Source organism: Salminus brasiliensis, chromosome 1 (genome assembly GCF_030463535.1).
Source record: "Salminus brasiliensis chromosome 1, fSalBra1.hap2, whole genome shotgun sequence".
Taxonomy (NCBI): domain Eukaryota; kingdom Metazoa; phylum Chordata; class Actinopteri; order Characiformes; family Bryconidae; genus Salminus; species Salminus brasiliensis.
Window position 1 is genome coordinate 64893432 of NC_132878.1, and position 288358 is coordinate 65181789.

At 39.9% G+C, this 288358-nt stretch overlaps 4 protein-coding genes across 11 annotated transcripts; 3 read left to right on the forward strand and 1 right to left on the reverse strand.

Moving 5' to 3' along the window:
• Positions 1-19329: 19329 nt before the first annotated feature.
• Positions 19330-207634, forward strand: nkain2 (sodium/potassium transporting ATPase interacting 2). The gene is made up of 7 exons (XM_072686478.1): positions 19330-20388; positions 86424-86561; positions 91359-91439; positions 150480-150680; positions 189345-189405; positions 200238-200319; positions 204825-207634. The coding sequence occupies exons 1-7, from the start codon at positions 20335-20337 to the stop codon at positions 204832-204834; spliced, it is 627 nt and encodes a 208-aa protein (XP_072542579.1). The 5' UTR covers positions 19330-20334; the 3' UTR covers positions 204835-207634.
• Positions 207635-219525: 11891 nt separating this feature from the next.
• On the forward strand, positions 219526-240253 carry rnf217 (ring finger protein 217). 5 transcript variants are annotated; one of them, XM_072686500.1, is made up of 7 exons: positions 219543-220373; positions 220503-220708; positions 231701-231931; positions 233279-233443; positions 236387-236588; positions 239060-239131; positions 239605-240253. In XM_072686500.1, the coding sequence occupies exons 1-7, from the start codon at positions 219917-219919 to the stop codon at positions 239682-239684; spliced, it is 1413 nt and encodes a 470-aa protein (XP_072542601.1). In that variant the 5' UTR covers positions 219543-219916; the 3' UTR covers positions 239685-240253. The 5 variants fall into 5 exon arrangements, 2 of the variants coding, with proteins under 2 accessions (XP_072542592.1, XP_072542601.1); XM_072686491.1 differs by having other exon boundaries at positions 219542-220708; XR_011980058.1 differs by lacking the exons at positions 239060-239131; positions 239605-240253 and adding an exon at positions 234013-235066 and having other exon boundaries at positions 219526-220708; positions 236387-236475.
• A 7453-nt stretch (positions 240254-247706) lies between these two features.
• tpd52l1 (tpd52 like 1) lies at positions 247707-273629 on the forward strand. Of its 4 annotated transcripts, XM_072686523.1 has the most exons (8): positions 247707-247799; positions 259791-259906; positions 261390-261538; positions 264780-264881; positions 268160-268174; positions 270051-270089; positions 270478-270538; positions 272190-273629. In XM_072686523.1, the coding sequence occupies exons 1-8, from the start codon at positions 247781-247783 to the stop codon at positions 272310-272312; spliced, it is 624 nt and encodes a 207-aa protein (XP_072542624.1). In that variant the 5' UTR covers positions 247707-247780; the 3' UTR covers positions 272313-273629. The 4 variants fall into 4 exon arrangements, with proteins under 4 accessions (XP_072542624.1, XP_072542632.1, XP_072542641.1 ...); XM_072686531.1 differs by lacking the exon at positions 268160-268174; XM_072686540.1 differs by lacking the exons at positions 268160-268174; positions 270051-270089.
• Positions 273630-273742: 113 nt separating this feature from the next.
• On the reverse strand, positions 273743-278042 carry hddc2 (HD domain containing 2). Its single transcript, XM_072656587.1, has 6 exons — positions 277992-278042; positions 277190-277311; positions 275505-275607; positions 275325-275393; positions 275101-275239; positions 273743-275005 (listed from the first exon to the last, which is right to left on the reverse strand). Exons 1-6 carry the CDS (start codon positions 278034-278036, stop codon positions 274866-274868), a joined length of 618 nt encoding a protein of 205 aa, XP_072512688.1. The 5' UTR covers positions 278037-278042; the 3' UTR covers positions 273743-274865.
• Positions 278043-288358: the final 10316 nt, after the last annotated feature.

A 288358-nucleotide genomic window follows, 5' to 3' on the forward strand; every position in this document is an offset into this window, starting at 1 on the left:
CCTTTAAGCATATTAAATTTTCTTTCATAGCAGGCTTTTTAATGATATCACCTATCCAGAAAAACATAAAGCAGAGATACAATACAGATGTCCAAAGTGGATTAAGCAGCTATATTTCCTCTCAGGCAGATTGAGCCATAATTCAATTGATAGCCCTATCTGAAGATCCTTTAAAAGCAGCTCTAGCATCACATGCATGTTTCACAGGAGCACAACAGATAGCGTGCTATATGATATAGCCTATTTTTAGCAGCCTTCGATCATGAAATTCCTCTACAAAGCAGCTGCCGAAGAGGCTGTGAGCTTTATGGTGAATGTATGGTTCCATTTATCTAAAATCTTTGTGGTACCCTACGAACACAATAGAAAGCAGTTAAGATAAAGAGGACTGTACCTTCCATCTCTGTCACCCAACGTTGAAAACCACAGTCCTGAAGAGTTGAGTAGATTTCCAATGGGAGAAGTCAGTCACGTTGATAGCAGGGCCTGTACCCCCACAAGGAGGCACAAAAATAACACCTGTTGCTCAATTAAATATAGCTCAATTAAAAAAAACAGTACGGTCTCCTCACCCCTTACACTTCAGAGAGGGATCTGTGCAGGCTGTGGCTTTTCAAAATCTAATGCTAGCTTTAAAAAAATCAGTGAGGCTAAGTGCTAGCAGCTAATTCTAACCCCCTCTGAATTTCCCCGGCACAGGTCAGGAAGCACAGGGGCACATGGGGAGGGCTTGGTGGTAATCTTATCCCTGAGTGGACCGGGCAGTTTATTCTTAGAGCCCCCAGCAACACCAGCATTCTGCTTTACCTTTTTAGGCCTGGGGTGTGACCCCAGAGCCATGTTTATCAGCGGCCAGTCTGACAGAGGATCCAACAACACACATGCAGGCCTCACAAAGTTAACAATATTATAGCCATCGTTTCCATTAGAAGCAGTTTGTAATCTTGCCATGAGCTGAATCAGGCTGTTTTCATAGGCAGTGAATTTCATATTCAGTTTACTGTTACAGTAGCTGATAGCTAGTGCCAATAACAACCAATAACTTCACCCCTTTAGGCACTATACATTTTTTGTTTGTTGATATATTACATCATTTAACATTTTTTATGTCTACTGCGAAAGCTAAGAAGAGCCTTTTTACATACAATGAAGTTTTGTTCATTTTTGTGGTTTAAGTTCATAATATATTTTAAAAGTCTGTGGCACCTTAAAGCAACAATACGTTGCTTTGAAATCATTTTAATTCTTCACTGATGTTAAATAAGGAGAATGGCGTCTCTATCATTGCTACTCTGGGGCTCAGCATGCTGCTAACTCCTCTATGTAACTTTGGTGAAGCGGGCAGGAGAGCACTTCCATTGATTTTGAAATATCACTTATTAATTACATGTATAAGGTGTAAACAATGTCATTCACAGTGGTTAAAAAAAAAGCTCTAAAGATCTAAAGATTACATAGTAAAATGTTTTTACAGTGGTAGTGAATGTAACCAGACACCTAGAGAGTTAAATGCCTCCTAAAGATCACTAACAGAAAGTTATTATACCAGCTAGCTATAAATACCTATGGATACAATGAAGCCTGAAGCCTCATTCAAGATCAATTTGAGTCTTTGGCCTAAATGTATGTTCAAAATACATACACTGTATTGTAAGTAAAAATTGTCCACTTACAAAACATATTTTGTCAGATTTCCCAATATTTCGTCAACATCAACATTACATCTAACACTTGTATAGCATCAATAAGATTTTTTTGGGGAAAGAAATGGCTGAGGATGTGTTGTAGTCATTACAACCGGTGGAATCTATCACTAATACCCTATATAGGGTTGGTATGTTTCTCTATAATTAACTATTTTATACCACTCAGAATGATTCAAGCACTGATGAATACATTTATACTGATTTATAATAATATATTTATAATAATATAATTGATTTTATTTAAAACATATAATCACTGAAATACTTTTCATGTGTGACAATACTTAACATTTCAGACTTAGCATTCTTTTTCTGTTTTTCCTTTTTTTCCCCAAATGTATATCTTAGTTCATTCTCTCAACATTAGCTCAACCCCTGTAACAAATTAAATGTTTGTCCACAAGTCAACATTTTCTGAATTCCCTGATAATTTCTTTTATTTGAAGTGGTATTGTGATACTGACTAGCAAGGTACCTTTGTAGATTTGGAAGTAATTTGTAGATTGGAAGTAAATTATTTAATTATAAATATATTTTGGATGTAATAAGAATGTTCTTAATGTTCGGTGCTAAAAGACAGTCAAATCCGTTACTTTTTGTTTTGTTTTATATATGTATATACAGTACAGGCCAAAAGTTTGGACACACCTTCTCATTCAATGCGTTTTTTGTATTTTCATGACTATTTACATTGTAGATTCTCACTGAAGGCATCAAAACTATGAATGAACACATGTGGAGTTATGTACCTAACAAAAAAGGTGAAATAACTGAGAAACATGTTTTATATTCTAGTTTCTTCAAAATAGCCACCCTTTGCTCTGATTACTGCTTTGCACACTCTTGGCATTCTCTCAATAAGCTTCAAGAGGTAGTCACCTGAAATGGTTTTCAGGTGTGCCTTATCAGGGTTAATTAGTGGAATTTCTTGCTTTATCAATGGGGTTGGGACCATTAGTTGTGTTGTGCAGAAGTCAGGTTACTACACAGCCAACAGCCCTATTGGACAACTGTTAAAATTCATATTATGGCAGGAACCAATCAGCTAACTAAAGAAAAACGAGTGGCCATCATTACTTTAAGTCAGTCCGGAAAATTGCAAAAACTTTAAATGTGTCCCCAAGTGGAGTCACAAAAACCATCAAGTGCTACAGCGAAACTGGCACACACGAGGACCGACCCAGGAAAGGAAGACCAAGAGTCACCTCTGCTTCTCAGGACAAGTTCATCTGAGTCACCAGCCTCAGAAATCGCAAGTTCACAGCAGCTCAGATCACAGACCAGTTGAATGCCACACAGAGTTCTAGCAGCAGACCCATCTCTAGAACAACTGTTAAGAGGAGACTGCACAAATCAGGCCTTCATGGTCAAATAGCTGCTAGGAAACCACTGCTAAGGAGAGGCAACAAGCAGAAGAGATTTGTTTGGGCCAAAAAACACAAGGAATGGACATTAGACCAGTGGAAATCTTGGTCTGATGAGTCCAAATTTGAGATCTTTGGTTCTAACCGCTGTGTCTTTGTGAGACACAGAAAAGGTGAACGGATGGTTTTCACATGCCTAGTTCCAACTGTGAAGCATGGAGGAGTAGCTGTGATGGTGTGGGGGTGTTTTGCTGGTGACACTGTTGGGGATTTATTCAAAATTGAAGGCACACTGAACCAGCATGGCTACCACAGCATCCTGCAGCGACATGCCTCCCCATCTGGTTTGCGTTTAGTTGGACCATCATTTATTTTTCAACAGGACAATGACCCCAAACACACCTCCAGGCTGTGTAAGGGCTATTTGACCAAGAAGGAGAGTGATGGAGTGCTGCGGCAGATGACTTGGCCTCCACAGTCACCGGACCTGAACCCAATCGAGATGGTTTGGGTTAGCTTGACCGCAGAGTGAAGGCAAAGGGGCCAACAAGTGCTAAACACCTCTGGGAACTCCTTCAAGACTGTTGGAAAACCATTTCAGATGACTACCTCTTGAAGCTCATTGAGAGAATGCCAAGAGTGTGCAAAGCAGTAATCAGAGCAAAGAAAACATGTATTTAAACATGTATATAAAACATGTATTTAAACATGTATATGTTTTCAGTTTTTTCACCTTTTTATTTAAGGTACATAACTCCACATGTGTTCATACATAGTTTTGATGCCTACAGCGAGAATTTACAATGTAAATAGTCATGAAAATACAGAAAACGCATTGAATGAGAAGGTGTGTCCAAACTTTTGGCCTGTACTGTATATATATATATATATATATATATATATATATATATATATATATATGCCATTGTACATTGTACATTGTAGAAACTTACAGCTGATATTCATTTGCTATGCTCTCTGCCTGCCCTGCACCCTAATAGGAATGTGCTGGGCACGCTTTATGAGGTGACGTCTGTTATGTAGTCATAACCCTATGAAACAAATTTCTTGTACTGCAAACATCCCCTTTCTGTCTAAAGATGTCCTATAACATGTTACAATTTTTAAACGCCACTCTCTTGATACAGAAAAGCACAAAAAAAGGCACAGATCCCGTGATCTGCCCGGCTGAGTTGTTTACCGAGGCTTATTAGATATTCAGTCAAAGCAAGCGAAACCTTTCTCATAAAACGTTTAATGCACTTGACCTTTAAAGAGCAAATTGCATTTATCCCCCTCAACTCTGCTTCCTCAGTAGGAGAGAAGAATGTGTCTCATCTGGAGGGTAAGGAGAGCAACCTCAGACAGAGGTGTGTGAATCAGGAATTTTAACTTGTGCTTTGTGCCGTGAGAAGAACAAATGAAACGGGCTGAAATATTTTCCCTCTCTGTACGGCATGTGCCGAAGACTCAAGAACATCCCCCACATCTTATTAAAGCACTGTGCGTCAGGAAAGCATGCAGACGTTCTCACATTTTTTTATGTTGGGGCTTTCAGAAGTGTGTGTGTGTGTTTCTGCTTGTGCATGTGTGAGAGAGAAATCAAGTGTCTCTGTCACCCACATGCACATCTGCATTGCCATGGCAGCTGCGACCCTTCCACAGGTCAAGATGAAACATGCAGGTCTGATGAAATCGAGTGCAACGAAGGGGAAAATGACTGACATTCTGTGTACGTGTGTGTGTGTGTGTGTGTGTATGTGTGTGTGTGCGTTTATACGGGGTCTATGTAGAAGCAGAATGTCCTGGTTAATGTTCTGCTGTGGCACCTCAGGGCTCAATTCTACATCATCACGGCATAACCATCCTATAATAGAGCCTGAGATGGCATTTCTGACCTCTTTATCTGCCTACAGAGAAGTACATTTTAACTAGATTTACATCTAAATGCTGCCTCTACAAATTGCTCCTGAAATAGTGCTTCATAAGGGGTCTGGACTTCATCAAAGTTCAGAAGCAAAAATGTCCAGACCAGAAGTAATTGGTTGCTTTAGGTCATCTTAACCTCTTGATGCTTGACTGATGTTGCTCCGTTTAATGGTAATGAACAGAATTTAATAAAATGAATAGATATCTATTCTATTAAATTCAGAATTTCTCATTTTAAACCAGATACATTCATCTGGACATATGTCAGAAAAAAATCACTCGCTTATATTATTAAAACAATAATAAGCGATCCAAACAGTTACAGTTACAGAGGAATAGCACAGCAGACCCAATAACAACAAATGCCTTGTAGATCTTTTGTACAGCAGTACGAACATGGTAGCACGGAGACAGCTCTGTTCTATGTACTGATCTATTTTGCTGTTTGCTCAGTTTGCACACTGAACAGAATAGCCACTAGGGGGCCTATTGAGGAGGCTACAGTGATACACAGCATAGCGTACAGCAACATTGCCCTCCACATTGCCCATGTTCTCTAAGAGCTTTTGGGCCAGATTAACAAGATTCAAATGGAAGTCGCTCTATAAATGTAATAGCTTTCATTTGCCTCTGTTGTATTAAATTGGAGTTAAAAGCTAATGTAGCTAACAGGTAGGAAATTATTGCCAACTTGGTTCATCTAGTGCATGCCTAAATCTTCACACACTTGCCTAAAACCATGCTGACTTGTTAAGGAGAGTCAAATGTACTTTCTGGCTTCCTGGCACATACGTACCATCATAAAGCCTGCATTTTACTGTATTTCTGTCAGTGTTGGCAGAAAGTACATCAGTAAGTATATTTGTTATTGCTTCACACAATCTGACAGTTTTGCAGTGACGTAAATTCATATAGTGCCATGCGCTTTTCCTGTTACAGATCAATACCAGAACACTAGCTCACAAAATATACTAGAAAAAAATAGCAGTTTTCAGCAGTTTCAAACATTTTTGGTCACACAGGCAAGTTATGCACATGCACACTAAGCTGATCAACAGTACATTAAAAAGGACTGAACATCAAATGCAAACTTTGCAGTGTTGTGTAATGTCTGTGTGGTCTGGGATTAACAGCACCGAGGCATTATAAGAGAATGAGACTTTTTTGGATTCTTTTTCTCTCACTTTTTATCTTGCAGACAGTTTTTCTGACAGTGAACAGGACATTTAATTGTGTGTTGATATTGTTTTTTTTTTGTTGTTGTTGCTTTGTTTTTAGATTTATTAAAATTAATTTTCATTGTTTATCACCATATTTAGCACTGCTTTATTCATGAGCTATCTATAGCGCTAATTTTATTTAATGTAGCATGTCTATTTTGGCACCCAAACAGGCAGTGAACATTGGTCATTAATCAGCATTAGTTAATTAACATACAGATTGTGGTAGGCTTTTACTGAAGAATCTTATTCAGTATGTTTTAAGGCATGTATGATGGATGATTAAGCATGTAGTTGGTATGGTGCTAATTGGTGGGGTTATAGGCTTCCATTACTTTTTAGCTTCTTTACTTTTTAGTGCTAAATTAACAAAAGAGGTACCAGACACAGGGCATGCCTCTGCTTTTTGATTCTATTTTGTGTACAGGGGACAACAGTACGCATTTGATGGTAGGTGGAACATTTTAAATGAGTGCCAGGGGTCAGAACAGAACATTTAATAATAGAGTCAATAGAGTCATCTTCACCTTCATAATGTGAGTTCAACATGTATTAATGACTGGTGTACATTTTGTGATCAGCTTGTAATTGTAAATCTCTCTGTTTTGCTTCCAGACGACACTTTGCCGATTCATTCAGCTAACAAAGCGTATATTAATGGAATGCAAAATTAAAGCACAACATGTATTTATGCTTGGTGGTTGCTTTGTCAGTAAGCAGTCTTGGGAATAACAAGCAATTTGCATCATCATTTATCAACAAGAACATCATGAATCATCTTTTATTATCAAGAATGGCAGCAAATAAGTGACAACATTGATCATCAGCGTCCTCTGGGCGGTCCTACAGTGAGTGAGTACAGCAGTGTGCTACCACAAGCTGTGCCATGAAGGAATACAATGAATAAGATACAGAAACATGTCTGTATAAACAAAACACTTCATTATACTAACAGCGTAACTCAAACGACAAACAAGAGTTTTACAGTGAGCTATCAGCTAAAAGACAACACACCACATCAGCACAACCTCCATTTCCACACTCCCGAAGAGCACACTGCAGCGTAGCAATCAGAAAAAAACTTAGCGGCACTAACCTGACATGGCACAGGGCAGAGAGTCTTCATCAGGAACTAATCCTTCAGTAGTGAAACATAATCTGATGATTTAAACCAGCTCCCAGTGCTGTAGTAGACATGTAGGTCCACTTAGAGAGTCTCACATATGCATGCAGTCAAGGAATGCACTGGAGAAGTGGACGCCGTACCAGACTGGTGCAAAATTGCGGCCTACACAGCTAATTTACAAGAACTGCTGATGTCTTCATTAATACTTAAAGACAGACTGTCTGCAGTGCAATAACTACTGGCAGAAAAGCACTATAATGGGCAGAAGAGTCAAGACCTAATACTAGAGGCTTTTAGAGTGCAAAATACCAGGAAAAAAACCTTATATACTAATGGTGCTGTCATACAGAAGTCCATTTCAAACTGAGATATTAGATTTTACCCCAAATGTACTAGACCCCAACTACACTGTGTCAGACTCCATCATAATTTATTCCAACAGCCTCAGAGCTTCAAAAACTGAGGCGAATAAGTGTTACAGTCTAAAGGGAAAATTGAGGACAAAGACCTCTGATATCATAGCCATAGGAGTTTGATGAGGCCATTTGAGAGCGGACAGTTCCTCAACAAGTTTACACTACTAGTGATTTGATATTTTAATATGCAAACTGAACACCAAAAGTTTTGGGACGCAGATTTTCTGAGTGTGTTGAACAAATGAGTTTTCTCTAAGCTAAGCTGGAACAACTGATAAAAGCCCTAGCCTGGGAAGGAAGCTAAAGCGCACATATTTTATCTCCTTGTTCTTTGCAGTCAAAAGAGTTTCAGTAAGGGCTTTTAACAGTGGTGAACTGCGGCTATACATCTAGGCCTTTTGAATTCAGGCCATAAATATCAATGTTCATTTCCTGCATTTGGCTGAACTATTACATCTTGTATTCACAGTCAGGACAACTAGCCTAGAGTGATAAAACTGTTCTCATCTGTTGTAATTAGGTTGGAAGTTAATGCTGCTTTCAAATGTGAACTCGGATGGTAGTCTTCCCTAAAGAAGACATCATGCGATGTATGTGGCAGGCAAACTTAACATGGAATATCCCAAATGGCTGTTGTTTATTGGCTAGTTGACATCTAAATGCATGGCCTTTTTTACATGTATTTTGATCATAACTGAAACTGAAGTCCAATGTGGACTAATTGTATATGTGTACAATTCACTTTGTGTTATATTTGTACAGTGTTATTTGGTTGTTTGCCTCTTACCTCATTATTACAGCAATAACACAACTCGATAAATGCATGCTGCATTACAAATTGTTGACTTCATCATGCCAACAGAAAGCACCACATAAACACCCTTCAAACTTGGTCTGGTCTGGGTCTGGTAGATTAACAGTTTTAGTGTTCTTCCTGGTGGAAAACCCACCTTTATGATTAATTTGAAAAAAGGGTAACTGCTCCTCCTGAAGGCCTACCCAGATCTATCTACCCAAATACCACAGAGGTAAAACAGTTTGGATTGGACATTTTTAATTTTTTCATTTTGTGAATGATGTTTTCAGCCAGAATGTAACAATAAAATAAGAGTCAGAAGATGGTTGAAACAAAATATTACAAATTAGCAAATAGCTGTTTTATGCTAACAAGATTTTTTTCTTATCTGAGGCATAACATTGAAATCTTTTTGAAAGCAGGCAGACTGTCCAGACTTTTGATATGCAGTGTAATCTTCTTCTATTTTCAGGTACATTTTTAGCATGCAGTTCCAGCCAGGCTCAGCTGTCTTAGCTTGGAACCGATAGCTTTCCAGATGCTAACTTCATGTGTGACTACACAAGCAGGCCAAAGCTCCTGTCCTGTCAATATGTCATAACATTTATATTCAAGTCATTTAAGACAGGGCTTGTGTTACACTAAAGAAAACTGCATGTCCATGTTTTAATTTGTAACATTCATTAATATGGGTTAACACTCGGTCACAGCTGTAACCCGTTATGTAGAAGCCATGCGCATAAAAGGCCGTCCTCAAAACCAGTGGGACATCAATAGAGAATCAACTGGGAACTCAACCAAAATGCCCTGGGGCCCTGCTGGCTGAATCACAAGCACTCCATCACAGTGAAGTCCCCGGCGTAATTCAGTGAGATCTCACATTCTGGCAATATATCTCGGGTTGATTGTGGCCCAAACCTCATGCAGCCAGCCTGCCTTGTGAAGGCTCTTTGTGGAGATGCTATACCATCAATTAACAGCCTCACTCTGCAGGCGTGGGTGCACCTGAAGTCGTCTGGCCTTGGTTCATTACCAGAGTGCATGGTTCAAAGGCACCATAAAGAGGGCCACAGTGTCACAATGCACACATTGCTGATTTCCCTCAAGCTGACTGCCAGCTTTCTGTACACAGCAGAGGTCTAGCTCTGGAAAAGGAGCTGCTGCATAACATTTAGAACCAGAAAACTGAAATATTTGCTAAACCAGGTCATACATTTCTATATAAACAACAAAAAAGACTTCATTTTAAATGCAGACAATCAAGTAAGACATGTCTGAACTAGCCTACTTAAACTCCATGACTTTCATTAGATCCTAATGTTTCTTACATTCAGAAATTCCATGGAAAACAATGTCCATCATGAATGTAGACCCTCATTTGAAATCTTGATTGTCATTTTGCTGTGTCAAGCCCATATTAGGAAATCAGGGTCCATGCTGGATTTGTCCAAACTACATGAATACGCATCTACACTACACTACACACTCCCGGACTCCCTACCCAAACCCTTACCCATCTTTTATTATGTAGATGCTAGCTAGATATGGAGTTTATCAGTTGAGAAGAACACAGGTAAATATATTGCAAATGCCCTTTGAGCAAGACGTTTAGCCCCAGCATGTTATCTTGCTAAGACTATCCTAATAGGTTAACACAAGTCAACAGTGTTAACATGATGATGCCACCAGCTAATGCTGCCCAACCTAACAAAGGCTGTAGCTAATTCCTTCAGCCCAGCACAGGCAGGTTAACCTTGGCTTGCAGGTTAAATCAGTCCTTGGGGAGGGAAATCAAGAAGAAGCTGTGAGATTAGGCTTCACACTGGCACACAGAGATCCCACTACAGTTTCATTTCGGCCATGTACGACCACTATGGTTACCTTATCGACCCACGTTGAAGAGCTGATTGACAGGTGATCATGGTGATAATGCAATTTCAAAAGCATTGTTTCTTGATGCAAATGCACATTATGTAAATTACATTTAAATGACCATGTTGACATCATTTTATCTATGGCAGTGTTTGGGTGGGTATAGGGTTTATCAGTCTCCTTAGACATGGGTATACACCATATAAATGCGTATGTGCCATTGCAGTACTGATACGAAGCAAACCTGTGATCATTTAGGCAAGTTAAGCTTCGATTGCTAGCTAGCTAGATTCATATTTCAGGGCAAAACAAAAGCAAAATTGAAAAAAACACACTTCTTGGCTGATGGGCTACATTTTGGATTTGGGGGGCATTGTGTACACTTAATGTTTGGCCAGCGACTAAGTAGGATTTAAGAGTAGATCTGCTCAGTCCCAGAGCAATGTTTGATGGCTGAATTTGCTGTGTTTGAGGAGTATAAGCGAACTGGGGAAAGGGATAGTGTGGGAGGGATAGTGGGGATGTAACAGCAGGTATCAGCTCAGCCTGGGCCTGCAGCTGGGTTTCCAGCAATGAGCAGAGAGACCACAATTGGCTCCCTGGATTGTCTCTACTTGCAGGCATGCTGATCTGATGGCAGTAAGAATTGGAGGGTATTTCCAGCTGGTGACTAGTGTGTATATTCCACAAGACTGTATGGTGGCTTTGGGGTCCTGGAAAAATTGCTTTAAACTACAATTTTTTTGTTTTACAATAAATGGCAGTCAAAACCTGGACCCCTAATTAAACAGATGTGCTGAATGTATGTTGCTGTATTTGTTCCTTTTAATGCTAAATATAATGGGTTTATGTCATTTAAATTGTGTATATATTGGGTAACAATGCGGGTTTTATTTATTTTATTTTATGTATGTTCCGCACCAGTGATTTTAATTCTCAAATGAATAGAAAGTGCAGAAAATGCATAAAAACTGAATTACAAATTGACATACTTTCAATTGAAACTGTAGCAGTGAGGAATGCAAGTCTATAACCATAAAGCAAAAGAAATTAAATAAATATTGTTGTTAATCTGTTGTTTATGTAATTTTATTCTATTCCTCTCTCACATTTGTATACCCACTAACTAAATTCCTTTAAAATGTTTTTTTCAAATCTGCTTCAGTGGAAACGTAATTTGTCCAAAAAAGCACATAGACAAAATAGTTTGTGTCTCATATTTTCAGGCAAATGTTTTCTGCATGTTTTTTCCACATGGCTAATAATTTAAGGTATTTGAAATTAGACTCTTAAACCATTCCATATTCATTTAAAATGCAAATATTGTATATTGTCCTACTTAACACTCTGTTGCAGTTAGGCCTACTTCCTACCACGACGTGCTGCTGTATGTGCCTGATGTACATTTCAGATACACCACCATTATGAATAAAGCAAATAGCATGTACAACAGACACAGTCCTAGCTACCAGACCTGGCTACACTGAACCCAATGCAGCAAGAGTTAACTGTTAAGGAACACTGAATTTAAATACCAGACCACAAGAGGGCACTGAGCCTCCCAACTGAGGCTGCATGTCCCCTAATAAAAAATCAATTATTAAACAGCTAGAGAGGCTTTGTTATTGAATGTAATTGCCTAATTATATAAGCTTCTGTATCTAGCCCACACCTTGGCAGTAGTTACTCTTCGAAAGGTAGAATCTAATGTACAGACTATGGGTGAGCACAACCTTCAGACACTAAACTGTTGTTATAGTACATGATACTGCATTACACACCAGCATTAAAAAGAGCCAATACAATGAAAAGTGTTTCATATACAGTAATAGTGCATGTCCACTAAATTACACACTGTAAGTGCCTCTGAAAAAATGCACACCTTTCTTCATAAAACCCTGACAACTCAAAGAATCATTTGAATGCTTAACCTCTTGAAGAGCCTGTGGCCCACCGGTGGGTTGAAAGTGTTATTACTTCTATTACCAAGGAATAGCCCCACCAGTTTGTATTGAAGTCCCTGTAGTTACTGAATAACACACCTTAGTGTGTAATAAGCCTTGGAGTGTTATGGATAAATGTGGAGTATGTCCATGATCATGTTTCACATTTTCACATTGTTTGAAATTGAATGCAAGTGGCTATTACCTGCACTCTAAACACAAAGGCTCCCACTACTGTTATGATCAAATAACTCATTCTTAGTTAATCCTACAGTGAGCCTTTTTTGTGTTTAAAGTGCCATTTGTGTTCAACCTCATACAATGTGAAAATGTACACATGGACATCCTCCACATTTCATTTAATGATTGAATTGCTACTATTTTTCTGCTCCCTCGCTACATAAATATGTATCCAAAGAAAAACATACCTTCTGGAGAAACTGGAACCATCTGGAATCAACTGCAACTATATGAGTCAACATTAAATCAGCACTGAACCTGGTGGTACAGGGTACAGAAATGTAATATTTTTAAAAATAGCATATCTCTGCTTTGCATTAAAATGCTTTGTATCTTTTGAACAGCCTAATAGCCTAATTTTAACAGACTGAGGAGCTACAATCTGTCCCATCGTGTGGAGGCTGTACTCTGTAGCCTGGCTAGCTCTCACTGCAAGTCATTGCATGTTTCAAAGTAGTGATTACAAAAGGGAAATTTAGTGTAAATAAGTATGAATCCTCCACAGAGAATACACCTACACTCCACAATTACTTAATTTAATTGATTGCATTTCTAAAATAATATATACAAACGATATGTACAAATCTTACATTACATTATGTTATGCCTTCCAGTAACACAAAAACCGCCATTTTTAAGTTGTACATGTTGTTCCCTTCTTTCTACTAAATAAAAAACATGTCATTTTAGCAATGTTTTCCAAACTTTTGACCAGTCTGGGGGTGAATCTTGAGAAATATCGAAATGTGCAGATTCTCATGTTCTACTGAAACGCTTTGCCTCTGGGTTTGGTCTGCTCTCCCCTACTCTAGATTAAATCCCTGTGTGAAGCAGTGGTGTCAGAATCTGTGATTTTTACATCTCTTCGCACACATTAGCATCTCCTGCTGATGCTAATGTGCTTACGTAGCGCTTCCTCCAGCAGACTGTAGAGTTATATGTCAAGTGTGTCTTGCAGCCAGGACTTTTATGGGCTGCTAAAGGTTTTTGTCCGATTTAGTGGCTTTTGGCAGCGCTGACTTCTGTAGCATCCAGCCCTAACCGAGTCATGTGACGGCTTATTCAGCATGAGCATATTTTCCACTAGGCTGATTCTTTATGACCTGTGAGAAAATAACTAGAAAAGGAGAAAATAAACTATGCTAATGATAATCAGAGTGGTGAGGTTGCTGTTCTAGTATCTGCATCTGAGCAGCAAATGCATTAACAACCATAAATAACTCCCAGCCGTGCACCCGTTTCTATCTGAAAGTAAATCGGCATCACAATTTCGTAAAGTCTCGGCAGGCTAAGTGGCCACATTTAGGAAGTCATATTTCCCATTACACTTAGAAGGCCTGAGCTCTTTTATGATTACCTATTAGAGCTTCCTTGTTTAAGGTCTTTAAACATTGTTCATTACTGTTTATTTTCCAGGGTGGCTCATTCATTTCTTATTATAGACAAAGCAGTCCTGTTGAATAGAATTACACAGGATTAGAAAGTAAGACCACATGCCAGCCTAATTCATCTCCGTTATTAGAGCTGTGGCTCGAATGCAGCATTTTAAGACATCAAAAGTGGCCTTTAGATCATTCTTCACCATCTCCTTTACCAGCTTTTTGATGAAGCTCTTGCTTTCTCAGAGCTTTCACTGATGGAGGACAAGAGGAAAAAAGGACAGATCAAATGAAACATTCAGGAGAGCGCAAAGTTCAACCTCACTAAAGCATTAAAAAGGGAAGTGCATTTGTCTAGTGTCCAATTTGAAGTGATAGAAGTCAAGAGCTTTGCAGCAGCTCATGAATTTTTAACAGATCAATATCTCTCTGTACTGCTGCTACAGATTCCTGGCCCTTGTTAATTTCTTATGCTTAAATGGTTTGCCCCGGTTTACTGAAGCTAAACAAAATTTATATATACAATACCAGGTATCATTAACATCAAGTCCTGAACTGTACCCTCTAAGCTTTTGGCCCTTAGAATTAATGGAATTTTAAGTCAGTGGAAACCCCTAATGGCGTATTGCATAATTCCTAATGCTTTAATCTGAATAGTTGGAACTGAACAATCCAGCTGGAAAGCACTGTAAGCTAATATTATCTGGAACCAACATGTTATGGAAGTGATCAGGAGGGACTTACTTCAGCATTGCTCAAGCCAAGCTCAAGCGCCCCTTGTGTAATGAAATATAATGTTGAGGAACAGCGTCTGTAAGTGTTATTTGCACCAGATTAAACCATTTGTCTTTACAATGAGAGCATTGCAGTGTCAAAAAGAGGCACTAAGACAACCGTTAAGGCCTATTGCCTGTGAAAACTTTCACTTTTTTAATTCATAACAGGACTGTAACTATTATATATATTCATTTCATTATTTGTAAATTAATTGTATATATTAGTAACACTGTCATCTACTGACTTTATTCCAAAATGCATGTAAATATAAGTGTCTGTGCGGCTGTATTGTGTTGTTGTTTCCTTTTAACTGCATTATTATAATGCAAATCACCAACTTTTATAAACTGCAAGTTTATAAATAAGGGACACTATATGTACAAAACTCTTGGGACACCGGATCACTCATTGTTTCTTCCATAATCAAGGGCATTAAAAAAAAGTTTATCCTGCTTTTGTTGTGGTAACTGTCAACTGGCATTGGTGTGAGGATTTGATTGCTTTCAGCAATAATAAGTGCATTAGTGAGGTCAGAACGTTGCATGATCACCACCCCACCTCATCTCCAACTCCTCAGCTCATCCCAAAAGTATTGGATGGAGCACCATCATTCTAGATAACACAGTTCCACTGCTCTAGTTTAATACTGGCACGAGTGTAAAGCCTTACACCCCTCTAGCCCGTGCCTGGCACTCCAGAGAGTCCTATTCTATAGGCAGTACTTCTCCATGGGGACTAGACAAGCTGTGTGTGTGCATTTGCACATATGTGTCAGCAATTTCCTTCATTAGAAGGGGTGTCCATAAACATTTGGACACATAGTGTGCCTTTTAATTGGTTTTGTTTTTTAATCTTGTTTAATTTAAGCATGCCTGTATTAAAACACTAAAGGAATCACTTGAGGCCAATTTGGTGTAAACTCTCACGCCACTTTCGCTCTATCTGTACTGTAGACATTCACGCAGGGAGCAGTTCATCACATCTGAGTGCTCGCTAAGCCATTAACTTTTTGAGTGACAGTCAGAGGCGCTTGTCTCATGCTACGAACCAAGTTATCTCTGAGAGTGAAAATCAGACACTAAAGGGCAGATAGCTTTATCTCACCCTCCAACGCAAGACAAAGTCAAAAAGTTTGATCGATACTGTCAAAGCTTTGAGAGGCACGTCTCAGCGCGGCCACTTAAGCCACTATACACTCCTGTCAGCACACAAACAAGTTTCAGTGCGTCTCTTGCTGATAGATCGAGGAACGCTGCTAAGCTAAAATGCTGTGTTCTGAATGCAAACTAAACGGCAAGGTTAGGCACAGTGGCAGTGTTAGACAGAAACCCAGCACATAGCTGACAACTGCTTCGAATAAACTAGTGTGCTGTGGCTGTGTTCGTATTTAGCTTGGGGTGGAACAATATAAAAACAGGATGGTACGATACGTGCTGAGGTTTTTGTGCTGCAATTAGCTTTGCCAGGTGTCTGATTTTGGACCAGACAGTTCAATTTTGAACTCTGTGTGTGAAGTAGTCAGTTCTCTGGTGTCTGGTTGGTAGCTGTGTCTCCAGCATATACTGTACTAAACAGCACATCAAATTAGTACACGTACAGCTTACGCTCTTATCCAGAGCAGCTCACATGAGGGAAGTAACACAAGAAGACGAATGTAGCATTAGGAGTCTAACCCAAGGTGTCTTATTACCCTAGTCCTAGATTGCCACAGGGAAGGTAGTGTTGTTATCCACTATCTACACCAACCATCTGTACAGCACTGCCAACTGTGCCATTACTGTTTTATACATACTGTTTAATACACATATGCCAATTAGCCACAACATTAGCCCATCTGTCTAATACTGAGTAGACCCCCTTGTGCCACCACAACAGGCCTGACCATTCGAGGCATGGACTACACAAGACCTCTAAAGGGGTCCTGTGGAATCTTGCACCAACATATTAGCAGCAGGTCCTTTAAGTCATGTAAGTAGTGAGGTGGGGCCTCCACGGATCATATAAATGAGCCTTAGGTACTTCAGGGACAATTTTGGACAGGTACTATCCACTGCATACGGGGAACACTCCACAAGACCTGCCTGCTGTTTTGGAGATGTTCTGATTCTTCTCAAAGCTAATCTGATTCTGATGCTTGCCCATTTTTCCTGCTTTTAATCAAGATAATCAATGTTTTTCACGTCACCTGTCAGTAGTACATGATTTTTAGGCTTCTCAGTGTATTTGCTGACTGAGACATGGCCTGTGTGTATGCATTGTAATGTATTTTTTTATTATTCTATATTATGCGTTATTTTTCAATCACAGCTACAATTAAAAAGCAACACCTCCTCTAATGAATATACCGAAATTTAGACTTTCATTCAATAGACAAAAGTGTGTCAAGTGCAGCACAGGGGAGCTTTTTCTTTTTCTGTCTCATTTATTAACAAACTGAAGTGCTTCTAAACAGAACAGTAGAAATCATTTCAATTTATGGAAGAACTTCTGATATCATGCATTTTTTATATCATGCATTTTTTATAGCAGAAAATCTGACTGTATTCCGTTCACAGCATGTATTGTCTCACAGCCCTATATAGGAGAAAAAGATTAATATCTGTGTGGTAACTCCCCCACTGGTTAGCATTAATAATATACACTGACTGTCAAGTACAGCAAGTGTAGTAGACGGCTCAGCGGTGTTTGACTGCATTTCACAGCCTTCCTTATCCTTCCCAGGCATTATCTGTCTCTTGCTGTTGATCAGTATTTGCATTGTTTTGTTAGATTGTCAAAAGGCAGCTTTTTTCCTCTTCATTTTTAAAAGACTTATCCGGCATCACTTCGGTTTCATGGCACTTGCAGTGCATGCTTGTACCATGGAATTACAGCCTAATTGCTCGAGCATAGAAAATGTGATCCTAGATCAGAATACTAGGGTGCATTTGCCACAGCCAAACGTCATCCTTGTTTGACACGAGAGATCGGAGTGAAGAAAGGCCTGTAATGCTGTTTTAGCTGATGGGTTTTTAGAGTGGTGATGGTTTGGCAGAAACTCATCATTTCTCTTGATATCAGTATCTGCATTTTCCACTTTTCTTTGTGGATTTGTTTGTTTGTTTACTTGAAACTGTGAAGCAACACTGTGGCAGTTGAGGTCAGGCTTCCACTAATGACATCTGCAAATGTAAGATAATTCAGCAGTAAAAGGCAGCACTTTGTGTTTTGCCAGGTGCCACAGGGAGAAGTGAAATGGTGCTAGACGGGAGGGAATTAAACACATAACTGGCAGAAACCATTACCTTAGAACAGTGAAAATGAAATTTGTGCAGCCACTCAAGATCACTGAGATAATTCATAATAATTTTGGTTCGTGGAGCACAGCAGCTTTAAGCTGAACTGGTACAGAAGGCGTTGGAAATACCCTACAAAGATAGAAATACAAAGCAGGCTGTGTGTGCCAGTCTGTGTTTACAGGACAAACAACCTTCTGCCTTAAAGTTCAAATCGCTTAGCAATTATGCTACTAATTGCGAACGTAACAGCAGACATAATTAGCTACTTCTGCCTTTTCTCATACTGTATATTTTGAACAGTATCCCATTAACAGCGAGACTAATGTGAAGTTTGTTTGGTCCTCTTCTGCCATCCAGTGCAGTAGCAGCGACGCTAGGATGGACCATCTGTACATTCCTGTTTAATTGCTAGTTATTTGGGGACAGACGAATAAAAGCAGTTTACTGAATGAATCCATACTTTTTCGAGTGAGTCAACAACACAATTATCATCTATTTTATATCTCGTTTAGCCTCCGTTTCTATAAAAATGCTTAAACAAAACGCTAATCTAACCCCGCACTCCGGGAGACCGGTGTTGTGCCGAACAACAGGAGCAGCAGCAGCTAGTGATGGGAGTTCGATTCACTTTATGGAACTAACCGATTCTTTAGAATACTCCGTTTCAACGAATCAAGCGTTCGGTTCACTGATTCATTCCTTCACAAGTCAAGTGAACTGTATTCCCTTTTCCTCCACATTAAATGTCATTCTTTCTGACTCCTTCTAAAAAACTGAGAAAGGCGAGCGACGGGTTTTAAGCTAGCTACAGTTTACAGAAAGAAAAATATGGTGAAATCTAGACTATTTTTAGTACGTTACAAAGTGAGGTTTACCAGTGAAAGATTGCAATGTGGATATTATGACAGGTCTTCAGCCTATAATTCATGAGTGCCATGGACCCCAAACTTTAGACTGCATTAAATAAAATAAAACTTTCTTTTCAGTGTGCCGCATTTTTATTACAACACTCTTACATCACACTTCAATTTTTATATATTTAGAATTATTCATTTTCTTGTATATTTGATTTTTTAAATGATTGTTTTATTATTTATTAATTATTATTTATTTTTTATTATTATTATTATTATCATCATTGAGCCTATTTTGTTTATACTCGTGACTATAGAGGTCCAATTCATGTGATTCAATTTAATCGATTCATACGAAAAGAACCGGTTCAAAAGGGATTCCGTGCACCAGTCGCTAAACTGCCACTTTCCTGCCGCGTGCGCTGCTTCACTCAGTCTGGAACGTCAGATGGTCGCGTTGGCAACGGCGTAACGGCGTTCCGTCCCGTCCATTGTCAGTGTTGGTGCTGTCGCGGCGGTTTACTGGACTGTTTACCGGGGCAAGTTCAGTGGTTTCTTGCTGAAGAAGCTGTTAGAAAGGACACCGGGTTCCTACTGAGGATGTAAGACGTCTTTAGACACCCTGTTCCAGCTTGGTCGATAGCGCTCGGGCGGTTGGGATTCACCTCCAGTCACCATTCCGCGGCGCGCTGCTGCTCTTTCTGTTGGGCTGGATGAGAGGAGGACCAGGCGGGGAAGTTGGAGGACTCGCTTCCGCGGTTGTTTTATTTGTGGGGAAAGAGAAGATGCATGAAATTCGCTGAGAGACCGAGAGCTTGTCGTCTTCTGAGGGAGGAGCAGTGAGCAGCTCGGTCGCCGTAAACAACACTAGCTCGCTTTGTCTCTCTCTCTCTCTCTCTCTCTCTCTCCCTCTCAAACGCACACGCACGGGGACGGCGGAGGACACGGATGCCGAAGTGCGGTGCTTTGTGGTCCTGTCGTGTGATTTGTCGTGTCTTTGTGTCAGGACAGTAACTTGTCAAGTGTTCCCTTCTTTTAGCCCGCATTTCTCTTCACTGTCAGTCGCGCGCTGGACCTCAAAACGTAACATTTTGCAGCCCAACTTCGCTGCCTCTAAAGGGACCGGATAGTGGACTCTCTCTGAGCTGCACATCCCGCTGGACAAGACCAGACGTTTCCCACCCTGCTCGGATGTCGTTTCCCGCACCATTAAAAGGAGGGACGTTTTAAGGCATGCTTGCAGGAGGAGGGCAAATGCGATCCGTTTGAGTCGAGCTGATTTTTTTATTTTTTATTTTTATTTTTTTACCTCGGTGGTCTCTACAGCCACCTGCCCGGAGATTGGGGGCTTTTGTTGTGTGTGTGTGTGTGTGTGTTTTTTTGGAGTAACAGCGACCCACGTGGATCCAGAACCCCGGGAGTGGCCGGATCATCATGGGCTGTTGCAGCGGCCGATGCACTCTGGCCTTCATCTGCGGCATGCAGTTGGTAAGTTTAAGGGTTTTACCGCTCTCTGGACAGGAGCTCCGGTCAGTGACTCGGGTTAAAAGCACATTAGGGGGGCAGCTCCGTTTGGTTTGGTTGAGAGAGGGTCACTGCGATGCACGCGAGCCTTAAGTTGCAAGAGAGTTTGCTTGATTACAACTGTGGTCTTAAAACCTTGGATACTCTAGCAGCCATGGGTGCAAAGCCATGCCTCTTATTAGCCACTGGTCTAGTACTGTAATGCATTCTCTCTACATGCTTAAAACACCACCTACTATATGCATAAAGCCCCTTGTACTATATACATGAAGTGCCACCTGCTGCCCACTGCATACTGAAAGTCATGCCTGGAACCCTCTATATGCTTAAAACCTTGATGAGAAAGTGCATAGGTAAAGCCATGCTACCTGCTACTCACTGCACGCGTGCAGTCATGCATTCCCTCTAACAGTGCTTAATGGTACCTACTACATGCTTAAAACCATATCACCTGCTATCCACTATATGCCTACCACTTAATGCATGCCGAAACACATATGCATACCCACTGTGTACTTAAAACCTAAAATTCACTGACAACTACATGTGTAAAGCCATGCAACCTGCTACTCACTGCTTGCTTACTGCCAGGCATTCCATTATTAGTTATAATTTAATATGCAGGCTTTTAAGTCAGGCACTGCTTGCCCTACAGTCATGCATAAACCATGCAACCTGCTACCCACTCCGTTCTAAAAGCAGCGTTTAACACTACCTACCACATGCCTGCTTAAAACAGTGCTTAATGCTACCAACTACATGTGTAAGGTCATGCCTGGTGTTCACTCCATGCTTAAAGCCATGCATCCCATTGACTGTTGCATGCTTAAAGTCCAACTACATGCAGAGGGCTGGGCACCTGCTTCCCATTCCCGAAGCATCCCATACTACTACCTGCTTAAGGCTATGCAACCTGCTACCCATTACATGCTAAAATGCATTACATGCACCTTCTTTCCAGTAGATGCTTAAAGTCTTGCAACCTGCTACCCCACTCTGTGCTTAAAGCCACACAACCTGCTACCCATTACATGCTTAAAGCCATGCAACCTGCTACCCATTACATGCTAAAAGCCATGCAACCTGCTTTCCAGTAGATGGTTAACGTCTTGCAACCTGCTACCCCACTCTGTGCTTAAAGCCACACAACCTGCTACCCATTACATGCTAAAAGTCTTGCAACCTGCTCCCTGCCACACGCTAAAGGTCTTGCTACCTGCTACCCCACTGTGTGCTTAAATCAGTGCAACCTGTTATCCACTACTTGCTTTAAGCCATGCAACCTGCTACCCCATTACATGCTTAAAGGCATGCAACCTGCTACCCACTAGATGCAAACAGTCTTGCTACCCGCTAAATGTCTTGCGACCTGCTACTCAATGGATGTTTCAAACCATACCCTATTATCTGTTAAACTACAACAGCTTTCACTGCACACCCATTTCATGTATAACGCTATGCGTCCCATTATCCACTACATGCTTAGAGCCGAGCATCCTGCCCCCAGTTTCTCACTAGTGTCTTCAGTGACCCAGCTGAGTGTGGTGAGGAGGCACTAAGATTTAGGTCACGAGAGGGCAAAGAGAGACATAAACTGGCAGTGAGTAATCTATGCGGAAACTAATGTAACAGCAGGGGAAATGATGCCTTGTTATATCTCATTGGAAGGAGGGTGGCGCTAATGATGTGCAGGCTGGTTTGTGCCGTTACCCTGAGGCAAGTATCATTTATGCTTATCTTAATCTTTCTGTGGTGGTATGCACTTAAAGGAGACTGAGCAAAGTCTCATTGACCTCTGAGGGAGATGGCACAACTTACTGCCAATTGTGCTGACAAGGGATGTTAGGCCATCTGCACCGTAAGTAATAATGTAGTGTGTGTGCTTTGTATTGCTCTCATTTTGAGTCTGCATCCACCCTTTCATAGTAAATGCAATATTCACATTTAAAGCAACATTAGCCTATCACCCTAATCATTGCCCTAATAGAAAACAATGTTTCCCTAGATGTGCTAGTTACTCAGTTACTCATAGGAACCTATTGGAAGATCTTTTATGAGCAGCAGTAGTGAGTAGATTAAGCCATAATTGATCACTTAACAGACTCGCTTGATTTCTTTTATTTAAAAAGAAAAGACGAGGGGGCAGGCCTTTGGTCTCGTTTGTGAAAGACTGAGTTTTAAACTGATGCTTATTCATTATGTCTCTGATATCAGTGGATGAAAAACCTCTGAACTCTGCTTAAAAAACATTTCCACAGCAGTGTGTTAGAAGTCCTCAGTGCAAACCGATTGGGTGTTCTTTGCTTCATGTTTTTTAACCATCCATGTCCACTCAAATAGCATTCAAATAGAAAGGGCAAATGTGCATCATAGCGTTTGAAGTGAAAAACTGTGAGCAAACCCCCTCCCCATCCTCGCTGACTTTCTCCACAGCCAAACTGTTGGAAAAGTCAGGACACGTTACTCACTCTGTAACTTTAGAGCAAGCTGTGGCTGAATCACTTTGTTACTTAATGGATAGCGGGCACTGATAGCCTCGCCATGCCGACCAACTGGCTTGGTGAATCAGGCCTGCGTAATAGGTCACTTGACAGTTGGCAAGCCCGGTCAGCCCTTAAGCAAAAGCAGTTGGCCATTTTGCATGTCAACGTATTACATTGGCCAGTGGGCGATGTCAACCCTCCGGACTGTGTTAATTAGAGTGTTTGTGGTTGGAACCTCTGATATTTGGCAGTGGGCTACAGGATTTCAGAGTTAGCAGCGAACGCAATAGTCATGTTGCAGGACACAGTGACAGTCAAAAGTGAGTCATATACTGTAGTTTGCCTTTACTTGAATTCTGCTGTGAGTGTTTGGAACAGACCGTGATTTAACACGGCTAAAGTTTAGTTTAGAAGAAAAGAAGCACAACTGTCTGTGTGAAAAGTCTGATGGCGCTGTGTGGTCTGTGTGCTACTGTGGCCCTGTTTACACCTGGTCACGTCATGTGTTTTGAGTATCAGGATCATATCTGGATATGATTAAGTTACATTAAATCAGATGGCAGGTGGTCTGAGATGCATTTGAGCCACGTTATAAAAGTGTAAACACATCCATCTCTCCAAGACACACTTGATCACCAGAAAAAAACTCAGTACAACACCAGTAATAATTGCAGTGCCAATTTGTATAATCACACACAGCATACACAGCCATTAGATTTCAGTCTGACTATGTTTGACTACAGAGTGTAAATGCATTCACCAGCAACAACCAGGCATAAACAGAGTCTATGCGTTTCATCGCTGTATAAAAGAAGCTCTATACTGTCTTTATTGTTGGTTGCACTGTGATCATTTTAGAGCAAGTGTTTATACATATTTAAAACACAAATGACAGAGAGTTGCAGTGTTGCTATTCATGTTTTCCTAAACATGGTAGCTTGTTACACGGAATGAAGATCTACACATCTTTATTGTTGTGAGATTGTTGTTGTTGTTGTATTTATATCTAAACAAATACAAGAACAGCTTTGAGAAATCATTTCATCAACACTTCCTCTGAAATCAAGGGTATTAGGGTATTAATAGGGAGCCCCCCCCCCAGCTGTAGTAAGAAGCTCTACTCTCCTAAGAAGGCTATATACTAGATATCGTAACATCGCTGTGAGGATTTGATTGATTTCCACAAAGCATTGGTTGATTTCAGTCCTCTTTGTTTTTTGTTGAAATGAAGTTTAAGGTGGATTGCAGGTGTTTGATATGGAGAGGGTTAAGGGGAGATCACACTGCTGCTCTGCTAGTGGTGCTGGAACACACACACCCACACCCACACAGTGCTTTACCTCTGCTCTGTGGTCAATGAGTTCTTCACATTTACACACACACACACACACACACACACACACACACACACACACACACACACACACTTACACACACTCACACGCTCCCACCTTTTTCCCTTTTCCGTCCCCGCTCTCTCTGATTCTCTCTCTCTCTCTTTCTCTCTCTCTCTCTCTCTCTCTCTCACACACACTCACTCACATACACATACTCACACACACATACAAACACAAACACACACACACACTCTGACCTTTTCCATCCCCTCCAACGTCCGCATTCAACCGCTCTTGGCTTCTGTGGGATTGTTCATTCCGAGCGTAGGCCTGTCCCTAAATGAAGGCTTGCAGAGGTGCAAACGTCAGGGGCCGTGTAGATTTTTTTCGGGTGATAAAAATGCTTCCCAACACCTTCCTGTCATGGTTTGCAGTATCTCACCTAGTGAGTTCTCTACGCAGTTGTATTTTAGAAAGCGTTTAATTATTTATTTATTTTACTTTTGTTAATATGGTTATATAGATTTTTTGTGTGTAATTAACATTCTCTGCATATGAGTAGTGTAGAAGGAAAGGACTGGATGTTTAATAAACAACTAAATTAATTTAAAAAGATTTTTATTTAAGAAAATATTTATAAATGCAGCAAAGAAGCCAAAAGAGTTAAAAAATATATCCACACCATGACTGTGATAAAGAACAATTAGGTTCAAACCAGCCTTTCACAATACGTTTTAGGCCAAAACCCTTGCTTGTAGTTACATGTTTCTGCAATGTAGCTTTTAAATGTATTACGCTCTGAATACCCTTTGTTGACCCTGGATTTGTGTAGCATTTAGTAATATTCTGGAAAAACCTTATTAAACCTTATTATAACATTATTAGAGGGGATTTGGGAGGAGCTGGTTTTATTTAAACCTCAGACATTTAGTTTAGTTTGGTAAAGTGAGTATTATTACAATAGTGAGATCCCAAGAGCTTTCTGTGTAGATGCAGATAAGTATGGTAAGGGATTTAGATCTCAGAACACTTAGAAATCATCCGTTCCACTAATCACAAAATAATTTACATGTGCAACAACTTCCAACATAGCAGTCCTAGCAAGTTCAGTCCAACTGCAAACCCAAAAAAAAATCATGGGAGGTGTGCAAAGACCAGGACATCTGGAACTATGAACTTTGGACAAGAGAATACAAAGTGGAATTATTTGGACACAGTAACAGAGGACATGTTTGGCACAAACCAGACACAGAATTTGAGCACAAGATCCCATATCAACAATAAAGGTGTAGGTGGACAGTAGGGGTGGAAATGCCATGGTTTGGGGCTGATTTTCTGTGGTAGGGCTGGAGAGCGCTCCATAATAGAATCCACTAGAGATTCCTTATTGAATCATGAAAATGTTGAAAAAAAATTGAAAATGTGAGACCATCTGTCTAAAACCTAAAGCTGAAACATAACACAGCTGAACATCACACACACAGATGTATTTTTTTACTGAGGAATACATATATATATATATATATATATATATATATATATATATATATATACATATATTTTTTTTACTTACATGTACATATATTACATATATATACATATTTTACTTTACTTACAACTTACATATATAAGTTTTTCATGGGTTGTCCTAACTTTTTCACATGACTGTACATAATGCAACACACGCCGACACAAACTTTTATGAAATGTGGAAATTACAGCATTACAGAAAATCAGAGAGACAAATAACAAATACAGAGAAATGTAACATTTATTGCTGCAGGTTCTAAATGACTAAATGAATAAAACACAGATATTTTAGAGGAGTAGTACAGTGTCACCTAAATATTCAGCTCTTCCACAACATGGATGCATTGTTCATCCATAAAAACATAGGCCTGGTCACCTGACTGAATATGATCATATGGTTTTATAAACATACACAGTTTAGGGTTACTCTGGTTATTATGTTGTGCTTTCACACATTACTCAAATGAGCTGAACCTCTTCACAGATAAATCCAGCTGAAAGTGAAAAAAGACAAAGATATTGGCTGCAGTGCTTTGGCAGCCCATCTGGGTCAGTGAAGTGAAAAATGAAAGGAGTGAGAACTTTCCACCTTATTGGGTGAGCTTAATGAAACGTTAGCTACCTTTACTTCAGTTAGAATGACCCAAGGAAACAGAATCGCTGAGATAATGTATAATGTACAGCTGCTGATGCTGTAAGTAGGTTATGATACTGATGAAGCTGTCAAAAATGAGAGCTTTACAAGCATAATGTCTCTGGTGGATTTTGCTGTTTCGCTATTAAAACATCAGGTCAGGTGCTCTGACCTTGAAGCACCTGTAAGTGAAGCTAATAGAGGAAAATGCATTAGTAACGTACACAGGTGGATGGAGGACGTGTGTGAAAAACACATTCTGCAGCAGTTAGGCCTGTTGAGCTGCGTTAAGCTTGTTGATACCTATTTCAAACTGAACCATTCCAGTTCGGTTATTGGCCTCGCGTGTTGTGCTGCTCATGACCTCCTCGAATCTGTAGCACTTTTGATAATTATGCTTCACAGAGCTAAAATGGTTTTAGAATTGAATGCTGCTTAACCTTTAATGCACTGTACACAGCCATTGCTTCTTTGAATTGCCTTCCATGCCGCGTGGCATTTAGTGAAGTTTACAGTGCGGTGGATCGTCTAAAACCAGCTGTGTGAGTACTCCTCAGCATTTTGCAAGCTTAGTGAGCGTTTTTTGTGTGGAGGATTTAAACAAGTATAGCTTATTAGCAGAGCAAGTGTGTTTGCTAAACCTTTCTGATTGTTTTTGGATAGGAAAGTCAGACCAAGCAACTTTATGAAAAGCATGAGGGCTTACATTTACATTTACATTTTCATATACATTTACATTTACGGCATTTAGCAGACGCTCTTATCCAGAGCGACTTGCTAATTACCCAAGAAAGAAACCTCAGCTAATTTAAATAGACCAATAGTTCAAAGGATACCTCTAAGCTTTAGACATTACTAAACACAATACAATAAGGCGACCATAGTACTCTATTCGCCCAAGTACTCTCTGAAGAGGTGGGTCTTCAGTTTGCGTTTGAAGACAGCGAGTGACTCGGCCGTTCGGACACCCAGGGGAAGCTCGTTCCACCACTTTGGTGCCAGGACAAAAAAAAGACTGAACGCTTGTCTTCCATGGATTTTGAGGGATGGCGGGTCGAGCTGAGCCGTACTTGAAGCTTGAAGGGCTCTTGGTGCAGACCGGCTTTTGACCATTGCATTGACCTTGCAAGTACGGAGGGGCTGGTCCAGTCTTGGCTTTGTAGGCCAGCGTCAGGGTTTTGAATCTGATGTGGGAAGCAGCTACAGGAAGCCAGTGGATAGAACGCAGCACTTACACTTATTTAGAGGTTCCCAAGGGCACAGTGTCATTGAGGCAAAGCATCAAAGGCTATTTAAGTACTAATAGTGCCCTCTTGTGGAGAATCTTCAGCCTGCACAATGTGAATAAGTGAGTGAGTGAATTACAAGCCAGGTCCAGGAGGTGCTTCACATCTAAAAACAACATTGGTGCTTCCAAATTGTGGATTACTAGCAAGATGTCTACAGTATTTAGAGCTGGACTAGCTTTATAGTTTTATTACCTCGTAATTAGTGTTCATGACATTAATGTAATTAGTGATTAAAAGCCATGTTGAGGAAAGGTTTTCAAATGACAAGACAGAGATAATGACAAGACAAACAAATTAGACCCTTAAGATTTTTGTGATTTTAGTAACATATTCCTTACCATGAAAATGTGAGGAAACAAAAATGCCATACTGTAATAAAAAATACTTTTCTTTTTGTTATTTTGAAACACTACAATGATAAGGCAAGCTATTGATGAATGATCACTTTCCCACACTGGGTTTAAAGCTAACTTAGTTGCGACAAGTCCAGCGTATACCCAAGCATCTGAAGCTCATAAAGGCCATTTAGATAACTTTCATATTTATATTATTTTCATATGTTACATTAAACACATTCTCGTCTCTGAATATTATTTAGGAGACAAGGCTGTTAACTTTAAGTTATATAAGGTGTTAGCAGTTAAACACACTATGTTCTTTGGAAGTCTGTGGACCAGCGTCCAGTCGTACATGCTCTCTGTCTAACTGGATCAGACTGTATCTTATTACCGTCTTTACTCTTACTTCTACTGCTTGAACAAAGCGCCATGCTTAGTCATAGATTTACCCTAAAGCTTTCCGAACTGCATCTCAATCTATTGATTTAAATGGCATGATTTTATAATAACTGCCATGCTGTTATTCCACTGCAATAGTTGACTTTGCCTGGGGTCTGACGCTGAGTGGTTTTTGTCAAGGTCACACGCTCCTCTATTCTGTCTCTACAGAGAGCTGTACCTGGCACCCTTGACACAAAGCAACTGTCAATTAGTTGTGAAACTCTGCTTTGTCATTTGCCTTGTGGAATACTGTAAAGAAAATGCTGTCAAACTGTTGCTCTGTCCAAAGGCTTTTCCCATTCTGTCAGCGTGCAGGGGAAAGGTTATTGTTCAGTGCACTTCATTAATTCCTTCCCAAACTGCTGAGCTTTTGTGTTCAGTTTTCTGTTGAAGTAGCAAGAGGTCACTTAAAGAATCAGCTGTGGATTCAGCCGGGACCGATGGAGAAACCGATACAGAAACACAGTTTGTGACTAACAGATGTACTCAAGTACTTATGGAATATTTGATACTTTTTATTACTGAATATTTCAGACGATGACATGTGAACCAAGTCATTCGTGGAGTTTGATGGTAGGAAGCGGAGGTCAGGATGTCCACAACCCAATTATAGCCATTTTATCTACTATCTTTATGAACTACAAACCACTAGTAAACCTACTCTGAAAAATTAAATAACATTTGTGGCAACAAGCAACCTTACTATGGTTTATTTAACTTCTCTCATAACCGTAGTAAAGCCAAGTGTCACAAATTTGTAAATTCGGTATATGTACATTTCTGTGGTGTAGCTTTTAGAGGCATTAAACTTTTCATGGGTCTGTGAGTTTCACCAAACCCACTTTGTATGTCTCTGTTTACGTCTTAACTGTTTAATTATGCAGAAAATTTGGGAAACAAATCATGTGAGGACTGTACTTACCCAAGAAAAGAGTAAATGATCTGTGATTAATGTTGGTATGGGGCTCAACACAGTGTTGATCTACATGTAGTATTAAATGTAGTATTAGTGTATCTGATCAAAAAGGGCCTGGGGGCAGCCAGGATTGCACAGGCAGAGCAGTACAATCAGCTCTTGGAATGTGACCCAAGGTTTGTGGAGCTTACAGATGGTGTGAAGGGGGAGGGGTTGCCAAGGGCTTGATCAAAATATTTATGCTTGGTTTGCTCAGGAGCTCAACGCTTATGCAAATGTTTAAGGAACCTGCTCATTTTCTGTTTAGAAATGATTGAATTATCCCAATTATTTTATTGTTTTAATTTCAAGAGTGTTACATGCATAGCTGTAATGACTCATTAGTTATTACATTAAAATGAATGAGTCTTCATGCATTGTTTTTTGTCAAGGGATTAGAAGTTTTCAGTACAAATAAAAAACAAACGGATAGAAAAAACTCACCATGCATATAGTGCAACTTTGTGGTGGTGCTTGAGTTGGAGGGATGAGCTTGTGGAGGAATGGGTAAGCCTTCCTGCTGCATTCTGGGAGATGAAGGTAAATAGCAGCATGCTGCAGGGAGGATGACGGAGAGCTGCCAGGCCATGCTGCCTGACAGCCAACAAAAGTCCTTGATATTTGGCAAGCCAAACAAATCACCTTCTCTGCACCATCACCCCGAGCTGAAAAGGCAGGATGATTTAATGACTCTTTAAATATTATAAATCACTCTCAGCTTAACAAGACACATAAATACTAGAGCAGCACAGGGTTTTTGGGGGGTGACTTTGCATTGGTTGCTTTGTATGCTCTGCTTTCTTGTCGGTGACATCACATTAACCTTTCCTCTCAGCTCTTGCAGTCGGCATAATGACCCAAAGATTTTGTGAGCCTAGAAAGTGCGATGGCGGCGCTCCTGTTTCAGGCTATGCTGTTTGATAGATTCACTTTTGATAGAGGTGAAGGGTAAATGCTAACATGCCAGCAATGTCTCCTAGAAGCTGAAGGTAAAGTGCTTTGAAATGGCTCCTCCAGCTTAACCCTGATTTCCAACTTTTTTATTCGTTGACCTGTAACTTGGCAAAGACCATGGCCCCATTTCCTATAATTGCTTAATCTCAACCTTTTCTAACATAAGTGCAGTCCCAAAGGTGGTCACACAATCTGACATTTCTCTACCGCTAGCCTTGATTCTCACAAGAAATGCCTGAGCTGTTAAGACTTAATGGTTCTTAAAATGTAACCGTTGTCAAATGTGTTCAGAACCAAATATTCAGTTTTCTTGAACATTTTCTAAAGCAGTGTATGGGAGGAAGTCTGAGACAATACTAGAAGTTGTATTGCAGCCCAGGTAAGGCATTTACAACAGCTTGGCTTTGAAAATCTGTACGGGGAGTAAAAACATGAGGCAGTGCTATAAAAAAAACCCAGACCTGATTATACATCAAAGGTGAAATAGGCTCTGGCTCTTTGAAAGCAATTGCAGAAAATAAAGGCTTCCGAAGTACACAATATCACATAGAGAACAGGTCGAAGTATGTAAACACAGCTCTCCTCCTGTTATGATCAGTTTACGTTCACCCTTCTTTGAGCCCACAGTTCAAACGACCCTTCACTAAACCTCTTCCTTATGCATTGATTGGCTGATCACACTTTAGCAACTGTAACCTCTGACCACAAGTTAGGTTCCCTCCACAGTGCTGTTGTCTAGCTTTACATCAGCTAACAGACGCCTGCATTGGCTAGCCACAAATGGCTATGCCATCACCAGGGATCGAACTTGTGATCTCCTAATGATAAGAGCTACGCTTATGCCGCTCTCGCATTTTTTTGCAGCTACCATTTCATGATCATGACAAGCATAGTTTTACAGTAGTCATTGAATAATTTATGGTATTTACTGAATATTAATTCTCAAGATTAATAACTGGATGGTATAAGTACATTGAAAAAAGTGAATAGCACTGTGTTGCAGTGTGGTCATTTGGTCTTTGTTGGTAGATCTAGGTTGATGCTGATTTTATTGTGTTATTTAATAAAACCCCTTAGATCATGTAGTTTATTCAGTGTTCACAAATGTATTGATGGGCTCCACTGTAAAACGTGTTACTGTATTTGTACCCAGACAAGATTCGTAAAGTAGTTCAGTGCTGAAGAAGAGTAACCTAACAGTGCATCTGGGAATGAAGCCATCTATTTTCTTCTTTGGCTGTATTTCAGCAGACGTTGTAAGAGCATCTCTTTCCGAATGCCTTTGCCCATTGTTTATGATCTAATAATAAACACTTCCCAATGCAGTTGTCAAGAAATATGAATACCCATAATGCCTCAGCGTTACCTGTCTCTGATAAATCCCCGGTGTTATTTAGCAGCGGCAGGAGCTTCTTTGGCTCTGCCTGCTGTGGTAAAGCCGTGAGGATGCAGTCCCACAGGGACTGAGACAAAGGCGCTTATGTGCTTTGGCTGAATGAAATGAAGCAAGGTAGCAGAAATGACTGAGAATAAAACCAGATACTCAGCTTTTTTATTTTACCCTGGCTTTGTGTATGTTTGTGTGTGTGAGTGTGCATGCTGAATTCTTTGAGTACATCTTGCCACAAAATAGCAAGTGAACTGAAAGGCCCTGGCTGGTTTGTGTGCTGTCACTGTAGCTGCAGCTGTCTCTGAGCTGTAGCCATGGGAATTTTCACCTCATATCAAGATATTATAATGACACAGCGGGTGACGACCTTTGAAAGCCATGCTCTCCGGCAGTCAGAGAACAATGCAGACTGCAGAGTGTTTCCTTACAAAGGAGAGACGTTGAAAGCCAGTCTCTCAGTTTAATGTGCACTAGACTATGCTTTTGCTCCCCAGTTGTTTACAGTTGTTTATGTATGAGATTTCATCATCGCATTCAGTAGCAGAAAAAAATTGAATCCGTCTCCAGTGCGATTCCTCCTTTAAAGTGCTTTCCCTGAAACTGGACATCTCCTGCACCTAATTGGGCTCTTCAAATGTAAACTGCTTCAAATTCGGAGAGTAGCTACTAGCACTCACCAAGTTCCCTGACTCTGACTCTTTGAATGTTTTGACAGTATTCCGTCAAGAAAGGCTTTATTCAGACTCCTCCCAGCTCCTTGCTAATGCAGTGTTAATGGTCGTTTGGTACATTAGTGACACTTTAGAGTATTGCCTGCTTAGCCGGCTAGCTAGAGTTATCAGTGGCATAATGTCAAGTGTTTAGAGTGATTTTGTATTATTTTGAAATGTATAGTTCTGGTGCTTGAATGGTTCATTGTAGATGCCTCGTAGATGCTCAGCTAACATTCAACCAAATGCCTCTAAAAGGAAACTGAACTCTCAGTTAAATGTTAATAATTGTCCTTTCAATGTAATCCTACACCTAACCCAAACCATACCCTAGGGGGGTACAATATTGATAAACTATGATATCAACATTTTCTGGGATTCTGCCGATAACGATAATTAGACGATACTTTTCATTCTTCAGAATGTGTTTGGAAAAGTCTTGCATTGTGCTACTTATTTATTTACTTAAAACTGAAGCATTCAAGTAAAAATAATACAAAAACAACAGTGCAAGTGTTACATTAAATTGCCATTTAATATGAATGTACTATATTTACAGTACATTATATTTATATATAATATAATATAATATATAACATATTCATGTTATTTATTGTCATTTTTAGGTTTTAAGTTTTATCATTTTACTTTATGTATGTTTAAACCATTTTAGCAAATACAAGATCTGTTTTACTTAAACTGTAAATGACATGACTGCCCTGTTTCTTATAGAAGTACACAGGGGTCACACTTTCTGGCTGCGTCACATTTTGTCACCCCTCTACACTTCTAGTAGAAACAGTGCAGTCACATAATCTGATAATGTCTGTGTCTCTGTCAGAATATGTGACAAGTAGAAATCTCAGAAACCACCCTCTGAGCTCATAGAATTCAGCAGTCACGGATTCAATCCAAGCAGTCCTTGGCTGGTTTTGGCTTGTAGTGAGCAGCGGACTCCTGAAGTTTGCGGAAGTCCCGAAGCATGTGGGTTAGCTGTCTTCAATTGCAACCGAATTTTCGACATGGTTTGCAGAAGGCAGTCTTTTCAGAAACCTGCCAGGGTGTTGCTGCCTGTGTTTTGACTCCTAGTGCAGTTTGTTCTCTCATTTTTATCTCTAGTCATTCCTGGACAGAACACTAGCTTGTGTTGCTGTGAGCTTGTAGGCCATGTTAACGCGCTGCATGCACTCTGTGCACATGCCCAGTACTCTGTCCAGTCAGGCAAACGGGCGAAGTGAATATGTGAACTTTTGAGTGGTTTCCGCAAAGTGAGTGACATACTCAATAATGTCTGCTCGCACATCATTAAAACAAAAATTAAGATATACATAGACAATACATATCACACTCTACCATAACCCTTAACCTTACCATTTTAGGCTTAGGTTTAGATTTAAGGTTTAGGCTAAGGTTAGTGTTAGGATTTAAGGTTGATTCAAGGGTAAGGGTAACGTTAGGGTTAGGATTACTATAGTTATCTAAGTGTTACCAAAATTCTAATAAGAAGCTGGTGAATAAAACGACAAATTCAGCTTAGTCTGAAACAGCACTTTTATTTAATTAGAGTAAGCTAGCTTTTCATAGGAGAGGTGGCATTCTTGGTTGGTTGCATTTCTCTCTGCGAAGAAGTTTGCTCGGACCATGCCATCAGCAGATGATAATGTGGGAGGAGACTGTAAGTAGGATGGAACTGTTGAATAGTCGGGCTAAGTCCAGGCAGCTTTTGCTTTCAGCTAGAAGACTAGACTCCTCTCTGTTAAGTGGAGCTAAGAGCTAGGAGTTAAAAGGAGGAGATGGGTAGTGATGGGATGCAGAAGTTTCGTCATGGGACACAAAAGGCAAAGATGGGTATTTATAAGATGTTTGATTTAGGCATGTTCCTCCTCCCAAAATTCAGCAATTTCAAAACTCCACTTGATGAAAATTAAAGTTAAATACAGGTTCTTATCATGTTTCATATCATGCCATCCTACATTTCTTTTTATATCTTATATTGCATATTGTACATTTGTATTATTTTAGCACTTTTGCTTTAATGTGCTATTATTTTTTTCTAGTATAGTTACATTTACTTATCATATCCAAATGTATTCTCTTTAAAAGCTATACGGTTTTGTTTTATAAATGTTAGAAATGAGAGCGCCCGACCCCTGCTGTGTATTCTCAAGCAGATTTAGGACTGAACAAATAATATCATATACATAGGTTTAGTGTGTGTTAATGTTGTTTTAATGTTTACATTGCATTTTAAATGTTGGTATTATTTGCTTCCTCACAGTCCAAAATGCACATGCTATACTGGATTTCAGAAAGCAACTGACAACCTTTGCACTGTAATTTTATCTGTAATCTCAAGCTCACATGGAACCCAATCAGTGGACAAGCACAATGACTGCATCAGAGAGGATACATCAATGTCTCATAACAAGGCAGCTTTACACAAGCCATCAGTATTCTGCAGTTAGTAAAGTGTCTGCTGACTGTTGGAAAATATTACTGTAATTTACAATCTACACTTAAGCGTGAGATAGGTCTTTATTTTTCATAAAATGGTTTATGGGAGCCTGGAATGGCATTAAGCAGGGACTCATGCCTCTGCATGGCACTTACCGTAATTACAGCAGTGGCTCTGCATATGCTAACGTTCAATGCTCTGAGGTAACGGCGTAGCTGCATGGCCAGTGAAGAAGACGGAGTGTGTGAACATGGTTCTAACCTGCAGGGTCTGCAAGAGCGCTCAGTGATGTGTGATCCATCACTGCAGTGGGGCTCAGATGCAGGTCCAGCTTTCTTGATGAGCCAAGTGGGCCAGCACACATGCATCAGCTGAGCATCTGCAGGTGGGCTGGGTCAAAGCTCCTGCTACTTGACCCTCTCCTCACTGTCCCTAGAGAATATAACCAGGCTTTTTGTTAAGGTGCGAGGTGCGCAGATGCATGAACCCACTTTCATTTATTTCTAAGATTTGGTGGAATGGATGGAACTTTAAATTTGACCGATATTTTTTTCAGACTTCAATTTGAGAACATGTTTATTGAGCTTCAGAACTAAATTTTACTGCACTTGTAATATAAATATAATATATTTACTTAAATGGGTATGAGAAAGACCCTATTTATATTGAATATTATTATTATCATTATGTCATTCCTCCTTTATGACATTTCTGAACTTTAAGCCTTTCTCTGTTAATCTCAGACTTTATCTCAAAATAGCGAACACATTTCTGTCTCTCGTTGGTGTAACGTACTGGTATGATGAAATGGTTGGAGAGCAGAGGTGATGTGATTAGCTGTGGGCCCTGCAACCTCAAGTAATTCCTTCTGATTCAGGGAATTCAAAGGAATCTAGCAGGTTTCATCACAGCAATTTTCAGCGGCAGGGTTTTGGCTCAGTCGTTTGCTCAAATCCTACTGTATATGAGAGTGGGTACGTGTCATCTTTGGGAGGTGCTTTTTTTATTGAGGGCTTTTGGAGATTGAAGGATTTGTTAGTTCAGCTGAATTGATCATTTGCTAAATGTGCTTCAGGCCACTGCCAGGAGGGCTCCTCTGCACACGGGGAAAAATATGATTATGTTTTCAGAGCACAGGGAAGGGAAGCCTCAGCTGAATATATTAACAACGTTAGATACGCATTTTATCAAGCAAATTAAAATGGGTTTTCTCTGAGCATCTTGTTTGGGATTGGACGGTGAGTTAGGTATAACAAATTGATTGTCATTATGTTCAGTCTGAAGATTTTGAGCCTCGGCCCGCCACCAGAGAGCTGGGGTGCTCTAAGAGGAAATGCTGTGAAGCTTGGCCAGTCATGGTGTACCTAACATCTGATTCACTACTTCTCTGTTTTTTTAATTATTGTTTTCAGTTCTGTTGCCTGCCTCTGAGCCAGGTAGGAGGAGTGCTTGCACGCACAAATGCACGGACAAACCCCCAGGGTGCTGCGCTGCATTTTCAAAGCTCAGTATCCTACAGCCTCTGATACTAGATTGCTTGTGCATTTACAAAAGCTTAACCACAGTTGTACTAATGGCCATGAACACTTTAAATAAATCGAACATATAGATGTAGCGATAGTAGTTTTGAGTCGATGCCAGTATCTGATATTGGTCAAGTACATTTTTAGTTATACTGATACATAAACATTAATTAAATGTACAAATTACCATTACATAGAAGTGTAACATTTATTTATTTAGGGTTTCAAACATTTAGTATTTAAATAGTCACTGTCGAAATTTAATTACAGAATACAGAGAAAATATACAGTCCAAATAGCACTTTTTGTTTTAACAAAGCTGTAAAAAAAAAGGATGTGAATTATTTTCTACTTCGCTACTCTGAAGTATCTTAATGCGAGCACATTGCCAAGGACTGAGAATGCAGAGATGGCCCAGCGCTAACACCTCTAACTAGATTCAGAAACAATTAAAATATTTTTCTCTGAAAGCTATTTTGGCACATCGTCCACTGAGGAGAAAAGACTTTGCATGAAAAGTCTTCATCGGAGCCCAACACTGTACAGCTTGCAGTGCTCATCTGATGATGAAGCCTCTGTTAATTGGACATTTCAGAATAATAAAACATGTTTTTAGATGTATCAATCTGCATACAGGTAACTCGTTGTGCTACAGAATAAATTTAACACTGACCACCAGCCCTGTCCCTTAAAAAATAAGCTTACAACTCCACATTAACACATGAACACATGAACATTTCACTGTTGTTTCTCTTTCCCCATAGTTTAGTGATTACCTGTAAATGAACTCTCCGAGATTTCTTGAATATCACATATTTTACCAATATCTTGAATATCTTTAAAAAAGTGCATCACAGTGGGCCTTATATTATAAACGTATTCTATTTCTAACGGCAACTAGGACTTGGGAATAGATTATGAGAATGGTTTAAATGCTGGTTATGTATCAATACAACTTGAAAAATCTGTATAGTTGTGTATGCCAGTGTAGATGATATATTGCCCAGCACAAAGCCCTAGTGTCTCATTCCCTGAAACAGAATTCTTAAAGCAACTTCAGTGCAGATTGCAGGCCACTGACTCATGTTGTGGCTGACAGGACTTTCTGTTTTTTTTTTGTCTGTTGGTCATCTAGGGGCTTTTTTACACACAAACCCCTGAACGCTGTCATGACTCAAATAACTCAAACGAACGCTGATCAGGCCCCGTGAGTCAGCTTGCCTCCCCTTCTCTGGTCATTTTAGGGCAGTGTTTTGGGTGTCTAGTCAATAGCGGTAAGGTGCTTTTTGTCTGTGACTCATAAATATAATTTCCTTGAAGCCCCTGAGCTATGGCCAGCGGTGCAGGGGCTGTGATTGCGCAGTGGGGTTTATGATGTGTTTGCTAAGAAAGTCTGCTATAACAATATCAATTTACATCCATCTAATTTGAGCTTCATGAATGACCTGGTCAGTGTGTATGGTGTACTTCACATATTGCACTACTTATGCTTTACAGGTAGCAGAATTTTAATGCAAAATCAAAATTACCAGCATTACCAGCAACATTTACTATGAAAAGTCTGTTCAGTTAGTGCTGTCATTTGGCTTTTCTAAACACTGTTATACCATTCAAAGAAACCTGTGTGACCCTATTCACAGCATCTTTCATTTACCTGCTTTCATGGAAACCAAAAAAAAAACAAAACAAAACTGGGTGCAGCCTGTCAGGGAAATGGAAGGAAGAGGCTTATGCTCTAAACACAGCCCTGCTGAAATGACTGAACGTATAATTTAGGGACACACTGATCCATCTTTTTCATTTCCGATACAGATACCGATACATGAACTTTGCGTATCGCCCGATACCCGATACGATACCATTGTTGATTTAATAAACCATATACCTCACCATCTGGGAGAGACTTCATCAGGAATGACAGAATCGTTACTTAAAACACACGATAACAAAAACACATATAAATAAACCCAATTTATATTTATTTGTCACTAAAATATAAACACAATAACTGTGCTGGACCTCAGCACAGTGTTGTCTGGGCTCAGGACTATTATTCTGAAATTCGAAGTCTGGGAGAGCTGCTATCTCCTCCTTTCTCGTTTCTTATATGAAAAGCTTGATTACTCGCTGATAATTGATGACAGGTCGAGGGCAGGTTCTAGTTAGATAGAGTTTGCTATGATATGTGTATGATGTCTGTAGATTACTCTGAAGCCTAGAATAACATCAGGTTCTGTGAATGGATCGGCCCCTATCAGACTAATTATCCAATACCCAATACACCTAATTTTGTTAGTATTGGGACCAATATCCGATCCTAGTATCGGACCGTTGCATCCCTAACAAAAATCTATTATCAATTCTAGAGGGCATGATTTAGGGCGTTAGAGAGTGGAGCAGCAAAAAAGTGCAGTGAAAAAAGTGCTACTGTATAGAATTTGTGCTTTGATTTGATTCATTTTTAATGTACAAATATTATTATCCCGAAGTCCCTATTTTTGATGTCGAACAGATATTTAACCCCCCCAAAAATACACTATAATCAACAAATATAGCCAGATGCCCCATCTAATTAGTGACTTCAACTACTCTAAGATGCACCCATTGTCGATAAAAAATTGAGTGCTGCACAGACAAGCTTGAGTAATCCTTATAGAACAGTGTCTCCAGTAGAATTGGACACTCTGAATGAACTGCACATGAGCCTAAGATTTTCATGCCCAATGCCAGGTGTCAGCTAGTGGGATATAAAGCCCCCAACATTGCCTCACAGCAGTGTTCTGTTGTGTCCAAAGGTTGATGACTGGGATGCATAATGATGCAAGGGCATCCATGAAACCAGTCCAGTGCAGTTCTTTGGTCTGGTCTCTTCCAGTCTGTCTCAAAACTCATACCACACCCAGCATGTAAGCAGATCTTAACTGCATCTGGTGACCCTCAAGTGACATGCATTATGCTATATTTCATGTGAACTGAGATTTGTGAAGTAAGAGACAGTTAAAAAATAAAAGAACAAAAAAAAAAAAAAAAGAAAAAAAGTTAAAGAATAAAAGAACCCACAATGAAATGATGACACAAACTGTCACCAAAATCCATAACCTCAGTGGGAATATGGCCACTCTAATCCATATGTTAGTTCAGTAATTGTATTATAACTATAGAGCACTATTCAGGGCCTGTCTCCACATATTCACCAAGCTGCAGCAACACCTCTCTTTCTTGTCTGAGGAAATCATGAAGAGATCTCAGCTAATGAGAGATTTCACATTTTCAATTCCTTCTCCTAAATAGTCCCCTCAGGTGAACCCAGTAGATCAACCATGCCTTAGCAGAAGTGAACCATAAAAGTAATGATGAGATCTTACAATTGAGTTAAGCTTCCTATGAGACCTTTTTTTTTAACCCAAGTGAGGGAATCCAAACATGGGAAAATCAGTTGTGTTTTTAATAAGCCTGGACCACTGCTAGTACAAGTTAATCAAATTAGTCATCTTATTCAGAACATTTCTTTTTCTAGGCATCTTTATGCCATCCTGCAGTTTGTTACCATAGTGTTTTGAAACAAGATCAGTATGGGTAGCTTTTTGTTTTTACTCAATGGTCCTGATTTGGAAGAATAAGACATAAAACTGAACATTGCCCATTTTGCACTATAAATCCACATGCAATACTGTTTCCGTCATGTGTGGACACATGTGGAACAGAGCACAAATGTCATAATGCACTAATGTCTAAGCTTGGAGGTATCTTTTGTATTAGTCTATTCTAACTAGCTGAGGTTTTCTTGGGTAAATAGCAAAGCACTTTGTAAGTCGCTCTGGATAAGAGCGTCTGCTAAATGCCGTAAATGTAAATGTAAATGTAAATGTCATAATAAGAAATATCCTGTCATCATCAAATACTTTTAACCTGGAGTGTAAACACCACCTTCTCATCTCAGACCTTTGTCAGCCCATCAACGTTTTATTAGATCAGGTCAGGTTGAATGTATCTTTGTTGATCTTCATTGTTTCATTCACCACAGCATCACAGTTGTATCATCCATTGGCCCTCATGCTTCCTGAAAAAAAGCATACAGAAGCAACACAGCAGCAGAATTTTATATTTGTCGTAATGATGGTTTAAATACTCATTTAAATACACTGTTTGGTAATACTGTCCCTGTCCCTACCTAACTAAAGGGTTCTGACCTCTAAAAGGAGTCTGGAGCGCTTATGGCTTTAACCGCAAGATCTAACCTAACTGAAGAATGTAAAGAATAATAATAGTGGACTGCAGAACACCATGGCCCTACAAGATTTGCAGTCATAAGTTACACAGACCCCAGTGCTAAACCTCAGAGCAGACCAACCAAGTACTACTTAGTCTTTGCCATAAATCGCGAACCATGGGTGAAGGTATTAGAGAAGCACATTTATGACCATTCACAGTAGATTTCACACTCATTATGTTGTCTTGCTTTTAACTGCGTGTAAATGGATTCTCACAGAAACAGTTTATGACGAGTTCAACCATCTCACCCTTTCCCATTCCCAATTCACTATTTTACTAGTATTAGTTTTTTTTTTTTTTTTGTAGACTCATCGCTTCATGGGAAACTCTGGAACACAGTTGGTTTGTGAAAAACGCACACTGGTGTTTGTTCCATATGCTGCCTGAGCTTAAGACAGCTCATCTGGTGTGTTATTGTGCCAGTTAGACTCACTACCTTGTGCACATCAGGAACCAAACTATTAGCCAAACTACCAATTTAGCAACAGACACCTTGCTGTTTGTTACATCCTCAGCAGAAGTGCAATCAGGATGTTTTGCCATGCAGTCAATCTGCTCTGGATAAAGAGAGCTTCTTTGTCTGTCTGCATCTCTTTGCATGCCAATCTAATGACCATATGCTCCAAACCAGCAGAACCAGAACTGTGATCACTGTCACTACAAGACAACAGCTCTGAAGACGGCTGTCCCTTCTCTTCCTGCCTTTCACTAATGCATTCAATTTATTTTGTGTCCTCAACAGGCTTACGGCTTAAAAACCCGTTGAACTTCCATCCAAGAGCAAAACTACTAGGGATAACCACAAATAAAGACATAGACCAGCTTTCTTTTGGCAGGTTTGTCTGAGATCTTTTTCTGGAAGACTCTCACTAATGATGCACAATCCTGCCAGCTATGCCAAAGTATTGTAAATGTATTTATTAGTAAGTCTGGAGTGGGATGCAGAAGGATTTCTTTATTGTGCACACAAAATGAGCATTCATGAAACCAGTCCAGCTCAGTTCTCTGGTTGGGTCTCTTCCAATCTGTCTTTTCTTTTTACAGTTCGGTTTCTACCCCCAGACATAGACAATAAACACATATTCATTAATGGTTATTGAGGCCAATGGTTAATTGAGTATGTGTGGCTTGGATTTTATAATTGATATTACATTTAAATTACATTACATTACATCACAAATTACATTACATTCATTTGCTATATCTAAAAAAACTGTTGACTTGTAAGGGTTAAGTACTTGAGAACCTGTAATTGGATGCAGTGTGCCTCGCAGGCTGGTGTGACACTATAGGGGTTAATTTAACCTCAGCGATAGCTCTTTTGCTGTGTTTTGTGTAAGCTGTGTTTTATGTGTTATGCAGTGTGCAGCATATTTACATATTTTTGTCTGGAACCCTTCCCACTTCCTTTCCTTAGAGTCACAGCAGCAGCCTGAGCTTCTCTAATCAGTAGTAAACCACAAAACCACTGTCTTGTTGTGGTGTGTGAGACACATGCAGACACACACACACACACACACACACACACACACACACACACACACACCACAAACGAAATAATGGGCAGAAATTAATTACGGAGTGGTGGTTGTAGTTGGAAGTTCAGGCACTGAGCACAGTGGCACACAAGGTGCTGAGCTGGCTAATGAGATGTGGAGGCAGCCGGTATTAACCAGCCCAGCTCATTTAATGGGAAAGGTCAGCCATGTCAGCTGCCATTATTGTTCTCAGTGTCCAGCTGACGTGCTGCCAGTCCAGGCAAATAGAGATTTCAAAATGCTAATAGCCAGCACTTCAGCAGGGCTGTATTAAAACTGTCCAAAAGTTCCCCACCACTCTATACGCCAAATGAAGAGTGCAGGAGCTGACAAGTCACGTGTGGGCTGACTGACCGAACCGGGCAGAAAAACAGAATTGAACAGCACAAGCACTTTCTACTTTAGATTGGATGAAAGTGCTTGTTGACTAAACCTAGCACACCCAACAGTTTGGCTTCAGCCTTTTTAATTAGTATATTTAGCTACTTTAAGAAGTACCAATTGCTGACAGGGCATACTGCAAAAGAAACGTAATAGATTGGACGGTCTGGAGTAACCGCATATGAGAGTAAGGTCACCATGGCTAATGCCAGTTCTGGTTGGAGGAGTCTAACGCCTATATGCCTTTATGCAATGCCTTTGGGATTAGTTGCAGTGGTGTTCGTAGTACCGAGCTAATCTTCCAACATCACCTGACCTCACTTTTGTAGCTGATTGCGATCAAATACCCACAACAATGTTCCAACACTCTACAAACGTGTAGACAGTAGTGTAGCTGTGGGAATCATTTCAATGTATGCCAGTCTTTTTATAAAATGGTGCTGTGTTTTCACAATTCATGTCAGTATTGAATTTGGAATCTGAAACCATGATTGGAAAATGATTAAAATACTGTCCCTTCCCTACACCATACTAATAATAAGTAAGTAAAGTAAGGTTATTGAATTTTTCATGAGATCAGTTCACAGCTGGTGGTGAAGCTGGCCTGCCACCATGTCAGATCATGGCTTGTTAGAGCCATCCGCATGTCACTTTATTCCCCTGAATTCCACAGAGTTTATTAAAGTCTTGTGATTGCCTGTTTCTCACTGCTGCTCCATAAACCAGCACTACCTATCCAACCCACCCCCAGTCACAGCACCTCCATGACATACACACACTTTCTGCACTTGCTCTTAAGCCATGTTATGGAAATAAATAAATTGCTCAGGCATTATGAAGAAAAAGAAACTTCCTGCAAATTAATTGCTTGTCCAATGACTTTCAATTAGTTTGGAGGCCATTGCTGCTAGCCATTTAACTGAGTTGCCACACAAATATACAACATTTATGAAGTCTTTATTCAGGACATAATATTACACACATTTGCTAAATTGCCTTCGGTATCAATAAAGTATCCATCCATCTATCCATCCATTTATCCGTCTATCTAACTAATGAAATGTACCCTAATATTACGAAGAAAAAAACTTTTAGTTGTTAGTATAGATAATAACCTTTATCTGGATGTTTAATGACAGGTAATTATAGTCATTTAAGAAAGCAGAAAAGTACTGTGTAAATGATATTGCATTAGGAGGCTAGAAGCAGTGGTCACAATATTTTTTTCAATTGTAAAGACATCCCTGGAGATGTGTGTCCAGATGGGAAATATTAGAGCATTGTTAAGTTTAGCAGTTTGCAATTTACAAAGTAGCACCGGTAAGAGAAGAAATGAACCCAGGACACCATGTACTTTTAATCCTGTCTGAATCAGACTTGAAAAATGTAAACTGAACATAAGTCATTGCAAAAATGTACATGCTTATTTAAGCTATACATTGTAATCTTATGTCTTATCCAGATGTATGCAAAATATTGGTAGTTATTTAGGGTAGGTTTTTATGCTATATTTTGTTGCTTCTGTTTACATAAATGTTTTGTATGAGTGTCTGCTGAACTAAAATTTTGTTTTTGTTGTGGCATTGAATAAATTATGAAAAATTGTATATTAATACTAGCATTAACTAGCAGAATCTGGTACTGTGGCATCTCTAACATATGCATCATTAAAATGTATGAATTTATATTTCTTTATTTAAGAAATATTATTACACACATTTGTAATAGGCATTTGTGTATGCTTATTGATTATTGTATACTTACTGGCAATACTGTCACATCGATACATCTCTTGGAATCTTTACTCAAGGGAACAGTACAATTTACAAGACCAATATTCTATGGATACCAAAAGACCAGATGACCAATAAGTAGAAAAGGAAATGAGACTGACACCCTAACAGCCCTGGTTGGTAGGCAGAGGAAGAATTTGTCAATATGTCTCTCCCTCTTCCCCCCATTTAATTCACTCTTATTACTTGACCTATGAAATGAATGGTCACAGTCGCTGCATTTGGTTCTATCAGTGTTCGGATGTTTGCAGAACTGTGCGTTGACCCATATTCAATGTGTTCTCTCAGGTTATGATCTGTATCTGGAGCAATGGACCTTATTTTTGGACGACTATAACGAATGGTTGGTTCTTACCTTGATTACTCATGACAACTATTCAGTGTTGAAACCTTCACTACAAGGGCAACCCAAAGTCTTCCCTGAAACGTCACCCACAACTACACCCATTTCTACACCTGGTAATGCCCGTAGCCATAACTAGAGAAAATAATAATAATGTGGCGCCTCATTGATGTTTATGTAAGCATAATTTAACAAAACCAGAAACCTTTAGATTTCTGTTTCATTGTAAACACATATAACACGTGTGTATCTAATCAATCTGCTGTGTAAATTAGCTCATGGCCTGCACATTTCTTTATAGCAGTACAAATATGGTAGCACGCACAAATTATCTGATTCTACATGCGGATTGTACATACTCCAACTCCTCTGGCAGCAGAAGTTAAACCAATAGATTCTGCTGGTAAAATGGCGCCATATGTATACACACACACATACACGCTCCTGTGCTTTACATACTGGATGAAATCACATTCACCTTGTGAATTGTTAGAAGCGCACTTAATAACTCTCACACGTCTGTGTTAACCAACCCAAAACGCAGGTTCACAGGCAATAGCTGACTCCCCAGTCTTCCGTGACTGGTAATTAAGTGGCAAAATTTTGATATATTCATTACAACGAAACTCACCAACAGCAGCGGTTTGCAGCATTTTATAGGTCGTGACTGGTATCAGGCTGTCAGGAAAACGCTGATAGAGAGAAATTATCATGCATTTAGAGAGCTTGAATGATCACAGACACTCAACGGCAAATGAATGTGGGTTGCATGTTGAATAGTGTCCTACTGGGGCCTTGTCTGAGCCTTTTTACAATTCGGAAGTGCAACCAGACGTTTATGCAGGACATGATTGATCACAGTTTTGTAAGGGGGGAAAGAAAATGTGTTTCTCATTAAAATGCTTATCTAAAGGCCATTATAGGGTTCTCTGCTATACTGAAATATATGGAACAGTATAACAATGTAGACTTCTTGTCATTGTATCAGCTATTGCACTGTTCAGCACTTTAAGCAATAAAAGAATGGTGGTACTGTGCAGAGTTTAGTGTTCACCTATACAGACTCACTGAAGCTACATGTCTGCCAAGGAGCAACACTGCTGTTAGTCTGTGACATGTATTGATACCAAGTAAACATGCTGAACACGGGAACCCTCTGAACTGACATGGGCTGAGCATTACCCCTGGCCCATCCTGATACTGCCCAGATAGCTCACTCAGAGCCTGGCCTGTAAACAAGATGCACCACCGGCCTGGAAATGAAAGTCTGAGGGGTGATGGGCTGCAGGAAATATTGGCTGACACAACAAGACGGGGGAGGGAGGGAAAGTGCGTGGAGAAGAAAGAGGGGAAAAAAAGAGGAATGATGAGGGGAAAAGGGAGAGATTGAGGAGAAGCAGGACAAATTGGAGGGCGAGCAAGATGGCAGGAGAAAAAAAGAGAGTGCAAGGGAGGGCAAACATTAAAGAATGTTTGGGGAGGGAATGGGTGAACACAACATTTTAGAATGTCAAGGCTGACTGCAAGCATTAGAGATCGGCAGAAGAGCTATGCTGAGTGACTCAACATTGGAGAACACTAGAAATTACTTGTTTAAGTAAACCAGACATTTTTTCAATAATCAGCATCATCAATCACCCTTCTGAGTAAGTGTTAGAGATGTCTGAACAAGGCTTTCTGTGGATCTCTGTGGACTACATTAAGCCTGATCACATTCTGATCCCTTCTGATCCAGAAAAGGCTGTGTGGACTGAGGAAAGGCTGAGGATTGTGTAGTAGAGTGAGGACTGGGGACTGCAGTATAGGAAGATGAAGGGGAACAGGACTAGTAGAGTGTTGACGGAAAAGTCTGAGGACTGTAGTGGAGTGTAGAAGGGAAAGACTGTGTACTGTAGTGGAGTGTTGAGGGGAAAGACTGTGTACTGTATTGGAGTGTTGAGTGGAAAGACTGTGTACTGTAGTGGAGTGTGGAGGGGAAAGACTGTGTACTGTATTGGAGTGTGGAAGGGAAAGACTGTGTACTGTAGTGGAGTGTTGAGGGGAAAGACTGTGTACTGTAGTGGAGTGTAGAAGGGAAAGACTGTGTACTGTAGTGGAGTGTAGAAGGGAAAGACTGTACTGTAGTGGAGTGTAGAAGGGAAAGACTGTGTACTGTAGTGGAGTGTGAAGGGGAAAGACTGTGTACTGTAGTGGAGTGTAGAAGGGAAAGACTGTGTACTGTAGTGGAGTGTAGAAGGGAAAGACTGTGTACTGTAGTGGAGTGTTGAAGGGAAAGACTGTGTACTGTAGTGGAGTGTGAAGGGGAAAGACTGTGTACTGTAGTGGAGTGTAGAAGGTAAAGACGGTGTACTGTAGTGGAGTGTAGAAGGGAAAGACTGTGTACTGTAGTGGAGTGTAGAATGGAAAGACTGTGTACTGTAGTGGAGTGTAGAAGGGAATGTCTGTGTACTGTAGTGGAGTGTAGAAGGGAAAGACTGTGTACTGTAGTGGAGTGTTGAAGGGAAAGACTGTGTACTGTAGTGGAGTGTTGAGGGGAAAGACTGTGTACTGTAGTGGAGTGTAGAAGGGAAAGACTGTACTGTAGTGGAGTGTAGAAGGGAAAGACTGTACTGTAGTGGAGTGTAGAAGGGAAAGACTGTGTACTGTAGTGGAGTGTTGAGGGGAAAGACTGTGTACTGTAGTGGAGTGTAGAAGGGAAAGACTGTGTACTGTAGTGGAGTGTTGAGGGGAAAGACTGTGTACTGTAGTGGAGTGTAGAAGGGAAAGACTGTGTACTGTAGTGGAGTGTAGAAGGGAAAGACTGTGTACTGTAGTGGAGTGTAGAAGGGAAAGACTGTGTACTGTAGTGGAGTGTAGAAGGGAAAGACTGTGTACTGTAGTGGAGTGTGGAAGGGAAAGACTGTGTACTGTAGTGGAGTGTTGAAGGGAAAGACGGTGTACTGTAGTGGAGTGTAGAAGGGAAAGACTGTGTACTGTAGTGGAGTGTGGAAGGGAAAGACTGTGTACTGTAGTGGAGTGTTGAAGGGAAAGACGGTGTACTGTAGTGGAGTGTTGAAGGGAAAGACGGTGTACTGTAGTGGAGTGTTGAAGGGAAAGACGGTGTACTGTAGTGGAGTGTAGAAGGGAAAGACTGTGTACTGTAGTGGAGTGTAGAAGGGAAAGACTGTGTACTGTAGTGGAGTGTTGAGTGGAAAGACTGTGTACTGTAGTGGAGTGTAGAAGGGAAAGACTGTGTACTGTAGTGGAGTGTTGAAGGGAAAGACTGTGTACTGTAGTGGAGTGTTGAAGGGAAAGACTGTACTGTAGTGGAGTGTAGAAGGGAAAGACGGTGTACTGTAGTGGAGTGTAGAAGGGAAAGACTGTACTGTAGTGGAGTGTAGAAGGGAAAGACGGTGTACTGTGGTGGAGTGTAGAAGGGAAAGACTGTACTGTAGTGGAGTGTAGAAGGGAAAGACTGTGTACTGTAGTGGAGTGTAGAAGGGAAAGACTGTGTACTGTAGTGGAGTGTAGAAGGGAAAGACTGTGTACTGTAGTGGAGTGTAGAAGGGAAAGACTGTGTACTGTAGTGGAGTGTTGAAGGGAAAGACTGTGTACTGTAGTGGAGTGTTGAAGGGAAAGACTGTGTACTGTAGTGGAGTGTAGAAGGGAAAGACTGTGTACTGTAGTGGAGTGTAGAAGGGAAAGACGGTGTACTGTAGTGGAGTGTAGAAGGGAAAGACTGTGTACTGTAGTGGAGTGTAGAAGGGAAAGACTGTGTACTGTAGTGGAGTGTAGAAGGGAAAGACTGTGTACTGTAGTGGAGTGTAGAAGGGAAAGACTGTGTACTGTAGTGGAGTGTAGAAGGGAAAGACTGTACTGTAGTGGAGTGTAGAAGGGAAAGACTGTACTGTAGTGGAGTGTTGAAGGGAAAGACTGTGTACTGTAGTGGAGTGTAGAAGGGAAAGACTGTGTACTGTAGTGAAGTGTAGAAGGGAAAGACTGTGTACTGTAGTGGAGTGTAGAAGGGAAAGACTGTACTGTAGTGGAGTGTAGAAGGGAAAGACTGTGTACTGTAGTGGAGTGTAGAAGGGAAAGACTGTACTGTAGTGGAGTGTAGAAGGGAAAGACGGTGTACTGTAGTGGAGTGTAGAAGGGAAAGACGGTGTACTGTAGTGGAGTGTAGAAGGGAAAGACTGTACTGTAGTGGAGTGTAGAAGGGAAAGACGGTGTACTGTACTGGAGTGTAGAAGGTAAAGACTGTGTACTGTAGTGGAGTGTTGAAGGGAAAGACTGTGTACTGTAGTGGAGTGTAGAAGGGAAAGACTGTGTACTGTAGTGGAGTGTAGAAGGGAAAGACTGTGTACTGTAGTGGAGTGTTGAGGAGAGAAACTGAGTACTGTAGTGTTGGGGGAAGGTTGAGGACTGTAGCAAGTCTCTTTTACACATTGAATTTTACCTGTGGGGTTAGGTATAAACACAAGCCAGAGTGGGTGGGCAATATGATTACATTTTATTGAATTGTTATGAAGTTTGTTATTGTAATACACACTATGCTTTTTGAGAGTAATAAAAATGAATAATGATTTGTATACTTAGTATGGAAGAGTATTTGGAGAGCATTTTTTAAAATCTCCAACAACTGGTAAATAGTGTATGTATGACAAAATATGATAAATATTCTGTAATGTGGTGCTCACATACAGCCGCGTTTGAACCCAGGATACTGTGTTCTGTATTGTGAAAACATCTTATTGTGATATAAAATTTTAACTATATTGCCTAGCCCTATGTATTAACCTAATCTAACCGTAAAAGAGAAACTTAAAAAGTAAAAAAAAAGACTTTTGGGGGGAAAGACTTAGTAGCTGTGGTAGCAGAGGGCGATGGTAGTGCTGATGGTACTTCATGACTGGAGGGGTGGCTGGAAGACATACTGTCCTGCACTGTCAGCCCCGCAGTCCTGATTGATCTGTTATCTCTGCTTACAATTTATCACTTACCTGCTGTATCACCCTCACTGTGTGTGCACGTTGGAGTATTGGGGTCTTCTCCCTTCAATGCTGCATTAGAGAGATAGACTGCTACCACTGTGCTACACTCTGCGTGTGCGCATGTGATTGTGGTTGGGGTCTTCTCTGTTCAAGGATGTGCTGTAGAGATAGACAACTACCACTGAGCTGCGTGGCAGAAGCAGGATGCTGAAATGTCCTATACTATTTGTTTCACATTTAATGTGTGCTTGGACAAGCCCCTGTGTACTTCAATTATGTCAATGATTCAATACTCAGCTTCGGTATTCTATAAAGAAAAAAAAGGTTCGGTTGTGTTTCGATCAGATTTGTTCAAGAGAGTAAAAGTCTCTGTATTACATTTGTTAAGTAATTTGAAGTGTGTTTATAGAGAAATCTTTATAGTTGAGCACCTTCTCTCTATTCACTTTCTAATACCATTGTTATATTTTGTTTAATGAAAATAAAGTTGAAGTCTGATAACTTTTAAAATTAATATTTACAATTATTATTTAGCTTATTTATTTATTTATCTATTTATTTATGTATGTGCTTCCATCACATGATTTATGGTGTTTCCTTTCTACCTTCCATTAAACATTTTATGGAAAGTTTGTTGATGTATATTGTATATATTCTATAATTACCATATCAGTTTTGTGCCTAGTCTTTTTTGTCATTACCAATTCTCACACACTCGCTCGGGACCCTCCGTCACACAGCTTACTGGAAGAAGGGTAGCGCATGCTTCCTCTGTGATACACCACTGCATCTTTGCAAACTGCTATTAATGTAATGTTACGTCTTTGGACAGCTGATTGTGCTTGTAGTTAACACTAACCGACAATTTTGTTACATCAGACTAACATCACACTCTGTACGAGATTAATTATGCTCTTTGTTTCCCAGCCACGGATGACTTCATCATCAACGCAGACTAAACTTGGAATCTCTTGATAGGGAAGCCCTTAGGCAGTTGATCCAGTCAGGAGCCCATATATACATAAAAAAAAACATGATGGATACCCAGCTTATAATCACTATAATGATAAAATGCTACTTATGTCTATCATTATTAATACATTAGCTGTTTCCAAAATAAAAATCAGTTTCATTAAGTTTCAGCTTAAATACTTTTTACATGATTAAATAATTTAATAACATTGAGAAACATTATTAATTGAGAATATCAATTAATCTAATTAATTAAACAAATTAAAACAATTTGCGTCAGTCCCAAAAAACTCTAGTTCAGTGTTGGAAAGCCCTTGAAATGGACTGTTTGGCAGAGATGTGCGCTATGAAGTGGGCTTAATGGCTCAAAAAAGAGAAAGTTCTTTGTCTGCTCAGTCATCACTGTGATGAAATGCACGCATGCTTCTTGTAGTTCCAGGAAATACCCAGTGTGCTGAAGCTCATAGATATCCAAAATCACATTGTGTCTATTATTATTAAACCGAATGTGAGAAAGTGGTTAATCATCAGGGTTAACAAATAAAACCCCATGATCTGGCTAGCAAAAGTTAGCATGACTGTGGCATTTGTAATTTCTGCTATTAACAGGCAAGAAAAAGGTGTCACATTGCCTTGTATCTCTGCTCAGGCAGTTTCTCACACAGTGAACTTTCACAAACAATACGTAGGAGAGTGACAACAGCTTGTATTCGTATTCTCACAGTCTGCTGCTCACATTTCACACTCATATTAATTCAGTTCTGCACGAGGCGGGTGATGTCATCAGGGGGCCACAATACTGATGATATTTTGAGGGGTCAGTAAGAAGTGCTAACATTTCAACAAGACGGATTATTAATAATGAAAAAAATGCATTGATTGTTTTTAAAGCTATTGTCAGATTGATGTACTGTTCACACTCCCAGACTTGGCTTGTAATTGGGAATCATTGCAGTTTGCAAACTACATGACTGATCAGTGCCAGAGGGTCACAGATTACAACATATTTCACCAGGAGGAATGCCTAATAAGTATGTCTGGTCTCTGAACACACTTTGCCACAAAAACAATGTCTGTATGTCTGTAAGGAGTTGTTGGTGCACTGATTAGAAGTGAAAAGCAAGGTCCAGGCAGGCCGCAGGACTTTTCCTTGTAGGCATGCTTGTTGATGTTGGTGAACTCCTACCCTGGGTTTACCCTTACCTCATGTATTGGGCTGTCATTGGCTGTAGCTTGTCGCTTCACTGTCTGTCACAACCAGGTCCAACCACAACACTTTTCACACCACTGGATTTGGACTTACTGACAAGTTCAGATATTTAGCCTGCTCTAGTATTCTTTGTCCATAATAGCACATGAAATGCTTGACATCTGTGGTCAGCCTTTGTATTAATCACGCTGTTTTATGGACTACATCAACGTTGATTGCCACATGTTGACAGACATGTTGAGAAAACCAACAGCATTGGAGAGTCTGATCTCTGGTTTGTATTCAAAATCCATTTTTAAAAATCCGCAATGTTGACTCAGCTCGGCCGGCCATTAAGGTAATGAATTGCGCTAATAGAAGCCCAGTTTCCTTCTGCTCTGGACCCCTATAGTTGTTTTCCTGGCACTGGGGATGAATAAAATGCTATGAGGTAGAGTCTTTTATTCTCACATCAGAAAACTGTAAGATGTATATGTGTGTGTGTGTATGTGTGGTTATGTGCATCTCTGCGAGACCAATATCTTAAGTAGTATGAGCATTAAAGTGCTGGCGTTGTATGAGATGGATGGAAGAGGCTGATAAATTGCATTAGTTAGAAAGCTTTGAGGGGACGCTGCCAGATGCAATCGGAGCTGAGAGGTTCATGGAGCAGCAGGATGGTATGATATCATACACTCACACTGGCCGTAGTGTCATCAGTCTACTTCTCCAAGGCATCGTTTTCATTTCTCACTGTTCAAAATGCTGTAACCACCCTGCAGTGCTTTACTTACAGATGAACAACTTAGATAAAACTAGCAGATATGATCTCTGCATAATATGCACTTGTTTGCTGATGTAAAAATGCTTCAGTGCACTGATCTGAAGGTGGAGATTCAACATCATGGAATATTCAAGCCAATTATTACTCAAATATTCAACAAAATGTGGTTATGAGCTGATCCTCAAGACCTCAATATCAGTATTATAGCAAAAATGGTCTCTTGCCATCTCTAGTTATGAGGTCAGAGATTTACACCCCTGGTGCTGTAAGAACTGTGACTAATAAGACTGCCATCTGCAGTTATTCATATTTAATTCCTCAATTGGACTGTTCAAATCATCACCAGAGTAATCACTGTCATTGACGTTCATCATGATTCCACCTGTTTTAATCAAATGGACATCACGTGCATAGGGTCACTGCAACAGACAGGCAATCAGTACTCTTATGCCTTGCTTGACAAGAGTGAGACAGCTCGATTTTTATTAGCCATCCTTATTTTCCTCATGCCTTTGTGGCTGCGCCAATCAGGGGAAAATTACTCTGATTATTTTCAGCATATGGAGAAATGAGACCCTATTTCCCACCTCAATCTCTGTGATGATTTAAACTGGCCCATTGCTCTGGACAGGGAGAAGAGGCTTGCTAAGGACTGATTGAGGTGCTCCATTAGAGCAAGATCATTTTTAGCAGTCTCGAATTATTTGTGCTGCTATTTTTAGAATTAGGAAAAGGAATGCAAATTTGATATGTGGACTACATTGGGAGTGATTCTATTTTAAAGGGATAAATAATCCAGCTAAGAACCTTTCCCTAATTGAAATAAAGTCATCAAGCCCCATCTTTTAGATGTCAGCCACAGCCCCCCAAATCTCATAAGAGTGTGTGTGCCAGGTATTGATGTTAATGTTAGATTTGCGTTCTCCGTTAATGAAAAGCGAAGCTCTTGATTATGATAATTGCTTTTGTTTCGAAAGGAAGTCCAGTCAGACCTCAGTGGTCCCTTATGACATGATGGGGATTTTGCCAAGACAAGTATACAATTACATTAACACCTCCAAGGATCTAACACCATTGATGTGTTTTTACATTGCCAAATAGCCTATTACAAGTTGTGAGGCCACCTAATTGGACCAAGTTTAATTTCTTTACTAAATTTATTGCTCCACTTATTAGTTTTGTGCAGACCACTACATGGAAAGAGTGGTCCACATTTATATTTTGACTCATTTTCTAGTGAGTCAACATCTAATAAATGACTAGCAAAATGGGTAGTAATACTGTGATGCTTCATTAGCTGTTAGCCTTCCCAGGCAGTTAGACTGACTTTGGTTTGAATGTGAAGTCTCAAGTCTTTCAGACATAGTTCTGTGTTCATTTGTGAATACACCTACAACTGACTGTGTTGATCTGTGTCATCATTGTCTCTGAATGCGTACATGATTTCTGTGTGCATTTTTGTGTGTCAGTGGTGCCAAGACTGATATTCTTCTATAGGTAAGACAGGTTTGTCATAAAGGTTTTCAACAAAAGGCCATTAGGACATACTACATATAGATGTAATGTTGGAATCCTCATACAGTGGCATACAGTTAGCACTATGCTGATGGACAGATATAGCCGTAGCTTCTGCTAAGTGAGCTGGGTTGTGCTAACATCCCGGTGTTGGACTAGGCTTGAAGAGTCCTAAAAGGAAACAACTGTTCTTGAGTTAATAAATGCAGTCGCTGCCATTTTCTGTACAGGAAACAGAAAGATCTAGGATCTTGCGGATCCCCATGCCAATAAGCCCTCCCACTTGACAGTTCTGAGGCTCCAAGTAAGGTTAGCTAACCATGCTGAGAAATAAGGCCCAGCCCGGTTTGTAAGCATTCTGTGCCAAACCGTATCCATGTGGAAAAGCCACACCCTCCGTGCTCAGGACCATTCGGCCCTGCAGTGGAAAAATGTGCCAAACAGTGCAAAACTTGCTAATGTTAGCCTGTTTAGCTGAATGAATCAGAAATGTTGTCTTTTGAGTCAAGAGAAAATAAAAGCACAGCAGTCTCTCGATTACCTCCCACTGGGTAGTCAGTTGGACTACACAGTAAGTTTATTGACATGGAAGTGGAAGGAATGCCTTCTATTTTGCAGATATACTTAAGTCTAAACTCTTAACAAAATGGGTTTCATATATAACTGAAACTGAGTCTTTGAATCGTAACGATGTGGAAAATAAAAGCACAGCAGTCTCTCGATTACCTCCCACTGGGTAGTCAGTTGGACTACACAGTAAGTTTATTGACATGGAAGTGGAAGGAATGCCTTCTATTTTGCAGATATACTTAAGTCTAAACTCTTAACAAAATGGGTTTCATATATAACTGAAACTGAGTCTTTGAATTGTAACGATGTGGAAACATGTTTATTGCTGTTTAGAATCATTTTAGAGGAGAACCATTTTAGGATTTAGAAGAGTTGGCATGTTCTATGCAGAATAGAGATGGACCGATTAGTTACTCCAAAAGGGTCATTGATATGGAATGCACTTAACAATGCTCAAAATCCAATCATTTATTTATATACTTGTGTTTGACCTCAGATTGAAGTCTAAATGAGCTGTCAGGGTTGGGCTCATGTGGTCATAAATACAGTGTATCCAGCAAGAACAAAAGCCTTGTATTAAAAACATGGTAGTATCTTCTGAGTGTCACAACCTTAGTCTGTTGGCTCTATCAACAGTTCCATCCCCATTCATGCCACAGCCATCCATGGGATGGCCCTCCCTGCTGCCCATTCCTGAGCATGGGCATTTGTTAACTGATGTATACACAATTGGCATTTAGCATTCTCCTCCAAATGTGTTCATCTCATCAAAAACAAGGCAGTTCAACCCTTCCATCACTGGTAGCATCATTTGAATGGGTAAATCTTGTTCTAGTTGGCATGAGCAAATTCATTTGAAGTTATCAAAGAGTCATTTTTGGGGGACAAAGACCATGGTAGCGCACAGAAAGCGCCCATTGTATACACTGATCTATTTGTTGATCTACTCTGTCAAGCACAGACATGTATATATCATTAGTCGACTTTCATTCTGCTGGCAAAATGGTCACAATGTTCTTCTGTTTGTTGCTTTTGTCCCTGTTGTTGTAGAGATTCAAACTTAATCAAAGTTCTGGCCATTAAACTTTCATTAAGTGCACCGTTTACTGTAAATTAATTCAAGGAACTGGACCTCATATGTAGTGCATTTTCTCTACAAGCTGCTCTTTCCTTCATTCTGTCTGTGTGAAGACCCAGAGGCCTCTTCACTCACCACGGACAGACCTCAAAAATGCAGAGTCAGAAAGTTCAAACCGTTCCCAGTGATTACCCCCTTCTCCCTGACCGTGCTTTTTTATTAATGACCCCCTGATGTAACTGACTGATAGTTTCCAGCTGCACTGCCCCTGAAATACGCAGCAGTGGGGTAGCTGCCATTTAATTCCACCGTTATGCCACGCTTTTAAGAGAGGACATAAGCCAAGAGTGGCCAATATCCTTCCCCAGGATGGGTACTGTATTGATGGAGTGGACCCGGCTAATGTTTTTAGCCTTCTGGGTGTCCATCTGTGAGCATTTTTCCAGTGTCATCACCACTCTGTTTAAGTAGCTGCAATGGCTTCTTCGGGCAGAGGGGAGATAATGCTGGCTATTTATCATGGAGGAATTCAATTTCAGGCCCACGATTCTCCTCATAAAAGAGTTACCACCCATATATCAACCATTTAGTTGTCTGTTTTCATGAGCAGGAAATCATTTGTATGCATTTTATTTATTTATTGCACTGGATGAGGGGAGAGGGAAGGGGGTGTTACATGTGCCTGCAGGGTGGGGGGAGAAAAATAGCACTGCAGACGATTAGCTGGGGAGGCAGGAGAAAGTGGAGCGAGAGTGGAGAGTCTACTTTCTGCTCAGGCCAAGCTGTCTTCTTCCCTCTCTCCCTCTCCAACGCTCGCTCTTTCTCGCTCTCTCTCTGCTGCAGTCCCGCTAGTGGCCGTTGCCTATTAGTATTCTTTTTGTTGCTGGTGGGAATGTCAAGGGCATCCAGATCACTGTTAAAATGTGCTTTAATAACAACCTGTTTGGATTGTCATTTTAGCCCAAATCGAGCCACTGTGATTTAAAAAAGAAACCAGCAATCACAGCAAATGATTTATTTGCTCTGTATCTCTGCAGCTCTCAGCAGATGTGCAGCTTCTCACAGTCCCCCAGCCATAGTCTGTTTTAATAAGTCTGTTTTATCCCTTGGAAGTTGCAGTTATTGCTAGTAGTAACAAAAACCTGCTGTAATGAAGTTTTATAAAAATTAACATTACAAACCCTGCCATCACCCAAAAAAAGTCTTGGTATCTTTTTCTGTTTAGTGTCAGAGGCAAGTCTTAATGTGTGTACACACACTTTACATATTAACCCATATATCTGGTCTTAGTACAGCAGGTATTGAGGTAATATTGTTTATTATATTATTGTTTACTCTGAATTATTATTAATTTTATTTATTTGTTTCTGTTTATTTGTCGTTGTATTTTACTAGATAGTACATCTGCCTTGTTTATTAGAATCCGTGGTTCTGATTCGAAGATTTTTGCTCCATTTTAGTACCTAAACAGGTGGAAAATAAGTGTTGGTCAAAAATACAAATGAACTCATTAACCTGTTGATTTTGTAGGGCTGTTACTAAGGCAAAAAAGGGCTTTAAAATAGGATCATACTATATATTTTGCGCAGCATAATCACTACGCCTAGAGAGAGCAACTTCCGATAAAAAAGTCCAATTGTTTGAGTGAGTGTGTGCATAGCATAGGCTCAGCTCCCTCCTCAATCCACTTCAGTCTGATGGAACTGAGGGCTTTATCAGCAATAGCTTTCTAAATTTCCTACAGCTCTTTTTAAACTGTAAGGAAATTGTTGCCTCTTTAATACATGAATTCTTAATACATAAATGGTCATTATGAGGTGGATATGTGTATTTGTCACTGCCCGTGTGTTCCTGGCTCTAGCATGTGCTCCTGTTCCTAATGAGCCATAGACCAGTTGTGCTGATGAGCCCGACCTCCAGGATTGCACACTTACTGTTGCATGATTAACGAGAGCGCAACTCCAGAAGATCAAATGCGGGTCCAGACACCGCTCCCCAGGCCGCTTTGATGAAGATCTGCTGTTATTAATAGCATCCAGCAATTCCTATGCACTCTCATGGGTGCGTCTGACTTTTGTGTGCGTTTCTGTTACAGTACACACCCATGTGTGTTTGAGAGACTCCAGCTGTCTGAGATCAGCATGTGGTCTGGTCAAGGTCGTCCGTTTGGAATGTGTTTCATGCGTGTTTGACAGTAATTAATTGTGCCGAACTCTGCGCTAGTCCTCCAATCGACTCCTCTTCACCCCCTCCCCCCTTCGCCGCTTCATATAGATCTCCTCTGAGCCGGCTGACTTTGACAAAGCCACAGATTGACAAAAGCCACAGATACCAACCCAGTTAATAGAACTTGATAGAAAACCATGCCAGGGTACATTGATGCCTCTCTTCGTCTTGCTTTTTCGCTGCTCTCGTGACGGAATGACAGCCCAGATATTTCTTGATGAATTTTAATGGCACATTTATCGTAAAGGTAATTTCCCCTGTCAGCTTCATCTAGTAGACAATGAAAATGATACGAAGGAAGCACTTCTTCTTACCTGCTAATCTTCATTTCTCTTGTGAGTGACATGCATCATGCAGCTAGGGTCTACCATTCAATGTTTTGTGTTTGTGCGTTTTTCTGCGCTGCAGTCAGTTAACAGAAGGTGTGTCCTCCAGTACACTGTCACTCTTAGTTCGGTTGATGTATGCCTCATCACCTACAGTATCGCTAAACAAATAATAGCCCATCAGCAACAGCAGCAGTACACAAATAGCAGATGCACATTGTCAGGTAAAGTGTGGAGGTTAGCACAGCCATCTCTGTTCATTGACTTTGTCCTCCCTCATTTAAAACAGATCAAATTGTGTAGAATAGAGGTCACACCGCGGCCACACAGAATGGAAATAAGTTCCATCTGGTCTGTGTATATATATTTATACATATAGAGCTATGGCAAGCAGCTTTTTCTGCTCTGTGGTCAACATAATGAGGCAACAACTGACATAGCTAGTCATGAGCTTTTCTATGGGAGCAGAATGTAAATGAAAATCCTCATGTCACTAACTATACAACCAGTGTAATTGTGTAGTTACATTGATGTAGCTGATCAAGCCAGTGAAAATAGCTCTAGACTTCTAAGATTTAATGTTGTTCAAGGCAGACAGACTTCCTGTGAACCGCACTGCATTTATGTGACAGGATTCAGCTTTAGCAGTAAAGCTTATCTCCTACAGGCTTTTCCTTTGCTGGTTCCTCTGACACCCCAGTCCTAATGCAACAAAAAAGGAGAATGGTTTTTATCCAATATTCCACACAGCAGCATTTTTCTTGCCTGCGCTCTGTCCATGATCTGTAGCCATCTAATACGATAGGCTTTTAGGCCCTTTGTGTACCTCATAAAGGCTAATTCATGGATGTGGAGATTTCTGCTAATGGCCATTTCATGTTCAGACACCAACCCCTTCATAATGGAGTGGAATTTATAAATATGTGGATGCATAACACAAATATGAGCTAATCTGGTGAAGGGGAAGCAATGTGGAGATCCATTTCTTTATTATATGACTGATAACATTTTTGTATTCTATTCAGTTTTTATATGATGGTTGCTTTTTGCATCCCTGTGCATGAAATAAGCAAAAAGAGCAAAAAAGCAAAAGCCTACCAAGAGCTTTAATCGCCTACTAAACTGGATTGTTCCCATAAATCACAGCCTCAATTATTTCATGTTTTTCTACGATTAGCAGACTGCTGTGTTGTTCTCAAACTTAGGTTGGGAGGGGTGCTTGAGAATGACTCATCTCCTATTGTCATTACAGACTGAACTAGAGTGTGGCAGCATGATGAAAAGATACACCAAGCAAAAACAAAAGTCTGTAACTGCAAAGCAGAAACTTCTTGTTTCAGCATTACAAAATTATTACCTAACTACACTACAAAGAGAATACTAAATGTAGGCATAGCGCTTCATTACAAAGATGAAGGCTGTTAGTTTACAAAGTTGTTTGGTTTATTAATGTTCGCCAGTACTGTGTTCCACCATTTGTTTGAAAGCAGCTCTGCGTGTTGTCCCCTTAAAATCATAGCACATTTTTATACAGCATAATCACAACGCCTAGAGAGAGCGTCTGAGTGTGAGTGTGTGCATAGCATAAGCTCCACTCCCTCCCCAGTCCACTTCAGTCTGATGGAACTGAGGGCTTTATCAGCAATAGCTTTCTAAATTTCCTACACTGTTCTTTTTAAACTGTAAGAAAATTGTTGCCTCCTTAATAATTTTAATACATGGATGGTTATAATGAGGTGGATAGAGGTGTATATGTCATTGCTTGTGTGTGCTGATGAGCCCAACCTCCAGGATTGCATATTACTCATGCATAGTAACTACTAATAGTAATAAAACTTTCAGCCCACCGACTGGCCACTGACCATTAACAAGTGGATAATGTAGACCACACAGAGAAATATCAGGAAGACTCCTCTGATGTGAATCTCTTGTCTGAGGTGTGTAGATATAAACTAAATAGTTGCACTTTTGTTATTTTGCTGTACATTAGAATTGCTATATTTCTTACAGTGTATTAAAAACACACTGATGAATCAGGATTGCTCTGACTGGTCTGACTCGTAAAACACTGACTGATTAGGAATGTGGTTGGTGTGGCACAACAGATAACACCACTACCTGCCACTGAGCTACCACACCATGTGGGAGACTGGGGTTTGATTCCCAGGCTGGGTGACTATGCTGAGCTACACCAATAAGAGTCCTTGGGCAAGACTCCTAAGGCCCACCTCTGTAATACAAGTAACCTTGTAAGTCGCTGTGGATAAGAGCATCAGCTAAATGATGTAAATGTAGGAAACGCTTTACGTATTTTACAGTGTAGGATTGATGTTTACCTTAATATTTTATTTGATTTAAATATTAACTTCAAATATGAAGTTACACATTTATTATTCAGTGAACTTTCTACTTGATGTTTGAAGACCCTGACATTTTTTTTTTATCTCTTTGTTTCCTTTAAGGTTCAATTATACATGCTTTTTACCTCAGCAGTATCAGTATTTGCAAAGGCAGGAGCAGTAGCACTTCCTCTCCAAAGTGTCATTGTTTCCACAACCTGTTCTGAAATTCCAGCTGTGTGTGTGTACTGTGAATTTGAATCTTATGTGCAGTCATTGTGTAAGCATTGTCTCATAGATAGCCTCAAATATTTATGCTACAGCGAGCATACTGTTGGCAATCTGCCTTTCGGATCCATTTTAGGTTAGAGATCTTTGTAGCATTGCTCCTGGGACGTGGGTGATCCATCGGACAGAAAAAATAGTGCTATTACAGTCCCATTTTTTTTGGAATTTGTATCCCTCCGTTTCAAATCTCATTTGGTGTTTCATTTTTCCTCATCTTCTGGTTCAGTGCTCGGGCTCTGCTAAAGTCTCTGATGAGGGGATAACAGAGCGACAGAGAGACAAAAAGAGTTTTTACATTTATATTTTACAAGTCCTACATTTTTACTGTTGGTCAGTCATAGCTTAATTCAGTCAGCATTATGCAGCTGCAGGATCTTGGGTGGAAGCCAGAGTAGGGCTGCGTGTGTGTGTGTCTGTGGTGGGTATGTGTGTGATGTGGGTCCTCCTAACACTACCAGCCTCTTCATCACGCTGCACTGATCAGCCTCTGCATTCATGAAAAGCCTGTTCTGAAGCACATGACTCCTTTCTGTCAGTCCCTGATTTTCTACCTGCTTTAAAAACATACCAAAATTAGTGACATCCATTAATTTTGAGAACCGGTGTTTGCTTACCTAGAACATTACGCCTCTGAGGTTTCTGATGTTTGTAAAACTGCTGAGCAGCTGGCATGTTTAAGATTTGAACATAAAAACTTGCATTGTGTGCAATATTATATGATAGTGGCATAATTAATCACATGTAATTGAATACAGTACAGACGTTAGCAGTGCCATTTAGTAAGCAGGTAGAATGAAAGTATAATATTTTCAAAAGCTAAGCTTTAAAATGTTCTGATATTAGCCTCAAGCTAGCACACTAAACAAAAGCCAATATGCTAGTTATAATACGATGATGCAGCACAATATGATACAGTTCATTATAATATGTTGGTTTGTTACTTCGTCAGGAGTACCTGGCTTTATGAAAGCTTAAGACAACCAAAGAATTCTGGTGTGCAATGTAGGACCTGGCTGGCTCTCTGTCAGAGGTCGTGGGTCTTCCAGCAGGACAATGACCTAAAGCGTACTTTAGAAGACACCCAGAAATGGTTCAAGACAAAACACTGGAGAGTTCTGAAGTGGCCAGTAATGAGTCTAGATCTTACAACTGGGGAAAAGTAGTAAGTGTCATGACAGAACCGCAAGAATGCCAATATTTCTGGCCATGACTGTTAATATGTATATGAAGATATGGAGAGAATAAAGATGGGTATTAGGCAAATGAGCACATTATTCAAAACCCTTCAAGTCTGCAATAAGAGGTTTTGCCTATAAAAATGTCATATCACATAAAAACAGATGGAAGTAAACATAAATACTAATAAAATAAAACAATAAAAACATAAATACTATAAAACATAACACACATTTCTTATTTTGATGAAAGTAGCCCAGTTGATATCTGGTGAGCTAGTTTTAAGAACAAAGCTCGGTTCTGGATTTCTCCTGGACTGTTGGACTATAAACTGACTAGGAAAGTCTCCTTGAGAGGAACCAAGACTCAAAAGATTAAGGTCTACAATGGAAAGAATAGCAGATAACAAAAAAGCAGTGGAATAACTGGTCAGTTAGAGTGAAGTAATAGTGAGGAACTATGGCTAATATGAAAGCAAGCTATGAGTTATGAAGATGTGAGTAAGAGCAAGACACATGCTCAGTAATATTACTTTTAATCTTTTTGAATGACTCAACTATGACTCAGCTCCAGCTTATGAACATATAACCTCACATTCTTTTGAAGAAAGGAACAATGGACTGTACATTTACCCTCACTGACAGGAAGTGTGTAATAAACTAATGAAAAAGCAAAAATAAAGTGACTTCTGAATGATGCATTAAGGTGAGGAGACATTTTTAGAGCAAAATATATGAGATGTCAAACAAAAGTCTTTCAGTTGATTAGTGGTGTAATTTAATGAGAATCCAGTTAGTTCTTTACTTAATGCACTGTAGTCATTTAGTAATCAGTCTGCCATTAGGGTTGAAATGGCTGACATTGTGACACAGTGGATGAAATCAAAGCTCCAGTGACTGGTCCAGCCTTTGTGCTGGCACAAAGGAACAATTATAGCTATATATCCTTATTTCCATGGCAGGCATAAAGCCACCATTATATCTGGATGCATAATAAGGTAGAGGTGGGCTTTTCTTTGCCGTGTTGTATGCCTTTCCACACTATCTTTGTACCTCCTTCAAATTTGAAAAGGAAATTAAAAATGCACATGCCCTCATCTCCAAAGCACTGAGTTCTGCTTTATGACTCCAGAGAAATGCAAAGCAGCTTTTTGACTTGTTCATGTCATTATTATCATATTGATAATGGAAGTCATGAAGTGTAAATGCCCTCCACAGTATAGCTTCAGTTTTATTCCCCAAATGCTAAAATCAGCATTAGCATTGTGAAGGTCAAGGACTCCAAATAACAGAACGTCTATGTTGGGTATTCAGCTCCCAAACAATGCCTGGTGGAGCAGAAATGAAAAGGAATGTGTTTGCATGCACAATGACGGGGTTGAATTACACAATAATTAGCATTAGAACAGTGAAAGGGATGTTAAGAATACCGCTCAGCCATAATTAAAGTGGGTAGAGCTGTTAGTTTGGATTCCTACTTTTACCCAGCGTCATTTTACCCTCAGAAAGGGGGCTTTTCACCGCGCACTTTCCCCGATGTTGACTTGCTTCTCTTCATGCTAATGGGACGAGGACGACTGATTAGACTGATTGACCTCATATCCGTTAAGGAAAATTACTCTGGGTATAAGAATGAACAATATGGAGCTTGAAAATATGTATGTATTTCAATATTTTATTTTTTATGAAATTTTTAATCAAATTGGCAGCATGCACAGGTGAAACAGTGCTAGGGCTGCACAATACAGACATAAAAACCAATGTTATCATACTAGATGTTAACTAGTAGACTAGTAGAGTCGTTGGAATATGATACTCAAGTCAAGTCAAGTCAAGTCAAGTGGGTTTATTGTCATTTCAACTACATACAGAGTACACAGTGAAACGAAACAACGTTCCTCCAGGACCATGGTGCAACATAGACAGTGCATACAAGACACAAGTGCAACACAAACAAACAAGTGCGGACAGACAACACAGTACAGACAGAGGATAATAAATATGACTGTGGTGTGCAAGTTGTGCAATGTGCGATAGAGTCCAGTGAGGTAGTAAAGTTATTAGTGCAAATGCTTGTGCAAAAAATGCTTCCCATGTTATCTGGGATAAATGGTTGGAAAGAGAGAGAGAGGGAGAGTGTACATGTACCAGAAAGATATCAGTTCAGAAGTTGAGTTGTGTTGAGGAGTCTGATGACTTGGGGGAAGAAGCTATTGCAGAGTCTGGTCTGGTACCTTCTTCCTGATGGCAGGAGGGAGAACAGTCTGTGTGAAGGGTGGGTGGAGTCATCCACAATGCTATTTGCTTTGCGGATGCAGCGGGTGGTGTAAATGTCCATGACGGAGGGGAGAGAGACTCCGATGATCTTCTCAGCTGTCCTCACAATGCGTTGGAGGGACTTGCGGTCAGAGGCTGTGCAGGTCCCAAACCAGGCAGTGATGCAGCTGCTTAGGATGCTCTCTATGGTTCCCCTATAGAAGAGGGTGAGGATGGGTGGAGGGAGACGGGCCTTTCTCAGCTTCCGGAGGAAGTAGAGACGCTGTTGGGCTTTCTTGGCTGTAGAGCTGGTGTTCAGGGACCAGGTGAGGTTCTCCGCTAGGTGGACACCAAGGAACTTGGTGCTCTTAACGATCTCCACAGAGGAGCCGTTGATGTTAAGCGGAGAGTGGTCCGGTCTTGATTTCCTGTCTTGATTTCCGGTCTTGATTTCCTGAAGTCAACAACCATTTCCTCATCATCCTAAGTAAAGAATTTCTATTAAAAACGTCATTATCAATGATGATGTTGGTAAATGTATTTGTCAGAGTTTAAAAAAAGGTTTTGATATGTGCAAAATCAAACTAGTAATATAACTAGATATATTAAATGAGATAAGAGTTGCCATGTAGTAAGAGGCTAAGAGTTGCCATGTAGTTTATGCAGTTGTTGTAAACTGGTTGTTCTTTTTCACAAGCAGTTCTTCAGGTTTTAGTAATACTAATACCTATTATATCCCTAAACCATCTTGTTCTGTAATTTATTCTAAAAGGTTAACATATCGCCTTGCCCACCTGTACTTGCCTTGTACCTCTAACACCTGTGATTTTTAATGCAATTAGTTGCTAATCTGTGCTAGCAAAAAGGGTTCTATATACTACTAATGATAGGAGTGAACGTGGAACCTGTTTTGAAAAATAGGCTCTGTACAGTATATATAGCATCTACACTAAACAATTGCCTTTACTAAAGAACCCTTGAAAACCCTTTTTAAAGAGTGTAGACATTGCTCTGCTTGCATTATCTTGTCTTCTGTCTTGCATGGGATGGGGTCACAGTTGCTGATCACAGTGCTGGCTTAATGCCTCATGTAATCGATGACATGGGCAGGTAATTGATTGATGGGTCGAGCAATGAGCGTCTCTCTCCTCCGGCCTGCAGGACAAACACTGTCGATCAATTCCCCTCCCACCGGAGCCATACCATTATGGCTCAGGAAGTTTCAGTAACAGCCTCTGCTGGATCCTGCTGCCCGTCCAGGGACCTGCTATGTATTTGACCTAAGAATTGGGTTGTTGACTTTGCTAAAGTCAAAACACAGAGACTTTTATCAGCGCCCCAGGGTGGAGGATTACATTCTACAGGCTAAGCTTTTACACACTTGGAGCACTTTTTTCTGGAAAGTGGTCGCAATTCCAGGGACTTTTTGAGTAATTAAAAATGAATGCTGGCCCTTTCCGTGCACTTCATAAAATTTGCTCACTGGCTTTTTGGAAAAGGTCACAGTCATCAGGAGAATGGTGAAATTCAGAACTAATTCAGCCTCTTCTGAACAAAGGGCTTGGACAAAGGGTTGGGTTTTGTGTTCTTGGATCTTCACTTGTGTGTTACATTTAGTGATTTAGCTAATCTGTAAAGCTATTTATTCAGTCTTTTATTTAGTTTCTTTTGGAATTCTAGTGGGACACTGAAGGGTTTCTATGCTTAAATTACCTGTTATTTTAATATATATCCACAGTTGGCATATGGAATATGGAATTGTGGCTTGTGGCTTGGAATATGATTTGTCAGTTGTTTCAAAATAGAAACGTGTCTTTGATTGATGTTCAGTCATGAATAGACCCCATGTTTTTCTCTTCATTGTCCATGGTGTCTCGTTTCAAACTTGGAGATCTGTGGAGGACAGTGCTGGTAAATTACCCATCTGTAACTCCTCTGTAATAGGGAGGCGTGCTGCATGTGTTTGACTTCCTAGTGCTGAATTGATCACTTAAAAATGAACTCCTCTTCACATGTCAGTCATCCATTTCCTTTGTATCCAGAGATGGAATGACTCAGCTCTCTACATCCCCCCCCCTTAGGTTTAATCAGAAACAGCTGTAGAAGATGATACGAATGAAATATTCAAAGATATTTAGATTTAGGTAAAGGTGAGTTTCTTCATCTGTTTAGGGATCATCTTCATCAATATAGGCTGAAGCTGTTGTTAAGGAAAGCCCTATATACATGTTTCTTAGACCTTCTGGCACATGTTAGATCAGCTGAAAGCTGCCTCCAGATGTCTTCTGGATATGTTTGATTATACCCCAAGTAATTTTTGTAATATCAGTGCCCCCTTTTAACCCAGTAGGTTACTGTGTGATCTTTAGCCCACTTTTAGCTGTGTTTTGGCTCTAGTCATCAAATTGTAAAGCATTAAAACAAAATTGGTCAGTTTCAGGTCAGAGTCTAACAATCATGTTTAGGGCCAGAGTGGGTATTCAGCTCCCAAACAATGCCTGTTGGAGCAGAAATGAAAAGGAATGTGTTTGCATGCACAATGACGGGGTTGAATTACACAATAATTAGCATTAGAACAGTGAAAGGGATGTTAAGAATACCGCTCAGCCATAATTAAAGTGGGTAGAGCTGTTAGTTTGGATTCCCACTTTCCCCAGTGTTCACTTGCTTCTCTTTATGCTAATGGGACAAGGACGACTGATTAGACTGATTGACCTGGTATCCGTTATCTTCTAAAGTTACTCTAAAGGAAAGTTACTCTGGGTATAAGAATGAACAATATAGAACTTTTGAGGATGGTTTAAGACCAGAGTGTATCAAATGTTAGCTTTTTTTCTGCCCGACTCTGCTCTGCTGTAATCTAGTAATGTATATTTTGCTCGGTATGTGTCCAAGTAACAGGTGAGCATGTATGAGTTTAAAGTTCTGTTTAAAGGGATATAAACCTTAATTGTGTCGTGTATATTTCTAAACCACTACAGTTCCCACAGTGCTATGAAATTACTATATTTACCCTAATAGGGTGTACTGTGTATTCTCTGTGCAATTGCGTGCACTGAACCGTGCCCCCATCACCGCAATGGTGCAGTACGACTACATTTACAGTTACACCCCTAGTATCTATGAGATCTTAATGTCAGCTGAAGCTCATTATTGTTGTGTTTGTGTATTGTGTTTATATTTATTTATTTATTTGAAGTGGACAATGCAGATACGTATTATTACATAGAATTCAGCACATGTAATTTGTGTAGCTAATTTGTAGCCTCTGCCCCTGGTTAGGCTTTTAGAAGTTAATAAACCAGTTCTGTGCTGTTAAAAGAATATACATTTATTCTTATCGATACTTGAATAACAAAATTGTCAGAAAGAAAAATGTGATTTTTCAATGTATTTAATGGGAGTTTCAGCTGTAAGTTGTTTAGCATACAACAGTTTATGTACCAAATGACGTAGGTCACCCAAATTACACTGTATATATTTAGCTAACATATATATAGCTATAACACACACACACACATCCCAGCCACCCTTCTCGATCAACATATGTTCTTCCCCAAAGGGGGTCTGTCACTGGGGAGCTTGTGTGCTTGTGGCAGCTTGACCTCAGTAATACTCTGTCTGTTGAACATGCCTGAGTTCTGCAGGGAGATTTACATAAGAAGTATGGAACCACCTCATGAATATTCATGCCGTTTGCCCCACCGCGCACATCTCCTTGACCCAAAAGATAATCAGCGTCAAAGTTACACTCAGTGGAATAACACATCATTATTTAAGCAAAGGTTGATGTCACATTTATGCATTATTATGTTCTGTCCTGGAATGGGTTGACAGATAGACATTTGAACATGAGTGTGGAAATGCATTTGGCCTACCTTTGCTGAGGTTAGGACAGAAATTTGGTGTGGGCATATATATATATATATATATGTGTGTGTACCATCACGGTCAGCCGAAATCACTAAAATGCCAACTTTACATAAGAAAGCAAAAACCTTTAATGCAATTCAATTGATTTCAAGTCATTTTGGGCCATTTCTGCCTGTCCATTTACCATGACATTTAACACAATGTGAAGGACAACTGCAAAGCAACTCAAAAATGAGAAACATAACAAATTATTTAGTATTACAGTCCTTTGTCTAAACATGTCCAAATGGTGATGAGATTGGATGCACCTTAGATTGTTCCGACTTCATTTGTACATTTGTATGTTATTTCCACAACATATGTAGCATTCATTTAATTGAGTTTGTGCCTCATGAATGCAACTCATTTTGCATCGCCATATGTTCAGTTTGAAAGAACACTTCATGAGAAATTGGTCTTGCCACAAGCCTTAAATTCCATGAAGCAAATCTAGATCAAACAAGTAAATCATATTGAACAGCAGATGCATGCAGGATTCAGAGTACACACTGGAACTGGTGGGAATAAAACTAATTATAGGATATTTGTGTGAAAACCATGAAGCAGAATCACCTGGTACGTCTCTCATATGCCATCGGCCTGTATGCATTTCATGAAAATCATAGCACATAAAGATATGTGATAGAGGTAAAAAAGGAGCTGATTACAACCTGTCTCGGTTACAGTGCTTCATTTCCAGTTACATTCTGTAGCATGTTTTGCGTCTGTATCATGACTAGCATGAATGTTAACTTTGATTTAACATGTTATCTTTTGGCTAGACCACTGATTTGGATCTACCATTGTTTCAGTCGTGTTTCTGCATTCTGGGATTTAATGCCTGAGATAAGTGGTGAGCATGAGGCTTTCTGCTATGTGAGTTCACCTGTGTATTACTTGTTTCTGTTTTGTTTTTGTTTTTTACATTGGCTTTCCTGCTTGGCCTCTTTTATTTATAATCAATAGTTTATTTTCAGATATTTCTAGACGTCTCCCTGGGCTCTGAAGAGGGCGAAGCCACAAATATTGCATGTGTTTGGGTGATATAAGAGACATAGAGAAAAGCTGTGTGAGAGAGAAATAAATAAAATTCAATCCAGCCACAGAGTCTAAACTGTGAAAGAGCAGATTTTGGGTGAACATTTTTGGCTGCATTTATGGATCATACTGGCTAGGGATCCACCATGATAAGGGAGTCATATTAGTATCATCAGATAAGTGCTTTAATAAATGTCTTTTGGCAGATGTTTTTTAACTCAAAGAATTTTTAACTCAATAATGCTAAACTATTTCTAACTACAATACTGACTTTCATGTTTTGTTTCTTTGTGATGCTCATCAAGGTGAATTTACTTCCAATTTCTACATTTTTACATGTAATGCCATCAACAGACTTACAGTCTTATCCAAACATTTGGGCACCCTGGTGAAATTACTTAAAAAAGTAGTAAACAGTAATATCCTCTACAACCAACACACTTCATCACATTCTAAGGCATAATGTTTAGAAGCTTAATTTAACATTCAGTCTCAAATATAAAGGTGCTTCAGGTGGTTCTTTGAGGGATGCCTTAGAAGAACCGCATTTGATTCCATAAAGAACAATGGGCCTTAGTCTTTAAACCCACTTATGCGGTTTTCACAACGATTCTGACTTTCACAAATGTTTTCTTATGTGGGATTTAAAAGAACATATTTGCTAAGAATTCTGTTGTTTAAAAACACATCATGGTTTTGACATAGACTTTTTGTTCAGGCTTTTCACAAGAACACATTTTAGAAAATTCCCAATGGGTGAATAAGGGCCAATGTGTGTATCAGAGATGTGTGAGTATGAATCTTTTAAAGGTCTAAAGAACCTTCACTTGATGTTAAGGGTATCTTACCAGTTTAAAGGTTCTTCACACTCAAACGTTGACTCATTTTGTTTCTCATTATGTTGCCTGAATTAATCAGAGCTCTTTCAGTTATCTGGGCTTTCTCTAGAAAGCTAATGCCTTAAAGAATATTTAAAATGTGTCAAAAATCAAAACCACCTCAATGGCATTATCTATATTATGCAATGCATGTCTAACAAAGGTAATTGCAGTGTGCTTTAGATGATCAAACTCCTCATGTGGAATGAAATAAATAAATGCATTGGGCAGTCATTGGTATCTGAAAATAAAGATGAAAGTTTAAGGTTAGCCAATTAGAGGCTACTCGATTGATATCCAGCGCTGAAGGACTCTCTGACTTGCGCGTGATTATGGTGATAAGGGCAGCTCATTTCACCTCAGGGCTCTGCCAAGCTCTTTACACTTCCACCTTGCTGAGAAGCCATCAAAAGCTATTCCACCATCTGCTATAAGATATTTCTCACACTGTATTGCACCATGGAGTCTGCATCAGGAAGCACTGTAGAGCTTCCCCACGACTGCTGAGTGTACTGACAACAAGTTAAGTTCTTTGTGTTGAATTAGTGAGTTCGAATTAGCAGGATGATTACTTACCTGCTACTGAAAATACACAGATAGTTTACTACATGCATTTAAACATAGCTACGTAAATAAGACTATAAACAAGGCACCACATTAAGCCATAAGATTCAGCTCTTGTGTTCCTTAGCCCGGAGAATGTTCCCTGGTGCTGCTCCTGCAGGTGTCTCATGGCTTGAGGCAATAACGTAAATGCCCACGCAATGCATTGCTCATTCCCCCAGTCAGAAGCTGAAGTGCTTGTCTTAAAGAAGCCCAGACCACGATCAGATAAAAGGAAAAGAAATTCTTATGCTGGGAGATATAGTGTCGATATGTGTGCCAGGGAGGGAAGTGAGGAAGCGGAGAGGTTACTGAGCACAGAACGGCAGCTAAGCTAATGATCATCTACGAGTTACAGCATCAACTTTTCTAGTCCCCGGCAGCATCGTTCTTTTTCTTCCTTCAAAGCTTTGGTTTTTCAGTAGCAATATAAGATCGCTGGTGCCAACACCTACATGGTACAAATTAGGGTTGTGCGTTTGGCCAATTGGACAGCTCAAGTTCTCCAGAAAAAAGAAACGAGCAAGTACTCATGCTCTCGAATGCTCGTGGGCTGGGGTCACTCACAGTGCACTTATTATACACTGTTCATTTTGCTGAACCTTACCCCTTGACTAAACGTATCAGCAGCAAGTTGTATTCTAACATATCAGCTATTGCTGGCGTTATTCACGCAACCCTGCCTGCACTACACCACTGAACAGTTCATTAGCTACATTTCTGTATTTGCAACAACCTGTCACTGCTGTATTTTGTCTGTATTGGAGACCAGTCAATGTGAGTGAAATTTTACCAGGGAAATTCCTCCCAAGAAACATGTTTTTTCATCCCCTAAAGCATTCTTCAACCATCTGACTTGCGTACTGATACAAGTAATGCTTTGTTGAACCATAACCCTACTCCACCATGCAAACTAATTGCTTGATTATTGTTTTGTAGGTTTCCCGAAGTTGTTTGACTTTATCAGCTGCTCTTATTTTTCAAATATGCAGGTAGAGGTGGGCGTCCCTGGTCAATTAAGCCTTGTGTGTGCTCTTTATGAAGTTTTTTTTTTTTATGAAGGGCTGTAATAGCATTGTAAATACAACACATCCATGCTTTCATAATCCCAGCTATGCAATGGGGAATGGCTAGAACTCTGGCTTTTGAAATTATGCACCATATATCCTTAAGAGGTATCATGTATCATGCTCTATCTTTCTTATCTTTCACATAATCCTCAAACACCAGTGCATCCGGTTAATTTGGAATCCCCTTTAACATCTCCTGTAAACATTTAGGCATGTATTTGATTGATGAAATGGTCATCACAATAATCAGTGCTCCTTCTTATGAGCAATCAGTGATGATTTTGTAATGGATTCAGCCTCAAACAGCAAAATAAATGGTTAATACACAAGTCAGGTGAAATATGGCACAAATACAGAAGCAACATGTTGCCTAGAGCCTGCAATATTCTGTTGTGTAGTGTGTTCCGGCCGCTAAACAGAACTCCTAATCACTACGTCATAAAACCAGCATAATGTTAAAATGAGCTGGCTTTTTTTAAACAATCAAATTGTTCATACATTTTTCTGTAGGTTAATAATGTTTGTTTGAGCTGGGTATCACTGTGGTGTAAATGTCCAATAGCATTAACACACGTTGTATAAACCAAGCAACATTTCTGCATTAGTAGATTTTAAATGGTGCCCTCTGTTTTGCACACTGAGCGAGAGACATATCTGAATTCATAGCTAATCTTACTCAAATGTATCATTCATCCACCTTTAGCTAGACCATGACATCACAAGTCCATTTCATATAATGCCATCAGATAAACAAAACATTTCCATTTGATTTGTAGTATTTGATTTATTGTTTAATGATATGGGTTTATTGGAGTAGTGTACTGTACACTGTTTTAAGGCATGTTTAGGTCCTAACAACCGTGGGTTTCCTCTTAGAAAACTGAGTATCATCTTTACATATCATTTCACTGAACACAGTTACTTTTAAGGATACATTTCTGCCCAAGCGCTTTGAAAGCTCTGTATATGTATAGCTCATTTACAGTAGCGCGGATACCGTACAGTCTGAAGTCTTGTTAACCTCCCCAAGCACTGTCTTATACAGATTTATTAGCAAAATGATTGTGGCACTTCTCACAGTGGGCACTTTCCACATATTGGCAGCTTCCATCCCTCTCAGTCAAGTGACATTTGAGTTTAGCACTGGTTCTATTCCCAGATTGGGCCGGATCATCATTTAGGCCCCCAGGCAGCTATTTTTTTTGTCTCATTGAAATGCAAACGAATAGTGAAATGAATTATCTTCATTAACGCTTAGGCATATCTTGATGAATTTTATTCAGTTGGTGCCCTCCCTCTCCAGGAGCATAAGACAATATCGACATTTGGGTCTATCAGAACCTCCATGTGGCAAACAAGCATTCTTGGCCTAAGGGGCTCATTGAGTTATATAATTAATGAGGTTCCAATTTGGGTTCAGAGCAAAATCTTTTCTTCTCATTTCTGCCCAAAGCTGTATATCTAATCTGCATACCTAAATGATCACACTTTTCTTTTGCTGTGGGACATATCTTAGACCATGTATATTGAAAACAATGAGTCTTACAGGCTCAGAAACCACATAAGCAGGTGTGTTACAGATTACTTTGCAACTTAACTAATGTTAAGACAAATATGTGGTGATTTTAGCCTCATAGCTCCAGTGTATTGCTAAAGAAATTGACTTCAGATGTCAAACATGTCTTTGGTGATCCACTACATTGCAACTAAATATGCATACATTTAATTATTTTCCAAAATATTCTTTTAAATGTTTTCTGTCAGAAGTCTAGAAATTTTAGATGTTTAAATGCATGCATTCAGTGGAATGTATAATTTAGGCTACCATTATTTTCACTTATGGAAGCTCCTAGGAGATAACATTAGGTTAATACCAATATATTTGATGTCTGCACATGTTTTACTTCAACTGTATGACTAGCATTTGTGCTGTATGGTGCATGTTAACATAGACAAAGGCGTTTTCCAGTGGTCTCGCCGAAGCCTTGCTCTGGAAACAGGTCAAAGAGCAGACGGGCAGAGGAACAAAAAGGCCCACTGTGCCTAGTAGATAATGAACAGCATTTTTCATGCTTAGCTGTATGTTCTGACAGCAGCTGCAGAATCTCTCTGCGGAATAAAAACCTTGTGCTTAAGCACATCATTGTCTCCATCACATCACTTTGGGCGACACTGAAAATCATCAGCGCGGCGCGTGACAAATAGCGCATTCAGCGCCGAATGTCCGACATGTGTCATCCGCCGCAGAGAGCGGAGGCCTGTCCGCTGTTTGCGTCGTAGCGTGAGCTGCCATGAAATCGCTGCGACATCGCTGGAGATGTAAATGACCTCATGCATTTTAAAGAGGCCCTCATTGGCCACATATAAATGCCAGTATTTCCTTTCCCTACTTTACCGGCCTATTGTGCACGGTGCGGAGTTGTCTGTTTTTCTTAAGCCGTTTCCTTGAGGCTTAGCCTTCAAACGAGTGCATGGAATTTGTCACTTTCGCTTACAAGGTGTCCTTAGCGGAACATGGGAACGATGTCGACACCAAAAGAGCGCATAATATTTGCTCAGCATGTTTAAAGAGTTCTGAATGATTTCGTTCTCTCTGGTTAAACACCAAAGATTACTGTCGAAACGTGTTCAGGATTTTCAGCATGAAGTGCTTCTTGCTCCTCAGCGTGAAGAGGACCCACAAAGGAGAGCATAAAGATGCCTTTGTGTTTTGAACCATCAGTGGTGGACAGAAGAAAATGGAAATTTTTATATTCTGCTAAAATGACTTGATACAATGTGTGACTATTCACATCTGATATGATCTCAATGGGTGCAGGGATACAATAGTGACACAGAGGGAATAAGAGAAAGTACTGAGACTGATCTTTCTTGTGATTCATTTTGTGCTGTAAGCATCCTGACCAGGTGTATGTGATATGAGATTTGCGTTTGGATTAATTAATGCATTGATATTATTCAACAAAAGTCCTTTAAAATCAAGCTTAATTGATTTTATATTCCAGTCACACCTTAGCTTATCACACAAATCAGCTGACAATAGAATAAAATCATTTTGGTAAAAAACAAACATGCACATTAGGCTTGAGTGGTGTAATGTTAACTGTTACTTAAAGTGAAGACGGTATCTCTAAGTTATGACCTCAGAAAGTCAGATTTCTGTTCTGTGTCTGTCTAGTTCACAGCCAAATGTGATCATTCCTCCATTGGGCATTTAAAGGAAGCACAGGCACTGTGGGCGCTTACTGATTAGTAATGTCATGCTCTGAAAACAGGTGTTGAACAGAGAACACCACCACCGTAGTCTTGAGTTAATGAGACATTCAGAAGTTTGTTCGAAAGGGTGAATCAAGCAAACCTGGATATCAGATGTGCCTGATCATTTCCGAGACTCTCTGCTCTTTGGTATGCTGCTTTATCCTCTGCACGGATGTGATTTGAGCCTCAGTTAGCTGGAGCACAGACTGTGCTGTGGCGTTTAGTGTGCTGGCTAACATATCTAAGTATAGCTAACATGGCAGAACCTGTCTCAATCTACCTTTCTGTTACTCCTAATAGCAGTCATTCGACTTCGCTCTCCCAGACACAAGTTTCTGTTCTCAATACTTGTTTCTGTAGATCAGCAATTAGCCAGCAGAAGCTGCACTGGGCTGTCTGATACTCAGTGGAGCTGTAGCTGAGCTAGCTAAGCAAAGACTAACTGGCTTTGGATCATGGGCTACAAAATGGTAAACTTGCACATGTTCACCTATTTTGTCATCCCGTGATTTGATCATTTTTCAGTTTTAAAATAAGGCAGCTTAAGGTGATACAGAAGCCACGCTACTTGCATAACTTATAGTCCCCGTCCATAGTAATATGCCCCAGTAATGAAAAAAGTGGGTACCGCCCAATCCCAGGTGACCTTAAGAATCCTCCTTTTTGTTTATGTGGATGTACAATAATTTCATAATCATATCAGTGTAGGCAGATGTTTATATTGGACTTAAATGTTTGACATCAGCTTTAACATTACCACCACCTACACAATATAAGTCTCCCTCGTGCCTCCACAACAGCTCTGGCCCATCAAGACATGAACTCCACAAAAGGTGGCGGTGAAGGTAAAGGTGTCTAGATTGCACCAAGACATTAGCAGCTGGTCCTTTAAGTTCTGTACATTTTTAGGTGGAGCCTCCATGTGCATCAGTGAGCCATGGCGTTGCTGCTGGTTTATCGCTTTTCATAGGCACTGACCACCACATAACCTGGGAACACCTCACAAGACCTTCCTGAGGTTTTGACTCAGATTCTTACACTTGCCTCTTTACCACTTACGAGTTCCATGGGAATAAGAGCATCAGTGTTATTCACTTCACCTGTCAGTGGTGTTAATGTTATGGCTGATCAGCGTATATTTGTGAGAGGATGCACAAAAGATGTTTTGCTTGTGGTTGAGAAATTGTAGTTTAGCAGTTGAGGTCAAAATGATAAATAAGACCAAGAAACCTCACAAAGAGACCTGCTTGTGTGCTGGTAAAAAAGACCTGCAGGAAAGTTTGGTCAAAAGGTCAGTGCACTGTTCCACTGTGCAGGGTTGCTTTCACAAAGATAATCTAATAGTATGTGCCTAAGAAGGGGATATTATATGCAGCTTCATCACCCAACCGTATGATTGTACGTATGCCTTATTATATATACAACGGATAGCCCACGATTTCTACGCCAGGGCAATCCTAAAATACAGTATACAAATATGTGTTCCTGTTGTGCAGCCCTACTAGTGATTTTGTTGAGTTAAGCAGTTATAACTTTTCAGAAATCGCTGTATTTATTTCAGGCTAATGTTTTCTTACGCTTCTTTTCTCACACCTTGAAATGGTCCTACAATTTGAGTCTAAAGCATGCTTATTGAGTCAAGCTGAATCCTGGAGTGACAAATACGACTTGTTATGTGGGCTTGAGGCGCCAAAAAAAAAGAGATGAAGGTGTGAAAACCTCTCCATCGAGTGTGACACTTGTATTTCTCATGTACACCGGTGCTTTAATGGCTCCAGCAAGGTGTGTAAAACGCCTCAGAAAAGACCCTGAAAAATCATCAGAGGAAGAATGATCGATGCACAAATGCGTTCCTCCCGAATTGGGTCTTTTTGGGCTGCTAGTGGAACCGTGTTAGCTTTCGATCTCCTTGTGTTCCACTGGAAAGGGAACGCTGCGTCTTCAGCTAGCGAGGAACAAAGGAGCTGTATTATTATGTGCATATCTCAAAGCCCTGGATGCCTGTCATGGCAGTCAGCAGTGAAGGATCCCAGCGGATCTAAACTGCCTACACCTTTCTAGTCTTTCATCGTCCTGGCTAGATTTCTTCTCTTTCATCCTCCTAGCAAGATTCTTCCACGGCTTTTGTACAGAATCGCTCCCTGTGATTTTCCTGCTGTGTTCAACTGTTTTTGCTCCTGGATTCCTCTCTTTTCATCATATTGTTTCTTTTCAGATCTGATGAGCTTTTTTTACAGAGTTTTCTGTGTGTTTTATTGTGCAGGTCCTGTAAATAACACATGGCATCCATGCTAAAGAACATTATAGACTGGATACCAGACCAATGCTCAGTTTAGCTCATCATAAAGCTGTGCATGGTCGACGAGCTAAAGATAGCTATGCCTTTGAGTGTTTGAATGTGTTTCATTATTTACTAGTGCCGTTGTAGCAGAGAATTGGCTCGTGAGCAGCCCTCAGATTGTTTATTCTCAAAGTAGAGTGTCTCCGAGAAATCTACATATTCATATTGACGCATTAATCTTGCATGAATGTTGCTTTGCCTTTTAGTGTTGTGGTGGTGGGAAAGAGCATTCGCGGAAGCACCACTGTGTTCGGTGCTCCACCTCATTCTTACTTAATCTAAATTAACTAGCTCACACTACTGTATTTTGTTCAGCTTTAATGGTACAGCAGGCTGGCAGTCTTGGACGGAGGAATGTCAATCAAGAACGCTCAGTATATTATCAGAACCACACCCACACAGTTGTTGGACAGGCTTGTTTAGTCATATTTTTCCAGGAGGAAAAAAAAATGGCTAGACTTTTAATACTCAGTTTAGTATCATGCAGTGTTCCACATGATTTAAGATGCCCATCTAGAAGATCCCCATCTGTGAGATACTTCCACACAGTAAACATAATGGCAACTCCCACACGCGCACTTTGCTGAATAGCCAGTCTACTCAGCATTCTTATGTTAATGTTAGGGTACATGTTGCCTCAATTGTTATCCCTCAGTCTAGTTCACTTAGCTTTAGAATGTGATGTTACAACATATCGCTCACGTTTCAGGCCAGACTTAGAACAGAATTTCAGCTGATACCCTTTTACCCTTTCTCTGAGTAAAAAGGATTGGTGCCATCTACTTTCTGGCGCAGCAGTGCGCACTTACTTTTGTAAATGACCCCATGACAAAGATCTCTGTGCTCTGTATTATTACTCAGGATGAAACGGGATGATGCATTTTAATTGCACTGACCATTTAGTGCCTTTTGGGGTTTGTTTGCTGTTGCTCTCTCGTCTTTGTGGAGCACCATTTAGATGGTTGGCAGGAGCAGCATGGAGTTGGATTACTGATGGACAGTGGAAGCAGGCCAAGATGCAGCCCTCTCCCTCTCCCTCTCTCTCTCTCACTCTCTCTCTCTCTCTCTCTCCCTCGCTCTCTTTTTCTCTACCCCATTCTCCTCTCCCTCATTAGGCTGTGTTCATTGTGTTCATCTAATGCTGTGTTGCTGTGCAGTGGCAGAGCGGGGTACGCTACTGCTAGCTCTGGCTCGTTTAAATGCAGCATGGAGCATGCTCTCTATTCAGCCTGCCACAGCTGATTGATTGGCTTTTGTCTCACTGATTAGAGGCAGCTCGTGTCTCCACACACCAAAATAAATATACGAATGGGGAGCATGAGAGACAGACAAAGAGAGAGAGAGAGGAAGAGAGAGAGAGAAAAGGGACCCTTAGCTTTATCACAGAGAGAATAAACTTTCATCTCAATCAGGGACTGAAAACTGGAGTGTGCACTTCACCGAAATCAACTCTGATACCACGCGCGGGATCTCCAGTAATGAGATGCTGAGTTCCCTCAGCTAAGCAATAATCAGAAAAGCATAGGAGAATGGAAAAAGTAATGACTAAACTGCTTTGTTTACACAGGCCCCTGAATGTAATTGTATTAGAAAGTTTAATCATTTCTGCTGTGGTCTTCAAGATGTTATACTTTACAGCTGTGCTTCTCTTGGCCATCCTCTTAACTTTAGCCTGTTTGTTGTTTATTATTTTGTGGCGCTTTGTGCGGAGGATATGCACACAGCACAGTTCAATAATTCTGACCTAAATACTGTGTAATTATTGTAGAGGAATGAAACACACTTCGACCTCTTTGAAATTGCTGTTATCACACACGCTAATAAAGCAAGCTGTAATTCTGTATTAATTATTTCTCACTTGTAGCTCATTGAAACAGTTGTGTTGAAAGTGCAGGTTCTGAACTTTTAGTCAACATCACATCTGAGGTGCAAGTATGAGTCTTGAGTCTCTGGGGTGTGAGTCCATGTCGAGTCTTGAGTCTCTAGAGCGTAAGTAACCTATGGGTACAAGTTAAAATTAGTCAAATCTCAAGTCCCTGGGGTGTGAGTCTCAGACTATGAAGTTTTCTGGGGTGTGATTGGATTCTTAAGCCTCTGCATGCAAGTCTGAGTTGTGTCGAGTGCATAAGGCACAAGTCGGAGTCTATTGCCAAGTCTATAAGGTGCAAATTCCAGTAGAGTCTCTGGGGTGCAAGTCAAATCTAATGTGTCTAGACTGAGTCCAGATTGAGCCTTGAGTCTTTGGGTGCGAGTCTGAGTCGAGTTTTGAGTTTCTGGTTATGAGTCGGAGTCGAGTTTTGAGTCTCTGGGTGTAAATCTAAGTTGAGTCGTCTTTGTGTGAATCCAATGTCAAGTCCCTGGTCTGTGAGTCCTATGCTTACCATACAGTAGAAGACTAGAACATCCTTTTAAAAGCCTAAAGTCTGACTCTCTCTCACATCTTAGATCTCTCACAGACAATTTGTCATTACTCATTTCTGATTCATTTGTAGATTAATTTACTATTTGCAAGACTGCAACTAGATTCTTTTGTGATTATTTCCCATTATGCTCCTGGTGGAAACTGTTGAGCAATGGAGCAGAAACAGAAGCAGTGTTTGGCCACAGCTGCCCTTGTGTGTGCAGTAGTCTGTCTAAAAAAAACAGCGGTTTGGTGCTTGAAAGAGCTCACCTATTGGTTATTCACACCAAACGATCGAGCGCACTGCAACTCTTGCAACACTATTTCATTCCAACATTGAAAATTGGTCTGCGACTGTGAAATCGCTTAAAAGGTCATTTGGTGTAAGGCCACCATAAGACAAGTCTCAGATCTCTGGGATGTGAGCCAGGTCTTGAGTCTCTGGGTGCAAGTCTGAGTTGAGTGTTTTGGTGTAAGTCCAAGTCAACTCTTAAGTTTTTGGGCTGCAGTTTGATTCTCATGTCCCTGGAGTGTGAGTCTAAGACCCTGTAGAATCTGGATTGTCTCCTGAGAAGATTTTAGCCACATGCATTTACACTCTGTAGTCAAATAAGTCTAGTTAGGTCAGTCTAAGATTTAATTCTCATGTTGTGCAGCAGCTATTACCGGTGTTTTGGTTGTACTGGAAGTACTGGAAGGCTTAATTCATCTCAGACCATGCCCTGAAGTGGACTGAGTGATTTGTATGGTTTAAATGTGTCTTGGGTGTGTTTACACTAGCATTTTTATGTGGCTTTGCTTTATCTAGATATAATACTCAAGATGATGATACTCTGGAAGTATGAAAGTGACCAGGTGTAAACTGGGTCAAGCTCGATTGTGTCGAGTCTCAAGTCTCTGGATGCAAGTCTGAGCCAAGTGAGTTGGAGTAATCGAGTGATTCAGTGTCATCCATGCTGACAGAAAAGGGGCAAAAGAGCAGACTTGAAGCGATCAGTACAAACATGTAAATGTGAATAAAAGTCATTTTGTAAACCTATTATTTGAACCTTGTATTTAAGGCATACATAAATGTGGTTGGTCAAAGATATGTATGCATATTTTTGATAGTTTTTCTTTTTATTTCAGTTAAATCTGTCTCCTCTGTTCTGCCCAGTAGCAAATTTGGCTCTTATTTGGCTCATATTTATTCATCTAATTAGTCATGTATACATAATTACCTGATAAATCTGTCACTTTCTGTGCAGCTGCACCACAAAGCTGTTACATCAGTGTAGATAAATGGGGCCTCAGGGGCCACATTAGTGATGAGGGGGTACGTCTCGCCTCAAACTAAAACTCACAGAGAAAATCCTCAGTGCTGTTTCTCATTTTCCTTGTATGTATTGCAGTGTTACATTGCTTCACATTTTTTTAACACTTTGGAAAGTGGAGTTTTGCTTAAAAGCTGTCTCTATTTGAACAGCTTTCAGTAACATCAAGTCATTGTTTGACGTAATGGATTATAACACGCAGAGGTTAATGGGTGTGGCTGTCTAGACAGTAGGATATATTTGATAGAATGTTTTTTAAAGCATGGTTTGTTTAATCCGTTTCCTTACGGGAACACAGTTCAGATAGCCTTGTATGTATTTGACACCAAACTTACATGGGTGTTTGAGTTTAAATCAAGAGGCATGGCTTGCAATGCTATTACAGATCTGTGCCATAATATATATATGCATACACTTTATTTACAGACACCACAATAATTAGTGAATTTATGTACTTCACAGGGCCCATATCTGCAAAAAGAACCACATAAAACGCATTAATTTTTACATGATCTTTTCCAACTTCTTTTCATTGCGTACTGTTAAACAGGCTGTTTTGGTACTAAAAATGAGTTACACGGCTGTAAATGAGCTCTGTTTTGACTGGCTGCCCTGTTTTGTGCCTCATTCATAAAGCAGCCAAAGTTGAAACCTCTTTTTTTTACTCACTTTTCTGGTGACATGGCCATTTTAAGGTGCAACTATTGCTAACACAGATGTTTGTTTGCCTACACACAGCTGGAATAATCTCCACATCTTTATGATCTGCACATCTACCCAGTGTCAGGTATTGGCTAGAGGGATATAAAGCCCCCCAGCACTGGGCTGTGGAACAGTGGAACTGAGGTTCTTGGAAGTGATGGAGCTTCGTCCATTACCTTTGAGTGACATGAATCGGAGTGGTGTTTTTTCTAGAACTGATCATCATTACTGCATTACTACCTGATCTCACTTATGCTCTTGTGGCTGAATGCAATCAAATCATAGATGTTAGACCAGTAGTGGCTTTACCAGGAGAGTAGAGGCTATTATTGCGGCAAAATGACTCAAACTTCCAATGTATACCCTATAATTAATTGTATAAGAATGTGTACAAATCTTCAGACATAAAGTGTGTGTGGGCAGAATTCCAATTTATTTATTTATTTATTTATTTGTTGTGCATATTAGGTCCAACAAATGCAGAATGTAATCATACAAGGCCCTTCTAATGAAGAGAAAATATTTTTATTCCTTTAATTGGTACTTTCTCAGTCCTTCTGCACTTGCAGCTCTGGTGTTATGTAGCCTTTTTTCATCAAGCATCTCTAAAACGCTGAACTGAACTAATTAACATGTTTTGATTTTTTCTTTTGTGCTGCTCTTAAAAACACACCTAACAATACCTCTGAGAGTGTGGTCTAATGCATGTGTCACGCTAAGCAGGAAAGTCTTTCGCTAATAAAGGTTTCTCAGCACTGTGAAGTATCTGGCTCTGTCAGTACTCATGGGCTTGTGCTTCTCGGGCCGGCCTGTTTTCTTGTTGAGAACGGGAAGAATCTGTTAAGGAAACAGATGGTAAAACATCAGTCATCTTTTAAGCCTTCTGCGATACGAAATGATTAGTGAGGGAACGTGGAAAGGAGCCAAGACTAGCAGAGAGAAAGAGCAGGATTCAGGTGAGCAGAGAGAAAGAAAAAATGCTCTGCAAACACAATGAAGAACCAAGCCAGCAGCAGAGGCTTTTTTCTGCGTCACGCCATGCTGCAAGGTTAGGCAAAACATTACACCATTACAGCGGACAAGGAGGAAAGCACCGCAAAGTGACGAGAACGGGCGGCGAAGTGCGAAATACCGCGGCCTTCTTCTAGGCTGCGCTGCGAGAGTGAGAAAATGTCTTAATTAGCAGCATTCTTCTTAATCACTTTGCCTGTGTGAGGCATGCCGGTGGTACACTGTGTCAGCAGAGCAGTGTTTATTATGATGGAGGACGAAGAGTATGTGTGTGTGCCGGGACGCAAACGCCTGCCAGATGTACGCTAGCAGTGGCACAAAGGAGACGTCCAGACAACAGAAGACATGTCCCACCGGGGAGGTCAGCAGCTGGTCAGCACAGGACCCCAGACAGGACCCACTGATTAATAGAACCTACAGCACAGGCTGATGATGACAAATTTCTGGCGTGAAGTGTTGTTGGCTAACCTAGAGGTTATCTGTAGACTTGTTTTCCTCGCTGTGTGAGTGTAGATGTGTTAACGTCTCAATGTGACTCACCGTGTTTGACATTGAAGCCACTGTGCAGCTATTCCAAGCACATATTCAGGTAAACAGGAGTCAGTGTTATGACAGGAGCTTACTAGGGCTTTAATGTTTCACAAATATCATCATGCAGTTTGATACAACTATCCTGCCCCTGTTTTCAGTTTATTGGAGAATTTATATATATATGTATGTATATATATATAATATATAATAGCTTGTTTAACTGTATTATATATATATATATATATATATATATATATATATATATATATATATATATATATAATACAGTTAAACAAGCTATTATAGTACTTGGAGGTGTTACACTCAAGGTTATTAAGAAAGAGTATATCCTGTGTTAGTTGGAGTTACCTCACCTCATCCCCACCTGCCCAACTCAGTGCTGGTAGACTTTATACCCCTGTAGCCCACATTGGCATTAACAGATTTCAGATCACTTGTCTAATATGCATATGTCTGCACTTACACTATATGTCCAAATGTTTGTGGACACCCCTTCTAATGAATGCATTCAGCTACTTCATGTTGCACCCATTGCCGACACAAATTACCCACACAGTCTATTCCCCGTAGAGAAGTACTGCCTATAGAACAGGACTCTCTGAAGCAGATAAACATGACTCTATTGGCACCATGCCTAATGCCAGGCAGGAGCTAGAGGGATATAAAGCCCCCCAGCAGTGAGCTGTGGAGCAGTGGAACTGTGTTCTCTGGAATGATGGTGCTCCATCCAATATTTTTGGGAGGAGTTGAGGAGTTGGGGATGAGGTGGGTGGTGATCATGCAACATCCTGACCTCAACAAAGCTGTTGTGGCTGAATGCAATCAAACCCTCACAGAAGCAGTGCTTCAAAATCTAGTGGAAAGTTTAACCTGGACAGTAGAGACAGTTACTCCAACAAAACAGGAGAGACTACTTTTTAATACCCTTGATTTCAGAAGAAACAATGAATGAGCAGGCGTCCCAATACCTTTGTCTATATAGTGTACCAGCGCTGGAGAGTGAAGGAAAAAAGCTGTGTGTATAATTCCTGTTTCTTTTTATCAGTTCAGTGATTTATTACGAGTTAGATTTTGACATTTTGTTAAAGTCCCATTTAATCTTTGAGCCAAAAACACAAAAGTGCCATTATTGACCATCTTTAGCTGAAATGTTTCAGTGGCTGAAATTTCGATGTACCCTGAATAAGGCGATTGCATTTCCTTCCTGTAATTATTAAAAAAGGGAAAGCGACATTTTTCAGAGAAGAGATGGTCTACCCTCAGCAACATGCGGCTCTTCCTCTTCTCCCTTGCAGCTCCACAGCATAATTAGCAAATAAAAATAAAGTAATAGCAAACAAAGTTTATTAAAATAATCCTTTGCCAAACATTCCAACAGTGATTACGAGCATTATTCAAAAAGTAATGCATGTAACCAGTGAGATTACTCCAATGTAGCCTATAACTGCAAATTCATCTCCCTTTAAGCTTGATGTTTCGCCTCCACCGCTTGCCTGGTCTCATAGCAACATAGACCGGAGAATCTCATGCCATTCCACTGTCAAAGAACCTAAAGGCCACTGCACACTGGACACACCACACCATGCAGCGTATGAAAAGTCAAATTCATTGTTTTAAGGAAGTGGAAGCATTCGGCATTGGCCTCCAGCAGTGTTCAGCGCATTTCAGCACTCTCTTTAAATTATCCCAGAGGCACTTAGAGGGTTACGTTTGCTGCACTAAATTAAACCCAGAATAACCACCGTAGACAACAAGTGACTGGAAGGTTTCTATGAGAATGGCAGTCAATCAAAAGTATTTGAAATAGACAAATGGTAATGATTAATGGCTACCTAAGATAACGTTACCAGGTCTTTTATTATCTTGTTTCTTTTCTTTGTGGGTAACAGTGAGTGTATATTGACACTGTGTGTCCCTGTTTTTAGCCAATCCTAGTTCCAGAGATGTGTTCTTATAGGTGTTTTGCGTCTTTTTATTTAGGTGAAAACAAGGCAAACCAGTCTTTAATGATGCTTCTTTACTGATTCATCAAAAACATATATTTCAAGGCATGGTTCTCTGAGTAATATATAGCAATTTAATAGCACTAATGCTTAACATGAATCCAGTGTTGGTGGATAACACTCACTAGCTCTACCCTTTTTCTACATTCTCATATCAAAGAGAAAACATGATTAAATCTCCCAGCTTGGTCAACAGTCCAGCTCCTCTGAATTTGCTGTTTCATTTTCACAAAGGGCTTTGAGATCCAAGATCAATTCAAGTGCTAGCAGGCCGGGGAACGCAGGTGGGGCCTCGGGAGCCATTAGCATTAGCTGTATGAGACTGGGTTGGTACAGCTCCATTGGGAATTAAGCCTTCCTCTTCCCCTTGCCTTTGAAGTGCCATTGCCTGTTGTATCGGTGCTGGCGTCATACCCAATCAGCCGGCACTGCGATTGCGGCATGCAGCGCAGGGAAACTGGCCTTGCCAGCTTTAATTTCCCGACTGTCTGTGCTCTTGTGGGAGGGCGGCGGGACTGACTCCAGAGATCCCGGCCCAATTAAGCAGGTGTGTGATGGGGTTAGACTGCAGAGCGCAGAGCAAAAGCAATGCGTGTGGCCTGCAGACAAGGCGTCTCGCCCTGCCTTCCAGCACACAACGGAAAATTCATCATCTCACACCTCTTCGAGGTCTGCCCCTTAAACCAATCTGAAGGCAAATGCAATGTGACCAAATGTGACTGCAGCTACACATGTGCTTCATTCCAGTTAAAAGCCTGGGGCGATAGTGTTGATTTCTCTCTATAGGTTTTGTATCTATGTTGTCTTCATTCTGCTGGTCGGTTAATTCACGTGTGCTTAATCTCTTCTGTTTCTGTTTTCAGATTAGCATCTTGGAACGGCAAATATTTGATTTCCTTGGTTACCAGTGGGCACCGATTCTCACAAACTTCATCCACATCATCACTGTTATCCTGGGGCTCTTCGGGACGGTGCAGTTCAGGCCGCGATACGTGACCGGGGTGAGTTTGGAGATAAGTCCATGTTCTTACTCCACGCCCACATCACAGACACATTACCCAGCGCAGTTTATTTAGCTCTTTTTGGTCTACAACCTTTCCAAAAAACGTCAGATACCAAAATAAGTTCAGCCTTCATGAAGGCACTGTGTCCTGCATGCGTTTGTGTAGCCCTTTGTCTTCACTGCATCAGAAAAGACAAATAATATTCATCACTGGATATAAGTAAAAGTTCTTGTAATGCGCAAAAGGGGAACATATTATAGCTAGCTATGTCTCAGTACAGCTTTTTGTCCACTGTTCTGATCCTAATACCTTAACCTCCTGAGACCGAACAGAAAGTCCTCATATGAGGCCAAAGGGTCAAAATTCTAAAAACTTAAGTATCATAGTGCAGAGAAGCAGAAATGTAATGACGCCATATGAGGACACAGGGTCTCAAGAGGTTAAAGGGCCCATATAATAGGACTATTTCATAACTTGAAATGAAGGTTTTTAGTGTTGGATGTAAACACTGACACACAATTTTAAGTATAATCAACATGTATTACTTGTCTTTTACTTAATAATAATTAAGTACAATAATTATTATACAGCTTTGTGCTGGTGTCTTATAAGTGCTGGAGTCGTTGCTAGGTATGATGTATATGTGTAAGAGTAATACCTAAAGAGCTTTGGTGGAAGTGCCGTTACTGTGCACTCCTAGACATCACACAGCCAATCACATTGCAAGGTCAAAACTAATTGTGGTATAATCGACAATAATCAACCAACCACTAAGAATTTTGCTTAACAAAACACCCCTTAACTTGTCTACACTACATTTAACTCAGCAGCTTTACAGAAATCTGGGTCTTAGCCTCTTTTGAGCAAAGCAGGGGCGACAGAAAGTATGAGAAGCAAATGTAAAGATATTAAGAAATTAAGTTCCTTGAACGCAATATTATTATGTTTAATTAGGAACTTTAATTTCCATAATTCGTAGGAGAATACAGTACATTATTAAGGAACAATGCTACTTAAATGTACTATGTGACTAATTACAATACTGCATTTATAACTATAGCCTTTTTAAAGTAATGTTTACATTTTAATGGTAGACGAACAATGGCGAATTAGTGGAGCCAGGACAGAATTGTTAGCAACAGATCAGTGGAGCACAGTTCAGTTTGCCACTTTTGCTGTGGAATCAACTGGATATAGATTTTTTTGGCAAACACAGGCACTAAATGCTCATAGTTTAAATTGACATCGAGAAATTGAAGAATTTGTTTCTTAAATGATGTAAAAAGCTGCCTTTGAGTTGGTTTATATGATCATATTTTGTATGTTAGTGGCCACAGTTTTCATGGTAGCTTTTTTTAGCAAATCCGGTTGATTGTTCACAAGAAACTCAGACTCAATTTTAAACTAAACTGCATTGCTGGGTCTACATCTGGACCGTGGTCCTTCAGTTGACAACCCATGATGTATCTTTTCTTATCCTTCTTTTTTGAGGTCTCATCGGGACACATTAATTGTTATTCTAATTCAACATGGAGGGTTCCAGTGGCTGGCAAAGAGCCCAGCGAGGACCGTCCACACACTCACATCTCCTCTGTCTAATGTCGTGACAACTTCTCAAATTTCCTGAGGGAAAAAGCAGCTCTCTGCGCTGCATCAGTCTGAATGGCTTAATGATTTCAGCCGCTGCTAGGGCTGCTAGAGAGGCCAAACCTAAACAGGCTGCCTGAAAAAAAAGCATGCAGAACCTCCTGCCTCTGGTACTCCTCAGCATGACTATGGAAGATATCATGCTGGATTATGGGCCTAATTGAAGTCAGTGCTTTGGCCTAGCTCTCCTCCCACCTGGAAACATGTGGGAGGCTCTTTATTGTACGGCCGTGCGCTGGAAGCCATAGCTACAGTATGTCAACTGCTCTCTAGTTGGGAGAGAACCATAGCGCATTGGCCTATGACCCAGCCACAGGCTCTCAGCAGCCTCCATATATTAGACAGCCAGCGTGATCTGTAAAAGAACAAGTGCTGTCCGGCACCTGAGACTGCTGTTACCTGCCTGAACCCCCTTGTTCAAGGTCATCTTCTATAAACTCCCAGCTTAGTCATACCTATTACAGTGCTATGAAGTCACATAGCATCTATCTTATCCATGCCAGAGCTATTTTGATGGTTTGCTGGAACTGATTTACTGTTATGGTGTTTTCATGGAAAAAAGACCCACAGCACTGTTGTGCATGAGCTTACATTTCTGATGTCTATTACAGTATGAAATTGAGGTACGAGAACACAACACTATAGCTTCAGTCAGCACAGCCTGTTCGTCTGTCCCTGTTTTTCACAAGAACGCACTTACATTAAACCACTGTGAATTGCTTATCAAAAACTGTTCAGTTTGTCTGGGCAGAAGCAATCATTACATTCAGTGTTCCAACCTCAACATAACTTTCCCCATGCCAGCACAAAGTGCTCTCCATTCTGGGTTTTTTAGTCACCAGAAGAGTCAACTCATCCCACAGCATTTAACCCACTGCATTTAACCCAGAATCTGAACTTAACCAACATCCAACAGTAACCACTTGTGTTGGTTATATAGCAGTGGAAACCACAGAACTGCTCAAAATCTGCAGATTCCACACACTGATCCCATGATTTTGCAAATGTGCTTTTGCCATGGCTAATGTGGATGTGCATGCAGCTTCATCTAAGCAAGATTTAGCAGATTTACACAACTGTGTACTGCAGAAACACTACACAAAAAGTGCATATTACTATTTAAAAAGCTATACTAGCTTAAGAACTTAAACAAATTTGCTGCGGCTGTTCAACTGAGGCTGTAGAATAAAAGAAACTATCCACACATATGGCTTACCATTCATTTAAAATATCACTCAATTACAGTTTCTGTGTTTGTATACTTGGATTATTCACAATGGATTATTCAAACCTTCTTTGGTAAAAGCATGGTTCTACATAGAATATCATTCTTGTACTTATATTGTTCATTTTCCGGTTAAATGGTCATATAGAGGAGAAACTCTTGTAGACAGTTCTACTGTAGATAGTTTCATAGTGTTAATAGTTCTACATAGCACCAAAGTGTTCCACAAGTCAAAAACCTCTGTACTACATAGAACCCTTTTCTTCTAAGAGTTTAACAACATATCTATAGTTTATTTCCCAAACTGGTTACTACTATTAGTTCTGTATTGTCCAAACAGGCTGAATGCATGTACATTGACTAATAATGACTGTCAAGTTTCTCATATTGAATCTGAAATGATGTGTATTGATACACCCCTAATAGCTAAGCAGTGCTCGCAAGTTACATAGCGCAGTTAACAGCAACCTGAGCCCGGAGGGGCAGTTATAGAGACAAAATATTCTTCATTTTACAAGTCAGTGTAGAATCAACATGATTTTGAATCTATTATTTTAAGGTGAAAATGCTACCTAATGTTGCTTTAATTAATGTTTTAATTCAGCATGGAATGTTCCACTGGCTGGCAAAGAGCCTTGCGAGATCCATCCACACAGTCACATCTCTTTGTTTTTACTAAAAGCAGTATGCTGTCAGTGAAAAGAATAGCAGGCATTTTAGTGGGTCATGTACATTTAAATTAAGATAAAAAAAAAAAGACCTCAAACTTTTGCTGGTCTGGAGAGCAGCGTCAGTCTATCGCTCTTCTCTGAGCCAGCATTGATAGATTCTTGCTTACCATGTGCTTGCAAATGATTGCAAATTTTAGCTCATGTCCTCCCAGGTAATACAAATTGATTTTTCAAAATTTCTTCTGCTTATTTGACTGCTTCATTTGTCAGATCACTTCCCGCCCAACACATCACATACTTCCCACAGGAAATGACAGTTTACCTTTTAAGCGATAAAAAAACATTCATAATAGTTGAAAATGTGTGGCCATCTAAACTCTATCCGCTAATCGTCTGCACACATTGATGTCAGAACAAAAGAACCTGTCTATGTCTGCCGATTAAGCTACTGTTCTTCTTTAATAACATCATTTCTCACTGCTGCTGTTGCATTTGTTTGATACGTTAAGAACATGATCTAGCAAAGTTGAAAAATATTTTGGAAAAGCAATAAGAACATTTATAGAAATGTAAGCCACACGTCACCACTCACCTATCATTATTACTCTGTCTAAATAAATCAATAATAAGGGTTACCTCTTGAAATCACAGTGCATCCAACAATAAAAGCACAGTAGCACATAGAAAGTTCTACATTCTGATCCATTTAATTAATGCCTGCTTGCTCCTCTGGAGGCAAATTTAAATGAGTTAAAGGGGACATTGCCAAAGTCTCTGAATGCTTCAGTACCGAGACGCTTGGTTTAAAAAGGTTAATGGATTTGTGTAGTGCTTTCATAGTTTGGGTTTGTTCCTCAAGGACAGTAGTAGTAGTTGTGTTTAACACTGTGTTTTTTTGTGCCTCCTTGCAATATCCTTGCTTTGCTGATAATTTCGCATGGATATTTGACTCATTGTTGTTGATTCATATCATGCCGTTTTTTGATGAGCTTTAGTGCATGCGCCAGCGCGAAAGCCGCCCTCACACACTCCTACACAGCCTCTTCAGTGGGGAAACGGCAGCCGTCTCCTGGCACATTGCAGACCTGTGAAGGAGGGTTTAAGGCACACATTATCAAATAATTAATTACAGAGAAAGCATCCCACTTATGCTTTTGCAAACCAATTAATCATGCATATGCACAAGTAGGTTTATTTGGCTCATAATTTCTTGTGCTCGGTTCTAATCAGGGTTATGTTTCTCTTTTCTAGTATGCAGTCTGGCTGGTGCTCTGGGTCACCTGGAACGTCTTTATCATCTGCTTCTACCTGGAAGTGGGTGACCTTTCTAAGGTAATGTATATATATATATATTATTTTGTTTTTGTAAGACCGAGCTGCCGAAGGGAGCTACACCTGTGCAAGGTGTAGATGTGTGTTATCTAGATAGCACAGTGTGATCTTTGCTAACTTGTTTGCAGGAGTCTATCCCTGCACTTGTTTGACCTTTAGTACTATTTTGTGGGTTGTCAACTGGTATTGTAAGCATTTAAAGTAAAGAAGACTTTGAAAAAGATGTCGTTGGTTGTGGTGTCGGCACTCAAGGTCATTGCTGAGAGGGAAATTCTATCTCTTGATGGCAACGGTGCTCAAGCTCTCAGTCCAGGTCTATTGTTAGCTTGCCGTTGCTGGTCTATTGTTAGCTTTCAGTGCTACTTACAACACTTCCATACAGATGCAAATACATAGGGAAAATCACATCTTCTTCCCTCTCACTACTCCTCATCTCCGCTTCTTTCATTTCAAAGGATAAATTATTCCATAACCCCTCATCTGCTCATGTAAGTAGAAAAAATGAGCAAAGATATAATTAAAATGTCAAAATGTCAAATATCGTATCCAATTAAATGGCAAACCAGCCATGTAAGTTGATTATCAGATCCATAGAGCACTGCATATGTATTACATTTTCAGTTTAGAAAAAGTGATGATTCTTTCTGAGCAAATGATATGCCACTGGATCATATTTTGATTTCTGTTTAATCTGTTGTAATTCACACCTTGTGTCATTCAGACTCGTATTTCTCTGAGTGTGTTTCCATCTGTTCATTAATACAAATCAAATATGAATGCTACCATTGTATTTGGTACTAAGGTCATACCTATTAAACACAGCATGTGAAATAGCATAGGGTCCGATGGACATTATACACTAAAAAGGACATGAGGATGCAGAATATATTTGTTCTAAACTTTTCCAAAAGCCCTCTAAGGGTAAAATGACTCAAAGAGAGGTTAGACACCAGCAGAACCAAACTGCTGAAATATTCTGAATGCTTTTGCACACAGCTCGGATCTCCATAAGTTATGTTACTTTTAGCTGTTTTTAGAGATGCATGTAATTAAGCATAGGACAAATTAATCCTTTTGATTTTTGTCAAAACATTCTTGTTGATGGGACACCGCAGATCCATCATGCTGGTTGTCTCCGTTCCAATACCAGAGAAAACTATGGTGGTCAAACAAACTCATGTCACGTGTGAAAGTTCATAAAAGTGAAGCGAATAAAAGGTTTCACGTGCATTTGGTGTGAGATACTATCGGTTATATACAGAAACAAATGAATTCATTCATGACTTCCAAACAAACCACAAATATAAATCACGCTTAATGTGTGAAGCCAGCAGTTTGGTACTGTTGGTGTCTAAAGATGAAAATAGTGATAAAACCAAGATTTTCTCTCAATCTCAGTTTTTTGTTTGCTAAACAGTAAGTGGGGGAAAATCAAGTACAGGAGAGTAATTGTCAGGAGTGAATGATAATGCAGAGCTGGTATTGCTGGGTTATGCATCAGCACTGGCCTGTATTCTTAATGATGAAAAATGGGTCCATGGCAACAGCAAAAGGGGTTGTGTTTTTGCCTTGGCTGCAGATCCGCACTGGAGATTGATTACTTGATCATTAAATCACCCTGTTGTTTGCCTAGTCAATCTGGATCACCTTGCTGCTCTGTCACTACTGTACAATCTTATCAACCATCTCAGACAACAGATGGAACCTTCACTTTATATCAGTCTCTGCTTTCCAGCTCTGCCATGTCAAAATGTCTAACTTACGGATTGCCTTTTCAAGCCCGCCAATCTGTCATGTGAGATTGCCTCAAAAGCCTTCAGGTGTGGGGATCTGTTCTAGTGCTGTAGCTGCGCTTATTAGTAAAGCAAAAGGCAAACTCGGCGCAGGCCAACTAGACAGCCACATAGATGTCAGAAGAATGCCCCACCCTTCTAGAGGTTTCTGAGGTGGTGTCTGCCATATTAAATGTGTTTCTAGCTGTATTAAGAGTACACGATTTTCAAAGTGCTCGATTTTTCCAATCTGTTGGTAGCCCTTCCAGCAAGCATCACTTGGAAACATGATGAGCAGTCTCTTGGCAATAGTGGATGTTCTCAAATTACACATGTAACCACACACTCCTCTAGAGCGAGGCTGAGTGAGTAGATATGGTCCTGTCCCTGAGGCCCACACTGGCCGCTTGCTATAGGCCTGTTGGATCGGCACTGGTGGCGCCCCCTTTGAAGCTTTCTCTCGTGAGAGCCTGGCAGCTTGTCACTGCAGCAGCTCAGAGCAACGATAAAAACAAGAGCTTCTGCCCGCGCTCAAGCTCCTCCACGGGCCTGTATTGCTGCTTTTTGAGAAGCCTCTTTCTCATCCCACAAGTGATCTTGTCAGTCACTCTCCACCGAGGATAGAGAGTCGACCCAGCACCCTCGGTGCTCTGTCGAGCTGGAGAATAGGACATCACTCACAATGATCTTGCCATGCACGTTCCCTGCTCCCACTTTCGATAATACTTCCCTTACTTTAATTAGTCAACGAAGTAATAGCATATTAGTTAGCATGATATATTTCCTCGTGTTGGGTGCAGCTCATAATTTATTAATGTGGGTGTAATGTGTTTAACCAGGAAAGGATCCGTCGAGACTCGCAGAAGCAAATGCAATTAGATTTAGATCGTACACATAAACAAATGAAGATAAATAAATGACAAGCCCCGCTCTCTCGTTCTCATTAGGTGATGCTGGCCCTCTGTGCAAGTCGAGGCACATCCTGTCTCTCTCGTGTCGAAGGCAACATACCACCTTATTGTGCCAAAGGCAGAAGGCCTGAGAGAGTGACGGAATTGATTGACACAAATACAATTTCACTCCTTGGGAAAAATCCAATCCGTGTTGTTTGCTTTCCAAGGTGTTTGCCATTCTAGGTCAATCTAATTTGCACTTGAAGAGGAAGGTACAACGGGCTGTCTCCTTCACAACAGGGACAATGGCCTCCACCCATGGTTTGCTGATGCACCACGTGCAAATATTCTGTGCTGGACCACATCCCCTCATTGTATATATCCTTTGTGTTTGCATACTCCACACTGTCAGTCCCTGGCTATGTGCAGAATCTCCAAACCGAAGCACATTTGGAACAAGATATGAGAACAGTTCCCAAGGCTCAGGGCTGAAGTGACAGGAAAAAAGCAGGGGAGAGTATGTCTGGAGAGGCAGAGTAAATAACACAGCAGCCTCTTCCAAGCAGATACAGCCAGCCTGGCAGGGAGGGGAGCTGCTCACTGCACGTGCCTCACTCTAGAACCACAGTCTATTAACCATCCACTCAGCTGGGTTGAGGAACATCACGATGAGTCTAGCTGCAGCCATGTGATTTTATCTTCAGTACGGTATTACAGAATAGAGTGCTACGTATACAGTGTTGTTTCTGATGACTACAGGAGTTCAGAGATCTTAGCTCCACTAAGCTTATCTTTGTAACTCCAACCTTCCTCCAAAGCTCTTCTTTTCATTAAAATACAATCAATTTCAGTGGAATTTGATATTAACTGTGAAAACCAATGGATTTATTTATATGAGGAAAGACTCTGGAATGCTTTTATACAGTGCTGATTACTCACAGCAATCCTGTTTCTGGCTCGTTTACTGATCAACCTCAGCTCCGTCGGCCTCTGTGGCAAATGAATGGACACTTAATTTGTTCCATTCCTCTCAGCTTTTGTGTTTGAACAATTGCACTAAACCACCTACTTGAGTGTAAATAGTTTGATTGATTAGATTTTGTAGAGTTGATTTTCTCTGCAGGGTTACTGCAATCGGCGCATGTACAAGGTACCACATTATTACTTGTTAGACAGACTTTAGACTAATAGGGCCGACAGACTTTAGACTAATAGGGCCATACTTCCTTATTTACAGAGCTTTTTGACACAGATGCTGAAGAAACAGCAAAAAAAAATCCATACAGCAGCCTGGAACCAAGCACCACAACATAGCAGTAATGATGTTTTTTACTTGTATAAATCCATCTAGAAAGCTTTACAACAGAGATGACACAAAGCCATTTTTACCTGGTTCAAAATTAGTGCTATTAAATAGGGGTGGGTAATGTGCTGATATTTGATCGGAATCATTATAAATTTTGTGTTAATAATAGTGATACATGCAAGCATATTATGGAAATTGTCAGCACGTAAAGAACCGCGGATTTCATTACGGTCCTCTTAAATTAGATTAAATGAAGCAGATTTCGAATAGAAATCACTTTACTCAGTATGGGAGTATTTGGATTATAGGTTTCAAGAATCTGTGACTACTAATGCGTTTTGTCTGCATGACAAAATAATGTGGCCATTATCGTGTATTGTGAAATTGTCTTTAAATATTGTGATATAGTATTTTTACCATGTCCCAATAATGTTTTCTCTAAAAGCTTCATTTATGATGAGCATCTAAAAATAGACTACTATACTCAAACACTATTCAAACACTCCACTACACCACAGAAAGAAACACACAGCTAGAATCATCACATCACACAGTATAATCTTGTGCTGTCTCAGATTAGACTGTAACAGGACTGGTCGTGCCTGGCAAGTTGTTTTATCCTGTATATTACATGTGCTTCAAGAGTGTCGACACTACCGGTTTTAGATAACTACAACCGCAGTTTGACTAGGACCACTGCAATCCTTCATGGCAAGTTCCTTAAGTACTTAGTACTGCTTCCTTTTACTGTTATAACCCACTGCAAATGTGATGCAAAGCCAGACACCAGCTTCTGGCAGCGTTCCTAAGGAATCTTAGGCCATTCCTCATGGGCAGTGACCTCCAGTACAGATCCCACCAAAGGTTTTCAAAACTGACCCAACTGTAACCAGCTGTTTCTGTGAACCAATGAATGCCACCAAATGCTGAGTTTTCTCATCTAAGAGACTTTCAAACTACAGCAAATACCCATATGTGTGTGTAACTGTGATACAGAGACCACAGTGGCCTTTCAGGAGATGAGTTTTATTCAGTACGTGTGTAGTGCATTCATCCTTAAAACTTTTGAACATATTTTGTTTGTTCGTGTGAGTTGCCATTTTTCATATTGATATTGCTCTGTTGCTGCGGAAAGTGATATTACTGAAGCCAGCGACTCAATCTATAAAACTCAGTTGCTCTGGTTTTATCTTTGCCCTTTACTCTGAAGGCAGCTTAAAATGCATCTTGCCCAGGCTCTGTCAGCACACCTTGAGTCTTCATATACAGTAAAATAGAGAAATTCTGATAAACAGTCAAGGCTAAAAGTGATAAAGTGATTTATAGTCAATTTCACTGGGAGGTGGTAGAAAAAAGGCTGAGCCTGTCAGCTCCAGGCCCCTCTGAACAATGAATTACAGTCCATGTGTTGGCTCAATAAGGCCATCATTTCCCATCAGCACCCATCACTGCCATTGGGCCATGGAGAGAGGAGTGAAGCCTGGGGTTTGTAGTTGTTCAGCAGATGAGAGCTGCCCAATCTGTATCTGCCTGTGTGTTCCTTCACAGACTCTTCATCAGACAGAATAATCAGTATTAAAGCATCTTTGCTTAACAATCCAACCTTAAGTCATTTCATGGCTCTTATACACAGTTGACTGAACTTGGTGGGAAACGTTAGGATGCTGAGGTTCTTTATATTCTACAAGGTGTTTTCCTTTCAGTGGACGAAGAGACTGAAAATGATCTTTATAATATTAACACATATTTAAAATGATCACAACATGTAACTTGTAACAATAGTGGAGCCCTTTTAGGTGCTATATATGACTTAGAATCATAGAATTTACAAGAGGTTTGGACGCTATGAAGACAAATGATTATTTAAGCATTAAAAAGGTCTTTGGGTTGTCATGGTTCCATATACTACTGTTGCCTTTATTAAAGCACCTTAAATGAACCCCCCTATATTAAATAGTTTATTGACACATTGTGCTGGTAAAGGGGGTCAGATGTAGTAGGTTATCTATTAAGAGCTTCCATGCTAATAAACAGGGCCCTGTTTTCCAAAAGCATCTTAGTCTTAGTATCATCTTAACTGGTTGAAATACTGTCTAGTGTGATGCTCACTCGACCATTTAAGGGTCATTTTTCAGATGCTTTTGTAAAGCACTGCTCTAAGTAACTAAGATATGACCAGCTTAACATAAAAAACTTTCTGCCAGTTAGGAGAAAAAATTCGTTATTTTTGTTTCCTTCACAGTTTTTGTTTTAAATTGTTTCTCTTTAGGTCAATATAATGGCATGTTGACTGAGTAAGACAAAGGTACTTAATAAGATTTTACTTTTGGAGATGGTATGTGTTCATTTCAACATAATCAGACATTTCTTTGAAAATAAGACTTTCTGGGGGTACGTAGAAACCATAGATGATGGGGACTGGGATATGCTCAATATTTAAACCAGTATTAAATTATTTGAATGATTGTCTTAACAGAGTACAATATATTGTGCATTGTGTTTAATAGGTTACATTCTGCTGTGATTCTGCTCATTCTTGCTTCTGAATGTGCCTCATAGAAGAATTCAAGCATTTTAAAACACTTAAGATTGTGTTAGGGCTGTGAATAACCTTTAGAAAGACCTGTTGGCCTTTAGTCCATTGGATGTTATCTAGAATCCATGCTGTTCCGCTGCCCTTTAGCAGAGAATTTAGCTTCTGCAGCATCAGATAAAATGGTCAGAATCCATACTGCAGCTTGTGAACCTTTTGTGATACTTTTGGAACTATCTGGTTTTCTGTATGAATAGATTCAAAATTATGATGTGGTTTCCATCTGAGGCACAATAAGCAGTAAACAACTTATTTACCAAATTTCTTGCACATTTTTAACATATACCTTATCTTTACTGAACAAATCAAGCACAAACCAGCTTTTTTTTTTCTTTTTATAAATGACAGCGTTACCTAAAATAGAGAAATCACACTAGTGATTCTTGTTACTATGGTGTAATTAGTATCTATTTCAGGCTCACTGCCTTGAGTCTTACAGCCTTTTAGGGGGAAATCTATATATCTGATTTTCTATTATTTAAATTGATCTGACCCTGTGCTGAATAAGTCACTAAAACTACCTGATGCCTGCTTTATTGAGCTATCTCTAGCCTCAGGAGACCTGTTGCAGACAGCGAATGAAAGATCAAACTTAAAGGACTATCAAATCATGTAGTCCAAATATCCAATTCAATCAAATTATAAAATAGTTCCTTCGGTAGTACAAATATAGTCTCCTTCCCTTCATTTATGAGCTTTGAATGTGCGAATGCATAATGCAGTAGCATCATTACATGCACTGCAAGGTTCTTTAGGAACATCAGTGGGTTTTTGTGGGGATAGAAAAGCAGTGATTTAGACATTTTCTGTGCTTTGAATGGTTCCTGAGTGGTTCCTGTGAATGCCATTGTTTGCAAAAAACGTTCTAACTTTGCATTTGAACCTCAGCACCTAAACGCTGAGTTTTGAACTGTCGCAGTGCCAAAAGTGTGGATTTCCTAAGAAACCTTAGATGGTGTAAATGTGCGTGTTTTAAAGGGTATTATTCCAGACTAAAGAAACACAACCTCTAGCAGGTAAGAGGCAGTAAACACAACAACACTGGTACGATGTGTTGGAGCTAGATCTGTCTTTCGCTCTAGTCCACGAAGACAAAGCATGGTTTTAACATTTCTTTTTCCAAGAGACCTAGCATCTAATCAGGCTTCCTTTTCCTGTAAACTACAAACTCATCTCGGTAAAGCATCACCATTTGGTCAGAAAGGGCATCAAACTACTATATACGAGGATGTGACCCTGATATGCTGACCATTACAGCATGCAACATCTTGATAGTGAAATTGTAAACCCATTAACACTTACTTAAATAGTCAAGTGTATTCATTGTCCAATAGTTCTTTGCTATGAGCTCCCATGAGTTTATCAGTCACTACCTGTGTTAGCTTGGCACTTGTATTGCCCACTCATATGTGATGGTAAAATATATTATAGGCAGAAACCCCAAATAGTTTTATTTTCACTTGTTAAGTCATGACTTCTATGGAAGGCCGCGGCAGCATGCATTGCAGTGGATTAAACCGCAGGGTTCAGAGTGCTGTCGGCAGTTCATCTCTTTTAAATATGAGGCTAGGTGGAGGGCTGTCATTAGTGTCATTAGAGATGACAATGAGAGTTCCTGTTCTAGTGCACCATTAAGATTAGAGTGACACTAATGCGCTGCCTAGACACAAAGTGAACTTGTAGGGGTCTTACCTCTGCCTGCGAGGAGAGGCACTCCAGTTCCTACACTGACACTTCGCCTGCTCACTCTGGGTTCCAATAAGGCCGCGCCTCAACCTGCGTGGGAGTGACGTTCGAGTGACATACAGCTGCTCATCCCAATTAACTATATTAATCTTTGTGCGTTTGATGTTTGTTTAGCAAACAATGTGGAGTTTGTCATTTTGTTGACTTGTTGTTTCTTCAGAGATCTTGGGGGAGCGTCTGTTCATTACAGATTCCTTTCAACAGCCTGGAAGCGACTGCTATCAATCATGCCACACCAGGGGGCCTCCATTTTTGGTCCCACTGCCTGCTTTGTGAGGGAACGTGTCATTCTCAATGTCACTCTGTGAAAGAATAAAGCCCAAAACAAACAAGCAAACCTCCAACCAACACAATCGTTCTCCTAAACCCACAGATCGGCAGGCACATTATCTAGAGAATACATTCCCGTTTTTTAATCATTCAAAACCTGGAATCACACATTGGAACAGCTGCCTTTCAATACCTTGACTCACAATGTACCTTCTCAGGGTACCATACTCAGCGGACCAGCTCAGTGCCTTAGGAAATAAGTATGAGATCAGAGCAAAGAGGCCGACTGAAACTGAGGCCAGGTAATGCTAGGTTTGTGTATGCTAAGTAGGAACTGCCCAGCTTGAGTGAAGAGTGTGTGATCCTGCAGGCAGTCTAAAGCGCAATCTGCCAGCGGGGCGATTCATCAGAAACCTAAAGCATGATGATTTGTCCAGGGTCCTGTGATTGGCAGGGCTTGACCAGTCAATCATCTGGAGCAGAACTTGTCATTTTCAGCATGACCTCCACAGCTGAGAGCACTGTGTGTCAACATGTCAACAGAGAAACTAAAACAGACCCAGACTACTGTGCCTATTCTCACAGTGCATAGAGAGCGCTCGGAAGCATAGAGGGAGAAAAAACAAACAAACAAAAAAAACAACTTAGCAAATAATTTATTTGACTAATCAATAGTGTCCATATCATTCAAATCCATAATTATTTATTACTAATTAATTACAATAGTCCACTTAGTTAATATTCCTTCTATCTTGGTTATCCTCAATATATTTTTTTTTTCTTATTATCCATTCAATATATATTTATTTAATTGTTAAGTCAGTTAAAAATATTTCCTCCATTATTTTTTTTTTAGTGGAGTTTAAAAGAAGCTATAAAAATGTATCTGCCTGATAAGGACTGTGTGGCTGTTTTAGAGTATGTGGTAGTTGGCAGTTGTGTAGCCATGGCAATGCAAACAACCCTATAGTAACAGGCTCTAAGCTTTTATTTGCTGACAGAGATTGAACTTTCAATCCAAGATATCACTAAGAAGTCCAAGACTACTGCCAAGAATACTGAAGGTATTAGTAGGAGTGGTTGGATAGCATAGTGGATAACACCTAATACATGGAATGTTAGAGCTTTCTTTGCCTATTAGGGCTGCACCTAACAATTAATTTATTAGTAATTAATCTGACTTTTTATTTTTTTTGATTAGTTGATTAATCTAACAACTCCAAAAAAATCTAAAAAATAAAAACAAATCCTTTAATATTGCAACATTTTCATCGTCTTTTTTTAAAACATATAGTATGCACTTAAGGGCACTATTCTGTTAATACAAAATAAATTAACAATGTAAAATTTAAGTCACTTCCCGGGGGAACACTAGAGGTTCACACAAGTAATGTTTGTGAGTAATGTTTTTTTTTTTTTTAATTCGTGAAGAATATTCTCAAATTAAAAAAGTGCAGTTTTAGTAGAAGTTAACTTTTTCCTAACAAAATGACTCAAATCATTTAGCTCTTTGTGTGTCATATATATATATATATATATATATATATATATATATATATATATATATGTGTGTGTGTGGTAATTTGTTGTCTAAAGAACACAGGGGGCTGTGAAAATGATGACCCTGCGCTGGAGAGGGGGAGGAAGGGGGCGCTCAGAAGCACAAGGAAACGCATAGCTATCCTAGACTTTGTGTATTAAAGGGTACCTTAAACGCTTGTTATCTATGAATGGTTAAAAAGACTCCCCTCTCACTGGACTTTTAGAGAAACAAATGACACATAGCCTACACACCTCACGGACAAGAAATCAGACATTTTGTGGACTATATATGTTGGCAGCCATTTGAGAACCAGCTATGTATGTTTTAAAGCTCCCACGGTATCTACTTTCAAAGCCTTAGGTATCGACACTGGACGATTAAGAACCGTCTGTGTAAAATACTCCCACGCTTTAGATGCACGCACGCAATTTTCGTTGTAGCTGTAGCCTGCATTCTGGATAAATCCATGCTTTCAGTAGGCGTGACCATCTTTGCAATGCATCGAAGCAAGTTATGCAAATGGACGTACTTTTGTAATCGATTACGTCGACGCTTCGCCCCCGCCCTATTCCCCATTCATGACAGCTGGAATGCAACTGATTTACCAAAGAAGTGCCCTTAGGTAGGACTACTCTGAAAAAGTACATCTGCTTATTCTGTAAACATGTGAGAAAATCAGAGTGAATGTTGCTGTGTATGCCTTAGTTTTGTTTTGCTTCATTAGGTTTTCTTTCAGCGGCATAATCTGCACTCAAACTAATCAGTCACAGAATATTGCAATATGTTATCACAGTGCTTAGCATATCACAAATCATGGACGACAAGCCCTCATTAGTATCCAGCATTGTACTGCTTAGATGCCAAGCTGGATGCCAAGTTACCGGAAATGTTTGATTGACATTTCTGCTGCACAAAAGGTGTTCACACTAGTTACTGAATGCAGAGGTTCCTGTACATTTTCACAAAAGTTTTTAATGTTAAAAACATAAAAAAATCTATAAAGGTTTTGCATAATTTGTTTAATTGTTTAATCCATTTTATGTCAGATCAAAAATATGCATTTCATGTCCATATTTTTCCTGCAGAATGATATAAACAGGAGTAAAATATAAATGGGACAAAGCCACACACTCATGGCTATAACAGCAGGTCCATCGGACTACTATGCTTCTTTGTTGGAGAAATGTATATCAAATGCCAAAAGCATCAAATTCAAGACACTATCGGGCTAAGGAGATACTTGATATTAAATGACTCAGATTGGGATTGGGGCCAAAAAAACAACTTGATCTAGACATGCCTTGCTTTTATTCTTCACGCCTCTGTGATAAAATCATGCCTAGTCCTACTGCTGCAAACCTAGCCCACACTTTTGGAGGTCACGTTGATGTGCCTGCAACCTCTGTGCGAACACCGTAATGGGATTTAAAACCAATGTAGTGCTTAAGTGCTGGATATAGCAATGCAAAAAAGTGATTCACCTCAGGATCATTGCAAGCAGGTGTTTAATCTTAGAACAGAGTAGGCACTGTTTAACCCTTTCAATAGTGGCATAAAACACAAAGGACTATTATATTTGGTACTTGAGTGTAGTGCTGTCCATAACTGTTTGTTTTTATGACACTTGAATAATAAATGGAATATTTTTATATTAAATAATAATTACATTAAGCATGTATGTATGTAAAAGCAAACTTCCCACATTTTGCATAGGTCATGGTTTTCAGACCCCACATTACCTAAAAAAAAGTGAGAAATAGTATTTCATTATTGTTTGATTAGTTGAGCAGGGGTTGAAAGTAATGCACTGGCGTAACCTGTGTTAAGCATCTGCAATTCATCCGCACAGCAAAATGTTTAAATTCATATTTAACGCCCCCAACCCTTTGAACTCCTAAAAGGCAATTTTAGCTTGAAGTGCTTGTTGAGTATCACTTTACCATAAGTGTTTAAACTCAGCCTTTGGAATGGTTCTTGACTCCCTTCTTCCTACGGCCCCAGGAATGGGAAAGTTTGGAATTAAAAAAAGATGCACATACAAACATGCCCAATAAAGCTCCAGTCAAACCTGGACCAGAATGAGTTTGCTAAAAGTTTAAAAACAGCATTTGTGAATCATGTCCTCATACTGTCAGCAGAACCTGTGCATTTGCATTTGAATAGTTTGAACTGTCAATGCATAATCTCACCAGGGATGCAGCAAAACAGTGCTCTGGAACATATTGTTTGAGACTCCCATTTCAATCCATGGACATTGAACAATATATTTAAGAGACTGGTGCGAGGTAAGTTAAGGCTAGAGCCTTATTTCACATTTAGGACTTGTTACTTCTTGGTTAACATGTTAGCTTGTGGTTAGCGCACCAGTTTATGCTTACCAGTTAGCTTGCAGTTAGTATGTTAGTTCTCAGTTATCACATTAGCTCACAGTTAGCAAGTGTTGGCATTTAGTTGAAGAATGCAGAAATGACAAAAAAATAAAAACACAGGCAGTAGGACTCTGTATAAATCTGCCCAGCAACCAAAATGCATTTTGATTGGTAATCACAATCGTAAACTGATAATGAAAGTTTTCCCCACTCAATTCACATAGCTATGCTCCATAATTGTAATTGTATGCCCTTTAACCCCTTAAAATGTCTAGGCCCGCCAGTGGGCAGAAAATGTTAGCCCCACCAGTTTGTACAGAAGTCCCTGTAGTTACTGAGTAATATGCCTTAGTGTGCAATAAGCCTTGGAGTGTTAAGGGGTTACTGTTCTTAATAAAATTCTAATGCAATGCAACATCCTTAATAAACAATATCTATAGTAATGCTACAGGAATTTCATCTATTCCAGATGCATTTTTTCTATTTGCCTAATTGCGCCTTTACATCTTAATGTTAAACTGTTAATTGTGATTCCCAAGTCTCTCTCTCTCTCTCTTGCTCTGCCCCTCTAGACTCATAAAGTGCTTAGTTCACTGGCCGTTCTAGCGAAACACCGTGGCTCGCTCTAAAGGTCAAGCTTTATTGCTAATTGCTTGGAGGGAAATGGCTGTTTTTTCAGACACCATCAAATATTAAAATGACCTTAATTAAAGTGAAAATTCTTTTCTCGTCACTTGCATAGTGTTCCCCCAGTACGACCATGCTAAGCGCAGTGCGGTAAACAGAGATAAATCTGGTCATTTGTTTGTAGCAACAAGAATAAAGACAAGCAGACTTATTTGTACATTATCTTGTTAACTGTGTTGATTACATAATATCTGCTGGGAGACATTTACAGTCATGTGAAAAAAAGGTGACAGGCCATGCAAAAATTTATGGAGGTAATGGAACTTGTGCAAGGAGGAAACCCTTGCACAAGAAAAAAAAAACCCAACAAAAAACATCAAACTAAAGTTTGTCAGAAAACAGCTATGTCAGAACAGTGTGTGTTGTGGACAGATGAATCCTGAGTTGAATTATTTAGGCACAGTAACAGAAAACACAAGACTTGCATTACATTCAGTTCATTTTGGATACCTAAAACTGTAATAAATGTAAAATGCAAATCTATTGTTCTATTGCCACACTTTTACAATAATAATAACCCATGATCTTTGAGTTGTTGTTTTTTTTTTGGACAAATAAAAATCCAAACAGCACCCTTCAACACAGTTCAACTCCTCCTGAAAACGACTACTTGGGATTGCACTGTGAAAGGAAACAGGCAGCCAGACGACAGAAAATAAATTAAACCTTCAACAGCTGTTCACGTTTCTGCCATAAATCTGTTGCACAGTCTCGGCCACTCAGTTCCAACTACTGAGTGCAAGAGAGAGTGAGACTGAGAGAATACAGAAGAGGGAAGGGAATAAGTCTATTTTACAGCAATTTTAAATGCACACTCCAGTTAAACTGGGATGTTGGAAACTATGACCAGCCACCAGTACTGACTGGACAGTAGGGCACTATAGAGGGGTAATTGATATATAGGCGCTCTTTGGTTTAGCAAAATGAGGTCCTTCTCCACGTGCATCATACATCTCCTGATCATCTTTTGAATAATTTGCAAACTCCTGTTATGGGCTCTCAGTAATATTTTCTTTTTATAAACATATGTACAATATAACTTCTTCTACATACTAATGCAGTTACAGTCAAAAGTTTTCATTATATTATTCAACCCCCATTGCAAATTTGTTTTCTCAGCAACACTAACAAATGTTCTGCTGTTTGCCATAAACTAATCAAACAAGACTAATTTACATAGCTCAACTCCACTAATAGAACAAGTGTTTCTGCTAATTTAACACACAGTGACACTTTTAATGACGACTGCAGTCTCAGAATTATTCACTCCTCTGAATAGAATCCTTCATAAGAGAACACATCTGCAAATTGGATGTTAATTTAAGGGCTTCATTAGTTGCATCAGGTGAGGTTTCAGTTTGCACATTAAGGTGCACACTAAGCGATGAAGGGACGTGTAGGGGCATGTACACCTCTACTGACCCAAAAACACAAGAACACCCACCTCCAATCTGCTCAAAACAATAGGAATATTAAATTCTGTTCTGTGAAGTGATGAAACTGGAACGCTTCAGGTCTGTGGGTCAGCGATATGTCTGGAGAAGGAAGAGTAAAGCATACAATGAAAAAAGAGCACCCTGCCTACAGTGAAGCATGCCGTTGGCTAGGTGATGCTCTGGGGCTGCTTTGCTTTGCTTCATCTGGCACTGGGATCTGGAGCGTGTGCAGGATAAGATGGATTTAATCAAGTATCAGGAAATCCTTTGAGAAAACATCATGTCTTCTGTGAGGTGCCATTGGAACTTTCAACAGGACAATGATCCCAATTCAAAGGTCAAAGTTGGTGGGGTTTGAAGAAGCTGGTTGCAGCGCCCAAAACTAAGTGTATTTGTCCTCAGGAAGGCTGTCAGAAGCTAGTGTCTGGCTATGCATCACGTTTGCAGCAGGTCGTAACAGTTCTACAAAAAAGACAGCCCAGAAACCATTTGGTCATCAAAACACTGCTGAAATGATGCTCAGTTGTTTGAGTACATTGCTGTTACCTTAGCACTAGCATGCTGCTAGAACCCCATTGGGGGGGCTAGCAGAAATATATATCATATAGTGGGTTAGCTAAATCATTTAGTGGGTTTGTGTTCCTTTTTTTTCTTTGGTTCACACCATAGTCCAAAAATAAAATGCACTGAATATGAAGCCTGATTGAAATAGGATAAAATTTTGCTGGCGTAATTATCTCTATGACAGGTGTAACTCAGTCATTTTATTTTAGAGTTTTTTTCAGAACATACTCTCAGAACATTACTGCCCAAATTACTCTCTTTACTGAATTGCTTTTTACTGAAGTCAACTCTACTCTGACCATTTTAGTCCTGCACAGATACACATCTCTGTGATTTTCTCAAAACACTTTGTGAATCACAAAATAATGGAAATATTAGTTTCTGAAGCATTTACTTGGTCTCATGGTAGAACCTGGTTTTCTATCCTCTACACTAGAAAAGCAACAACAAGAGAGGAAAGAAAGAAAAAGCATTTGGGAAAAATGAGATCCCATAGTCTGATTTAAGTGGTCCTTATACAAAACACATGAGTCAAATAACAAGGAGGACTGGGAGCAGGTAGGGAAACTTATAAAGGGACTGGACCAGGGTGGAGACAGGGGTCAGAACATGACCAAAGACAGAGCTAAGGGGGTATTTCACAAAAGAGCATTTCTTGACTCTTTAACTATTAGGCAGGCTTGACTTTGGTCTAAAGTTACAGTTCGTGGACATATTTGGACACCTGCTTATTTTTTTCTGAATTCAAGGATATATAAAAAAAAGATTTATCCTGCTTTTGTTGGAGTAACTGTCTCTACTGTCCCAACCTCAGCCCAGAAGTATTGGATGGAGAACCATCAATCCAGAGAACATATGTGCATTGCTCCACAGCTCAATGCTGGGGGACTTTTATACCCCTCTAGCCCATACCTGGCATTAGGCATGATGCCAATAGTTTTTCTGCTCCATAGAGTTCTATTCTATGGACAGTACTTCTCTACAGGAACTAGATAAGTAGTGTATGTGTGTGTGCAATGGGTGCAATTTGAAGCAAAATGCGTTCATTAGCGGGAAAGTCCACAAACATGTGGACATTTAGTAGAGCTGGATTAGCTGAGTTCATGTGTTCTATGGCACGTGATTGTAGCATTAGGAGTCTTACTCATCTTATTGGTATTGCAGTGCCTTTCCTCCCTGGACAAGGAGTTGATCCCACAGCACATGCGACTGAGGTGTTATCCATTGTGTTATTAATTTCAGTCAGCACTTTGTTTCTAAACAAATCGTGGAAAAGCTTTCTCAGCATCCTAAATAGGAGATTTCTTAGACTTTCCTATTTGATCAGAAATCTAGGAAGTAGATTTGCCAGCAGAAGACAGTGGCAGACATGTGTCTGTCTTGTGCTGGATCTGACACATATTTTTGGCGTATAATACATTAAACCTGGGCAAAGTGAGAAGTCTGTATTCAGGGATTGGGTGCAACTTGGTCTTTATTCCAGCTGTCATGACTTTTGCAGTGATCCACTAGTTGCTTTTTGGGTCAAATTGTTCTCTGAGCTGAGAGTGCTACCTTGCAAAATATGTTTTTTTAATCATGCTATGTGTTAGATGCCAAATACAGCCTTAACTGAGAGACAGTCTCCTAGAAACTGATTAAAGGATGTTTCAGTGGGTTCCTCAGAAACAGTATAGAAGTTATAGGTGCAGAAAAAAACAGTCCCTTAACTGCTTTTATCTCTCTTTACGATTAGTCTTCATTAACTGTTGGCCTGTTGTGAGTTATTCTTTGCAGCTCTCAGGTTTTCTTCTGAGATACAATCATTACAATCACCAGAGCTGCCATATTCACTTGTAATCTTTCCCACTTTTGAAGACTCCACACAAAAGCTCAATTGTTTCATTTGGGTATTCTGCTTACTCTTCATCTGGCCTGGCTTTTTGTCTCACCAGCTTTAATGAAAGACTAAAGACTTAATGACACTGAGCTATCCCCTGGTGAGGAGAGTGGCTTAAAGCCCCCACCCCCTTCCAGATCCTCTACTCTTGGCATATGTTTATAATTAGGGTATAATGGGGACGTTAAACTGAAAGGGCTCAGCGTTTATTTGCTGCAGCTGTTGCATTGCTAAAGGTCAAGGCTGAGGGTGACAGGTTTCTCCACACCTTCTGGCATGTAAGGCTTCGTCAGAACGCTGTGGCCACTGTGTTTCATGAAATGATGGGGGTCATCCTTCAGAGGCTGCAATCTCATCACATGGGTCCAGAGGGCCTTTGTTTAGGTAATCCATGCGATTCTTACTCAGCTAGGGCTGTCTTTTCTTCTTCTCTCTTCTATCTGTTAGGGATGTTTCAGAGATGTTGATTTAACACACTGCTGGTTCACCTGCAGAATGACAACTTGACTGAACATGCACAGTAAATAAAGGCTTTTGTTTGTTTGAAATACTAAGAGTGGGGAATCTCTGGGCACCTCCCAGTTCCATTAGATTCTGAGCCAGGGTGCACCAATGCAATTATAAAACAATTCTTGATGCATCTCCTTTCTATAGTCTACATTAGGATCTTCGTCTGCATTTATCACTAACAGTTAATGTTAGCTTAATTAAATTTCACCTTAATCTGCATCCTTAAAAAGGACTCTAGGTTCTCTAAGAAGCTAAATGTTTTTTAAACATAATAAAGAACCATGAAGCCTGGTTAAATGGTTTGTCTCTATGGTGGTAATTTGTTCTTTAGGTAACTGTAACTGTAACTGTAAAATAGTTTAAATTAGGGCTGGGCAATATGATAATATTTTATTGTATGGTGACAAAGTTTGTTATCATGATACACAATATGCTTTTCTAAGCATATGGAGGACACGGTTAGGGCTTAATAAACACTGATCAACTGCAGGTTTTATTACCAACAGTGTAATTAGACTGGTTTAATTAGATAAAGAGCAGCAGATGTTGAATAAAAATCACTATATTCAGTACAGGAGAGAAGCTGAATAGTAGTTCTTGATGTATTTAGTCTATGATTACATGTATCGTAAAAATATTGTGTATTGTGAAAATGTCTTTAAATATTGTGATATAGTATTTTTACCATATCGCCCAGAATATAGCAGACCTAGAAGTGTATATTTATAACAGACATATTAAGGTAATTTATTATTGTACTTTATATGCTGTAGCTTTATAGTTCAATAATCAGTAAATATTAAACGTCAGTATCACTGCATTAGTTTATTAGCCAATTAGAATTTAGACCCTCTGGCAGAATATGTGCGCCATTCAGCAGTTTATACACAACAGAATATGAATAACTATAAATATTATTATTAATACTATTAACTATTAATATCATTTGCATGAAATAAAAAAAACATTTATCTGTGTCACATTAAGCCAAAAAATCAGCCTTTACTAAGATCTTTGTGATCAGACTGCAAACATTCTACCTTCCATGCTGTGTAATAAACTAGCTATACTATGTGATTGCTTCATTTTTCATTCTAGTTTACACCTGTATTCAACTACTGAGTTATAATATTTGTTTTTTGCCACACCCACCATCCCATTCTTCTTTCTCTCTGTCTTTCACGCTCTCTCGTTTCCTTTATTTGGTGATACCTCTGCTCAGCACAGCAGTGCTTTGTTCCCATCATTTCTTTGGATGAAGACTTCTTACCCACAACTCAGCACACTTCTCTTGCTCTTTCATTCTTCGGATGATGCAAACGGACCAGAATAGCATAGTCTTTTTTCATGTAACCGTCCTTTCTCTTTCCTTCTCTCCTTCCTCTAATTTTACCGGTTCAAAGGATAGACACCTACAGCTGTCTTATCCTTTCCTCGTTCTCTCTCACTCACTCTTGTGGGTGATGCCTGTGGCCCTGAAGCAGTGGATATTCATCGTGGCTTTGGCTGACCCAGAATAGAAGGTGTATTTCTGGACGCTTTGTCTCCCCGAGGGCACCTGAGCAGGTGAAGTCATGGAGCTGACAGCAGTTAAAGATCAGCCATGTGGGAGCTGCAGCTGAGACTGTGCTTTCTCGTCCTTCTCTGCGGTGAACCCGGCACCTCTGGCTGAGCCTCCACCAGCCCCCTGTGACAGGATCCTCTCTGATGAGCAAACCGAGACAGCTAGTAAGCTGAGACCTGCCACGCTTTCCTGAACCCTCTCACTATATGTAAGTGCCTTCTGCAATGCACGGTCAAGAAGATATTCAAGGTCAGTCTCAGTTATACATGGAATAAGCCTTGGCCCCTGTTCATGCATTAACATGTGTCCTAGGTGGGTCCATCACATGAGAACAGGGTCCAAAACATCTTGGTGCTGCATTGGGATGCGAACACCAATGGATGAATGTTAACACCAGGTATGAACAGGACCCTTGGACTTTACAGAAAAAGACGATGCAGTGCTTTGACTGACATTGGTTCCCATGTCACTTAGCTGACTGCAAGACACAGACACACAGACTCTGTTTATACCTGCTCACCTTATATGACTAGTATCTGGATTGTATTCTGGTAAGATTTTAGCCACATACATTTACACTTGGTAGTCAAATGCGTCTCTGGTTAGTCAGACTAAAATCTGATCACTGTGTGAGACGAAATATGCTAATTCACTCGTGCTGCAGTTATTACTGGTTATCTTGGTTGTACTGGGAGGAGTTTCGGTTGCCGAATGTGTCTTTAAGAGATGGCCAGATGCATCTCAAACCAGGTTTATTATCTGTTTTATGTCTTAGGTGCATTGACACTTTTTTATGTAGTTTGGCCTTATCCAGATATAATCTTAAGACTCAAGATGCATACAGTGACCAGGTGTAAAAGGGTTCCAAGAAGGACATACATCAAGACATTTACCAAGTACTTAGGTATACTGATGGCCATGTTTTTGGTGGTAACCTAATTTTGTTTAATTTTTTCCTTGTTCGAAGTATAGCCAGTTTAAGCTCATACTAATGACAGCTGGATCTGAGATCATAGCCACCATGTATCCAACGTAGATGCTGAAATAAAGCAGAGGAATGTAAGACAAAGCTTGACACCTTGGATAGCTAGCTGCATGCTTAATAACAATAGTTTACATGAAGTTCTTTACATTAACATTTTTTCTCTCCCTAAGTCTAGTCGATGAGCCAAATGTTGTTTTTGTTTATAGCGAGCATATGAGTGGCCAAACTGTTATAAAAATGTAATAGCACTTAGTCTATAAGCTGGATTTTTGCCCATGTTTATAGAAAACAGTGTCAGATGTGATTGTGATACTGTGTCAGAAACCAGATGAGCAAATCTGTTAGAGACACAGCCCTCTCCACCTACTATGAGGCAAGTGTGTGATGCTTTGAGACAAGTGCATGTGTGTGTTAGGTAGGGCGGGTGCATAATGGTAGCTATATTAGCCTTGTAGCTCCAGTGTAAAACTAAATAAGCAAAGCATGTCTTTTCTTCAACATATCCCACATGTCACCTTAACAGCAGTGCCAGTTGTGTCACATCAGGTTTACATCCTTCTGTCCAGTTTAGTCCAGTCTTCCACTAATTTTCAGCTAGAGTTCATGTGCATCTGTTTCAGCACTTAGAACTGGAGGTCTATGGTCTAGACCTCTAGACCCTACAGTCTTTAGACATGATGGACTAAAGTAAAGTGAGAATGGACTCCAGGGGACGGGAACTATCTCAGATTGTTCCTGGTGTACTCCTTAGCTGACAGGACTGGTGTTAGAAAGGCAACAAGTGGACAGAAAAGTAATGATACATGAGAAACCCTTGGTTTAATGGGAAAATTGCGTATATATTTTTGTGTATTTGGTCTGACTTAACAAGGTGATACTTTGAGTCGTGACCTAAGTTAATTTACTGACCCAAAAAATCAGCGTTGTTGTGCACCCACAAAGTCTAGAGAACTGTTGATTTTTCACTGTGGGCTAAGTGTGTTTTACTCAGTCAAGCCGAGACTCTGTCCCAGTTATTTCCCGCTGCTGTGCATTACATTTACGCACAAATGAGAGCAGTGTGGATGGGGGAAAAATGAACGCTGCTGCCATTAGCATAACATCCTCATTGTGTGTGTGTGTGTGTGTATGTGCGTAGCTCAGCTGCCTCGTTTGTGCATCTCGTGTGCTGGTACCAAGGATAGAAAATAATAATAATTCCCAAGGAGTTTAATAATGCAGCTTTGCCAATGAGGCGGCTAATGAAGAGAAAGTGTAATTGTGGAGCAGGCTGTGTATCATGTAGAAATGATAAGAGGCAGTCCAGCTCGCTGCTAGACTTAAAGTACCACATATCCACATGTACATTAGAGCGTTCTGCAGGAAATGGATGTATCCCGCGTAATAAATAACATTCAGTTACCTGTAATGGTTGGTGAAGTAAGTGTTAGAGAAGTCCAGCCTGTGCTGCTCACAATTTAGTGCTAGCTCACGGTGTACCATTGCAGATTTGGTACGTTGGTTGGAGGGGTCTGGGGTTTTGTTGCATAGCAATCATCCATTCTCTGTATTCAGGCAAATTTGAGCTGAGACTCTGACTGAGTCTGGGGCTTGGTGTTTTTCAGTGCAGTGTCGACGGGTATTCCACCGAACACCTAGCCTTCTCCCTAAAGCCTTGCTCATCCGTAGAGGTGTTATTAGAAGCATTTGTGACTGATGATGGTGTTTTAGTAATTACTTACTGCAGGCTTATTAGAGATGGAAATGAGGTTGCCATTTTAGGGGTCAGCCCTTGAATTCCCAGTGCAGGAATAGTGATTAGCTAATACCCGCCAGACACAAACTTTAGAGCCGCAACACTAAAAGTCTGGATTGTTTGCTCTCATTAGTTCAGTGTGTGATAATGCAAACGACAGTCTCAAAGTTACACTGAACTCTCATAAGCTTTTCATATGTAGATTTTTTTTTTAAGTGAATCATTTAACTCTGATCTAGTTAGACAGTAGACAGAAAAGAAGGATATCTCACAAACTAGAGGAATAATTGAAATGAGATGTAATATCCCTTTGTTGGTTTTCGTAAAAATAGACTAGTATCTGTAGTTACGTAGTTAGTTGCTATGTTTATATCAAACCTTATCAGAAAAATCACATTTTATAGAATTTTATTGAAACCATATTTTATTGTATTTTGAAAAATGAGTGTAGAAGTGGACATAATACCTTTATTTTCATGTATGAAGGCAGAGTTCACATTTCCACAAAGTGGTTATAGTTTCCAGTGCCTAGTGAGAGCAACATTGGCTTCCTATTCTACCCACTGACTGTATATGTCTGTGGCTCCTCTGCAATTATAGACTCTCACTCTTGTCATACAGCTTGTGGATTCTTGTTACAGCCGAGGCTCTTAAGGGGAAAGCTAAGCTCCACTTTGCTGTGTCTTTTGTTAGTTTGCTGCTTGTTGATTTATCCATATTTATTGGGAGTGCTGTCCTGTGTAGTCTGCCTAAGGTTGATTATATTAAAGATATTTCCTTCTTTTTTTGTTATTGGTTTTAATTATGAGAACACAGCACATAAGCAGCTGAGGTTCAGCCTTCATTACTGCAACTGGTTAAAGATGTTGTAAGTGAGATACTGTAAGATGCTTTATTTTACTCTTCTAGTTTTATTATTATTTATGCAAAATAACTAAAACCATTACAAACATATATAGCCTTACTGTGTCTATACATTGTTTTTCAATTGCTGTCATCTCAGTGCAGAATGAATGTCACTATGAATGTGCACTAGAAAGTCTGCAAGTCTTCACTTCTTTGTCCTCTTGATTATCTCTATTTTACCCCATTACTTGCCTTCCTTTCCCACCTTTTTTGTCTGCCTCCTGCTGTAGATGGTGGGCGGTCCATTGTTCTCTTCTTTCTGGAGAGCAGTCAGTGAAGTGTGATGATCCAGTATGTTAAAGCCCTCCACTGTACCCTCTCTTTCCTCTTTCCTCTACACCCCCCCCCCCCCCCCCCATTACACACACACACTGGCCTCTTCTGCTACATCCCTGCTCCCCAGGCTGGAGCATGTGTTCGACACCGCTCATTTGTTATCTCTGGACACTTCCCCCAGTCTACAGCAGACTGCCAATAGCACAAAGCAGTGATTGATTACCTTTGTCATAACATTTGTGTGGAGGTGGACGTTCTGCTTGTTCGCTGGGTCTAGATATTTTGCCCTTTGCTCTGAATACACATCATTAGTTTAGTTTATGATGCATAATATGGCATCAAAGTCACTGTACACATGTATGTTGCACATGCAAAGATATAATTAAAAATTTTGAACTGTTCATTCAGAGCAGACACTCAGAAAATTACTCACCAACATTGCAGCGATCGGCCTGGTTCAGCCTGCCGTGTGTACACCAAACAGGAAAGAAAAAACTGAAAATCAATATCACAGTTCATCAGTACAGCAAATCAGGTTGTTTTTAACCCCTTAATAATTCTAATCCCAAAGTTCAAAAGTGTTATTACAAACTTTTACTGTTACCAAGGAACAGACGTCCATGTAGTTTCTAAATAATACACAGTATAAATAATACACACTAATACACAGTGTGTTGTAAGCCTTGCTGCGTAAAGGGGTTAATAAATAAATAAATAAATCTGAATGGACCAAATTAAAATATGGCTATAAGCCAGAACAGTAGTTTTCAAATGCAGTTAGAGCTGCTACAGGTATTATTGCACAACCCTATTTACTTGACACTAACAAAACATGGCGGTCCTCATAGAGGCACTATAGAAATTAGCATTATCATTGCCAAAAGTGAGGAAATCTTGTTTTTGCAGGTCAACATTGTGAAAGCAGTCTGATTTCTTTTCTGACAAAGCCTTTAAAGAAGCCTTAACCATCTTAACCAGTGGTAGACATACAGTTTATCCAGAAACACCAGTGCAATGGTTGAAATCTGCAATACCGTGTGTTCAGTTCCAGCCAGTCAGAGTTGAGAAAACCCCAGCCTTCCTACCGGACTAACCAGTATTAACACTCATGAACTCATGTAGCTGATTAGCAGTAGCCAAACACTGTGTAGATAGAGCAAGTCTATTGTATGAGTTAATGTTTAATTTAGGTTTTATTTCGGGCTACGCAAACTCTGCTAGATACCTCTGCAACAGAAGGCTTTACTGTTACCTTGGATTTGGCAGGATAAAATCAGCACATAATCCAGGCTGCTTAAAGGTTGAGGCATAATGAACACATATAAGTTAAATACATCATGAAAAAGCAGGAGGAATTCAATATGTAATCACATAGAAGAACAAGAAGAGGAGACAGTGTTACTCAAACATGCAGAAGTAAAAACTAGGCGAAGGAGGGCTGGAAAGATGTGCATATTTAGAAGTTATCACCTCTGTCCATCGGATTGTTGTGTGCCGCCTGAAAGCCTTTAGTAGCATAAAGGCTTACTAAACCAACAACATCAACAACGACATTAGCAATATCTAGTTTATCAAACTTCAGAACTTTGGGATTTCATATACATTTAAAAGTAAAGGGGCTTCAAATGGTTCCTAGAGCGATGCAGAACAACTACTTTTGCATACATAACATTTTTGTAATAGAGAGTGTTAAGGACCATTACTTGAGTTGAAGGTTCTTTAGACCTTTAAAATGTTCTTTACATTCACACACATTACACACATGGTTCTTTATGGAACCAAAAGTGTTTCTTCTATGGCATCACTCAAAGAACCATTAAATGGATACACAATATGGGAATTGTGGAACGCTGCTGAAATCTGATATTTGCAAAGTACGTATCTGCTGTTAGAAATGCATAAATATTTAGAACACTGTAGAAGTTGGGTCCAGATCACTTCTATTTCAGTAGTTTAGAAATACAGTCAAATACAGTTAAAGACATTTTTGCCCATGTATCGGTGTAGAGCACAGATCTGTACTGTCAAGGAACTTGAGGACCAGTTTGAGAACCACTGTTCTAAACATTCTCTTCTTCTGGTGTACAAAAAATAAATCACATCAAATATCAACCCATCATTTTTATAAGCCGTAATCTGCCAATACCATATGAGCCTCATATCACTGTTCACCCCTAATTTCACTATACAGAATTAATACAACATCTTGTTGTACCAGTGCTGTGCAGTAATACCTTTCTATAAGCAGACATTTAAAAAAGATCCTGTAAGATAAGATACTTTTATTGTTATTGCACAGTGTATAATGAAATTGAGAAGAAAATCCAACAGTGCTTACAATTACAATAAGTAAAAATATAAATAAATACATTTTTTAAAGAATATGAGGTACATATAAACTAAAACCAAACATTCTATACATATACACACTACACAAACTAAACATCTTATATTGGAGTCCATATTGATAAGGTATAGACATATATTGGTCTATATAGACAATAATTGGCCTGGCACCACAGTGTACAGTGTGAATTTTGCAGCGATCAGCTCTTGGCAGCCAATAAGTGGACATGAGGACATCATTAAAATGAAGTACCATACTCCTAAATTGACCACAACATTAACTGAATTAGCTGTATTGCTTACAGAGAGATATCAGCCCTTACTGCTACACTTGTAATTGACATGCTGTTTTGACTCACTCATAAGAGACTAAATGCAGCGGAGAAGATTTGTGCTTCTGTGGATGATTTTGATGTGTGCGCCACAGGGACCCAAAGACTGTGACCCAAAGTTAAGTATGTGTCTCCCAGGGCTCCCCTTCATAATCTGTGAATTTTAATGCAGCTGTTTCTGCTCTGCAAGTGCTTCTGTCAGACATGAGCATTCACTGAATTTCTCCGGCGCTGCCAAGTTTCTTTTTGGGAGTTACACTTACCCAATGTGAAGACGAGTTCTCATGGGCAGCTTTTGTCCAGACTTTAATCTGCCACTTCCCTTATTCATCCCCATATCAGCTTTGAGGTGGCGGGAGCCAAAACAAACACAGCAGACGGACAGTGACGGCAGAAATTCATATTCTCTTTTCATTCCCGTCCTGATCCTGCTGTAATGACATTTTATAGCAGGTTCCGTTGGCTAAGGCTGAGCAGGAGAGCACCTAGAGAGGCGCTGGAGGATTGACAGGTTGGATTTGGTTTTCCAATTAAATGTAAATGACCTCAGCATCGGGCTGCGGTGAGCCTCCGATCAGCCGGCACGATGAACTTTACGTTCCCCTGGAAAAAGATGGCCTTCTCCCCACGGAGAAGCCGAGCTGCCCGCAGTCCAGCACCGCCTGCCATTATTCCTCTCCCGGTAAGTGGCTTTTGTCACTTTAAAGTGAGGCTCCTCACAGTGCTGCGGAAGCGGGGCTCAGAGGCACTGGGAAAATTAAAAGGAGCTGAGCGAGACGCTCCGAGACTGATGATCCGGGCCGAGGCTCAGCACACCTCCAGCTAAACTCGCAACACACACACACACACACACACACAGTGATTCAGAGTGAGCAGATGTTTATCTTCCTCTAATGTTCACAGAGTCATTCATTAAGCACACACACATTTGCAAATAATTTGCAAATGAATGTTTGGTTTAATTTGAGGGTTAGAATGTAGCGCATGTTGATTCCGAATGGGGAAAACGATTCCAGCGAGTTTGAGAATAGCTTTTAACTGAGTTAAACATATGTGCTCGATATCAGTCAAACTCACAGCAGTTAACAGTGGTGGAAGAGACTGACATTAGAACAGTAAAAGCTCCAGAGTCAGGGTTTAATTATTGTTGTTATCAGAAAACCTACAAATTGTGACTTTTGTGGAAATAGTGCAAGAGCATAAAGAGAGTTGGATATTATCCCAAAAGGAGTTCATAATATAGTGGCTGTAATATGGAAACTCCTCCCTTCCAATGAAATCCAAATAGCTCAGTTGCCTCCAGTTGGAGACTGATGAGAATCAGCATAGAGCTATTGGCTCTATGAGCTAACTACACTCATATTACAACATTATGACCTACCTACCCAATAGTGGGAATAACCACCCTTGGCTTGGATGACAGTAGTGAAGGAATGTGTTCTTTATAGAGGTTAACTTGTCCACAGTGGTACGTTAAGTCCATTCTCAGTGCACTTTCACTACGGCGGCTCTAGAACATCCCACCAAGTTAGCAGTCTTATTTTTGCAGTGACATGTCTGAGAATGCTAAGGGTACCATAGAATGTGATTGTTTAGTTTTTAAGTTGTTTTTAATCTATAAATAGTGTGAATGTGAGTTTAGTTGTGGGTAAAAATGCTCAGATGCTGATTTGACTTCTTTACCACTATGGCTCACAGGAGCCATCTAGCATAGCATAGCATATATCAGCATTGTTTTCAGCGCTGTAACAGTGACAGTGTAATTATTTTTTAGGATTATTACTAGATTGTGTTGCTTTCATTTCCGGCTCTTGGTCGGGCCTTCAGTACTTCAGGGCTATTTTTTAGCTTTTGCCTTGCGTTTAACCTCGACAGGCTTTTGCTAGTGGGCTTGGTGTAAGGACATTTTGGGAGTCAAGACTGTTGTGTAACAGCGTTGAGGTTTTGGAATTGGCCTGTTTCAGGTTTTTCAATTGCACTATTTTTCAGTTATGTTTTACTGCTTTCACGTTTGAATGAGAACTTGAACCAGTGATGGCGGTTCACAATTTCTCACTTCTGTGTACCAAACACTCAATAATCAACTATGCCAGGACAAATACAGTCTTCTATTTTAGGCCACATTTAAAAGAATAATCTATTTTTTGCACCAAATCACACAAAAATAGGTCATTTTTGACCTAATGAGAAACAGTTTGAACCAGAAACTGAGGGGACTGCTGGGAATTAGCACCTCTTATTGTAAATCTGCCCCATTTAAAATAAATAGTTAAATAAGGGGGGGGGTATCTGTTAATGCAACACATTAGGGTTTACTTTAAAATTTGTTCATAAATCATGAGATATTCATGCTGTGTAAAAGGCAGCTGATATTTACAGATGTTTTTTGCTTCATTTTCACTGCACATTGCAGCTTTTATGGCATCATTTCCTTCAGCAGCACAGAGCCTTCATAAAGAAGGTGAAGGGAAAATGTCTGGGTTGAGCTTCTCTCTCTCTCTCTCTCTCTCTCTCTCTCTCACTCTGTCTCTCTCTCTTTGTGTGATTCCATTAAAGCCGAGTGCACAGCCCAGTGCTTGTGAGCGCCGCTCAGGCAGCAAACCAAATTGTTTGTCTTTGTGTTATTTCCGGCCGGTTGGGCCTGCTTGATGCGCTCGGCCTCTGTCACTTTTGTCTGGGGCGCAAATGGTCCCGGCAGACTGGGCCGCCTCTCCCCATTGCAGGAGCGCTGACCTCCCTGCTGCTGGGGTCCTGCTCCACTCCGGGACGTCCACAAAAACCCAGACAGTCTGCTCTCCACCCCCTCTTTCTCTCACAGCCAGAACCAGCAGGCCCCCTTCATCTGCTTCTACTGGAGCTTATTCATCTGGCATGTCACAGAGAGAGGGTTTTGGGTTGGGGGGGTGGGTTCTGTATGTGTATTAGGGAGGGGTGTTGTAACCAGTTATGCTATTTGAATGTCCACTTTTTGAAACTAATAGCAGGGGTGGGCAATATGATATGTTAATGTTATTGTTATATGTGGCTCTGCTACCTTTCTAGGCTTTGTTCGTTTTAGCTTGTTGCAAACCTCACAAATACTAAATATTGCAATCATATCAGATATTCGCAATAACACATGGCATCTAAGGTTCTATTGCTATATACAGCAGTTTATACAGAATAAAGAAACAAAATAAATGCATTTTCCGGGGCTGACTAAGTAAGGGTTTGTTAAGGTACCTGTCAAGCCCATTACTCTGTCTCTCTTTACTCTTAGTCTCTGATGTAGGGTGCTGCCAAAATGACACTGCTGGGATCCACAACTCCACAAACCTGTAATAGGTATGGTTGCTACTCCAGGCTTGGCATGCTGCTAACTGCAGTATGTAACTTCGGTGAAGCAGGCAGGACAATGCTTGCGAGGGCAGCGTAATGCTTCATAACCTTCAGAGTTATATTTGTGTAAAATCCTGTAATATTACTTCATCAAAAATCCATTTACATCAAAGCAGAACTCTTAATTGTTTAGAGAGCACTCAGACACAGCGGTTCTTCTGATGGTAGCTGTCACATTACACGCTACAACACGCAGCATATTCTGATTCTCCCATTCACTAAAATGGCGGCGTAGTCATACAGTGACGTCACATGAGACAGATGAATATATTTAAATAACCATCTGTGTATCTGTGTGTATGGACCGTATGTACGTCCTTGACATACGCCACCCCCACACACACACACACACACAAATCTGCACCTGCTCCTCAGGAGAGAAAAGGGGGGGAAAGAGAGAGAGAGAATTCTTGCCTCAGGCAGGCCAAGACCAACAAGACCCTCCTCCTCATACACACACACACACACACCTTTCACACACCCCTCCAGGCAGCCAACTAACTCATTTCCCAATTACGTTTAGGTCAGCAGTGTTATTATAGTGATTGTGGAGCCATTTCATCACTACTCTCTAAAGGTCTCCTTTATTGGCATCTCTTTGTGCTCATGGGCGGAGGAGGTGGGGGGGCTTGAGGGGCTGACTGGCTGAGGGGACAGGCAGGCTTTTGGTTCTGTTTTATTAGATTTATCACATATGACTCTGTGTGCAAACACAGGGGCTTGATGAGCATGAAATGCTTTTAGAAGGAGCAGCTGCTTCCTTATTGTACTGCTTCAGCAGCATGAAGGTGGAAGGAGCGAAGAACTGCTCAAATCACAGTCAGGCCCTGCAGTGTCACACCACATTCTGCCTGGGTTTCAACAACATTTTCACCCAGGGATTTTATTTGATTCTATTTTAGCATAAAAAAGACAACTAAAACAATACAGAGACCATGTAAACAACAACAACAACACAACCTAGTGTTATTTAGGGTTTTATTAGTATGAGGATATATCATCATTATTCTTAAAAGTAGTCTTCTTACACTACACAAACAGAGCTTCATTTGTCTAACTGTATTTAGTGCAGCACAGTGAAATGTTATGTAAATGTCATTGTACTTGGTAGCGTTGGTAGTTTTATGGTATTTTAAAATGTAGCTCTTCTAGAGCGTTTTCTGTTATTTCTCAGAAAAAGTAAGAATCTTGTTAGGTATACTTACTGTTCAATTCGTCAGACACTTCTATAGTTTAGAGAGTGAGGAACGAAAGTCTTAGGGGTTAGGTTTCAACCAACTACTGTAAAGTGTGTGTTGTGGCTGCAGCGGACTGTATGGCAATTATTTTCATGTAGACACACTATTAGGAGACTGCAAATTGCAAAGCTATTTGTGTACTTGGAGAGATGCAGGGCTGTGATAAAGCATCACATTATCAGTCTCCAGTGAACAAAACATTGATGGAGCTGTAGAGTAGAGTAAATGCTATATGTATATATATATATATATATATATATATATATATATATATATATATATATATATATATATATATATATATAGGGGGTGTGAGGGAAGCCACTCTAGGGGGATACAAATTCTTGCATAATGCTGCGTTAAGATGATGTTGGCGCTTTAAAATCACCATTTTAGCCAACAACCAAAACGGCCATGAAATCCTGACGAAGCTGTGATATAGATCTGCAGTATAGATGAATCTTCATGACACTTTTCACGTTTCGGTGCATGCTGTCAGAGTTCTTGACTCGGTGATGAGCACCACAACATTTTTTTAAGCAATGTGGTGTGGAATTGCCCACCAGTATCCCGTCAGGGGAACAGATGTCCTTTGCCTCATCACCAAGACTTCCATTTCCCAATTAATGAGCTGTGTCCCCAAGCCTGTCTACCTATATACAGCCCACCTGGGCGCACAAACACACACACACACACACACACACATAGTCATGGTCTCCCTTTTCTTCTCCACCTTGTAGGCTGTCCTCTCCGCCTCATTAGAAATAAACACACTTTGCATGCGCCATATAAACCTGTGCCTCTAGTTTATGGACGCTGTCTGTGTTTTTTGACGAGCTGCTCTGAATGTGTAGAATGGTTTAAGAGATTGTGCACAGTGCGTGACAGGGACAAACGAGGACCTCCTGCAGTAATTCCACAGGCTAGAGGTGTTTTTCTCGCTTTGCTATGCGCTGTGTTGGGCTTTTTGGAAGTCTGGAGTCATCTGTCAGTTCCTTGCTGCGATCCCACCATTCCTCTCTGCTCCGTCTTCACACATCACCCATAAATCGGCCCTCAGCTTAAACAGAGATGGAGAAAGCTTTTACCTCTATTGAATATGGTCCATTTATGATTAATACGGTTTAACAAATTATAATAACAGGCTTGAGCTGGCACTTTTTCAGTTATGTATTTCTGGCACAAACAACTTCATTACATCAGGAGAATAATTGGTGGCATTAGTCGAATTAAAATGCAGCCAAAGGTCAATTATAAAACAGCAAATAAATCATTGCACAGGCGTGTCGTCTGGACTAGTCACTGTAAACGGAGTAAGAGAAACTTAGTGGTAAAGGTTGCTGTTTGTAGAGTGCCAAGAGAATGCTTAATGTGCATGGGTCATTTATGTACTGAAGATCAGTCTTAAATACGCTGTGACAAAAGCAGCTTATTTCATACTAAAGGATAATTCCAGGTAGGAACATGGTTGTGTAAAAATTCATTCGGACTGTTTTCGAGACATAAAATCGCACAGACATTATAAGTGGACCTCAGGAAAAGATAATACAGGTAGAATCTAGGCCCTTCATTGGTCCAGCAATTGCTGTGAACTCAGCGGTGGTGTGTCATGCAAAAACCTTTGAAAAAATCACACCAAAAAAAACCCTAAACATTTAAAAGAAGTCAGTGTTGAAAGATTGGGGATGATATGCATACACTTATAGCATGTTCTAATTAGAGCATCTTTTCTGCTAATTTGAAAAAGGGCGATCTCTGAGCTATTCCTGGCTATATTGTTTTTTAGGTAGTGTTCGTGGTTGATTGTCGCCCTGTGATCTTCAGTGCTGTTTGTGCATGTGCAGAGTTGAAAGTGACCTGATGCTGCTGGCTAATATTCATCACTGCACAAGAAGATAATTGAAATCTAAATAATTTAGTCTGGGTCATGAATATTGGATATATATCGTTTGTCCTTTTACTTTTCCACCTTGCGCTGTTGAAGAACACTTTTTGCCCCCGGCTTTGGTTTAGTGACTCAAAGGTCTCTTATGCCTTTAAGCCTGTTAGGGTCTGACCGATGCAGCTATGAGTAGATAAAATTAGACCTGTGAATTTATCACTATTGTGATTATAGTATAACATTGATCATCAGTGAAGTGAAGGCACATCGTTTTTTGTCCATTTTATCACGTTGTTTTTATCCAGATCAAGACTTGTCCAAGGACTCTGATATAGATTACATGTTCTTGCCCAGGCAGATTATCCAACCAGAGTCTTCCATATGGAGGTCCATTACGCTATTTAAGCCTGCTAGGGCTGCTGGCTTTACCAACTTCTGTTGGTAAAATAAAAAATGCACTAAATGCACTAATGTAAAATGCACTAAAACTAGTGCTAGCTGGTGAGATTAAGAGCTCTATCTTACACCCTGCGCAAGGTCATTGTGATGCTCATTGCTATCTTACACCCCAACAATCCATTTTCACGCCTTCCGCCTGCATCATTTAAATAGCAACGGTGCTGGTAAATATGTCTACTCCGAGGGGCGTGGTGCTCTAGAAATGAGGTGTCGTCAGGTAAATTTCTGGCTATTGCTATCTTGGCAACGGAAAACACAGGTGCTCCACTGGCAAAAACAACATTTTCGACGTCAACAGTCAGGATTCATTGCTGTCTTGGTGGTGAATTGTCAACACAGGTGCGTGCCCAATGCACATACACCTCCCTCAATGCGCCACTGAAATAGCAATCCATCAGAGTCAGACTGCACCTGTCTCTTAAAGAGAATGGCAAGTGACGTGCTGATTGGGTAATTGCACGTTACGCCCAAGACACACCCATGAATAGTTAAGAGACTTTTGCAGGCGTCGAGCTGCGCAAGGCGCACTTTTCCGGTCGCTACAATAGTAAAGACACACTGACACGCCCTAAATCAAGCTGTCTGTCCAGCTGACTGCTTCATTTTCATAATATTAATTGTTGTTCAAAGTAATCAGTACATTTTATGTTTCAGTGAGTAATGGAAAAGAGCTAATAAGCTAATGCTACCAGTACAACACTGCATACTACATCCTTACAGATATGAGCAGACCTTCACATTCCACAGCCCTATTAAAGCATAACAGCTGAATTGTTTGCCTGTATGTTGTCTATATCTTTCTGTCAGAAGAGCGGTTTCAGTATTTGAACATTTCAAACCGTTAACCAAGCATCAGCACTATATGTACACATCCTTTAGTAATCGTCTGTGTTATTATTGACTGTTTTATCAACTTTTTACTTACATAAAGACTGGATATTGGTATTTTTTGCTCTCTTTTTTCTTGTATCTACAAGACCTCTAGACTCCTTAACAAGCCCTGTACATGCCACACATCTCAAGACATTCCTGAACTGAAAGACAGTGCATGTCTGTGTGGGGGATTACGCAGTCATGCCACTGAGTTCAGATATTGTTTTTTTTTTAATAAGGTACAGTAGATTACCTTTCATAAATGTACTGTATGAACTGGCTCTGCATAAATCCCTGCGTTTCTGGAGTGCTTTTCCTCTCTCTCTCTCTATCGTTCTCTCTCTCTCTCTCTCTCTCTCTCTCTCTCTCTCTCCCTCTCTATTTCGCTAATCCTTTGTTTTATTTCTGTATTAAAAAACACAAAGCAGGCGGGGGAAAATGCGCCTCCTTTGCTGGCTGTATAATTTGGTCTACTGTAAGCTCGTTCTGTGGTTTTCATAGGCTTGCAGTTTGTACCCTCGCTTTTCATCCTCCACACGGCTCAAAGTCTTGCGTGACATGCTCGTCATCTTTTCTCTCACTCACACTCTCACACACACGCACACGCTGTGTGAGAGATACAAGTCCCTGCGAGAATGAGTAGAGAAATCAATAGTGTGTCAGCGTGGCAGGCTGCAGTGTGGGAGCTGTGTATTTTAAATGAGTCTGATGATGAGACACAATGGTGGTATTCTCGGCTGTGATAAGTCGGTAGAAATCATTTCCACTGTGTGATCTTTTCTCGAGAGGCTGCAGCTGTTAGAACAGCAGTCCTTCACCGCTCTTCCACGCACCTTCATTTATTATTATATATATATAAATATATATCTTTTTTTTAATATGATACTGTGATAAATCATTATTAAAATTCCACCTTGATGTAGTTTGTTCATAGTTAATTGTTTCTTTTTTTCTCCCCTTAAATCCATCTGAATTTGTTAAAAAAGGCCTTATTTGCATACACCATAAATGTTTGGCTGCAGGGTGTGAATTAATAAGTCAGCTTTGCTAATGGCTCGTTTAGGTGAGCAAAAAAAAGGAAAATGATTGGGATGAATTGCATAATTGTCTGCTGTGGAAATATCTACTTGCAGTGCAAGGTTAGCACCGGGCGTGCCGTGCATGGGGCAATTAAAGGCCGTGTTTTGGCTGTACGCCAGCATTTGTGAACCGAAGGGTTGGCTGAGGTGAACTGTGAGCTTCAGAGGAATAAATACACGAGTCGCTACAGATTGGAAGGAACCCAAAGTTCTTGGGCCATCAGAATCACTGCTTTTATATCATATCTCTCAGTGCCTGAAAATTTACAGAATGTGCAGCAGAATGTGTCTCGGCTCATCAGTTGGTGTCAGCCAGGCTGAGTTCGGTTGCGTTGCTACCGTTTCTCTGGGCGAATGCCAGATGTGAAGGACAGGCTTCTTCCACCAGGTTTACAGGCCAACAATCCCACATCCTGCGGTACTGAAGGGCAGTCTAGCACCTGGCCAGCGCTGCAGATTGTGATAATAGAATAGAAATGGGCATTTCAGGTATTTCATATTCAAACTTGTAAGATTTTTGAAAGAAAAATGATGTTAGTAGCTACAGGTTGCTGTTACTATGGACATAGAATGATATCATGTCAGTATTTACTGATAAATACTTTAAAATGATCAACATTAAATAGATATTTCCATTTGACTGATATTTCAAGTTGATTTTTGATGATATAGACAAAAGTATTGGGACACACCTCTTAATCATTGAATAGGACAGCTCTGCAGTCTCTTTGCAAGATCACACAAACCTGTAAGCAGCCATTTCTCTGAGGAGTTTGTTTTTACCTGCTCTGGAAGAGTACGGTAAGCCTGGAGGTTTCTTAACCATAAAGCTAAATACAAAAGTAGGCAGAGGTCGTTAGGTTTTGTCTAATTGAATCAGACCACAAACAGATCTGATTAGAGGGGTCTGAGGTTGTTTGACGTGTTTACACATGCAAAAGAAACCATGTCTCAGCTGTTTGAAACCCCATGAAACAGTTCAAGTGTGAAAAGACTTGGCACTTCCAGACCACAAATCCATATTACGGGGCCCATTGGCCATAAAATTATACATAGAAAGCCAAATGTTAGACTTATGTCTTCACTTTAGTTAACGTTACAAGCCTAGATGCATCACATTTCTCCTCCACATACCTTTTAACTGTTTGAGCTTTTGAACTTTTAGCTGAGATGAGTTTTACATGGCTGCAGTTCTGCACTAGTCTAGCTAAACAAGTAAACAAATTGGGCATCAAAATATTAGAGTTAGGATATCTTGTGGTTCTTAAAGGAAACATGTGCCTTAAACTCTTTAGTAAATTCACTTTTCACAATGTATTTTTCATGACAGGTGGCCTACAGGTCCACCTGTATTAAAATATCTTCATGATTGCTTGGTTTAGTTATAGCCAATTGAACTATACCAAAAAATATATACCACTAATTGAATAACCAAAGAATCTGACTCAGTATCTGGATCAGCCATGCTATATTTGATGCTGTCTAGGCCAACTCTATAGCCCACTTGTTTCACAAATTACAAGCTTCAACAAAAAGGCCAATAAACAAATGTTATTGTCTTTTTGTGTGTGTGTGGCTTAAAAAAAATCCTAAAATTCTGCACGATTGGGCTGCACAGAAATCAGAATCAGCCATTAAAATTCATGATAAGTGCACCTCCATAAATCAGGCTTGCACAAACACTCCCCTCCAGCAGTGAACACCATAGCCAGTTCAGTCAGCACAAGCTTCAGATTGCTGCGGGGTCTCCAGGGATGACTGAGGAGGAAAACCTCCACTGAAAGGGAACAGAGGCCCTCCAGAGAGGGAGCCATATCCACTTGACCCACTTTTCCCTTCCCAGCTTTGGAAAGAACCATGCTAACTGGAGAGTTGGGGGCTGCCGGACCACTTCCTTGGCTTGGGCTGGTTTTCCCAGCCAAGCCTTTCATCCTGATCCATGGTTTCAAGATGCAGTTTGCATCATGGTTTCCACATCAGCGCTATTGGTTTCTCGTCAAAACAAGGACATCCTTTTTCATCAGTGTGGTCGGGGGGTTGTCAGTGCAGCTTTTCTGACTTCTGTGAATTAACTGGTTATCATTATACAGCACTTTATTTCTTTCCTTCATAGAAGTCACATATTGTGACCTATGTGGCAATAACTAAACCAAGCAATCATGAAGATTTTTATTTTAATACAGGTGGACCCTGTAGGCCAAGGAGTCACATTAACCACCTCTGTTTTCCAAGTAACAGGACAGGTAGGATAATACATTGGTACCAAGAATATATGGGCTGGATTTTATAAACTGATGGGCTAGCGAAACAGCCTCCCACTTCAAAGTTCCATGCCACTGGCTGCATTTCACTATGTGGTCAGTGCTCTGGGCTGTATTGGCAGTGGATAGATACCAGTTGGAGCACATGGCCTGCTGTGACCCCTCGACCCCCTCCCCTTCTTTTTGTGCCCTCATACTCTGGCAGCTGTTCTGAAGGCTGTAGCCTCTACTCCCTGCATGGGGTGCAGCACACACATGACCAAACACAATGCCTTTATCTGTACCCCTACCATCCCACCGAACAAGTGGGTCTTTGTGAACAGAGGACCCCATGTCGTAGAATATACTGCCCATTATCAGAGGCTAGCTGCTGACCATTCTTTGATGTGGAACTGACACACTCAACACACACTGCTTAATTGTTTGTTCTAGTTTTGCATATTTGTGACACAACATATTTTCATATATTGATACAAAATTCTATTCTTGTGTTTAAACTAGGCTATGATAAAACCTATGTTTGGCTGGTGCAACTGGCTACCGATCTCCGTAACCCAGTTGCACTGGACTGATAATTTGGCATTGTTTAAAGAGAGCACAATTCATTGTTCCATCAATTATGGCAAGTTGCCAGGCCCTGAAGCAGCCACCACCATGTTTGACTGCTGCTGGGATGTTTTTTATTGTGGAATGTTCTGTCATCTGTATACTATATATTTAACAGGACTGTCTGGAAGAGTCAACAGTACACACTTGAAGAAATTTTGGTGAGCTGGCAACTTTTTAGAAGTTTTCTCCATTTAGAGATTCTGCCTCTCACTGAGTCCCAGAACTTTAGAAATGGCTTGTGCCACATCTTATTTAAGTGGTGTTTAGATTCATCAGGGCTGGCACTAGTCAATTTTGGAAACCAAGAGGGCATTTTTTTAATAATTTAAAGAGATGCCAGCAAAAAGTAATTCATTTAATATAAGAACAGAGTTTCTCGGCATCTGTATTCGCAAAGCAGTGGCATTAGATGAATATGTCTGGAATGGAGCTGCACTTTTCGAATGAGTAGCACCAGGCTTTTGTTTCCTGCTGTGTGTATTGGTTTTATTAGACTGCTTGAGATCTCTAAGAGCGTGGAGTAGAGTGTAACTCTGCAGGAGGAATGGAAGTAGAGCATGTCCCTCCGCACAGAGCATCCAGTCTGACCCTCTGCTGAGCCGGCCCAGGCTGCACTGAGCGGGTGGTCCAGCTGGCAGATCTTCAGGGTTGTTAAAATACCATGTTGTGATGTCATTGCTTTATATTGTGATTTGGATATGGCTTGTATTATATTAACACATTACTGAACAATTGAACCACAGATGTAATCAATGTGACCATTACCACATCATCAGACTGCAGTTGAGGCACTGTTTAAGCTGAGTTGTAGTATTTTAACGCTGTAGAAGTAACTGAACTAAAGTCATATAAACCAGTTTTGTTGGAAGCTTTTTTTCTCTCTCTCTCTCTCTCTTAGCACCCTCCAGAGCATTATCATCAGCCACTGCACTCATCGCCTCTGTAACTGCAGTGGCTGTGTTCTGTTATGGGCTGTTCAGCAATCTGCACAGCAACAAGAGATTCGAAATCACTATCCTGTTCGTTTGATTCGCCGCCTGTTTGATTTGGTATTGGAGAAAGTCTCGACGGTTTGCTATGAAGCATTTTTACAGCAGGAGGGCGAGAGAAGGAGTGGGCAGCCTGCTCAGTGGGTTTGCTTTAATAACTGCCCTTCAGTCCTTAACCTTCAGCAACCACTGCTTGACGGCTGATTATATATAACATGAGGGAACAGGGCCACTCTAACACAGACTCCGGCAGCAGTGACAGCACCAGGACAGCCCAGAGGAAGACAAACCCAGGAAATGGGCGTTTACGAAGTGTAACCTCTGGGCATGCATACACATCATGCACAGCAGGGACGGCAGAGCCGAGTGATGTATACCTGAAAACCAGGGGACTTGACAATCAGTAAGTTGTAAGTGATTAGTGAATAGTACTATATACAGTAACAGTAGTAGAAAGTATATCAGTTTCTCCCGCTTACCAGTTGATATCTTTCCTGAGGAATGAGTTTTGCTGTCCTCTACAAAAATCTTTAGTATTTATGACTTATAATATTTACCAGATTCCAGCAGTGTCTGGACTCAGGAAGTAAACTAGCTTTACTTCATTTGTTAAGTGTGGTTCTCTGTCATGGCTGGTTAGGCCAGACACAGAGGGATGAACACTCGCAGAGATGGACTCAATGCAAGTAGTTTATTAAACAAAACCAGACAAACAAAAGGGGGCAAGTGAGACAAAAAGATGCAGCAACTAAAGGGCATAAACGTGAATACAGTGATCAACACAACCAGAACATGGCAAACAAGAGGGTGAAAACAAACAGACCTAAAACCGGGGGTATAGCTGGGGAACCAGCCACTTGGCAAGAGCGGCTAGGCGGACCCAACCTGGAACTGCCGCGTGGCAGAGGGTCGCCTAGCTGGAACGAGGGTAGTAGAGCAGGATCGAGAGTCGTGGAAATCTTTCCGTAAGAAGCGAGCGAACCTCTCTGGAAGCTCGAACTTCTGGGTGGATTGCTAGTCAACAACGGAGTCGAGCTGAAGCTGGCCTAAACACTATGTTGTAACAGAAGGGAACCTCCCGGGCAACCTCGAAGTACCCCCAGCCTCAGGTGAAACACATCATCTAAACAAGACATGATAACCCAAATTAAAAAACATGTGAACATGAACAAAACACTGAACCGAACAAACATGAACACAAATGAATCAAAACTAGAACGGAAACACAACAAAAGTCCTCGTGTGAGCCTGTGGGCGGCGGCTCGGAATCACTCCGGGGGAGGGCGCGTTACCGAGGGGCTAATATTCTTATTGAAATTAAAAGACATCCCAGATAATAAGCCACAGGTAATCTACTATGATGCAGGTACTTTTCAAATCTAAAGTCATGTTATTTGGGAAAAGTTGTGTGTAAACATTTGAGCACGTTTGGCCTAATTATTCAACGTTATTGTTATAATTCTTAATCTCTCTTTATGCCTTAGAAAACACTGTCATATGCTGCTGTACCTTTAAGACTGTTATGTGTAAATAGTCACTTGCCTGTATTGAGCCTCATTTAAAAAGCATATAGGTTCAGTGTGAATGGGTGGAGCTAGACTGCAGTAGCTGGAATACGTAAGTGAGAGTAAGGAAATGTGTAAATGCAATTTAATATGTGACATCATGCTCTTTAATAAGGGGTTATGCTCTAATTTGCAAAAACTACCGCTGTGAAAATAATAACAATAACCGAGCCTGTCTACTGTGCTACAGTAGAAACAGATACTCAACCAAATAACGCGGCACAACCACTGTGACTGACATGGATCCCTACTCCCTCATTAGTGCTGCGCTGTACAGGGAGGGACTGTTTAGTTTACTAAGGAGTGGTAGAAACACGAGTGAATTCGGACACTTCCTCACCATCAACATGGGTCAGCACCGGTCACAAAAATTTTGCTGCTTATCAACATAAGCCCACCATTAATGAACCACATGGAAATTTGTAAAATTCACAGCGTGCGGTTGCTTGTAGCGATCACTTGCTTTAACTATCAAACGTCATCGGCTCCAGTTTGTTGCTTAGTAATAAGAGACTCATAATGCTATGATGTTCACTATAAATTACAAGTGCATTGTGGGAGATCATAGCACTTTCAAAATCACGTTCAAAAAGGATTCGGACACTCGAAGAAAAATGGCTAATATACTCAACAGTGCCCCAGAATGCAAATAGGGAGCCATTTCAGTTACAGCCTATGTCTATATCTAGGCCTGAAAATGAAAAATGCAATTTTATGGCATGTAATGCATAAAAGCAACAACAGAACTGAGAAATGATGCTTTAAATAAAGAAAAGCAGATTAAAAAGCAGAAACCCCCACTTTTTATATTGGTATTAGAGCGTTACTTAGCTTGCTGCTCTGCTAGGTGATAGTTTAGTTGGGCTCAGGTCGTCTCTGAATGTTCATGTAATTGTTTTCGGGTGCACACACCCACCAGATACATTCACTATCTCTCTCTTGGATGGGCATTTAACCTGATCCAACAGTGAAAGCACTCTAGTCTTTCTCTGGATTGTACTGATCATACCACCTGCAGAGTGCAGTTTTTTTCTTATTTGTCTCCGCAGAGCCTTCCATTTATTTTAATGCCACATTTGTTTGCTTTCTACACCACAAATTGCCAAATTAAGAGATTCCAGTGAGACATGAGTGCAATGTAGGAGGAAAAAGACAGAAAATAAGAAATCTTCAAGCTTTTTGCAGGCCCAAAATAGGTATTGTGATGTTTTTCTATGTTCTTTGGTCAAGTACCTGTTGTTAGCACAGTAGACAGGCTTTTTTTTTGTTTCCATTTCCAGCAGCTGTTTCGCAACAATTAAAGTCGACTGGCGAATCCTCAGTGCTAGCGCAACAACTGCATATGGCATTTGTCTTTAGTGAGGCGTGCTAATGCCTGAGCCACCGTAACAACATGCACCCAACTCATTTAACCATATGGGATGTTAGGGAGAAGTGGTGCATCCGTTAATGGAAGTGCAGAATTTAATTCACTGTGTGTGTGTGAGTGTGGGAGTGCGCCTGCAGCCCCCGGCGCAGAGGGTGCTGTCCACACCTCCTTCAACACTGACCGCACACGATGTGCAATGTGCATGTGGGTCGGCTGACAACAGAATCCGATCTCATATCTGCCCCCCCCCCCCCCCCCCCCCCATCACCACTGAAGCACACTCACAGCAGCAGCCAGTCAACAGCATGAGGTCAAGCTCTTACATCACACACACATATACAGAGCCCACATTCTACCACCCTCTCTCCCCTATCTCTTGTTCCCGTGGACCCTCATCACTGTGCCTTTCTCAAGTCCTCTTTTGCTGTTTTTCTTGCTCTCAGTCTTTCTCTGATTCCAATCCATCAGCTCTTGCTCTCTCGCTTTCTCTGCCTGCCTCTTTTCCCCCTCTCTCACGTCTTCTTCCTACGCTCTTACAGTGGCAGCACTATGATTGGGCCCTCCTACTTTTGTCACCAGCCCACTAAAGGTGCTTCAAATGGTTCTTTGAGAATTCCATGGAAGAACCATAAAGAAGAGTACTACTACATGTATACTATATGTAGAAATGTTTGTGGACACCCCTTCCAATGAATGCATTTAGCTACTTTAAGTTGCACCCATTGCTGACTCAGATGTCTAGTCTCTGTAGAGAAGTACTGCCAATGGAACAGGACTCTCTGAAGCACCTATTGGCACCATGCTTAATGCCAAGTGTGGGCTAGGGGGGTAAAAAGACCCCCAACATTAAGCTGTGGAGCAGTGGAGCTGTGTTCTCTGGGATGATGGTGCTCCATCCAGTACTTTTGGGATGAGCTGGGGGGGGGGGTTGGGGATGGTGATCATCCAATATCCTGACCTCACTAATGCCCGTATTCCTGAATGCAATCAAATCCTCACAGCGATGCTCCAAAATCTAATAGAGAGCCTTTACTTTCATTACTGTCTGTACACCTGGACAACAGCTGAGGACCATCAATAGAAGATCTACCCCCAACTATGAATGTATTCATATTGAATTGCTTCATATTTTGAAATACTTATAATCATAAATTATATTATTCTAGATAATATATAAACAGTACTATATTGTATAATAATATAATGGATTAGATTTATTATTTTGTTCCCTTACATATGGAAGCAGGCAAGTTTGCCATATAGAATTAGATAAATACTGTTTCCACAGATTTACTACTCCTACAGTCTTTAAACTGGTCTTACCAATCAGCCCATTATCATCTGATGGTTGTAGCATATATCCCTATACGACAGTCCTGCTCCACTGCTGCCCGCATCTCTTTCCCATGTCTTTTTACTCTTGCACTCTCCCTTTTTGCTGTTTTTCCTGTTCTCAGATGCTCTCCTTTCCATCCTTTTCCATCTCTCACTCACTCTCTCATTCTCATTTGTAGAGCTGGCAGGATTTCATGCAGATGAGAGGTTTGCTGGATCTTGTCCTGTTCAGTGTGAGTATGAGTGGCTCACTCTGCTGCTGTTTGAATCCTGCAGCTTTGATCTGCTCTCTGCCCTTTTGTTTTGATGCTGCATTCACTGTTCCTAATAGAAATGCAGAAGCTAGAGCGGGTTTCATATACAGCGTCTGTCTGTTTCACCCACAGCATTCACAAATTCACATGTGATTCCCTTACAGTTCATCTTATTCAGATTGCGGTCTTGCCGCCCGCTCTTAAGTGCCTTTTTTGGTTGTATGGAAGTTATATGGGATGGAAACTTTTCGCTCTGAAAAAAGTGACATCAGAATCAGAACATCAGAATCTTAGCAATGTTCTTCATCCGTATGCAGAAGTTCGGACACTGCTGTTTAAATTCAATGCACTGTTGGTTTTCGGAATAACAATAAGTGAACAGATCCTACGCAGAGACACACTTCTGCACATTTTAAAGCACAATTACTGTGGTGCTTTAAAGCAGTAGTAGCTGAGTGGTTAGAGCACTGGGTTATTGATCACAGAGTTAATGGGTCTGATACCTGAGTCTACTAAGCTGTTGGGTCCTTGAGCAAGGCCCTAAGCCCCTCTGCTCAAGGTATGCCATAGCTTGGCTGGCACTGCATTCTAACCTAAGCTCGAAAAGAAAAAAGTCATTGAACTGTCAGTATAAATGATGATAAATGCACATGATTAATAATTGTCTATTTTCACATATTGTATAAAAAGTTAATAATTAAATTACTCAGCAAATAAGCATTATTTGTGCTATAAATACTAATTGTGGCCAATAAGCTATCCAATACAGCTTAAAGATCATTGTGATGCTCCACTGACTGTAATAAGTGTGAATAGCTGCTCTATCACCTTCTATCACCCTCTCTATACCTTTGGTGAGGCAGACAGGATGCCGCTTTTGAGAACTGCATGACGCTGCATAACCAAAGCCATATTCATGCAAAATCCGGTAATATTACTCTACCGCCTCAGTCTATATGCTTCTTTCACTCTCAGTAATGGTTCAGCGTCTCTTAGCTTGTCCAGAAATTCATGTGTAAATCATGCCCTTTAGGGGTGGCATAAAACACAAACTTTGCTGCTGGAGAGCCCAGCAGCAAAAATATGACATAATGTAGCTTTAAACCTATGTAACGTTTAGCTTAGTAAAAAAGCTTGTGTGCACATTAAACCAAAAACAACCAAAAATCATTTGAAATGTGTATAAAATTCAAGTTACACTAACTTAAGTCTCGATAGGTTGGCATTTTAGAGTGAAATTTGCCCTCTGGCCCTTCAAAAAAAGTGACCACTTGCTAGATACATAAGCCAACATGAAACACCAGATGCCGCAGCAGGTACCACAGCTGCAGGAACCTATGCCTTTGATATGCAGACACTGAAAACAACTGTCACATGAGCTGTTATCATGACTCATGAGTGTGCATTCATCTTTGTCCTGAAGAGTAGATAACAATTGTCCATTGTCTGAGCAAGAACCTGACAGATCAGATTCTGGGCCTTTAAAAGCGTGTATTTTCCTCTGTTAACATCTGTCAACTCAATACAATCACACACTTTCTCAATCACTAATCATACACTGAACCCTATGCTTTCAAGTAGCCTATGAGATGCTCTGTGTGTTTTCTTACTCAAAACATAAATCTTAAAGCCTAAATAGTGTAACTGATGTCAGTGATGATTCTGCAATGCTGACTCACCGTGTAGCTTTACATGGAGCTCAGTACAGGACAAATGTGCCCAAATAAGGCTGATCTGCTTCAGACATCTGCTATTATTCCTATTGACGTAAATGTCTGAACTGCGAGCATTGTCCCTCAGAAGATGGCATTACATGATGCAGACACAAGAGGATATTAGGTGCGAATGTTTGGATATCATTTCAGTCATTGAGCTGCGAGGAAATGAAAGCGGAAGTCGTCTGCTTGAAGTTCTGCTGTATGTTTGTCCCGTGAAGGAAATATTTTAGGATTTATTACTATGTGGTAATAGGTGGGTTTAAGAAAGGTCAAGACTCAGTAACGTCTCAAGCTCATCTTCTCCTTGTCTAAGATGTAATGCAGCCGTATTCTGTATTTCCTTGCATTTTTCATCAAATCAACATAGATCCAGATATAACCTTAGATACCAAAAACAGCCATCATATTTTTAAAAGACTGTTTTCTAACATCTCGTCAAAGAATAAACCACTGTTTTTGTTACTGGGCCTTATATATAATTAACCCGGTTCTGATGTGCTGCCTTGGCTGATACACACATTACAGCTTAAACAGACAGGGGTGGAACCAAACAGCTCTATGCTTGAATGATGTAATAATGGTTCTGGCAGTTTACTGTCCATCCATGGACATGCTTGTTATATCTGTTTGTGGACACCCCTTCTAATACATGCATTCAGCTCCTTTTAGATGCACCCATTTCTGACAGAGATGTGCAAATGCACATGCACAGCTTGTCTAGTCCCTGTAGAGAAGCGTTGCTGATAAAATAGGACTCTCTTGAGCAGATAAACAAGTACATCCACACAAGAAAAGCCATCCAGCATTAAGCTGCGGATCAGTAGCGCTGCACAAAATCTAGACAAAATCAAGATCAAATAGTAGACAACAGAAGCCAGATTTTAGAAAAAAAAACATGAATAAGCAGGTGTCCCAGAACTTTTGTCCATGTAGTATATTTTGGCCCAATTCTGTTTACAGTTTTTTTTTAAATGCATCCCTGATGTGACCAGATGAGACTGGATTCAACTTTACAGCGTAAAAAAGCACATCAACACATACAGTATTTTTGTTTGCCTCCTGTAACTGATGGTTTTTTAACAAGGTGGTCCGATGCTGGGATTGTAAATGACAAACAGTGGGGTTTCCACTAAGCGCTGAAACAATAGATGGGTCACACATTCTCATAATGGCAGGAAATGCAAAAGACTACTGTTAGAAAAACACCAGGTTCAACAACATGTTCTACAGATGTGGTTCAGATGGAAAGTTCTGAATCTCCTCTTTCCACACGTTAACTCTGCTTCTTTCAGTGAGCAACGAGTCAAGACTAGTTCATGTCTACGCTTGACAATAACTGTGACTGCTAAGGGTTAAAGGTCCCTAGCTTTAGCTGATGGGGGGCAGGTGCCTTGCTCAGTCCTGCTTGGGCAGCCCACCTCATTACACTTTTGTCCAGCAGGAGCCCCCCAACCAGATGGCCAGTATCAGTTATTTCCTCTGCTGGGGTAACAAATGGAGCGGCCCCAGAACTTCCACACCTCCAGTCTGAAAACTGAATTACCTCTCTAATATCCAGCCTGCTGAGGAGATCAATACAGCACCAGACCTACTGATGAGTGTGGGCTGTCTGAAGACCCCCACTCCCCTCTCCTCCACCCTCTCTCTTATCCCAATCTGTCCTTCTCTCTCTCCCTCTCTCTCTCTCTCTCCTTCTTTCCTCTTTCTCTTTCACATAGTCCGCCTTGTCTCTTTCTTTCTCCCCTCCTTTCCTCATTCTATTTCTCTCTCCATCGTCTCACCTTCCATTCTCTGTTTCCCTACTTTCTCTCTTTTCTCTCTCTCCCTTTCACATTCTCTCTCTGTGTCTCTCTTTGTTCTCCTCCCCATTTCTCCCCTTCCCCATTCTCTCTCTCTCACATGCTTCTTCTTCCAGCCTTCCTTCTCTATCTTTCCATACTGTTTCTTTCTCTCTTTCACTTCATCTGCCTGCTTTCACACTCTCTCTTTTTCTCACACCTCCCTGTTTCTCTCTTTCCCCACTCTCTCTCTCTCTCTCTCTCTCTCTCTCTCACTAACTCTCCCTTCTTTTTCTCTTTACTAGCTTTCTCTCGCTCCACCTTCTTTGTCTCTTCTTCTCTTCTTCCTATTTTTACAGGTCCATCTTTTTACCTTCTCCCTCTCTGTTTCTCTCTCCCTTATCTTTCTTTCTCCCTCTTTTCCCATCTCTATTTCTCTCTCTCTTTCCTTCTTTCTTCATTCTCTCTACCATGTGACCTTATTCCATTAAGGCCGTGCTCGTCCTGCTCTGACTCTGGAATACAGGCTGGGACTCTCTCATTGAAATCCACATGTTTGATGAGTGCTTTGTGGATTAACACTTGTTAAACTCCCTCTTCATGCACCTGTAATCTCTGCCCAAGTGAAGTTAGTCTCTTTTTTCCAGTGTCAGACAGAATCTCCTCATCCCTCCTACTTGAACCCCCCCCCACACACACACACATTCTGACTGCGAGGAATTTTCACTTTAATTGATAAATGGAGCTCACGCGTTTACACGCTCACTCACCACAGCATCATACTCAGCACACAGATGCTGTTCTTGCGAGCGTGCCACGCGCTCTTTCAGTGACATTTCAGCGCGGTGCGGGCACATTCTTCCAGCACTGCTAAATATTCAGGGCTTGTGCTGCAATATTCATAAATATAAACAGTCCTCCATCTGTTAACAGACGCTTTTTGAAATGTCACATCTTGGTTTGTGACAGACACGTCCCGCATGCACACAAAACAAGCCCCTGCGTGCACATAAAAGGGGGCTGGAGTTAGAAGCCCGCTGATTAGCGCACGCTTCCTTTCGGAGCCCCCCACGCCTGTGTCTGCTATTATTTTAATCGCACCAAATTAATTCAGTTCTGCTAAATGAGCTAATTTCATGCTCTCGTGAACAGACAAAACTCCTCGACTGGCACGGATTGTCTCCTGCGCGGCAGCTGGAAAATGAACACAATGGATGTGGATGATGTGGCCTTGTTTACAAGGGGCTGCGCATTACACCCCAGCCAGTGCCCTCAGTGGGTGTAGCCTATACCTCTTGTCTTTTAGGCTTTGTTAAGTGCAGAGCATGACATCTGTCCTCACTTCCTGCACAGTGAAGGTTAGTCGGGGCTGTTAAGGTGATGGTTCAGCAACACAAGCTGCGTCACTTGTCTGATTCGGTCTGATGTAAATGAGCGCAGTTCAGTGGAACTGAGGACACTTTTCCTGTCCAGCAATTGCTTTTGCTTATTATACAATAAGGTGCATTACTCAGTAACTACAGGAACTTCTATACAAACTGGTGGGGCTATTCCTTGGTAATAGAAGTTTGTGATAACACTTTTGGCCCACTGGCTGGCCATAGACTGTTTAAGGGGTTAGGCACTGCTAATTGGTGACTGTGAACTTTTTAAGTTGTTAGCAAGAATAGCTAATTAGCCAAGTCAGGTTTGATATGAATAATTTCAAGTAATAATATTAACAAAGTGGCAGTGATGTACATTACAAGTCAACCAACTTAACATGCTGCATCAATTCCATATTAAATTGCAATTTCCATAAGTGTTCCCACAAAATCTCATGCAAGTCTTTTGCATGGATGACTTCACTGCCAGACTATCACACCAATGACACTGTGCCATGTGTTCTGTACAGAAGACATCTATGTAACACTAAAAACAGTTCTTTAACTTGTAGGAATAAAAATATGACTTTATGGTGGTGAAAATAGTGAAACCTTCCATTTTTATAGGTGCTTTAAAGAACCAAATGATTGTAGACACTCCTTTTTCTGTTGCTGACACTCACACAGCTTGTCTAGTCCCTGTAGAGAAGTACTGCTAATAGATTTACACTTTCTGAAACAGTTAAACATGAACCATCCTTAATGCCAGATGTGGGCTTGAAGAGTATAAAGACCCTCAGCATTGAGCTGTGGAGCAGTGGAACTGAGTTATCTGGAATACTTTTGAGATGAGTTGGGGAGTTGTGGATGAGGTGGTGAGGTGATCATCCAACACCCTGACCTCACTAACACTCCTCTTGTTGAATGCAATCTAATCCTCAAAGCAATGCTCCTTGGACAGTAGAGACAGTTATTTCAACATAAGCTCGATAGAAGAACTCTTTCTTAATACCCATGATTTTGGAAGAAACAATAAATGAGCAGGTGTCACGATACGTTTGTCCATATAGTGTACAATAGATTTTTCTTATATATATATATATATATATATATTTCTTACATTATTGCACAATTGTAGTGTAGTCTTAGCTGCTGCTGTAGTCTTTTCCTGCTCAAAGTGATTTTAAATAATGGCGTATGACTGCACTTTCCTTTCCATTTAGCATTGTGCAGTTAGTACTTGTCATTGTAGTGACACCACTGTCTGTCACACTATTGTCCATAAACATGGACAAGATTACTTTGCATTGCTAAAAGACATGGTAGCAGCCATCCTGATGGATTGCATGGATTGTGTCAGTTTTTATAAATAACACTATGGTGGCAGAAGCAGCAGGCCCACATCCTCAATACGTTATCAGAAAAAGCTTCATACCAAGGCTGACATGCCTCTAAAAGTTGAATTAAAAATAACACTTCTAATAACTGTCTGTCTGGATATAAACAGTGAATGATTCTCACAGCTTTAAAGGTCACCAAAGTACCTGACATCCATCAGCTTCAGATTCTTTTGAACTCGAGTGCGAGGGTGGTTTTGGCGTCAGTGAATTCCTGATGTTCCATAAGACATTCTCTGGAGAGTAGCTCAGAGTGAAGAAAGTACAAGCTCAGAGTAGCTTTTCCCGACTTGTGTTTCTAAAAAGGGCTGAACTCCACACCATCTGGAAATGCTGTTACTTTTCTCCCTGCCGTCTTTCATAAAGGTGGGTGCTGTGTCTGGGCCCATGCCACCGATGCTCCTTTCTCTCTGTGGTGGGATATTTATTGCTGACCTCGTGGTGTGTCAGTCTGATGAGAGCAAACGTCCCTCTGTGGACAGGCAATTAGAGGCTGTGCGGTGAGCAGGCCGCCTCTGCCTGCCTGTTCTTCGTGTAATTGCTGTGACAACAACTGAGACAGCAGCGGAGAGCATGGTGAGCTCCGTGTGCCAAGCAGGATTGTCCAGTTTGATATGTTCTCAGATTTGATCTGGAACAGGGAACTGTTAGAGGTAGAACTGCGATGTGTGCTGCTACTCACCTCATAGCAATGTGCCACGCAGCTCTCATTATGGTAGCATAGGCAAGTCTAACAGTATGCTAGCTGAGCATAGTTTCATGCTAGTATTGGAGAGAGGTGTATTGTGCTAGCACTAGAGAGACTGGAAAAGACTAGCATTGTGCTAGCAAACTAGACACTACAGTTATGATAGCATAGGTAATACAAGCATTTTGCTAACATAGGAATGGGTAGAATAATACTAATGTAGGAGAGATAAGTATTGTACTAGTGTAAGAGAGACTAGAGGTGTTCTAGTATAGGAGAGATAAGTATTGTACTAGTGTAAGAGAGACTAGAGGTGTTCTAGTATAGGAGAGATTAGTATTGTACTAGTGTAAAAGAGACTAGATGTAATTCTGGTATAGGAGAGATAAGTATTGTATTTGTGCAAGAGAGACTAGAGGTGTTCTAGTATAGGAGAGATAAGTATTGTACTAGTGTAAGAGAGACTAGAGGTGTTCTAGTATAGGAGAGATAAGCGTTGTACTAGTGTAAGAGAGACTAGAGGTGTTCTAGTATAGGAGAGATAAGCGTTGTACTAGTGTAAGAGAGACTAGAGGTGTTCTAGTATAGGAGAGATTAGTATTGTTCTAGTGTAAGAGAGACTAGAGGTGTTCTAGTATAGGAGAGATAAGTGTTGTACTAGTGTAAGAGAGACTAGAGGTGTTCTAGTATAGGAGAGATAAGCGTTGTACTAGTGTAAGAGAGACTAGAGGTGTTCTAGTATAGGAGAGATTAGTATTGTACTATTGTAAGAGAGACTAGAGGTTTTCTAGTATAGGAGAGATTAGTATTGTACTATTGTAAGAGAGACTAGAGGTGTTCTAGTATAGGAGAGATAAGCGTTGTACTAGTGTAAGAGAGACTAGAGGTGTTCTAGTATAGGAGAGATAAGTATTGTACTAGTGTAAGAGAGACTAGAGGTGTTCTAGTATAGGAGAGATAAGTATTGTACTAGTGTAAGAGAGACTAGAGGTGTTCTAGTATAGGAGAGATTAGTATTATACTAGTGTAAGAGAGACTAGAGGTGTTCTAGTATATGAGAGATTATTATTGTACTATTGTAAGAGAGACTAGAGGTTTTCTAGTATAGGAGAGATTAGTATTGTACTAGTGTAAGAGAGACTAGAGGTTTTCTAGTATAGGAGAGATAAGTATTGTACTAGTGTAAGAGAGACTAGAGGTGTTCTAGTATAGGATAGATTAGTATTATACTAGTGTAAGAGAGACTAGAGGTTTTCTAGTATAGGAGAGATAAGCGTTGTGCTAGTATTGAGACAAGCATTGTTCTAGTGTAGGTGAGACTAGAGTTATGCTAACATAGGTCGAACTACTACCAGCATAGAGACAGATAAGTATGACTATAGTTCTGGGGGCCTTTTGCACCACCATGTAAACAGCACAAACATGACTAAAACATAACAAATTTGGTAAAGTTGATAACTGCTACCATACAATTTTATGTCTAGGTAATTACACCCATGCACTATATTTTAACACTCAGCCCTAACGGCATTAACTAAGGACTCAGTAAAGACTTTGCAGACAGACATATCATGAATTTGTGCATGACTGGCAGCCTAGGCCTGGGCTCTGACTTTAGACAGAGCCTCAGGGAAATGTTGTCTTGTTTTTAGTATCTTTGCTGTCATGTGGTGCATTCTGTAATATCGTTTAAAGCATTTTTTTTTTCCAGAGACAGGTCCACTGAGTATGTTTAACTGCAGGAAAAACCTGTAGCTGACAGGCATGCCAGCTCATTACCTGTGGGTGAGTGGAGATGGCTTCATGGGTCTGCAGAGTTTGGTAAGCTTCCCTAAACGAGCTATAGCTAGCATAATACAGAGGCCTAGATACATCTCTACAGACTTGACACTCATCCATGCAACATTCAGTCTGAAAGATGTTTTTATACAGGCCTTTAGTGACAGTATCAGTCCCTGATATTTATGTATCTCAGCCTGGAGATGCAGTTTTTACTCAAGTCTAAAGACTGGTTTTGACATAATTGCTATGCAATGTATTTTAGTCCATGGTTATAGATAATAGTGCCATACAATGTCACAGACCATGTAAGCAAGTCTACTACAGGTTACTGAACAGCTCCAAATGGTTTGAGATGAGTATATCATGATTTAGGCATGCAATTGTCATAGCAATGCTAACTGTGTGTATAAACGTATAGGAGCCTCCAATGAATAATAGGTACTTTAGACCCCAAGTGAAAAACGAAACGAAATATATAATTATTAAAAGCTAATTATATGCAGAGTGCTGTATTTACTTTTTACCAAACACACCAAAACAAAGATCCCAACAAATGTGTGTATTTAAACATACGTGGTTTTCGGATGGGCAATTAATCTATTCTATAATGTTTTCATATAAAAAAGGGTAAAAAGTGCAAGTATTTGTCGCTGTACAATGTACAGTGAAATGTATCCTCTGCACTGAACCCATCCATGGTTGTGAACACATACACCTGGAACGGTAGGCAGTCAACTCCAGCACCCGGGGAGCAGAGAGGGTAAAGGGCCCAACAGTGGCAGCTTGCCGAGCCTGGGTATTACCAGTACCCACTGAGCCACCACTACCACCATACTGTGAAGCAACAGTCATGTCATATGACATAACACTAATTATCTTGTACATTTTTACATATGGTATGTATGGGATGTATGGGATGGCATAGGTGTGTTTTGTAGCTGTTGTGCCATATTTTGTTATATGCACAGGGACAAGTTCCAAAACTTTTTAAATGAGGCCACTTACGATTAAAAGAAAACACTCTACCCTGTCTGTAACCTTACAGACCTACACTATATGTCCAAATGTTTGTGGACACCCCCTTCTAACAGATGCATTCACCTATTGCTGAGACAGATGTGCAAATGCACACACACAGCTTGTCAAATTCCTACAGAAAAGCACTGCCAATAGTTTAGGACTCTCTGGCGCAGATAAGCATCAACCTATTGGCACCATGCCTAATGCCAGGCAGGATTTGGGCAGCTGAGGATAAGATGAGGTGGTGATCAGCCAACATCCTGACCCCACTAATGCTCTTGTCGCAGAATGCAATCAAATCCTCACAGCAGTGAAGCTCCAAAATCTTGAAGAAAGCCTTCTTTGGATAGTAAAGGCAGTTACTCCAACAAAAGCAGGATAAACTCTTCTTAATACCCGTGATTTCAGAAGAAACGGTGAATAAGCAAATGTCCCAATACTTTTGTCAATATAGTGTATGTGCACAAACAGACAGACAGTTGAACGTAGGTGCAGAACCAATCAAAACCTGACACAGCCTGTGCTTGGGCATACACATCAGGTATTCTAAAAACTACATTACCGCCATAGTAATATCAGTTTCATAGACCCTGTTTAATAGAACTCAGAAGAATCCACAAAATGTACTTAATATATGCGATATGCGGTAAATATTACATATAACATAGGGTTCAAGGGGTAAAGAGGGCAACTGCAGTGCACACACCAACAATTATGGACATGGTGGTTTATGTTGGCACGAGGTGTGACGTTTATTAAATTGCAGGTGCAGTATTTTTACTGCTACCTACACTAGGATGACCAGAGCCCAGTGAACCCTGCAGGGTCAAAAAAAACACATCTAGAAGCACAACTAGATTACACCATTTTCCTGCATACAACAGCAAATGAGCACAACACCGAGTATTTTACTTACTGGATAGATTTTACCTGAAACATCTCTGATATCTTATTATTGAAAGTCAGCTGACCCGACCTAGAAAATCATTTTCACCTCTGCTCTCTCCACTGATGCTGTCACCACTGCTGTTTTGAATGATGAACCCTGATATGCAGGTTAGTTTTGTGTTTAAATTGTTATTTATTTCTGTATTTGCCATTTTACAAAGTTTAACTGCAGGAAGCCTGAGTTTACTATCTACTATTTTTCTTTTTCTATAAAAAAAATAGCCTTCCTCTTAGTCATCTTCATCTTTCATTTCACTTGGTTGTGCTCAGGCCAGATTTCAAAGTGCTGGCCTAAGGGAAATGCAGCAGTGGCTCGTCTGCAGAAACTCATTTACTGATGGATATAGATGATTGACAACCATCCCAGGGCTTCGTTCTCTCCATCTTGATCCTCTTCAAATGCCCTCCGATTGCTTTTGGAGAAAACCTCCCCTGTTCCAGATGATGGGGAATTAACCCGACATCACCAGCGGACTTTGTAAGCACGAACAAACTGCATGTGTAAGCAAACCCACATGGCTCAACTCCCCTTCTAGAGGTTGCTCTGAGTTTGAGGAGAAGGTTGTTTTTCATTTGAACATGCATTCCTTCAGTGCAAGAGTATAAACAACTTTCAAATTAAGGCTTTTTGTTGTTTTTGTAAAACTATTTTACCTAAATAGGTCATTTGGCAGCCTTAAATTTTTCATTTTGTTCAAATTTAAATAATAAACGAACAGGACAGGAACAGGAACACATGCTAATTGTTCTGTTAAATAAATATTATATAATTATTTACTAACACAGATATAGTTTGTATTTAATTTATAGGTCAGCACTTTCCACAGAATTCTAGGTTTTAATGTGCATTAAGTTAAAAAATAATATTAATAATAATTGTGACTTCTACACAGTATCATTAATGCGAAACACCGCACACTCTTGAGGACAGTCTTTTTAGTTATTTACTTAGTCACTTAGTTAGAAGCCAGATCACAAGACATTTTTCATGCAAATTTAGATGAGATATATCTTTTTCGAAGTTCTTCATATTTCTGGCGTCCCGTTTAATGAGTATAATGCATTTGGCTGGTGGTTGGTGTACAGGTGGTGTACCCCTTGGTATTTTGGACAGCACATTGAGTGTAAACGGTCGGCACTGCTCAGCTTACTGTAAGCTGTGAGGGTGCACGCACAGGAAACACTACAAAAGCAATACAAACATCAAATAAAGCACGGCATCACAGTGAGACAGCCTAGTGGGAACTTGTGAATCTAGAGCTGCCCTACGTATATGTGCCACCACCCTCAGCGCCCTCATTAGTCAGGAGCATGATTGTTGCTGTCAGACAGACTTTTTGCAGGAATGTGGTCTCATCCATCTCTCCGTGTCAGGGAATGAACCACAACAAATCACCAGCCACTGTCGGACCACCCCATCCTGCGCCCCCCTCACACTGGCTACAGCCTGCCAGCCTATACAGCAGGAGCACCCTGCTGCGATTCACACAGAAACAGTGCTATGTGGAGCAGCCCGCTGCTATTTGACTGCTGATGGATTGCGTTTATCCACTCAGCTGACATTCATTCTACCTGCTAGAAAAGACAGTGGGCACTAGTGCAGAAGACCGATGCAGAATGGTCTCTTTATTTAGCTCTTGTCTGTCTCTATCTGGGCATAAATGAGAAGACGCTGCCATACACTTCTTAAGCTCTGTTTCTGCTTTCCACTTGTTGGGCATACAAAAGTGGGCAAAGAGTCTGTAAATCCCCCTTAATGTTTTAATGTATAATTATATCCTATTTTAAATATTTGCTATTAATCTAAACAACATTATACTTTTGGTTGCAGGTTTGTATGTGCTTTATCACATTATTCACATAAAAATCTTCTTTACAAGAGAGGTAAAAAACATTCTTAAATTTCAATGGAAGTCCATGTAAAAAGAAAAAAAAAAAAAAAAAAAAAAAAATATATATATATATATATATATATATATATATATATATATATATAGATAGATAGATAATTGAGACTGTTTTTAGAACAAGACTCATCTCACTCTTATCACTTCTGTCCAATTTACATTCCTTTCTCCTGGGTTGGAAGCCTGTAGATGCTCTGTACACTGTGTAAATAATTCTGGAGGAATGAAGCAATAGAAATTGTCTAAACTAATTGGAATAAATTCTTCTTTTACCTTGACTTCCATTCAATTTTAGGAACATTTTTGCTTTAAGATGCCATAAGATGCTTTTGTTGTCATGACTTTAAAAGCGAATTATTAGGGTGGGTTAACCCTCTCAAGAATTTCAGCAATATCCTGACATGTGTGCATGGCCATAATGGTTGCAGTGAAATCAAGTGTCGAATTATACAAACTTTTCAAGGGGGTAGTGGGTTCAAGCAATAATATTTGGCAGGCAAAGCACTGATAGGTTGGTAGGGCAATCGGTTATGGACTACATTCGTTTTTTGTATAAACTCTTTGTATGGAACTTTACGATCAATCACTAGGTAATATCAGGGTAATTATCTAACCTACTTTCACATATTATCATAAAATTGCATTAAGAAACAAACAGTACATGTGTAAGAAAAACCATGTGAATGTCTGAGCATTTCTTCTAGATTTGGAGCATTTGAGCATTTCTGGGTGATCTGAAAAATGGATGTAAAAAAGTTATCAGTAATTATCAGGGTATAGCGCATTAATCCAATGGGGATGGAGGAGAGCAGGGTGATCTTTTTATTGTCCAGGAGGAAACCAGCTTGCATCCCCACTCAAATCAGGTTAAATGGGTCAGCATGTGGATTAAATTTCTGTGTAGAAAAAATGTATGATACATCCCTTATTGTTGTATGCACTGTGATAGTTTCCAAGCAGCATGCAAGTTCATTGATCGACTTCATAAGAATTATAAAATAATGAAACCACAATGAATTTCTGGCTTTGCAAGAGAGTTTCGTACATATCTGTACATGTCTAACAAATCCAACTGCAGTGACAAATAATTCCTCGAACATAAAGGAGCAGATTAAGCCCAGTAACAGGTGGCGTAAAATTTCTGCATTGATGTTACAGGTTTAAATTCTATAAAATCCCCATACCAAACGACTAAATGCCATGTCAGGCATATGTCAGTTAGCCTGAAGTGCTCAGTAAAGCTCAGAGAGAGCGTCTCGGTGGCAATAAAGCACCGATGTCACTGCCGTGTTAAGATTAGCGCCGCAGGCCTGGCTTGGGCAAGCCTTCAACAAACCGTCTGCCATTGATATGTGTTTTAAGCATAAATTAAAAGCACTTTATCTAGACACCCACACTCGCCGGGCAAACAGTGGCATGCTTTCCAGAGGCGGACGGGTGATTGATCTCCGTGTGGACTTTAAGCAAGACACAATAATGGTACTGACACGGCCCCTTCAGATGACTCACTTTTTCTTTAAAGACGGTGCTGGAAAACATCTGACAAGCGGTAAAGAGCAGCTTTTGTTTTCATGGAAATTGGGTGACGTTGCATTTCTTCGTGATTGCTTGCTAGTGTTTCCACAGCAAATTTTCAGGCTTTTTCATACAACCAAAAAATGCCCAAAGGAGTGCACAGCTTGCAGCATGAAAAAGGCATACAGTTGAAATGGGTCTTGCAAGTTGAAATGTCAGCCCACTGCTCTTCAGAGGAAGTTTATCGAGCTACGTTCCTTTGTACCAGCATCAGATTTATTCAGCTATGCATGTGTAGCACTGAGGGCCAGACGGAAGCTTTGGTTTCTCTTTCTTTCTCTTTTTCTTTTTGGTTATTCATTATTTTTTACGGCACTGATGGGTTTGTGAATTGTTGTATACCTTGTCTTTTGGTGCCAGCACTTTTACTCATTTACTTTTAAGTGTTTTCCCAAGAACATTGTCAAGACTGGGAACATAGTTATCGACATTGTGGGCATCAGACTGGTCCGCCATGACAGTTGACTGAAAAGGTGTTGAAATTGGACCAGGGGCTTTTTCCTTAAGTGGTAGTCTCACAATCCATGGTAGTATAAAACTTCCCTGTCGACTGTGACACTGGACCTCCAGTAGCTTCTAATTCATTGGTTCCTTCATTGTACTTGGGTTGTTCCTTACCACTAGTGCTTTAACAGATTTTGACAGACCCCGTCAAAATAAAAGTCACTAATAAAAACAAACAAGCAGACCCTGTCAAAAGTCAGTAATACAATGAATAAACAGACCCTGTCAAAATAAAAGTCACTAATACAAATGGAGCAGTAATACAAATGCCTTCTTAATTTTTCTCGTAAAGTGATCTGAAAAAAATCATGATCCAATCCAAAGCGTGAGTTTTGTGACCTATTCCACCACTACTGACCACCATGTGCTGTGTTGCATTTGGGCCTAGAGTTCACAATTGTATTTTAGTGCTTGTAGCTAGAAACCACTAGCATGTGGAAGAAAGTAAAATTGTGCTAAAAATGAGCTTCAGAATAAGAACAGGAGACATCACAAACAACAAGCAGCATCTTGCTGTTGCAGTTGTATAAGTTGTATTAGTGGGTGGTCGGTTGAAATTAGAGTGACCCCACCCACTCATTTCTCCTATACTGCTACGTAAGGACTCTCATGTGCACCAAAGCTGCTCTCACAGCCTTGGTGAATAAGCTTCAGTTTACAGAACTGGGGTATCACGATCACTTCCAGAAGCCAGCTCTTTGGATCATTAAAGATGAGACTGGCACACAAAAGCATAATATTGAGACCAGTGAAATGGGAATTCTCCTGCTTGTTTGTTAAATGAATGCCATGTGAAAACTAAATATGAGTTGGCTCACTGTTGCTCTTTGTGAATCCCTTGTACTGCTTAAAATGAATAGTCTTCTGAGACACCCCAGTGAAACAGCGTGGGTAATTTGGTTGCAGAATGTTAAGCAAAGCTTTTAAATTGATTAATGATCATATACTACAAAAGCTCTGCAAATACTGCATTCCCTCTTTCTCAAATGAAATGTGAAAATATACTTGTCAGAATTCTAAAGATCATATCATAAATAGAAATGATTTTGAACACCTTAATATCTTAAATTACCCTTCGGATTAGTTTAAAGAACTACATTGTTAAATCTGTCACAGTTAGTGGTATCACACTGCGGATACCACAGGAGCTGGAACTCCTGATTGAAATGACTGGAAAATGACAGATATACATGCATATATACATCAATTCAAAAATTGAAAAGGCTAAGCATAATAGTTTATGTTTAGGAAGCTGTTCCTGCGTAGTGGTGGTGTTGAGTGTGTTCTTAGTGCTCCTCTTAACTGTGGTGTACTGTGTAGAGAGGCGTTTCTCATAACCTCTTCTCTAACTTGCAGGACACGGATCTGATCATGACCTTTAACATCTCCATGCATCGCTCCTGGTGGATGGAGAATGGCCCGGGCTGCAGGGTGACCCCCGTGACCCCTCCTCCATCCTGGGCCCCTGAGGACCACCGCTACATCAGCATTGCGGGCTGCGTGCTGGAGTACCAGTATGTGGAGGTGGCCCACAGCTCCCTGCAAATCATCCTGGCTGTGAGTGATCCTCATCCACCTACTGCCTCTACTCTTTCTCAATACCCAGGTGTTAAATGGCTTTTGATATCGGGCGTGCATTTGGGGTGGTGCCTCACTGAAGCACGTATTTGGCTTTGTTTTGACAAGTGGTTGCATAAAAATAGTTTGCTATTGAAGCTTGCATCTGTTTCAGCTTAAACAGAAGACATATACACCTGAGCTAGTTAATGTTAAATGTGTACCGTAAGGCCAGTTTTCTGGACATGGATTAAGCCTAGAACTGGACTACCACACATTCTGAAAGGAGATTTTTCAGTGTACATGACTAGGCTTAATTCTTGTCTAGGAAACCGACCCGTTTTATCTTTGGAATATTGCCCAACCCATAAAGAGATAAATGCATAGCTAGTAGCTTTATTGTAGAAGGAAAAGCATCAGTAATGTGATTATTACCAGAGTTTCTCTGATTTTGACCCGATCTGAACACTCTATGAATGCTCTATAGATTCCAGCGCCTTTTATCTTCTATAAACAAGCTTTAAAAATAACCTCATCTTATATTAATCCCACGCCAATCGACATGTGGGTAAATATTCCGTCTTATCCTGGGGAAAGGATCTTTACGCGTTTAGAATGGAGGCACTCGAGGAGGCATTGAATTTTATAAGTCTATGGCAGTCAAATCAGGCAAAATCAAATTAGTCAAATCCAGAGAACAAGCCAAAGATCTCTTCAGAGACTCTTTAGACTACACTCTTAAAAATAAAGGTGCTACAAAATGGGTATTTTGAGTGATACCATAGACGACTCACTTTTGGTTTCATAAAGAACCATTTCTGGAAAAGGGATGTGTGTGTGAATAACCTTTAGAAGGTTTAATGAAATTGATGTAAAGATTCTTTACCAGTTTAAAGATTCTTCACACTCATGTCTATTTTACAGAAATGGTTATTCTTTCGCATCGCTTAGATAACCTCTTGGAGCATCAGTATTTTTGGGAGTGTATATCTGTGGGTCACTTTATTATGAACCATTAACAGGAGATTTAGATTCATCTATAGTTTAGATTCAGGTACAGTGGCATATGTGAAGGGGTGGATATATTAGGCGGTTAATGAACAGTTCATTTTTGAAAGTGATACGTTAAAAGCAGGACCTACTGAGTGTTAGACAGGTGGTGCTGATGTTGTTTCTGATCGTTGTCATTTGGTTCCATTTACCAGCACTGTGAACAATTCAGACCTGTTAATTTTCTATAGAAAAGATTCAATCCAAACCACTCTGAATAACTTTGTATACATCTTTAAGTATCTGATTTGTTCTGGAGACGTGTGGAAACTTCCTTACCACTATTTAAAAGACATGGCATAAAGAATTAAAGCAAAACAATGTGGCTAAAATACGTCAAAATACTACCAGTTACAAAGGAATGAGCTGATGTTCTACAACTGAGATATCTTGAACTACATGTATTATTAGTAGTTCAGTGCGTTCCTTACCTTTGAGTTTATGATTGCTTTCAATATACTTGCTGTTAATGCTTCTTCATCAGCAACCTTGTTCAATTGTAAACCCTACTATCCTGGAAACATGCAATGACCGATGACTGATGGTTATTTTCTCTTTAGTAGCCTGCACCAGGTCGGACAGGTGTATTTTAATCTAATAACATGAATGCGTAGCTCAGTTCAGGTCAGCTTAAATAGATACAGTAGTTACATTTGTAGACACCTGCCCATCCAACATTCATTCTTCTGAAATCGAGAGTATTAATTGGGAGTTCTCTCTTTGCTGCAGTAACTACATTTACTGTCCTGGGAAGACTTTACACTAGATGGTGGAACATTACTGAGGTCAGGAACCAATGGGCGCTTCAACTCATCCCATAGCCATTGGATGGAGCCTCATTGATCCAAAGAATCCACTGCTCCACAGGCCAATGCTGAGGGCCTTATACCCCTCCCGAGGAAGACTGGCATTGAGAGTTGTGACCAGAGCATCCTGTCCATATATGCTGTGTGTGCACAGTTGAAGACATTTATCAGGAACGGTAGCACTTTAAAAGTAGCTGAATTGACTCATTCTAAAGGGTGTCTGGACAGTTTGGGACATATATTGATCTGTGAGGAGATTGATAGGTGCTACAGTAGTAAGAAAACATTGGCCAATATGTACACATAATAGATAGACACGTGTATATGTTATACACATGCACACAATGCAAAAGCATGACTAAGCTCATCAGATAACATACAAGTAAATGCAAGTATGATATTCTGTATGTGTATAGTCACAGCTAAAACATGCTAAAATGCTAAACGTGTGACAAGTCACAGCTCCAGTATTTTGTCGCTCGCTTTAAGATGCTGGTTTTAACCATGTCTGCTGCAACGTCAATACGGAGTAATTTTAATAGAGCACAGAGACGTGCTGTAAATATCCGTACCTGTACGCAGCCAGGCTGAGGTTGTTTTCAGCTGGTATTTTTAGCCAGAGCGCCACTCTGACAGCTAATGGCCCTGCAGAGATCTTATATCAGAAAACAGTGGAAGAGCAAAACAGCTTCTCGTCTGCGTTAGCGCTCTGGCGGAGAGTCTGTTGGGAGCTTTTAGTGGTTTTGCGGTGCCTGTCCCCTGAGACTGCAGGGAGCGCTGGTGTTCCCATGATGATCCACACGGCCTCTGTTCTACCGCAGCAGTATGTGTGTGTGTGTGTGTGTGTGTGTGTGTGAGAGAGAGAGGGCGAGAGGTGTATGCATGTGTATGTGTGTGTCTGTATACAAAAATACCATGTTGCGATTATATTACTGCTGTGCCTTGCAGTGTTGCAGCCTTGTAAACTCTGACTTTTTGTTACACCCTAGGCATTATTGTTCTGGATTCTCAGGCGGTTCTATAGAGGTTAAGAGGTTACATTTGGTAGACCCTTATTGTGATGCTATTTACATAATATTGATCAAGATAATCCACATAACTGTCTTGAGGGTTGAACAATACGGTAAAGACAGACAGATACAAATACCTTTTAAAAAGCCTATGGCTCGCCAGTGGGCCAAAAGTGTTATTACAAATTCTATTACCAAAGAATAGCCCCACCACTTTGTACAGAAGTCCCTGCAGTTACTAAGTAATACATCTTTTTGTGTAATAAGCCTGGGAGTGTTAAGGAGTTAAGGCCTGACTGATATAAAAATGTCCAATTCATTTTATAGTTAGCTTCACATGGACGGAAGACCGTGAGAGAGGTATAAGAGAAAATACACTGCATTCATGGCAGAAGCTGTGGTTAAAAAAATGATACACTTAGTATAGCATTTTTCTCCTCTGCATGTCCATCTCCTGTCTACATTAAGCAACACTTTTTTCCTCACTTTTTGCTCACTTGGGAAATGCTCTTGACATTGGAGATCTTCAAAACACACTGAGAACCCTGACATTCACATGACTGTTTTTACACAAATAATGACCAGCTCTCTTCCTGTAATATCTGGCTGATGATCCAGTGTTTGAGTGTTAGTCTGTAATATCAGACTTAATTACACAATGTTACAAAACACAGGAGCTCTTTCATTTATCATTACAAGAGAAATTATTTAAATAATAATAGAAGTTCTTGTTTAAGCAGCTGACCTCCAAACAGGGCATTATATATGCTTTGTGTGTCTTATTCTTTTTACACTGATCAGCCATAACATTAGTACCACTGACAGATGAAGTGAAAAACACCTTCACCTTCAACATCTTCACCTACAGTGGCATGTGTCAAGGGGTGAATATATTAAGCAGCAAGATAATGATGCCGGACAAAAAAGCAGGACAAACGGACACGCATAAAAATCTCAGCCATTTTGACAAGGGCCTAATTCTGAAGGCTAGACAACTGGGTCAGAAGATCTCCAATGCAGGCTTTTTGGTATGCAGCGGTCTAAGAAAGAACAACCTGTGAACCGGATCATTAATGCGATTCATGGATCCCTCAAATGAACATTATGATATTGAAATATTTGTTTGTTGAGTAAAGTTATTAATAGCTTTAACTGTCTTCTTAAGCTCAAACAGCAGGATCTCACACTCTTAAATAATAGAAATACTGTAGCACTGGGGGCCGGAGTTACCCCAGTCAGAATTATTTCCATTTTGGCCTCTCTATCTTTAATTGGTCTTTTTAATGGTATATGTAGTGTTCTAAAAGACCATATCCATGATATACCCACCCCATCCTTAACTCCCAATTGAAACTCCCACAGAAAGTCATCCAGAGAGTCCAAGGTTGGTCAGGATGCTTCTAGAACACAGTAAAAAACTTTTTTGTAACTTGTTAAAGGTCCTATTAGCATATTGGAGCCTTCTGCTGTTTCAATGTTTCAAAGGTCAGTATTGATATTAACAAACAATATACTGTGCATCTCTACTCTGACACCTCCAGTCTCAGGTAGAAGATGCTGTATTCCATGTGCCGTATCTTTCACTCCAAGCTGTTTCCTCCTAATTACAGACCGGGGGCTCCCAGCCAGCATGAGTGTGGGAGAGCCCACGGAGCGCCGGGATCTTTCAGCATGCCTTAATGTATGCCATGTAATTAGGGGAATGTGTTTATGAAACAGATCTGTGTGTTGTGCTGTGTAAATGATAATGTTGAAGCTAACACTTTCCCCCCGGGGACGTTTGATCCTCCCTTGCTGAATGTGAGACACCACACTGCCGGCACCACAGTAACCATTTGCTGCGCTACAGTGCCAGACGTTGGACGACCCTTCAGCCATTTTACATCTCCCTGTGTCCTCATAGATGTCTGCTTACCGCCTACGTTTGGTTATCTCCTCCCATTTTTTCCCCAATTGTCTCAGTTCAATCTGTCACATGAATAAATGTTGAAAACACTTAAAATATTTAATGTGTCAAAATTATGAACATTTTTATCAAAATTGGAATCTATATTGTCAGTGTGCTGCTTGGCCGCTTCATAGGGTCTCTCCTACATTGAAAACATTGCCAATTATTCAAACTTGGCACAGGGCTTATGCTATGGACATATCAACACTAAAATGATTGGACTGGTCAGTTGTAAAGTCTACAGACTGGGACTTTTAGGATTTATTAGAGGGTAGAGGTGTTTTGTTCGAGGGTATCATTGCAGCATTGGCAAACTATAAGGAACCTCTCAGGGCTTGATTTGAGGAGGAGTGTGAAGGGCTGTCCATCCCTTAGTCAAGAGAAATGGGAACAAAGCATCCTCATTGTAAAATCACCCCTCCATCTTCTGTCCATACGCTCTAGTTCATGTGAAACCCTTCAAGATCACTATCAGTTATATTTTCATTGCATCCATGTGTAAGATTTATACCTGGGTTGCCAGGTTTGTATCTTCCCGCTAATTGGGGCAAGTTTGAAATTGCGCTTGTAGGAGAAAGTTGTAAAGGTTCAAGTTTTAGGGTGCTTGGAGTAGATATTTTTGCTGCACCTGGTAACAGCCGCCTGCCTTAGGCAAGTTAACAAGACCTACAGGTGCAAAAATATAATAAATATATTTGAATAAATATATTTATATAAATAAATATGCTTGAAGTTGATAAAACTGAACAGGGCTGTCAAGGCTATGGTGACAAGTGTGAACATAATTCCTGATATTGTTAGTGTTGTGTTTGGTGATTTGATAATATGGTAGGATAAAATGCTAATTGAAAAGACTAATCCCAGAGGTACCACCAAAGTATAGTGGTACCATTTCATATAGTGGTAGCAGTACTTAGCAGCTCATGTCTAATAGTTTTTTGCATTTGGCTCGAAACCATATAATAGCTTGAAGTCTGACAGGGGATGCAGCCTATCACAGCAGACCTAAGCAAAGTGGTTTGATTAAAAAAATTTACACACTCGTATCTTCGAAATACACATTCAATGAACAAATAAATTGAATGTTTATGGAAGTGTACATGGTTATGATTTGTCATACAGACAAAGCACTGTATGTCCAAAGGTACTTAAGGAGCCTCAACGTTTAGTTTGAGGCTGAGAAATGCATGTTTGGAACCTTGAGGTAGCGCCAGAGGTTCCCATTACTCCTCACGGTGTGTTAAGGCCAGCTTCTGCTCGACTTAGCGAGGCTCGCTCGCTCTCATCCAAGATAGACCCACAACTCTCGTTCCAGCGACCCACGCTCACGCAGCAGTTCCAGGTTTGGTCGGCCTAGCCGTTCTTGCCAAGTAGCTGATCCCCCAGATAAACCCACAGCTCCAACAAAAGCAGGATAAACTCTTTTTTAATACCCTTGATTCCAGAAGAAACAATGATTAAGCAGGTGTCCCAATTACAATAATAGTAAGAATGACAGGATTTGTGAAGAAGTATGGTTTATTTATAATTCTTATTGATTTTGGAAGAAACCATAAATAAGAAGATGTCCCAGTATTTTTATCTGTATAGTGTACTTTGATCTGAAGCGGCTTTTTCATATTGAGCAGATTTTGTCTGGCCCCTGCATATGCATATCTTGGAGAGCTTCTCCACCCTTACTTTCCCCCTCATACCTTCAGGTCCTTGAACTGTTGATTATTCACTGTTGCTTACACTACATTCTCCCCCCGCTTATTATTATGAACCTTGAACTCAAAATCAACAAGTAAAAAAAATTAAAAAGTATTATTATACCCTGACTACCAACTAAACATATACATATACGCTATCAGGACGTTTGTGGAGATCCCAGATGGTCCACACACAATAAAACTGGTAGGATTAGATGTTGGGGCAGTTTCGTAGTGCCTAATGTCATTCAGAAACATTTCTCATTATTGGTGTTTTCTGCATGAATCTTGTTCCTCACTTATAATAATGGATAAATCAATTTCAAGCCACTAGCAGCAAAACCCTGAAATGGCTCCACTTATCCTAAATTATGTTCACTCCCAAATATCAAAGCAGAAAAAGGAGGGAGCTAATGTACCTTGTAATTTGCCTCTGCAGTCCTTGCACTAAACATCTTCCACTGCGCAGGTGTATGTGTGTGTGTGTGTGTGTGTGTGTGTGTGTGTGTGTGTGTGTGTGTGTGTGTGTGTGTGTGTGTGCACCTCCATGCTTACTCAGTGCATTTCAAATTATGAATAAGGCCTGTGTTTAGAGGCTGCCAGATATTATATAGGTAATGGCTGGAGTTATTGCAAGTTCAATAACGTTTAGTCTTCTAAACACAAGCGCTGTTACACCTGGACAGTGTCAGGAGAATGGCTGCTGCCAAGATCAATATGACAATGATTGAATTAAGTTCTCTGAGAAACATTGAAAGAGACGAGACGTGTGTTTGTGTCAGCATAGCTGTACCCAGCTGCTCTGATCTCTGTACTCACACATCACACACTCACTATGCCTCTCTGAAACCGAACAGTTTGTTGAAATTTCCCCTAAACCAGGTGAGCCAAGACATGTTTGGTGTCTTTTCTGGAGCTGCAAGGCTAACTTTGTTGCTAACAAATAATGAATGCTTATTCCTCAGCAGTTAGCATGGTGCTAAACAGTTTCAGACACAGCATTGCACGGTATACAGTATTTTTGTATTGTACCTTTACTAATAGTAATGATAATATGAACAGCATGCACCTTGCCACATGCTTGATTTTGCACACACCGAGAATTTTTGTATTTTAGTTTTACTAGTTTTTATTTGGATGAAAATCATCAATCAATTTGTAATCATTGTTTAAAATCCAATGTAATTGAATGTGTTTTTAATAATAGAAGACTTATCTGGTTTCAGGTAAATGTTTAAAGCTATTCTAACATGTTACTCTTTCACACCCTCAAAGATTTAAAGTAATTAGTTCATTGGAGAAATTTAAACTTACTCATACTTTAAATGTGTTAATTACTTGCACATATTGAAATATGCTACATAAACACATGCTTGTTTTAAAGAATGCTGTTAATATAACACATTTGATTTGTTAGCAACCAGTTGACACCTGTGAATAATGTAAATTCAGAGCTTTTCCCAGGGTAAAGGAAACTGTAAGCTCTAATTGAACACTAAGAATGAGGTTCTGGTGATATCATCTTAGGTGATGATCAAATCTCAAGTTCTCAAGTCAGAAAACCTGTTTTATACAAATAAAATATGTTCTATGTAAGTAAGCTCACACAGAGTAATTGTGTTAATGTAACATACACATGTCCAAATGTTTGTGGACACCCCTTGTAATGAAGCCAATCAGCCCTACAGTCCCTGTAGAGAAGTATTGCCAATAGAATAGGACTCTCTGGAGCAGACAAACAGGAACCCTTTTGGCACCATACAATAATGTCAGACATAAAGTCCCCCAGCAATGAGCTGTGGAACAGTGAAACTATGTTCTGTGGAATGATGGATGGTGCTCCAATACTTTTAGGAGGAGTTGGAGAGTTGGTAATGAGAGTGGTGAACATCCAACATCCTGACATCACTGATGCTCTTTTTGTAGAATGCAATCAAATCCCCACAGCAATGCTCCACAATCTAATAAAAAACCTTTCCCTGAACAGTAGAGACAGTTACTCCAACAAAAGCAGGATAAATTCTTTTTATTGCCCTTGATTTTGCAAGAAACAAATGAATAGGCAGGTGTCTTTTTTCCAAATAATATATTTCATTCCCTTGAAATCGATGCAAATGTATTTTCAACATTTTCTACTTGCAGTGGACAACTACGGAAAAGCTGGCTCAGATAAGACTTTTAATTATTTATCTTTCTCTTTATTTATTTAATTATTTATCTAGCCTGCCAGACATTTAATTGTGTGGTCCACTGCGCTAGAACATCTGTCTCAACTGAAGAAGTGCCTAAGAATTACATGATGGGTTAAATCAGGTGTGTTAGAGTAGGGAAGGCAGAAGCGTTTAGCTGGTGTGGTCCCCAGGGCTTGAATTGAGTAGCTGCTGGTGATGAACCATCCAAGACGTCAAAGCTATTTATCCTGTTTTTTTCTCCCCAGTGACTCCTTCACCCTAAAACAGCTCCCTCTTTCAGCTCTATGTAGTTAGTGACTTGACTTTACCTGCTTGTCTAAGTGGCGATCTAAGAGGGGCTCAGAATTGATTTTCCAAATGGCTACAGAAACCCATTAAGCCTAGCTTCTTCTGTAAGCAGCTTTGTTTGGCCATTGAGGCCAAGACGAAGAGGCTCATAATTGGACTGAGGGAACATGCAGCAGCCCAATCTCCCTGCTCCACCATGTGTCTGTTCCTGTTTCAGCTGCTTCCTGACTGAACGGGGAGGAAAATGTAGGAGCTTGAGTTGTGTCTGGGTGCATAGGCAGAACTGTCAGTCTTTCTGCTCCAATAGAACTTGAAATATTTGTCTGAGTCTGAGTGGTTGGGTCTCGTCTGGTTCGGCTGGGTTTGGACATCGTTTCTTAAATACCTACCAGACTTGGGTTAGGTTCCAGTTCACATAAAGGTTTCCCACAGCTTGTCACCTACCAGATTTCGCTCTGTATTTACTCCAGTCCAGTTATTTCTTCCATATTTTATTCTTCTTTCCTACTGTCTACACTTAAAAATAAAGGTGACACAGGGACTTCTTTGAGCGATGCCATTGAAGAACCTCTTTTGGTTTCATTGAAGAACCTTTAACCATCCATTGCAGTGACTTCTTAAAAGGTTCTTTATGCAGATGTCTTACAAAAATGGTTCTTTATAGAAGCAAAAGTGGTTATTCTGTGGCATAACTCAAAGAACCTCTTGTAGCACATTTATTTTTAAGGGTGTATCTTAAACTGTGTGGTGTTGTTTTTTTAATCTCTCTCTCTCTCACTCACTCTCTCAAGCACCCAGTAGATCTGCAGATTTTGGTTGTCTTCCCCTTCATTGCAGGGCAGCTGTCTGACAGCATACAAAGTGCCCAAGTAATAATTTCTTATCTCATTTTTATTAATGAGCGTAACCTCTGAGGTTAATTCAATGCAGTGGTATGGAGATGGATGTGGCATGTTGAAAGAGGCTTCGATGTGAACTACAGTGGCGACAGCTCGATCTTTCCTTTCCCCACTGCTGACACACAGAGAGATAATTACGAGGATTACAGAAGAGCTGTAGAGGGAGCTCTGTCATGTTTTTTTTTTTTTCAGACGTCAGTCGTCTCTTTTTCTCTGCATTTGTTTTTCCAGGCCACACCTCGTGTCCCGTTGTGTTTTTTTTGTTTTTTTTCCAGGCTGAGCAGCAGTGCAGCACCTTTGCTTAATGAGGTTTTTCCACGACCAGAAATGGATGTGGAGGCCGCGGCTATTCATTTCCACGCGGCTCAGACATTAGTAAGGCTGCACGCATCATTACGCCGTAAGGAAGCGTCAGTCTGAAAGTAATTAAATAGAGTTGCATGATAATGGGAAGCCCACAGAGTGAGCTGATGTATGAATCTGAGTATGATCTTCTTGTGATAATCTCTTTCTTACCGTTTTCCCTCTCTCGCTCTCTCTCTTTCTCTCCTTTATCTTTTTCTGTCTGGCTCTCTCCCCTCTCTCTCTCTCTCTCTCTCTCTCTGTCTCTCTCTGGCTCTCTCACACTTTTTTTGCATTGTCATTCAGGCAGAGCTCTTATGAATCTCATAATGCTGTAATCTTAAGCTGCTTGCAAGAAGATGACTCTCAGTCAGTGTCACACAGCCCTTATTGGTTTCTCTCAATCTAGAAGCACTGTGATTGATTACGCAAACAGAGTAGGTCAGTGGCCTTACCGACAGGAGATGCTGATTTCAGGTGCTGATTAACGCAAATATCTTAATACCTTTTGGTTAGCCAGCCAGCCAATGTTGAGGCACCCATGGATGTAGCTCATGCTGATTAAGCATTGATTGAGAACTGTAAAACTAAACTAGTATAAATGCAACATAATATTCATTCACTGATATTTCTGATTTCTCAGCTGAAAGATTTTTGCATGGAGGAATGGGAAACACTTCCTCCCAGTCAATGTTAGAAGCTGCTAGATGGTTATAGGAAATGTTTAATCGAGGATATTTAACAAATAGTCAAAATACCAGCTATTAGGGGGTTCTAACTTTCCCCTCACTAAAAGAATTGGCATTTTTATGAATTTATTTTAAATAAATGATCATTAAAATTTTGATTTTTCCAAATGTGATATAGTTAAATACCCTTCATCTATAGATGTTGTTTGCAAGATCGAAATTATATATAGATCTAAATGTTAATAATAAAGTGTTATAATTAATATATATAAAGAGTGTTCTATTATTTTTACATGACTGTATTTTACACAGTATTGGGTGACATTAAAGTTTACATTACTTTTTGTTAATGAAACTATTCTGTCTATGAGTGCCGCTACTCAATGCCAAAATAGTTTCTCAAACATCTCCTTATCTACTTTTAGGACAAACTAGGTCAAATTTATGCCAAAATATAGAACATTCTAAATGGTTCACAAACTTCAATCACCGCTGTAGCTTGTTTTGATTAGACTGGACATGGCTAAAACTGAGAATCAGTGTTGTTGTGTGGCACTAATACCAGTAGACTGCTATATATGGCGTGTTACCCAGCGCTAAACTATCGGTTATTGGGCCAGTAGTTCCATATCATTCCATATATCCCTAAGATTGATGACTGTGTAGCTACACTGCAGTAGTGGTAAAGAGAGCAAGACGTTCTGTAGAAGGAGCATATGCCACATTGCTCTCCAGGGGTTTCAAAACACAGCACAGTGAAATCTCTGGCTGTTCCATCTCTGCATAAAACCCCATCTGCAGCTGACGTACCCCGCCCCCCCCCACCTCCCCGCCAGCTTCGGGAGTCATTAGCTATGGAAAATGTGTTAATTTACTTCGGGGGCTTTGGAAGAATACTGAGCACGCACTTGCTGTTCCCAGCGGTGGCAGGTTTTAGCAGTGCATTGTGGGACTGCCCACAGACAGCGGCAAGAGGGAGAGGGGGAGTGGGGGAAACGCTGATGGTGGGTTAACACTTCTCATCTGTGATTAATGCTCTCCCTCTCACCTTCGGCCCTGTGCACTTGTGAGGTCCGCTGTGTTGCTATGCACCGTTGTCCACTAGCCTGAACCTATTACTGCTGATGTAACCCTGCGGACAGGGGGGGCGAAGCCGGTTCTCCGCCGCCTATGTCACCTCCTCTCGTGGAAATAGGACTCACACCTAAAACAAAAGGCTGCACTCTTCACTGAACAAATGGACTGTAATATCACACATTTCAGTGACAATCAGCCTCCCTGCACAAGCTCCTTTGTGTGGTTTTGCTGAACGGCTGCCTCATATTCATTTGCAGGAGTCTGCCCCGAGGCACCAAGAAACTGGTCCTGGGCAGATTTCTCCTTCACAGTCAGAGGAAAGGAGAGAACACTGGCAGCCAGTGTCTACCACATTACCACATGTGCTTGTTCTCTCTCTATCCGTCTGTCTGTCTGGCTATCTGTCTGTCTGTCTCTGTCTCCATTTTCACTCTCATTCTCCCACACACACATGCCCACACTACCTGAAAGTTTGGGGACACCTAGGTCTCTTTTCCACGGCAGGGCTGATTACTAAGGTTAATGGTTACTAAGGCTGCACCGCTCTGTTCCGCACCAGTATGGACCCATTAGATTGTTTATGATTTCTTTTTCTGTTTGCTGTGTTGCTAAATCAGGGCCAGGAAGTGCACAGTGTCTCGTAATAATGATGCTACAGTTTCGCTCTGTAGTCTTGCACTACAACTTCTAGGCTAATGTAGCACTAGCAAGCTAATGCTAGCCAACACACGTAATTCATCTGTTAGCATCATGTAATCTGCATGCATAAAGCCCACGTCAAGGAGGTATTGGAATGACAAATAATGTTGGAATCCACTCAAACAAGTCTGTTCGAAATTAACCCAATGGGGTTTGATTCGAGCGTGAGACAACGTCAGCATGCAGTTAGCACTATGCTAATGGACAGCCATGGGTCTGGCATAAAAGACAACATGCAGTCACAAAATCCTGAACATCGTCCAGCACAGCCATTAAACATCAACGTTTAATACAGAAACCCCGCAGTGTTTGCCTTGCCAAGGTAATACTAGCTTTAACTAAGCAAGCTAGGTACTGATGTACTGGCAGGGGGCTTAAACATAGAGGGTTTACTTCAAGACACAAACTACTGGTAACATTCAAGAACAGATTACAGGTCAGATTACACTGATAGTAAACATACCCAATTCAAGCACAAGATCCTTTGGAGAAATAAAGCCAAAATGAACTTGTGTGTGGGTTCATATTCTGAAGCATACCACATCATGTGTCAAACATGATGGAGGTACTGTTTATGGCATGTGCATGTATGGCTACCAGTGGAACTGGGTCACTGGTATTTATAAATAATGTGACTGCTGATAGAAGTGTTGAGTGTTACAAGAACTTGAAACCCATTCTTATTTCAAACAGTGACCAGTCTCCTCATATGTAATGTCTCTGGTTAAGGCTATGGGTCTACACATCAATCACATCTTGATTGCTTCATTTAAAATCCATTGAGCTGGGTGTTTTCTTTCTATTTGTGGCTGCTACCTTGGAAATAATGCCAGTGGAAAAGGTAATTCATCCCTTGGTTGGGAAGTCAGCACTCACCTTTTATGGGTTTCAATATGTACTACGTTTTTTTAGCTAATTAATTTTCATTTATTCATTCACTTTTATTCAGAGGGTCTTATAGTGCCCAAACACTCTTTGTGCTACAGTCTCTTAGGTGGGGAATGAAATGCCAGTCTGAGAGCAGCAGTGTATAAATAATTTGGAAATCATTATATAGTCATATTGATGCTCTTTGATGTCCTTGTACAAAGAAAGACATTTCTGGATTTCAAAGCAAAACATATCCAAAGTATGAGCAAATAACTGTTTTAGATGAACAAATCCTTCGCAAGTACATTTTTCCTACATGGCTAAAAAGTGAGACAACATTCAAATTTTAAAAGAACCCAAAGTGTTCACCATTGTCTGGTTCTCAGCGTACGTCTCAACATACGCATATCACCAAATGAGCTGTGCCCTTCACACAAGAGTAACAGTGGTGTCCGCAAGCCCAGGGCTTAGTCATTGCTTGAGCTAGGAGAAGAGCTTCCGTTAACCAAGCCTATAAAAGCACTGTTCCCATAACAGCCCATGGAGAATGCCGCTGGTTCAAAGTAAAGACCTAACAAGGGGGCTTTTCGTAGGCTTTTAGAGTGGTATGGAAGGCTCTTTTGGAGGAGGACATTACTGTATAAGTAGCTCATAAGAGGGAGCTTTGGCGATCTTAAAGCTGAGGAGAGAGATGTATTCTACTGTGTGTTATTATTAAGCTAGAAGAATTCTCAGCCACATGGGTACTGGGATTTCTTTTCTGTTGGTTACCATAGGTGTCAGCTGTCATGGCGATGTAGCACATTGTATGCTAAGCAGAAGTCCCAGCTAGTTCCAGTCACTGTCAAAGTGTGGCTTTTGTATTTATACACCAGCCTCTAGCAGGCCCACCTAGATGACAGGGACCTGCCAGGCTGTAGTGGTGGAAGTAGGAGTGTCTAAAGGTGCTCACTTATTTACATTGTGGACAGGCCGAAATGATATACACTAATGTTCAAAAGTTTGGAATCAATCAACCAAAGTTTGCCATCAATTTTTAAATAATTGTAAATCCATGGCCCATGTACTGACACTGGAGCCCATTATTCATGTAGTGCCAATTGGTGATTGGATTAAGATCTGGACTTTTTGAGAAGCATCCACACAACATACTGCCAACCCCATGCTTTACTGTAGGAATGGTGTTTGTTAAGAAATGATCAGTCTTATCTGTGCTTCAGACATTTAAATTATTTATTTTGGCCAAAACAACAAATCACAAAGACACCCATATTAAACATTTGTTACAGTGACAGTAAGCACACACACAGGCTTAAGGTCCTCGCTCAAGGGCTCAACACTGGCCCGAGTCATCAATAGCCTGGTGTTCTAACCTCCAAGCCACCACAACTACTAGGATACTACTTGTGGCCTTTCCCCTTTTTGTGTTTGTCTATAAAATTCTGTCTGTTAAGATGCTCTTTGGTCTTCATTTTCACTGCATTTCTTTCGGATTCTGACCAGTGGGACGTGAATTGTGGAGCTTCCACAGCGCAGGTAAATCAAATCAAATGAAACGAATGACATATGGTTTAATTCCTTTGGCTCTGTGCCCATGAAATGTATTACATTGTACACGAAGTTGTTTAGCTTTTAATAAATGCTTAATGATACCAAAATGGTAGCCATTGCCTTGCACAATTTCAACGCCCCTGATCCAGCTCCTCAGCTAGTGAGCTGGACTAGGTGTGTTGGTGGGAGAAAATACCTGAAACTGTGCAGGGCAGCTGCACACTCTCTGTCTTTCTTCGGTATTAGCTGGTCTCCACAGACCACTGTGGCCCAGGGTTTTGCCCAGACAACCCCTAATGAATGAGCCTATTACAGGCCAGCTCAGCTGATGAGCTTTTGAGAGCATTTTAAATGACACTTGTAATCAATCAGGCCTTGTTTAATTACAGAACGTTGCAGTGGCGATGCTCTTGTAGTGTAGCTGGTCTTGATTGTGAGTATGTAATTGTTTGGAGAAAAGCTTAGTCCAGGGTCCATTAGCTGCTAGATGAAAGCGCAGGGCCGTGAGGCTTCTTATAACCCCCCCCCCCCCTTCTCAAAAAGCTCTTTGTATCATATTTACTTTATTAATAGCCACACTTTCCTGTGTTTTGTGTACTGTTTTTTCTGTATTTAGAGTTCTGATTGAGTGGTTGGATTTGCATAGCCCTTTGTGTGTGTGTGTGTGTGTGTGTGTGTGTGTGTGTGTGTGTGTGTGTGCTTATGCGCAGCTCTAAAGTGGCAAATGCATCGTGGGAGATTCTTCTCTCGCTCCATTTCCTCCATGAAGCTCCTTTCATGCCTTCTTCACTTGTGCTCGTGCCTCCTGATTGGTTAGGAGTTGAGCCTACCAAGGATTGGTTTCTGCTGCTGAAACTGTCTTTCCCTCGTTCACTCCAGCACCCATTGTTCTGAGCTGTGTGCCGTGGAGATAAGAAAATGAAGGGATGGACATCTTCAGAGAGATCTAAGAGGAAAAAATGGCTCCTCTGTCAAAGGAAAAGACAAACATTGAACCAATTTGGATGAAATCATTGCAAGGCGCCTGAAAAAAGGACCACCTTGGAAGGAAGGAATCTTCAAGCACTAGAAAAAGAGAATCTGACACAAATGTAAACATTTGTTAAAATTTCAAACCATTAACTCACCAGGTTATACATAATTTATACCAATTAAACTGCAAAACAGCTTGTTTTAAATGTATTGTGGTACATTTTGTGGTGTCAGAAAAACTACAGTAGCAATCTAAATGATTTAACCTCGTTGCAAATTTGTTTTATTAGCAATATTGTGGAAAATGTCCAGCTGCAATAAACAGATCAAACAAGAATTCAGCTCTAATTAATAACAACACAAAATTAATAATGACTCACAATTATTCAAGCCATTCATGACAAGCGTCTTTAGTACTTAGTAGAGCACCCTTCTACTGTTCTGACCCTGATGCAAATGTGGCGCATGACCAGACACCTGCTTCTGGCAGCGTTTCAAAGGAATTTTAGCCAATTCCTCAAGGTCAGTGGCCTTCAGTTCACTAATATTCTTGGATTTCCGTGCTGCAACCTTGTTCTTTAAATTCAACCAAAGATTTTCTATGGGGCAGGCGACTGTGACAGCTACAACAGAAACCTCCAGTACTTCTTCTGAAAACAATCCTTGGTGGACTTTGAGATATGCTTGCTTTTATTGTCCTGTTGGATTGTTGTAAGGGACAGAACAGAAGGCATGATGTTTTCCTATGATTTCCTGATACTTGATTGATTCCGTCTTGCCCTGCACACACTGCAGATTCCAGTGCCAGAGGAAGCAAAGCAGGCCTAGAGTATTATCAAGCTAGACGGGGGGTTCTTATTCAGCATATACTTTATTCTTCCTCCTCCAAGCGTTTATATACCGCTGATCCAAACATACCCCAAAAGTTCCCGTTTTGTGTAATGTCTCCACAGAAATTTGAAAAAAAATAAAATAAAATTGAAGCCTTTGGATCATGGATATGTCCGGAGGGAGAAAGAATGAAGCATACGCTAAAAAGAACGCTCTGCTAACAGTGAAGCAGCCACAAAACAGGCAAAGTGATTCTGAAGTATAGCGAGAGGTTGGAAATTGTCACTTAAAACTATTTTTGGAACATCAAATATTATAATGAGATAATCAGAGGGGGAAAATACCATAAAACAACATATGATTCAATCCCTTTAAAGACATTTAAACAAAAGCAATCTGTTTATTTCTAGGTTGGAATTTGGACTGTTTCCGCATAAACAAACATTATTAGTAGACGTCAGGGGAACAAAATAACCGAGAATAAAAAAGTAGGTTATGGGTCCCTTAAGGAGTAGAATAGTTATTGTCCATTTCTCAAACAGGGGTTCTAACCAGTACAAAAGGAATGTTTAACAGTTTTAAAGGACCGTTCACTTGTAGTGTCACGTTTACCTTTGATATGCTCACTTCATTAATCCACCCGTGTTAGTTTATTTCGCTAGGGGCCTGACAGAAAACCTACCATACCTTCCATGCCTCATTTATCATTATGCAAAAAATCAGTCACTGCCAAGCCTGTATGGAAAACAATTTCTTAAGCTGTCAGTGGGTGACTCGTGCACGCTACGCGCAAGGAAGAAAGAGTATCAGTTTTGACAGGGCCCTACACCCAGAGGGAAGAGAATCAATTGGCCTCATTACATGTCAGTCCCCATAGACACGCATGGCAAGCCATGGTCCAGGCCAATTGCAATCCTACGCTAATTGTGCTGGAGAAGGTGAGTCACGCTCAGCGGCTCTTTCTCTCTCCCCGGCTTTGGCAGAGGTCAGTCCAGCTGGAGCGCCATCAACCGCAAAAACATCACCCCCACACTGCACTCCCTGTGGATCCTGTCGAAAGTCTATTTTTGTTTCCTTTCGTCCATTTCTTGACCTCCCTGCTTCTCTCTCCTGTAGCGGGGAGTGAGGGAGTTGCGTGATTGACAGCAGGTCTGATATCATCAGCGGGGCTGATGTGCCTGAGCGTTCCGTCTGATCTGGCGAGGTGATCAGGCCCCTATTTCTGAAGCGCCACCAGCCACGCATGCAGCCAGCCGCCAGACGAGAGGCGCTTTTATTCTCCCAATTTAATAATGAGAGTCTCTCCGAGCCGCTGGAGTAATCAGAGCTACTGGGTTGCTGAGGCAGCTCTAAATACAGCTCAGAGAGAGAGAGCATAAAGCAGAGAGAAAGACGGGGGAGGGGAGGAAGGAGAAGACTTCATCCTTTATATTTTACATGGATGGATGAATGCTGTAACATGCAGGATTGAGACCCCTGACTTTGACACACTGCACCGCCTAAGTATTTAAATACATATGTATTTAAATACAGTGTGGTGAAAAATGCAGTGTGCACAGTTACAGCAAATGGCATGTTTAGGATTTGAAATGAGCTCCCTTAGTTTTGCTCTAGCTAACATGTAATGTAATGTCTACCTTTCTTTTCTTTTGTTAGTCAAATTGTACTCATTTCTATCACTACATTTTACTCAGAGTGATTTAGGTCTACATGCTTGTTGGAATTTTCTAAATAAGGCCTTTAAACATTGAATGGTGGGCTCCTGAGTGTTGGCCCTATCATCAGAAGATTGTGAGTGCATTCACAGGTGATGCTAGAGCCATCTTTCGGGCCAGGTTATGTAGGATGGCTGTCCCTTTCTCCCATCATTCAATGTGATGCTAGTCAGTGCAGTGACTTAACCATCAGTTAGCATTTTCCACGCTAATGACTGAATTAGGCTTCTGTGTTGCAAAAATGCAGAGCCTACGCTGTAGCCTGTTCAAGTGGCCTACATCATTGTGAGCATCCATACTTTTGTGTAGGTGCATCTGTGTTGCTCTGCAATTAAACAATAAAAACACTTGTTGGCAATGGGGTTTTCATACCACTGTGGTACCTTCTTTGGAATACTGGCAACTGAAACTGAGTGGATTGTGTAGGAGTTGTAGTTAATAGCTGTCCACTATCAGTTCTTTTATTGCAATGCATTAAAAAAAGGGAAAAGACTTGAAGATTGAACCGATTCAGTTCATCCAACTGGTTTTAAAAATAGCGGCAATCTGATGCTACTAGTTGGACCAATCACGGTTGCTGTGGTCTATGTTGCTGCAACGTGTAGTTACATTTCTGAGGAGGTACAGGGAACAGCATAGGGTATGCGGCTACACTATACCTACACTGTGCTTATGCCATCGATGTAACACAGATACACACATTGGCCTTAAGTGTGTTGAGCTACAGTGACGCTACTTCAGTAGCGGATATGTACAGTTCTGACCAATATATGGAAGTTAGGAGTTGTCCTTAAATGACTCATCGAAAACTTTTACATTTGCCAATATTTTGACAAACCATGAGAGTCTTTAAAAGGCATCTTATTTACATCTTTTTTAACATTTTTTTCCACTGGGTAGAATGAAGCTTTGTCTGACATGCTCATATCAGGCTAGATTGGCTAAATGGAGCGAATAGCAGAATCCAAATCATTCCAGAGAGTGCAGCTTGAAGGCTAAGTTCTGTTGCAATACGAAATGAGAGGCTGAAGGAAATATGAAGCTAAGTGAGCACAGAATTCCAGTATTTAATTTATACTCCAAACTATACTTACTTAATAACTTACTTACCTCATTACCCCAATACCCCATTAACTCCACCTAAATATTTAATGAGATTTTCAAATGGATGAACACCTAGCACACTTAAAGCGTCGACAGTTAAAGTTTATAGAGTTTGAGGCACATGAGGTATGGAGTTTGCACAATTCCCATTATTGTGCATATCATCTCTTTCCAATAAAAAAACCCATACTTCCAAAATAGTGACTTTACAGGAAAAGGCAAACCTGTCCTTAACTTTAAAACAGTGTTCATACAGGTCCTGGAAAGTCATGCCAAAATCCAGTACTGAATAGTCTTTGAAAAATAACTAACTAAAAAAAGTACTTAAAAGTCATGGAAAATATTGTAATGAGCTCGTGTTGTCATTTTATATAATAACATAAAAACAAAAGGCAAGCTAGCCTGGACAGTCTTTTAGCTACTAGCGTGGACTAATGGGACAATTTTTGACCCTGTTGGGAGGAAGTTAATGTAAAATATGAGTTTATTCCAAGTAATTTAGATCATTTCTATTGGTCTATTTATCCAGAATTATTTACACAGTGTACAGAGCAGCTACAGGGTCTCAGGTAACTCCAGTGCAAAACTTAAAAATGCAAACTTGTGTGTGTGTGCTTTGCATGTGGTTTTACTGTGTGCTTGGCTCACAATAATTTTGTGCTCACTGCTAACCCTGGCTCCGGAAGGGATTAGGAATTGTATACGTATGTAGTGGTAGAGAGTAAACACACATTGCTTATGCTAGCAGTAACCGTTAGTCTCCCTGCCTCCTTAACCTGCTCTTCCATATAATATCTCCCATTTAGTATCATCTTCTGTGTCTATCCCCCGTGGCTGCCATCTTTAAATCGGCCTGTCTATTGCAATATTTGTCAAAATAGCACCTCTTGCTGAAACGGTTATGGGCCATGAAAGGAAATATTTCTGATGTGTTATGAAACAGCCATTACTGTGCAGAAGGCCTTGAAGAGTTCACTGAAGCAATTACCCCAGATCCACCAAAGGTCTGTTTCAAACACCTTCCAACCTCTAACCTCTAACCCTGTTCGCTGTGTGTGTATCCATTCACACTCAAACACACACCCTTTTTATTTATAGAAAAAGTGAGCACACTGGCAAACTGGCCGTTTGATTACAGTTCTTAAGAGAAGGATTCAGTGAATCATGATATCTCAGATTTTGCCAGGGTTTCATTTATTTATTGTTATTACTTCATTTTATGATATATATTAGTATATTAGTTTTTCACTGTTTTGTGCATCAAGTAGAATGAGATTGTCATGCCTGCCCCTGTTCTGTCATGTCTGCCTGTTTTCTGTTGCCATGTGCTCCCAAGCTTAGGATCTGTTTTTGTCTTGTCAGTTCTAGCCCCTCCTGTTCATTAGTGACTCCACCTGTGCCTCCTCTGTTGTCACGCCCCCTTGTTAGTTCCAGGTGTTCTTAATGACTCCCTTGTTAGCCTCTGTATAAATACCCCTTTGTTTCAGTCGTCCCTTGTCTGGTCTTGTGCATGTATGCATTACCATGTTGGTTTGTGTTCATGTCAGTTTACAGTGTGTTAGCTTGGTCTGTTTGGTTTTGTTCTGTTTCTGTTTGTTTCCTTTGTTAGTTTCAGTCTTTGGTTTGTTCTCCTGTTTGTATATCTTTGTGTTCTGTTTGGTTTTCATTTCATTAAAGACCTGCATTTACGCTTGCCTCCAACTCCAAGCTCGACACACCGTAACAGAGATACTTTTGATGTGGCGCCCAGATTAGTAGGTCACCCACAATATGACTAATATAACTGACATATACAGTCAATGCAACCATACAAAAATTAGAATGAGAGATCTAGACAAAAACTAACACATGGTACATTGGTTTTTATATGGTTAAACAGGTTTAAGGAAAATATGTCTTTTCAGATTGTCAGCAATGTCATTGGTGAATTTGAACAGATTTACCCTTTTAAAATTAAAAAGAACTGCTTTTGGAATGACTGCACTGTGTGTATAAGTCATAGATTCCACTCTCATATATTATTGAATGAATATCGAACTTGGTGCTTGTAATAGAGCACTGTTTTGAAAAATGTAAACAACTCGCAGTGAGAGCTAGCCAGGCTAAAGTACAGCCTCCACATGGCAGGGTTAGTTTAGCACACTGTTCACAAACAACTAACCCTCCTAAAAACAATGAAGAGAAGTCTATATCTTTAATGCTACAAATCTCCTGTTCTACCACATCCCAAATTTGTTAAATTGGACCCACGTACTGGAAAGACCACTGAAGACCACTGAACCTATTGTCATGTTCATGAAACCAGTTTGAGAGACTTTTGTTTTGTGACATGGTGCATTATCATACTGGTAGTAATCAGATGAAGCTGGGTAAATTGTGGCCATGAAGGGATGCACATGGTCAGCAATAATAGCCTCTGACATTTTTGTTATGAGCAATTGGTGTTAATGGAACAAAAGTGTGCCAAAACAATCAAACAAAAAAAACTCCACCAGCCTGAATTGTTAACACAAGAAAGGTTAAGTCCATTGATTCAAGCTACTGGTGCCAATTTCTGACCCTATCATCTGTGTGGCTCAGTTGAAGACTCATCAGAGCAGACTACATTTTTCAACAGGCTGCGCCCACTGCACCTTCAAATCAACCACACCATGTAATTTGGAGAGCAACTACACACCAACCTTTTTTTACACATAAAAGCATTCCAATGTTGCTGCGGTTCTATCACTAACTGATGCCTTTTTACACATCCACGGTGTGCCTCACACCCTACTCCCACATTGCCCTCCTGCCTCTTTCATAGCCTGTGTGAGGCAGCATGCTGTAATGAGTGTGTGTGTGTATGTGTTCTTCGCTTGGTGTGGAGGTCAGAACTCGCATCTGCTCTGTCCTCCCCTGGGTGGACGGATATTAACTGGACTGTCGTTCCGTTTTTGGGGAAGGGGAAGTAAGCCCACCCCACACTGCTAATCTTCGCACTGTAGCGCAGGCCTGCATGCAGAGTGGCTATTCAGACTGTATTTTTGGCAAGATCAATGGATATTGTCTGAATGGATTACAGTGAACAAAGAACAATTATGCACTTAGATGGAAGAGTCTGCTTTTACAGTGGGCGATCAATCTGGACAAGGCGGAGCTGAGAGCTAAAGGCCACATAATGAATTATTATCAAGTGAAGGAAAAGCATCTCCTCAGAAACCAATACAAATTAGCCAAGAACACCAGAGCTGAATTAAACTGAAATGCTTAAGTGCCCCTGCGGAAGGGGACAATTTTACCAGTAAGACTTTCTGTGACATTTGCTTGTGCATATAAGCATTGCATGTGTGGGTTATTAACACTTATTATTTCTTATTTGGAGCTCACCGCAAAGATGCTCATTGCAGATTTGACACATTTTCTAAAGCATTTTTGCCATGATTTTCTCATTACTTGACATTGAAAACGAACAGTGTTCCAGTCTGATCCTGTCGATGGGGAGTGCTGCCAATCCGGGCGTATTGTAACGGATTGGGTATCGGCTATATTAAGCCTAATCCAGTCCTGATCCTTTCTTCCTTTTTTGGCCACTCTTTCTATACCGATGTCATAGAGGTGCCATAAACAGACACAGCCTCCAGCAGTGAGATGCATTTTCAGAAGATTAAAACTCTGCAGTGTGGAACTACTGTTAAAGTGGAAAATGAAAAACTAGTAATATCTGTGGTCTCGCAATTTCAACTGTGTTTGAACTGACTGCCTTTCATCTATCTACACATGGGTGCCCAGGAGTGCATGGCTATTTTGTTTCATGTGTATTTTGTGCCATTCACTGTGAGTGGCATGTCACAGAAACCACGTAGAAACACATTTCACTTGTTAGTAACAACTGGACAAAAACAAATGCATCGTTCTGCAACGTTCTGCTATACAGTGCAGTGCCCAGCTATGCTTCTGCGTTAAAAGCAGCATTTTACTGCACATATATCAAGCAATAAGTGATTTTACTGCATCATTAATGTAGCCACATCATGTTGGCTGTCACACTGGATCACACTGGTCAATACACTGTAAAGGCCAGCCTGATCTCACAGAGAAAATGACCACACTAGTCATTTGTTTCGTCTTGTAAAATGACCCATTTTTACATTCAGAGGAAACGTGACCTCTAGCGATGAAGGAAAGACTAGGAAAGTCAAGGCTATATACATGTAAACCTAACCTTAGCCTAAGCTTAACCTACACCTTAATCTACACCTAACCTTCACCCTTATTCTAAATCCTTATTCTATGATAAATGTTTACTGTTTCTCCAGCAATTTCTGTCTATTCATTTTCTAATCTACAAAACGTTCTTCGTGCATGTGTGTATGTGGTTGTGGATATTTTGCTCAACACTGCCACTAGTCGACGGGTAGAAAATAAAAACCCTACCAAATAGGTTGTATTTTTGGACTGAAACAATCGACCTGTATGTTTGTTTCTAAATGAGATCATGTTGCAAAAGACACAAAACAACTAAACATATCAGTCTAGGAAATTACATTAAGCTCATATTAAAAGTAAAAGGATTTTACTGTAGTAATTGCCAGACTAAAATATCATATCCTGTCTTATATTATATTATTCTTATATTATTTTATTAAAACACAAGGCAGAATTGGATGTTTCTCAGCATTAAGGTAGTGAGATTGTATCAGAGAAGTTTTAGGGCTTCCTTGCTGAATGAATTTGTTACTGTCACTTAAAGACCTTGTATTTTCCTGTTTTTCTGCGTTTTGATATAATGTGAATCTGGTAAGTGTTCTGTTTATGATAGACTGAAAATTCATATTGATATTTATACAGAATATTAACCATTCATTATTATCTATGTTATATAATAATTATGTAATTTTTTATTATACTTAAACAGTATAGAAAACAAACAGTGATGCTCACCTCTGACTACTACTGGGTTAAGCTTAGCTGAATCTTGTAAACTAAAGAAGAGAGCCCAGTAGCCTGAGTCTATACAAAAAGCAGTAAGTGGCCGTTGCCACTGCCGTTTAGCCTTCAGTAGACCGGGTGAAGTGAGGGATGCTTCGGCTTGTCCCTCTGTCACTCCCTGTATATGTAACATGTTCAACGAGGGGTCTATTTCACTGAACTGAGCTGAAAGCATTTCCCATTGAGCCTGCACTCTTTGTGCCCAGCCGATAGAGACGTGTGATACGAGAGGTTGATGTCTTTATTTTTTCCTCCCCGCTCAGGCTGCGGTTTGAGGTGAAAGCCGCGTGCCTTCAGATTTATCTCACTCGGACTGCCGGATTGAACGTGTGTGTTAGATAAAGGGTGGCCGAAAACCCGAGCCGATTTGTGTGTTATCAAGGAGGGCAACAAAAAGGCCCCGTGTTTTTTTTGTGTGCTGAGTGTCGTAACCACCATGTCACAGAGAAGCCTATTTTCCCCTATGGCTAAGTGCCTGCTCAATTGTAAAAGTGGAAAATTGGGTCTGATGTGTTGTTTGGAAATCAAAGTAGTCACGATGAAAGTGTGGGATTCACTCGTTTTGTGCTCGCCATCACTGTGGGAATTCTACCGTTTGTCAGCAAAAGTGCTTCTGGTGCATCGCATTGATTTATGGATTGCGCCGCTTTAGAAATACATGGGTAGCTTTAGACAGTGCTAAAGACTACTGAAGATCATCGTCAGGAGATTCTTGAAGGGGGAAGGTTTTGAAAGCAAGTACATTCCTGACCCCGCTGTTCCTCCTGAAAGTGTGCAGTTGAGTGAGAGAATATCTTATCCAGCAGACCAGCCAAATTGGAAAAACTGCCACACTAATTCACATATATGCTCAATCCACCCTCTCAATTTTGCCTTCCACCATAGGAATTTCTCTCTTCCTCTCTCAGCGTGGATATTTTTCAAATGGAAAGATACTAGTACTCTAGCTGTTTTAAAACCTGCTGTATTTGAACATTTTTAGTCAAGCACCGCAAGCACAAATCGTCTGAATTTGGACCCGTCACTGGTATAGCACACTGAGGGCTGGTTCTGCTATCATGACTGATGGATCCTAAGCTCCACTGCAACAACTAGAATATGACTTTGCTGGCCAACATTAAGGGCGAGGAAATGAGAGACCACTGCTAATTGGGCTCTCTCGGATTCTGAGGGCAAAGCAGCCCGGGCCTGGGATTCAAGTTTAAGTTTTAAAGAAATGTGATGTGTAACTAGCTAAATTCAGCTACAATAGTCATTACACTAGCTAGCTAGCATACTCTCATACTATGCGAACTACATGAAAGACATGTTGTTCTGGCTCACATTTACTCACTTGTATATGTTGTGTTATGTTCTGACCAAAGGTTTTATTGGTTGTTTTTGGAACTTTCACATACTGCCACTGTGAAGAGCATGAAACCAGCATTACAGTAAAGAGTGCTGTTTCCTTTTACTATCTCTGCATGGCAGAGTAATATCCACATGGGGTAGTACCCACTTTTTATTGCTACATTTCCGTTTTATTTTTCTAGTACTTTTTTTAAACACATTTATTGTAGATAGCTCAATCATAAAATGACTGAGCCAACAAGAGAAATGAAAAGAAACCGGGGATATTTTGCCTCACAGTCGTGACTATTGGTGCGAAGACAACAGCAGTGAATCAACAACAATCCCACAATACACTCAAAACCTTAACCCTGTATTTCCCCTGCACTGCGCATAACCTGAGCAAAACAGCACAAGACATGCATCTAAGGTTAGGAATTAAAGGCTTGTTTACTTCCCTAACTTTTCAGCAGTCTCCTGCCTCCAGTCTGAGTCAAGTTGCGTTAGATTCACTGATTCGAGTCTTAATTTACAGTCCTAGATGGGAGACGTTCTCCTAAATGAACACCTGATCCAGTTTGGCAGTTAACTATCAGGCTTAGTACATGTGTAGAACAGCGAAACCAGCAAACTGTGCTGGACACTGGCCCTCCAGGATCAGAACTGATGACCCCCTGGATTGGGCTGGGTTATCCAACAGGATTAGTTGTTGTTGTAGATTACCTGCTTTGGACTGGGTTTAGTCTCACATTACTGTTGACAACAGACGTAGACGTAGTATAGCAGTAATTCCTAGCACTGATAAAAAGTAGCAAATTATATGCATGAGCCAGATGAGCAATGGAGCTGCAAAATTACTTCTCTATGGCAGCAGCTAACGGTATTGCTACCTCCAGATAAGGTAATCTAAAGTATGTGTCTCTTCATTTCTCACTGCAAACCGTTTTTCCACACCGAGGTGAGGAGTGTCTTTGACTCTTTGGCTTCCCCTCTTAACACACAGCAGACCTGAGACTCCCGCGTCGTTCTGATCCCTAAGCCCCTTTGTTAGCGAGGGAAGTCAAATATGCGCACTAGCGCAGCAGAGCTCAAAACAAACTCGCTGGATGCAAATGTGCTGTGACAAAGCAGCTTGTTTAGGAGGATCTTCTGTCTGCTTTGTGTGGCCGATGCACGATTGCCTAAAGAGCTTTAGCTGTCTGATACTGGTGAAAAGGGTTGCACAGTTTCTGTCGCCTCTACTCTATCTGTACTTACGGCCCAGACTCTTCTATGCTCAGAAGATCCAGTCTGGATATTCTTTTTTTTAAAATAGAAAGTGAACTTGCAAGATTCCAGATCATTTTAAAAGCACTACTATGTTTTGCAACTACTATGTCTTGGAAGATTCTTTAAGGGGTCCTTAGTAAAAGCAGTTGTTCTACCATTATCGTCACAAGCCTTTTTAGAAGTCTTTTTAGTACTACAGAGAACAGCTTTTGTGTTTTGGGGTATTTGTGGTTATCATTTACCTTGATGGCATTTAATAGGTTTCTTAGCATTTAGCAGCTCTTATCCAGATCTAAATTGCTGTCCAGTCAAAAAAGTTTCTATATAGTACTGAAAAAGTTTGAAAGGTTCCAAAAAGAAAAGAGTTTTTCCAAAATAGGTTTGTCTTTTTACCATTTTGCCAGTTTAAGGAACAGTAACGCATTAATTTTTTTTTCTTTGAGCTGTCATGGTTCCATATAGAACCATTGCCTTTACTAAAAAAAACCCTGAATAAAGTGTAGCAAAACTCTACACAATATTTTATTTAGTCTAAGGTTTTCAAAGAGATGGGTCTTCAGTCGATGTTTGAGCAGCCAGAGAAAGGTTTGTTCCACCACCTGTGTGTCAGAACAGAGAAAGGTCGATGCGTGTCCTTCATGCTTCTAGAAGGACGGCAGCTCAAACTCAGCCGTACTTGTATTTCAAAGGCTCTAGGAACCGATGGGTTTTGACCATTGCCATCAGGTGGGGAGTATTTTGGCTTTGTAGGTGAGCATCAAGGTTTTTAAATCAGAAGCTCCAGGAAACCATGGAAGGGAACACAGCTATCCTATTCTTTTAGAATGGCAACAAAACGTGTATAACCTCAAGCTATAATGAAGATTCACAGTTCAACTTCTGCAGTCGACTGATGTGTCGTGATGACTGACGTGTGGTTGGTGTGGTGCAACAGATAACACCACTACCTGCCAGTAAGCTACCACACCACGTGGGAGACTGGGGTTCGATTCCCGGTCTGGGTGACTGTGCTGCGTTACACCAACAAGAGTCATTGGGTGAGACTCTTAACACTACATTGGCCCACCTCTGTAATGCGAGTCACCTTGTAAGTTGCTCTGGATAAGAGTGTCAGCTAAATGCTGTAAATGTAATCATCTGTAAAATCCTGTAGATATATGTAAAATCTGAAAATTTTATGTGATGCTTAAGACCATTCAGAGACAAACTCTGTACTATGGCTTATTGTCATTAGAATCTACTCTCTGTTTAATATCAGTTCTCTTATCGGTTCCTTTCTGTCATTTTCCCCTTAAAAAAGAAACAGTCACAAACAAAGTCAACTTCTTAGTTATGGTGAACCCAACAAATGATTCTTTCATGATAATAGTATCAGTGTTCTACAAGCACTAGTATAAATGTGCTTCATTTAACATGTATTTAAGATTTAATAATTGCAGTAATTTATTAGTTGAGCAGCTTCTGTGTTTGTGCTTCTGGGGATTGTGCAAAGTGTCTTAAGAAAGAGATATAGATGTGCGTAAATTCTTAATTTCATACTTAATTTAGTATAGACTGCCATTCTTCCAAATCCTCTTAAGAATTTTCACTTTTTTCATAACTTTTAATGACTAAAGAATTTCAAGAACAATTGGTATTCTTGAAAAATACATGTTCATTAAACAGAGCAGCCTTTCTCAAACTGAATTACTAAAATAAATGTCTGATTTATCAAGATTAAAAGTGGAGATTGTTCTTAAAATAAGAGGTGTGTATGTAAGGAAAAAAATGAAATTTGAAGTTTCTTCTGCTTTAATAGAATCATTTAAAATATGTCTTGCATTGTTTATGACAAGCTGTAAAATGCAGCAACATCTCAAGAAAATACTAAAAAAGATTAGAATACTAAGATAATATTTGAGGATTTCTTAGAAAATTGCATTAAAGGACATTCTTTCAAATGTCTTGGGGTTTGTTTTCAGAATGTTAGTAACAATTATTTAAAGAAAGTTTTTTGTGTGTGTATATGTGTGTGTGTGTGTGTGTGTGTGTGTGTGTGTGTGTGTGTGTGTGTGTGTGTGTGTGTGTGTGTGAATTCTCCCCTGATGTGGCATACCTGCAGTGGAGGTGGGAGATGACATCACAGAGTTTGAGGAGTATCTGGAGGTTTAAATTTGGCCTGCAGATGTTTTGGTTAATTGACTCATAATGTATTTATGGCAGTGAGTGTTAAACCACACTGAACATTGTTCTGTTCTGTTCCTCATCAGTGAGTCTTGTGTGTAGGTGGACACTATAGGTGACTGTGTGTGTGTGTGTGTGTGTGTGTGTGTGTGTGTGTGTGTGTGTGTGTGTGGCTGTCCCACTGGGACAGCCACGCCCCTTGCAAGAAGACAGACACACAGAGAGGGACGTCAGATTACAGATTGCGTTTTTATTATTTATTCTCCATTGTTGATAGCGGAGCCGTCAAATGAAAAAATAATTATAATAATAATAATAAGATTCATTATTGTTTAAAAAAATCCCTTATTTGACCTGATTTTCACTCAGAACCAGTTACTGAATGGTAGCTCTCCTTTGTACTGTGCTTTCGCTAAGTGAGACCAGGAGCTGAAGACTCAATAAAGCAGTCATTCAGCAGTGGTGGCCCTTAACTGTGATTAAAAAGGTAGAAAGGTTCATTTAGAGAGCTGAAAGAGAAATGCCAGTGTGGGACTTGCCTAGCTACCTAGCTCTGAGCTATGGAGTGGCCTTGCTCGCTCTAATGTACTGCGTCTAATTCAGATGAAGAGCTGGCTGGGGGTGGCCCAGGGAGCTCAGCTCTACACTGAAATTGGTTTCTGCTGCAAGCTGGCAGGCAAGCACAGGTTTATTTCAATTAGGTCAGAGAATGGCTTCTCAGAACCACTACACCACAGTGATTTGTGATGTCTTAACGATGATGTCATTGTGTGTGTTACTGAATAGGAATTGCCTGATATTCCTAAGAATTGTTTGAACTGGCAATCAGTAGTATGAAAATATGATCAGTAGTAGTAGGAATATTAATAGTAGTGTTAATAAAAGTAGTGGTGGTAGTAGTAGAATTAGCAGCAAAAATAGTAGTAGTATTGGGGTGGCAGTAGTATTAGCAGTTGTAGTAGTAACAGTAATAGCAATAATGGCAGCAGCACTAGCAACAGCATTAGAAGTAGTAGTAGTAGTAGTAGCAGCAGTAGTAGTATTAATACTAGTATTAGCAGTCCTGTAGTAGGAGTATGGCAGCAGCACTAGTAGGGGCAGTGGTAGAATCTCCAGTAGTAGTAGTAGTAGTAGTAGCAGCAGCAGTAGTAGTAACAGTAATAGTAATAATGGCAGCAGTAGTAGCAGAAATAGTAGTAGTAGTAGTAGAATCAATAATGGTAGTAATACTAGCACTAGCAGTAGTAATAATGGTAGTTGGTGTAATAGTAGTAGCAGTAGTAGTAGTAGTAGTAGCAGCAGCACTAGTAGGGGCAGTGGTAGAAGTTCCAGTAGTAGTGGTAGCAGCAGTATTATAATTATTAATATTAGTAGTAGTAGTAGTAGTAGTAGTAGTATGAATAGTAATAGTAGTAGTAGTAGTAATAATATACATGTAGTAGTGTCAGTTGTAGTAGCAGCAATAGTAGTAGTAATACTAGTATTAGCAGAAGTAATAATGGAAGTTGATGTAATAGTAATAGCAGCAATAATAGTAATAATAGTAGTGGTAGTGCTAACACCACTACTATTAGTAGCAGCAGCAGTAGTAGTAGAGGTTGTAATAGTGGTAGTAGTAGTAGCAGCGCTAGTAGCAGCAGTGGTAGTACTGTAGTTTCAGTAGTAGTTAAAGCAGCAATAGTAGTAGCAGTACTAGCAACAGCAGCAGCAGTAGTACGGTAGCTTATGTAGTGTAGTGGGCAACAGCACTGCCTTTTCTGGGACAGATTAGGGTTCGATTCCCCAGATGCAAGCACACCTAGACAGTAGTAATAGTGGCGTTACTGTTGCTATATTTGTCAAAGATTTTTTGAAATTAAAAATACAACGTTAAGTGTTTACCATAGGTATGTCCTGCAGATAACTGAGTAATAGGATTCTGTTAACAGCCCAGACGTGTATTAGAGCATGAATGTTAAAAAATATATATATTTTCTGCACCATGTTGGCAGAGGGCATGTTACTCAGACCTTTTCAGAGCTTGTGAGTAAATCAGGTCTTCGGTTGCCTTCAGCTGGCATAGTGTTTTCACTATAATTACATACTGACTAGCTCAGCGGCACAAATCATCTATAACTGGCTTTCCAATTAAAGCAGTGTTTTATTGAATATTGGACTAATATTGGCTCATGTCTTCTCTACAGCGTTTATGAGATTAAACCCAATCTAACTGCTGTACTCCTTAAAATGGTTTATGCAGTGTATCTGTGTGTAAAAATGTCAAACCCCATACTGTGTACCAAAGGTGCTTGTATTCAGCGCAGGTCAAGTGATGTAAAAACTAAGCGCTCCTTGCCCTGAACGACTGTTTGTACTTGGGAGCTTATAAAGAGTGTAAACGGAGAACAGCAGCAATTGGCAGCCTGGCGGCGGAGTCTATAAAAGCTAGGAGCGGGCGGCCCACCTGGAGAGAGGCCCAGCGTGAGTGACGAGAAAGTCAAGGACATGTGAATTAGTCCAAGACTTGCTGCGAGAGCAGCTATACTGAGACATACCATTTCAACACATGCAAATTGATCAGACCAAGTGATTCCCCCTTCAGGAAATCTGGAAGAAGTTACTTCATTCTGATTTTTAGTATTTTCTTTTGAAAGCGTTTCTTTTCTGGTTTTAACACGCAGGCAAGTGAGACTAAAATGATGCAGTCGTTCCATTTGAGGACAGACGGCTCAGAATGCTAAGCAAGCCTTCAAACCAGAAGTCTTTGTCTCAGCTTGAGAAGCATTTAAGGCTGACTGTCATGGTTGTGTTTACCATGAGCCGATACAACTGAAGCATTCAGTGTCACTGTTATCTACCTAGCTAACATTAACTCCTTAACAAGAAGATTATAAACCTGATCATGGGAAACTTTGCAAGCCATTATCTGCACTTCATATCATCTAACATTATTCATAAGACTTCACACACAGTGTAAAACGCTGCTTAATCTGACACACAGAGATGGCTAGCTCAAATGTTAGCTCAAACATGAACTGTCAGCTTCATGCAAGGACTTTCAAGACTTCCAGTTTCGAAACATGGTCTTAAGTCAACGGAAGGCCGTAATTGGACGTTGTTTAATTTCAGTGTGGTGCAGGCTTGATGGAAATACCGCAACCATTTACCTTTTTTTTTCGTTCACTTCAGCACTTCATCAGGCTGACTAATATTAATTTATTTGGCTTGATATTTCGCTGTTTGAGGACAACTCTGTGTTGTTGTTTTGGGACATCCAAATATCTATGCTTAGGCATATGCTGGGCAGATCTTGTGATTTTTTTCATTTACTAGTTAATCATCTTTTATAAACGGCCTTCAAATGTGCACTCGAACACAGTCAATTCAGCTTTGTTGCAACTTAGTAACAACCACCAGCTGTTAAGAAAGGTGATGGCAATGACAAAATAAGCATCATTTTAACACTGTGTTTCTGTGATCTACTTACTAAAACAATATGATGTGGAGGCATGTGGCCAGCTTAACATGCCATAAAAATCACACACTCTTAACGTGTGTGCAGAGCATCTGAATCTGAGCCTGCGTCATACCTAGTGTCTCGCCAGCAGTACAGTGTTTGTCACAGTGTGCTTCAGTCACTATATAAAAGAAGCTTAATGCTGCCTTTATTGTTGGATGCACTGTGATAGTAATCCCTTGTTATTTTTATTGGTGGTCAATTAAATCAACACATTTTTGTAATTTTTTTCTAGTCAAGTCTAGCTGCAACGGTATTGAGCACAGAGTGTATATACATAAATGTATATGTATATATATATATTTCTTTGGCCAGTTGAGCTCTGCCTATATTGCAACCCTGTTAATATCCCCCCAGTATTTTTCTTCATGATAATTATTTAGTGATACTTAAGGGATGTGGCAATGTGGTGTTATTTGATTATTTGGTGATGTTTAAAGGGGTGTGGCAATGTTGTGATAGACAGCTAATGCTGACCATATTATATCATGAAGGGCTGAGTATTTCAGAACAATAAATGGCACACTGATTGAGTAGCCATTGTGTAGTAATCATGTTTTCTTCTATCTGATGAAAGTAAAGTTCACTTCCGGTATAGAGTCTGGGGAAGCGCCTGCCACTAAGAAACATGGGCTGGGTTCGAGTGATCACATGGCATCGCCAGTGATCGTGGCTCCCATCTTCCCGGCTTCAAAATGTGCAGTGGGAGTGATGAGGGACAAAATTCCACTCTTATGTAGTGTATAGTATTGAGCAATAATGTCATGAGCATGTTCAAAGGCAGCAATAGCTGTTTGCTTTGTGGAATTAATGCCCAGCCAAAAACCATCACAATCTCTTGACCAGTTTAGAATAAATATTTTTGTGCTCACTTTCATTCATTCCCTTCTCAGGCCTGCTAAATGTCAGCAAGTGTGAGGGAGCATTTTAAATGGCTGCTGATGTTAATTATACAGCAGAGGGAAATTGGTGTGGTGTTTATGTTGATGGCTGAACTGAGCTAAAGGTCCTCCATCTCTGACTCGCACCACCATCACCTTTGCATTGCTATTAGCATAAAATCCATACCGCTCTGCCCTATGATGGCAGTGCCTCTGACATGGAATCAGTAGCAGGCCCTTCTCACACACATGCACAAACACACACACACAGGGGCAGCTATTATGTGTCAGGTGAGACATACAGCCTTATCTGAATATGCTGCACCAGAGGAGATGACTTGAATTCAACTGGGCTCCTTAATGTTCAAGCTCCTTTTTAAAGCAGACCCAACCGCTTGGTGTTCTGAAGATAAACATATTAAAGATTTAAGCCCGTAATCTAGACTACAGACAGTAAAGAATGGGCTAGCTTAAGTGTGTGATGCAACTTTAAGATACTTGCATCGAGATCAATCATTGCTCGCAGACTAAACCTCAATTATTTAGCATCTCCTTAGAAACCGCGCATGCATTATTCACAAGCGTGGAATCTAATTTTAGATTTCCGTTTGGGGACGGCATGGCAGGGGGAACGGGTGTACAGAACTGTGTTCTGAGTGTTCGTGTATGTGTGTGTTCATGCTCACGTGTGTATGCGTGTGAGCGCCCTTCATTACACACCCTGCGCTAGCTGTATTTACAGTCCGCAAATTGGGTTTACATTCATGTGACACAATAGGAAGGAGATAGCATCAGGTAATCTTCATCCCATGCCATAATTCTTTCTCGCTGTACAGAAAAGCACATTCACATGCACAGTATTTCCACAGTATTACTCAGTGGTTGTGTGGCTGGCTCAGAGGTGTGGGCTATACATAAAGGCTGATTAGCAAAATAAATCTTTAGAAATATTTATTTGTATATGTGTGTTAGTCTGCATTTAGCAGCTAAGGCTTCACAGTGGATGTTACTACTTCTATAAACTAGGTGTCAAGGTGTACTCTCTACAAAGGGAGATCACTCAGAATTGCACAAAATGGCAATGCTGTGTGGCAGCTAAGACTATCATAACTGCTATCTGTTTCTTTGTTTATTTGTCATATTTATATAGTGCATTTGCAAAGAATTTAAAAAGTGCTGAGTGAAGAAGCAGGTCTTCAGATGTGAAGGAAGTAGTAGAAGAACCAGTCACGGACAGGTTGGGGAACTACAGCACTAAATGACCTGCCACCTATAGAGAAGAGCTTAGTGTGAGATACAGCTAGCAGATTACTACCAGAGGATCTAATAGTGTGAATAGGGATGCAAAGATGAAGAAGTTCCTAAAGATAAAATGGAGTGAGACCACAGGGACCTTTGATTGTGAGGAAGAGCATATTATATTTGATCCGGGAAGAAACAGGCAACCAGTGTAGCAGATGTGTGTAGCTTATTGTGTGTTAGAAACCTGGCAGCGAAATGTCCTGAGAAACATCCTCAGATGTTTAGCAAAAAAAATTACAACAGTCTTTATGAGAGCTGACAAAGACATGGGATGGGGGTTTAGGGTTATTAATAACTAAGAGCGAACAGTTTTCTGTAATAAATAACAATAAAAATAATGAAATAATGTAAAAAATAAATAAATAAATAAATAAATAAAAGCCAAGGCTATGTTAAAAAGCATGTGTTCACTTCATAGCGCACTGATTTGTAGAGATGTCTGAAGGTTAGAAATGTTACTATCAGTAATATAGTACAGTAATACAATGTGTAATATGCTGAGTATTTTGATGATGAATCAAGTATTTATATTTATTTTATTTCATTAATTTGTTCATGGCTATTCAGGCTCTATATTGTTCATCGGTGTTTACTGCACAAATCTGCACTTTGCCACCTAAAGAGTAGCCTGTTAGCCTGTTAACCACTGTGCTGTTCAACCTAGACCTAGTTTAAGCTTTTACATCATATAAACTTTTACTTCATATACAGTTCTATGCAAAATAACATGTTTTGTTGATTTTTTTCAGTGAAAAGAAAGAAACACAACCTCGGCAGGGAACTAAAAAAGCTGGGTGACAGTTATACTATCCAACATGCTTGGAAGTACAATGTATAATGGACATATACAGTGGAAAAAGTAAACCATGATAGTATTTATAGTCATGTCAGCTAGCCTTTTCTATCTTGAGCCCTGTGCTACCTGGAAGATGTGGTGTGAGTGAGGTGTATCAGAGCACTGTGTGGACTCTCTGACCCCAGCCAGGGCCAGTTTAAGCCTCCGTCCTACGCTTTGTGATGCCATTCCATGCAAACAACACTGCATGTGAAAACAGATTGTATGCATGTGAATTCACAGCCGCTAATGGCGCTGCTGCCTGAGAAGCAGACGGAGGAGGCTGCACATTATTTTGTGTAAATGAGGGCGAGACCTTGAGGTATTCCAGGCATCTTAAATGCGAGCTTCCTCCGATTTACTGCCACCCTGTGTTTATCTAACAGCCGAGCTGGAAATGGACTCCCAAATTGTTTGCCATATGTGTAGTTAATTGAACCGCTCAAACGATAAGAATTGAAGATACAGCCGTGTCGCTCAGACGTTTCTGTGTGTGCCAGACTGTCCCCAGACGGGAACGAATATGTAAATGTCCCAGCCACAACAGAGATCTCGGAAAGGCACCTTCGGATTAGGCGCATCACCACAGTTCGTGTGCTTAACACAGAGCTTTGCTGTGTTTTTTGGACTGTGCTAAATCCGTGTTGGCAGGAAGGACGGCAGTTTGTCTCCTTAGCAGGGTGTTAACAGAGCTAACACACACACACACACACACACACACACCCATGTCTAGCACACATTCTCAAGCTGTACCTGTCAATTCAATCAGACACCATAAATTACCCCCCTTCTATAAAATCAGTGATGTAACACTCAGGGCCACAGCTCCAAGATTAAGAGACCTTGACGGCAAAAAAACAGTGTTTTTCTCAGACCTTCTGTTTTTTCTTGTCAGTAGAGAGCTGATGGCTTGTTTTTTGTGATTTCGCAGTGTCTCCACTGCCTCCCATTTCATAGAGCCTCATCTATAACTTCATCAATGCAATTAGACACTGCTTTGGCCAAGACCCTATGGACAAAATAGACATACATCAATCAAATTGGTACATAAGCTGATTGTGATACACCTGGCAAAATCTTTAGAGCATAGTTATGAACTTGATGTGATGTTGTCAAAAACTGGCCTGCATTTGACCAAAGTAACTACCTGAATGCCTTAAAATATCTGTAAAATACCTAGTCTAGGTCAGGAACCTTACAGTACACAATAAATAATGTAGTAATTAGCATGTTTATTTACATGAAGCCACCCATGCCAGTGCCAGCACTGTAATAATAAATATTTAATATATCATATAATATATAAATATAATGTATTGCACAGACTAAGTACATCTTTCTTTTATGCAGTAAGATGCAGATTCATTAAACTCAAGAATATCAGTGCTAAGCCACGCCACTCTCACTCTCTCTCTCTCGACCACAGTAAAAGCCAGTTGACATGTAAATGAGTTATGGCATAATAACAACCAACACCAGCACCTATTTGAATGACCAGAATCACAGGTCCGGAGCCTATTCACTATCCTTCATTAGCAGAGTATCAACAATCAAAATGATCGTATGAATTACATTAAATAACTACATTGAAAGCTGAAATTCTACACTTCTTGAAAAATGAAAATAATTCCATTACTGTCCAAATACTTATGGGCCTGACTATATAAGTTGAACGTTAATGTCAGGATTTCTGTCAAAAGCACTAGTGAGGTCAGGTACTGATGTTAGATGTTTAGGTGTCTTCCCAAAGGTGTAGCTCCATCAGTCCTGAGAGTACAGTGCCATTTCTCCATAGCCCAGCACTTGGGGGCTTTATAGCGCTCTTGGTATTGGGCATGCATTGTGGGCTTCTCGTGCAGATGCTCCAGAGTGCCCCATTACATTGACATTGTCTTTCTGCAGAGAGTATACAAGCTTTTTTTGCAACACTGAACACCTGTGCCAGCAATAGGTACATCTTAAAGTAACTGACTTGGGAGTAGTTGTGACCAAAAGGTTAAAGATGCGGGCTTGGGAATGGAGGATCACAGGTATTGATCCCCCAGACCAGCAGGAGTGCTGAGGTGCCCTTGAGCGAGTCTCCTAACCCCTAAATTGTTCACCTGGCGCTGAGGTGGGCTGCAGGTGTTTGTTCACTGGCCTATTCACTAGTGTGAGTGTGTATGTGTTCACTACCACGGATGGGTTAAATGAGGTTGAATTCCGTTGTACTGCTGTGCAGTGGTTATTAAGTGTGCTTCTAATTCTAATTCACTAATTAGTGTTAGTGGGCTGCTGTTTCGTTGTGAGTAATGCTTTTAGAGACAGAATGGAGCTACACCTCCTTGTCCTGGTTATTCTGAACACCTATTTCCTTCAGCACTGCATCAGTTTGATGTAAAGCTCTGGCTTCATCGCCACCTGTTTCATTAGCAAAAAAAAAAAAAAAGCAAACAAATAAAAAACGCCCCCCCCCCTCCGTCTTTGATCTCTTTATTCTGTCCCTTTTTCATCGCTTGCTCCCTGATCTCCAAATACCTCATCATATAGGAACACTAACACGTTTTATCTCTGATGAAAGCCTACCACCAGTTTTCTTTGATGGTTTATGTGATTTTCATAAAACAGTACAAATGATTGTCAATAGCTTTCTTTAGAAGGGACACAACTGTGTGAATCTAACTGGCTTGTGTGTGTGTGTTTTCTAGCTTGCTGGGTTCATCTATGCCTGTTACGTGGTGAAACTAATTTCAGAAGAGGAAGACAGCTGTGAGTATGCCTGTTTTAAGTTTCATTTGGGTTGTTTGTTTGCTTGGTTTAAACATTTTTTATGTCCATATTTAAAAAAATATTAAAGATTATGTCAAATTCAGACTCAAGCATGATGCACTGACATCATTTCTACACTAATAACTACCAGCTATGAATGTACATGTTTATTATAACAATTTCATGGAATACGTTTGTCTTGGAAAAACAAATATCATTCTGTTACAGGTAGAAAATTCACAGACTAACACACCATTAAAATACTGTTTTTTTTACAACTGTACTGTAAAAACTGTAAGAATTTACAGTTTTACTTGTGCTTGCGAGTAATTCAGTAATTCAAAGTCAGTAATATTGTACTTTGATACTAGTGCTTGGTGATATGACCTCAAATCAGCATCACAATGAATTTAACATTTTATATTGATGATGTTTAATTAATTGCTCAAGTCACAGTAGTATGTTTTTAAGAGGAAAGTACATGTGGAAAAATGTGTTAAAATAAAAAAAACATGTAATATTACATAAATAAAATTATAAATAAAAATTATAATAATCAAAATGGGCAAGATTACATTAATTAGAGGTTTAATTAATTGATTAATTGACTGCCATGGCCATTGCAGTGACTGTGGTGGCCTCCTCTACCATGCTGATTTACATGGTGCTATAGCTTCTATTGGCTGAAATCTCCCATGTGCTGAAATGATTGATAATTACTAAAACCATGTTAAATATAATAAAATGTTAGGTAACATGCATTAGTTGCCATCAGCCATAGCTGCTGGGAAAACCCTTGGGTAAGGCACAGTTCAGATAGCGGCACTGTTTTATACGGGGACTGTGCCAGCTCCAGAGCTAATTTATTATATCTGGGCAGCAAATAGTTGAGGTTGCAGGCAGTAATTATTTCATAAAGCAATACAGTACCTAATGATGCCTGAGGGGGTCAGCTTGGCAGAAGAGATCATCATGGTCACCACACTGGCTCTGGCATGCTGATGTTAGCGAGATGTTAACTACTCTTTCTGATGTTAACTAGGTCCAGAAACAATGAAAATATATTCCCATGAGAAACTATCATGCTGGCACATGTTGCATGTGTTACTCATTAGCTCATCTGAAGAGGAAGCCTCCTTTTCTCATCCAGTAAAAAAGCCCACAGATTTCTGTTGGCTATCTTTGGCTGCAGCTCTGTGTTAAAAGCGGCCAAAGTACTTTAATATCACAATTAGTCAGAATGCACCCCTGCTAAAACTGATATCAGTGAGTAGTCAACTATATATATGCATATATGTATATCTATGTATATTGTTGATACATAAACCAGTTCACATCATTAATTGTAATAGTTTACACTATTAAGTGTAAGGTCACATTAGGAGAAGCTGAAATTACTGAGTTCTACTACTACTGAAGTCAGTAGTGAATATATATGTGTCAGCAAATACAAAAACTAAAAAAAGGGCACAAAATTATGGCTGTAATTATGACATTAAAATCATAACATATTCCCATTTGCCTGGGAATAGTATCGAAGGCCGATGTATCGTGCACTCCTATAAAAGAGTCATTGCTTTTTGAGAAGAGCAGTATATATTTACTCTAATAATGAACCATCGGCAGAGACATTTCTGTTAGTGCCACATCCTTAGCCTAGTTTCAATGGCCCAGCAAACATTTGGATTTAGATGTTGCAGGATTTAAAAGATTGCTTTTATCGATCTTGAGCCCCCCAGCTTGTGGCCCTGTGCTTTAAAGCAAGCATGGGAAATGGTCCCATTTGTTATATTGAGACACCATGGCCAGCACAGGCTGCAATCACCCTCCCTTTAAGAGACATGAATTATTCTCTTTAGTTCCTGCCCCATTTCGACGAGATTAGAGAAGGCTAAATAATTAGGAGTTAGGATTGTTTGGTGTTGTCCTGATTTATAATGAATGTTTATTGCCTTGAGACAGTTTTTTTGTTGTTGTTGTTGTTACTGGAAATTCGTGTTGAGGAGGATTCTGGCTAGCAGCACAAGCATGTCAGTGAGCGCTTTTCACTGCACACTTACGGTTCTTTCTGTTCTTGTGACCTAGTCTTCACAGAGAGTAAGAGAGAGAGAGAGGGAGAGTGTATGTGTCTGTGTTACCTTGTCGGTCTACCATTGTGCGTTTAAATCACACTCGTTGTTGACCGCTCCAGTCGACTGACCTCACTAGCCTCTTTGTGTACTCTCAGTACATGTTCACTGCATTACCCTGTTTCCTAATCAGAATCATTAAGCTTCACTCTGTGTGTAATTAGGCACGGCCTTATTTAGAGTGCCAGTCTCTCACTACACTGAGTGACTTCACTCTGCATTAGGATCAAGAGCGCAGCCTCAGTAGACAACACTGTCTATTGTGCCATGAGAAAAAGAACCAGAGTACATGCGGCTTGTGAACGTGTCATTGTGGATGTGTGTCAGGACTATTGAGTTTCCATTACAGACTGTACAGTGAAGGCTGGTTCTGATGTAAATGTTAAACATCAGTTTACAGTGTTGATGTATTTTAAAACACTACATGTTTAAGAGAATACATGTACGTATGAACATACATGTGGTGTTCTGAGTGGTTGGTTGTACATTTTGAGGAAAAACACCTCCAAGAATGTCTCAAGTATTTCTTATCTTCATTTCTGAAATTCTGTTTTGGCTGTCTCTATGGGCAAGATGTCCCTGGTTTTCCCAAGATCTTGTTTACAGCCCAGGTGGTAGGCCCTTGGTGCTCTTGATAGCACAGTGAATATGAAAAGGCAGCACTTGTGCTTACTTTGTGTGAATTGTAATGTGCTTAGACCAATAACACAGCTATACAAATGTCAAATAGTGCAGGGAACTGATTGGAATAATGACTTTTGTTTTTTGTTTTTGTTTTTTGCATTTCTAAGCCCTTGGTGCTATATAGGGCATAGGTTATAAAAGGATGACACTGTGGCCTTGTCTCTGGGCTTTTTTTTTATCCATAGACCTCCTGTAATAAACAATTCGCCTTTCAAGTGGTACTCTTCCAATACTATTTTTCATCAGGAAGCATGAGATCAATTGTCTAACCCATTGTGTCCGATATTCCTCAGTGAATGTCTTAGATTTTCCCAGGTTAAATCATGAAAAACTAAAATACTGATTATCGGTATGTAAATTCAGAGAAATCTGCTTTGTTAGATTTGAAGTCCTCATAAAATGTAATCCTCATAAAAGTTTACTTTTGGTCAAATTAGTAAAATTGAAAATTCAAGAAGTGATTCTATTCCAAAGTGATGCAAAGAAACTTGCACATTACAGAAAACCTGATTATTGTAATGCTGTAGGTATTTATTTTTATTAAATATATAACTACAAGCAATATTTCAGTGTTGTAGTTATCCTTAATCTAGGTATCCACACTGACTGGGATATTTTCTAAGAAAAAAAGTTTCCACTACGGTCATACCAGATCACTTTATCTTACCTTGTAAGCTAGAATTCAGTTAGTATGTACGCATTTTACAAAATCCAGTTCCTCTGAGTTGTAAACAGGTTTTCATTCTTCTAGAAACACGCTCTAATTCAATCAGTAGGCATTACGCTGGCTGTTGAAGAACACCATGAATGTCTCCATCAGTGATGAGGAGAATTTGAAGTAAATTTGTGTAATTGAAAATCTCTTTTCCTAATCAGTGCGAGTTTGTGCAGCGTGAGCGCAAAGCGTGCTGGATCACGTGACAGCAAAGTGATTATATCCGTTGAGAGAGTATCAGCAGGTTTTATTTCCTACATGAGGGATCGTGGGGGGCTCTTGGTAATTTGGCCCTGCACACTGAAATAATATTGTCAGAGAGAGCTAGGTTTTCTCCAATGAATGTGAATGATATTGATGGTTTGATCCCCAAGGCATGCAGAAACGCTAATCTCGTGGCCATATTGGCCATTACGGCTCTAATTAATATAGTACATGAAGCACCTCTACAGAGGTAATGAACAGCTCAAACCAATCAACACGCTGGCTGCGTAATTACCGCTACTATCAAGGGTAATGTCCCTGGGTCCATTTAAAGAAAGGACGGTATTTAAAGTGATTCTGCCTCCGAGACCTAGAAATAGGAGAAACAGAACACTGGATTGGTGAGTGGGTGTCAGATATGCGGGAAGTGGCTATCAGTTGTGCAAGGTGCAGGGAACACTGTTTGCATTCATAACAACAGAATTAGGTTACATGCCTCCTTGGGGAATACATAATCAGGTTTTGCGGTAGCATCTAGGTAGAATCTCACAACGATTAGCATTAGCGTTGTGTTTACAAATGCCTCTTTGTGCGGGCTGAAGCCAAAATAAAAAAAAATAATAATAATAATCTGTCTTTTTAGCACTGCTTTTAACATACCCCCAACGTCAGCCCACAACTACAAACGGCGACTTACAGAACAAGGGGAGGTAACGTTAATACGGAATGGATTGTTCCACTCTTGTCTTGCAAGCAAGCCTCGCTAAGCTAATTAGCTAGTTTAGCAAACTCCATAACAGAGTTGCAGTACTGAAAGTTCAGTATGTTTTCAGTATTGCAATTGAGCAAACAATGTCAAGTCAAGTCAAGTCAAGTGGGTTTTATTGTCATTTCAACTACATACAGAGTACACAGTGAAACGAAACAACGTTCCTCCAGGACCATGGTGCAACATAGACAGTGCATACAAAACACAATGTGCAACACAAACAAACAAGTGCGGACAGACAACACAACACAACACAGTACAGACAGAGAATAATAAATAATTGCCGGTAGTGTGCAAATTCTGCAGTGTGTAATAAATATCCAGTCCAGTGAGGTAGGAAAGTTATTAGTGCAAATGCTTGTGCAAAAAATGCTTCCCATTTTATCTGGGGTAAATGGTTGGAGAGAGAGAGAGAGAGAGAGAGAGAGAGAGAGAGAGAGAGTGTGCATGTAACAGAAAAGACATCAGTTCAGAAGTTGAGTTGAGTTGAGAAGTCTGATGGCTTGGGGGAAGAAGCTATTGCAGAGTGTTGTCGTGTTGGACCGGACTAGGGTTTGAAAAGACTTCTATAGAAGTTGAAGTATCAACTTAAGCTTTTTCCTCAAGTAAAAGTGTAAAAGTACTGGTTTAAAACTACTTAAAGTATAAAAGTAAAAGGAATGTAAGGAAAACAAAGGTCAAAATAATTTTTCTAAAACCCATAATGTTCTGGAAAAACTGTGTACTTGTACAGAGCTGAAATGACAATACTCTTGACCTCTTGACTTGACTTGATTTGACAATAATGTTCTATTAAAATGTTAATGTTGAAAAATGTTGGGATGCACTAGACTACCTGTTTCAGCTGCATATCTGCCCATAAAAATGAATGCATTTTAGGAATATCAAATATATTGAAGGAGCATTTCTGTGCACTACTGAGCATTAACATGTGTTTCATGGAGCAGAAAATATGATGAGGAGTTGCCTATAAGGATTTTAATGGGGCAAAACAGTCGAACTTTAGAGGCATGTCATCCGTAACCTTTATTGGATCTCTTGAGTCTCTGCCCCGGACACCTTCATACTAGGCTACATACGTCTGCTATGTCCTTACTGGAGTGTGACGTGTTATGTGTGGGTGCGATGGATTGCTTACAAACCAATAGGGTGTCAGAATGGTATCTGTTTATACTTCTCATCCAACCACAATCAAATTCACACTTTCGAGATGGTGTGGATTTATCTGGATAGGGTTTTATATATATATATATATATATATATATATATATATATATATATATATATATATATATATATATATATATATATATATATATATATATTTTTTTTTTTTTTTTTTTTTTTTACTTTCTACTCCTTACATTATTTTTTAAATGTAAGGAGTAGAAAGTTCAGATGATTATGTAAAAATGTAAGGAGTAGAAGTAAAAAATCGACTGAAAAATAATTACTCCAGTACAGTATGGATAACCAAAATGTCTACTTAAGTAAGTTAACAAAGTGTCTGTACTTCGTTACTTGACACCTCTGGCCCTTGGTCTTTACCTTGCTAAAAAAAAGGACACCTGAAAAACAGCATATGAAATTCATGTTGGCTTTAGTTCTTTTTCCAGCAGTGCTGACAGTGATGAGTATTTTCTTTTTCTTTACCATAGTTTCAAACATTGTGTTAATACCTTTGGTATCCGTATCACAATCTAGATTCTGATATTGTGACATAATGTAAACTATTTTTGAGGATCTAAGCTGTTTACAAACATAAATATTTTTTCCGACTGTATCAGCTCTTAATAGCTCTTGATAGCACTCAGAAGAAATATCAAGGTTGGGCAACAAGGGCACAGTAAAACAGTATTGAAACTGAGGGTTAAAGCTTTGTTGTGTGGCAGCTTTGAAAGCTTCCATCTCTGTCTAATTTCCCCCAGCCTTACCACAGACCCTTAACACATTGCTGAGACCTGTCGCTTTAACCGAATCGATAGATGTTGGGAGTCTATAAAAGTGGAGGAGAGGTCAGTGTATATCTTTGAATGCTAATAGTGTGGCTCAAGGCATCTCTCCCTGGTCTGAAAACTGCCCTCAAGCCCCCAGCTCTCAGTGCATGTTTTTTTTTTTTTTGCTTCATTACTGAAGCAGTGATCCCAGTATTTTCCATTAACGTGGCCTGGCTAGCCAGGAGGCATTTAGCCACTAGAACAGTTGCAGCTATTTACTCTATCAAAGGAAGGGGAAACATTTTATTCTTTCATTTAGAATTTAGCCCCACAGCTCAAATACATAAAAAAAAACATACATGGGGTTATGTTTTACTTTATTGTATGATTTTCACATGCCACTGCAGCCTCACTGTATGGTATGGTGTTCATCTCTGGATACATAATGTTCGGTTTATTAGGTGTGTTACTGTGTCAGTGAATTACTGCTATTGTAAATGGGTGGAAATACCATTCATGTACATATTAGATACCAAGATAGCCAGTAGCAGGCCATAACTCTAGCAGTGCATATGGAAAGTAGTGTAGAAGTGAATTGTTCTTTGTCGAAGTTAAAAATATTTTTATTAAGATACATAATGGAATCAAAGGTGAAATCAGAGATCTGGCTTTTCATAGCTTAATGCATTTTTAATAATTACAAATGTAGTAATCACAAAAACAGTCAACCAACAAATGACACAAGAAAAAGTCGGGTCAATTCTGCAAGAGTTTCCTCGAAAAGGCTTGACTTTCAAAAGAACTTTGTTGACTCCGCCCCCAAAACAGTGTGACCAGTCGAACCTCATATATCCATTTAACTCAGTCAAATACTCAGTACAGTTATTACATTACAAAACATTTAAATGGGTTAAAATTATTAACATTATTATACTAATTCTGTAATCTGATTGGATGAGGACACCCCTCATCTCAGCTGTTGTAAAATACTCATTACACACATATGACTGCATAAATCTTTATTTATGTCACAAATTAAATCAATGCATCATGTGGCCTCTGCAAATGTAATGACACATTTAGTACATAATGTTTTGTGTTGTGTAAAATTCTGAAAATTAAAGGAATTATGTCTAAAATGTGCAGAAAATATATATTTTGAAGTAAATAAAAGAGGGTGTATTCCCTTATTTTCACTCAATCCCTTTCCTAAATGTTTCTGCACATTTAGACACAAAATCTATATCTATTTTGTTTTCCATTATTTTTGCACACACTATATTAGACATACTTACAATTTAACTTTTATTTTATGTACTATTATGCATATTTGACTTACATTTTATATATATACAAATATAAACTTTGTGAATAACAAGTAGGTCGGGTGGCTCATTAATTTACAAGCAAGTTCACATAGTACTTTAGATACAGGGTTTTGGGAAACTCTTATTAATTAATGAAACATTTTAAAAGCACTTAGCGTTACAAAGCTTTTGGGAAACTCCTGATTTTTTCTAGCCTGATTTACAAATGACAATATGGGAAGGTAGAATCAAATCTGATCAATACCTGGATGCAGGACATGCCATGCCATGATTGGACAATGATGTGATCACCTCTATCAGACATTAATACCAAATTTAAGAAATAGAGTCAAGACAAACAAATCAGCAACCATGTGCGTAAAGGTTCTAGATATGTCCATTTACTTTCTGGTCAGATCTTTTGGCCCTAGCTATAAGACTGACCTCTGCAGGTCCTCTGATAACACTGATCAGGCCACAATGGTCTAATTCCACAACAAGGCCAATGTAGATTACGGTATTTATGTGTGTGTGCCCCCACCCTAAAATCTGTCATTAGAATGATAATCATCCCAAATCTTTGCTTCTTTTCGTGCTTAGCATGCACAGGAGAAGCCGCTAAGCTAATTCTGCAGCTTATCTCCTGTGTTCATTTGTGTGGGAAGCAGCCTCTGCAAGGCACACACTGGATCTTTATCACTTTTTAGTACCTCGGTGTCTTTGTGGAAAGGCCAGATATGCCGAGTTTGTGTGTGTGTGTGTGTGTGTGTGTGTGAGACACAGCTGGACGGCTGGTGCTGAGGGTCCAGCGCTAATCCTGTCAGTCTGTGGTATTTTAGGCCATCTGCTAATCCAGCGACCGCACGCTCCAGCAGCTTCCTGCCACCGATATCACCCTCAAACAGCCCCGCTGAGGCTCCAGACACTGACCAGCCACTGCCTAGGATTATTACACACGGATATACACACACGCATACACACACACACACACACTCAAACTCACACACACAGTCGCACAGTAACTCATTCACTCATTCACTCATATACAGAGTGATGAATGATGAGACTAATCATCATAAATATAGTAATCTCTTTCTCTCTCTTTCTCACCGTCTCTTAGTGCCTCAGTTTGTGTCTACTATGTCTTGTGCAGTAACTTTTTTTAGGGTATATTTATACTTGTCAGCGTTGGTTTGATTAAAATGAACCCTGGTGCGATTGCTCTGTTAGCTTGGTTTGTTAGAGTACATGTGAATGCTGTCTTTCAAACTCTGGTGTGCAACAAACAAGCAGGCAGAGGCCGCATTAGCAGGTGGGTCTCAGCCCGCTTCTGAATGGACCAACGGGTTCCCTCCTGCTTGCTAAATCTAGTATCAACCCTCTCCGCTCTCTCCACCAACATCATGCCAAGTGTAAACACATAACGCTATCCTAGTCATTAATCACTGCTCACCCATGGTAGGTGCAGGCCATATTATTTACCTCACAAATTTACCACTTCAGTTGCAGTGGACCTCCCCACCCCAGTGCGAATGCTAAGGACATGCTATGGGAATTCAATGGAGCCATCAGTGAGCTCCAAAACACACATCCCGACAGACTGTTTATTGTCGCTAGAGATTTCAATCATACAAATGCTCACTGCATTCCATCAGCATGTGAACTTTGCAAGCATGCTGGGTCTTGTTTACACAATGTAGATTATCAACAGAGAAGATCACCAGGGTCTCTCTCCCATCCGACAATGACATTTACACCACGTGCTGCATCCGCAAAGCCCACCAGCATAGTGGACGACTCCACCCGTTTTTTAGTTTTTTTTTTTTTTTTTGCTGCTGCTGCTGCTGCTGTTTGTCAGAAGATATTGGATCGTCCAGGCCATCACTACCAGACTCTGCAACAGCTTCTCCCCTCTAGCCATTAAACTCAACAACACTCAATGACTGAACTGACCACCCACACATTTACACATACTTCAATTTAAAGCATCCTCACTTTCCACATTGTATTAACAGAAATACTGGATTCTGCAGTCAGTCCATATATGCTATAGGCTAACTGTGCACAGTGATACAATTTTTGTAATTTTGCCCCTGTACACCATCATAGTGGATTTGAAAGAAAGCAAATATGTGATTGAAGTGTTCCCTCATTATTATTTGAATTCTGTCTGAGAATGGAGAAGAACATGATGGGGGCGCTGTTGTGGCATGAGCATGTATGGTTGGCAATGGTACTGGGTCATTATTATTATTGTTGAATATTGTTGAACTTCTGAAACAAAATATCAGCATTAATTCTGAAGTGATTCTGAAACAACCCAAAAATGTTAAAATAATTCAGTCACTGACCTGAACCCAGCTGGGAAAGGCACACATAAAAAACATCAAATGAAGGCCTGGCAAAGCATTTCCTGAGAGGAAACATAGCATTTAGTGATGCCCATGGGTTCCAGAAATCAGGCATTCAGTCAATTACCAAAATAAAATTACAAAAATTGTCACTGTCCAAATACTTATGAATCTGAATGTATAAGCATCCTTAAACTAAAATGACAGACATTTGTTCTGTTTACAACATTGATACGAAGCATCATTTCCAAGTATAAAACATGTTCTATGTAGTACTGATCCTTTGGTCCTTTGACGATAGTGGAACTCCTTCTGGTGCTATATTCAACCATTTTAAAAAGCTTCTGTATAGAACTGTCTACAAAATGTTCAGCCCATGCAAAGAACCCTTCAACCAGACAAAGAAACATTCAAGCATCTAATTGCTTCTTTGAATTGCCATGGTTCCATAAAACCTTTAGCTTTATTAAAGAACTCTTATAGAACCCTTTGTAAGAATGACTACAATGTCATTTACTTCATGAATCATTTAATTATGCTATTACATGCTTATGTGTGTGTTATTACATTGATGAAATGTGGATAGCCTTTTAACAAACTGTAACTTTATTTGTGTGCTATATAGTTTAGTTCCTTCTTTTTATTGTATTGTGTGGCATTTATGTGTATCACCTTTGGATAAAATGTGTTTCATTAATATATTAACTCATGATCTTTCATATCTGTTATTTTCCAGTTGACTTTATAGGTGGGTTTGATTCCTATGGTTACCAAGGACCACAGAAGACATCCCATTTGCAACTACAACCAATGTATATGTAAGTACTTCAAAAGCTAATTAGCAGCTATGAATTCAGGTCAGATCAGGTTCCTAAGATGTTCTTTTATTGCTACTACCCCATTTTCATATCCAATGCCAGCAAAATCCCACTGGCCCCAGGGTGTTCATTTGGTTACAGTGTTTTGACTTTGCTTGTGTTTAAAATACAGCTGCTGAGTGCCCGTGTCCATGGGGATACAATGAGCTTGGCTCAGGTCTCTACCTCCCTGCTTTGCCTTTGTTCGCGGATTTCATTTCCAGACTCCCGTATCGTCTTGTTTTGAGTCACTCCTGCTATGTCTGGGTGCAGAACACACACTTTTTTCCTCCCTAGACACAAAATAGGCGTAATGGGGTATCTCTGCAATGGACAATGAGCGGGAGGCAACAGAACAAAACCCTTAGGAGTTCACTATTCGCTGTACACATCAGTAAGAAATAATATCACTGTCAGCCCGGCTCAGATAATAGCCTGGGTCAACATGAAGCAAGGCAGGACTGTTTGTTCACTCCTCTGTTGACGGCTTAAAAGTTTATGAGGACATGCTTGGATGCGCAGAGGTGGTGTTGGGTAGTCCCTGGGAGATTTGAAAGGATTTGGCTTATTGACACTGACGTACTAGTGATAGGTTTATATATACTGAGTGTGGACTGCATCAGCTACAGTGCACCCAATTATCTCAGGGAGAAAAACAGCAGCATTCTCAGTCCAAAGTGTTGGCTTATAGTTCAAGTCCAAAGCATCGGCTGAATTAACTGCAATAATGTGACGGATCTGAGGCTGGGCCTAAAAATAAGAAAGCTGCCTGTGTAATTCTGCCATGGCAGTTATTTCCTTTACTAATATGGACCAGTGTGTTGAATCTGTACATTCTGTTTTCTTCGAAAGTGTGAGTAACAGTAAAACACAAATAATGTTTTTATGTTTAAAATAGAAGTTTATATTTTCACAACAAAATAAACATTTGAGTTTGCACGTGAGCATTTGAATCATGTTACACATGTAGGTGAATGTAGCGTTAGGAGTCTTGCCCAAAAAGTTGCACTTGCTCACAGTTAGCTTGTTAGTTCATGTTACTATATTACATTCCCAGTTATCATGTCTGTGGTTAGCGCATTAGCTGGGGTAGGGCTTTAGCTCACAGCACTGATTACAGTATTAGGTTTCAGTTATCATGTTTGCGGTTAGCACATTAGCTTCTCTCTGAAAATCAGAGAAAACAGTTCATTTGTTAGCTGCTGTTGTTTTACATTGTTGTATATTTTGTTTTTGTTCCTTGCTTTCTTACATTACATACTTACATACATTACACCAGTGTATAGTGTTTCTGTGCTAAAACCCAGTCTAAACTCCACTAAACCAATAATGTACTGCTGAACATTTAAGAAACTAAAAATGGCACTAAAACAGTTACATTACCATTACCAAGAATTCTTACAATAAATTTGAACAATTAGGGCAATTAATATTTTACAATAGTTTACTACAAAGTGATATCGGCCAGATTTATAAATAAGCATGTTTTTTGTGTTTAGACGTTTATTACAACTCACTTTGCACAGCGATAATACTAAATACTAAACGATAATAATAAAATCCAGTTGCCAAACACAGAAAAATATAAGAAATGTTAAGGAAGTAATACATTTACACACGCATTCAAACGTTTGGAGTGACTTCTATCTATATCTATCTGAATATATATAATACAACATGAGCCTTTTGGGAATTATTACACTTCTACATGTATCATAAAAGGAATACAGTCTTTTTAAGGAAGTTTTTTAAAGAACGCTCTTTTTCCAATATCATTTTCGATTGGCTGTGTTTGTTGTTGTTTGGTTAAATCCATTTTTATAGTTTGGCCCAAGTCAGATTACTTAATTAATCATCAAATTAATCAGTAGATAATTTGCTTACTGACATAATCGATATTGGGAGTTCTAAACAAAAGCTGTATTGATGGAAAATACAAACTGTAGGGGCTTAAACTACCTGATGGAAATGTGTGCCAGCTTATGTAAATATAATGCATCTCTTCATTGCACTGATTGCATCATTCGAAGTCGTCTCTGTGAAACAGCCCTGTGGACAGCGCAGCTTATCTGATATGGAAACACATGGCAGGTGTTCAACACACGCCCGCTGCCAGGCCTGGCACATGAATGACATTGACGGTGATCTACCATCCTGAGCCAGGGCATTCCCTGCCGTCCCCCCCAGGGAGGTGAAGCACAGCTGAGCTGGAGCCAGGCCAGGGACCTGGAGCAGGGTGGGCCAGCCCATATGGCTTTAGAGGGAGGTGGGGGCAGGATGGCTCACCTTCAGGCTCTGTAATATTTGCCTGTGGAGGATGGCCCAACAGCCTTACGATCCAAGCTGCTCTCATTCTGAACTGTGCCTGAGCTGACAAGAGCAAGGTGACGATGAAGAGCACACACGGGCCAGCCCGACTCAATCTGCACTCGCTACAGGGGAGAGCACTCTGCCTGGCAGGCTGGGGGGAGAGAGAAGCATGCTGGGAACTGTAGTTGTGTATAGATAGTTCTGAGAATCTGAGAATGCTTCATCCTTCAGCATGTTCTTGACAGTCAGATATTGTATCAGAAAATAGTTGTATGGAATGAATTTCTTGAAGTTGCATGCTTATTGTTGTCATCCTTAAGTATATGATGCTTATCATTTTGAGGTCTGGTAGCACACTAGCCAAGTTTGTATACCTCCTTTCAAGTTTATACTTACAAAAATATATAGAAATGAACAGATAGAAAAGGTACAACATTGAATTATTTGATACTACTCATCAGCAGGAAACTTGTTGATTGGAAAACTGGGATAAATATGGATTAGAACAGAATATGGATTTTAATTTGGATTGTAACAGAATATGTAGAAAGTGTATCTCACACCTCCGAAATCTCATCCCCCCTTATATAGACAAGTTGATTTGTAATGAGAGCTGGGCTGTGTATTCAGATGCAGTCAGTGTTTTGTGTTTTTTTTGTGAAACTGACTGGTAGAGTAATACTTTCTGTGTCTTGGGTCTTTTCCATTTGTAAATGTCAAAGTCTCTATCTCTAAAATGCAAAGGCTTTGCAGACTATCATCTGTGTACATATCACCGTTCACTGCAGTCTGCAGAGGAAAGTCTTATGAACACTTTTTATTTCACTTCTTGATGGAAAAATTGCGGCACTGGAAAATAGAAAAGGTCATAAATCCAGTAATTAGACAGTAAGGGAGGGAGACAATAGAGCAAAACTGAATGAAGAAACCTATACACAGCGAGTGAGCTGACGTGTGTGAATGTTCTGTGCATTTGTCTGAATGTGCTCATTTTGTCTTATATGGGAGAGTGGGACACAGCCGAGCACATTTCAGCTTTTGGCAAAAAGTGTTAAAAGTATTTGAGCAAGACGAATTTATTTGTAATGAAAGTAGTATGCATATCTACTAACAGTTTCAGCCAAAAGCAGAGTGAGTACACATGTAACAACTTACCCTATAAATAGGAAAATAAATAGGAAATAGGAAAAGTCAAAAGTTACATGACATCTGTATGCTTTGGATAGGTCTGTGCAAACAAAATGCCAGAAAGTGTAAAATGTATATGGGTGGGAATAAACATCTCTCACTGTGAACCTGGAGAATTTTAATTGCAACAACATGTTAAACTAACCCCCCTGTGTGGAGGCTGTACGTTAGCCTGGCTCTTACTGCTTTAAAATCTTGCTCTAAATACAGACACTAAGGGGAAGATTAAAATAATATAGAAGTGAATTCTGAATTCTGTGACTTTAACACACAATCCTATTATTGTTAAAGTGAATTCTAAAAACCCCATGGGATTATTCATATGAGTTTTTCTCTGCTGCAATGGAACTCAGTAATGCTTCTTGTTTATCTCTGTCCTTTACACATGTTATTCTAATCGTTTGCATGCTTAATTAACATCTATAAGAGCTAATAATTTAATGAATGCCCTGCTGTGGGAATCATTTTGCCTGTACGTGTTTTTTGGACTGTATGTGTGTATGTTAATATTCTAATTTGGCTGTATAGTTTATGTTTATGACATGATGGATGGTAACTAATATTGTTAATACGAGTTATTCAAGAGGGCATTTTAACAGCTGGCCAGGGACAATAAGAATATCAATGGGCGCTGCCCGCGAGAAATAAATTAATAAATACGAAAAATATATAAGTAAAAAAAATAGAATATTTCGGTTAAATTATCAGCTGAGGTTTTTTATAGGGGATATGATAAGGTGACCTGAAGCATGTTCCACTTGTTTGTTTGTAACTACATAAAACATCTACTTTTTTATCCTGCATTCAAGTTGTCTTTTCTGACTCTATATCTGATATCTAATATCTATATTATTAGTCATATCTGGTTTCCTCCCATTTGTGTAGCTTTTGACCTTACTTAGGGAACATAACTGTGGTAACACAACTCTTAACACTTGCTCTTTTCTCTTCTTATGTTTCCTCTGCAGGTCGAAGTAACAAGGACGACTGCCTTATGAACCAATCAAATAGAAAAAAAACTGCTGTTTTAACATTTTGTCTTTTTACATAATTGTCTTAATATGCTAGTGTCTTACGAACTGTCGGAGCAACATGAGACGTGGCACTTTAACCTCAAAAAGGCTGGATAAACCGACACACTCACACACAAACATGCACACACACATACACACTGGATTTCCCCACACTGGATGGTCTTAGGCTGACACTTCCTGTCTGGAGAGCTCGCCCAGGTTTGGCTCATCGGCAGGCACAAGAGAGCCCCCCTGTGGTCAGGACGCTTTCCTCAGCTTCCTCCCTGCCGCTGAGAGCAGAAGGGAAAAGAGTCATACTGAAGGAGCAGATTGCATTGATCTCTGTGGATTTCAGGTGGGAGGCGAAAAAGAAAAGTTGGCCGTGCACTGAATGAACTCAGCCTGATGCTGGAGACGATCTCTGCATTCTGTCGACTTCATTAGAAACCCTACTCGTGCTAAAGAATGTCCAATAACCCGCCGAATGCGGCTTTAGTCGTAGTGCTGACACCTGGAAGGCATGATCTAATGAATAAGAAATAATAAGAAGAGTCATACGCGTGTGTTTACATATGGCTATTCCCGGCCACTGGGATACCATGGAACTAATTTGTTGTAGATCGCAGGGGTTAATCCTTTAGGTTAAATAATTGTATTCCGAAATGTTTCGTTCTTTTTTAAATCTGTATTATTGGATGTGTTTATCTTGAAAGTGCCAAGAACACTTACTTAGGAACTCAATATCAGAAGCTGCCCAGAGATTCGTATTTTCAAACAGCAGTCAAAAATATCTCTCACTTCATCCGGTGAAAGTCGTCTTCGGATCGACTGTGTTCGTTTTGCATGAGATGTCATGTTGCATATTTAATTTGTGACAGCAGGAAATAGCCCCAGCTTTGGCGGAGCAAGCAGCTGCCCTTTCTACAGCTGTCTCCAGCTTCTAAAGGTTATGTGAATATTGTGCTTTTTTTCTAAGACAGTGTTCAGTCTTGTTAAAGCAGAAAACTAAGAGGAAAAAAAAAGTACCTTCTTTCTATTCCAAGCTTTTTTTAACATGTGTGCCAGTGTTCACTCTTTTTGTAGTAGACTAATAATTTATGTTGTAACGGTGGGCCTTTCTTTTTAAATGTACATAGACACAAGGGAAACCTTGGCAAAAAAAAAAAAAACTACAACAACAAACGAGAAAAAAAAGCTGCGCTGTTTTGGTAGTGTGCCGTGGGAGGAGTGTGTGTGAGTGTGTGAGTGTGGTAGAGTTTGTGCTGTGGCTGAAATGTGCTTTGTGTAATGGCCATTGCAGGAACCCATGTGCAACCATAAAGCCTCTGGGCTCTCTCTCCAGAACCATACGCCTACAACCACAACTCTTACTGCATTAGTTCATCCATTAGTGCAGAGCAGTTGTTTACGGCATAGAGCTATTCAATTCTTTTACTTCCACTAATAGAAGCTTACTGTATGAGCTTTTATAACCGGATGGTGTAGGCTACTGTTAACCGTCCTCCTAAGTGAATACAAAGAAATGAGTTTCTTTTTTTAGCTGCACTTTCAATTACCCATAATATCTCGCAATCTTTCATCTTAAATGAAGCCCTTTGATGAAACATGAAAGTGTGGGACATCTTCATTTAAGTCACGCTATTACTGTGAGAGGAAAAAACAAGAACAAAATGTAGTGTGCACTAGACATGTGCCGATATTCAGAAATAAAGTGTATTACAATATTCAACACACAATACTGTTATCATGGGTAATATTAATATGAAATACTGCTACCTCCATTTCAATTATAAATGAGCTGGTTTTAATGTTTTCATTATTAAGGTTATAATGAATACCGCAAAATAATGTTCCCCAAAAAAAAGCAGGATTGGAAAACTGTCAAATGTGGCCTGTGTATAAATAGAGCAGACAGTGGTTGTTATGATAGTGAACTGTTCTGGTTATCTGCCTACGTTTTAGAAACAGTGTACAAAAAGACATTAGGGAGTTATGAAGGTATAAACAAGCTAGTTTAAATTCTAGTTGTGGGCTACACTGCTAAAAAGTAAACATACAGGTTAACTTTACTTCCAGGATAGCTCGCATTTGATCATCTTAGATTATCAGGGCTTAGATTACAAAGACTGTGATTATTTTGATGAGACAAAATACAGCAACATATTTTTCTCCCATTAGGTTGGGTGGGCTTGTGATAGACAGCATTTTGTAACTACAAGCCTGCATGGAATGAAAAATACTGTTATTAACATAATATGCTACATTAACATTTATTTTTAGCACAGTACTGTCCATTTCTGGTTCTTGTCCCTTAAACCGGTTGTGAACTTTTTACAGCAAATGTTGTCACAAAGAAGCTTTACAGATATCTGGCTCCGAGCCTCTTTTGAGAAAGCCAGTGGCGATAGAGGAAGAAACCTTGAGATGAACCAAGTCTCAAAAGGGGAACCCGTCGTCATCTGGTCAACACCGGATAGCACAAGAAAAAGCAACGATAGATAGCTCTGCTATCTAGAGCTCCAGTGGTCCAAAATTAATGGAAACCAAAGACAAGATGTCCATTAAGACTGTCAAAAACAGAAGTCCAAAAGTAAATGAAGGACAGACAGAAAATGAACCTGATATCGTAATATTATCATAAACCATAATGTAAGGTAATTATTGTGATTTTGAAATATATCGGCGCATGCCTAGTGTCCACCCCCTTTAAAAATAGCTAAATGGCTATATATATATATATATATATATATATATATATATATATACCAGAAATAATCACTGTATGGGTGTAAGGTCTTTAGGGAAAGTGCCTGAAACAACATCCTGTTAACATTCCAATAAATAATAACCTGCCCTCCTCCACACAGTTTGCCAGTTATTAAACAGACTTGCATGGGCATATTTCATCATCCCCCTCCTGAATTTGCACTGGCAAAGCTATGCAGCTTTGATGATTAATAAAGATATTGTAGCAGCACCACTTTTCAGGCCTTATTGGCTAATAATTCCCCAAAGTCATCTTTCACGACTGCAGAGCTTTCCCCTGGTGCTCCGGACCGAGTACGAATATGTTGGCTGCTGGTTTGAATTAGTGTCTGTAAGAGAGATCAGAGGGAGCGTTACGTCAGTGTTCTGCCTTTGAAATGGAGCGTTAAAATGATAGAGGTTAAGCCTTGTTGTTGGAAGTGTTCATGAGCCCATAAACTAGCACGTCAGCCTGACTGCATTTCTCTTCTCCAAGACTTGTAAGTGTAAATACATCACTGTTTCAACGATGGTGCTTGATTAGTCTTAACGTGCCGATGCTGTTGCAGGATGGAGGCTGAGAACCTGCCAACCATGACTCCGCTGGCTGAACCCAGTCATGTCTTTACCCCGTATCAGTACATATTGTTCTAAAAAAATACGGAGTGGTGGGCCGTGTTCCAATCATGCAAGTACAGCTCCTTCAGATGAAAAAGCAGATTGGATCTTCTTGCATGATGTTTTTCCAGGAGTTTAGTTGGCTGCCTTCGTGGCAAGCTGAGGTTTACCATCCCGAGTTGTAAATAAAATAAAAGAAACTGCTCAAATTTCTTTGTGAAATATACAACCTGTCCCGTGCTTAACGAGTCTGAATTTTGAAGAGCGCCTTCGTAAATAGTGTATAAGAAGGAGGCATGATTCTGTTTTAGCTCAGTGGTCAAAATGAGGTGTGTGATATTCTATTAACAGCTTATACACATTCTAGAGGTTTTATTATTATAGATGTATACCTAGGGCATAGACGTCCAATTAAAAGGACCTTCAGCCAGTCCACATTTTTGGTTTGTTTTATTTCCAGCTATCTGGGCAAGTAATCAGCTGCTGAGTGAGCAGATCGGGTGTATCTTTAAAGCAAAAACTTAGAAGATGGACTGGCTGACGGTTCCTGGAGGTTGGACTGGAGTTCTCTGTACTAGGGGACCATTCAGGCTGCAATGACTGGGTTCAGTGCTGACTTCAACTTTTGAATAGACTTTAGCTTTTTCTATTTCTTTTACTTTACAAAAATGACTGTAAATATAATAATAATAAAAACAGACAGTGGAAAAAAAGATGTCTGCCTCTTCTATTCATTTGCTTGTGAATTGATTTGAAGTAGTGAGACCTCATGCTACTGCACATAAAATCTAATAGTAGTATAACCTTTTATTATGGCACACATTTTTGTTCAAAGTCAGCTTGCGTGAACGTTGTGATTTCAGCATGAACGTTGTTGTTGATAGGATAGGATTGAAACATTTCCTTGCAGTTTGGTAGTTTATTTTATAGCTTTTTATGGATCAGAATTAATAGCATTCATTCACTGAAACATGGTTTCATTAAGGATTGTCCATTTTACAAAATGAATTACTTAAACGTAACACAATTTATGTCCACATATTTTCAGTTTATAAGACAAACAACCCCATCACTTCAACAAGCCTCAACAACTAAGAATAAAATCAGATGCTCAGTGCTTAGAGTACTTAAGAGTTTTTAGTGCGTCTACCCTTCACCTTCATTACAGCTTCCATTCTTGGCTGGAGACACAATTTCAGTGTTGCTGTTGAAATCTGCAAAAAAATTTTGTCCCAGATTCAATCAGAAGCCGGAGCATTTTCAGCCTTCGCTCGATCTAAGTCCTCAAAACACATTCAGTAATGTTGAGGCCTGGACTCTGGACTCCCTTGTTCTGAGTTTTCTCTCCAATATCTTGACATTCTTTCAGGCCTACAGTGTTGAGTCGTCTTCTAACAGTGGAAAGACACCAGTAGATGTTTTCAGATCTGAACAGAGAGTGGAGCTGAGAGAGAGTGCTGTTTATCTAATGGGGACAGTTCAATGGTCTTGCATGGGTTAAAGGGCTGTCATTTTCTCTGTCTCTGAACCATAGTTTGAACTGCAGTGAAGTTGTTTTTTCAGTCATTTTTCTTTGACTGTCCTCTTCTTCATGCAGGTGGATCGTTAATATCTTGACAGCGTTATTATTTACAGTCTAATACTGATGGTAAAAACTGTCTGGAATTTTGTGAGCATTTGTTCACGTTTGCTCTGCTCTCAGTCTGGCATTGACCGAAGAGTGACCATTTATGCATATGGGTGTCATCCAACAAGCAAGTGTGTGAAAACATCTTCTCCACTGACAAAAGCCTTCAGAGCAGATGGATCCTGGTTCCACTTCTGTTGTAATCAGTAATAAAGCAGCATCAGTGCCAAGCTCGGAGCTTTGGTCATTTTTATTGTTTCTTTTTACATTTCCAGGCCTTCTGTTTCAAAATCGCCACCAGCTGGACTGGCCGTATAGCTCACTGGGCTGATAAAAAACTGGCTGAGAAAAAATTAAAAAAAAAATTGCTATTAGCCATATACCAGAGCCCAGCACAGACAGTATGTTGCAGTCATATGCTAAGGTTTGAGCCCCCCTGGTCAAATGGCCTTTTTTGTAACCCCATTTACAGTAAACAGTTAAATGTGGAATTTGTCTGGAAATTTTAGAGCTCAACATGTATTTATTGCTATCGGCAAGACACTGGTTAGGCTACTTTCTCACGTAGTCTGACATAATTGACGTGTTTGATGCAGCAGAAATGAGCAGCCGTGAACATCTGAGCGCCTTCACATGGACGTGAATTTGACAGGCCCCCCCTCACCTAAATGGGCGGATCAAGTACACCTACTCATAGCAGCAGAGTTTCCTGATGGCGGTGGCCTCTTTCAGCAGGATAATAGTCCTGCCACACTGCACACATTGTTCAGGCATGATTTGAGGAGCATTAAGAAGAGCTGAAGAAGTTGCCTTGGCTTTCAGATCCCCCAAACCTCACTCTGGTCCATCGTCTGTGGGATGTGCTGAAACAACAAGTCTGATCTGGGATAGCTCCACCTCACAACTTACAGAACTCTGACATCTTGGTGCCACCGGAGTCTTGTGGAGACCATGCCACAGTGAATTGGAGCTGTTTTGTCAGCACATGGAGGATAATGTTTCTATCTATCTATCTATCTATCTGTCTGTCTGTCTGTCTGTCTATCTATCGATCGATCTATCTGTCTATCTGTCTGTCTGTCTATCTATCTATCCATACCTACATACATCTGGCCAAAACAATGACCACCCCATCCAGAAAGAATTCCACAATGTCAGCAATCAGAAATCCCAAAACGTCTTTAGGAGAACATTAGAACACACATACACATGTACTGTACGACTGTATGAGCAGGACCACCTGCAGTCTAACTATACTATCCCTATATACTCTCTCAGCTCAGACAACCTGATCAACAAAAGCTTGTGCTGCTAAATCTGCTTTGTGTGTAGAAATGCTGTAATAGATTAGATTTTTTGGGCTATTTGTCGCACATTTATGCTGGTTTCCATGAATTCACACTATTATAAAGTAACACACAAAAAACAACAGAAAAACCAGCAATGCTTTACCAGTCCAGGTCCACGGTTGTCACTGATCTTAAAGAGCTGTCTGTTTTAGGGAAATTAAGGAGAAAATCGAATTGTGTGCGCTACATAGTAGTAAAAGCAACCTAGTAAAAATCAACATGAGTAAAAAAGTATAGTAACACTCTAATGAGAGGTGATGTACATTTTACTGACTGTGGCATCTTTCATAACAACTGGCTTAAACTTACATGAACAATTATAAAGGCCTACTTAATCAAGAATCAGTAGGCATAACTGCTGCTGTAACAACAACCTTTTGGATTAAACCTCTTATAAAAGTTCATGTCTGTTTACATTCCTTGTAATGAAAGCCTTATGTGGGTGTCATGAACATTGCCCTTCACTCCCTACCTGGTTCAGCTAATCAGCTCATTAACAAGTCCTTTACGAACTGTAGAGGGTGTGTTAAAGCAGGGAACCCACTAACGTGCAAGGCAGGAAGCCTCCAGGACCAGGATTGAGAAACACTGCTCTTTACATTTACATTCACATTTACATTTACATTTAAGGCATTTAGCAGATGCTCTTATCAAGATCGACTTACAAAAGTGCTTTACTATTTACCCAAGAGTAACCTCAGCTAGTTTAAATAGACTAAAAATACAAAGAGACCTCTAAGTTTAGACACTACTAAACACAAGTAAGTAAGGAGACTACTCTGCAATTCGGCTAAGTATTCTTGGAAGAGGAGAGTCTTCAGTCTCCGTTTAAAGGCAGCGAGCGACTCTGCTGTTCGGACACCCAGGGGAAGCTCGTTCCACCATTTAGAAACGCTGAAGACGACTCGTGCCGCTGCATTCTGGATGAGTTGCAGGGGCCTGATGGTGCGCAGAGGAAGACCAGCCAGAAGACAGTTGCAGTAGTCTTGAAGTGATGAGAGACTGAACGAGCACCTGGGCGACTCTCTAGACAGGAAGGTTTGAATTCTCTGAATGTAGTACAGGGAAAATCTGCAGGACTGAGTTACATTTGTAACATGACTTGAGAATGATAACTGATCATCCATGACTACAGCGAGGCTTCCAGCTTCTGTAGATGGAGTGCCCAGCGAGTTCTCAAAGGAGATAGCAAGATTGTTTTTAAGTCCAGCAGTTCCCGGGATGTAGAGCAGCTCTGTTTTGCTGGGGTTGAGTTTAAGGTGGTGAGCTGCCATCCAAGAAGAGACATCAGTGAGACATGCTGAGATGCGGGTAGAAACCTGTGTGTCAGACGGTGGGAAAGAACGATGAGTTGAGGGTCATCAGCGTAGGAGTGGTAAAAGAATCCATGAGAGGATATCACTTTACCAAGAGAGACAGTGTAGAGCGAGAAAAGAAGAGGACCAAGAACCGAGCCTTGTGGAACGCCAGTGAACTGCAGTGGTACATCTAGTATCTATCAGCACAGGAACTGAACTTTATTGAAACCTTTTGTTCTCTGAAGCTCATAAGTGAGAGATGTTAATGACTAAAGTGGAAAAGCAGATTACTGTCCTCATTAATATACTTCAATACTTAAGGATCATAATTTGAAAGTAGAAACCCATCATGGTTTTATTTGAGTGCATATGACTGGGGACAGTAGTTAGACTATTATCAATCCCTGGTCTCCGGGAGTTCCAAGACATCCTGGAGCCTTCCCGCAAATGTTCCGAAAATAATTGGTAGAACTAAAAACTTTAAATTGTCCTAAACTGTGCTCTTTTCTGAAGTCAGGGACACACGTTGGCTTGTTTTTGATGATGTAGGCACTCCAAACATTCAGCCTGGGCCTCCTGCCACAGATGCCATATGAAGCTGAAACATTTATGCGATGTGTAATAATTCTTCTGCTGCAGAGCTGAGGTGAGGGTACAGAGAGTAAATGCTTACCTCAAGGCCGTGTCTTAAAACCGCTGCGTCTAAAACCTCTGCCTGAAATCACTTCATCTCAGCAAAAAAGCTCTTGAAGTCCTGTGATTTAAAATGCATTTTGATTTTACTGCAGAGACGGCCTTTTGTATCCAGGGATGATGCCAGCCTCTCTGATGACTGATAATATGGAGCTGTGAAGGAGCCTCAAACAGTAGGGGTAAAGAGCAGCAAATAGAGAGATCAATCATGAGTAAAAGATTTTCAAAGAGTCTTCTAAGTTGGTGACAACTCCATGGTTTCTCACTGCAGCAGTTGGTCACCTTTCTGCTCTGAGCTGTTCACTCTTCACTCCTATGAGTGTGTGTTTGATCATGACTGATAGCAAAATGACGCTGAGCTTCTAATTAATGACTGGCTTGTGTCTTACCTTGATATGAGACAGCTGTCATGCTCTACTGACAGTGTGTGAACTGCATTCTGCTCCATTTATCAAGCTGTCACTGACAGTAATTCTTCTCTCAGTGCCGCAATGCCTTATTTAAAACACATGCCACATGTCCAAAAGTTTGTAGACAACTGCTTAGCCAACATTGTTTTCTGAAATCAAGGGGTAATAATCGAGGGATTGTCCTCCAGTGCCGTAGCCTTGATTTCAGAAAACAATGTTGGCTAAGCAGTTGTCTACAAACTTTTGGACATGTGGCACAAGCCAGTCATTAATTAGAAGCTCAGCGTCATTTTGCTATCAGTCATTTAGCACTGGAGGACAATCCCTCGATTATTACCCTTGATTTCAGAAACAGCTTTTAGGCTTTACACTACATGCTGGAACATTGTTGTGAGAATGTGACTGAATTCAGCCACAAAAGAGCATAGGTGAGGTCAGGGACTAATGTTGGATGTTGGATGTTGGACTTCTAGACCACAAATGCCACTCCAACTCATCCGCAAGCTATTGGATTAAACTGTGTTCATCACTTCAGAGAACGCAATTCCACTGCTCTACAGACCAACGCTAGGTGGTTTATATACCCCTCTAGCTGATACATTGCATTGGGTATGGTGACCTTAAGTTAATGTACACCTGCTCCAGCGTGTCCCATTCTATTAGCAGTGCGTTTCTATGGAAACTCTATGAACCTTCTATTCTACGGGTTTTAGTTTTTATATTTATATTTAGTTTTTTATTTATGTGGACGTGCCAAAGACCAAAGTGTGAAAGAAGTAGCTGAATCTGCAGGTGTATTGAAGCGTACGGTCATACGGGTCTACCAGCAGTGGCAAAAATCAACAATCCCAATTCTCGTCAGAATTCTGTCCGAAAGATGAAACTGACAGACAGGGACTGCCGGCATGTTTCACAGCTTGTGAATGAAAAAAATGCAGTTCCCTGCAGACTGTTTTTTTTTTTTTTTTTATAAATTGGTTGCAAAGGCCCTGTGTTGTCTTATAGAAGCATCTCTAGCCTGGAAGCAAAGCGATTCAACACAGAAAAACACAGTTCCTATCCGTCAGTTTCATCTCTTGGCCACAATTCTGACGAAACTCAAATCTCAACATAGTTTACAGACTTTTCTGGATAAAGATAAATAAAAGCATTGGGAAGAAAAAATACAATAGTAAGAATAAAATAAGCTAAACTACAGGCCAAATAAACCTGTTTTAATCTGGATTCATCAAACTCACATTCCATCCATTTGCCACAAAGATATTACAGAGTTTATGAGCTATAACATAAGAGCTGTGGTACTTCATAGAGGCAGACAGACAGGTTTTGGAACTGCTGTCACTGCTGGACACTTTATGTTAAATTTAGCTGGCCACCCTACTTATCCAAATGCCCACCTAAGGAATGAATCATGGTGAAGCCACTGGCATCAGCTTTAAATGACTGAATCTCAGAAACTTGTAAGGATCTTACTAAGTTTTGGGCCCTGCTTTTATCCATTCCAAAAAAAAAAGTGCTAAAAAAGCTCTTGAAAATAAAAAGTGCATGAAATATTGTGCGAAATCAAAACTCAGCAAATGGCTCTTCACCTCAAAGCATGGCACACCTCCTTAAAACAGCTGTATAGTCACTCACCCAACCTGAACTTCACTGATGGAGCTTTACCAGAGAAGCTTCCAGACTTCAGGCAGTCATAATAAACAAGACAACTGCATTGAAGATTATGTTCATTTGTCTACTTCTCTTTCTCTAAAAAGGGAAGACCATAAAAAAGGATTCAAGTGTGGTTCACTTGATACTGTGGCTGACATTCTGTACTTTAGCCTCATAGTCATTTGAGAATGACTAGTCTTTGGAATACACTGGAGCAGAGAGACACAATACCACAATGACACTAAAGTGTTCATGGCTTCAGAGCTAATTTACTTGAAACACTCAATTTCAGGTCCTAATTATGTGGCGTGCCCCACACACACCACGCATCATTTACAGCTCTATTGCCCCCTAGTGTCAGAACACTTAATATAGTCTCTTATTGTGGAATGTGCTGTTAATTAGATATGAGAATGTAAAATCAAGCTTATTGTCCTAAAAGCAGGGGCTTTGTCTTATTCTTTTGGCCAAAACTGTAAAAAAAAAAAACAGTAACAATATGCACAACACAGCAAAATCAGGGGTATTGATATGGAGCTTGTGCCTCTACTCTTCTGGGAGAGTTCTACACTAATGTTGGATGATAAGGCCTTTCTCACAGTCAGTGTTCTAGTTCATCCCAGAGGTGTTGGATGGAGTGAAGGCCAGTCAAACTTGATCACCCAACTAAACAAATCTTGTATTTATGGAGTTGACTTTGTACATGGGGTGCTCTTTAAAAAGCTGGAAGCACACAGTTCTCTAGAACATCGCTGCATGCTGTAGCAGTAAGATTTCCTTTCCCTGGAACTAAAGAGCCCAGCCCACGCATGAAGAAGGGTATACAGTCTCATTAATGAGAAGGACCATTCTGAGGAGCCGTTCAGACTACGCCCTTTCAGTCTCTTCTCTCTTAAGTGGGCCTTTTTTTCACTGTTGTCTGAAGAGTAACATGAACCACAAATGAAGAGCAGCCGTCCAGCCAGCACAGTGTGGTTTGTGTTCCTGAAACATACGTTTATCTCATCCAACATAAGGGAAACGTTTTGTGAAAATTCTACAAAACATAATCTGAACAAGAATTTATTTATTTTTTAATATGGATGTCAATTTAAAATGATTTCTCATTTACCTACTTCATCAAGTGCATTAGCTCTCCCTGTAAGAAGAGCATCCTGCCTTTTTTTCAAGCTTCTCTTTTAAAAAGCATCATCTAGGGCTTCTAAAGGGAGGGTGGGCATCTGTATGCTAATGTAACCACCTTGGCAGTTGATGTTCTACTCCAAGCGTGCTCAGCCGTCCAGTGACTGTGTTAGTCTCAGTTTCACATGAGGAAGCCCTCACCCTCCCAGAATTGGTGGTGCTATGTAATGGGAGGGTTCTAGCTGGTGAGTGAGATTTGGAAATGACTAAACTGACAAGGAAATTGGGGGAAAAGAGCATCATGTGGACCTCCCCTTAAGAAGCACTAAAACGTCTTGAGTGCTAATTCACAGTCATGTTTTTATGCTGTTTTATATTTACAGTTACAATTGATGATGATTTTATAGCTCAACTCGACTAAAAGAACAAGTGCTTTCTCCTAATTTAACACAAATTACACTTTTAATGATGACTGCAGTCTCAAAATTATTCAGCCCCTTCATGATGAGCGTCTTTAGTACTTAGTAGAGCTCCCTTCTACTGTTCTGACCTGCTGCAAATGTGATGCAAGGCCAGACACCAGCTTCTGCAGCGTTCCTACGAGATCTTAGCCCATTCCTCATGTGCAGTGGACTCCAGTTCACTAATATCCATGGGTTTACCTCTCTGCCACCACTTTCTTCATGTCCCACCAAAGATTTTTCATGGGGTCCACGTCTGCTGAAACCATGACTTGGAGGTATGTTTGGAATCATTGTCCTGTTGGAAGCTCCAATGATGCTCAAGCTTCAGCTTCCTCACAGAAGGCATGATGTTTTCTCCTAATATGTCCTGATACACCCTGAGACATGGTGCTCTTTTTTATTGTATGCTTCATTCTTCCTTCTCCAAACATACCACCGATCCAGATGAGCTCAAAAACCTCCAGTTGCGGTTCATCACTTCACACGGAGCAAGGCCCTTTACCCTCTCGGCTCCCCGGGCGCTGGAGTTGGCTGCCCACCGCTCTGGGTGTGTGTGTGTACTCACTGCCCCTAACACATGTGTGTGTGTGAGTGTGTGTTCACTACCAGATGGGTTAAATGCGGAGGACACATTTCTCTCAGTGATTTCTCACATTTTCTCTCAGTGATATGTAGGGGGTGTAGTAGTGGGATAAGTAGATAGGTTTTGTTGTGTAAATGGACCATAATCATGGAAAACTGAGTTCTCCTTTTAAGGCAGTATGTAAACATGTTTAAAAAAAGAAATAAGCCACAGATGTTTGGGGATTCTGTTGTAAAAGGTAAAGTAAAGGTAAAGGTGCACGTATTTGTCACTGTACAGTGTACACTGTACAGTGACAAATACGTGCACCTTTACCTTTACTTTACCTTTTACAACAGAATCCCCAAACATCTGTGGCTTATTTCTATGGCAGATTCAGAGCAGATTGGAGCCGACTGTTCTTGTGCTTCAGGGTCAGCAGAGGTGTGCTGCAGGTCTTGTGCAGTCACTCAAGGGTTTTTGACCACCTGCATCCTCAGGAATCCGCTGGCAGCCAATGATATCTTTCTCCTTCTGCCACGTCCAGGTAATGTGGGCAGTGTTCCTTTAACTCTGAACTTGTGAACTCTGCTTCCAGCGGGACCTCTAGGAACATTCAGAGCCTTTGCTCTTTCTGTATTCGTTTCCGTGTTTGTGCAAGGCAGTGATCTCTCCTATGAACTTTGACTTAGCCATGTTTTTAACATGCAATCAAACGTCACAGTCAACAAACCCTGAGCCAGTCCAGGTATGTGAGGTCTTTAATCTCAAGCATACCTGGTGCTACGAATCAAGTCCTTAATCTGACACCTGATTTATACATTTGTGCTCTTATGAGGGATTCTATTCAGGGGGGTGAATGATCATCTGAATGATCACATTCAGTTCTACCTAACCCTAAATTTCTAAAAAACCAACCAGTCTGTCTGTTTATTTATTTATTTATTTATTTATTTATTTGATTGCTATGAAGTGATCAGGAAAAATGAAGCGGCCAACTCATCTGTGTATTAGTACAGAAAAGTAGAGCAGGTAATCAGGTTAAAATGCAGAACTAATAAAATTACAGTAGGCTGTAGTTTTTTATGCTTTCCGTGTCTGGAATATATGGTAACAGATACTTCATCCGTCAAATGAGGGCAGGCTGTGTTCCAATACAGGTACACTAGCTAATGCATTCTAGCAAGAGCGCTGGCTAATGTAAGCTGACTAGTCTGCCAGTGTTCAGCATCGTTTAAAACCACTACAGTCTGATTTCGGCACTGTGTTTTACTGTGATTCACAGAAATGAACACATTTCCCTGCCATACTGTGATGAATTTCTAAGTGTTTTCTCTCAGTGATGTGTAGGGGGTGTAGTAGTGGGATAAGTAGATAGGGTTTTGTTGTGTTAATGGACCATAATCATGGAAAACTGAGTTCTCCTTTTAAGGCAGTATGTAAACATGTTTAAAAAATATCAGAAGCATTTAAGCAGTGCAATTATGAAACATCCAATTTTGATGGCCATAGATCCATCACATTTACATACATACAGCCTCCATTTAGTCTACAGAAGTCTAGCTCCACCCATTCACACTGAAGTTATAAGGAGTGTTTCAGACCGGACTGAGGATTGAACAAAACAGAGGACAGGGCTCATTTAAATATTTCAGTCTTAAAAGCTTTTAAAAAGCACATTAACAAAACCAGTCTGGTTATGAGTTAAAAAAAAGGTTGGAAAATTAAAAAATGTAAAAAGTGGCTCTCAGAGAAGGCTCATTCGTAGGGTACGGACAGAAGACATCGCCCGTATTTGTGAAAGCTGTGAAAGCGTACGGATATGGACGGAGCGCTGCAGAACCACTGGAAATCGTGGAACAGTTCACGAGACACAGGGCTTATGGTGGAAGGCTTTTCACGCCCTCTCTAGTGGATGCATTGCCCAACATCCAGTGTAACAAACACATGGAGGTATGTGGGCAGTTACGGTCCCCGCCCACCAGTGTGTGATGACATCATCAATCTCGAAGTCAGAAGTCGCTGCGTCAGCCCGGACGTAATGTAGACGCCCTAACCTTTCCTGGCCGTTGTGGAGCACACTAGCACACTCAGCGGCGAACACTTTCTAGTGACCTATTTAGGAAACAAGGGCGCGGATTGGAGCGCGCCCGGAGCGAGTCGTCTGGCTCAAGCCACTCTGATGTCGTTTTGCCGTCTGGGCTTTAAAGTAGCATCAGTGCGCTGTAATTTTAGGGGATGCTGTGTTTAGGCTGACCCCCGGTCCTGCTCAGACGGAGAGCTTGTGTTATGAAGGGCTTGGGTAAAATGTCAAAGAGGGCGAAGGACTGGGAGTGATTTGTCCACCTTAAGAGCACCCGGAAGCGGTAGCTGCGTGCTAGTTTCGCTCTTGTTTGTGTTTCTGTGAGTTTGAAGCGAGACTTCGAGCAAAAATGGGAACTGCGTTGTCTTCTGGGAGCAGGACGGCCAGCTCGCCCGTGTGAATGTGGCCTGGAGCAGCAGAAAGATGCCTGTTTTTCTCGGTTACGACGGAGAGCCCGTCAGTAGTTTGTCCGAGCTGTCTGGCGAAGTTGGGACTCGAAGCCGAGATTTTGTCCAGGAGGAGACAAAAGCGAAAGCTGAGTTTACCGAGGAGAGTTTGGACGAGAGAGGGGGCAGCAAAGACAGCGAGGAGAAGGAGATTATCAGAAAGACCTCGGTAGTGGACATTTTAAGACGAAATGTGGGAGCCCCTAAACCGTCTTTTGCCAGTGTTGCCAATGACAACAACAACGTTGAGCCCCCCAAAGACTCGGAGAGCGTGAGCGCAGCATCCCCAGGACTGGAGCGAGGGTCCCTGGTCAGGAATGAGGGGGAGGAAAGTGACTCCAGGTCTTGGGATTTCTCCACGTCGCTCAGATGTGAGGACTGCGAGCTGTCTGACTCGGAGGGCACCGCTGAAAGTGGTTCCTATACGGGAGGAGGTGAAGGCTGGCGGTCGAAAGAGCATGTTTACTGCACTGTGTATTGCATTGCCAATGATGACTATAGGAAACCTTCCGAGAGCACAGGGGACCTGGCTAATGGAGCCCACTCTGTTTTACCTCCTACAGACTCACTAAACCAAGACCTGGGGGGCCGCCTGGACCCCTACACACTGTCTGACCTCGCGGACTCGACGGTGCTGAACAGCGTGAGCAGCTCTGTGTCTGTGGTGTTAACCTGCCGCATCTGCCTGGATGACAGACACACCAGGCCTCTACACTGCTGCCAGAAGGCCGTGTGTGAAGAGTGTCTGAAAACTTACATCAGCTCACAGGTACCAGCCCAGCTTTCACACCTGCTGTCTGCTTTTAGAACTACAGGAACAGTGAGAGTGATGATGATGATAATAATAATAATAATATGTCTTATTTATATGCCCTCCTTCTACAGAGAGAGATGGAAATTAAGAAAAATAGAAAGAGAGAAACAGGGTTACCTGATAACCCCCCAACAATAAATGCAATATGAGAAGTGTAGCCCCCCCCCGGATGTGTTTTTCAATCAGTTTACATAATTGGAGTCAATTTGAGGCCATTAATCTCTACCTAGTGTCTAACTCTATACACTGACCAAGAAATGCTCCACAATGACTTTGAAAACAATCTTTTTACATAGTCCTCCATTGAAAGTTAACTTTTTTCTCTGTCTCCTCCTGTTAAGTATCCATTTTGGAGATACAATGTTTTTGCATTAGCTCAGAGAGATATCAGAATCAGATCTGTAGAAATGTGCATTCCAATAATGGCATTTGGCTGATGCTCTTATCAAGAGCTGCTTACGCTTGGGTCATGTCACACAGGGAGGTGAATGTGGTGTTAGGAGTCTTGCTCAAGGACTCCTGTGTGGTGTGGTGTGCTTGCTCGGCCAGGAAATCGTGAGAACTACACCGACACCTTTAAAAACTGTAATTGGCATCGGACACATAGTTTGTTGTTTGTTGACGTATTCATGAAAATGTTCATGTGATGCTGGACGTATTCATTTTACTGCATTTGAATGCAAATAAGTGTTAGATTTCTATTTAACAACGATCCAGGTAGATGCAGTCCAAGTTTGTAGGCCCATCAATATCCACAGATATATGCATGTAAAATGCTGGCTATTGTCATCAGCTCAGAATTCCATATCTGTGTATTTAAGCTGATAAAGTGCTGAAAGCGTCAGTCACTCTCAGCTTTTCAGGAATAGAGCTCCAGAGACTGGAGAGGTTGGAGCTAATGTAAGGGAAAGCTGACATCAACTTGAGCAGAGTTTTTAGGATGATTTTCTGAATGATCAAGCAGTGTCTACAGGCCTCAGCGAGAGAGACAAGATGAAGATGCTTAAATACTAAAGATCAATTTAAAAATCAATTCTAATATACACGCTGGCTTATGAACAGATGTGGTAGTCCATGTGAGTGAGGTTTTTTTTTATTCTTACTTCTGGAGTGATCCCAATCCCATTTTTCTTTGAAATCTTGACTATCAGATGATACCAACAGTTTAAAACTGACTAAGCTGGGATCCTAAAAGGCGCAAGTTCAATCCCCATTGATGCCATATCTGTGGTAGCCCTCACTCTCCCAGCAATGTTGGTGGGAACTGGCCATGATTCAGGAGAACTTAAAAAAAGAAGAAAAAATGTATATGTATATATATGTATATATATATATATATATATATATATATATATATATATATATATATATATATATATATAGCCTAGAATAAATATTTGAATATTTCCGTGATGAACCATTGTTCACTCCTCCCTACACAGTCTGAAGTCCACTTTTCACAGCATTACGAGGGTGATTGGAATGCACCTTTAGTATCTAACAGACCACAGTTCCTGAGCTGAGAGATGCTGGATGTTCTCAGATGTTCCACTGCAGTTTTAAAAGTTACTCAGTACTTAAGTAGTTTTTAAGCAAGTCACTATTTCTTCATAGTAACAGTGTTTTATATGGGATGCTTTTAACTGTGACTTTACACCTCTGTTCCTTCCTGAGGGTCTCCTTGTTTGTTCATGAGAAAGATGAACAAACTTCCTTCCTCATGTAAGGAGAGACTTTGCTTTAGCCTATCATGGAAGTGGTCATCTTCTGTTCGGATCTTAAGGCCCTTGTATTGTTCAGTTCTCCACTGTCCAGATGTGCACCCTGTACTTTGCTTTCTTTGTGTTAAACTGCATGGACACGTCATTTCCACATTTATCACTGTGCCTCATGACAGCCAGTAGCTTCAAGACGTATTATTTGCCACAATATTGATATTGACATGCCGTTCTCGCTTGCTCACTTGCTCACTTATTGTGTTTTAAGGCAGCCCTGCCCTCAGTCACTTGCTGTTTAGGGAAGTAATGTGTTTCCTGGCCACTGTTCTGACTGGCCTGCATTACCATCAAAGAGAGAGAGCTGTGGGGAAATACTGCCTACGTGGTGTGGTGGTCAGTTGCCAACCAAGCAAAGATCAAAACATTACCTTACAGTTTGTTTGAACTGTCTCTGAGCACCAGCGTCTCATATAAAGTGCACCCTGTTGTAAGATTCTAGAAACCCGAGATGACACGATACCTCATGACTAAAATCGGCCGAAACAGTGTTCGATGTTTAGTTTTGACTGAGCTTTAAAAAGAAGTACAGTTAACATGAGCGTCATGAAGTTGCCTGTCATGCTCAAACTGTGTGTTCTGTATCAGGACCAGATCTGATTCTCCATTTCCCAACAGATATCAGATCCCGTCCAATTTCCAGTACTGTACTTATATGCCATCTCTTATTGATAATTTGTTTCAGAACCTATGAATAAAACTACTGATGTGACTTGGAGGAGAGATGTGGGCATTTCTGTTGCATTTTGCAAGAAAAAATAGAATTTTAAAGCTGACATTAAGGGATTATTGCTATGGTTTGCACTGATGACAGTTATTTTCTTATTTATTTAGTTATTACTTTTTTCCAATTAATTAATTAATTTGATGCTAAAGATGTTTGATTAAAGTGTATTTTCTAGCAACATGAATGAACAAAATAATCAGAATCAGTAATTTTCAGCAGTTTTAAGTTCACACACTATTTTATAATTTTCACAGGAACCTGGAGGTCGAAAAGTCAGCATGTTTTCTTTAGTTTTAATCCCCACCATGGGAGAAATAGTGTCTAATAATGACTCTATATGTCATATCTATTGTATATGATATATTGTGAGTGTTGCCTCTCGCTCTCATTCATACAGCTTGTGGATTCGTGTTACAGTGGAGGCTCTTGAGGAAAACTGGTGCTCCACTTTGCTGCTGCTTTTGTTAGTTTGCTGCTGGTTGGTTAAACCATAGGTCTCCCATGAGCATGAGTGAATTCATGGCATGGCAGCAACATCAGTGGCCGTTTAAAAGCTGTATTTGAATCAGAATGCTTTTGGCACAGGTCCTCTTTCAGTACTGTTATTAACATTCCTTCGCCAGTGTTGACTCACCACTCAGAAACGCATCACAACTGCATTATACAGGTGGTCACTCGCAACCCAAGATGAGAAGAGGATGGTGGGGAGTGATTTATTTATTTATTTATTTTATTTTTTTATTTTTTTTTTTTTTGGATTGCACTTCCAGATTGCATCAAAGCAACATCACAGTAAACACATTTTATTGCATTACCATTAACACCACTACTAATAATGTAATAAATGCTTTGGGCATAAGACAGGGATCAGTTTTATGTTGAATTTGACATGATCGTTGATTTCTAATGACTGATAGAACAGTTTTTCTCTATGGGTTGTTTCCCTGGTGTGTGTGGGCAGGGACAGGGGCGGAGGCTGGAAGTTGTGTTGTACTGTAATTGATTGCTTAATCACTGAGCTCGGCCTCTCCAGGCTGTAATTACATTAGACTGCTGCTCAGTGGAAGGCCTGCGTGCGGTCTGCAGGCTACATACAAGCCAGTTGTCCTTCTAGAGGGATCTTGTCGGTGTAATCGAGTAAGGCTGGCTCGCCTGTTGCTGCTTGCCTTTCAAATGTGATTTTCACTCATATGTATGATCTTTCAGAGGTCAGGAAGAGGCTGATGAGATAATGATATCCTTGTCGTTTCATGCCGAAGTTCTTTGACTTTTCTTGATTTCTGGAGATCTTGAGATGTACTCAGTAGAGTTTAACACATTCAGTGTTTGAGTTTCCTACATTTCCTACGTGACATGACACCTGCTTTACCTGACAAATGAGGATGCACTGTGGTATTAACAGTGTACTAGACAAAGTGCAGTGATCCACTACTAGATGAATAAGGCAATGAAGGCTTTAATGATATAGTCTGGCCAAAAAAAATAAATCTTACACAATTCCTCCCTAACTAAGGGTTGTCAGTCAGCCAAATCTGGTCTCAACTGGGGTTTTTTTTTTTCGTTTTGTACTAGAGCTAAGAGGCTAATGTGGCTAATCAGTACTACAAACAGTATACTCCACCAATTAGCATCATTCAAATTGTGTGACTAAATGTAAAGGTAATCTTAAATACAGTAGCCTTTAAATTACAAATGAACAAACAGGTATGCTGTTTGTAATACACCTTTGTCCATTTTTATGTACAGAAGTATGCCCTACATTTTTGTGTGGGGGTTTGTTTGTTTGTTTGTTTTGTTTTTTTTGGCTGAGGCACTCTTAGGTAATCAGTGCTTAGTGGATTGAGGTCTTTGCCTTTTTATGTAAGCCAGAAGTAGTTGATCAGTTAATTACTTTTTGGCTCTCCCTTTTTTTAAAGTTATTAGAAAGGCAATAGCAAGGGCACCATACATATCTTTATTCTTTTTTTCCTGTTGAAGCTAAATGGGTGCAGCCTGTCAGCCCCTCCTGAAAAGTGTATATTGTATGAATATGTAGACTGGTAAGGCGGTGATGAGCATGAAGATGGCTTCTTTCTTGATTAAAGTGAGAGGAAGAAGTGATGTGTTAATGTTTGTACTCATGCTGAAAGGGTATGGGGAGGGGCAGCTGCATCACAAAAGGCCAGTTTAAATAGCTAATTTCTTGCTTTAGAAAAAACTCTGTAATATTACTGTTTACCGTTAATTTGTATTTTCTTCCCAATATGGTAAATTCACCAAATAAATAGAAGTTGTGGCTAAAATAAGGACAAACAAGTCATATTAGGGGTGGTCTGTTAATCTTTCATCTATCTAATAATAGTAATAGTAATCAGAATCAGAATCTTTTTATTTCACCAAGTATGTTACACATACAAGGAATTTGTCTTGGTGAGAGCAACATGTATGACAAGTAACAAAAAACACAGAACACATAACAATAAAAGTAGTAGTAATAATAATAGTAAACATGCTGTTTTGGGCATTTGTAACCAGGCTGAGCAGCTGTTTGTTTGTTTGTATTCTTTTGAGTAAGTATTTTCAAGCTTACAGGAGAGTGACATCCATTACATGAGGAGCACACATACTGATAACACAGAGCTGTTTGCTGTAATTGATATGTACATAAATGTGCTTCAGACAGAAATAGAGGACTCTCAGGTAGAAGGCTTATTTTACTCATAACAGCAATTCCCTTTTGGTTCTGTATAAAATCAGCCTGTAAAACTGTAAACTAAATTTGCATTATTGTGACTCTATATAGAACCACAGCTTTTAGTAAAAAAAAAAAACCCTTGAACAGTTTTTTAAGAATAGAAGGCACAGTGACAGCAGTTAAATGGTATTGAGATGATTATGAAAGACTGACCCTTTTAACACAAACCGTTTTGTCTTGTGGGCAGAGTTGTGTGAAAGGTTACTTCTAAAATAATGTCCTTTAGCTATTCACACCAGATCAAGTGTCTGCAACCCTCATAACTTGTTCTACCGGCTCTTTTTAACACGTATGTACTGTGTGTGTGTGTGTGTGTGTGTGTGTGTGTGTGTGTGTGTGTGTGTGTGTGTGTATGTAGGTGGGTGTATATGAGTGCATGTGAGTTAAGAGTGCAGGGCTGGAAGTGTGGGTACTGGCACTGTGCCAGGGGCCTGGCAGAGAACAGGAGTGCGCCGCTTGATAAAGTTAATCTGTGCTCATGGTCATTAGCAGAACCGAGCTATTATTAGAATAAAAGTTGTGGCATGGCTGTGAACTGTGATATCACTGATTCAGTTTGATGATGTTTGGTCCTCAACAGTAACCATTCCAGCCTGCTGTAATAAAGTTGAGAAATTAGCACCGAACATACTTACAGGACAGTTCATGACTTTGAAGGATTTACTGCTTTTGCTTGATCTTAATCTTCTTATACTGTTTTATTTAGGATATTTTTGGACAGCAAAAAAAAGGTTTTGATGACACTGATTGACTGATGGAAGGCTGTGAAGTCCAGCTGCCCTTGACCCCAGTACTGGAGTCTGCTCTAACATTGTGGGATCTCTATGGGAGCCTCATTAAGTTTAATCTTGTCTGTAAAACTTTTATTTTTAAGGAGGAGTTGTTTACCTGGTACAAATATAAACGCTGATGATGTTCATAATTTTGTGGAGTAGGGGGATAAAAATGTATGTTGGACATCACATTTCTTTTGGAGCTGCATCCCCTTTTCAGAGAAGACTTTCACAATTGGAGCATGTTAGAATTTAAGAGAAAAAAAGATGGTCCATTCAGTGAAAAGAGCGTTTGAAAGATCAAGCACTGATATTAAATAAAACAGTATGGCTCACAATGGATGCTCCAGTTTATCTCAGAGGTGTTCAGGAGAGTGGAGAGCCACTGCCGTTCCCTCAGACCGACTCATCAGACCACTTCTTAATGAAGCTTGCTTTATGAACAAGGGTCAATCTGGAACATGAAAGGGTCCTTCACAAACTGCTGCCACTAAGCTGGAATCATATGAAATCTGAAATCAGAAATTTCGTATGTAACATCACCCTTCTCTGGAACTAAGAGGGTGAGCCCAAACCCTGAAACAGCTTCAGAGCATCATTATCTATTCTCATATCTCATCTCATATCTATTATCAAACCTTACTGTTGAGAAAATGCAGTCCTTTAAGTACTGTTCTCCAGGTGTCTGTCGTAGATTTGTCATTTAGATTGCGTATAGTGAACTTAGGCATAGAAAACATTTTATGAAACTCCAGGCACTCAGTTCTTGCGTTGGCAATGTTTCCAAAGGCAGTTTAAAACTCTCTAGTGTGTGTTGCAGCAGGGGAGAGGCATTTGTTGTGCTACATGCTTCAGCATTATGTGTTTGTGTGGTCTGCTGCTTTGTGGCTGAGCGGACGTTGCTCCTAGACGCTTCTATTTCACAATAATAGCACTTACAGTTGGCTCGGGCAGATCTACCAGGACGGAAATTTCACCGAAATTTGGCCTGGGTGCCATCCTATTACAGAGCCTTGTTTAAAACTAAAAATGAAAAGAGTTCATTATAATCCATGATGATGATGATGATGATGGTGGTGGTCTGTGACGTATGCAGTAGGAGTGTTATACTGAATATTTTACTGTTTATGTGATAAACATCACACTAGAGCTGGGCAATATGACAGTATTTTATTATAAATTATAAATTGTGTTATTGTGGTAACAATATGCTTTTCTAAGCATATGGAGGATACTGTTAGTGCTTACTAAAGACTGATCAGCTGCAGGTTTCATTACTAACAGTGTAATTAGACTGGTTTAATTACATGAAGTGCAGCAGATGTTTAATATAATTCACTGTACTCAATCTGGGATCTGAATAGTAAGAATTTGTCACTACTGATGTTTTTAGTCTGTGATTTACATGTATCGTAATAACTATTGTGTATGGCAAAAAAAATGTCTTTAAATATCATGCTATACTATTTTTACCATATCGCCCAGCCCAGTATGTTTTTTTTGTTTTGTTTTGTTTTTTTCGCCCTCAGTACATACTGGTAGTACAACAATATTGCCAACACTTTCAACATTGACCAGCTGCATATTTTATTAGGTAGGGAACATAAATAGTTCTGGTTAACTGTTGTAATTCTTTTCAGTGTGGTACTTCTGGTGCTTGTTGTGTTCCTGGCATACTTCAGAAATAGATACCATGATTTCCACAAATATAAAAAAGCATCTTCCTGGCAAATTAGTTTATTCTGTGTAAATGTTTCAAAATAACCAAAAAGAACTGTGTTCTAACTTTATAATGAATAACTTTCTAGCCTAACATTTAAAATTTGACACCACTTGCAAATATATGCATGCATGCAAACCCATGCACAGCCTTTTAAATATACTGTGTTAAAAAAGAGAAAACCTACTTCAAGATTTCATTAGAAAATATAAGCATTATGTGGCAAAAATGAAAAATTAAAAAGTGAATGAATGAGACTCTCTTTGTTACTATAAGCACAGGGCAGCCAAGGAATTTAAAATATGCATCACCGTCATCATTCCAACTAATTGTGACGTGCTTAGTCTTTACACAGACACACAGATATTCACATGGAATTCAGAAGGAGCAGGGTTGGCTCAGGTTAATGGTACGACATCCTTTTCTGACTCTCTTTCTCACCCTGTCTCCCGCTCATGCTTTGTGTTGGCGCATCAGTAGCTGGCTGACAGGTGTGAAGAGAGCCGGTTCATGACCCTGAGCAGTATTGCTGCCTCTGCCACCAAGCGCAGGCTCAGATAAGTGAGAGCTCCCTAACTGCACTGTCAGAACTCATCAGGGTTCCTCAGTAAACGCCTGACGACTCAGGCAGCCTTTCAGTCCTTGAGTTCCATCAGCCATATTTGCTTACACACACACACACACACACACGTATGGGTTTGTTTGTCTCCTGAGGCACTGTGAGGACAGTGTGCCAAAGATATGTGAGATTGGTTTGGCCAGGCCGTCTGGCCCTCCAACACAAAATGCCTTAAAAATCACAACCTCTACAGTTTACAAGCTACAGTCATTTGAGTTTGTGTGTGAGCATAAGCGCTTCCCATCCTCCCGCTTGCGTTACTGTGTTAGGCTGCACTCAGACGCTTTTAAATGATTAATAAAAATGAAGCAGTGCTTTATCGACTCACATGATTGTTACATTCTGTTTAAAAAAGAAAATCTCTGTTGTATGTATTGGAAGTGTAATGTTAGTCCGCTCACCTCAACTCTGCTTCTGTCTTGATGAAACACATGACTTCTATATCTTCATGTGATTGACAGGCATGTCCCTGAATTTATAAATCATCTGATGTTTAATTTTTGTTAAAAATAATATCCTAATGTGGGATTATAACATAAATGGTGCTGATGCTGATAAATAGATGGAGCATTAATTTGTAAGTCACGCCTTAATATGGAGGCAGAACACGGTCCTAGCAACTCAAGTAAATAAGTAATAAAATATCTTCACACACTGAGCTCTGCTGTAGTAATTCAGTGGCATCTTATAGCATGTAGCATAAATGAGCATAGAGGGTTATTTGTTAATTTATTGGTGAAAAATACTGATTTTCCAGTTGGGAAACCTCTATTCTAGATGCTGTGTAGTTCAGAACTAGGCTTAATACTTATCGTGATAATTAAAGAATTATGAACTAAATGTGAGCTGCTTAATTAGATTTGAATAAAACAGATTACTTTCTCAAAAATATTTAAGCAGAGGTAGATTTATTACCGGTTGTTTCATCATGAAAAGATGAAAGATGCATAGCAAACCTTGACCTCACATTTAAACAAGACTATAAAATGTGATGTTTTTGCTTGTATTGGCATGTGTGTCATATGTATGTCTATGTAAGTCATAATACACTGCAGTACAGTAACAGAAGTGCCTTAACCTGAGCATAATGCCAAGGACATAAATAATAAAACATCAGCACGCAGCTGTCTTTCATTAACTAGGCTAAACGCACTCTGTCCACTCTAGTGCGGCTACAATCAGTAGTGTTCTCATTCTGACAGACTAGGTTGGAGCATCGTCCAATGAGGAGAAAAGACCTGATGTACAAGAAGAGGCATAATAATGTTTAATAATGTTTTCAGACGTATTCCTCTACATCTTGGTTTTTTTTTTTTTTTTTTGCTGTTGTTTTTTCTTTTTTTTTGGTTAATAGATTTTCCTTTTTTTATTTATTTTTTTTACTCCACTGCATACTCCAATAAACCAGAAGTAGCCAGAATGCATATTCCTGCTTGCTACCTCCCCAGCCTTGTCATTACAAGTACAGAAACTCACGGCCTTTTGAGTTTTATAGGGAGCTGAATTGTATTCCACTGGAATGTGAACAGTACAAATAGAATGAATCCCTGAAGTCTTTTACTGTAGGTTTGGAAAGGTCACTGCACACGGAGCCGTGCATCTTCACACACTTCATTCAGCTGTTGAATTTAGTCAGAACAAGCCCCTCAGGTGCGTTCCTACATACTGTACCCACCGCAGCCATGGATTATGTCAATCCCAAATGTGCTTTTTTAAAGGAAAACATTGATCTTTGACTCTGTGGCACCTCAGGCTCTCTGCTTTACAAAGAGGTATCTGAATTGGTAATCTACTCTGAGATTTTTGACTGCCGCTTATTTCTTAGTTTCATTGGTAATTGATAAAACATTTTTTTTCTTTCACGAGATTGGATGTTTGAACCTTGTGTAATGTGTAACCAGTCATTTAAAGGTAGTTAGTTAGCGTATAAATAAGTGTACACCTATTAGTATCTGAATTTCTTTTAATTATAGCTCTGCTCTAGGACTCAGTATAGTGTTTGTTAATCATTATTGCAATATTTGCTATGCTGTGAGCATGTTGTTTGACTTCTGTGTGGTATTTTTTGTCTGTTTTGTTTTCTTTGGTCTGCTTTTTATTCTGTTGTTCTGAACTTGTACCGAACTGAGATGTCCAAACCATAGTGTGTACCGAACCATGACTTTTGTGTTACACCCCTAGTGTGTATATATATATATATATATATATATATATGTATGTATGTATGTATATCCCAGCTATGAGGCTTCCCTGGCTGCCCAAATGACTTTACCTTTAGAGTGACTGTTCAAGGCTCTTGGTCTGAGCCAGACTTTTCCTCTCAGGCTGAGCAGGACTCTATCTGGTTTGCTGGAGAACTGTGTGTGTGTGCGAGTGTGTTTGTTATGGTTGTTTTTTGCTATGATTGTTTCTGATGTGGCGTGTCCATGGGTGTGAGAATTGTGATATGAATTGTTATTATGTTTATTATTACACAGTGTTTTTGATATTAATGCAATTACAGTATATAGTAATTTAATCAGTGGTGTGTTTAGTGTTCTTGTCCATTGTGCTTTGTCCATTCCTCATATCGTGTGCTTCTTTTTGGCTCTGTTCTCAGGTTCTCGTGGGCCGGACTGACATAGTTTGCCCCATCACAGAGTGCAGTGGGTACCTAGAGGAGAGCATGGTGGTGGCCCACCTGGCTTCTGAGGAACTGGCCAAATACAAGTACTTCCTGGAGCTGAGCAGACTGGACTCCAGCACTAAGCCATGTCCACAGTGCAGCCTGTTCACCTCTCTGAAAGGGCGCGGCCTGCAGGCACCCAGCAAAGCTGAGCACAAATATAAGGTAGACTGAAGCTTCTAATTGATCTGTTAAATTATGTTTAATGAACATCACACTGATGATGAGGTCACAGCCAGGTTGTTTTATACTGGAGCTGCAGGGCTAGTGTAGAAACAAGTAGTGCATGGCAATAGCCAACATTTAACTGTAAGCTTGCATTGAATGGCTAAAATGCACACACTTTTTCCATTCAGTTGTTATCAGAGATGTATAGTAATGAAGTAAAACTACTTCAATACTGTACTTAAGTACTAAAATGCTGTATTTGTTCTCTACTGGAGTATCTTTTTTCCTCCTACTTCCACTTTTACTTCACTACATATTTTGTATGAGTTTAATACTTTTACTTCGTTACATTTTTGATGCGCTGCATTGTTACTCATTACAATTATAAAAATGGTACGAATCATTTCAAACCCACATTAGAGCGTTAGATGGCACTGTCATCAGGTTTGATGGAGCCGTGAGCATGTATGCTGCCGTTCTTCCTCTCACTCCACTGCTGCAGTGAGGACACTAGCGCTAGGGCACTGTTAGTTGATTTCCAGATGGTAGAACCACCAGAAGAAACACAATCTTCAAATACTTGTATGTGGCCGTAATGGCCTGAGATCTTTTAGCTGTAGTTTAGTTTACAGAGAGTGAAGCTCAGTGTTTTAAGCTGCTCTCCTCACTTGTTTTTACATATGAAACATTTGTATGTGGCAGGCTGAGTCAGTTCTGTTTAGACTTTTACATCTCTTCTACATAGTCTTCTACATTCCTGTCCTTGTACTACAGCCAGAGGAATTGTGACAGCCCTTAAGTCTAAGCATTTAAAATAATATAAACAATGTAGTGTAAATCAGTACTTATGTAGTACATTTTAGAAGAAATTACTTGTAATACTTAAGTACAAAAAATGTTGAATACTTTAGTACTGCAGCCTAAAGAACACTTCTACTTTTTTGATAGAGCACTTATACTTTTCTAAAGTCTGGGTCTCTAGTACTTTATACATGTCTGGTTGTCATACACTCACAAATAGACTTGTTTATTTGGTTATTGAAATTGAATTACATACTTATCTTTAAACCTGGACAAGCCTACAGAAGATAATTGCTTTACTTTTTTGCTCTTTTGTTCATTTGGATTGACTGTGCAAGTATGGCTGTGGTATTAGTTATACACTCCTCAGCAGGTCAATAAAGCACAGAGAGATGTAAATCTCAAGATGCTTGACAGGGTGTGCACTGTCGTAGAAGCAAGGGGACGTTAAGCTAACTATTAGAAAATAAATGATTAATGAGGCAAATGTTTTGTTTGGTGAGATTGTGATATGTGTTCTAACATGCATTGTTGTTCTCACAGATTCAGTGCAGTAAGTGCCAGTTTGTGTGGTGTTTTAAGTGCCATGCCCCGTGGCACGAGGGTCTGAAGTGTCGTGAGTACAGAAAGGGAGACAAGCTGCTGCGTCACTGGGCCAGTGTCATCGAACACGGCCAGAGGAATGCCCAGAAGTGTCCTCGATGCAAGGTGGTTCATCACACACGCATGCAAACACACAATCAGCATTCGAAAAGAGACAAAATAAAGGATTTTTATTCCAATTTGCATATTCCTTTTTAAAAGAGATTTAAATATTTGTGTATTTGGATGGTCACTTTGATCCCTAATAGTAAGACAATGGGCTTGGTTAGTCCTTTTGACCTATTTTCACATTCTTTTATATCACAATCTCTATTTAAGTTTGGGATGTCACAATCTTAAGTTCAGGGAGGGGCAGGGCTTCTCCCACACAGTACTGCGCGAGTTCTGCTTCAGCGAGAGAACTGCTCCAGCTGATTAATCCAGTAAATGTTTTTACTGTGATGCACAGTAAAAAATATTCATAACCTTGTTCGCAGGTGTAACACTATGTGGACTTGACTAAATGTTGGACACATTGTAATAGCAACTAAGGGGACAAAGGGTCAACATGTAAAAAAGGGGGGTGTTGGCATCATTTTTTTCTGCACTCCAAGCACTACACTACATGAAAAAACAGTTCTGAGTAAATTGACTTTTCTCTTCTTTCTTGGACACCCACGTACACACTTTTACAGCTCTAGAGTCTAACTTGCAGCTTGTCGAAACACAGGAGTTTCCCACCCATCAACATCACAACCCTCTATGATCAGGAGTAGGAAGAACAGGAAGGACTTCTCTGTGTGATAGCATGCAGATGGAAATAAGAAGTAATCAAATGGACAAGGAACACAGATTAAACGTCTTTTAAAATATGGAAGTAATTTCAGCTGCAGCTCATTTACTAAAGTTTTAAGGCTTAATTCAGTATGTATTGTTGACCAACCTGAGATTCAGAACTACAAAATGTTAGTTAGGAGATTGTTTGACTAAACTAAGTGGAGTAAACAAAAAAATGCTCTGTTATCAGTGCCTTTATATATGTTAAGCTTGTTTTAACAGTGTACATTACATTCTTGACCGAAGCTTTATAATCTGAGCTGCTTGTGTAGGTGAGTGGTGGGAGTGAAGTTTTGTACATGATTCAGAAATGAAGTAACAGTTAGTCATTCAATCTGGGAAGGTCACATCCCGTTTACTGGTAGTTTGACTGATCATTGATGATTACACTTAAAACAACAATAAATTGATTTCATTTATATGTTGGTACAAAATAGGCAAATGTCTGTTTCAGCTGGGAATTCTCACTGCTGTGCAAATTATTTTGTGATGTTTATGGAGAAAATCATTAGGCTGCACGTCGCCTTATCTATTATAGCATTTGGCGGAGTGTAAGAGGATGTGTGTGTATTGTCTTTCTCTCTCCCTTTCTCTCTCTCTCTCTCTCTCTCTCTCTCATGTAACAATCGGTGGAAGTGTGGCATTCCAGGAAGTTGACGCTGTGAGCAGAAGGCCTTTTCTGGATTGAATTTACACAGGGCTGTCAGCGTTCTGTTTCAAACACTCATGCATCATCTACACTCCTGCTCTCTCCACTGAAACTCATTCAGTGCTGGTGGATTTTGGTCGTTTGAGTGGGACAATAAATCTGACCTGCTGCTTTGAGGTGACAGCAGTTTGAGTCAGGGAATAAACAGGCCCTCCCCCTGCAGGATCCAGAGCCAAGTCTGAACAAGACGTCTCTGAATAAATGCAAGTTTTAAATAAACAGTTTATAGCTCATGTGTTTAGCATTTGAAGCATCTGTGAACTGGACTGAAGAACAGATTCCTCACTGTGACACAGCGTGATTCAGTACCAGAAATAAGGGGAAGTGTCTGTTCTTTACAATCAATAGGGCTGTAAATCTCTGTCGTCACAACAGCCCTTCTCACACCACGTTATTTTTACTGGCAGTGTTAATCACTGTTTTACTGGGTTGTGCACGTTCTTACTTCTACTTTAGGATATCCAAAGGGGTTCTAACAGCTTCTTCATTTCTGAATCATGTATAAAATACCATCTTGTGTTCTGTCACGAAAACAGTTTTCACACCAGCTGTGCTGTGTCGCTTTTGTGCAGAAGTGGCTAAACACAGGCAGGGTAGGATTTTACAGACTTTACTGTTTTTCTCTAGAAGTGCAAAATACTCTCCTGTGGTGATCACTCACTACGCACATCTAAAACTCTGAAACTAAAGCTGTTACATTAAAGCATCAGAGAAATGGTCCACTGCAGTTAGATAGATAGGCTATAGTGGGAACGTGGACTCTTCCTCACCATGAACTCATCTCTGTTTAACTGTTTGAGGTATTTAGGAGATGATTTGGTGCATCACGAACTCCACTTTTAACCAGGATGTTTACAAATATTAATTTTTTTATGTTAATAAATATCCCAACTAAAATCATAGAGATACTTTTGTAGAGCATTCTTTTCTACCTTTAATATTATTATAATTTTAAAAGTGATTTATTGGTGATATTTTAGAGTTATTGGTGATAGTTTATTTCTTTTGTAAAATATCAAGGAGGATGCAGTTGCATTGCCACCTATAGATCAATGCATTTTTCTTATTGATCCCTGTTTTATCTGTCTCTACTTGAATTTGACCTTTTCTGCTCAGTTTTTGTTTAATTACACCTGATATTCTCTGTGTCGTAATGGCTTGTGTCTTCTCCAAACAATGACAGGAAAGGAAGTAGGTACAGGAAGGGCTGGTGGGTATTGAAGCTCAAAAGTAAGAATTGCTGAGATAGGCCGAGTGTGAAAATGGGACAAAAGACCGACCAAGCCCATCGTGTCCTACTACTAGCAACAGGAGTAGTGATTTATTATAACAAACCAAGTAGGAAACTGTTGAATCACCACCTTCAAAGCAATGCTTTTCCTGTCAGCCACAGTTTTATCTACATGTTGCTATTTGTATTTGACCTTTTCTCCTCAGTTTTTTCTCTTAAGTGCAAGTAGGATCCAGATATACAAATGTCCAATATATTGATGGTATGTTTAAATATTGTGTATCTTTTACAGATCCACATCCAGAGAACAGAGGGCTGTGATCACATGACCTGCACCCAGTGCAACACCAACTTCTGTTACCGCTGTGGAGAGAAATATCGTCACCTCCGCTTTTTCGGAGATCACACCTCCAACCTGAGTGTGTTTGGCTGCAAGTACCGCTACCTGCCGGACAAACCTCACCTGCGCCGGCTGGTCCGGGGCTCAGTCTGTGGTGAGCTTGTTTAATGCACTTTTTTTCTTTATTCACTGTGACCCAAATAAATCAATAGTCTACGTTTAAGCTAAGACCTAAACCGTTTACAATTGGCAGTGGAATTTTATAGTATAGTGACAACCCTAGAGCTGACCTAGATACAAAGTATAGCTCAACCAAAAATGCTAATGCACCCTATGATCATTGGAAACCACTTGTCACCAATTAAAACTGCTTCATTAGCAATGGCAACTGGTGACTATCATTAGCATTTTTGACTAACGTATTCGTTTTAAGTCAAGATGAAAAAAGGAGCAGACCTTGTTTTTGGGAAACAGGCTATTCAACAGTCTAAATGCAGCAACAGAAAAGGTAGGATTGCTATTAAATGTCAGGCTGTGGAACATAAAAACAGTAATGTATAATGGCCTAAGGGGCATAGCAGAAGGTTAAAAATGCAAAATATGAATCATCCAATCCTTTATTGGTTTTCTCTTCATTTAAGGATCACACATGCCTTTTACTTTGTGTGAATATGTCTGGATAAATGGACCCATATAAATTAACTGCTACACATAATAAAATATGTAAAGAATATGCGGAATGTGCTTTACAGTTGTGGAAAAGGTGTATTTGCACACCCTGAAGACATCTTTCACATGTGTATACCTGTCCTGTTTAATTTCAGTTATGGGGAGTCTCCCTGTTGTGGTAAATTACTCATTGCAAACTCAGCCGTGAGTCACTGGAACTGGCAGCAGCAGGCCTATTGCTGTACATGTGATCCAATTCGATTTGGTTTAAAAATGCTGAACCTGTCTTTTGGCTTTTGTTTCTGTGCACTCACTCTAATTTGAACTCTTATCAAAACAAAAGAACCCTGTTACTCAGCTGAGGCAGCTGACAGAGCTGTGCAGATTAAGCTGGTCAGTGCTAGTAGTTATCTTTCTGATAAGCCTTTCAGGAAAACCTTCTGATGCAGCATTGGCTGCAGAACAGAGGAGGCATGAATTTCAGGTTTTATGATGGTGGTTTGCATACAGTGCCTCTTCTGTGGACAACATTCAGGCATATTGCATGGCTGGCTTGTGTGTGCCAGTGTTTGCATGATATCTGCAGGTTTAGAGAAGCAATGCAGGGCCTCACTTTCTCACACAGAAACATCTCCAAGCTAGCAGCAGAGCGGATCACGATGGGCACAACGAATCACAACAGAGTGCTAGTTACAGCGCTTAGTTATTCATGTTGCTGAAAAGCATTTTTGGGATCAAGTATATGTATGATAATATTTAGTTTTTCATGCAAACAAGCTGAAACGGAAAACCCCGGCAAAACATCAGTGCCACATTTCAAAACAATGAGCTATTTGAAGTGCTCTTATCAGAAAAAATCTTTTTCACCACTGTTTTATGATGAGTTTAATGTAGTATGTAAACTACCAAGCATGTACATGTGCTATGTTTATGGAGCAAAGTGAAAGTCATTAAACCCGCAGAATTTATCACAAATCAAGCAGGTCTGACAAGTCTGTGGCAAATGTGAAGTGTGTAATGCTACATTCAAATTGTAAAGGTTTAACAAACAACTTTATAAAGGAGCCCATATGCCAAAATGTTCTGTGTGAAAAAATGTTTTTTTTTTTATGTAATTCATAAATCAAGGAGCCACTCCATCTGTACTCCTGTTTATACTGAGATTTCTTATCCAATGCAAATCAGTCATTAATTTTACAGACGTCCTGTGGTAGCATTACATTACCCCATGTCCCAATAGGGCTTAAGCTGCAAAAATAGTAAATTTTCAATTCATTGTTTTTATGCTATCACACAAAAACAACGAAGTTACACATCGCCACTGTAACACAGGCACCATCAAAAATCTCCAAAATAGCAAAAAAGAAAAACAAAACAAAAAAAAATCCTAAAGGTAAAAAGTGTGGACCATTTCTACTGGCCTATTGATGATATGATTTTGACCCAATGTAGAGAACAACTGCCAGATTAGATTTCTTTTTTTATTCCACTGTTTACAAATTCATCCGGCAGGTATCATAAGAGCTTCCACTCTTAGAATCAGAACAGCCAGTAAGAATGTAGTGCATTTACATATAGCTGAATAAATGCAACACAAATGAACTTCAGGGAGAAAAATTATAAGACAAAGATAAGATATTACAGCTTTAAGACAAAGACAAAGGACTACTATCAAACAGGCAAAAATAAAAGAAGAAAATAACTGCATAGTGGGGTAACAGTCTGCAGTATATACAGTTGATATTATTACAGCAAAGTGTTTTTTGACATTATAACAATGCTTATTATAGTAAACATGACCGTAAAGCTTTCGTTCATTTAGTTGCAGGATGGTTACATTACTAAAACGATAACCTCTTATCCAACAGTGTCCAGGCTTTTGTTCATACTTTGGTCAACCCAGAAAGTTGCAGGGATTTAACTAGTGTGTGTTTGTGTGTGTTGTTCATTCTTCAGTGAGTAAAGTGCTGATGGCTCCAGTGGTCATTGTTCTGGTGGTAGTTGTTGGTGCTTTGGCTCTCGTCATAGGTAAGGAAATTCTGCTCAACCCTTTTGCAGATATGTTTTCTATGTGGATTCTATTTACATTTACACTTGGCAGTATATTACTGTCATCAGTGGACATTAGAGGGGAATTGCAGAGCGGCCAGTAGAGTGTGCTGTGAGTTGGAGAAGATATATATATAATTCTCAACACTGGTGGTTGGACACAATTGTACACATGCTTGTGAAGATACATGCGAAAAATAGAACGCAGAATTACAAGCAGTAACAGTTAAATTAATTACATTCAATTAATTACATAATTGCAATTACATTTAAACATTTTTCATTTGAACTAAAACATACCACAATATTACTGAAAGCTATGATCATTTTAGTACTGTTACAATAGAACAGACTTATGCTACCTGGCTTTCTTGTAGGGAAGTATGACTGTATTTGCATGTGAATTGCAACATTTAAGAAGGTCTCTTTCAGTGTCTGTGATCTCTCCTCAGGTCTGTTTGCATTCCCCATTTACTACATCTGCAAGAAGCGCAGGAAACACTCCAATGGGTCGGGACGCTGGCTGTGCTGAGGCTGTATCTCATCGTCCTCTCACACACACACACATACAGAGCGCACTGTGTGCCAGGACGCCCGCCACAGTGGGAGGAATAATCACAGAGTGAGCTTACCGAACTGCAGCCCATGCAAAACAAAGTCTACATGGATGCTCTCCATCTGTTCCGTTCCCCTCCACACACTCGGCCTTGTGCTCCAGCCACGAGACCGGGCCATGATGTCTCTGCAGCGCAGCAGAACAGCCGCAGCCATTTAATCTCTGCTCAGGATTTTTCAGAACATATTTGAAAAATCAGACAGTTTACAAAGATGGCCAAATAGTTGCAATGGGAGGGACCGATGCTGTATATGGAGTGTAGAATAAGCAGCTCTTGCATTGTAGATCATTTTAGTCTAGTTTAGCCTGGCCTATTTATGAAAAAATAGCTTTTAAAGGAGTAAGCTGACATTTTACAAGGTGATCTCTGCCTGACACATCTGTAGCATGTGGACAATCTTTACCATGGACAAACAGTTTTAGCACATTTCCCTGTAAAAAAAAAAAAAGAAAAAAAAGAAAGAAAAAAAGACACTAATATTCCCTTCAGCACCCGTTTGAGCTATTTTCTGAATTTATTTTGACTCTAAGTCCAGATAAATGTGTCAAGATTATTAGCAATGTTAAGCAATGACACAATACAGATGCACTGTATAGAGATTAGCTTGAGTATTCCTTTAGGTCTATGGCTTTTAAGAGGGATAATTCAGGGATTTGGTAGGAGTAAGTATGAATTCAGTCCTGTCCCCCCCTCCCACTCCCAAAACAACCCCCAAACCAGTATGCTGTGCCAACATCCACTGGAATTTGCATCATCAACAAAAGCTTGAGTGTGCCTGCACTGAGGAGACAGCTGCCGCGTTGCAGGGGCGGGTGTGTATGCGTGCCAATTTAAGATGACGCGCCATCGCTGCTGAGTTTTTGTCCTGCAGGTTATTGCCATGCCATCTGTGTGTCACAACCAATACTTATCTACCATGTCAAACTGCATGCTGGTTAAGACTGCACCTGAAGGAGTAGAAGATCTTTTTTAGAGATCTATTACCTTCATTCCAAGCTCATCTGGTGCACGTTAGGGGATTCACCCTTGATATGTTTGAGCTTTGCACATAAGGTTACGTACCTGGACCCTTTGCACCAGTTATATGCATTTATCATGGGTCACCACTCAACCCTTCAAAAGTCACTGCCCTGTAGGCTTCTATGCTGTAAAACATTACACTGAATGCCATGAATTCATATCCAGAAATGTACAGTAGTTTGTGAATAGTCTGCTTTAGTGCTGCATATCAGTTTTAAGCACTACTCGACCCACTGGTTAAGTGTCTAAAAACACACTGTATCGAAAACATGCCCGTCATCGGTTGACGTCAGTCAGTCATAAGGGCCTTAGTGTATGAAATTGAAGACAATCATGCGTATAGACACGTTCAGGCAGAAGTGTTTGTCACTGTTGTTCTCAGGGAGTGTGTTTGAACTTCTACACACTGCTCTCTCACTCCTGTGCTGTAGGATTATGCGTTTCAGGTTTAGTTGAGTTAGTTTTGTGTTTGTCAGGGACCACGTACAAAACAGCATTAATTTCAAGTGAGGAAACATGCTTTGCACCAGAGTTAGCTACTAGGCTAGCTATTTTCAACTGCACGTGAACAAAGCATTAAAGGGGCATTCCGGCCTTAAACTACTGTTGAATAATTATCATTTGTTGTGCTGTGCGGTGTTCTGTAGCGCAGCACTGCATCCTTCAGCCTCACTGCTTGAACAAAATGTATAGTTTGCTGTGGTGTTCATGTTTTCTTTCTTCAGTGGGCTCTCACTACCATACCTGACAGTCACAACACAAATGCGTCATACAACCATTGGGAATCTGTGCAGTGCTCAATCCTTTCTGACTGCTAGCCTAGTTAATGAGCTGTAGGCAGTTGCCACAACCAAGCTAGTGTTACCGAAGCTTTTTCTCTTCCAGCAAACAGACAAAAACACTGATTCTGTTCATCACAAACCTTACACCAGGCACAAGTGCTTACCCTTCCAATCAGAGCATAGAAAAAAAAAAAACATAGACCAGCATTAAGTGTGTGCTGTTCCTAGGTGGTTTGGTGATGATGCTGGCTGAACCACACCAATGCTGGTTAGTGCTGTGTATATATACTGTGTATATAAACTTCCATTGCTAGTACTGTATTCTTTTTTATTTTAGGGTAAGGTAAGGTAGTAACCTAAGGTAGTTATTCTGCCAACTTTAGCTATTAGCTTGCTGCTTCCACTACCAAATTTTGTTGTAAGTTATAAGTTGAAATAATACATTTGGTTTCCTAGAATTAACAGTAGCTGTCTGACTGTCCTCTGCATTAGCCAGCTAGCGGGTTACAGTCCGCCAACAAAACCCAGCAGTTTTTATTTTTTTTCCTAGTCTTTAAATCTGGAAAATCTTGCTGTAGAGCAGGCTTTCCTACACCTGACTTTCAAAGTGCAGTGTTTGTGGCAGGCTGAGGGTCAAAAGAATTGATATAAAGCTAAATACCAATAAGGAAGGTCAGCAACAAGCTTTCTAAGTGTATTTTTTGAACATGTACATTTATGACCATTATCCAGAGCTATGCATATTTAAATCAAGTTGCACAGGTAGTTGAATGTAGTGTTATTGGTGGAGTGTGGTGTGCTTGCCTGACCAGGGAATTGAACTCTTGTCTACCATGGGGAATGTGGGGTTACTCCATGTGCTACACCAGATGACTACTGTAGAACATTCTGTTCACACTGTATTTGTCATTTCCAAAGGAAGTTTTAAAAAAAGATGTAAAATTGGGGTTTAGGGAAACTTTGGGTCAACTTTCAGAGACTACTGCAGCAACACTGTAGGTGTCCAGCAGGCATGTTTACAACAGATGTAGCATGGACTACATTTTTCATTCTGGCCGGAGTGTCCCTCTAATGCAGACTACACAATCCGTGCAGTTCAGGTCAAAGAATTGCATTCACCTAGATAATTAAAAATGAAAAAGGTCACCGTGATAGCCCATGAACATTCATATGACACCTGCTGTTTCTGTCTGCTGTCAGTGTGAGCCAAAGGCCCTGACTGTCATCAGGGCGGTATTACTGATGTATTTCTTATTTGTATTGTTTTTTTTCCCTTTATTTCTTTCTCTTCCTTTGGTGCCTTGAAACATGCTGTAACTGGGTTTGGACTTTGTTAGAGGGAACATTTTTAAATTTACAATTTGAGTTTTCTCTCTGTGTCGCATGAGTGCTTCACATTTTGGTAAATTTCCAAAGACTGACTGTGCACATTGATAGGCTACCTTCAGTTTATACTGTGGTACATGTATAAGATCACCCCACAATGCTTGTATTTTTATGAATGTGTTTCAGGGGAAAAAAACACATTGTACATTGTTTATATATCTCTACACCCTGCGATGCTTAATCCTGGGCGCTGCTGCACTTTATCTTCAGAGTTGGTCACGTTAGTCCACTTTCACAGACAGAAAGTGTAATGTCTGTCTTTACTACATTGAGCTGTGGATTAAAAGGACCTGGGTGAAATGCTAAGGTTGTCTTCATTTTATTGCGAGCGCATGCTAATAAGCACCCAAATGTCTGATTTTGGCCTTCGGTGCCAGAAATAAAAGGTCAACGCACAACACAGGAACAATGCGGTGCAAACATAGTGGCCTTCATTGTGTGTATGTTTGCTGCTTTCTGTGCTTGGCCAGTTGAAACATTATTGCTTCATATTGGCACATGTGCCAGGCTGGTGAAAATCTCCGGGGAGTTGACCAGACTGGAGTGGAATGGCTCTGCTGTGTTTCTGGCCTGTGGGAGTGAGACTTGGCCCTCAGCTGGGCTGGGCCAGCAGCTGTGCTCCACATTGATAAAGTGGTGCCATATCGTCCAGCTGGGGCAGGTTTCTGCCCAGAACTGTTTACGTTGTGAAACGACTGAAAGCGTCTTTCAGTGAAGGAGTGATGTTTGTGAGAATGGGATTGAATTCTTTTAATTCTGGTCATTTGAAGGTGCATACATGACCAAAGATGTCCAAACCAATCCCGGCTGCTTACAAATTCTTTCTAACCCTTTTTAATGGGTGAATATAACTATTCTGAGACTCACATCTAAGCCGCTGGGAACTTAGTATGCTAAGATTGGAAAGTGTTATTGCCATATGCACTGCAAACAGGCAGATTTTTAGAGAAATTCATACTTGTTACTAGTCTCTGCACTAATACACAAGCTTTTAAGCCACAGGTTAAGGCTAGAGACATCATTAAAAATAAATATATACATAAAATAAATATAGATGTATAGATATAGGAAGAGGTAGACACAGGTAGCAGGTAGCTTAGTAAACCTGTTAACATTGCTCTGCAGTATTGTCCTGGGCAGTGCAGTTTCCATAGCCTATACTCTTCACCTATGTGCAGCCCCCCCCCCCCCTCCTCTAAGGGTAAAAAAAATCATCTTCTTGGTCTTGTCTGCATTAGTGAACAGATTGTTGTCCTGACACCAGGCCAACAGATCAGCCACCTCCCTCCTGTGCGCGGTCTCGTCCTCTCCAGTGATTGGTCCAATGATTGTGGTGTCATCAGCAAACTTGACCATGCTGGTGTTGTTATGGGAGGCCACGCAGTTATATGAACAGCATGGGGTCGCTATGCTTACAATTCTTGTGCTGGAGTTTGGTTGCTCATTCAGATTGATTGGGCTCTGTCTGTTAGGAAATCCAGCACCCATATACAAAGGGACCCTCCTGTCAGTTTGAGGGTGAGGAGTTTTTAGAGAGTTTGTGTGGGATGACTGAGCTGTAACAGATGAACAGTGATCCAGAACTAGTCATTCACACATCAGTACCAGTAACATTTCTACTAATTATATTATTGCTGAATGTAATCAAATCCACACCTCAGTTTTCTGATATTTTATGTAAACCTTCCTAGAAGAGTAGAGGCCATTACTGCAGGAGAGAGGGACAAACACCTTATTCATACTCTTGATTTCAGAAGAATGGATGAAGCTGGATGAGCAGGTGTCTACAGACAGACTTCTGTACATGCTACAAGGCAAAAGGGGGTTTTGTGGAAAAGTTCTTCTCTTCATATTTGCATTAGTGAATGTAACTGGTTTAATCAGACAGCACAAAAGTAGAGCTCCCTCACTGCCTGCAGTTTCTTCTTCATCTCTGCCGCCAGCAGTTCTCAGACAATGAAGTTTCTGGTGCGGTCAGTTTCCTGTCCGCCTTAGCCCTTTATCAGATGGTCTCTCTGACTAAAGAGCAGCTTCCTGAAACGAGGTGTGGGCAGTGAACCATTGCTTTCCCCTCAGCTGACTGACATGACATCCTGTTGACACATGCTACTCTGCAATGCTGTGTGGTTCAGTGTGGCACTAAACTGAACACTGTGTGAGTGGCAGGCCAGAACGGCCTCATTGTTGATCTCTGAGCTCAGTACACAAACTTCCCTCAGGGCTTTGGCATTCTTCACTCACACATACATCCGCATTCGGACAGGGTGTGTCTCAGGACGCACAGCGTTCATAAACCAAAACTAAAAATCATGTGATTCTCAAACACAAATGAAATATGTTTTATATTGGATTATTTTGAACTAAATAACTTAAAACTTAAATATTTTCATAAACCTAATTCCATCTGTGTTTCAAATGCCAGCTGAAAGACTTTACTTCCAAACAAGGAATATAAGTACATACAGTGTCACAGCACTGTACAAGAGTCTTAGACACCTAAGCAGTATGTGATTTACATAAATGAGGCATTAATCAGCCAAAACAGGTATTGGATGATCCCTGCATTTGAAACAGAGGTTCCTCAAAGAGGGTTTGGATATATAATATTGTACACACTGAAACACATAAAATCACAACTGCTACTATTAATGCTACATTTATATCCATACTAATAATACTCTCACACTCACCAAGTACCGACCTCCTCCTTTTGCTGAGACAAAACAGTCTCAGTTCTTCATACTGGAATTCTACAAGACATTGGGATTATTCCTTTGAGATTCTGGTCCAGATTTTTTAGATATACTTGAAATTCATGCCCTGGATCTCGCATTCTACCATATCCCAAAAGTGTATTGGATTCAGGTCCAGTAACTGGGAGGACCGCTGCAGAACACTGAACATTGTCATGTTCACTGAACCAGTTGGAGATGACTTTTGCCTTATGACGTGGTGCATTATCATGCTTAAGTAGTCATTAAATGATGGGTGAATTGTGGCTTTGACGGGATGCACAGGGTCAGCAATAATACCCAAAGGGGCCCAAAATGTGCCAAGAGGACATTCCCCATGCCAGTACATCACCTCCACCAGCCTGGACTGTTGACATAATGGTGACAGTACTGAACACTATACATGTACAACACTACCCCCTACTGGATAATACTGTTATTAGCCAGCAGAAGAAAATACTGTGCCCAATCAGTTCACATAACACAATAATAACAAATATTGTTATGACTGATACTGATTCAGGATCCAATGCACAGTAAGATCATAATTAGATACAGTATGTCAAATACTTTAAAAGCAATATAGAGAAACATCTGGGAATATAACAATAACGAACAAGCAAATGTACATTCCTTATATAGGGATTATATAAGGATATATATATATATATATATGTTTTAAAGAAAAAATCTTTTCTTTTTTCACCCTTGAACAGTATATTAATGTGTGCATGGGGATGTCTTTTTCTAACAGCAGGTGGCACTGTAGTCCATTTGCTTTGATCAAAGCACTTCACATGGTTTGGTGTTTAATGATAAAATTCCCATTTAAGCTCATTTTTTAAAAATGTCATTCTGTGGATGATCTATGAGGGCATAACTACTTACTCCCAGCTGATGCTTGAATTTTACATGTGTAAGATGTGTATGTAGCTGGTGTGTCTACCAATTGACTGGATTACAGAAGCAGGATTAAGGAACATAAAACTGACATGATCTGTCTATAGACTGCTTGGAAAAGTTGTGTAAGATACCGATTGATTTAGATATTTAGAGTGGTATTAATCAAAACTTAAGGTTTTTGTTAATGTACTTCTGTTTAATATCATTGTAATAACCTTCTTAAACAAAACAACACAGCACTGTAAGCAATAAGGGACTCATAATGGTAGTGGAATGCACTCTATATCACCAACTTTAAAAAAATCTTTTATGTACTCAAGTCAAGTGGGGTTTTATTGTCATTTCAACTACATACAGAGTACACAGTGAAACGAAACAACGTTCCTCCAGGACCATGGTGCAACATAGACACAGTGCATACAGAACACAAGTGCAACACAATACAAGTGCAGACAGACAATACAACACAGTGCAGACAGAATAATAAAAAATAATAATAAATAAGTTGCACCATCTACAAGAGGTTGTCCTGAAGATCCCAAATGGATTTTTACCTTTAGAACTCTTGGAAACACCCTTTCAGAGGATGCTTCTTTCAGAATATTACTATTTGTATTGTAGCATTTATGGTCTTACTATGGTATTACTTTCAGTGCCAGAGTGGGTGTTCGTGTCCATGACAAAGCTATAGGAAGATCAATTTTAGTGCAAACATTTGCTGTAGTAATTAGCCATATATTCTTGGTAAAAAGAGTTTTATATAACAGTTCTCTGAATAACTATATATATATGTCTGAATACAACAGAACTATCTACACCAGACAGTTTCTTAGTCATAGAGGAAAACCATGATTCTTGAGTTGTCATGAACCCATGAAGAACCCTTTTCCCTCAGTGTACACTGAGACAACCAATCCCTATTACAAAGGTCTGCAACTGCAATGACAAGCTTTGACCAGAAGGAGGCAGCACAGACTACTGCGCTTGTTCAATTCGACTGAAAGGTGTATTTGGTTGCTATTGGTCCATGTTTGATGCCCCCGCCCATCTCACTGGGAGGAGCCTGAGCAGGGACAACACAGAGCTGTAATGTAATAGGAAACGAGAGATTTGAACTGGAGCTACTACAGAACACACAGGTCTGCTGGACCTACATGAGTTCACTGAAAGCAGTCCCTCACAGCAGTGATGGAGCCGAGGCATCAAGGTGAGTGTGCACTCAAATCATTTCCCTTCTCTGTTACTGCTGTTCATAACTTTTTTATGTTGGTGCTGAATTTAAATAACTGGGAATTTTCTTAACCACAGTCCATTTATATGTCAGGGTGTATTCATAGTAATGGTGCTCTGGACATCCAGTATCCTGGTAACCCGTTGTAGAAGCCCTGCTGATTTTACTCTTTAAATGATCATCTGTCTGAGGTTGAGTTGTCAGCCAGCCTCTGAGCTCATGCACTTAACCAAAGGGCATAGGGTTGAGTTTTCTGGGGCTGTGCAGCCAGGCCATGTAAACAAATTAGTGAGCTCAGCTGACTGCAGCCACTGCTAATGTACCTCTTCAAAGTCATACTAGGTAGCCTGCGCTTTATCTGGGAAACCATATGACTGACCCGAGGCCACCCATTTTCTGGGCCTACGTGACCACCCAAGCCAAAGTAATTGAAGTCCTGTGACCATAGTTATTCCAAGTAAATTGCTGTGGAAAGGTTAAGAGAGTGCCTACATCTGAAAGGACGCCTTGGCACACTCTCCACATTGTGTTCATAACCTGCTTTTCCATTTCTCGTCCCGTTTGGAATGAAACATCTGCAGAGCTGTATTCTAGTATTCTGACTCCAGAGGCAGGGGACTGGGGTAAGACTGTGTGATGACTAGTTTAGAGGAAAAAAAAGCTCTTTCTGCATTTTGAGACTCAGTGTGATGCATCTTTCTCAGGGGTGTCCAGTCTTATCCACAAAGGGCCAGTGTGGCTGCAGGTTTTTATTCCAACTAAGCAGAGGCACATGTGATCCGTTGTTTAAAGACTGACCAATTGATTAAACCATTGTAATCAGGTGTGCTGCTCGTTGTTGAGAATGAAAACCTGCAGCCACACCCACCATTTGTGGACAAGATTGGACACCATTGATCTATGTGAAGCAGGTAGGTCTTCATAAGAGCTACACTCTTAAAAAACAGAGGTTCCAAAAAGAGCTCTTTTATTTCCCTTTCAGTGGATGATCCTTTATGAGGATGAGTATTTTTGTAAAGGGCCCATATCATAAAAAATTCTAATCTATCTGATCACTGGTAAAGTATAAAATGTGCTGCTCCTTTCACAGTTCATACAGTCCAGGTGTGGAAACAAAGCTGCACAAAAAGCCTGATGATGATTCCATGAAAAGCAACACATTTGCATGTATCCACCTATTCACAGTCATGCCATTACCTCATGGAGGAAAATAAAAAAACACAAAAAATGTTTAAATCTGAAATATGGGCCTTTAAAATATGAGAGTAAATGACCTCTTTAAGGGTTATTCCTGCAAAGGTTAAGGGTACCATATGATACCAAGAACTTTTTGGGATTCTTTTAGTGGTTGGTGTGGCGCAACAGATAACACCACAACCTGCCAGTGAGCTACCACACCATGTGGGAGACTGGGATTTGACTCCTGGTCTGGGTAACAACAATGCTGCACTACACCAATAAGAGTCATTGGGCAAGATTCCTAACACTACACTGGCCCACCTCTTTAATACGAGTTACCTTGTAAGTCGCTCTGGACAAGAGCGTCAGCTAAATGCTGTAAATGTAAATGGGAACCTTCCTTTTTAAGAGTGCATTTACACCTGTTACACCAGCTGTGTAATAGCTGCTTTGTAGGGCTGTCCAGTAGAATATCCATTGCCTAATAGATACCACTGGAAAGACAACACAACCAGACCTGCTCTTCTAAAACCATATCAAAGCATCTAGACCATGCACACCTAAAAACTGTAAATTTACCCATTCATGCTCCACCCACAAATGTGCTTTTACATAGCAACTATTGCTAGTTTGGACAATCTTTACAAAATAGTTGCAAATCCCATTGGACCTAATGAAAAGCTTTAGACCCCTCATAGACTCTCACAAACAACCCTTTTTGTGCAAGGGTGGCTTTTGATTACCTGAAAAACTTTCGCTGTTTGGGTTTTTTTATGTCTACTTAAAGTAAAGGTTCTCAAATTGAAACATAACATTCTGTGAAAGTTCAATCTAACATACTTCTTTTTGCCCAAAGTAGAGTGTAAATTATTCACACTGAATTGTGATAATGTTTAATATAGCTACTTAATGCTATGACTGAAATGCAACCAAGCTGGAATATGTTTTTGGAAGTTTCATGTTGGAAATTCACCAAACAAAAATAGTTGTCATTGCTAATGTTAGCCAGTGGTTGGCATGGACTGGGGTTTGATTCCCTGGCCAGGCAAGCACACAACACTATATCTTGGGAAAATCTACTAACACTACATTCTCCTCCATGTGTAACATGATTTAAATGTGATCGACTCTGGATAAGAGCATCAGCCAAATGCCATAATTGTAAAAGTAAAATATGTCAAAAACCTGTATATCCTACAGTGTGACCTTTACACATGCAAAATAACAAACTCTGAATGAACGTATTCGTAACCATTCTGAAGCTATGAAAAGATCTCGACTGTGGGCGAAGCATGGATATGTTAATAATTGTTGACTGTAATTTTTATTACTTTTGTGCAAAGCCTGCATGAGGCATGAGACCCTGACATGCCCTCTGGATGCAGAGTTTAAACACGGTGGTGACTGAACTGCTAGTACTGCACATATGCATGGTGTGTGACCTAGGCATGAGTGGAGATTGTGTTTGTGCATGTGCAAGGACAAGTTGCGCTTGTCTTATAACTGTCCTGTAGTTCATTTTGTGTTTTTGCCTTTTTGCTAATCTAATGAAGAAGGAGGACATCTCAGAGCAGGTAGGTGTTAGGGGTAGGCGATTTGAACTGACATTTATAGCATCATGTTTCTTTACTAACTGGATAATAACACCTTAATTCCACAATAAACCATGATGATAATAATAATAATAATAATAATAATAATAATAATAACAATAAATATGAATAAATGCTCATCTTTATATTTTTATTGTTAATAGTAGTAGTAATAGTATTATTATATATGCATATTTCCAAACATATGTAACATGATATTGTGCGCAATAAATCAAGTGATTTAACCATGTCCACAAAATGGTAGAACACACACATCCCAGTGGTATTCTCTTCTATACAGCTGTACCTCCAATCACTAGCAGAGGTTGCGGCTTTCTTATTTTGCAAAAAGAATAAGCTGCAATGACGTTCCCACATCAATAATACGCTGCAGCATGATTGATACTGACATCATTCTGATCACATCACCAGCTGATCATAGATCCCTCCTGACTCATGGCTCTATGCAGCAGCCCAATAGTGGCGAGGCATCAGGCCACGTTAAATCCAGTCCGATAAGCCCTACTAAAATCCCCCGATTACTCCAGCCTCGGCAGAGATTATGCAATGCTCTGGCGAAACCCTGCTCTTGAACCTCCACTTCCTCATACCATACTGTCAAAGGCCTGATTGTGTTGGCCTCATCAACATAGTTTTTGTGAAGCCTATTGGTAATCTAAAGTTGGCCTTCAGCTGTTAGCTAAAGATCTAAATATGATAATGGGTTCCCTTCATATCATAGTTGAGGCAAGTACAGACCATCTTTCTAGATATGAGTTACAAGTGTGTTTGATTTATACATCAACATCTATTAGTGATTTGTCCCAGAGTTTAGTCAAAGCCATGCCACATGCCACATACAGCTTAAAATCATGCATGCATGTTCATCAGTGATGATAGGAAAGATAAGAGCTGTAAAAATAGCAGCTGTATGGAAACAGAATAGCGCCTGTCCATCTTAGTTACTAGAGGTGTAAGGATTCACAAAAATCAGAATTTGATCGATGCAGTGGAGCCTCGATTCCGGACATGTTTAATGCAGTAAAAATAAAGAGTTCCTGAACAGAAGTTAAATACTTAAACATAAACTGTTCATGTGTCCTGATGTCATGCTCTAGCCAGAAGCTAAAATGTTAGCTCCAAGCTGACACACCGGCCGCAACACAATGATGCAAAGCTAAAATGATTCAGTGATTCAGAACTCGGGTAGAGGCTTAGTACTTAACGTATTGTTGCACCTGTATTAATTACAGTATAATCTACAGGAAAAGCAGTTAGTACAAAACCAGAATGACAATGTTAATGATGCCACGTCTTTTGGTAGAAGCATAGAAGCATATTGTCACTTTTAGGGCAACAGGTAGTATGTAATCTTTTAATGTCTTATTTTGACATTTGATTCTGACGAAGAAGGGTGCCTATCCGATCAGCCCTGTGAAAAGCTTGCAATGTAGTGGCTGGTTAGTGAATGAGTGAAGGTTTTGTGTAATGCAATCCAGTACTAATACCACACACCGGTAACAGCATTACAGGCAAATCAACAATCAAATAAGCAAAAAAAAAAAAAAAACAGGGACCAGCAACAGAATATTCAAACAAAACGAAAATGGCCTAGAACTCACACTTTGCATCCAGGGCAGGGCTAGGGCTTAAACTTCAAGCAGAACATATAGCTGGTTACTAATTATAATTATGATATTGATATTGACACTCTGCATAGGCCTGTCCCTATCTAGAAATGTAATGAAGAATTGCTCATTTTATGCCACTGTTTAAAAACAAGCCTAAAGTGGACACGCTATTGCAATGTTAGTGTTAACTTGTACTTATACTTGTGTCAAATAAATAGTTGAATAGTTACACAGATTTAGCATAGATTTAAGCAAAGCTGACATTTTCTCATTAAAGGGTTTGAAATATAAGTATAAAACACACCTTCTGCTAGCATTAAGGCTAAAAACATTAGAATTAGCGAAATGGCTGACGAACAAATAAGCTCAACGCAAGCATTTAAACGCATTATAGCAGTAAATTCTATGATGTCTCTGTTGATGTATTTGTATTATACTTACTTTTATTTACATGTGTGTGCCTCAAACACTCCCCACTCACATTCTGCTTCTTGCAACATAATATGGTTGTGAAATAACTGTGGAAAATGATTGTCAGCTTAAATAATTACGATCAGCTCATATAATGCTGATTAGGCCATATGTACCATGTATTGCAAAGCATAAAACATATTACAACAGTATGTAGCTAAATATATTTCATATTTCGTATCATGCAGTTTGCATGTTTAGTGTAAACACCATAGTGTTTACTATTTGATAAGCTTACAGGCCTCCTCCACACACTGACATTGTCCACTGCAGACAGTAAAATGATTGTTTTGGACGGTTTGTTGTGTCTCTTAAGTAGACAATAAGCACTCTTAGAGGGCCCCAGACCAGAAAAACCCAGAGGGCAGCACTATATGGGTGATTCACCAAATGCTCAGAAATGACTTCTCCTCACTGACCCAGACTGCAAAATGTGATCAAATGCATTCTGATGGGAGGCAATGACAGAAATAGAAGTCAAAGGCAGAACAGAAAAGAGCATAGTGACAGAAGTATCCACAGCAGTTATGTATCTTTATCTGTGCATCAAATGCTAGTGAACTAGCCTCTGTTAGTGTAAATGCTGTGGTCGTGCGGAAAAAGGAAACCACATTAGAAAGTAGTGCCATAGACTTCTGAAGGTCGTCATGTTGGAGTCTGCATCATGCTCATCAGATGCAGCATCTGCTGTGACACTGAGAATTTCCCCACTGTGGGACTAATAAAGGATTATCTTATCTTATCTTATCTTATCTTATTAGGAACTCTTGGGTGTAAGGAGCTTTTCTCAGTGAGTAAAAGTGAATGGTGTGCTATCACACCCTGTGTTAAACAACCATATCTGGACATGTTTTGCTGTGTGAACATTGTTCCTCCGAATATCACTGGATCCTCTGACGTTATAAGACTGGCAACAGTATACCCCTCCAAACCCCACCCAAGCAAACCAGCAAGCTTTGTTACTCAATAGGCTTTAACAGTAAAGTACAGTACAGTCTGAGTAGTGGGTGTTGTTATATAACAGCATTTAAATTTATTTGCAGACTCATGGGGTGGTTTGGTAGAGCGTGGTGGTGGTTGGGTCATGTACACAGAACAAACATTTTTCTTTAACACTGGGTGCGACAGCAATGACTTTCTAACACAAAACATAGAGAAGAACTACTTAGACCCAGAGTTCCTTATATGGGTATGACACATGACCTCAGAGGTCTATATGTAGGGGGCGGAGCAAATGCTACAGTATAAACTTTTACAAAATAATGTCAGCTAAACTGCTTTGGCCTTTAAAAAAGTGTTAGGCTATTAGCTTTAGCTCATAGTTTAGTATCTCTTGCAGTGGAAACAGCTCATGTGTTTAACAGCAGCATTTTTACAGTTCTAGATGCTGGAAATGAGCATGGTCTATTCTTTTTTCCTGAATGCTTGACTTTTGCCTGGGAGCCTTAAATAGATTAATGGAACTAAATTCATGTGGTCTCTTAATTGGCTGCATTGTGCTCTGCATGAAAGAAGTTGCTTAGCAACCTACTTGAACTGTTAACACTGAAGGAGTAAACACGGTTACAAAGCAATTTCCAATCATTTTTTTATTTCATGAAACAGGATTGATCTGTCAGGGTGACAAGGAGGAAATCATGCAGGTTATTACAAAGGCCAGTGAAACATCCATACAGACCACACCAGACCACATCAAGCCTTCAAAACAGCACTTTTGCCCACTAATCTCCTAGTAGTAGGTAATGTACTAACCCTTCAGCTAAAACATGTTACTGTAGGTCGGAGGAATCTCTTATTGGCCGAGTAGTTTTTTGGTGCTGTAATAATTAACTGGACCAATATATCCAGTTCCTATCCAACACCTACTTTATCTAATTTGACCATTACAGTTAATCAGGTGAGCTGCTGATGGAAATGAACAGATCCATGCAGTGACAGGAGTTAACAGAGAATCAGCAACCAATCCAGGAAACCCATGAGCACACTCACTGCTGAGATAGTTTTGAAAACTTTTCATGGCTGCCCGAGACTCCAAACACTGATGTATGTTTACTGCAGTTGCTTGATAATGACAGAATGCCAGATGGTGAGTTTATTGCTCCATAAATACTAATAAGTAGTCTGCTTTGTGTGAAATTAGCAAATGCTGTTGTGACATGAGTAAAGACCTTCCTGTATTATCTTGACAATACTTGGATTAGTCCTGACACCCACATACACACACATTGGGATTAATTGCATGTTGCTGCTTTTTGCAATATTAGTAGTGCAGAGGTTGATTCTGCAATTCGATACAATTCACCAAGTACAGTACCAGAGTGTAGAGTGCCTTGGACCTGAGTCTGTAAAATTAAATAAAAAGTGGTGAATCTGAAGAAAAAAAATCCTTAGGTTCTTTTCTGTCCCACAGCATCCTGCATGTACCTCTCCACCATGAATAAATGAAAAAAATCTGTAAGATTCTCTAGAACGGAGCGTCTCACACCAAACTCACTGTGAATGACTTTGTTTACATCTTAATGATTTGATTAAGGAGATATTTAAAAAATATTTTCATCAAATTAAAAGGTTTCTTTTTCAAACTAGTTTATTCAGTAAAATACATCCAGCTTGGGCAAAGATTGTTTAATCAGAAGTGTGCCTAATTCTTTTTTTTTAATCATGATTAAATTCTGGGGTAAATTCATTAACCATTGAAAGTAAGAATCAGGTTTATTGGCCAAGTATGTTCTCACACACAAGGAATTTGTTCTGGTTGTTAGTGACTCTCTAGTGTTAACAATATACAGCTACATATAATGAAGTCTTAGACATCTTTACTCTGTACTGTTTTTTATGCACTATATTGACTAAGTATTCGCTCGCCTGCCTTCGCATGCATATGAACTTTAGTGACATCCCATTCTTAATCCATCACCAAAGGTTTTCTGTCTGTTTGAGGTCAGGATTCTGTGCAGGCCAGTCAAGTTCTTCTACACCAAACTTGCTCATCCACGTCAAGGTCTATGGAACTTGCTTTGTGCAGTAGTTGGATGCAGCTGCTTGGCCATGGAAACCCATTCCATGAAGCTCTCTACGCTCTCTGTTTTTGAGTTAATCTAAAGGCCACATGAAGTTTGGAGGTCTGTTGCTGTTGACAGTTGGCAACCTCTGCTCACAATGCGCCTCAGCATCAGCTGACCCCGCTCTGGCATTTTATGTGGCCTACCACTTCGTGGCTAAGTTGCTGTTGTTCCTATTTGCTTCCACTTTGTTATAATACCACTGACGGTTGACTGTGAAATATTTAGTAATGAGGAATTTCACGACTGGACTTGTTGCACAGGTGGCATCCTATCATGATACCACGCTGGAATTCACTGAGCCCTTGAGAATCGACCTATTCTTTCACAAATGTTTGTAGAAGAAGTCTGCATGCCTAGGTGCTTGGTTTTATACACCTGTGGCCATGGAATTGATTGGAACACCTGAATTCAATTATTTGGATGGGTGATGTGGATACTTTTAGTAATATAGTGTATCTCAGCATTCTTTTTTAAGAAGCAGTAATGACTATGCTGTTCGCCTGTTGAGCACATATGTAGATTTGCGTCATATTCTTAATCATGTCTTCCTTCTGTCCTTAATGAGAGACATGGAACAAGTACAAAACCAAACACAGTGGACAAAAACTATTACTGAATTCAACTTTCTGTTTCTGTTCCTTATTCCTCATAGTACACACTGCATCATGTAGAGTGGTTACTGGATCTTAAGAGTGCTAATAAGCTCTGCAGTTCAGTAAAGTCTTCTGCATTGGGTGTCTCTGTTAAAGTGAGCCTTGTCTCAGAGAAACTCTAAATTCCTTCACCACTGCTTTACCCACTAATTAGGCAGTAAAGGCGCATCACAAGCCTCATGCCACACAGCTCTAATCATATTGGCTCACATAATGAGTGACCAGAAGTCAGAGATGTGACTCTACTTTCCCTCGGTTCCTGCACAACAACGTCCATTGACATCACACAGGACACTGAACTTTTACAAAGTCTTCCCCTTATAAACACTTCCCTTCATCTGCAGCCTCATTTCACCAGGGATCAGCTGTTGGTCTAGAAGTGTCTGGCATGTCATCTCTGAACTGATATAGAGTTGACAGTAGAACATGTTTGGTGGTATAGTGATTAAACATGAGTATGACTTGTTATGATGTTACAACTTCCTCATGTTGTAGTGCTGCGTCTCAGATCAGCACTACAGTTTATGTTGAGCTTTCCAGAAAACTGAGAATAAGGTTGCCTCTTGTAAGCTGAAATTGCTTACATTTTTTGTTGGATTTCTACTCCGCTCCCCACCACAATTTAGTTAATTCCCACCTGTAGGCTTAATCACATGATGCCTACTGTTTGGGGGGTGTTGAGGGCTCAGGCCTTCCAAAAATGGACCATGGCATTGCTAGGATTTAAACCCATGATCTCCTGGCACAAATTGTGCCTCTTAAGAGCTATGAAAATGCAGAGTGAAGCATGTGGAAACATATTTAAAAATGTAAGAACTCAATTAAAAGAGGGATTGAAAAAATGTTAGGGGTGGGCAACACGACAAAAATATGATATCATATTACTATTCACAGTGCACTATATATAATATAATATTTTTGTATATATAGTGCATATATTTTAATGTTTTCTTTAGAAATTTTAGACTGGACAAAAACAAAACAGTAATAGTAATAAATACATTTCACTAAATCCACTTTATGCTGTATTTTACTGAAATTCAATTCAACTGAAATGTATTCAGTGGTCTTTAAGTTCTGATATCTGTGATATGTTCAGAATGGCACATTTGCTAGTGCGGACCATGCCCTGAGATGGTGGGTGGAATCAGAAAATAGATTTGGCTTGAATTTCCCTCCCTTTGGTGAAAAGGTGGAGGTGGGCATGTCATTTGTTGAACTAGGTGGAGGTGGACATGTCATTTGTTCAACACGAAGTTGAACTGAGAAACAGGGGTATATAAGAAGCTTGAGGGCCAGGAGGGAGGAGTTCAGGTGAGGTCCTTCCTCCAAATTTTAGATAGGTCATAACACCACTTGTGTAATTTATCATTATAATGATAAAAAAATAATATTGCCCACTCCTAGTATGTATGTAAATGTGTTTGATGTCTTGGACACTTAGCGAATAGCGAATCCACACACAAGGATTTAAGGTTTTCCTAAAAATCATGTATAAGAAAATGAACATTTTACCACTATAAACCCAAGAAATTACATTTTGTAAGGCATAAAATAAAAATAATAAAAACATCTGTTGAAAGAAAATAATTACCATTTTAGAAAAAAACACATAAGGGCTTGGGCTGGCTATATAACTGTATAAAGAGCGTGAAGGTTTTGCTCTCTGCAGTCATGGTCAAATCAAAATCAGCCATAAAATACAGACACAAATGTGGGTATATAGTAGGTCACTCTCCTCAGAAGTGGGTTTATGCCACATATCGGCGCAACCACAACCACTAGTTTACATCAGCTTTTCACTGTTGAACTTCAAAAGTTATGTTAAACATCACATTGGGTAAAACCTAGAATAGAATTACTACCTACTTGTAAATACTACTTCTTAGCTGTATGTGTGCAGTTTACAAGGGCACTTCCATACCACTCAAATGCAACACCAGCTCATGAAGACCTTGCAAATGATCTGATGAGTGGAATCAGGCGTGTTTAATGAGACAGAGCGCAGTGCTGTGGCCTGTCACACATCTACATAAATCTCTCATTTAAATGGCACAGCTTTGGATATCTTCCCCTTTTCACTCACTCTGCAGCACTTATGTTCCTCAGATTCAAATCACAGGCTAGCTGGCATTTAACACTGGTAACACAATTAGCTGATGTTGTGTTTTTGGTTGAACAGACTTCCTCACAGGCCTCTGGCTTGCATGGCTCTTGGTAAATCAAGTTTTTATCTGATAAGCTCTGTGATAGAATTACACAAACTCCCTGGATCAGTGGCAGAATATGATGCATTTATCTTCCTGTTGTGAGACTTCCCGTACGCTGCATAGATTTCTTCCTGTAAATTTTCAGCTGCAGTACATGCGGTAGATGATACAAGTCTCGGCACCATTTTGCACATAACCTGTGATTATAGGTATAAAAATAAAGCCTTAAATCACGAGTGTGAGGAGATAATTACGCCCGGACCGTCTGTGAACGTGCATGATTGACTGTTATGACTTACATGGCTGTCCAACTTTGCTGCTGCCATGGAGACACTTTTGATTGAGAATTCTTTCTGTCAAAAAATTAATTCAAATAAAAGGCATATTTTACACTTTACTGCTGTGTACAGTAAAGGGTTCTGGCCAATTTATCAGAATACTCTACCTGTATGAAGCCATCAATAGTAGGCTGCATATTTGTATAATAGGTCCAATTCATTCAATATCATTTTCTAAATGATATTTTTCATTATTCTTTAAAATTAACCCATTTGTTTTTGTTATTGTGTTACTTGCATTTAAGATTATGAGCTCTGTTCTGATTGGTTGCTCTCTATTGTGGCTCATTCAAAAATCTGTCCAGCCTGAAACAGTCTTTATAACTTTAATGTGAATGGGCAGGGCTAAACTGCAGTGGACTGAATGGGCAGGTATATATGAATTTGTTCACAAAATCAATACAGTAGAAATGCTTGTTTTGTTTGCAGCTTAATTCCCATATATGTACTAAATGGACTAGGGAATAAACAATCATTGTCTTTGAACAGTGTTTATGATACTGCATCAGACGTTTAAACAGTGAAGATTATTAAATTGTCCATTATATCCGCCCTTTAAACAATGGAAATCTTGAGATCATGTGTTATTACAAATAACATGAGGGCTGTGCTTTTTATTATAATATAAAAGTGACCTCAGGTGTTTTATTGATTTTATAAAAAGGTTTAGCAAAGAAAAAAAGGGAAAAGAAAAGAAAAGAAAAGAAAAGAAAAGAAAAAAAAGGAAACAACCCTCCACATGCTATTATCAGATACAACAACTTGGGTCAAATGCTTTTTAACCAGTCAGACTGTGTAGCTGAACTGTAGAAATATTTTCAATCTCAGGTCTCCTGGAGCAGGAGCCCCTGCAGGAAGTGGACGAGGACGTGGTGTCAGAGGTGGATCTGAACAACACCATAACGGAGGAAGAGAAAGAGGAAATGCACAATGAGCTGACTAAGGTACTTTCTACCATGTTTCTCTAGAAATTGTATCTTGTACCGTGATAGTTTTACTGATGACTTGGCTGTAAATGTTCCAGACTCTCAGGAATCCAAGGCCAAAAAAAGAAACTGTAGTGGAGTGCTGTAGCAGCTTCGCTGTGGAGGAAGAAGGAACGTTTGGTGTGTCATGTAAATCCTGGTAGCACCACAGATAAAGCTTTTTTGCATGAGTCAGCTATGATGTGCTTCCTGCCTGTTCCTCCTCATTGGTGTCTCTTTCCCTTGTTATCTACAAAGGGCTGGGCATAATGTGCTCTCTCAGAACTCGTTCATGAGCCTACAAGACTAATGATCTTATTTTCTATCCTATGGCAACCTTAACAACCTAGACAATTCAGTGGGTTGTGGAAGGCCAATGGTAATGCTGCAGACACAGTGTTACCAATAATTGCTCTATTCATTGCACATCACAAATGCAATAGCTGCTACCAATCTGATCCGATCTTTGTTTGCTTGCATAAGTAACACAGACACATTATTAAGGTGCTTCTATAAATACTTCAATGAAATAATGTAAACGAACACCTTCTAGACTACACTTAGTATTTTGACTGTGTTTAATATTGTCTAATAGTTTCTGTGATTTAGTTTAGTAAACCTACCTGATTGTTTAGCTATCAGTTGGTTTAGCTTCCTTTCACAGATCCATGACTGGCTACTGTTTTTGGTGTTTAATCCACTCTATTAATCATGTGACACCAACAATGTTGATGCATTTACCTGATAAATAATTTATATTATCTAAACAAAGCCTATAAGATCTGTTTTGTCAGAAACTCTTCAAACTCTGAATGAGCTTGCATGCTTACTCAAGAAAAAAAAACAGCGCATCCAACAAAAAAGGAAGCCTTGTTGTTTTATATATTGATGAAATCAAAAACAAAGCTCTGATTTTGATGATGATTCATTTTACCACTGAGGACATGCACACACAATCCTCTGGTGGCTGATTTAAACTGGTGAAAACAAAAACCCCTACAAGTGTATTATACTCTAGGACCTACTAGTATAACTCTAATGTGCGCATAGTGGCTGTGCCTTTGTTTCAGCCTCATTCCCCATGTTTCTGCTAATGCTGGTTTTAAACCAGAAACAGTATGGGGCCCAGATGGTAAATCAAAAAGTTTCCACAAGAACTTACAATTGAAAAAACATGGTAGGAGCGTATTTTGATCTTGCTTCTGTTGTTATGCAAATGGCAGAAAATGGCAGCAAAAGACTAGAAGGACGATAGCCTCCAGCTGTTGTGGAACTGGATTGGGTTTAATGTTGAGAGTAGGTCCACCACCCCAAAAATAACGAGCCAAGAGCAGCTGTGTGCTCGAATGTGAGTCAGCAGAAGGGCTACAGCTTCTACTGTACACCAGCAAGGTGAAGCGATGTGTTTGTAATAAAATGGTAAGTGACATGCAGTAAAACTAACATGTGTTTGTGTTGGCAGTTAGAGGAAGAAATTGCCACCCTGAGACAAGTGTTGGCCTCCAAAGAGAAGCGACACTCAGAGCTGAAGCAGAGGTTGGGGATCACGCCGCTAAGTGAGCTGAGGCACAACTTGAGCAGGGGCTGGTATGACATGCAGACGAGCACAGCGTGAGTACACACCTCTACACAACAAAACTCCAAGAAACTCCTCCATCTGTTTAGTGCCCAGGGTTCTGCTGAAGACCTGCAGAGCTTCGCTTGCTCATGTTTTACTATTATACATTGTATAAAATGATTTTGTTTGCATAGGCTTAATCTGTCTTTTAATTTACCCAAGTATTTGTTTTTCTCCCATTTTAGAGTTTTAAAGTTCAAAACAATGTTTATAGACACACTATACGCATATTGCATGTCTAGTTCAGAGTCTATACATGCAGTGTATCAGTAAAAGAAGATAATTGGTCAATTTTTGTGTAAACATTCAGAGGGCTTTCATAGGACATTTACTGTTCTAGGGAAATGTACTGACTTGTTTAAAACAGTGATAAAAAGAACCAGACATCTAAACAGTTTAGTGCCTCTAAAAGCTACAACACAGAAAGCTGATGCCTGAGATGTTGCTGTACATTTCTTTTTTTACAAAAACATATTTTTTAAAATACATTTTTGATGTAGAGGAACAGGGAGGCCATGTGAGATGAATTAGTCACCAAAAAAAACTTTACCTTACATATAAAACAATTTGTTTGTTTTATAATGAACAATGAAGCATCAGACCATTCTTTTTTTTTTAGCAATGTCTTTATTATTACACATTTATTAATTTGCGGAGAAAACAGAGAATTTTCCTGTAGCTTCCCCCGTTCTGGAGGTGCTTCCCTGCTGTCAGTACAGATTTGCTTTATGGCTTTGATCTGCCATAATGGCCCCAGCTCAGACTCACTCAGGCAGACAACAGTGGCCCGTTCGCATGATGACATCATCAGCGCTGACAGACACTTTATAACTCCATGAAAAACATTGTAGGACACAACCCAAAACAGGGTAACATGTAATACCGTTTTTATGAAGTTAAAGAAAAAGAACAATGTATTTGTTGAACATGTTCCATACCAACTTAAAGTAAAGCAAGTGGTTACATACTATATAGACCTGTGACAATTGAAAGATCAGTCTAAATATTTCAATATTTTTGTTCCCACTGTACAGGATTCTTTAAACAACCCTTCAAAACATCTCTATATAGCACCCTAAATGAAATGATTAGCAAAGAGGGATAGAGAGCTACTCTCAATACCTTATATAACCCTTTCTGCAAAGAGTATGGTGTTATGCACAGTTTGCTGAAGGATGTTATCAATCTCGAGCAGGCAAATGAACCAGGCCATAGTTAACGCTGGTCTGCAGTGCAGTCCATAATGAGAGTTTTGGTGCTGCTTTCCAGCACAATGGATTACAAATAATAATAAAAAAGCCAAAACACTCCAAAAATTGAGTCGCTGTTCAATTACTTCACAGACTGCACTGTGTCCCTCCCACACAACTCTGACCGTGGTTATTAAGTTACCACACAGTGACACTTTAACTCACATCTCAAATGAAAAGCCCCATCTCTGGTCACGGTTGCCATGGTGAGGGGACCGCAGACTGGGAAGGCTAACATGATCAGATACCGCAGTGGGATCTTTTGACCGTTGTGAATGTTTCCCCTAGCCTCATCTGCCACACAAAGACACCTACACACACATTGTCAGGATGTGGGCTCATAAATATGCTTTATTTTCATATATATACTGTGTTGTTATATGTTCTCTGCTCCATTTAATACTGTTGGAAAGACTGGGGAAACTGAAGAGGTGGGGGTGATCATCCAATATCCTGACCCCACTAACACTGCTATTAGAATGCAATCAGATCTTCACAACTTTGCTCTAAAATCTAGTAGAAAGCCTTCCCTGGAAAGTAGAGACAGTTACTTCAACTGAGGCAGGATAAGCTCTGCTGTGGATCAGTGATATGTCTGGAGGAGGAAGAATGAAGCATATGCTGAAAAAAATCCTGTATACAGTGAAGCATGCCGTTGGCTTGGTGATGCTCTAGGGCTGCTTTGCTGCCTCTGGCACTGGAAACCTGCAGTGTGTGGAGGGCAAGATGGAATCTTTTGCAGCAGCAAACCCAAGAATATTAGTGAACTAGAGGCCACTGCCCATGTGGAATGGGCTAATAAGCTAATTCTTTAGGAATGCTGCCAGACATCGGTGTCTGGCTTTACTTCATGTTTGCAGCTGGTCAGAACAGTAGAAGGACTAAAGTACTAATAAATACTAAATAAGTAAGACGCTTGTCATGAAGAGGTTAAATAATTCTGAAGCTGCAGTCACGTTAAAAATAGCATTTTGTGTCGAATTTAGAGAAAACACTTGTTCTGTTAGTTGTGTTGGGCTATTTAAATCACTCTGGTTTGATTTTGTTGAAAACCAAAGTTTCACATAAACGCAGTTGTGCAGTTTGTTGCACAAGGTTATGTGGATGCCTGGCATGCATGTGTGGTGTATTTGACTAAACCAACTATACTTGTCAAAAAGCTTTTGATGATATTTTAAAGTAATTTGGGCTATAATGTTTACGCCCTAAAAAGACTAAATGAGTAGATTTGAGTAAATTAGCCCTGCTTTTGTAAAAGGTCAGGACCATTGTGGTATATTAGCGATATTACTACAAATTTGGGCCAGTTTAGTTAGACCATGTTAGAACAAGTTAGCTGTACCAGTCTGTTTTAGTGATTGAATATCTAAGCACATCATCTAATGTATGCTTCACTGCAGCAAGCTCCATGCTTTTAGAAATGTGTAAGCTGTATTCTTAAGGAGGAGTTGCTCTGACTGTAGGTAGCAGAGCAGAACTGGCTGGTGTAGTGTTACAGGCGACAGCATTTTGTTACAGGACAGTGCTGCAGAGCTGCTCAGAAAGCCAGTCAAAACAAAGAAAGGCAAATTTGTTTAAGCGCTTGACTAAAGCTTGTCTCTATCATTAGAACAAGGACATTGAGAAGTCTTCTGGCCGAATTGATTATGTGGACCAACTATTAGTATGTTAATGAATACAATTCAGATTTATCCTGCATGTATAATCTTAGTGAATGTATCATCCTACTAATGAAATATTGAATGAATCTTAAAGGGGGCCAACACAGCTATGAGTGAGCTTCTTACAGTATTTTCATTGTTCATCTGTTGATTAATTGCAATTACCACTGAATTCTGTTGCCTCTTAAAAGGCATTATGGCTGTAGATTTTGCAAAATGAAGAATGCTAGTTTAAAGACATCATTAGACACAATCTATCTTGCTAGTTATCACTGTGTTCCTTCTGAAGGCAACTGATCTTTGTTTTTTTATGTGCTTGACAGATACAAAAAAACCTCTGAGTCACTGAGCACGGCGGGCCAGAAAACATCCGCAGCCTTCAGCAACCTGGGCACTGCCATTACTAGGAAGTTTGGAGATATGAGGTATGGTTTGACTTCATTTAGCAGCCTTTAAAGGACAAGATTGGTCAACAAATGCTAATGTTGCGAACAGCAGATTAGAGTCAATTGCCTCAGTTTAGCATCATGAAAATGATTTCATGCTAACTGCTTTCTATTCGTCATTAGCCCTGTTGATATATCTGTTCTACATATTTCTTTAACCAAGTGCTTCATGCACCCACATCTGTCTGCTTGCTCTGGCTTGCCCCATACTGTAGCCTACTACTGAAATCACATGCTGGCAGCCACAGCTTTCTCGAATTAACCACACAATACACACACTGTCCGCCGCCGTCTCGTGCTGAGGACATGCAGATGGATCTGTGATGCCTGGTTGCTGAGAAGGGTTTAGCCCAGACAATCTGTTTCGAGAAGGCATGTTTGTGTTACATAAGCGTTGGTTTAAGCAGCTTTTGATGGGCATAGGCCTGGGCAGCTTGGGGATCAGGGCTTCTTGTAGCACAGTTTCTAAGGAAGCAGCACAAAATGACAATTTCAACAACATATTGGAGGACAGAGTTGTAAAGGTGTTGCCAAAGGCCTCATTTGACAAGTGGTGTCAAAACTAGTTCAAGAACCCGAATTCTGCATTTTTTCATTTCTTTCCTCATCGAAGTCCACTTATAATGTTTCAAGCACATGTGTAAACACAATTGCATCAGATTTAAATACTTGTTCACAAAACTACACTTTAAAATATTTACTTTTCATATTTAACCATAACTTTAAGTATGTTTGACACTGAAAATATATCCAGTGGTATTAAATGTGTATAGCAGTGATGGTGCAAATGAACTAAAATCAGCCATAAACATACAGTGTGTAAATGTGTTCATGGTTGTGACATCATAACCATGGTGAATTTAAGACAGGCTTCCACTTTGTTTCTAAATATGGACAACATTTGCTGTAGATTGTGCTGTGAACTCTAACGGTGTTTACAAAATACATCACAATTCTTATTTAAAAAGCATTTTTCCATGATATGGCCCCTTTAAGCATAATTTGTTCTAGTCATCCTGTTGAGCACATCCTGGCCCTGAGGGTGACACTTTGCAGATGGTAAACACTCTGTGCCGTCTGCCGTGGTTCTGCCTGGTGCCTGCCCACAGCACTGGGCATACAGATACAGTGTGTTTCATTGCAGTTCCAAAATGTAATCAAGAAACAAAGAGGGGATACAAGTTAGACCAAGTTCAGTGCTTGTGCCCAGAGTTTGTTAGCAAATGTCTGTAATTTTTTCTTTAGTCAGACACAATGTTCCATTTATCATGATACTGTATCATTGTCTGTGACTGAGCCCTTTGTGCTCATCCTCTGTCATTTGCTTCATGCATTCAAGTCTGTCCATCAAACTCCTATAGCCATCATTACTTCAGTAAACTAACATTTTTCCTCATTATACTGTAAATCCAAGCCCTCATTCTCCTCATTTCACTCCAGCATGTTTGGCCTTGAGTTGCTGTATTCCAGGAGGTATGTGTGTGTGTTTGTGTGTGTGTGTTTTGGACTTCTATTCAGATTCTTTCAGCGCATGTGTATGATTTTCTCTTTTACATCTGCTGTGCAAATGCATACAAGCCGGGTGTTTCATAAAAGTGAATATCTGTACATGTACACGTTCTGAGGTCTATAATCACACTAGGGCTGCACAGTGTATTCTTTGTCGTGAAGTTTGCAGTACTGAGATCAAGACTCTACAAACAAACCCTTTTACAAAACTCATTAAACTCAGCAGTCCCTGAGGGACAGCCTCCCAAATGTGCGTCAGTTTAACTGGATTTCCTGCTATATTATATATTATATATTATACAGTGCTCCACCTATTTGCATGCCAGAATGAACAATGTCACAGTTTCTTATTAAAAAGGCACTACTGTTGTATACAAAATACAGACGAAGCAGCAAAATTTTAATGCCTCTCAATTTGTATCTGATTGACTGAGGCACTCGATATTAAATTCTTCTCAGTAAAGTCAAGTTCTTCTCTGTGGAAGCTGTGATGTTTGATGCGATCAGCCCAACCAGATCAAAAAAGCGGAGAAATCCAATATTTCTATCTACATGTAGCGTCATACCTGTTTAGTTCATCTCACAGGCTACCTTTTTTAACACTCAAACACATGAGTAGGAATAAAAGTCACACAGGACTTTTTTTCTTTCATCGTTACTCAATTAAACAAACCAGTAATAAAGGTAACTGCTAAGCTGCCTAATATAAAGGAAAGCTCATGGATATGGTATTATGTCTTGTTATGTTTTTGACATATTGACAGAAATGAGGTAACCCCAAGCTCTGATTCTCACACTGATACGCTTCACTCTTACCTGGGATGATGTTTAACAAACACAATGCAAAAGATCATTTAATTCACATTGGCTCCTTATTGGAAAGGTGCCAGGTGGTTCAGGTGGTATATATTGCAGAGCAGTTTTCTGTTATGAACCTGTAACAATGTGCAGATGGGAGAAAAGTGCATTAGCACTATATTTCACTCAAACAGTAAAACAGGCCTCTAATCTTTGTTTATGAATAAAATACTGCCGTGCCGTGCTTTCTGCTTTTAGCATTAGTAAATCTGGCGGTGCGTTTTATAAACCTGTTTTACTGTGCACTGGGCATCCTGACCTCAGGTATTCCTGAGGAGCATTATAGTACATGTGTGGACTTTGCTAATGTGTTCTATTAATATATGATATAATAAATGTAATATGCAACAATGACATTTCAATATGGAATTCTGCCTTCAGTGTGCAGTCTTTAAACCCACTAAATTCAGGGTTTTATTTATTTCCAGCAACAGTAGCTTAAAAAGCTGTGCTTCACTATTATGCCTATAGTGCTAATGTACTATACTATTATATCAATCTGCACTGGTCTTTAATAATGCATGCACTTCTTTACAATCAGACATAGATCCTTCCCTGTAATTTGATCTAGTCTTATTTACATATTTGCCTGATTTGTGTGATCTGAATCTTTCATGTTTGTTTGAGTACCAATGAAAAGTTTCATCACAATGCCAAATAACCTCTGTAATAACATTCTACCCCATCAGTAGCCCATCAATATTAATACCTGATTGTTTGTTTTTTCTTACACTGAGGGTCAGCTGTGCATGTGTAAATGAGTGTGTGTGTGTGTGTGTGTGTGTGTGTGTGTGTGTGTGTGTGTGTGTGTGTGTTAGGCTGGCTATCAGACCCATCCTATGAGTAAAAGTGCTAAATGTGTTCTTTCTTCTCTGGTCGCACATCAAAAGATCAAATTCCATAGGGTAAGATACTGGATGCTTGTGTGTGTGTGTGTGTGTGTGTGTGTGTGCATGTGTGTGTGTGAAATGAAGTGCTTTTGGTGTTTGCATGATACTTGAGAATGACCTCTGCTGAAACAGAATCAAACTGACCTGAATGGGAGACACAGATTCTTATGTAATCTCCCCCATGGCACCAGATAACAGGCTACTGTAGGCTAATCTACTGTACGCTAATCCAATAAGAGCTAATTGTTAGAACATGTGATGTACACAACTATGCTCCTTCTCTATGATTGGTAGCTGTGTCTTTGTTTATATGGTTGTATACTATGTGAACAGTGAATTCAGCATGCGTACATAATTCTGTCTTCTCTCCCCTTTAGTGCACAGCCAAGGTAATACTCACAGTGCTGTTAGCGTAGCTTGGTCAGGTTTGGTAGTCATGCTTGTTAGCCTTGTGGTGTAAACAGAAAGTAGGAAGTGAGTCTGACTGGAATTAGGACTGTTCGAACCAAATACAGTTGACCCATCTACAAGTGGTGCACTACATAGCATACTTGTTCCTGTTGCACACAATGGCCTTGGGAAGTGGTAACTGTGTAAATCAGGGCTGCCCCAGAAGCGTCTGTGGTGTGGACCACATCTCACCAATTTACACATATTATTAACTCATTTTAGTAATACAATATAGAGTAATGCTCTGCATAATTTAACTGTTCAAATAGCTTGACTCCCTACTGCCTCTATTTGTGTACTGCTTTGTCCTTTTGGTCTGTGGTGCACCATAAAAACATTGGCCCCAGGAAAAAAGTTTAGGCACCCCTGTTCTAGGTGAAGAAAATATATTAGCCTACTAACAGTGTCCTCCAAAATTATTGCTGCCTTTATCAATTCCTTAATTAGATTTTAACAGTAACTCTAGTTCATAAGTAAATGGCAAAATGTGATCTATCCAATCGTCAATTGTCCACACCTGCTTTTTTTATTGCAACTGTTGCCAGGTTTGGCAGGCTTTACAAAAACACTGGAACTTCTTATCAGTCTAATGGCAAATTGATGACTTTGTTAAAATGAGTTAAACTGGATTTTTTGTGTGTGGATATTTTTATATATTAAAATCTACCAGTTCATAAAATCATGTGTATCATGGAAATATCTTGATGTAATTTTTGCTGAATGTATATATATATATATATATATATATATATATATATATATATATATATATGCCATATCACCCACCCTCTTATTTAAGGATCCTAGAGTAGATTTTTTGTCCTGTAAAGCTTGTCTAATCTAACAACAGTGGCTATAAAAGGACACAGTGTCTGCATGGATAGGTCATTTTAATGTGTAAAATTGTGATTTTTCTTTGAATAATTTTGCCTCACAGAAAGATTAGACTCCTCAGACTTCAAACTGACCAATAGCTTCATTTTGATCAAGGGAACCAGTAAATCTGGAGAGAACTGGTTAAAGTTGTATGCATTATTTTGGGCAAATAATAATAAATATCCTACCGGAAACCACCTTAAATATGACATTTTTTTACAAGCTCAATTGCTGTTTATTAGTTATTTGAAAAAAGATTCTATTTGTATACAGACAGATTAAATGGGGCAGAAGGGTCTCTCAGTAAAGGATTAGCATTCACTTATTTGTACCGAGAAAATCGACAACACGGCATTGTGCCAGTGCCCAAACTTTTGCACACAACAGTAAATGACTAACCTCATCTGAAAAAGACAGTTTTCAGTTACAGCTCAGTTACAGTACCCTGTGGCTCTCTGTGGTATGCTTGCTGAAGCTGTACTTGTGTGCTGTATGTGCTGTGTTGTCTTGTGTTTGTTCATGCTAATGAGTCTTTCTCTTGCCTGGCCATGCTTTCTTGGGACAGCTACTCTATTCGCCACTCTGTGAGCATGCCCACCATGAGGTAAATGTGAACTAGAGTGTGTTTTTATTTAATCACAACCCACACTGTTTGTCTGCTAAATGCCCTAAATGTAAATGTAAATTATGACAACGATGATGATGATGATGATGATAGTGACAGTAATTGAAAAATGTTATTACTGTTTATAATGTAACAGCAAATGAATACCGTTATAATATGATGTGAGGGGGGAAACTGAAATCATGATGTTCAGAGGGTAATGTAGACATGAACCTGAAGAATTGCCCTGGTAGAAAACTGCAGTGATAGCGTGTGCATAATACCAGCATGCTGCATGCTACAGCATACTGGCATTGGCAGAAACCTCAGTACTGAACATCATTGAGTTGCATTCAGTGTATATAAGTATATTTTCTGTTTTTGACAGGAACTCACCTAGTTTTAAGTCCTTTGAGGAGAGGGTTGAAAGCACCGTATCCAACATCAAGGTAGGCCCAACCGGACTGGGTGTACATGGTTGCTGTGGGTCAATATTGACCAGGAGTTTCAGACAAACCTGAAGTGTCTGTGCTGTCAGCAGCTCAGGAGTATCTGTTAGTGCACTGCTGTTAATCATTTAACTCCTTTGTCTTTGGCGTACGGCCTGCCAACAGACGCAGCTACTGACTGTTTGAATAAAGGCCAATGTCAGGAGCACTGCCAGCACTCTGATCTAAGACAGATCCAAAAGGACTTGACTTTACCTTCAGACAGAGCTACATTTAGAGCAGACTTACTCATAAGACCTACTTACTAAGAAGTAATATAGGCTGAGGGATAGGCTGTAGGCTACTTAAAGGACCACTCCAGTGTTTTTCAACCAAATCCTGATGTGCTACATTTGCATCACACTGTCACTTGGACATGGACAGTATTTTCAACATATTTCCCTGTACTTATTTATACATATACATATTCCCCCAACAATTCACTTGTAAAAGGGGACATTAGGCAGTGGATGAATATTTATATTCTATAGAACTTATACCTTTATTCTATATAACACAAAATGTATTAGGAGGAGTGACGGGAGTGTGTCCTACCAAAGCTGTTTTATCCAACTTCTTAACCCTGTAAAAAAAGCAGCTCAGGTTTCTTTGGTTTACTTAAGGTTTTCAGACATAATCCTATAATAACTCCACCCAAGCTGCCAATATCCACAGACTCCTCCCTCTGAAAAACTGGTCCCATCTAAAGTTTATGTTCAGAACAATGACAGTAGAAAACATAGGCGTTGTGGTTCAAATTTCCTTTCATTCTATGGAAATTAAGCCAAAACTGTCCACCAACAGTCAAATTTGCTCACCTACTCATTTGGTACACCTGCCACCTTATTCCAGAGCATGCATCTCATACCACTTTCATTGAGTTTACAGCACTGCCTAAAGGGCCAGAGGCAAAACAGATTTTTTATTAGATGCCCAGTTTGTAAAGAAAGCATAACAGAACACTACTGAGACAAACCAAAGCTACTGCGAGCTGCTGCTGTGAAAGAGTCAGCACACACGATTAAAAGAGTAATGTTTTAAATGGAAAATTGAGCTGGTTTGTTATTGAAACATACTGCAACCAGACATGTGGTGGCTTCACTTTTGTGAGATGTTGCGCTGTTCATGTTTTCTACAGTCATTGAGTTAAATGTTTAGAAGTTGCCAAAGAAAAACTTATGCTGAAAACATTCTGAAGATAATATCATACTCTAGTGCCATATGGCTCTCATACTGTTTGCAGTATTTAAAAGGATATGTTCAGACAGCAAAGCACTCTCTCTTTAAAATCTCTTAAAATCGGATAAAAATCTCCCGTACTTTATTTTTTTAATGTTGCCTTGGCGACACCACTGCCTCTGAATCATGCATCACAATCCTGATCAGACAGTGGAGCTACATTTCCAAATATATGCAGATTCGTGCGGACAGGGCCCATGTTGGCTGCTTTACTTGTTCTAGTGGAAAGATAATATATAAGTAATAAAATATAAGTACATAAATATAAGTATCATAAGTCTGTTTATAGTCTCATCACTGTACAGTTTCAAAATGACAGCTCTGAGTGCATGCACTACTAATTTACATGGTCTGTGTTTGTTGCCCTGATCAGTCAAAGGTCGGAGGAACTGGCAGTGGAGGCAGTTTTGAGGAGGTTCTCTCTTCAGCAGCTCAAGCCAGCGCTCAGGACATCCCCACTAACAACCTGACAGAAAACACTGAGCGCACATGCTAATGGCACCAGCTTGCTACAAGCCTGGAGATGAAGCCTGTGCTGCCTCCCTGTGGCCAGGAGTCTGTCATTGCTTCCTCAGGAAAGAATTCCTGAGGCCCAGAGTCCAGATAACCAGCCATGACCAAACATTTTACCAACATCCAACATTTAACCAAAACGTTCCAGTCAGAGGTTGTGTGTGTCGGTATGGCTTTTATCCAAATATTTAATCATTTACACTCTTTTGTATTAAAAATGAAATTCAATTTAATTTGTAAGGTATATTGAGCTACCTTTTTGGTTACGGTTTACCCCCATTTATTTGTTACAAAAGAACCTGGAATGTATTAAAAAGTAAACTAATTGTGAGTCAATTTATTGGACCAATCGTTAAAATAATGAGAAGAAATACTTATGAAATACAATGATTTTACACAACCAGACTGAACTTTTAGCATGGGCCATTGTAAAGTACTATGCTTTATTAAGGCATTTGTCTATTGATCCATGACAAGCTGATTGTTGCTGTGTCCTTATAGAGCCACATATCCTTATTAGGCTTGTGTTTTACAAAATAAAGTGCATACAAACATTTGGTAGCAGGGAAAAAAACTGTGCTCCTGTAACGGTAAGAAAGTGTCCTCCTTTAAAAGTGGATGTATAGAGTTGAAAAATATATTGAAATCAAAGGCAAAGGGTCTCTAAATTTAACTTACTTTGGTCAGGTGCATTTTATTAAATAAAGCTCTACAGGAGTGGTTAAAAAATCAAATGTACATAATTTTCTTTCCCCCCCCTAAAATCTAAATCAATCACTAAATACATTTCCAGTGTTGATCCAATAAAACCGATGTGGCCCTGAAAAGGATTTTTTTCGGTGCTGATATACTCCTATTATTGGTCTCATAGCTCCAGTGCTTCATGCTTTTCCTATTGGAAATGACATTTGATAAAGTAACAAAAAGTACTCAAGCTTAATAATATTTGGGTCAAGTACAAATCTCCCTTGGTAATACTTCAGCATAATAACATACTACTGTCACTTACATATGTGTTATCCCTGCTACTGAGCAAGAGCTCCCTCCCTGGAAGCAATATGTGAAGTATTTTTAAATGTGGTGTGAATTCAACAGTAATAGTTTGAATAGAAAAAAAAAGATTTTTACCTTTTAGAATGTTTTGTTCCCCGTATACTGGCTTGTACATTGTTTTAAACTTACACATTTAACATGATACAAAACCAACTGTATGAAATGTTTTGTAATGCTACCAATATCCTGCTTGTATACCAAGTTTTGAAGTTACTTAATATTAAAAGATTTTTGCAAAGTCAGCAAATCTTTCTTTATCAAACCAATCACTCTCTCAGTTGAATCAGTCTTTTAGTATGTCCAAACTGTTGATTGCATCGGTTAACAATAGAACCAACAATAAGTCTTGTAGGACAAATATTCTCAACTTTTCAATGTTTTATTGCTCTGTTCATGGGCAAAACATCCAAAAACATATAGTGAAATTAACTTATAGACTAATGCTTGCTTGGGTACCTGAAATTCTATCAATGGACCGATGTACAGTACGTAGTTCTATAACCAACTGGCAGTTTTAAAAAAATATGGTAAACACTGAACAAATCCAGAACAAGAAACGTAAAGAGTAAAGAGATAACTTCCATGTACAATTACTCATCCTTAAAAAAATGCTAGGGCAAAATCTAAATCTGCTGACATAGTTAATAAAAAAGGAAACGGTATGACCAGTTAACCAGCCATGGCAGTAGGAGCATGTTCAGTCAAACTCAAAAACACATGACTTGCATTAGGTCATTTTCTGGAAAGGAAATCGGATTTAAATAAGAAAACTTTGTGTGTGAGGTAGATTTCCCTTCTTTACAAAGGTCAGTCAAAAACAACAGTTCGATACTGTATTACACTGTTTCTTTAAGAGTTTTAAACACTTAAACACAATTTCAAAACCATGGTAACAGACCTGATTTAGTAGAAATGTTCTGAATATATAGCAAATATTCAGTTGTACGCAAAAGTTTGGGCAAAATTGTTTAAATACTATGTTGCTTTTCTAAGTAAAAAAGTGAACGAATCCTTTACATAGACACGTTTCCACACATGTCAATAGACAAATGTACATTTATATTTAAATTTGTTTGTTTTTTTAAATAGACCATTTGTTGTTAAAATAGCAGAAAAAGCCATATTTAGGTTTCCAGTAGAGCAGGGGTTTGCCAATTTCCCTGCTGTAACAGACCTTCCAACCCTGCCAATTTACAGGTAAGGTCAATCAGGTGTGCTTCAGCATGAAAAGCATAAAACTGTACAGGAATCTTGCCTACCAGACAGGATTTGTTCACTTATTTCCACTTAGAAAATCAACAAAAAAAGGGTGCAATTTGACCAAGGTGTGCCCAAACCTTTGAATAAGACTGTATATGGAAATAGACGTCAGCTATGGGTGTTTCATCATCATTTAAAATTCAACCCTTTGTTGGTAAATACATACTGACATGTATAAAGCCCTTATAAAGAGTTGCACCATTACTCTTCCGCAGGCAAGTGGTTATGATGGTTTTGGGGTTGTACAGTCGTTCACCTCGCCGTTCTTCTCTTGGCTGGATTCTCCTGCTCTGGCCATGTGGCGAGCTCTTTCCTCATTCAGACTCTTCACAAGCGCCAGCACTTCAGGGTGACGAAACCGGCCTGCGGCGAGCAGAAATGCACATATTCAAAACACACACATTGAAATGGGATCAAACATGTACATCCTTAGTCTGAAATTCTCATGAAAAGAAGACCTTCAGTTGAGGTGAAGAATTCCTGCAGTCTGCCTGGTCTTCCCTCAAGCTCCTCATATTCATGGGCCTGTAGAATCATCTCCAGCTGGTCAAACTCCTTTACCAGCTTGGCCTCAGAACTGGACTGGGTCTCATACTCCTGCAGGGTGATGCGAAGGATGGTCAAGTCTCAACCAAAGTTGTGTAATATAACAGAACTTGGGAGAGTATTGTATCACACTTACCTCCCACAACTGGTATAGCTCTTTACGCAGATCCTCATTTAACAGACCAGTGATGCGAACCATCGCCTCCTAAAAGAAAATAAAAGTCCTTGAAGGAAACAGACTGGAATGAAAGGGCTTACTTGTCTAGCTATGTCTTTACATAATGCAAAGTGATAAAGTCACAAACAACTACCACACCTTTTCCCGTCTGTGTTTCTCTGCTTTGCTAATGTTGTCGGCTGGAGCAATGTCCCCCACAATACTCTCAGCTAAGTCATGGACTAAAGCAAGCTTCATGCACCTAAATTGGGAGGCAATTAAAACACACACACACACACACACACACACACACACACACACACAATAGACTGTAAGGTCTTAGATAATATAATCTGTCACTGTACCATATCTATATTGAGCAACTCCTACAGATCTAACTCTCAGGAGAGTCCATAAGGGCATAACCTATTCAGACAAGATCCTTACCATGGCTTAAAACTGTATAATAAATATATATATATATAAATGTATATTTAAATAAATAATATAAATATAATAAATACAAATAAATATTAACTTTGTCTTCTTTTGAAATAAACACAATATAATAGTTAAGTGCAGAGAAAAATGAAGTGAAGCACAGAAAAGTGGAAACCCAGATAATGCCTGAAAATGTGAGTCTTAGGGTCATGACTAAAGGAACTCTGCAGAACAGAATTTAGGGAAAGTTTGCTCAAACACTCAGGAGCTAGAACACTAGAGCAGCAAGACCCTGCTGTATGGACAACAGACTACACTACTGGTTAAGTTGATCTTCATTGATCTAGTGGGCCATTGTCTGTGCTCTGTACAATGTTGCATACCTTCGACAATTAATCCATATACACCACTAGAGTAGCTGAAGACCACTGTTGAAGACTTTATTTTTGTGCCTGTGTTTGTGTGAACTGTAAATACTACACACTTATTTACAGCAGAATAATGACTAGATCATTTCTAGATAATCACTAAAAGACCCAAGAGTGTGAATGTGGAGTGTGATTGACGGATTATTTTACAGATTTGAATAGACTGTAATTTAGTGTGGGATTTGGCTGGAATTTGGCAGCAATTTTCCTGCTGTGCCTGTGGGGCCTAGCAATGACATGTTGGTGTCAGAAAGCAGTCTTGACGAGGGAGCTTTAACGATATTGAGATTTAAAAGTGAATGAAGAGTCAAATATAATACCAAGATTATTAACAGTCTGAACTAAAACTGGGCGATAAGGAAAAGTTTCTATCACAACATTTAAAGACATTTTTTATGATACGCAATATTTATTCACTCCATTAAATTAGATTACTGATTACTCTTTATAAAAAACCCGCAGTTAATCAGTCAATTTTTCAGCACTGACGATATCCACAACATACTTATAAAAGCATATTGTGTACCACAATAAAATGTATCACAATACTATAAAATATTGTCATATTGCCCAGCTCTAGTTCCAACCATGTTTTAATCCTTTGCACTACCCACCTATGTGCTTCACACTACTTGCACTCTTTTAAGCAGCTCTGTAGGGATCATGTTGGGATGTTTTCCAACAGGTCTAAAAAGGTTTTGTCTTTATTGAATTTGCTGCATTTGCTGACGTTTCCAAAAGCCTCTTATTACAGAGAGTAATTCAATGGTAGAGTGAGTAGGTCATCACAACACTCTCTCTGACATTATATTAAAATACAAAGCTTTTGGGGAACAGGGCCCTGGTTGATTAATGCTGCTATATCCATGCATAGGGGATCTTTCTTATTATTTTGAAGAAAAAAAAAAAGGGAATCCAGAAGCTGGATTTTTAGTAAAATCCCTATCTTCCACGCATTCCCCTCTCTTTACCCACCTCTCTCTGTTGACACTGGTGTCCTGCACCGTTAATGCCATCACTGCCATCCTGTACATGTGGTCTGAGACGCTCTCTGGACGCTGCACGTTCCTGTACACCCAGCCGGTGCGTGGTACGCGCTGAGGCAAACACACACACACACACACACACACACACACACACACACACACACACACACACACACAAACTGAGACTCTGCAAAAAGCCCTGTGTCTGTCCCAGCATCTGTTTGGAGACCCAAACACTAATGTGCACATATCAGATCATGCATAAGTAAACCATACTTCGTGATTATAATATCGGGAAAAGTATTTCCAAACAAATGCTTAAATCAAAGCCGATATGCAGATATCACCCGAAAACGATTAAATTCATATTAACCACCTTTTCATCTTCTCCTGATTACAATCACGCTATATTGTTACATTTGTATTTTCAAAAGAGAGTCATTTCATTGCATTAAGCCCTGTGTGGAACTGACGAAAACTACACTTCCCACAATTCAATGCGCATGCAGCAATCTAGCCGGCATGTAACAACACATCAACTACGACAACCTTTTAGATGGAGGTTAAGCTCTTCCACCACACAGTACACTCACACACACGGAGGGGTGTAGGAGTGTGTGTGGATAGCTGTACAGATAGCCCTTAAATAGTGGCTCACTACTTCATGCTATACTGAAAACTAAAAGAAACCAAACCCAGATAAATATCCCTCAACACAAAACCAGCCTTAAAAGACTACTAATGGCTCAGCATTAGCGACCCTCTCATTAAACGTACTGCTTAACGTTTACCTTTAGCTGCCCTACTAGTTTCATGAACTGCAGCATGTTGTCCATGATGTCCCTCCCACTAGACGTACCCACAGTAAACGGTAGCGCCCCCTATTCGTAGGAATACCAACTTCCATGCTTCTGTACTCAGCTGTGGTGTCAGCATGCATACCTCACTAGATGGCAGTGTTTTCATGCTGAAAAAGAATTCATGTTTTTCTTAGAGCTTTTTTGGGCACTGCTGCTGTTTTAGGTATGCAGAGTGTTTTATGTACGTTACATTTTGTATCAGATATTTTTGTGTAGCATACTATGCTTTGCTGGGAAGCCGGGGAGGCTTTCTTCTAGATTTTGGAGCATTGCTGTAAAGATTTGACTGCATTCAGCAACAAGAGCGTTAGTGAGGTCAGCATGTTGGATGATCACTACCCCACCTCATCCCCACAACTCCACAAATCATCCCAAAAGTATTGGATGGAGCTCTATTATCCCACAGTTACACTGCTCCACAGATAAATGCTGGGGGGCTTTATAGCCCTCTAGCCCACACCTGGCATTTGGTATGGTGGCAATAGGTTCAAGTATATTTTTTTCAGACAGTTCTATTGTACTGGCAATACTTCTCTACAGGGACTAGACAAGCTATGTGTGTGTGCATTTGCACAACTGTGTCAGCAAGCGGAGCAACTTAAAGTATCTGAATGCATTCATAAAGGATAAAAACAAACATTTGGACATGCAGTCCAGCCCGTCAGTCTGTCAAACCTCTGATTCTTTATGCAGAGAGCATAAAGTTATTGAAAGGAACTATTGGCTTGTGCTTTGGCCTGTTTTCCCCCTCCATGCTATGACCTCATCAGCTGAAGCTGAAAGTGTAACAAGCTTTCTGAACGACTGTGGGAATCTGATAATATCTTTAAAAATGGAAACATTCTCTGATCGGCTGTGACACACGACGGCTACGACTCATACGCTGCTGCTAACAATGTTGGGCTGTTTTTTTCCTCCTTTCTTTAGTAGCTGTTGCAGTTCTTCATCTGTTTTGACCTTGACTTATGTGCTGTATACAATGTTTCCTTAGTGTTTTTTAATGAGATCATACTATTTGTTCAGAGCAGACAGGCATTTGAACAGAGATTTCAGGGAGTACTCCAGTGATTTTCAGTCTCTTCTATATTTGACACTGTACTGTATTGTACAGTAAGCTACCACATTATTTTGCAAGCAATTAAACTGGGAGACACGCAGTTGGACTTTTACATGCAATTGGACAAATAGATACAAATTTACATGCTTTCTTGTATTCAGTTAAAAAAATTAATTGATTATATTATTATATTATATTATGAATCTGTTATGATTAAATTATTAATCTGTTAATCTGTTTTTCTTTTCTGTACTTTTACTACATTCAGAGAGATCTACGAAACATATTGTCCATTACAATTGAGCACATGCTACAGACACACCAGACAGAGATTGGGTTGAAAGAATCTTGAGTAGACCTTTATGGTCACTAATGATCTATTATAACATCAGTATAAATAGTGTTGTAATTCAGTTGGGCCTACAGTGTAATTTATTTGTGGCTTGTTCATTTATGTTGCCCAAGCTGAACATGCATGAGCACTTTTAGGAAGATCTTTTCAGTGTAAAATTTGCCAGTCCAGGAAGGACAGCCTGTCTCTAATTATGGTCAAGGCGGATATGAGCGTTTTCCTCTCATCCAAGCCTCATTGCTAAATGCGGTATGTTCAAATGCTGATGACACACTTTCAGCCCTCATCACTGAGGTCACGCTCATCCACCTGTATCCGAATGCTTCCTAGCCACACTCTTTCCTGGAGTAGCCTACATGCTGTTTGCAGCATGTAGACAATGCATACTCTTCCAGGGAGCTGGATCAGCCCTGATTGAACAACAGGAAGGATGTGTCATGGATGCAGCACACATGTGATCACTGATGGGCGATTAGCTTAGTCATGGCTTGAGAAGGCTTTTTACTGAGCAGAGACAGCTTTAGCAAAAGGAAAGCTTTTTACAGAATTTAAATGTAAATATAAGCCTCTGTGTTTTAAACTACATTCATAAAGGTCATATCGTTAGCATCTTGAACCGTTTTGTTTATAAATTAGTTATTACTAAAGGCCTGTCAAGCATTACAACTTAGAATTTGACAACTTTAGAATCTTTATTACCTACCTTTATACAACTTTATACAGTTTTTAAAATTAGTTATTTAATAATAATAAGCGAATTAATTAATTAATTAATTAGCTTATGTTTCCAATTTATATGTAATACCTATAATTATTTGGTACTACTGAAACTAATGTCTGTATCACCATATCCTGTTTTTGCTGTTTTTTTTTTTTACCTTTTAATATAGTTGTTTTACATCGTTTCAATATTGATTGGAAAATGGATCAATAAAAAGTGCCCAAATGATTTATAATAGTATTATGTTACTATATTATAGAAAGTACTACATGTTTCCTGTAAAATTACTTTAATGTTTTTTCCATCAGTGACAATCTTAGTTATTTAGTTATGATAGTGAGAATTAAAGCTTGGACAACATACAAAGCTTTAGAGGCATAAAGTTAAAACTGAAATACGTTGTTAGTTTTTCATCAGACTTTCATTAAAGGTGAATCTCATGAGGCAGACGTGCTTAGGTTTCTGTGTAGGTTTAAACTTCAGTGAGTTATATATGGATGATGTAAATTGTCCTACATTGCAGATATCAAGGCAAAGTTACCATCACATTCTAAGGAGGGTTAACAGAGTAGTAGAAGAGAGAGTAGTAGTAGAGAGAGTGCTTTTTTAAACTTCAGTATCAATCAATATTCTGTATTTAATAAAATCTGCAGCTAGAATCATTTCAGTCAGTTTCCCTGTACTTAAGAAAGGAACAGAAAGCCTGTTGCGGAAGCATGTGACCCATTGGCTTCGATTATAAGTAAGTTTCTTGTTAACAGGTCAGCTACAGCTGGGAAATCTGTTTAAATGCTTGTGTGTGTTAAAACATCATACAATACAGATCCAGCATATTAGCTTTAGAGATGAGGTTTAAAATGCTGGATTATTCCTCTAAGATAAGGCAGTGTTTTTACTGGATTCTCATTTTCGTCTTGTGTTTATTTCAGGCTCTTCACTTGTGCAGAAATCTACTTGACATTGAGATTCTCACACAATTCCCAGTGGCCCTGCAGGGAATGCCGCTTTTCACAGGTAGACGTGACGAGTGTCAGCGAAAGAAAAACATCCACACGGCTTCCGTTGTCAAAACAATGATAACTGCGCGCCTCCTTTTATTTACAGGAAACACATCGTTCCTCCCCCATCTTCCTCTGCTTCTGGCGGCGGAAAATAGACAAGTGGCCGACCCAGCAGAGGAACACAAGCCTGCTGACCGCTCATCTCTCTCAGCATTGTCCCATCCTTCTATTTTTAACCAGGCGGCTGTATTGCATTTGAAATGTTGGCCTGACCTTTGACCTCAGTTAACCAAAGAGGGCTCTAAAATTAGCAGCACGGCCTAAAAATGCTCTGGGAACTCTTCGGGGGGATTTTTCGCCGCTCTGTGGAAGCTGTAAGCTGTCCCGGAGTGGGCCGTGTCGCGGGGGCAGTTTCTCATGAGAATGCCGCAGTGCTGAGGGATGTTTACAGAGGGTGTTCACACACAGGCCTGCCGAAGCCCACGGCCGCCAGCACTCAGCACTCCACTGTTTTTGCAGCCGGCTGGGCAGCCCTCACTGCTCTGCTGTCTGTAGTAGTGATTAGATTCACCCAGCCTGCTGCAGAGTGACGAAGAAAAGAGCCTCCACTGCTCATCAGTCACACAGCAGAAAACGAACACATCCAGACTATACAGTAGTAGTATACATAGATAGCGTCAAAACTGTCGTGCAGTTTTACATCATTTTACATCTCCTGTGTCCTCATGGATGCCTGCTTACCACCCACGTTTGGTCATCTACTCCCATTTGTTTTTCAGTTGTCTCATTTCAATCTGTCACATGAATAAATGTTGAAAAACAGTTAAAATATTTAATGTGTGTCAAAATAAATATGTATAATATATAATATATAAAATATAATATAAATATTATCAACAAAATTGGAATCTATATTGTCAGTGTGCTGCTTGGCCGCTTCATAGGGTCTCTCCTATATTGAAACCACTGCCAATTATCCAAACTAGACACCTGGCATCGCTAATCAGAGTTAAGTAGGTGGGAGGTGGGCGGGGCTTATGCTATGGACATATCCACACTAAAATGACTGGACTGGTCAGTTGTAAAGTCTACAGATTGGGACTTTTAGGATTTATTAGAGGGTAGAGGTGTTTTGTTCGAGGGTATCATTGCAGCATTGGCAAACTATAGGGAATCTCTCAGGGCTTGATTTGAGGAGGAGTGTGAGGGGATGAGGGCAAGAAAAATGTTTCACGCAATATAAAAGGCAGTTGATAGTTCCATACAGAGTTAAATTTTTTTCCCTTTGCAAACTTGTGCTAACCCCTTAGGACCATAAATGATTAATTTATCTAAAAATAACATCTTATGTTGCCCTACATTCATTATGTCAGTGCAATTAACTCTAGACTCTAATCTCTACTCTTCTGATTCTGTTATTAATGTTGTGTTCTTATTATCTTATCAGTTTAAGATTATTATTGTTGTTGTTGTTGTTGTTGTTGTTGTTTTTTAATTGTTATTGTTTTTCATATTTACTGATCAGAAACTTTGAGATGAAAAAGGAGTTCAATAAATAAATATATTATTACTACAGTGGTGCACCTTCAGCCACCACATCAAAATACATGAGCTGTAGTGTTGAGGCATGGTGTTTTCTCTGTTTTGTGTAAATGTATTTGAATAACTCCTTTAGACGTTAAGCAAGACTTCCAGCCAGCAGGGCTCCTCACAAAACATGCGGCCCTGTTTTAGGGGGATTACCATGGTAACAGGTAGCGGGTCCATGGGGCTGGAATCCTCCCTACTGCCCTGATCAGGGTGTCAGACGGCTTTTTAAAGCTTTTTCACCACGGTCTGGCTTTGTGTAAGGGGACAGTGGTGTGGCAGCAGTGGCTAACAAATAGCATTTGGCGGCACTGGCTTGTGGGCACTTTGTGTGTAGAGACTTGAGGACAGAGGAGGGCCTTGTCGGTGTGGACCGTGTGAATGGGGAGAGGTTAGAGACGGGGCAGGAGAAACATGAGCTCCCCCCCAACTCTGCCACCACTCCAAAGAGAGATACCTTGAAGTGAGTGACCTCAGCTAGGCCGTAAACATAGTTTAGGGGTTTATGCTGCTGCTTCTGAGGGAACTCTGGAGGGGGGTGTACACTGCTTTCTTCTTTAGGGGGCAGAAAGGAGGGGAGAAAAGGATATTGTCATTCATGGCTCCTGAGCTTTGATTTAGAGCTTTGAGAGGCCGTGGATGTGACGCCCAGCGAGGGGCCTGCTGCTGTGAGAACGGAGGTGAAGCTGGCAGCGGCCATAAAATTGATTATTAATGCACTTTAAATGCAATAGGAGTTCGCTCTCTAGCAAGCAAAGACTTTGAAAACACTTTGACATTCTGACATTGCATGCAGCGTTAAAATTTAGGCAGACGTGTTAGTAAAGTCTGAATTCTGAGTTCCATTTAGAGTCATTGTGTCTTTGTCCCCTTTAACTCATTAAAATCTGCCCCTGTGCAGAGCACGTGCACGTCCATGTTGTTCATAGTACAATAAATAAGCATGTGGAATTGGAGCTTTCTGTGTGTTACACTTTTTTCGATCAATGTATGAAAGAAGCTCCAGGCTGCCTATATTGTTGGAGGGACTGTGGATGCACATATGCATACTGCATTCACTTGTGATTTTCTTTTTGGCATCACATAAATCTGTGCTTACCAGAAATATATAAGGATATTTAAATTTGTTACACTGACAGACATTAAAACATTTTTTTATTTTACATAATTATAATTCTTGAGACTCTGTGAAGTCACTGCTGTGACATGTTGTTTTTACATACATTGCATGACTGAAAATCAATGAAATAAAAAAATGTCAAAAGAAGAATTAGTTTATGTTGGGTAATTTAGAAATAGAATGATTATGAAACAGACCATGGCTTTCTGTGGTTTTCTCTTATTTTGAGCTCGTTTTCATGACATCATTTGCCACCACAATGGTAGAAAGACTTAACCTCAGTGAGAAATCACATTATTAAATGACAAAAAAAGTACAGTAACATACACCTGTTTTTTTGTCTTCTGAGCTATAAGGATGATAATAGAAAAAAATGCATTTTCTTTGGCTTTCAGCAATCTTTGACAATCCCAGCATGCACCCCTCCACAATGAATCTTTTTTTTATACATGTTAGGCCAAAATATTCTTATAATAATAGCATTAAATAACTTTCTGTGATGTAGCTTTAGGAGGCATTGCATGAAACGTGATACATTTCTCAACAACTGAGCATTTCACACCAAACCACTGTATGAATGACATGGTTATTTTTTATGGACATTGTTAATAATGCAGAAATTTAGAAAAATCTAAACTTCCCCTTTTACCCAACTGATGGCCTGTATGAGAACAACCAGTGTGCTGATTCATTGTCTCTCCCTAAAACTTACTCATTATACAAACACCCAAAGATTTGTGGCAAGTCTCTCTGTCTCCTGTACAATAAATTTACTGCATGTGAGGATCTCTCCCACTCAAAACATAAATGGACCCAAATAGAATTTTGTCATAGTACAAGCCAGTGGAAATTAAATTATTATCCAGATGAAATTAAGTTATACATGTTTATTATTCATTCACTGAATAATAACAATAAACAACTGAAGCAAAACCTCTAATTCTAACACAATAAAACACAACATTTAAATAATAAAACTAAATCTGAACCACTTGCTGTACTAGTACGTGTGCAGGCCTTAGAAGACCAGCATGTAAGTGTTTAACCGGTCAGTGGTGTAACAGTGTTGAACTCATTATGGGTCAGTGGTGTAACAGTGTACAACTCGTTATGCGTGATGTAACAGTGTACAACTAGTTATGGGTCAGTGATGTAACAGTGTAGAACTCATTATGGGTCAGTGGTGTAACAGTGTAGAACATGTTACCAGTCAGTGATGTAACAGTGTAGAACTCATTATGGGTCAGTGATGTAACAGTGTAGAACATGTTATGGGTCAGTGATGTAACAGTGTAGAACTCATTATGGGTCAATGATGTAACAGTGTACAACTTGTTATGGGTCAGTGATGTAACAGTATAGAACATGTTATGGGTCAGTGATGTAACAGTGTAGAACTTGTTAATGGTCAGTGATGTAACAGTATAGAACTTGTTATGGGTCAGTGATGTAACAGTGTTTAACATGTTACTGGTCAGTGGTATAACAGTGTAGAACTTGTTATGGGTCAGTGATGAAACAGTGTTTAACATGTTACTGGTCAGTGGTATAACAGTGTAGAACTTGTTATGGGTCAGTGGTGTAAGAGTCCAGTCTGTGATATAACAGTGTGAGGCGTGTCACAGGTCAGTGGTGCAACAATGTAAAGTATGTCACGGGTCAAAATTGTGACAATGTAGAGTGTGTTACTGTTCATTGGTGTACCGTAATAAAGCATGTTATGGGTCCGGTGGCATATGATACACATTTTGTAGTGAGAAGAGCATAGAAATTTTGTTTAATTTGTACTATTTTTAAAAAACGACAAAAAAGAAAGTACACCTCTCTCTCTCAACTAGCCAGTCTGCCTTTTTCTGTGATTAAAAAAAAAATGCTAAATGTTTTAAGGATCTCATGACACAGCTTTTTTTCAATATTTGTAATTTTTTGTTCCTGTATTCCAAAAAAAAGTTTTTTTTACAAGGTAGTCTACCCATTTACATACTGTTATGTTTGAAGTAGGTTAAACACAGGTCCACAGTATCCAACGGGCATTTTATATGTGCCAGGCATGAACTTTTAACCCTAAGCTGGTGGTGCGTTTCGTCTGTGGGCATCAGGCCCAAAAGGCAGGAAAAAATTTAAAGAACTTTAATAAAGGACCAGAAAACAGAAGAGAGTAATATTAGCATTTCAGGATCACTGATCAGCAGTTATGGCAGTGGGGGTCCCAACTTGTCCACCATAAGAAGGATTACTGACCACAGGTCACGCGGCCGATTTTCCCAAACGGCCTAAAGCAGACAACCTCGGGCTAATGTCTCAGTTGTAACATCAGGAAAAATAACTAAAAAGTAGCTCAACAGTATTGATCCTAGAGAGGTGTTACCCAAAAATTTATCACACTTATTGGGGCTAGTTCCATGGAGACGGATTACACCTAAACTGCTATGCCTTTAGTGGTTATCCAAAAAAATCCTAGGCTTAATCTGGGTATAGGAATTTGGCCCATGAAGTTAAGACTAAATATAGACATTAAAGCATAAGAAACATTTAGGGCAGTGTAATTTCAGGCTTGATAAAATTCATCTCAGCTGATATGAATCTGAGAATTGGGGTACTTTAAGAATCTTTGTTGATGGTGTCTACGTGCTGCGACCCTTCCTTTGATTTTCACTAAATAAGGTCTTGAAGATAATCCCATCTTATCAGAATGGATAAAAAGGCTTTTTCGCATTACAGCTCTGCATGTTATCACTTTATAAATGGTGGGTGTAACCACTTAAATCATTACATGGAAAATGAACAAGGAGTTTTTTATTTACTATAACTGATCCCCTGTTGTGTTTACTGTACAGTATATTCTAGTCTATTTTTATCCTTGGAAAGTTAACAACATTTTTGTATTATTTACACTGATAAGTTCCTCAAAAGCTCTTTAGTGAAGGTTATGGTTCTAATAATGACAACCCAAAGATCGATTTGAATGCTTAAATGGCTATTTGCTGTGTTACATTGGTTAAAAGAAAGAAAAGAAAAGCATTGTTAATAAAAACAGAATGACAAAATTTTACGTTCTTTGGTAATTTTTATATATCAGTGTTGCTGTTCTTACTGATATATATATAACAATATCTCATATATTCTAATCTTATTCTTTTTTCTCTATTTTTATTGTTTGTTTTTTCCCCATCAGATTCAATTGATTATATACAGTCAAATGTAATGTAAAAGTTCACAGAGAAAAAACTTAATTTTTAGTTATTTGTTGAATTTAACCTATTGGAAGAAGTCTTGTTGTGTCTTTAACTTTGTATTTACATTTTATTATATTATATATTTTATTAAATTAAATGAAGCAATTATACATTAAAATGCATTAAAATGTGCAATGTGCATATTGTTATAGGCTTGCTTGGCCTCCCAAAATGAGTGCACTCTCATACACACTGACACACACACGCACACGCAAAAAAACAACAACAACAAAAAAATGACAATATAAGAGAATGTGTATACTACATCCTGTCTGCTTTGCACTCATTGGACACAGGCCAGTGAAGGTTATTCCCTCTCTGCCTGCGGCTGCTGGGGCCACTGTCACCGCACCAGCAAAGAAGAGGGAGGGAGTGAGGGTAGTTGAGATTATATTTAGACCCTCAGACCAGCGAGCGAACAAGAGAGGGAGAGAGAAAGAGAGAGAGCGAGCCAGTCACTTGATAAATAAAGGGCCGGGATCCTGAGAACGACGGCAGGACCCTAACCAAAAAAAACAATTGGCCAGTCGACACAGAGTGGCCTGAGAAAACAAACAGAGCTGATGAGAACGCCGCTGCCTCCGAGCGCCTCATTAGTGACCAGATGCAGCTTTTCCCCTCTGCACTCTCAGCCCTGCTTCCTTCTCCTGCAGTGGTGTAACACCAGCAACACTACAGCATGGTCTGATACAGGGGATTTTTAATAAGCAAATGTTAGTATACACCACATATAATCAGTATACATCAAATATAATCAAACCAAGACATGTTTGTTGTCTGAAATTTGCTTCTTTAGTTTTGATCGGTATCTATAACACCAATAGCAATCCACAGACTTATTTTTGTTGTTACTGAGAGTGTATGACGTACTGCTATTTAAAAAAAAAGGACAACGGCATTAAGATGGCTCCACTACTCTGTTACTCAAGTTCTCAATTGGTTAGTTTTCAGAAAACAGACTGAAGGCCTTATGTTACAGATTAACTACCAATTTAATAACTGTCAAAGGAGTCAACAAATCATATTTTCAGTCAGTTATTAGAAATGGAAAGCAGCAGCAGCAGCAGAAAATAAGCTTTAAATGTCTGTGTTTAATCTAGAACAACCAAACACTGTTTCACTTGAATCCCATAGGGCTGCTAGCAGAAATTGCAATGGTAGGTTGACTGGGTTATAGCCTAACGAAAGCCCTAAAGCTAACAGAGTTTAGAGAATAAGGGAAAC

Bases quoted from the DNA above. Each gene is read 5' to 3' on its own strand.
- nkain2 (XM_072686478.1), top strand. From the start codon at position 20,335: ATGGGCTGTTGCAGCGGCCGATGCACTCTGGCCTTCATCTGCGGCATG. The intron at 20,389-86,423 runs GTAAGTTTAAGG...TTCTGTTTTCAG, and splicing joins TCATCTGCGGCATGCAGTTG to ATTAGCATCTTGGAACGGCA. The intron at 189,406-200,237 runs GTGAGTATGCCT...GTTATTTTCCAG, and splicing joins TTCAGAAGAGGAAGACAGCT to TTGACTTTATAGGTGGGTTT.
- rnf217 (XM_072686491.1), top strand. From the start codon at position 219,917: ATGCCTGTTTTTCTCGGTTACGACGGAGAGCCCGTCAGTAGTTTGTCC. The intron at 220,709-231,700 runs GTACCAGCCCAG...CTCTGTTCTCAG, and splicing joins AAACTTACATCAGCTCACAG to GTTCTCGTGGGCCGGACTGA. The intron at 239,132-239,604 runs GTAAGGAAATTC...ATCTCTCCTCAG, and splicing joins TGCTTTGGCTCTCGTCATAG to GTCTGTTTGCATTCCCCATT.
- tpd52l1 (XM_072686523.1), top strand. The intron at 270,090-270,477 runs GTAAATGTGAAC...TGTTTTTGACAG, and splicing joins GTGAGCATGCCCACCATGAG to GAACTCACCTAGTTTTAAGT. The intron at 270,539-272,189 runs GTAGGCCCAACC...TGCCCTGATCAG, and splicing joins GCACCGTATCCAACATCAAG to TCAAAGGTCGGAGGAACTGG.
- hddc2 (XM_072656587.1), bottom strand. From the start codon at position 278,036: ATGGACAACATGCTGCAGTTCATGAAACTAGTAGGGCAGCTAAAG. The intron at 275,394-275,504 runs GTGTGGTAGTTG...ATTTTCTTTTAG, and splicing joins AGAAACACAGACGGGAAAAG to GAGGCGATGGTTCGCATCAC. The intron at 275,240-275,324 runs GTAAGTGTGATA...ATCACCCTGCAG, and splicing joins AGCTATACCAGTTGTGGGAG to GAGTATGAGACCCAGTCCAG.